At 44.0% G+C, this 210,987-nt stretch overlaps 1 protein-coding gene and 1 pseudogene across 2 annotated transcripts; one reads left to right on the top strand and one right to left on the bottom strand.

Annotated features, from left to right (window-relative positions):
* Positions 1-17,637: 17,637 nt before the first annotated feature.
* Positions 17,638-191,817, top strand: ME3 (malic enzyme 3). 2 transcript variants are annotated; one of them, XM_019739628.2, is made up of 15 exons: positions 17,638-17,999; positions 18,368-18,565; positions 95,353-95,486; positions 98,483-98,632; positions 125,575-125,650; positions 134,500-134,661; positions 144,979-145,082; positions 169,392-169,501; positions 183,886-183,983; positions 184,269-184,382; positions 186,063-186,168; positions 186,769-186,911; positions 187,449-187,622; positions 190,141-190,239; positions 191,580-191,817. In XM_019739628.2, the coding sequence occupies exons 2-15, from the start codon at positions 18,383-18,385 to the stop codon at positions 191,739-191,741; spliced, it is 1,815 nt and encodes a 604-aa protein (XP_019595187.2). In that variant the 5' UTR covers positions 17,638-17,999; positions 18,368-18,382; the 3' UTR covers positions 191,742-191,817. The 2 variants fall into 2 exon arrangements, with proteins under 2 accessions (XP_019595187.2, XP_074191729.1); XM_074335628.1 differs by lacking the exon at positions 17,638-17,999 and adding an exon at positions 18,031-18,049.
* A 7,178-nt stretch (positions 191,818-198,995) lies between these two features.
* LOC109451392 (protein tyrosine phosphatase type IVA 1) lies at positions 198,996-199,549 on the bottom strand (annotated as a pseudogene).
* Between the last annotated feature and the right edge of the window lie 11,438 nt (positions 199,550-210,987).

The raw sequence follows: 210,987 nt of genomic DNA on the forward strand, positions 1-210,987 counted from the left end.
AAGTGAATTGCAAAAGTAAGTTAGATTGATGTTAGATTTGTCATTTGCAACATCTAGTAGCTAGTAGAACAGTGTTCACTAACAATTTAGACAAAAGGATTATAATCTAGGAATCCTACATTTATGAATGTTAAGTGAACATAAAAAATTTTTTTTAGCCATGCAGTGATTAAAAAAGTATACCACCTGTATTAATCCAACTCTTGGTTGGAAATGATAGAAACTCAACTAATCTACTTCCATATTCCTTAATAAACTTCAGTCATGGATCAATGATGTCATTTGGACTCTGTTTCACCATCTCTTGGTTTAAGCTTTCTCTGCACATAGAAGCAGGAGGCAACCAACTGCCTGAGACTCAAATCCTATAAGAAATCCTCAAAGAGACAATGACTCTCACTGATGGATCTGGAAGAAAAAGCCCAATATTTGCACCATATGCCTTTTTCTGGGAAGAAGAGTTAGGTGGAGTCAGCCTTCCCCAAAACCATGGGATGAATTTGTCACAGAAAAGCGGGGCTCTCTAAGTAGAAGAAAGGAAAAGGGATGCTGAATAAGCAAAAACCACAGTGGTTCACTGTACAGTTCACGTACAATTACTAAAGAAATTATTCTAGAAATATTCAAGGCAACTGAATATTAAATAACACCAAAAATGAAATGGTCAGCAAAAAGAAATGGCAATGCATAATTTATCCATTAAAGTTTATAGTTAATTTTAAGAATGTCATGATAAAATGTGATTGAGAACTGATAGCTCCTTGACACAGAAGAGGCATCTATAAGAAAAAATTTATTTGTATCCTTGAAGTAAATTGTAATTTCTCTCAAAAAAATTAACTCTTGTAGGGAGGAGAGCTCATGAAATGGAGAAATAAAAAGCATATTGCAGTTTCATTTTAGTTAGAGTAGGGGGAATGAGAACATGGAAGCAATGCATATACACAATCTATTTTGGGACTATAATGTATTTTTATATCAGTAAAGAAATATATGTTTAATATGACTAAAACTAGAAAAGTAGCTATTATCAGAAAAACATGTAACTTCTGTATTAAGCAGAGGAAAGAAGTAATCAATAAACAAACTTGATAAAACTAGTGAGAAGGAGAAAACAGAAAGTGACAACAAAATGTAATAAATACTATGTGTAAAATATAATAGAAGGAATAAAATGAAACACATCAATTATAAAAATAAATTTTGAAAATGACAAAGAGTCCTAAATTGGGAGAAAAATCAGAATCTGGCTATTAATCTGTTTATAGTAAGAAACCAATGAAAACCAAAATGCCCAAAAAGTGATTTTTAAAATACTTAACTAATATGGCATGGGAACTAACCTATCAGAACAGATTTTTTGTTGTTGTTATAAACAACTGATATTGGTGCATCAGTGAATATTAACTTTCTGTTATCTCTGTCAAAGCAACACTGAAAAATGTATAAGACATATGGAAACCAAGCAACAGCAAGGAGACAAAATTATTATCAAATAAAGTAGAATTCAGAGCAAAACATTCAATAAGACAGAAGGGGATATTATGAATGATAAAAAAGAATATACAACTGCCACAAACCCTTATATACCAAATGACATAGCAGTGAACTGCATAAGATAAAACCTCTTAGAAGTAGAAGGAGAAATTTATAAAATCACAATCAAAACCATATTTAGGTTCTCTCCAATTTGGGATTATTTGGTTAATATGAATAAATCTGCTACAAACATTCAAGTAAATATATTTGTTGGCATATGTTTTTATTTATCATGGATAAATATGGAGGAATGGGATTTCTGGATCATATGATAAGTGTACATTTAACTGTATAAGAAACTGTCAAACTGGTTTCCAAAGTGGTTGTACCACTTTGTATTCCCGTCAGCAACGTGTGAGTCTCAGTTGTCCCACTTCTTCAACACTTGCTATTGTCAAGTGTTTATTTTAGCCATTCTAGTGAAGGTAGTAATAACATTGGGTTTTTATAAAAATTGAATGAGATAATATTTTAAGGCATTTAGTCTAGTCTCTGGCAATATAAATATTCAATAAATATTAGCTGTTAGAATTGCCATGTAGCAGAAAAGGGACTAATAGGCTTCCAATAAAAAGAATGTCTATAAGTTTTAAGAAAAGGATAATTTAGTAGAAATATGGATCAATGAAACAAATAGTTTATAGAAAAGAAATTATAAGAAGACAATAAACATATAAAAAGATTCTCACCCTCACTAGTGGTCAGGAAAGTAAAAACTAAAACAATAATGAAGTATTACTGTTTCTCATTTGATTAACAAAAATAGTGAGAGTGAGAGCATCAGTGTTTTCTGAGTGTGGAAAGGACATTTTTGTATACCATTGATGAGAATGTAAATTGCTATAACTTTGGAGAAAGTAACTGGGCAGGATGTCTTAAAATTTTAAATGTGGATATATTTTTAATTGTCACTTCCACTCCTAGGATTTTTGTCATTCATCAATAAAAGTATGAGAACATGCTAATGCTCTCTATAATAGAAACAATGTAAATTCTCCTAGATACGAATTAATGGTAGAATGGAAGAATAAACTACATCCAACCTTACTAGGGAATACTATGCCACTATTAAAGGGAAAGGTAAGTCTACGGGTATTGTCTGGGGAAAATTTACATATATATGTAATACACACACACGCGGACAATTAAGTTCATGAACTCATCCTAAAAAAAGTGCTACACACCTCATTGCTGAATATCATTATGGTCACCTTCGAAGTACTCCCCTTGGGAAGCTATGCACTGACGTCAGAGCCTAGTCCACCCTTCAAAGCTATTTAGGAACTCTTTTACTAGAATGGCCATCAGAGCTGTCCTCATATTACCCTTGATATTCTGAATGACATCAAAATGTCTTCCTTTCAATATTTCCTTTATCTTCAGGTAAAGAAAGAAGTCATTGGGGGCCAGATCAGGTGAGTAGGGAGAGTGTTCCAATACAGTTATTTATTTACTGGCCCAAAACTCCCTCACAGGCAGTGCCATGTGAGCTGGTGCATTGTCCTGATGCAAGAGCTATGAATTGTTGGCGAAAAGTTCAGGTCATCTAACTTTCTCAGGCAACCTTTTCAGCACTTCCAAGTAGTAAACTTCGTTAACTGTTTGTCCAATTGGTACAAATTCATAATGAATAATCCCTCTGATATCAAAAGAGGTTAGCAATATCATTGCAACAAGTTCATGAACATAATTGTCAGACCTCATGTATGTATATATGTTACAGAGCAATATTTGTGGTATGACCTTCATGGACCACGAACTCAGATGTGCAAAAAATACGTAATTGTGTCTATTTTTTTTTATGACTGATCTTTGAACTTAAGTTCTGTCTTGAGTTCCCATTCTGCCTGATGATGAAAAGTGAATCCTATTCAATGCAGCTTTTCTACCTCCTCTGCTGTTGTCTCTTTTCTTGGGATGGATTTAAGGAGACACAAGGCCTTGAAGTATGCGAGTGGGGCAAGCATGGAGCAATTGGTCCTCGGTCGTCATCTGCTACTGCATCTCTAGGGTCCCTCAGGTCTGCCAGCAACTGGTGCCACCCCACATTAATTGCAGCACAAGGGAAACATTCTGCTGCTCACCAACAAACACTGAGGGCCATCAAGACTGTGTGTGTGCCATAGTCCTATTGTACACTGCTTTTCCTTTGAGGCATTTACTCATTCAAAAGCAGTGAGGTGTGCAAAAGGCCAGCAGAAAGCAGCAACTGAGCAGAGCTTTGACAGCCTTATGGAAATAGCATTCAAAAATTAGAGTTGAAAGTTAGCAAGCGCTATGGACTGAACATTTGTGTCCCCTGACCCAAATTCATATGCTGAAACCCAAATCCCCAGTATGATGGTATTTGGAGGTGGGGCTTTTGGGAGGTCATGAGGAGAGAGCACTTGTGATGAGATTAGTGCTTTTCCAAGAAGAGACACAAGAGCACTTGCTCCTTTATCTCTCTGCCATGACAGGATACAGTGAGAAGACGGCCATCTGTAAACCAGGAAGAGGGCCTTCACCAAGAACCCAACCATGCTGGCACCTTGATCTTGGACTTCTAACTTCTAGAAGTCTGAGAAATAGATGTTGGATGTTTAACTACACCACCTAGCCTGTGGTATATTTGTTATAGCAGGCTAGACTGACTAAGACACCAAGCCATGCAGGACTTCAGGGGCTGAGAACCTCGAGGGAAGAAAAGTGTGAGAAGTGAGTCCTCGAGGCATTTGCCAAGTCTTAAGTGGCACCAAACAGAAAGCAACTCATAGGAGGCTGAGAAGCCTAGATGAGCTTGCCTTACTTGAAAGACCAAAGATAGAGTTCAGGATCTTCAAAGGAAAGAAGACCCTAGTAGATATTCTAGTTCCTCAGTTGGGGTCCCAAAAGGCTGTATTCTAAACATAAGGATGAACGGGAAACAGCTCAGGTCTTTATGGAAAGGATGCTATTAGGAATTTCTTGTCTTTCTGGCTTTCTTTTAGCCCCAGAATTTGTATCTTTCTGTTGCGGTCAAAATTCACTTTTAAAGTGTTCTTCTAAGTTTATCATTCAGACTTTATAATCAAGAATCATGTTCTTTTGATTTTCTTTTCTGTTGTAATAACTTTACCTTTTAATAACCAGTATCGACAGCAAGTTTGAACAGAGGAAGGGTACCGTATTTAAAGAGGAAAATATTAAATGCACAAAATATAAATCTATATGCATTAGATGGGGAAGATAAAACCTACTATGGAGAGCTGTTGGTGAAATAGAGATAGTGACCGTGAAGTATCTAAACTAGTACTAGCAGACAGTAGGACTGCAATAAATTATAACTCTGGACATAAGAAATGTTCCCTCCAAGCTCGTATGTTCGGACAGGCAGGACACTATAGTTGGTTCTAAAATTTTCCCTCTAATAGCTACGATTTTACATCATGGACAGTCGTCTATGATCAATGTCTTTCTGAATCCAGAACCTTTGAAGCTAGAACAATGTTGATGACAGTTGACGTTTAGTAGAAGAATCAGAGAGACTTAGAATCAAGGCTCCTCATTTTCACTTTAGTTTCCCCAGAACCTCAGGGGTTTTAGAAAATAAAACTGAAGGCTTAAAAGCTATTCTTGGCATTAAATAAAGCTTTGAAGAAACTGAAAATGTGTCACACCAGCTAAAATGAAAGGTCAAGTTTCTTCAGTGTGCTGACACTGCTTACCTCATGCTCATCAGTAGCTTTGATTGCTTGTTGGTGACATCATTGGAATTTCTAGGATACAATCAATGGGTGACATATTGTTACAGACACGTATTTGGTGGTTTCAGTTCCAACAGAACATGTCCAGAACAGGCATGACCTTGGACACAAGTATAGTCCGACAGCTGGCGTTACGCCACTAGCCACTGACTTAACTTTTCCCTCATTATTATAACGAGTGCCACAGCCATGACAGTGACTCATGTGATTGTGTAATTCATAATACTAAATAAAAATGATGTTATTGATAGTTACACCATCGTTGTTCAAGCAAAAGGCACTGATTGAATCGATGAACTTTTTCTGTATAAACACTATTTACTTGGGAGACATACCTTTTCAAAACCTGGAATTCAAAACGAGGGAGTAGAGGTCTTTGGGAATCAAGATTTGGGATTCCTCACTTGGAGCACAGATCAAGACCTGGAGGGGTAGGAATTCTGAGAGGAAAGTTTGCTAAGCAAAGCTGGGAGGATACGGTGGCATCGGAAGTAGGCCCTGGAGAATATCTACAATTTAGACATTGGTGAATACAGAGCGCTCCAGGAAGAGGTAATTGCTTGAACAAAAGTGGGGAGGAGCAAGGTGAGGGTCCTTGAGGGCAAATCTGGGGCAGTAATCCTCAATCGGCAAGTGGGAGAGGCCAGCCTCAGTGCCCGTGTTCCTGCCTCAGGGAAGAAATTCCATGAAATACATTTTTTCAACATCTTGTTTCTTGATGAATCTACATTGCAGACATCTTGAGAGATAATTATGAGACTGTTAATGCCAAAGCAAGTAAAGTAGTATATTATAGTTCCTATTCTGTATTTTATGCCTATTGCTAAGGTATCTTAGAAATAGGGCTGTTAATAATAAAAGCTACACGTACCTAAAATAAAACCAAAGAAACAGAAAAAATGTAACTTGTTTATGTACTATTTACTTATATACATTACACACACACACACACACACACACACACACACACACAAATTTGTTAGCTATTAAACACCCCGCCACAAGCACTGGTTTTTATATTTGCTCCAAGAAATAAACAAGCTGTAATCCCATTGTGATCAATAAACTTGGGTTAAATATATGCAGTGTTCAGATTTGGTTTTAGTCGTTCTTCTGAAGCTTTTATAATATCTTAAAAACCAAGTAACTGTTTGAATCTCATAACGCGTGTCACCATGATGCTTAGTTTTAAGGAGAAAGAAGATGCACTTTGTTCCCTTGTGGCAACCAAAGGGTTTAGAGTTAGGAGTCATTTAAAGCTCATCTTTTCCGCTTTACCAGTTTTGGCATCTGGGTGGTTTGGTCTGCTGGAACTGACCATGTACTGGCCCTATGAGTCAGACAGGGTCATGAGCACATCTGCTTGAGGCTCCCCTAGGCACCAAGACTGTCTGGAAAAGGCTACATGGTCCCAGACACTGTGAGGGCAGAGGCACCCAGGGATTTTCATATGTCTGCATGACGTGCCACTAAGAACAACGGTGAGTCAAGAGGACCCATGCCTGGCATGGGTTGTTGAATGAGATTCAAGTGTGAGGCACACACACAAGAAAGCTTCATGCAACTCTTATTTCCTATACTTAATAGTCCTTCTTAATGCCTTGGTATCATGATTGGGTAGTAATGTAATTAAGCCCAAACACCTCCAAATCAGATAAGAGCATTCACTTTCTTCCTAGTGATTAATAAATTGATCCAAACCTGCTAGGGTGACACCTCTACACCATGGGGGACTCAGACAGGTAATTACAGAATTTGGGATTTCTGGTTCAGGTGCATCATCTGAATAGGTAGCATTCTTTCTTTTGGCTAAAATTCTGCATCAGAGGGATGGCATTTGGCCTGTGAGCTACATGCCAGATGCCTGTGCTCTAGAGCTGCTTTATCTCTGAACTTTGTGTATCATACACTTCTCTTGTCAATTCTCCCTCTCACTAAATTCTCTCTGCCTTCCAACCCCTTCCCCATCATACCTGCAACCATTTAGGGCAAAGAAAAGGAGAATAGGTTATTGTACCAAACATCAGAAAATAGTGGTAACTGGAAAACTGTTTTTTTTTCCCAGTTAATTTAGGATTGAATGGATCCTTTTGGGTTTTCACGTCTTAATGAAAATGAATTAATCCTTTTTTTTTTTTTTTTTTTGGTTTTGTTTTTGCCTTCAAATTTTTGAGTCATGAAACTGACCAGGAATCCTCACTTTGCAGATCTGTAACTATGGGAATAGAAGGGAAAGGATGTTGGGCAGAAGGTGATTGAGTCCGGCTTGACCGTGTAATTTTTTTCTTACTGACTTTGATATTGTCTTATTTTGTTGGTGGTCCTCTTTCTCTAAAAAGTCCAACGTGGCAAAAAATAACTAAATGAGAAACCTTGTAGCTGACTGAATACTACGACAATGGTCTCCCCTGGCTCACCACAGAGCTCTGTCCTGTCCCGAAGTTCCTGCTAATGCAGTTCCAGAAGGCCACTTTACCGAATGTGATATGATGCAAAACTATGAATAAGGGATATTACAACACTTGGATAACAGTCAACATTAGAAAGATTGCAACAAGCTGAAAACATGAGCTGAAATGAACAAAATTACAGTTAAAAGGCCTGAGAGAACAGAGAGGTATTTAGGTTAGAAATTTTCTGTAATCTCAAAAATATCAATTGTTCAAGTAGACAACTGCCCCTTTGGCAAGAACAGGTTTTCTTGAATGCCGTTATGGCGACCTGACTCAGGCTCCCTGGCTGACGTCCTGTGACCTTCTGCTCAGTTCCTTGCCGGAGTGGTAAACTCCACAGCCTCTTATTGGTATAGTCCCCTCCCCTGAACAGGCTATCCTCATGGGTGTCATGGCTCAGGCTTAGTTACTTTTGGGGGTATTTCCTTAGCCATCAAGAATCTTCACTCTTCCTGGCTGGTGTGAGGAATGGGAGGTCACCCCACCCTGTAACCGATCTCTCTCCTCTCCCACCATCACTGACTCCTCCAGTCAGCCTCTGGCTACAGACTTTCCCACCTCCCAGGGCCACAGTTCAGTTCTCTCATGAGCTGCCTCACGGTACTCCACGCTGGTGGCCCCACTGAGATGGGCAGCTCGCTAAGCATCGAGCCAGAGAAGGAGACACTCTCTTGCCCTCTTGCAACAGTGCTCATCTCCAGGTGTGGTCTCCTGGAAGCTTCTTTCTTTGTCCACCAACAATAACAAAAAATGAGCCCTGGCTCTAGTGTTCTGCTAAGGGGGGTGAGAGTTGGAGGATCCATTTGGCCACTCCTTAGAGCATTGGAGGCCACATCTGATGGCTCCTTGGTTTCTTATAGAACATGGGTTACCACATATTGTTCTTAGCTTGGGTCTTTAGCTGAAATCTGGAGATAATAAGAAAAGTCCCATTCAGTATCTTGCTATACAATGTATAGAACAGTAAGGAAGATTTAAGAAATGCAAACATATTATTCCAATCTGATAGCTTCACTACTAATTCTTATCTGTTATCAATCGCTTCTTATTCTGTCCAAGATGTTCATATTCTTGGCTTGCTTAGCACTAGTCAGGACTTGTGGTTGGATCAAAAATCCCTAACTTAGAGTGTGTTGATTGCCATGAACTTTCTGTCTGTGCTAGTTCACTCCAGTGCTCAGTGTGTGGGTTTCCTATCAGTGTGGTCTCCCGGTTTCTTCTTATAAAGGAGAAAATGTCTTTCTGCAACGTGAGGATTGATGAAAGCTAGAAAATAAGTGGGCATAAAGAATGCTGCTAAGTGGGATCGATATTTTTCAATCATAAGGAATGGTTTTCATCTTCAAAGGAGAGGGTGTTCTCTACTTCCTTAGAAATCCCACCTTTGCAGGGATGCTGAGCATCTTCTTGTGCCCAGAAAGCCCTTCTCAGGGAGCAAAGTTTCAAGTCTTATCACCATCATTGACTTATTATAAAACTAGGTGATCTCTATGGTCCCTTCCAACAATGGAATTACGTGGTTTCATACACTCTGTAATTATCAGGAGTTTTAGAAAGCTCCCAACTCGACTTCAGTAATTCTGCAGATTTGTAAAGAAAGTCCAATCCTCTCTTCATTTTTGTCACACACATCTTGTGCAAACAAAGGTTTTTAAAGCTCCGTGGCAGGGCATCGTGACTGAGTAAGAGCAAGGTATATTGAATTACACAGCCTCTACTGGAGGTCCTCTGTGTGCTCTAGGCAGACAAATGTTTTATATGTCACAGGATGCTTGGGACATTTAAATCACTGCCTGGGCACATTGCTGATTTGCATGTGGCCTTGAAGACTCATGAAGAAAACCTTGAACCTAATTATCACGGACTGACATATATGTCTGTTACAACTGGTGGGCTTAATGAAGCTCGAGGGCAAATGCCTCTCCTCCAGAAAAACCATTTTAGATAAAGAAAGTTTGCAGGATAAGCTAGAATTAGAAGCTGGGACAGGAGGAAGCAGAGAGTCAGAGAACAGTATGAGGTTGTCCTGGAATCCACTTTGGCCCCATCTTCCCCCAGGAACATGTGTGCTGTGAGAAGAGGAGAGATGTAACATCTGAATCCGTAGAGGATCATGTCATTCGGCCAGGGACCCGCCCTCTTCCTAGGTGATGGTAAGTCTGAAAGAAACATGTCGAGAGGAATCTTTGACCTTCATCTCTACCTTCCTCTGCCAGCACCAAGAGAGTTCCACTCTAGAGTCTCTAATAGGAGAAAAATTGTGGGAACCACAGAAATGGAGACAAGGGAAGAAATAGCAGAGTTTCAAGCAGCACTAGCTGAGAAAGCAGTCTACCCTGGGGGCTTCAGAAGTTACAGTGATCTGTGCCACTAAGTGGGGATTTGAGCAGCATTTCAGCAGTGCTGGGGACTGGAACCAGGAGGCCAGAGCCCAGTGAGCAGAAGGTAGTAAAGGAGTGGACGGTGTAGCTCAAGTTATAAAACCTGTCTCCCTGTTGGATGGATTCCTAGATAGTCACAAAGTTGGGGTGAGCTGAGGTCCTGGCATTTGATAGGTGGAGGGAAATAGATCTAGCAAACTAAAGGCCAGTGATGCAAGTGAAATTACCTGCAACAAGAGACTTACAGGTCCCAGGGGACATTCACATGACTCCTGTTTTAATAGAACCTGACATAGTATCTAAAAGATTCACGCTCTGAGTGTGTGTGTTCTATGATAATTAAAATACAACTGAACATTCGGCTTCTACCAAGGTGGGTGCCTTGGGGTTATACCAACATTTCACACTGACTCTTTGAAAGCTGGACCTTTGAAAATTCAGTTAAGTGCAATTTAACCAATGTGTATTCAGCAATTATTATGTGCCCAGCATTGTTCTGTGGAAATATAGAGGAAATATTGAAATAGTAATAGTTGCTATTTATTGAAGATTTACTGTGTGCCAGGATTTTAATCCTCACAACCACTTTATGAGTTAAGTACTATTATTATCATCCTCCTTCTACAGATAAGAAGACTGAGGTTCAGAAAGATCAAGTAAAGCCCCCAGAATCACAGTTAGTGAGAGACGGAGTGAGGATCCAAACCCAGATGGAGCTGACTCCACAGAGAAAGCTCCAGCTGCTTATACAAAGAACTTGAAGTTTATAATGGCAAAAATCTGAGACAACAACATGAAATGGTGACTTTGGTTTCTATCCCTTATTTTATTGTGCAAATTAAAGTGTTAAATAACATGTTGATGGAGCTCAAGTCTCAAAACCTGCTTTGAAACAACAGGGTCAAGACTGTAAAAAAAAAGGGTGGGGGGCGTTTAGCTAATTGTGATGCCTAAAAAGCAAAAAGGTGTCTCTCTGGTCTGTATCACTCGGATGCTGCCTAATTAGTCCCCACTTCTACCCTTTGTAAGCAAGTCTTTTAGATTGGAAACCAAGCCCTAAATTCAAACTAAGGAGAACTAAATCCACCTGCCCTGAGAAGCATGCATATTCCTGATAAACAGTGGCCTGCAGGGACCAACTGATAGGACAGAGGGAGGAAACACTGACCTTTTGGTCAGAATCCACATTCGGTTTCACAGCCCAGTGAATGCTTGCTCTGTGGGCTGCCTGATGACACAGATAACATCCAGTGCAATAATAAACGATACAAGCTGGAGCTCTAACCTGTGAATCCACAAAGGAAACTAATTACATCTCTTTGGGGGAAAGCTCAGTGAACCAGGCAGGGGGACCTGAGGCTGAATATTAGCGGATGGGAGGAGCTGAGTGGTTAAATCTTGTGAGAAGGGGAAAAAAAACCAATTGAAGTGATAAGGAGCTGAAGAGAACCCAAGTTTGACTGGGCACAGCCTGTCAATCTCACCAATTATGCATATGGAAAACATACTTTAAACACACCAAAAAGAAAGATAACCCAAGCTCTAATGAGAGCCTCAGGATTCCTCCAGAGAAAGCTAATGATTTTTATCCCACTGAGAAATAAGACAGTCAACAGGGAAACCCCCACCCCTTTTTCCCCTTCCATTATGGAGGTGTGTTAGGACTGTTGCAAAATCAATGAGGAAGCGGGCAGACATGCTTATTACAGTTGAACAAGCTTGGAGTGGAAGGAGCAAAGGAGCTGGAGAAGCAGGGGTCAGGTGGTGTGGACCAGGGGATGTTGAATGGGCCAGATGGGAAAATCGCGCAGTGGACAAAGAGCCCTCCCTTTCCCCCACTGGGTCACCACCCTGACCTTCAAACACCCAGGGTACAAATTTGTTCCCCCTTATCAGCTGCTTAGCTCAGCAGCTGTTGCCATGGATTTCTGTTTCCGCGTCTTGCCTTTTTCGAACAGTTGCCTTTTTGTCTAACTATTGTGTGATGAGGGAGGAGGCCGAGGGGCCAGGAGCAGAATGGAGGATGGTGTGGTGGCTGTCAGAGAGCTGAGTGCTTGAATAGAGTGCTTCGAGAGGGGCAGAAAATAGCTTCTTTTTAAAACCACCTCTGGGAAATCCGGAGGCATAGAAAATACACAAGAAGTGCTGGTTCTTCGTTCTCTCCCCGGCCACCCTGATCAAGGACATTTTCTTCTTGGACTTTCTTTTGCAGGGTGGATGTAGGGGCATGTATGAAATGGATTATAAATTGTTTGTGCCTAAACCAGCCATGAAAATAAGGGCTGGCCCATAGGCCAGGCCAGGAAGGGAAGCAGGCCTGTTGAGGATTAGTGCAGAACTAAATGAGAATCAGGCAGGGAGTCTGATGAGAAAGAAATGTAATATGTTGTATCCTGCTTTCTGGAAGCAATTATGTTTGGTCCAACAACTACTTGAATAGAAGGCTGAACGAGTTTATAAACAAGGATTTCAAAGTGTTCTTGTGACAACAGCATGCGGGTCTAACTGAGTCTGGTGGGCCACCTCTATTAGAAATGTGGTTACTTCAAAGATATTCTTTTCTTGTTAAAACTGGGTATTAAAAAATTATGGCAATGCAACAGAAGAACAGAGACATAGAATGTAATGCAATAGAAAAATAGAAAAACATGTTTTTATCTGCTACCCAACAAAATTACTGTTTCATGTCTCCTTGTGGTACTTTCAAAATGCCAGAGAGCTGTTTATTCCCACTTAATAGGACGGGGCAGAGGGTGTCAGGGAGGTGGGGAGAGGGATAAGAAGAGAGGTAGAATCAGTTACCCTGGAAACAGCTCCAAAGGAAGGGGGTCACAGGAATCAGATGCAGAGGATCCATGGCCCCATGCAGCCCTCCGCATCATTTCCTAACTCAGGCCCCTCCAGGCCACTTTGTCCTTCCCTGTCCAGGTGAGTCAAAGTCAGTTCCGTGGGCATTTACTGCACACAGCCCTGTGCTCGGTGCCATGTAGGATGCAAGGCTGAAGAGTCACAACAAGGATGGTGACTGAAGATCAGAAGACCAGTATATTTAGTGCCCACCCAACACCAGGCCTAGCTAAGCACTTCCCACAAGTAAGCTCTTAGTGTCCTGGTGACTACCCATGGTCTCTGGAGCCTGGGTTTATATCCTGGTCCATTTCATGCAAGTTATTTGACTTCTCCAGGTTTTCTTTCCTCATCTATAAAATGGAGATAATAATAGTACCAACCTGTTTCAGACAGGGTCCAGTCAAGAAGACCAGACCACGTTAGGTACAGTTCAACAAAAAGAATTTAATAGAAGGAACTGGTTTTGCGGATGCTAGGGGGCTGAATGAGAAGGAAGTGAACGCTGAGGCAACCATAAAGAGTTAGGAAGCCCCTCCCACCTCTAAGGCTGTAGGAACAAAGGGAAGAAGTTGAAACCATGGGAAGCCGGACACGCCCGAGGAAGAGACCCACTGCTAAGTGTGTGTGGCCTGATGAGATTGCTACTAGAATATGGAAGAGGCTAGGACCAGTGGCTGCTGGTGGGTGAAGGACTGTGCCTGGAGGGGATACTGAAAGGAAATAACAGCAAGCAAACAGAGAGGAGGAATCTTCCCACTCCGCCTTCAGTCTCCCTCTAGTGCCTCTTATTGGCAGAAATTAACAGGAACTCGGCCATTGAAGAAGAACTGGTTTGCAAAGTCCAAGGCGCAGCCATAAACCAGAGAATAGGAAGTTAGATCTGGAGCTGAGAGAAATAACCTAATAATCAGTTCAGTATTTAATACAAATATGATGAGATTAAATGAGTTAATATTTATAACCCCCCAGAACAGTGCCTGCCGGGCATGTGGTAAGTGCATTATAATACATTTTTTAAAAACAAATAAATACATGAATCCAACCAAGAACCCATGTGGGAAGTATATTAGAATACCAGTTTTATCCCTAAAGATTATGGGGCTTCAGGAGGTCACACAAAATGCCCAAGGTCACACAAGCTCGTCACTGGTGAAGTCAGGACTGTCGGAAGCCAAAGCATTGTTTTAACTTCTATGAGCCCCTTTGAGGCTCAGAGTAAACAAGCACATACATAACTCACTTCACAGAGAGATAGACTGTAAAAGTGCAATAAGAGAGGTACAAATAACAGAGTTTGGGGAGCACGTGGGAGGGAGGGCAAGGTGACATAGATGGGGGAATCTGGGAAGATTTGCTGGAGGAAGTGGTATTTGAGCGGAGTTGTGAAGGAAGGACAGCATTTCAAGGGGCAGGTGCTGGGAGCAGAGAAAACTGCGCAAAGACCAGAGTGCAGGGCATGTGTGCAGAGCTGTGATTGTGGGGACAAAGGAAATAGACATTCTTCACCATTCTCCTTGGTGTAGACAAATAATAGAGTTGAAGTATCTCCAAATATTACTAGCAGAAATGTGAATTAAAGAGTTCTTTTAGGGCAATCATGAACATAAATGTTGTATAGAATATTATAAATTTGTGAAGCAATAGAATTAGCCAAAAAAAAATAACGAATTTTTAATGCACCTCCATTTTTTAAACCCATATGTAGGGTCATTAAAATCTGCCTACCGAGCACAGATGGTCTTGTTTTAAGAGAGCCAACTGAACTAAATTCTAACTTGAAGCTACTTTCATGCCCTTTTAACAAGGTACCCAATTTGGTTTCAATCAAGTTCACTCCTTGGAAGGTTATGCACAAATTTGATGCATATCAATTTTATTTAATTCAGCAAAGTAAGTGTATTCTTTGTTCCAGGCACTGTCCCAGGTACTGGAAATGCAATGGATTGTAAATAGTGGTTCTAGTCCTCAAGGAAATCTATCCAGCAGGGCAACAGACAGATATGCAAATCTCTGTAATCAGAATCAAAAACAAAGGTCCTCAGTGCACTGGGAATATGGAAACTCTGCCCAGGGAGGATGGGAATGAGATTCCTTTCGTGCAGGAAGCAACATTATAATGATGGCAGAAGTCAGTGTATGGGATGTGAAGGGAGAGGGGCCAAGATGTATTATGGGGACTCATTAGTTCTATTTAGCGCTGCACCAGACCACAGGCTGGCTACCTAAGGAAGTCAGAATTGTATGGAATTGGAAGAAGTTCTGAAACATTTTCATGGCTCTGAACCTGGCCTCTGTAATCCTATGTTCAGCTCTAAAAGAAAGGAAATTGCAATGAAACCAGAGATGGAAACCACACATGCCAATAATAATAGCCAACAATTTCTGAGCACCCACTCCATGCCAAGCACTTTAATATAAAGTGAGTATTGTATCTAGACTTGTAGTTACTAGTCCCCAGGAACCATTCTTTTCTTCCTTTTAGTAGTAGGCTGCCCCACTGAGCCTTAGTGGAATGCATACATGCTTGTCCTGCTAGAGACAATAGTTTCCAGGCTTCCTTGTAGCTTGATGTACTCATGTGACTTAGTTTTCACCAAGAGAATGTGAGTAGAAGTAACATATGCTACTTCCACATCACTTCCTAAGGGATAATTGCTTGCCTTCCTCTTTCCACCTCCCACTGGCTGGGATACTGATGTGGTATTAGTGCTTCTGTGAAGAGGAGCATAACAGCCTGTTTAAAGAACCTGGGTCCCCGGACAGCTCTGTAGAACAGAGCAGTCACCTTCTCTTGCTCTTGGCCTTCTGCGGCTGCACTGAAACCTGCTTTTAGCACCTTTCCTTTACTGCAGCCAAAGATCAAACACATACAAAAGAAAAACAATCAGTTAGAATTATGTCTGGGTTAAGAGAATATAGGTCACAGGTGGGGACACGCAAGAGAGTCTTACATGTAAACTTTAAGTACTTTAGTGAATAGATTGTATAAAAATTATATTGGCTTGTTTGGGAAATTTTGTTGTTTACATCCGGGTTTCTAGCTGAATTTTAAATGACTGAGGTTACCTATTAAACGTCCTCCAGGTGAGAGAGGTCATTGTATCGGCCAAAGGCAGACTCATACAACAGCTTTTGATGATTTGCTATGTGCCAGGTACCAAAGATGGAAACACACACACACACACACACACACACACACACACACACACAATCTACCTTCAAGAAGATGTTTGTCAGCTGCTAGGAAGCTGTGCAAATATAAAACACAGTGTGGAGAGGAAAGTATCAGTTAATGCTCTTGTTTGCCAGCAACCAAAATTCTGACTCAAACTGATTGAAGGGGGGAAAAAGATCATTTATGGGCTTGTATAAATGTACAGTCCAAGAGTAAACCCGACTCCAGGTATTTAAACACTACTGAATTACAATCTCCATGGATGGGCCTGGAAATATGTGTTTAGCCCAACCCCACCCCCGCCACCAGGTAATTTTGATTCTGTTTTGGAAACCACTATTGTCTATAGATCATTAAAGCTGCAAATTGGAGATTGAACTAGAAAGGGGAGAGACTGAAGGAGATGATCATTCCTGAGGGAGAGGAGGGGATGCTGAATCCAGGCAGAGGCAGCCCTGAGCACCAGGATATCTGCTTTGTATTTAGAACAGGGCCAGAGCACACATGCTGAAGGCTGCTTGCCCAGCGAGCTTCGAAGGGGAGGCAGTAGAGGACCGTGTCATCTGTCTGGAAGTCAGTCTGAGGGTTCACAACCCCTATAAAAGTAGCTTTCACTTACTTTCATTCCCTCAACAACTATTTATTGTGCAACTATGAACAAGGCACTGAGCTAGGCAGTGAGGACACAGGGGTTTATAGGCAAAGAGCCTTTCCTCATGAAGCTTGCATTTTAGGGGAAGACAGACAATGAACAATTAGAGTTAATTACTGGCTGTTTTAATTTCTATGAAGGAAAAAACCTTCCCTATATAGTCCCTCGTGGAGGCCAACATGGCTGGAGTGGACAAAAGGCCTTTGAGTTCACAACTTAGTGGAGACCTGACAGGATGAGCATCCCAAGTAGAGGGAATAGCACGTTCAAAGGCCCTGAGGTGGAAGGGAACTGGATGGGATGGAAGCACAGGAAGGAATAAGCATGGCCAGAGCTCAGTGAGAAGGAGAATGGAGTAGGATGAACCTGAAGAAGTTGGCAGGAGCCAGGCTACGGGATAAGCGTAGACACCAAAAAGAATGGCTTTTATTCCACACACAATGAAGTGTTTGCTTTCAAAAGGAATCTTTTGGCTACTGTATGAAGAAAGTGTAAAGTTAAATTCAGGACTAGATGACCCTCAAGGCCCCTGTTTAGTCCCTACAGTCCATGACAGGCTCCACAGGGTCCCCAAGAGCCCTCTTGGTAACTGTGGACCAGATCTGAATCAGCGATACCAATAGAACTTTCTGCAAAGATGGAAATGTTCCATGCCTGTGCTGTCCAGTCCCTTAGCTACTATGTGCAAGTGGCTCTTGAGCATATAAAATATGGCTAGTGTGACTGAGGAACTGGATTTTAAATATTATTCCATTTAAATTTACAGAGCCACGTGTAGCTACTGGCTGTTCTACTGGACAGCACAGCACAACACTGAGCCCTGGGTGTCTGAGGAGTTCTACTCTGAATCCCATCCCGGGGGCCAGGGCCTTCCCTGAATAGTGGAGAGTCGGAGAGTATGTTGATCCCTAAATGCTAAATCCCCTGGGTGCGTTCAGCTTCTCAAGATGGAGAGGCTCCTGGGGCCGTTCTGAGCTTCATTTTGTGTTTGGAGAGGCACGTGCACGCGATTATGAAGAGCTCCACGCGCGTCCTCAGGGGAAGCCCCGCACTGGGAACAAAGGTTTCGGGGACCGCTCTTTCCAGAAAGCACCAGCCTCGCGTTCTCGCGGCCGCTGGCGCGCGGTCCAGCCATTGGCAGGAGGGTAACGACTGCCCGCAGCGCCTCGCCCCGCCTGCCCCGCAGCTGGGAGGTGAAGACATCACGCTTCGGGCGCAGTGCAGGTGGGCTGGGGAAGGAAGGGGCCGAGGCAAGCCACCGAGCAGGGTTGGAGGTTCGGGGACTCCTCGCCGCTCAGCAGCTTCTTCTGCTTGGGGATGAGGGCGGGGGTGGCGCAGCTGTCACCCGCACAGAATCGGATTCCTGAGCTCGCTTTCGCTTTGCCGGGCGCCAGGCAAGGCCTGCGCACCGCAAGCACAGAAAGCCGCTCAGGTGGCGCCGTGGAGGGGCGGGGCTGGCGCCTTTAACCCTTCGGGACCCCCTTGCCCTTTCCCTGAGGACGTGTCGCGGGCTCAGGCCCAGTGCCCAGCAGCACGCGTAAGGCCTGCCTGGCCGGAAGGCGCCCCTGACCTTGGTTTCTCCCCGGTGCCAGGTCTGCGGAAGGACCATGGGCGCCGCGCTGGGCACCGGCCCGAGGCTGGCTCTCCTGGCCAGCCGGGCCTGCGGAGCCGTCCCGCGCTGTACGCCCTCCGCACCCGCCCGAGGTTGCCACTCCAAGCCTGGCCCTGTGCGCCCCGTACCCCTGAAGAAGCGAGGGTATGATGTCACCAGGAACCCGCATCTCAACAAGGTAACGGTCCCCAAGGGTAGGATGGTCCAAACCCGGATCCCGTGGCGGGCGGAGGGCGGCGCCCCGCCTCCTGGGCCTGGGAGGGATCCTCCCCGGCGCCCTTCCAGCGGTTTTCCGTTTTTGCCTTGCAGGGGCTTGATGGAACTCAGTTTGGCTTTTTCCCCTACCCCTCTTCTGCTTAGAAAGAGCTGACCGATAATGCGGAGAGCCCAGTTTCTTCTGTGAGAACAATGTAGACTGACTGGGTTAAGGTTCTCACGGCCAGTCTGACCCGGGGGCAGATCTCCCCTTGATACTCGCTACTTCTGTTGATCTTGGGCAGGTCCTCTAACCTCTAACAGTCAAGCTCCCTTATTTTTAAAAGAGAGACAATTGTCTCAGGAATGTGAGATTTAAAGAGAAAATGGAGGTAGCTGGCACCCAGTGAGAGCAAATGTCAGCTGAGATTATTATTATTATTCTGAGAAAAAGATTAATTTGAGAGCAGGGACAGGAAAGTCTAGAATTGTAGAATCTTGAGGCCTTGAAGAGGCATCAGAGATCCTAATTCAAACCTTTCGTTTTACAGAGGAGGAAAAAGACAAAGGGAACTTGCCCAAGGTCACCAACTAGTTAGTTCTGGCAGCTCTGCCACTGGAATCCAGATCTGATCTCAGCTCACCCCTGGAGTGAAAGACAGAGTTTAATGTAGGGCCACCCACACCAACTGGTTTAGAATAAAAGGGATGTGGTTCCCCCACAGTAAATCTGTGTGCTGTCATCAGAGGGAGGTGGGATGGATGCCAGAAAGCAAAACAATAAATTCCCACTAGAGACTCCAATCATTTTGACAATAATTGCCTTAGAAGTACTGGCATATAACCAATCAACACTTATTGCCTTGTGAATAGTTAAAACAATAAAGAAAGCCTTTAAATGTCTATTTTTTTTTTATCCCTAGGTTATGGCTCCCTAAAAGCACTCTTGCCCCTATCCCTAGTCCCTGAGGTAAAATTTTCCTCCTAAATAATGTAAATGACACACTGTCCATAAATCTAGGCGACCTGATCTTTTCATGATGTTAAAACCAAATTTTTTATATCTCTAAAGTCAGCTTATGCCAATTTGGAGTGAGGAGGGTATCTAGGCTGATGCCAGGAGAGCCTGTTGGCGGCCCCCTTCACCCTTGGGGAGAGAGGGGAAGCTGTATTGCCTGGGAGCTGCTGCACATGCTCTTCACTTCCACTGGGGATGCTACCCTCTTGCTGTCCTGCTGACCCTCCAGCCCTCGGAGTCTCCAAGGAAGGCTTGAAGCTTGGCGCTGTCCATCAGCCACATGGGGAGACTTGCTGAGTTAAACAGAACAACTTAGTTTGTCACTGAGAAAGCAAGAGAAGGGCAGTTTTGAAAGGGGGCTGTGCTTAGTGGGTGAGTCTGTGGGTGAATATTTTTCCTGCAAGACTGTGAACTCCTCCAGGGCAGGAATTAGTTTCATGCAGTGTGGCCCGCAGGAGGTAGTTTCTGAAGGATCTAGCAAGGGCGTGAACGTGAAAATTAACACTGCATTCTTGGAATGTGTTCACTAGATTTGCATCCTAATTTTGACATATCAGGAGAGGCATTTAAGTTGAAGCTTGAGGGCAGAGTGTCGTCAGGAGGTGGGAGTCTCTGAGAGAGGAAGAGCGACAAATGGCTGCTGTTGTGCAGTGACGGGGTCCAGCCCCAGCTCTGTCATACCCTCGCCAGGTAACCTGTGATGAATCTCATGACCTCCTCTGCCCATGTCATCCCACTGCTGTAAGGATCATGGAAAATAGCCCCTGCGGAATCATTTTAAAAACTGTGAAGCGCTAAATATTAGATGATCATGTTGACAATTCTCAGAATCGGGGTTGGAAGGGCCTTTAGAGATGACCTAGCCTGGAACTGCTCAGAATACAAGTCACTGTGGGACATGCAGTTAGCTTAGGGGTCTAACCTGCATTTTTATTTTAAAGAAATAGATTAGACTAAAGTAAAAAATAGCAAATGCATTAAAATTAATGAAGATGAGTATTGTACCAGGTCACCTAGCAAAATGCCAATTTTCACTGTGAATTGTAATTAAAAAAGGTTTTTGCGAACCATCCTTTTCATCCCACATCTGATTTTCAGATGAAGAGACAGGTTGAGAAAGTTCAGCGACCACAGAGATTGTCAATGGTTGTAGAAATGGGCAGAAGCAGCCCACCTCCTGATTTTGAGTCTACTGAATAGCAGTGAAAATTGTCATTCACATCTGCTTTGACCGACTTAGAAATATTCTTAATGACGATAGAAATGGAACTCGATGATCCGAATTCCATCTAGGAGTCTAGATTTTCTGAATGATGCAAATTCACCAATCCATCAACTTCTATTTCATTTTTTATTAATATTCTGCCTTTCTTCTAAAATTTATGTAATGATCTGTTGTCCATGTAGATTGTGGCAACAGAGTAAATCTTTAATTACACATTATAAGATATCAGCCATATTTTACTTATATTAAACAGGCAACTATCACCCCATTTTATGGGAATTCTTCATAGGCAGGTATCATCCCCATTCTATTAATGTAGGAATTGGGCCCTCAAAATGTTTCTGGCCTCAGCTTACCTATAGCCTCTTTGGGGAAGGGCTGTCCTATTTCCCACTCCCCAAACTGGATGTGAGTCCCCTCACTTTGTGTGTGTTTCCTTTGGGCACTGTTATAAGTACCCTGTTATAATGACTGTTAAGTTTGCCTTTCACACTAGACCCTAAGCACCTTGAGGACAGAGACTCTGTCTTGTCACATGACATTCTTTCTGTCTGATTTGTGATGCTCAATAAATATTTGCTGTTTAAATGATCTCTACTAAAAGAAGAATGACTAAAAGAAAAGAAATGACTACAAATGACCCATTAGGAGGAAAGGCACTTGCTTAACCTAAATCTTCCCAGACTTCAGGGTATTCCACTGAAAGCGTGTGTGATTTCCCAGAGGGCATCAGCCTCCCCCCTTGACCCACATGCCAACGATTTTTACCGTAAAATTCCACTGACCCTCACCTTTCACCTGCTTGTCTGTAGGTTGTTTTTATTTTTTTCCTCTTGAGCTTGACAGTTGGGGGGGGGGCATGAATGAAAAGGGTGCTTAGTCAAATCACTGTGATTAAGGACCAGCGCATGTCGTGTAGTAGGGCCCCCAGAAAGCACAAGGCAACACAGGTGACCACCTGCCCATGTGTTTCCTCAGTGAAAGTGTAAAGGCTTGGTGGCCAGCGCTGCAGTGTTGGCTGCATGTCTGAGGCTACACAGGTTTCAGGTTAACCCCTTCTGTATTCAGTGGTGATTTATTAGACTCCCACATGGTTAGGAATTGCCTTTGATGAAAGTATATGTTTTTGTTCAGTGCCAGCTTAGAACTTGATCTTGTCTCCTTTTGGTGGGGAGAGTCTGTCATCACACACTTGGCTCATCGATCAATCAGAAGATGATGGCTGGGTTGTATGGAGAATTAGAAGTTTGTTAGTGATGCTGTTTTCTGCCCCAAAGATGGATAACATGATACGTCTTCCTGAGAAGACTGCTTCTGATGTGATGTTGAATTGGGCCTCCGTGATCGAAAAAGAAGTAATGGATTATTCAGTAACCATTACCTCCATATGCAGCAGTTTACTCTAGATTTGAACTTTTTGTGCAGTGACTCAGGGCATTGAAGCTCAAATACTGTTCAGATATTTTAAGAACAGACAAGCAGAGGCAGGTTGGAATTAAACCCTTTCCTGTTGAGTAGTGTCCTGGCTTCATGGGTTTGATAACATTTGGTGTTAGGGCTTTGTGCTTGGAACAGCTAAAAGAACTTGTATTAGTTAGGCTAAAGGTTAGGCAACTGTAACAGCATGCACACCAAATACAGAAGCTCAAAAAGATAGAAATGTGTTTCTCTCTTATAAACAAGTCTGGGTAGGCAGTCGCAGGTTGGTATGTGGCTGGATTTTGTTGCTTTGCCATCCTCAGTGTGCGTTTACATATCATGGGCCAACGTAGCTGCTCTAGCCTCTACCGTCAATTCCATAAAGAAGCCAGAGGCAAGGAGAAATGTCTTTGAAGGGCACAAATTGGACATTGCAAATATCACTTCCATTCACATCCAATTGGCCAGAACTTGCTTATATGCCACACCTGGGTGCCAGAGGACCTGGGAAATGTAATCTCTAGTGGGATTACATGTATTTAGCTAAAACTTCTACATATTAAGAGGGAGAGAATGGATACTGGGAAACGGCCACAGATGCTTATCTGAAACTTTAATTTTTTTATAGTCAACTTTACCCCAACCTTTAGAATCCATCCATTTCTCTACACCCCCACTACCACCAGCCTTATTCACTCCTTCATCATCTCATGTCTAGCTTATGCAGAAACCTTCTCACTGGTCTCCCAACTTCCAGCCTTGTTCCTTTTCACCTCGTCTGTGACTGTTAACCACACCTGGAGAGCCCAAGCCCTCGCACACATCCCTAACCTCTCTTTTTCAGACCCCGTATCCAATCCATCAGATAATTCTGTTGCTCTTGGATCTTGGAATCCAAGCCCTGCTCACCATGGGTCCCACCCTGACCCAAGCTACAAACATGTCTCTGCTGGATGACTGCAGCAGCCTCCATGCTGGTCTCCTCGTTTCCACTCATGCTTTTCTTGTTTATTCTCCACACAGTAGCCAGCATGATCCTTTCAAAACTAAGTCTGATCACATCACTCTTCTGCTCAAAACCCTGTGAAGTCAGAGTCCTTACAAAGCCTTACATGATTTGACCCTCTCGGACCCCATCTTTTCTGCTCCTCAGCCTCACTTGCTGCCCACGCCATTCTGCCTCCTCCCTGTTCCTACAACACTCTCAGCATACTCCTGTGTAGAGTCTTTGCACTGGCCGTTTTGTCTTCCTACAACACATATCCCCTAAATAGCCATGTGGTCAACTCCCTCACCTTCTTCAAGGCTTCTCACGTTCTTGATAAGACCTACTCGGACCACCCCATATAAAGGCATAAACAGTCCTTTCCACCTTCTTGGTCACCCTTAGTAGGATCTACATTTCCCCCCTAGTATTTGATACTTCCTAACATACTGTTTAATTTCCTTACTTACTGTGTCTCTTGTTTATTGTTTGTATTTCCCCACTATACTGTAAGCCCCATGTAGGCAGGGATTTTTGTCTGTTCATTGATGTATCTGATGGACTTAGAGCAGTGGCTGGTCCATAGTTGGCAATCGGTAAACAGTTATTGAATGAATGACTCATTCAGAGAGACATCTTCTGAGGCTCCTTCTCTCATCCCTCCCTTTCGCCCTCCTCTTTCACCCTGGTGCCTCCCTTCCCCGAGTGTCCCCCTCTGTGATGTGGATATGCCCAGAATCACCTATACCTAAAGTGTGCGTAAATCTCCCATAAGCCATTTGTGTGCCCAAAGTTCCACTTTAGGGTGACGATTGGAGAAGCACAACTCAAAAATGCTCACACTTTGTTATTTCCAGTTTTACCAGCATTAGACCAAGCCTGGGGAAGAAAGAGGCCCTATTCAGCAGACATAGGTGGTAACTTGGAACCAGAGATGGAAGATGATGCCCACAGAAAACAAACTACAACAGGAGGATACGTAGGGAGTAGACCAGAGTCTACTCTCACCCTCTACTTTGAGTCCTGGGGGCCCCCATGCCTGCTCTGAACTGCTAATTCCCCCTTCCTGAAGGACCCCTACTACAGACAAGGGAAACCATGTTATGGACTGAGGGTGCCTCTCCAATTCATATGTGGAAGCCCTAACCCCCAGTGTGATGGTATTTGGAGGTAGGGCCTTTGGGAGGTAATTAGATCATGAGGGTGGAACCCTCCTGGTGGGATTAGTGCCTTATAAAAGAGGCAGGAGAGAACCCCCTCTTCCTGTCTGCCATGTGAGTATATCGCGAGAAAATGGCCATCTGCAAGCCAGCGTGACGGCCTTCACCAGGAACTGAATTGGGCAGCACCTTGATCTTGGGCTTCCAGCTTTCAGAACTGCAAGAAATACATTTCTGCTGTTCCAGCCATCCAGTCCGTGGTATTTTATTATAGCAGCCCAAGTCGACGAAGACACTATACCAGGAAGCACCTTAGCTCCCAAGGGTCAGGAAAAGCAAGGAAGTGTAGGATGGGATGACCGAAGCGCAGCAGGGAGATTTGCTACTCCTGGAACCCGAAGTTGATCTTCAGAGAGTATTTCCTCATAAACGTGTTATTATAAATAGTTGAATTGATCTCCAAAGAAACTATATTATGTGTTACATTAGCATTTATGTGATCTTATGAAGATCTCAGAAATGCTGTCTTATGTTTATGAATGCTTAATTCAAAATGCAAAATACTGAGGGGAATCTATAACCATGAGTGTTACCGTAAAAAGATGTAACTCTGTAAAAAGACTTGGAAATAAATGTGTGCATCTGATTGTGTTAAGGCAGTGGAATTATGGGAGATTTATTTCCTCTCTATATAATTTTCTTTAATGCTCCATTGTCTTTTCAATTTTAGGTTACAGTGTATGTTGTGAATTAAGTTTCTAGAGCCAAGTAAATAACCTTCAGACCAACTTTTGGGAGTTGACCCCTCTGTCACACAGGGGTGGCATTCTTACCCTGTGGAAATACCTCTAAAATAGTTTTATTTCCAGGTTTGCCCGTATTTAATTAGTTATATCTTCTAGGGGTGATATGTTCAGATTCATGTAATAAAATGTTAACGTAGGAGCCTGCAGCTTGTTCTAAACAGTTGTAAACAACATCTAGATTATGTAAGCAGCCGCTCAGAGGGCAGATCCCATACAGAAATACCTGTTGTCTGACTCAGAGTTGGGCCAACTGCAATTGAAGCGAATCTGAGTCTGGGCTCTCTCTGTTTCTGTGGATACTTTTCCAGACTCATCTCTGCTCTCCCTCTTTTAGTTTCTCTCAGGCCTTTGTAGGCTCTCGGGGGTATGGCTTTATTTTACTTTGCATTTTTGTCATTTCTCCCAAAGTTTTCTTTCATCATCTACCCTCTTCTTTGCAAATGCCAGTGTCATAGTGAGAGGGGGGGAAAGGCCTTTTGATTCATTTGACCATTGCAAAGGGGTCACTAATGTGCAGCGCTTTTGTTTGCAAAGGCATAGATTATAGTCAGCCTCCAAACCTTCACTTTGATGTGTAGAAAGTACATTGGGAAATCCTTTGGGGTGATGTCTTGACTGCCTCTCTGATGCAGAGCACAAAAGATGCTCTATGATTGTGTGATGAAAATCTGAGGGCTATCCTACTTTGGGGGTGCTGAGGTCAGCGGTTAAAAGCATGCATTCATTCTGTACCCAAATGGTTGCTTGGCAGCCTGGTTAAAACGCAGCTCTTACCAAAAGGACACAGTAAAGAGTAAAACGTACTTTGTCATTTGAGGAGAGGGATTTTTGATGGAAAGATCATCAGCTTTTGAGGAATTTGAATACGAGAAAAAGCAAAGCTGCATTTACTTTTAAAAGTGATATTGAGAGCTAGAGGTTCCATAGGGGATAGTGTTCAATGATGAGCAACTTGAGAATATGATTTTTGGAAAGCATTTTGTCTGGGTTCTGTATTGTTGTTTGGTAGTAGATCTACAAGGAACCCATATTTAATTGAACCTGACACATACTCCTCTACAGTGTGAAAGCCTGGAAAAGGCAGACTCTCTTAGTTCCTTTGTTTTGTTTTGCTTGGTTCTTTCACAAAACAGAAAAAGGGAGCTGATGCCTGCACAAGAAGACATCCCTTCTGAGTTACTGAGCTGTCCGGTGACTTCCCCATTAGGAGACAGACTGCCAGGTACCCTCATGACTAAAGTGGAGCTGGGTCTTCTCTCACGGTAGACAGCCTCCATCTCCTCTTCCTCTAGTGTTTGAAGGAGATATTGAGGATCCCAACCCAGATTCCTGTTATACTGAATTTCCTTCAGGAGTGGAATGCCTTCTGGAGGGAATTCAAGTAATAATATAAGAACTAGCATTGTTTTTCAGGACCTAAAATGTGCCAAGAATTGTTCTAAGCAATTTCTATACCTTAACTTATTTAATTCAATACCACAACCTTTTGCAGTATATTTTATACGAAGTCTGACAGTTTACAAACTTGTTACAATGACGCTGCTAACCCTTTTTGATATCGGAGGGATTATTCATTATGAATTTGTACCAACTGGACAGTTAACCAAGTTAACTATTTGGAAGTGCTGAAAAGGCTGCATGGAAAAGTTAGATGACCTGAACTTTTCACCAACAATTCGTGGCTCTTGCGTCATGACAGTGTAACAGCTCACACGGCACTGTCTGTGAGGGAGTTTTTAGCCAGTAAACAAATAACTGTATTGGAACACCCTCCCTACTCACCTGATCTGGCCCCCAGTGACTTCTTTCTTTACCTGAAGATAAAGGAAATATTGAAAGGAAGACATTTTGATGACATTCAGGATCCCAAGGGTAGTATGATGACAGCTCTGATGGCCATTCCAGAAAAAGAGTTCCAAAATTGCTTTGAAAGGTGGACTAAGTGCTGACGTCAGTGCATAGCTTCCCAAGGGGAGTACTTCGAACATCACTGTAGTGATATTCACCAATGAGGTACGAGCACTTTTTCTAGGATGAGTTTGCGAACTTAATTGTCTGACCTCATATTACAGTCTCTCCATAGAAAGGAGATGCTTTAATATTAAACATTGTCATATGTTGCAAACCCAAACCTCTGCTAATGCAGCTCCTGCTGTCAGTCCTTATGTGTCAGTTTCTGATGAATGGACATGCTCCTGACTCCCATCTTCCTTTCAGGCTTTCTATTTTTTCTCTGCAGTAACATGATCTTGAAGACAGTCCACAAACCATTTGACAGAAAGCTCAGCCCTCGTGTCATACTCTCCCTTCTTATCTCTTTTATTTTTGGTCTCTTCTAGCCCATAATTATTTGTTTTGACTGGTGAAATCATTTCGGGTCACAGGACAGTGACTAGCAATGCAGTTGCCACCTGATAAAGCGGGAGTAAAGATAGATGATGTGGAGAAAAACCTATTAACAGCCATTTTTAGAAAGAGGCTTTGTAATCTGCCCGTCAGAGTTGAAAGATTTCCCCTGTACTCACACTCCAAGAGTTGGCAGCAGCTTCTCCTCACGTCTGAGACGCCTCAGAAGCTGCCTGGCCATGCCTGTGGGAGATGATGGCATGGGTTCTGGTGGGCAGCCAACCAGGTGGTGCCAGGAGGGAGGGCCTACCCAGCAGAAGGAGGCCCTGTCTCCAGTAACCAGCCTCGGCTGCAGGGTGGCAGGCTCTTGAGCAGCCTCAGCTGTTCTTCAGTTAACTGTGCTGTTAAATGTTCTGTGACATTCTGCCAGTCAACTGCCTCCTCTGGGAGTCACCTGCCTCCTCTGGCACTCATAATTGCTGGAATAATAATATTAGATATAATAATAATAAACACTTATATAATACCTACCATTCAGGCACTCTGATTATATATATGTATATATATGTGTGTTTTTATATATATATATACATATATATATATATATATATATATATATATATATATACACACACACATATATATACATATATATATACATATATATATACATATATATATATATTAGTCCCAAGCAGAGAAGAACTTGTAGAGAAGGTAAATTTTGCATACAGCTCACTTATGTCCTGTTTCCATGGCCTCCTCTGCCTTATAGATTTCTACACAAGACATCCCAAGGGTCTTCATGGTAGCCCTAGACTACCAAGGACTGCCAACCTAAGTAGACCTTGTCACCTTACAGAGTTCTGCTTTCTTGATGTGGATTTCATCTTCTTTAGTTACTTCCCTGCCGTCTCTTTTTACCGTCCATCCATCTATCTGTTCATTTGTTTGTCCATCTGTCCACTCATCCAATCATCACATTTTTATTGCGCACCTACTCTCTACCAGGCACTGGTAGGTGTTGGGACTAACATAGTAAATAAACATGACGACTATGATCCTTCTCCTTACTGAGTATATAATTTAGTGAGCAAAACAGTAACTAAGTAAACAAACAAAATTATACAGATGGTTATCAGTGATAGAGAAGAAATAAACAGGGTCCAGTGTGAGAGAAGAACAGAGAGTCTACTTCAATTGTAAGGGAAGACCTCTTAAGAGATGATATTTGAGAAGAGACTTTAAAAAAGGAGCCAGCAGGAAAAAAAGCCAAGTAAGAGTTTCAGTAAGAGAGAACAGCACAGGTAGAGCCTGGAGGCAACAGGCAGCTCGGCATGGCAGGGACTGACAACAAACAGGCAGTCAATAGGAGTGTGAGGAGCCAGGGGAGAATTGCCTGTGCTCAGCGTGGAGATTGCTCAGGGGTCTCAATACCATGTAGGTCCTTGGAGTCCATTGGATGTGGGCTAGGTCTCATCCACTGAAAAACAGGACACTATTAAATCATTCTAAGCAAGGAATGATGAGGTCTGGTTTACATTAATGAAAGATGTCTCTGGCTCCCGTGTGGAGAACAGATTGGAGAGGGGCAAGAGTAGAAGCAGAAGGACCCATTAGAGGCTTCTATAGCAGTGGGACCGTGAGAAGGTTGAGGCTGGGATGTGGCGGGTGGCAAGGCAGAGGAGAGAAGGGTTGAATTGGAAATAGAGTTTGAAGGTAGAACAGACACGACAGTGTCCCCTGCGCCTTTCTTCTTCAGAGTCACCAGCACTCGGTCTGTATTTTTCCCTGCCCATGACTCCCACCTTCACGCAGCTACCACCCCTGTTTATTGCAATTACTTTCTATCTTTCCTCAGCATATCTCATAATAGTGAGGAAATAGAATATTTGTGTTTTGCCTTTGGAGCTTATGACATGCTTCTCAATTGGTGATCTCATTTGAGCCCCACAAAAACTTTGTGAAGCAGGCATTATTACCTTTGTTTCTATGGGGGACACTGGGGCGCAGAGAGCTCAAGGGAGTTGCTCGTGGTCTCCCAGAGAGTAAGGGGCAGTAGCAAGCCTCAATCCAGATTCCCTGAGACCGTTCACTAGTTTCTTCAACAAGCATCTATTGAGCACCTACTGTGTTCCAGGCACTGTGCTTGGTTTGAATAATAAAGAGGTGACTCAGTCATGGTCCTTACTTTCAAGGAACTTAGTGTTCAGAAGAGAAGACGGACTTGCAAGCTCATAAATGTAATGCAATATAATAGGTTTTATATTATATTAAAAGTATGTTATTAATGATGTCCAAGTAATTTTTACCCTGGTGGGGAGAAAAAAAGGTGAGGTTTCTTAAAGTGGGTGACCTTTGATCCTTACATTAAATTACATAACTACTGTGTTGCATAAAGAAAAAGGAGCTTCTACTCTGACCTCTCTCTTGAGGTAACTGCTTATTTTTCTTAGTGTGTCCGTGCTAAGACCTAAATGCTATGTAGGGATTCCCTGGACAGACAAGGTGGGAGGAAGATGTTTCAAGCAAATATAGCAAAACTGCATGGTATGTGAGGAGCTGGGAGTGAGTCTGAAGGAGGACAGAGTATGTGGAGTGATGGGGTTGGAGAGCAAGGCAGGGGTCAGACATGGGTGGGGGTCTGGGGCTGCGTTTTGCCTGTGTGAAGAGTTTGACCTTCGTCCTGAAGGTAAGGAAGGTCACATTATGGGCTTCTAGCTGTAGACAGATCACTCTGGTCCCATGGAGGGGACAGGAGCTGAGTCAGGGAGACTAGTTAAGAAGAAATTCAGTTCCCATAAGGGAGATGAGGAGGACCTGGCATGGCCAATGGTGAGGTAGACACAGATGTGAGACGTGTTAAGGAAGCAGAGATTTTTGTCCCAGAATTCCTTGGGCTCCATACTAGCAGTAATAGGAGTTCAAGATTTATTGTCAATATTCAGAAAAAATCTAATGGAAACCTGATACGTATCCATCATAAATTTACACAGCTTAACCAGGACATTGCATTCCTTAGTGTTTGCCTAGAATTAAACAAAGTAAAACTATTAATACCGTTTATCGCATGCAAGTATCAGAAGTTCTGCTTGGCAGTTGTGTGTGTCTTAGACATTGAAAAATAAATTAATTTTTACAAATGCAAGATTTTTCTAAACATGAAATTCCTTAAGGAGTATTTTGGTACTGGTGAAAATACGAGGATTTACTGACTTGGGCTGTCTTTATTTGAAGTATTTTATTGTGAATATTGGTATCATTGGTCTTTATCTACCTAACCATATTTGTTCTGGTTCTGTTCACACAAAGCAACACTCTGGTATTAATTTTATATTTGAAAGTGGAGATACACATTTTATATCTCAAAGTGAAGAGTACATGGTCACATTAGCTGGCATTTTTGTCATTATGGGGACATTACCCACCCTTCCATGCAGTAGCTGGCATCACTGCCCCCCTCACAAAGACCTGGTGAGACTGTTATCATACCCATAGGAGCTCAAGGGACTTCTTTCTTTTTCTAGGTTTTTCCTCAGTTTCATGGAAAACTGATAACTCTTTCCATTGAACACAGAAAGAATGTTCATAGTTTAGAAAGTATATTTTCTAGATGAGAATTTCCTTCCTTTTTTAAAATTTATTTTCTTCCTCTCTTTTTATAAGACTTAGGTGGAAAAGAAACAAGGATTTGAAATTCATGCAATAGGAACGTTTCACAAACGTGGCCCTCCCTGGGCAAAGTGTTGTCACTCTCACCATTGGATTGAATTTTAGCTTGCCTGTCTCTTTGCTGAGTCCTGGCTTGTCTTATGAACAATGACTCCTAGAGAGGGAAAAAAGAAAATCAGAAGCTTGCAGGAATGATTTTCTTGGCTAATTCAACCCAGTATCAGCTGCTTGTCTAGGTAAAAAGCTATTTAAAAATTTGTAAAAGAGATGAAGTTTTAATAGAATCAACAACAAGAATACCATTAGTAAGCCAACTCTTGGTTTTCATACATTTTTGGGTGTCATTTGGGTGAGATCATCTGTCACGTGATATAACTCTAGTTATGAAGCAACTGACGTCATAGAAAGTCTGATAATTAAAACAAATTTTCCAAAATACAAGTAGGTCTTATAGCTCTTGCAGAATTGTAAAAGATCTTTGGTTTTACACCATAGGTTTCCCAAGTCTTTGATCTTGGGCAACTTACTCTATGTAGTGAAACCGCAGTGGTCATCTTTAATTCACTTCTTCAAAAGAGTGAATTTTTATAATGGGTTCTTAACACTGTAAACATTTCATAACATTGTTGCTTCAAAGAAGGAAGGCTGTAAACACATTTGCATCCATTTAGCTGGTGGTTTGTAGATCTGAGGTACTCGTAGGTGCTACCGTCTGGTCCACGGGGGAAGTATTTACTTCATTGGCTTTGCCTCTGAAGTGTAGTTCCCATCAGCTCACTCAGACAGTGCTACATTCACCTCTTTGGTCAAATAACCTTTTCTGAAGTACTCTCCTTTGGTTCTTAGGTTACAATTCTATCTTAAATTTCTTAAATTGTTTTGTTAATTTTACTGTTGCCTTCTCATTTTCCTTGTCAAGTGAGTTAGGAGACTTTTTTCCAACTTTTTTCTTTTCTACTCGGTGTCAGGACATGCTGTTTAGCCTATTCAAGTTGAATAAGAGTTACTAAAAATTATAATTAATTTAAATATATATTACACATTCATTCTTTTGGGTTGTACTAATGTATGCCTTTCATTGACCTCAATGAAACAGAGACGAGATTATGTGTGCTGAATTGGCTCCCCAGTTATCCAACTTGATAATGTTAGCCTCTAAGGGGTCAGAAACACTTTCTTCCCCATTTCTTCCTTTCAGGTCTAAGAGCTCAAGTATGGGGTATGTGGGGAAAGGGCAACATCCTAGAGAAGAGATCCTGGGGTCTGAGTTGAAAGGGAGGAATGTATCCTGGAATATCAATGGTAGAAGCATCAAACCAAGAAGGAGAGAAGAAAACCTGAATGGGGAGATGGGCCAGTGTTGGAAGCCAAGAAGAACAGGGTTGTGTGTCACTTGTTGGAGAGCATAACATAGCACAAAGAAAGAGAAGACAGAGAAGAGTTGAGATTGAGGTCTGCAATAGGTGAAAGAGATAATTTGAGATCAGAATAAATGACCGCTAAGTCCCTCTGAAGCATTACTGTTTTGGTGGTGTTGACATCTCTTGACGAGGTAAAGTAGCTCCTTAAGAAAACCAGGGGCCGGCCCGGTGGCTCAGGCGGTTAGAGCTCAATGCTCCTGACTCCGAAGGCTGCCAGTTCGATTCCCACATGGGCCAGTGGGCTCTCAACCACAAGGTTGCCGGTTCAATTCCTCGAGTCCCACAGGGATGGTGGGCTGTGCCCCCTGCAACTAGCAACGGCAACTGGACCTGGAGCTGAGCTGCGCCTTCCACAACTAAGGGTGAAAGGACAACAACCTGAAGCTGAACGGCACCCTCCACAACTAAGATTGAAAGGACAACAAATTGACTTGGAAAAAAGGCCTGGAATTACACACTGTTCCCCAATAAAGTCCTGTTCCCCTTCCCCAATAAAATTTAAAAAAAAGGAAAAAAAAAAAAAAGAAAACCAAACTGGGCTGGATGGTTGAAGCCTGCCTAGTCAGGACAAGAAGTCTGTGGTCCCAGGGAGTGTCACTGGAGCACATGGTAGTCACATACTAAAGCTATTGCCCGAAACACTGGGACTGCAGACACTTACTTCTGCAGACTCTGGCAGTTGCCCGTTTAGATGCTGCTTGAGGGACACAGGGCTCCTGAAGTACAAGGAAATAAGACCCAGAGGCCTTTTAGCTTGGGAAACTCCATACTCTTTTTATTTCCATATTGTGGTGGCCTTGAATGCCAGAAGTTAAAATGCTCTGTGGATCTCCACCAAGCCTGACCTCCCTGTTACAAGATCCAATGTACCAGGAAATGTCCATGCAGGAGTCTGGCCTGCACCAAAAGACCGTTACGCAGTCTTGATTTCGTTGTCTCTTCTTTTTAAATCAGGGACCTCTTAAATGGTTATCACGTAACTGTACCACCTTCTTACTAGTAGGGAAATGGTAGAAACTGGAGCAGAAACCTATAGGTGGCTAAGGTTTCTCTTTGAGGCCAAAGTTCGGTTCTGGTTTCACGTCCACTCTCTCTTCCCAGTAGATGTTCAGGTCACATGCCCAGAAGTAGGTTCTGAGTCCCATCAGCTCCACTCACTCAAATTCTCTCCCATCTTACCTACCACACCCTGCCCTCAGTCACCCACTGGTGTCAAGCATAGTGAGAAGACTGTGTCCCAATTATCTGCCTGTCTTAGAGACTTTGAACCACATAACTCTTAGAGTAAAACTGTTTATAGCTTACTTTGAAAGAATGTTCAGGTTTCTTTCTTTGAAGTTCTGTTTGAAGGTAGAACTTCATTTTTATTCCATTGAGCATCTCGGTTTGTAGAAAATAGAGGCTATGTCTGTTCAAGACATCATTGAGTTATGTCTCAGCATAACTGAGTTTGTAAATTCTTTTTTCCTTCGAGAGAAAATTAGCGTTGAATCCAGACCAAACAGAAAGCTCAGGTTCAGGATTCTCTAAGACCGGAGTCGCCACACAAGTGTTGTCCTGTGAGGCCTTTTTATAAATGTCATCCTTTATATCCTGGAAACTGGTGCTAGGATGTGCTTTTGTGCCAGCGGAATCGGTTATGGCAACACGTGGGGGACATGTTTATCCTTGGGATAAATATTTGGGTGGGAGTTTGTGTTTCAAGACACTGAACACTGATTGTAAATAAAATCATTTTGCTGTGATTTAATCACTCCTTACTCATTCTCTTGTAGCATTTTGTGGAAGCAGATTTTGTACATTAGCTCATGCGTTTCCACTGAGTAAATCTGCTAGAGGAAAAGGTATGACTTTTCCAGCTCCTCTTAGACTCAGGTGAGAATAGAAATCTCATTATTAAAGAAACAGCAAGAACAACAAACTTCTGTGGGGAACCATTAATGCCTGAGTTGGGAAACCTCAGCCTCATGCAGTGAAAAGAACACGGCCAGGGAGAGGAGACCTTAGTTAGAGACTGGCAGCCCTCCTTCCCAGCTCTGGGACCTCGGGAAGTGATCCATGCCCATCTCTGAGGTCTGTTTCTGGGGGATTGGACTTGATTGCATCCAAGGCTCTTTCCAGTCTAACCACCTCTAAAGATAAGAAATGGGCACTGTGACTTCTTCCTCGGGGCTTTCCAGCCAGCTGTGGCGTGCAGCTGTTCACATTTCTATTAGGAGATAAGCAAGGGAATGGAAGGAGCTCAGGCTTTGGTATGCAAGAGATATGGGTTTGCATCCTGCCCCTGCCTCTTACTAGCTGTAAGATTTGGGGAAGGCTACTTGATCTTTCTTGCCTGCAGTCTCCATCTAGGGACTGAGGATAACAATTCCAACCTCGAAGGTCATTTTGACAATAAAAAGAGATAATACATGCATATCCGAAGTGCTTGCTTAACCCAGTATCTGACACATGCATAGTAGGCACCAGTAAATGCTAGTTAGCTCCTTTACCAGCTTTGACGTCAGTCATGTTAACGAGAGTTCCAGAAATTTGAAAGATAGTGTGTCATCCACCCTCACTCTACTCTCCACAAGAGTGTCTGTCTGTTTTTCCAAGTAAGAGCTTTTATTTTAATGAAGGCACACTAACTATTACTTATTTCCTTCGGTGAGTGCTGTGGGGTGTGACCTTTTTTTTTTTTTGCATTTGTTTATAAAAATCAATAGTAAATGCTGATTTCCCTTTCCCTTGGTAGCCGTAATTGCCATGTTAATTGAAAGGTCTGATTGCAGAAACAAATGCAGCTGTTGTGCTCTCCATCTGCACAAGCCTGGGTGTGCTGTGTGTGTCCGGGCACGCAGAACTCCCTGTACTTACACCGTTTGGGAGGAAGTTTCTAGTACCACAACCTCACAGGCAATATTTAATCACCTCAAACTCTGGGTTTGAGGTTGGTCTGGAAATGAAAGGCCATTTGGGTTTACCGCAGCGGAGAAGGAAGAGGATAGGGCATATCTGAAGTAACCCCCCCCTACCCCCCCACCCCCGCCCAGGGAAAGCAGCCAGGCCTGGGGGGCTCCTGTGGGAGCTGGAAGCCGCTGTGATTCATGACAAGGTGTTTCAGTAAAGGCAGAAGCAGCTGGTTGTGTGTGAGTGTGTGTGTGTGTGTGTGTGTGTGTGTCTGTGTGTCTGTACATGCGTGCACACACACACAGAGTTCAGGGTCACATCTGTTCTCATCTGGAGATTTCTGTAGCCTCTTTATTTATTGCCTTATCTCCACTTTCTCCTGCCTCCTGTCCAACTTCTACTCCAACCTCCACCAGATGAAATTTTAAAAACACAGACACTCCCCTTCTTCAAAAGCGTTGTGGCTTCCTCCCTCCTATACTACAGGATCCAGGCTCTTTTGCATCATGTCCCAGACCCTGGTCCAGAGGACACTCAGTCTAGTGTCAGCTCTGCTCCCAGCCACGTGCCCTGTGCCCACGTACAGCAAACTTGTTACAGTTCTCAAGTGCACACGAGTTCTTGCTTGTTCCAGGTCTCTGTGCCTGCCAGCCCTTTCCTCCTCTTAGCGCTGACAGCTCCAATACCACTTCCTCTGGAAATCCTCCCTGACAGCTCCAGACCAAATATAGGCTTTTTCCATTGTGTCTTGATGTTTATTCTACTGTCAGGACTCTTATCACACTTCTGTGATTAGTGTCTTTTTTTTTTTTTTGCTTTTATTTTTACCTTACCCACCGTAATAGGATCCCCCACAGACAGTACTGTTCTATCAGTTTTTATAGCTCCAAGAGTCTGTGTGCTTCACACACAGAGCAGATGCTTCATAATATTTGTTGATTGAATGAGTTCATGAACACTCACTAAATGTGCTTGCATACCCATTAGTTATGGATAAGACGCAACCACTGTTAGTCTTGAAACCCAAGGCAGGATACAGACACCAGTAGTGATTTGCTCGTTTTGGACTCCGTTTTATACTTATTTTATTCCTTATGTAGGTGGAAGAACAGTGGCAAGTAAACAGCATATCCTTTGGCACACAGATCTTTAGCTTCTCATTTCCTCCGCCAATCCACTCCGGTGGCTTTATGGCATCTGACAGCCTAGATTTCAGACCCCACTCTGCTGCTTATTCTGCTGTGTCACTATAAGCAAGGCACTTAAAGAAAAATAGACATTAATATCTTAAGGGGCATCTTCACTTACCTTTCTCATTTAATCCCCACAATACCCTTTGAGGTAGTCATTTATCAATCCATCTTTTTATAGAAAGAAGAAACTGAAAATCTGAGCAGTTAAGAAACTCGCCCAAGATCACATAGACAGCAAACCGAAAAGCCCGAGTACAAATGCAACTCTGATCTCTAGACTTGTGCATGTTCTACTTGACTGCTTTATCCCCTCTGAATCTCAATTTCCCCATCTGCAACCTGAACGGATGGGGTGGGGGAAGAAGGAAGAAATGGCTGCCCGTGCATGTTACCATGTGTCTCTGGGTGTGGGGAGTGTTGTCACTCTGTCAGTGCTGGTGCAGTGGTCGGGCAACGCTCAACCACAAGTCCAGGTCATGACCTGACCCCTGTCTTCATGAGTGTTTACTATGCCAGGCAGCGTCCTAAAAGTGCTTCACAGTCGTTATCTCATTTGGTGCTTCATAAAAACCCTGAGGCAAATACCGTCTTTAGTTCCACTCTATAGGTAAGAAAAACTGAGGTGAAGAGAATTTAGTAGCTATGCCTAAGGACCTATAAGGAATTAAACCCAGAAAGTCTCAGGACAGCCCTCCCTCGCCTCACCCCCACTCTTAACCACTGCATGGACCTGCCTCCTGTTTCTTCAACTTCCTCAGAAGCTTCAGGCTTCTGCAAAGGCCCGAGTTTCCTCCCAGTGACCCTGGTGGGCTGGTAAGTGGTCTCTGCCTCCTCTGCCTGACACTGTGGGAACTTGAGCCCCGAACCTTCCTGGGACATGGGGACCAGGGTAAATAAAATAGCCCCAGAAGAACCAGGGAGGAAAACAGTCAAGTCAAAAGACGAGGGTTCCAATCCAGGCTCCGCCATTTAACCAGCTTCTGCTGGTCCCCCGCCGCCATGAATCTGTTTCCTTATCTGCAAAATGGGGATAATGACATCACTGAGTTATTCTGGAAAGTGACACAGGTTCCCTATAATCTATAAAGTCCTTGTCTCGGTCAGCTCGAGCTGCCATAACAGAATACCAGACTGGGGGACTTAAGGCCAGTCTTTTTCATAGTTCTTGAGGCCAGTGTGGTCAGACCCTGGTGAGAGCCATCGTCCTGGCTTGCAGATGGCCTCCTTCTCGCTGTGCACTCATATGTCCTTTCCTGGGTGCCTGTGCCTGTGGGGGAGAGGGGACTCTGGGGTCTCTTCCTCATCTTGTAAGGGCACCCTCAGCATGAGACTCCTGCTGTCTTGACCTCATCTTAACCTAATTACCTTCCAAAGGCCCACCTCCAAATACCATCACATTGGGGGTTAGGGCTTCAACTGTGAATTTGGAGCGGACACAAACAGTCAGCCCATCACAGTCCTCAACCTGCAATATTCATCGTCATGAGGTTAGTGAGGAGGAAGAAGGGAACTATAGGGCCAGTCACCAAGGCCTCCCCGTTTGGGGGACATATTAAGGTCACCTGCAAAGCTATCATGCCTCAGGTCCACGAGCAGTGCCTGATTTTTTAACAGTGCCGGGTGACCTTCAGAATGGAGCAAAGATACCATCTCACCCCTCAAGAATTGCCCTGGTGAATTCTGTCTAAATGAACTTTTATCATTCCTTATCGTCAGTCACAGTTTCACTTTGTCCTAAGGGAACAAGCCAAGCCAAGGATAGTGCTCAAAGGACCTTGCCAAAAGGTTTCCCAGAGAGACGACAATGGATAACCCAGTTGCTCTCTATGCCCCCCTTGTTTTTCGGAATAAAAAACAAACACAAAACCTAGGACCGTTTTTCAGACCATGAATGTGATGCTCTCTCTAACCTGAGCCTTCATGTGTGATAGACAATGTCCTGTCCTGGGTAAGATACTCCAAATGCTACCAGTCACCCTTAGTCATTTGGATAATTGACTTTGAGAGGTTCAATCATTTATTTCAAACCCAAAGCCACAGCTTTGCTGAGAGGCAGGTCAGCACTGGATCTGATGGTGAGCTGAGAAAACTGGGGAGCCTTGCATTTAAAGGTCATGCTGCCAACGAGCTGGCATGGCTGCTGCAGTCAGGATGCAGGTGTGGGGCCTCATAGCTGCCCGGGCGGCTGAGTTTAAGAGTCAGGAGGCGCGAACCTGGCAGGAGTGAAGGTGACTCACATGTGACTCCTGTGGAGAAACGCTTGTGCCTCAAGGCTCTGGCTTTCATGCTCCCTGGTTCATTTGGGGGAATTTAAATCGGGGCCTTCACTTCTGGGTGACCAGGTAGAGACTTCTTGAGCACCTCTCAGGACTCTCACCTCCATCCTCCCTCTTCTTTTCCTCCTCTTCCTTTTCCTCCCTCCTTCCCTTCCTCATGCCCAAAATGGCTGTGTGTTGGAATGGAAGGACAGGGGTGCATTTTGAGTGGGATTTGGGAGCTGAATTAATGGAACATATCAGGGTCAGTGGAGAATAAATGCGAGAAGGAAGTTCTGGTTCCTCTTTGTTCCTCCCATTTGAACTCCAAAGGCACTAAGGTGACAGGGTCTGCACAATGATGTGAGCTGGTGGCCCTGCTGTCATCTCAGCCCTGCCCCTGAAGGTGGGCCCATCATTTAACAGCTCTGAGTCCCGGGTTCCACATCTAGATGGTGGGATGTAACATCACAGCATCACCATGATAACCCAGTGCGATGGCAAATAAATATGGCTTGGAAATGTGAAGTGCTATTTATGTTAGCACTTACATTAATTGTCACATCAATCACTAGTCACAGCACTTTCTGTGTGCCAGGTACTGCTCTGAGCATTTTACATGTATTAACTCTTGTATATCTCACAATAACTTTTGGAGGCAGATACTCTTATTATTCCCATTTTATAGAATTGGAAACTGAGGCACAGAATTAAGGCCCTTGCTCAGGATCACACAGCCGATGGGTGGTAAAGCTGAGATTCACAGTAGAGCACTCTAGCTCCAGAGTCCGCGCTCTTAACCACTCTTCTCTAAACAGCAACCGCAATCTAACAAGGAGAAAGAGGCGTGGGTCCTGGTGGAGTAGACAGTGCCTCTCTCCTGTCTGCACTATTCCTTGGCTTCCCTTTGTCCAGTGGCCTCAGTCCTCTCTACTGGGAGCCACCCAGCCTCCGCGCAGCCCGTCTTTTCTGCCATATCGCTGGGATCTGCTGCATCTCCAGGGTTCGAATTGTCTCCAACGAAATTCACCTCCTTCCTGCCTCTTCTGCCAAACACTCAGCGTAGGCACCTCTGTGCCGTTGACTTCTTCTGTCCCTTGCCCTCTGCCCTCACATGTCTCCTGTCCCAAAGTCCTGTTGACTCTTCCTTCCCAATGTATCTGTCACTTTGGGATTTCTGGTGCCACCATCCCAGTCCAGGTCTCACTGCATGTTTGTCTGTTACAGCACCCTCCTGAAGGCTTGCTGCTCTTCTCTCATTTCAGTCGGCCACATACCCTGCCCCAAGATAGCTTTTGCTACCTATTGCTTGACAAATAAAACTCAACCTCCTTGGCCTGTCATTTAAGGCCTCCTGTGATCAGACCTATCAGTCTGGCTCCCCCCATTACTTCCCTTCACCCATCCTATGACCTAGGGAAACACAACTCCTCACTCTTCCTGAAAGTGCCTTGATTTTTCTGCCTTTTTGCCTTCATTCAAGCCATTCCACCCCGTGAAAGGACCTCCCTGAACTTCCTCCCATCTTCATTCGTGCCTAGGAAACCCTAAGGCTCATGGCAGGTACTTCTTACAAAACTTTTCATCATATGTCTGGTGGACATACTGTCTTCCTCCTTTGGGCAGCTCAAACACCATTTTCTGTTGCCCTCTGGCCTGGGGAAGAGCATGCATTTGGGTGTCGGATCAACCTGGATTTGTATCCCCAATACCTGTGCAAATACCTTCCTCGCCCTTACTTACTTCCTCCCCTCCCATAGCAATGAGATCGCAACGTCTTGTCTCCTTTTATTTCCCTTGTTACATTTCCTCCTCCATGCCCTTATATTCTAGTTTTTTTAAATGTAAACAGTGGAACATGGCATTTAACAACAGGGGCCCTAGAGCCAGCATCATGTGGGCTCAAATTCTGGCTTTGCCTCCCTTAATTATGTGACTTTGGGCAGATGGTCTAAGTATGTCGTACTTAGTTTCCTGATCTATCAAATAGGGTTAACACTGGTACCCCCTCCTGTGGTTGTTCTGAGAATGGAGTGAGTTAACACCAGGAAGCCCTCAGAAAGGTGCCTGGTACATGCTAAGTGACTAAACATCAGTCTGTCCTTGGTCACGTCTCTCCTGTGTGTCAAGAAGCCAACTAGAGACCGTAAAGCCACCTTATATTTTGTAGAGAGGAGTTTCTGTGGCTGAAGAGTAAGGAAGCAAACCCTCAGCCAGGCCACACGGTGCTTGGTGGTGACCCAGTGGTCGGTACAGGAATGCATATCAGAGACCCACAGCATTCTTTTGTGGGAACCCACGACATCCTGACTCTGCGTCCCTGGGCACTGGGGCTTGAGTGGTGCTTGGGGGGAGAGTGACTAAGTGCTGCCATTCGGCTGTGGTGACTGACTCATGAATGAGAAGCCTGAGGACCCCGAAAGCCCACGCCTCCTGCTGCCTCTCCCATCTGTAGAGCCTTATTCCAGGGCCTGGGCTTTCATAGAGGAGTGAAGCCCAAAGGGGTTCATGTGACCGCACAGCACCCTGGGGTACCCGGAAGGAAACCTCCTGCCTTCACCATCGCTCACCCTCCTGTGCTCCTGAGGCCCCCAGAGGGCAGTTCTGTCCTTGATCTTCTTAGTACCCCTTTTGCAGGTGGGTCCAACAAGTTGTCACAGAGAATCAATGCATGTGGTGCTGGAAGGAGCCTTGGGGATGGGGCACAGGGCAGCTCCACATTTGGCAGATACGGAGACCAGTGTCCCAGGGGAAGCAGGATAGTTAGCAGTAGAGTCAGGACTGGAACCCTAAGGACTGATTTTAAAGTCTGTGTTGTTTTCAGGAAACCCTGTCAAAATGAAAGGACAGGATTGCTTGACGCTGGTGTGAGGAACAGGCATAAGCAGGTACAGGTGAGCAAGTCCCAGGTACCCAGCTGGGCAGAGCTCTCTTTGTCCCAGTGCACCCGGCTGTCGGGGTTTTGCTTTTTGCTTCTCAGCTTCCCCACTTACTGCGCCCCCGCCACCCCAGCAAGCAGTGAGGCCCGGGTGAAGCAGCCCTCCCAGGAAGGTGCTCTTCCTGGGCTGGACACTCTTGCTCCCAGCGTCTCTCAAACACATCTTTATTCGAAATATCCAGTCCACAATGTGACCTTAGTGTCAGGTGGGCCGGAGCCAGCATTGCAGCCACCGTGGGGCCCTGGCCAAGGGGCTGAGCCTCTTGGAGGCTCCTTTTCTTCTTCTGCAATCTTCACATTAAAGATGAAATGAAATCATTTCTAGCCAGCCCTCAGAACAGCGTCTGGCACGGCGTAGGCATCTCACAGGCAGCGCTCCTCAGTTAGCATTGCCAGTTATTTTTAAGGCTTCCCTCAGATTATCTTTATCGTGAGGGTGGTTTCAGACACATCAAAATCATCTAAGGAACGTTGCAGACAATACAGCCTGATTCGGTGGGTCTGGGATGGGGCTGGGGACTTTTAAAAAAAATTCGTCAAGGACATGTTGATGTATCTTTGAATTTGGGAACACAAACAGCCCACCCCGACCCCCGCATTGCCCAGTTTTCCTATCCTGAGTATTGCTCTGGTTCTTTCACGTTTTCATTCCCTGCAAGTTAAAGGCAGTTTTGTAGGTGGGCTGGCCTTAGCGTTAGAAAATTCTGACTTAGGTTTCTAATGTGTTTGTTCCTCTTAATGAGCTACTTCCCACAAGACATCCATGTGCAAAGAAGGGGTCTCTGTCCTCTTTGGAGGCAGGAGAGCACAGGAATTGAAAGCACTGGGCTTCCAAATTGGAATTCCCTGTGTTAAAATCCAAGTCCTGTCATTTACTGGCTGGGTGACCTTGGACAAGTGCTTAATCTCCCCACGCCAGGCCCTAGGACCTGCAATTCAGTATGTAGCATCCTTATCCCAAACCAGCCCTACTCAGGCCCCATTTCCCAGAGCCTCAGTGACCCGGCCTCAGCTGTGACTTGGTCTGTCCTCTCCAGTATCTTCCCCATTCATGCCCTTCCCACTCTCCCTACCACCTATGTTGGAACGGAGACAACCACGAGCACATTCTAACTGCCTGCAGCCTCTTGCCTTGTCTCTTTCTAGGTTCTGAGCAGACAGAGATCAGTCTCCCTCCAGGGCTCCTTTGATTAACGGTCACTTCCTATCAAACCTCCCCTGCCTCCCCAATGTGTACAGACTTATGCAGCACTGCCCAGGCACCAACCTGGGCCTGAAAACTCCTGACTCAGGTCTCTCACAGATTACTCACACTTATTAACATGATTATTCAAGCAATAACAACAGCTTCTGAGGGGAAATGCTGAAGGTTGGCATTCTGAGAAGACGCCAAGAAGCGTGTTTCTCCAGGCCATAGGCCTCGATTTGATCCAATCTGCTTCATCCTGTTGATTTTTCTTGGCATTTGTACTTGTTTGAAGTAAACACTGCCAGAGGTTTGGTTTGCGCTTAAAATTGTAATGTTGCTTTGGAGCTTGAAAGCTTGTGTGTAAAGCACCAAGTCGCTGTTTAAACTCTTGTCTGTTTCACAGAAACCCAGAGACAGGGCAATCCGTAGCATTATAAGGCTCACAGGAGAGTCACTGGGGACAAAATCCACTCAGGTATCCAGCTGAGGCACCTGGGGTGGGAGGCCCAAGCCTTCAGAGTCTGGGTGCATCTGCAGACCACTTCCAGCAAGCGTTCTCAGTGAGGGCCTTGCGATCAGAAATCCATACTTGTGCTGCTTGCTGTTTTTTCCTTTATTAAAACAGAGATGAGTCAAGGTGGCCCAAACCTTTTGTTCATGTTATTAGCATGGCCTTGAACTCTCTTTGTCAAAAGAATTCTTTTGGGAAACCCTGTAGAGAAAACAGAGCAAAACAATGAAAGCTTCATCAGGGAATTTAGAGCTTTATGGAAGTAAGTCACTGTTTGTAAGAACCTCTGAAGTTCCCGGGTTCTGGAGCTCTGCGACAAGTGCGCGTGTGGGCGTTATTCAGACGCAGTGTCCTCTTCTGTGTGCTTCATACAGCCTCACTGTCACGTTGCAGTTAGCAGAATTAAACCTCAACAGTTCAAATTTAGACTGTTATTCACATCCAACTTCAATCAGTTTCTCCTCCATCAAAGCTGGCTCAGGAGGTGCCTGGCAGCGGTGGGTGGGTGGTATGCCCAGCGAGCAGGGCAATTTCTGTAAACTGCCTTGTTAGGTAAGAATGATCGCTTTGCTCAAAACCTCAGACACCTGTGGCCGGTGGCCGGCGGGCCATGTTTGACCTCTGGAAGCAACGTTGGAAACCCAGGGCTCAGCAGACCCCTAGGACACTAAGAACTGACTTTCCCACTGGAAGACAGCGTACACTGGCTGACATTCTTTCTATCAGAGAAGAAACTAAAGCTTTAAATGGCTTATCTTTATACAGTGCCTAAGGCTGCAAGAAATGAAGGAAATCGTAACCTAACTATACCAGTTCCCGTAGGTCACAGGAAATCTGGTGACCTTTATCCCCTGGGAGGGGTCATGTCTAAAGCCTGACATTTGGTCAACCTTCTTTCTCCGGTTTAAGAGAGTGCTCCACAGTTTTTAAAAACTGTTTTGTAAAGTTAAGGTCTTCTTTTGGAAACCAGATGAGTACAAGCCCTGTATCTTTCTCTCAGAGTGTGTTTTGAAGCCCCACAGACAAAGCTATGCCTCTGGGAATAGTCCAGCTGCTCTCAATGCTGTAACAAAGGAATACGAGTCCAGGGATATGAACTCGTGATGCTAGACGTTCTCACGACCTCTGTGAGAAAGATAGTAGGGTTCCAGTTTCCAGGCCTGGGTTTTCTTTCCCCCAAAGACAAACCATCAGTCAGTTCCCATTGAAGTCTCTGTATCACCAATTAGCTTTCGCAGAAGCAAGGGGAGTGCATGTGGTTCGTGGGTTTGTCTCTATAGAGACTATTTAATTGGATGTGTTAATGCACAACATCAAGGAAGAAAAGTGGACTGCTCTGTGCTCAGGGCGAATCAGATGACGACCACAGTCACCTTCTTTGTTTGATTTTTCTAGCCCATATTTTCCAGTGGGAAATGCTAGGTCTAGAAGCTTCCCTCCATGTGAAGTTTCCCCTATATTGTTATAGACCTTTCTGTAAGTAAGAATATGAAACTAAGGCTCCCAGGCCCCATCCTTTAACCAAGGCTCACAGGGTGGAGGGGTTGGGACACTGGTCTGTATACACTCAGTCTGTATGTCCATGCCCTAGCTTGGTTACCTAAGCATTATCTAAAATGGAGCTGGGATCCTAGGCAGGTGACCAGACCAGAATTGTCATTAAGAACTTCCAGGTAGGACTGACCTCTGGATCGAGGACTGGATCCTATTATCAAAGAGTCTACAAGGTCAGGGGCAGACTCACTGTAGGACACTGGCTCTCAATCTTGACTGCACTTTATAGCTATTGGATGAATTCTTAACAATACTAATGCTAGGTCCCATGTCCAGATATTCTGGTAAAGTATGTCTGGGGTATGGCCTGGACATCAGACGTTTTAAAAGCTCCACAGGTGATTGACATGTGCAGTCAAAACTGAAAACTACTGCTTAGGAAAGATAGAAACGGTATTTTGGAATGTGAGACTGGAGATGCTTAAATATCTGCTGCCTTAAGGGCAGGGCCCAGGGTGGGCTTCCAGGGGCCACAGCAGTGTGAGGGAGAGGGCTGGAGATGAAGGTGGGCCACAGAGCTCAGCCAGAGCTGGGAACCAAAGTCTTACACGAACTGCCATAGTAATCATTGTGTGAACCAAAGGGCTGACCCTATGTACTGGCTTGTAATTATTTTGTGTACTTAAACCTGAACTTGCCAAGTGGATTATAAGCTCCCTCGGAATTTGAGATGCCAGTACCCAAAAGACGTCTACCACCTTCCCCATTAAACGCTATGCTCTGAGGGTAAGACCTATAGTTATTCTTCTCGACAACCCCAAGCTGCAGAGCACAGTGGTGGCTGGGCATGCAGAGGATGGTGGGGGAATTTTAGCTGGAGGCATGGTCATCCCTGGAAAGGGTAACATTTTCATTGTTAATTCATTCCAGAGACCATTCTGCTTTCATTTCATGTCTGCAATCAGGAATGTGCTTAGGCGTGGTGTAACTGAAGCCACCCTCTCCTGGCAAGTCCGTAGGCCTCCTGCCACAAGGAGGGCCTCCTGTGCTTTTCCTTTGGTGCAGGTACACAAGCTTCTGCTACACAGTAAATGTGGTGCTAGTGAGAATGAGCTTGGCCCAAAAGCTTAAGGACATGCACTGGGTCCCGAGGGCTGTGATTTTGAGGTTGATACTAAATCCTTCAGAGTGAGGATTGGGGGGAAGTCTTCAGAAGTCAGCAGAAAAGCTGCCAAGAACGTGCTTGCCAAATGGCTGATTTGCCAAACGTCCGTGATTCTCAGAACCTTGGTAATTTCAATCTATGTCTGATTGAAAAAATCACATTTGTGGTCTTGGGCAAGGCAAGAATGAAAAAAATAATACACAGAATTTGTATGCATACGGGCAGCGAAACGTTCACAGTTTGAAAAAGTCATCCTCCCGAGGTTGAAAATCACAAAGGGCAAGCAAATTTGGTGACAATTTTGTCAGAAATCCAGCAATAGTCCTTGTAGCAATGCTACAGAAAAGGACTAGAAGTAGGAAATTGAAATTTGCGGAGCATTTACTTGATTTATACAGGTGGTTTTGTAAAGGGTAGATCATTTAATACTTGCCACAACTCTCTGTTCCCCATGAGGACGTTTTCAAAATACAAATATATGCCTATAACCCATCTGCATTAAGCCCTCTGCTGGCTTGCTTTTCTGAGCTTTTAGAATAGAAAACCTAATCCTAGATGTGGTCTACAAGGTCTTGCCTGGGTTGGTCCCAGGCAATCTGTGGTCTCTCTGCACCAGGTAAGCCCTGCTCCCTCCTTCTGCAGGGCACTCACACAGTACGTCCCTCTCCACGACACCCCTCTCCCACTCCCCATCCCAGAGCCTCCATGGCTCTTTACCTTGTTGGTTCCAACTCTTCCCTCAAATCCCAAGGAACGTGCATCAGTCGGGGTCCAGGCAGGAAACTCAAACCACACCAGTTGGTTGAACCAAGGGGATATCATGAATTATTAAATAAATGCAAACATATTAACCAGATAACAAAAAGAGTGAAAAGGACATTCTAAGCCAGGGTTGGAAACTATGGCCCATGGACCAAATCCAGCTCATGGCTCATTTTTGTATGATCAATGAACTAAGAATGTTTTTTACATTTGTAAAGTGTTGTTAGGGGAAAACGAAACCAAAAACAACAATAAAGATCACACGTGGCCCACAAATTTTGAGCAGGTGGAGAAGCATTGCATGTGCCACTAGAAGGTACTGGAAGCCCACAGAAATCACTCAGGAAATAGACAAGAAGGAGAAGGTCCTTCCCTGTTTCCAGGCTTTCAGTCTCCCTCCACCGTACTCTCTTGAAAGAGCCCAACATAAATACAAATTGCAAAGCAAACATGTGGTTTGCCCCGAATCACAACACAGACTACAGAGGAGTAGGTTTAGAGCAAAGAGATAATAAAATAACTGGCACAGGAAGCCTTCCTGAACTTTGTGATACGAGGTCTGACAATTAAGTTCATGAACTTGTGGCAACGATGCTGCTAACCTGTTTTGATATCAGAGGGATTATTCATTATGAATTTGTACCAACTGGACAGTTAACCAAGTTTACTATTTGCAAGTGCTGAAAAGGCTGCATGGAAAAGTTAAAGGACCTGAACTTTTCACCAACAATTCATGGCTCTTGCATCACGACAATACACCAGCTCACAGGGCACTGTCTGTGAGGGAGTTTTTAGCCAGTAAACAAAAACTGTATTGGAACACCCTCCCTGCTCACCTGATCTGGCCCCAATGACTTCTTTCTTTACCTGAAGATAAAGGAAATATTGAAAGGAAGACATTTGGATGACATTCAGGGCATTAAGGGTAATACGACAACAGCTCTGAAGGCCATTCCAGAAAAAGAGTTCCAAAATAGCTTTGAAGGGTAGACTACGCGCTGGCGTCGGTGCATAGCTTCCCAAGGGGAGTACTTCCAAGGTGACTGTAGTGATATTCAGCAATGAGGTATGCAGCACTTTTTCTAGAATGAGTTCGCAAATGTAACTGTCAGACCTCATATACTCAGTGCCCTCAATTATACCTTTATTGCACTTTGTATCTTTCCTCCAGAGCACTCACTGCAGCTAATGATAATAATAGCAAGCATTTATATAGCACTTACTATGTGCCAGCACAGTTCTAAGTACTTATCAATATTTAACCTTCACAACAGCCCCTGTAGAGATACTCATATTACCCCCATTTTACAGATAATGAAACTGAGGCATAGAGAAGCAAAATCACTTACTCAAGGTTACACTCAGGTAGTAAGCAGAAGAACCAGACTTTGAATGTAGACAATTTTGTTCCAGAGATAGTGTTCTTTACACTATGCTGCCCCTCAGTTTCCGTTGTACGTTTGTGAATCTTGACTCAGTGTGTGTCTCATTCATTAGACTGGCTTCATGAGAGCGGCACTGGGTCTCTTTCTGCTGACTACTGGATCCCCTGTGCCTGCCCCAAGCTCTGGCACACAGAGGCTCTTAATAAATATTTGTTGAATGGATAAATGGACAAGGAATTGGAGCCACAAAAAGTTAATCCAACCTTTGACTGTCAGAGCTGGGATTCAAACCCAGGTCTGTTAGACTACGGAGCCCGTATTCTTCCCATCATGAGCTGGCAGATGAGTGCTTGCCAGCCAGTGATACATGAGGTTCCTGATGGCGGCCTTGAGGCCCTGTAAATCCATCACTGTTCTCTGTATTTTGAACTAATGATAGGGTTTCTTGTGATCTTAGGGTTATCCAGAAGGTGTGGCCAGCTGATCAAGCATTCCCTGATCAAGCAGCATGAGAGAAATCACTACACTCTGTAAATACAGTCACCAAACCCAGGGAGCTGAGTCTTCTAGGAAAGCTTTCTCACGGATGTGCTGTGTTAACTAACTATAGTTATGTCTGGTGAAGAGTTTGGCAATGGGGTAGGGGATTCTTGTACTTTTTATTCCATATGCTATTCAAGTATTGGGATTTTTTTACTTATAAATATGTATATTTTATTAGATATAATCTCAGTTTAAATTTTATGTCAATTTCTAAGCAATTAGTGAGGAAAGCAAAGATCCTACTTTGTGATTAAAACATGTTATCTTGGGATTTTTTTTTTTTTTTTTTTACAATGAGCATACTAAAGAAAAATATTTTAAAAACTAAGAACATCGTGTTTCTTCCAGCAAATTTGAACAAAATTGAACGGTGCTTATGACTTCAGGACAACATTGTTGCCCCTTAGCGTGTCATCTTCTGCAGCCTGTCTGCCTCTCTGGTCTTACCCACATGGTTCAAAAACTTGCCAGGCTCTGCATGCTGTGCTTTCTCTGTTCTCTGTGCCTTTTGCAATACTGTTCACTCAGAGTAAAGCCAACGTCCCCACAACAGCCTATAAGACACTCCATGACCTGGCACTTAAAGCAGCCCATTTACCCTCCCTCTGTTCCTCTGTCTGATGCCAGAGTAAAAGCTCAGAGAAATTACAGGGAAATAACAGAGAAAAGCAGAAGAGCTGTAGATTTCACAAACACTTATGAGATCAGACAATTACGTTCGCGAACTTGTTGCAATGATGTTGCTAACCTTTTTTGATATCAGAGGATTATTTGTTACGAATTTGCACCAACTGGATAAACACTTAACCAAGTTTACTACTTGGAAGTGCTGAAAAGGCTGTGTGAAAAAGTTAGATGACCTGAACTTTTCGCTAACAATTCGTGGCTCTTGCATCACGACAATGCACCAGCTCACACGGCACTGTCTGTGAGGGAGTTTTTAGCCAGTAAACAAATCACTGTATTGGAACACCCTCCCTACTCACCTGATCTGGCCTCCCAGTGACTTCTGTTTTTACCTGAAGATAAAGGAAATATTGAAAAGAAGACATTTGGATGACATTCAGGACCTCATGGCAATGCGACGATAGCTCTGATGGCCATTCCAGAAAAAGAGTTCCAAATTGCTTTGAAGGGTGGATTAGGCACTGGTGTTGGTGCATAGTTTCCCAAGGGCAGTACTTCGAAGGTGACTGTAGTCATATTCAACAATGAAGTATGTAGCACTTTTTCTAGGATGAGTTCGCAAACTTAATTGTCTGACCTCTTATTCATTCTATTAACCTTTTAACCAACTACTAAAATATAATCATCAGGTGTAATTAGCTGAGTTTTCCACATGAGCTATTTTTAACCCAATGAAATCAAACCTAGTCTTCTGTGCTTCTTTTCTCAGGTATTCCTAAGATAGTAGCAGCTCCAGAAACTCTATTAGGTGTGGCCTAGGGCAATACTCTGATGAGGGGGAGGCATTGGGAGAAGGGAAGTAAGGGAGTGGTCTTAAAGCTCTATTTATTTGTATGGTAAGCATATTGTGTTTAATTGACTTTTGTGTTTATTGGCTTGGAGAGATCTGTTAGAGAATCCAAAAATTTCACAGCCACTGCTAGTGAAAGTAGATGCTAGATCTCTGATGGTTAAAACAGAAACAAGCTTGATCTAGATTAAGAAAAAGAGAGAACAGAAGGTTACAGGGGTGTCGGACAGACCCAGTCAGTGGAATTCAGGCAGGCCCTGGGGAACACTGGACCCGGGGCTGGGAAGCTCTCAGAATACTCTAATTTCTCTATTCTTTTATTGCCAATAAGCCAACTTCTACTTCTCAATTTCTCATTGTGGGAAACATGGCTGCTCCACAGCTTCCAAGTTTATATTAAACTTCTAGCCTCAAAGAGATACAAACTCAGCCATCTCTTGTTCCCAATCCTAAATTATGAGAGAAAGAATCTATTAGTGTAGCTTAAGTCAGGTGGCCTCTCCTGGGCCAGTCAGTGGCTGGAGGGAAGGGGTCACACTGTCACACTGTACACTGTACACTGTCACACTGGCTGCTGGGGGCTGAGCAGGCATGTATTGGGGAGTATGGAGGGGGGTGATTTTGAGCTGGGCAGACATTCCAATGATGTCTGCTGTCTTAAGAAAAAGGCATATATAACCTGCAGAGGGAAAACGGTGTCCATGACACATCTGGACACAGAGAGAATGCCTGGTAACTCCTTGCTGTTGAACTAGAAGGTCCCTCAGAGGTACCTGTGAAATGATCTATTGATTGAGCTGTAGATTAAGTTGTTATTTCTGTAGCAGTGCCTTGGTTATTTGACTCTTGATAGTCTGGCAACCTCAAAACAATGAAACTAAAAATAATAGTCTCCAAGACTTACACAACACCTTAATATACTAGACCCTGTTCTAAGAACTTTACTTTTTGTTAATTCATTTAAATTAATCCTCACAACAATGCCCTGAGGTCAATGCTATTGTTATTTCCATTTTACAGATGTGGCACAAAGAGGTGAAGTAATTTACCCCAGGTCACATCGTCAATAAGAGATGGAGTTTGAACTTGAATTCAAACAGTCTAGCTTCAGAGTCTCTGCTTGGTGGGGAGGTCGGGGAGTGGTTAGGAATAGCTGAAAGGCTCCAGAGACAAAGATGGAAAGACATCCTGTGATGGATCAATTTGCCAAATAAAAAAAGAGGGACTCTCATTGGTTGATGATGGCAGCCAGAGCCAGGAACAAGAGAAACTGCAAGCGAGAGAGACAGAGACAGAGACAAAGAGAGAGAGAGAGAGAGAGAGAGGGAGGGAGGGAGGGAGGGAGGGAGGGAGGGAGGGAGGGAGGGAGGAGAAAATATGGATGGAAGGAGAAAGAGACTAGACAGAAAAGGTGGTGTGAGGACAGTGTGAAGTAGGAAAACCATAGAATAGAACTGTCAGAAAAAAAAAAAAAATACCATCTCAGTGTTTGTCAAATTGTGGTCCATAGACTTCCTGAGCTCTCAATAAAAATGCAATTGTCTGGTCCCCCCTCTACTGAATCAGAAATCTGTCCAATCTACCAGAAATCCACATGTTTTAACAAACAGCTAGGCATTCTTATTTCATGAGAATACTAGGTAAGCGGCAAACAGCTTTATGCACCCCCACGAGCCTGAAGGCATCATTGGATATGGCAGTATCTCCCTTTAAACTATACTATGACAGGGAAGTATACAGTACATTTTTTAATGACTTCTGTTGATCGGAGGATCTAAAATTTGAACCAAACTCCTGCGCTTTAATTCCAGCTTTCTCACAAGCTAGCAGTGTAACCACTGGCAGACAATTTCTCTGCTAAGATTTCTCTTCTATCAAGGTGGTAGGTTAAACTGGATCAATGAAAAGTATCTGAAATATGTTCTTTCACACATGTCCTTCCCCGTGTCCTGCAACTTTCCACATCCTCCCCTGATCATAGCAGACATGAATCAATCATGACCCTCTTCACTGAGCTCTGATGTGGCTTCCCACTACTTTTCACACAGCGCTCCAGGCATCCACTAACAATTGCTCGAAGTTGGCTTCCAGTTAAAACTTACTTATTATTCCGAGACTAGATGATCCACAAAGCTCCTGTAAACTCTGAAAATTTATAGCTCTCTTTACGGAAAAGGGTAATTTCATTTTTTGCTTTAAAGCATTCATTTATATAAAAATTTATTCAACAAATATTTTAATATTCTGATGATGTTTTAAAAGTCTTACACAGAACATCCCTCTCCCAATTATTCCAAACTAGATTGTAATTATGATTTGAATGTTGCTTGTCCTGCAAACCCTCTACAGCTTCCTTATTAAATTATGCTAAGAGGTTAGACTAACTTGACCTTAAACTTATGTTTTAGGTCAGCTTGCATTTGAAGATGCTCTATTCACAAATACCAGTTTAAAGTTTGGGAATTTGCTATTTTAAAATAAAAGGGGGTGGGGTAAGAAAACCCTGAATTTGAAAGTACTTTAAGAAAAAACATAAATAAAAACTTTCTGATGTGATGAAATCAGCCCTGGCGTGTTGATTACTTTAAAAAATTCTTATGTCAATTGTAAATAATTCTAAGTTCTGTATTTTTGTTCTGAGAATCATGCTTACAAATTAGCCAAGACTAAGGGGAAAAACGTTTTAAAAATATGGTGTAGTTCACCTTTATTGTTCTTAAATCCTATGAATTCTCTGCCAATGAAAACATGGTTTTCTTTCCATTGGCACTGGGTTTAAATTGTTGAAAATGGTGATTTTGCTCCATTTATTAACCTCAAAGAACATTGTGTCAGGATGGGAAATGAATATTTCAAGTAGGCAAACAATCTTCCCAAAGCAATTATGGAGGAATTTGGAGTTGGCCTTAATAGATAGGGTTTGATATTCTGACTTGGACTCAACACAGAAACTTTTTGGTTCTGGACACTTTGTTGTGAGGTCTGGAAGGGTTCCCTTGACATCAACTGTGCCCTGGATTCAAACCCAGATCTGACTTCCGAGGAGGCCCCATCAGGAGCTTGGACTGTGTTGCATTATTTAACCAATCACAAGGCCTGAGAAGCTTCACACTCTGATGGGAAAATATACTGAGACAAGTGGCCGTAGATCAGATGGAGCCTATTATGTAAAACCTCAGGAAATTGGAGTGAGGCCATACAAGGCAGAGAAATTGGCTGAATTAGCAAAATGTCTGAATTATAAAATATTCGACCAGAAAAAGATACGTTATATTAAGATACACAAATAGCTGAAACTAACTCCTCAAAGGATGATACCAGGTAGAAATGCCTACAAGGTAACCCCTTTGTAAGCAGCAGAATCAATGTGTAAATGAATGATGTGATCAGCTTCCTTCAAGGGATGTTCCCTTACTTGTGACCAACAATCTCCCTGCAACTGTCTGGCATCATGCAAAGAAGAGTGCATTGCAATCCGGAGATCCGAGTGCAGATACTGGCTTCAAAGTCCCTTGCATAAAGCCTGACATATTAGAAAAGAGAAGACATATATTCTAACACATTAGAAAAGACCCTAAAATGAGGCAATATGACAACAGCTAACAGGGATCACTAATGCCTTGGATTTCCACTTAAATCCTCTGATCTTGAATTGATTCATCTGTAAAATGGAGCCATGACTTCTGCCCCATCTACCTCACAAGGAAAATCTAGCAGCCCACAAGGCCCTCCCTGCTTGTCCTTTCGCTGGCCGGTCTCATCTCCTCCTGGACTTCCTCTTGCTCATGCCATTCTGGTCACAGGGGCTTCCTTGTGATTCGCCATCCTGGCTTTGCAGGCTTTGCTGTTGTTTGCCATCTGTCTGGCACCTGGTTCCTCCAGATAGCTGTTTGGCAAACTTCCTCACCTCCTCCAAGTCCCACCTTCTGAGAGGTCAATCTTACTCAACTCTCTGTAATACCATGTTCTGCTTTTACCCCCACGTTGCACTCCAGATTTTCCATATCCCATTCAATGTTTTTCTCCTTAGCGCTTATCACTAACATACCTCTTTGCTGACTATGTTTATTACTTATCATCTGTCTCCCAAATGGAATATCCTTTAAGGCAGTGACCTTTGTATCGGTTTTCTCATTGATGTTGCACCTAGAACAGTGACCGGCAAAAAAAAAAAAAAAAAAAGGCATTCAATAGATCATTTTTTTTAGAGAATAAATGACAGCTAACCCTCCAAGCAACCAGATGAGCTCATGCAACACAACTCATTTGGTTTATTCTGAGGGCTGTCCTAGAGCCCCTTGCATAAAGCTTATTGACGCTTAGTTTAAGGTATCACCCCAAGAAATAGGCTCTCTGCTTCCCCACTTCACAACATGTTAGAAAAGAGAACACCCCAAAAGATGGCACTATGACAACAGCTAGCAGTGATTGCTGTGACAAGAGAGGAGATGTAAAACTTAAAAACTACTGGAGAAATGAAAAGATCACATGTCTGAGGCCATTTCATGAAGGCAAATAGCCTCGGAGGACGTGAGTCCCATGAAATGACGTGCAGTTAGTGTGTCTGTAGTTGAATAATGATTGTAGGGAATAGTGATTGTAGTCATCGAGATAAAGTTGGATCATGTTCATTAAACTCCTTAGAAGAAGCTAGGAATATGCCCTACACAGCCGCTTAGTAAAACATTTATTGAACACCGTGTAGGCACCAGGTACTCTGCTAAGTGCTAGAATTTAAAGGAAGGTAAGATACGTGTTTGTAGTCTAGAGTGTAAAACTGAAATTGTACACAATTTTATTTTTAAATTTTGTCCAGAAATGTAGAAGTTTCAGCACTTCAGAGCATGTAATTAATTACACTGGAAAATGTACTTATAGGGAAGAACGCATTCCCAGAATAAATATTTCGTTGCTATGAATTACTGTGAATCCCAAAGTTGGAAGAGCATTAGTCAGCTAATCAGGCTTACACCAAAGGGATACATTTGCTGCCCTAATTAATGTTTGGTATTTAATCCAAACCCTCCCTTCTCTCCACTTCCAAAAGGCATCATGTTGGCAAGCAAAGTCCACTTTGGCAGCCAAAAGAAAGCTAACATTAATTGGTACCTTAGTGTTAACACTCAATTTAGCACTCTATTACACAGTTTCAGTATTATCCTATAATTTTTCATATGAATAGTTTTTTACCAACAAGATTGCAAATTCCTTAACATTAGAAACAAGGTCACAAATGTGACCAGGCCAGTGCTGTGTATGGTCAGACTTAGGTTTCGCTAATATTTATTCATCGTCTCTTACACACAAGCTCTATGCAAGGCATTTTTTCACGTAATCTCATTTAATCCTTATATTGTCTCTTAAAGAATCTTGTGATGTAGATATTACTACCACAATTTTTCGAGTCAGGAAACAGAAGTGAAGTGATATATATTAGGTAATTTATGATCCTACATCTTATAAGTGGATTTGAATTCAGGTCCAGTGGTGTTGAAAAATGGGTTTTAGCCATGCCCATCCTTAGTCTTCTCATGAAGTTAGTTTAATATCATCTCAGAATACTTTTTAGATTTTTGGATTGTTTATTTTCTTTTTGTCATTTGGACCCTAATTTGTAGATCAAGTTTCACATCTGTGCTGCAGCCTAGCACCCAAAATAGAAATTGTATATGTGATAGAGCCAAAGTGTATTTTTTCTTTTTTTATCCTTTGGTTATTTTTTTCTTTCCTACTCACATAGCTTGTGGTAAAATTATTTTCCTTAGACTTTCATACTAAAATAATTTGCCTTTGGGTAGAGGCCAAGCACAGACCATTTTTAATTCTCTGCAAGATTGTTTTTCTAAGCAGTGCAAGTGAAAGAATTCCCATATCTTACAATGGGCATTTGTAAGTTGGTTATTTGGGGCATTCAGTGCTAGAATGGAGTCTCTTTTCAAAACCTTATATCTTCTTACTACACCTCCCCTTAGGAAAGCACTCAATAGCTACACAGAAAACAAGAACAAGGACTCATAAGCCGACAACAGTTACCATTTCCAGATCCATGTAACCGTTTGTCTCTTTTGTGTTGAGTTTGAAATTTTAATGAGGCTATTTAATTTTCCACTTTTTACATAGCTGTGCATAAAAATTCCTTCTTACCTTGCAGGAAAATCAGAATTGGAAGGAAGAAGCCTCAAACTAAATAAAATAATCATATGGCTTAAATCTGCTGAGCACTCCCCTTGTGCCAAGAATAATGCTAGGTGCTTCATCTGCCTTACTACGGTTAAGATCGACAGCCCCTTGTGGTAGATCATTTTCTTCATTTAAAATAGGTGAACCGACACTCAAAGAAATAATTTGTCTGAGATCACTCAGCTGTAACAAATGCCATACCCAGAACTCAAACCCAAATCAGACTGGCTCCAGAATGCTTGTTCTTCATCTTTAAAAAACAAAAACAAAAAACTTTTATTTAGGAATATTTTATTTTATTATTTGTTTGTTTGTTTTATTCTTTAGATTCCACATACAAGTGAGAGCATATGGTATTTGTCTTTTTCTGTCTGACTTAATTCACTTAGCATAATACCTTTATGGTCAGGTATTATGGTAAGATTTCATTCTTTTTCGTGGCTGAGTAATATTCCATTATATTTATGTACCACACTTTCTTTACCCAATCATCTATCGATGGGCACTTAGGTTGCTTCCATATCTCTTGTGAATAATGCTGCACTGAACACGGGTGCAAAAATCTTTTTGAATTAGTGTTTTGGATTCCTTCTGATAAGTATCCAGAAGTGAAACTGCTGAGTCATAAGGTAGTTCTATTTTTTAATGGAGTATTTTAAATTTACATAGAAGTTACAAAGATAATACAGAGTGTTCATGTATACCCGTCACCCAGTTTCTCCCCAGGTTAACATCTTACGTTTCCGTGGTACACTTGTCAAAATCAAGAAACTGACATTGGTACATTAGTATTAACTAAATTCCAGACTTTATTCAGATTTCACAAGGTTTTCCACTGAGGCCCTGTTTCTCTTGTAGGATCCAGTCCGGAGAATCACATTGCATGTGGTTGCCATGTCCCCCTAACCTGTCTGCTCCGTGACAATTTGTCGGTCTTTCCTTATTTTTCATGACCTTGACAGACTTGAGAAGTACTGGAAGGTATTCTGTAGAATATCCCCCTACTGGGTTTTTCTGCTGTTTTCTCATGGTTGGACTGTGGTTATGAGTTTTCTGCAGGAATATCACAGAGGTAGAACCCTTGTTGGTAACCATTTTCTGATACTATGCTACTTCCCGATACTGTGTTACCTGTATTATAGGTGGGGAAGAGTATTTTCTCTTTGCCATTCTACCAAAGAATGAACTACACAGCTCTAGAGTGATTTGGGGAAAAAAGGGGGAGGAGGTTCATTTAAGAAAATAATGTAATTAAAAATTCCATGATAACTTGCTTATTTCCATAGTGACAATTGACAGCTTGATAATCAATGTCAGCACTGAGAAATTCCTGATGAAGTGATGTTTCAGGTGAAGAGACGTTTCAATATTTTCATGCTGGAAACATTTCTCAGAGAAGCAAGCTTAAATATGGCAAAAACTTTATTCAGAAAAACATTTCTGTTAGTGTTATTTATGATAATGAAATATTTAAAAAGTAGCATGAATGCCTCACAACAGAGGAATGTTTACATAAATTATAGCATATCTCCATAATGGTATCTTATACAACCTTTTAAAATGATGTTTATAAAAGGTGGATAATAGTATAGGCGATATTTAGTGGAAAACGCAAGCTACAATATTGCATATTCATTACAGTCACAGCTAACAATATATGCATTGTTCAAAAATGACTAGAAGAAAATATACCAAAATGTCAACAGTGGCTGTTGTGTTTGGGTGGTGTGATTATGAGTAAATTTTACTTTCTTCTACTTTTCCATGCATTCCATAAAATTACCATGCTTAGGGGTTTTTTGTATTAAAAAGATCTTTACAAAGGAGTATACTCTTAAACCACCACAAGAATATTTTGTAATTTTCAAGAAGTGATAACACAGAAAAATCCTTGAGAGGAGGACACATGAATTAGGCTTCATTCTGTGACTAACCCCCAAACTACAGTACCGACAAGGTCAGGATACTAACATTCTCCAAGTATGGGGAGTTGAGAAGAGAAAAGAGGTGCCTCACCACTTCCTACCTCACACCATCATAACACCCCCATGTATACACTCCCCCACCTAAACAGCCCTCCAAAGGCAAGGTGCATACCTGTAGCTACTTGACTCTAGACAGAGACAGAGGTGGACACTTACTAGCTCTGAGATCTTGAATCAAGAAGCAATATCAAAGAGTGGTTAAGTGAAGTCCCACTGTGTGGCTTTGAACCCTAGGCAGATTATTTAAATCTCTGTATTTCCATTTCCTCATCTATAAAATGAGAATAGTAATAGTATATACCTTACAGACTTGGGGGAGGACCAAATAAGTTAATACATGACTAGCACTTAGTAGGTACTCAATAAATGGTCTGTATTATGGTGGCTAATGATTGAACATTAATTTCTATTCAGCAGGGATTTGAGAATCCTCTGCTATATGATTTCTTTCTCAGGTAACCTCCGCCTCTAAAATGTTATGATTGCAATTATCCAGAAGCTGATGCTTCTCCAACTATGACTCCCGAAAATAGGTGTAGGGTCCAAATGCAGCCAGGATCTAACATCTACTCATGTGGAAGAATTGTGTATAAATTCCAGCTTTGATTTCTGAACATCAAGAGAGCATGTCCCAAAAGGATCTCCACCCGAAGGCCATACCTGCTGGTTTTTCACGCTGGATCATATAATAAAATTTGGTTGTGCCAGAGGGCATGTATTCTTCCAGCCAAAAACCCTAACTGTTCTTTTGTGGCCACATGTGACATAATATAACATTTTAGACATTTTTATAAAGAAGTAGCTCATTAATTTATTTCAAGTGGTAAGTGCTGTAGAACTGAGAGTACCAAACCCTTAATATTTAATACAATATTGAGAAGAAGAAGAAGAGACGTGCCTTGCCCTGTTCATATGTTAGTGGATACAGAAAAGCTATTGAGAAGCTTCACCTCCAGAGCACCTAACTCAGGGAAGTGTTTGGCAAGTGAAGTGAATATTTGGGTTTCAGGACTTAGCTTGGGGAGACTACAAAAAACATCCTTAGTCACCTGGTTGGTGACTGCTGCCAGGAAGTTGCAAGGATGTGAAACTGAGGTCTAAGGTAAGAGCACCACCCTGGGAACTGGGAGACCTGGGTCTCCCGGGGAAGCTTATTCTTGCTTTGGGGGCCTTTGATGTCCAACCTGGCCCACTGAGGACCCAGACAGAAAGGAAAGCAGGCCCCCAGCCCATACAGATGGAGCCAAGGAGGTCTTGGATTTACAGCATGGATGTAATCCAGCCTACGTGTTTTGGAATTAAATTAATCCCAAATTAGGTCAATTTAAGAGAGGATGTTTTAACCTAGTTAAGATGAGTTTATGACTTCTAAGTCATAAGTATTGGAAATCACATTTGTAAAGCACTTTGCAGCCTCTAGTGGAATAATTGTGATTGGAACCAGGCAAACCTGTGTTCGAATTCCAGATCCACAATGTATGAGCTGTAAGACTGGGGCAAATTATTTAAGCTATCTGTTCCCCAGTTCCAAAAGGAATGTAAATGCTGGGAAGCTTGTGTGAGATTCTGTTTCAAAGTGCTGAGCACAGAGCTAGGCACATAGTGAAACGCCAATAAATCGTAGCCATTGGTGCATTGTCTTTGCTCTTCACAGCAGCCCTTTGAGGGTGTGCTGTTATGGTCCCTGTTAAAGATGAGGCAACTGAGGCTTAGAGAAGCTGAGTAGTTAGTCTATGATTACACATGTAGAAGTAGAGGAAGAGTCAACACTCAAGACCCCATCTTTAAACTTAACTGCAAGGTCTCCTGATTGCGTGACAAGGTAATGCCGTTCTCTGCGTGCAGCACCAATCAGATACTCATTTCTACCAATCCAACAACAAGTATATTTTGAGCAGCTACTTTTCTTTGAGTGTGTACTCGGGAAACCAAGGAGTAACAGCTATTGCACCCAGAGGCTCTTGTAAAGTGGTCCAGGCTCTGCGTTATGCCATCCCAGATTTCTGATCCAGACCACAAGCCGTTACACAGCCAGTGAGAACAGTCAGCAGCGTGACCAGGCACATGAGTCCCCATCGGTACAGGTAACAAGGTGGAGGAAGAGGCTGAAGCCCAAGTTCAGGGCAGTGTCTGGGGAGTCTGCTTGGCGTGGGGCAGTATCTGGAATTTGGGGTTGTCCAGAACTAAAGCCACAGCTGCCTGAAACTGGACTGTCTGAGGCCTTCCCCTGTGCCCTAGACTTTCTGGCCAACAGCTGGTTCTGTTTTGTTCAGCAAAAGACTTACCCCCTGTTGTCGGCCAATCACAGTCTGGGTTTTGACTTGCAGCAAAGTCCCCATCATTACTCTCAAAACTCAAAAGTAGACAGTCTGTCAGTCATTATTCATGCTTGTAAACACAAAGTTCCACATCCCTGCCAATCTGCTTTTGAGTAGCAGACAAGCACTCCCCTTCCCCACCACACCGTCTGAAAGAGAACCACACAGGATGCCAGCAGATTCAAGCGTGCCCTGCCAGCCCTGGCCAGCCAGTTCCCCAGCTGTATGCCACAGAAAGGAGGCCAAGGAGATAACAGAGCCACCAGATCCAGGGTCTGAGTCCCTCAGGCTGGGACTCCGGGGGGCCTTGGAATGGAAAGTGTAATGTCTTTCTAACAGTCTGAGTTCTGCACCTTCCATGCTTTTGCTCACATCCATCACTCAGCACACACTCTGATTTCCACAATTGCTAGTCCTATCCATACTGTTTAGGTCCCATTTAAATGCCTCTTCTCCATGCAATATCAGGAGTAATGTTTCTTTCCTTTGCGACGTCACGGTACTTAGTTTCTCCTTTTGATCACTTTCTTTATTACGAAATACTTCAGACACAGAAAAAGTATAAATATAAAGAATATCTATGTACCAATCATTTAGCTTGAGAAATGAAACATGCTAAATCCATTTGATGCCACTCTACTCCCCTCCCCTCCCCCATCACGTTCACCTCTCTTTCACCTCCCCTGATGTAATCACCATCACAGATTTGGTGTTTAGTGATTCCCAGGCATGTTTTAATGCCTTTAATACATATAGATATATTCTTAAATTATAGCTTTTTGTATATGTTTAAACATCTTAACAATCATATCAAACGTAGGTATCCTTTAACTTTCTCATTTCTGACATGGGTTTGGTGATAGTACCTCCTACCCTCAAAGGGTTGTTGTGAGGACTGAATTAACATATGCAAAGCACATAGAGTAGTGCCTGGGACTTAATAGGTGTTAAATAAATGGTACTCTTTTTCCCACTTACCCGTGTTATACATGTAGTTTCAGACCACTTACCTGAAACTATATACAGCGTTCCATTGTATCAGTAAACTGAAACGCACTTCGCCATGAGTCTGTTGCTGAACATGTAGTTGTTCCCAGTTTTTGCTACTAGAAACGATTTTGCAGTCAACATTCTTACACACGTCTCCTAGTACGTGGGCAAGTTTGTCTGGCTTCTATAAAGAGTGTGAAATTGTTGGTATGTTTCTTCACTATATTTTGACTCATTTCTGACTAGTATTATAAAGGGGTGCATGTGTGTGTGTGTGTGTGTGTGTGTGTCTGCTAGGAATCTTTCCATTCCTAGCAGATTGTAAACTCTGAGAAGACAGGCATAAAGGCATTTAATCATTCATCGATTCATTCAGGAAATACGTATTCAGCACCCAGTATAGGCAGCATACAGGTCTAGGTGACAGGATGCAAAGACATGGATGGGCTCCCAGGGGTCTCTGTGCGCTGGAAGCTACACTCAGGACACATGCAGTCAGACCGGTAGTCGTTTCAGAGGGGAAGGTGTCCACTGAATGTTCAAGATGGACCAGGCATCGTATGTACACCCTCAGTCAAACCCCTCATTAACAGCAGCGCTTGCTAATTGGGTGCCTGGGACTAGTCTTTAATCTTGAGTCCAGTTTCCTCTGATGAGAAAGCATTATTTTATTGTGTTCAAGAGCACAGACCAGAGTACCAGTCCCGGCGTCACCACATATTAACCACATGAACTTGTACAAAGGATTTCACTTCATTAAGTCCCGGCTTCCTGGTCTATCGACGGTGCTCATAATAGTATCTATCGAAAAGGGGGTTTGTGAAGATCACATGAGACAATGAAGTATGTCACACAGTGCCTGGCACATAATAAGTGCTCGAGAGTTGGTGGCTGTAATGATGAGCGCGTTGATTACATCAGCCATTAACCAAAAGCCATGTGCCTGTGAGAAGTCAGCACATGTGGGAAGTCATGAAGGAATGTTTGCTTTCTTCATTGCACTGTAAGCCATCAGCCTATTACCGAATTTGGCATTTTAAAATATTACCAGTTACTACCGCTTCTATATGAACGTATATTCATGATAGATTTGCCCTCAGCCTTGCTTTTTCTTTTCCAGCCAGTAGATTTGGCTCCAATTAACAGAAAGAACTGATAAGTCCTTGTGTTCGTCTTGACTCCCCTCTGAACCCTGGAGTTGGCTTCCAAGCCCATGAGCTCTGCTGGCAGCTGCACATTTGAACCTCTAGAGGGAGCTTAGCAGGTATTTGAGTCCATTGCTGAGTCTCTGGGCAAAACTGCCTTTAAACCATACCTGAAAATCACTATTGTGAATGGATCCTCAGAGAAAAATTCCAAGATCATTTCCCAGAATAGAGTCAGACACTGCCCATATTGCTTCCATCACAAGCATACTTCATTTTACTAGAATGGGGTTTCATTTCCGAGTGGTCTCCAGCTCCCCACAGTGGCCCCTCCTAGTAATTTTTCCTAAATAAAGCAAGCGTGCTTGGTCTCTGAGAACACGCATAGGCCTTAGCTTTCGGCTGCCTCTTCATCTCTCTGCAAGACACAGGCATAACATTTCACAAAGAATGAGCTGCCGCTGAACTTAATTTGCTAGATACATCACAGAATGTGTGGAACTTTCTCTATCTTTCTAAGAACTACCTGCAGTTATTTTTACTTTTTAGTTTTCTGCATTTGTAAACTTATTTTTAAGGGTTAAATTAAATTAATCAATTCTGGAATAGAATGTATTTATATTCGCCCCAAGCAACAGCCTAGTACCAAACACTTGGGAAATAACCTGGTATGTACATTTGGCTTACGAGGACAGTCGGCACGAGGCTCTTTCTAGCATGCCAGAAAGAATGATTCTGGGCCCTAGGCTCTGGAGGATGGGAGGGAGATGAGAGCCTCCTCAAATATTGGAAGGGCCATCAAGTAGAATGGGGACAGACTTATTCTGCCTCTCCAGAAGGAAGACCAAAGACATATAAGTAGATTTTATTGCAAGATCAACTTTTGCTGATGTAAAGAAAAACTTTAAAAAAAACAAAACACTGACTTCTCCATGTCCGGAAGTGCCTGATTGGAAGCTGAAAGTACATCTATCAAGAATCCTGCAGAAGCTGTGGGAAGGACCTTCTTAGAATCCTCCCAACTCTAAGAGTCTGTAAATTCCTTATGGAAAGAACTTACTTTCCTATGTTGCCTTTTTCTGATGTTACTGAATTGCCTCTTTGGGGATATTTTCCCCCATCGTGGAAAAAACTGTGTCTCTTAGCCCACTGGTGTTACAAAGTACTACGGAATCAGAGAGGAAGAAATGACTAAGAATGTGTATGGTGGGAAAAGGGAGTGAAGAAGGGGTTAGGGAAGGTTTCAAAGACCTGAGATTATTGAAGGATAAGAGAGGAGTTAGGGAAAGTTAGGGGCTTCCAAGGCAAAGGTGTGAGAACCTAGAAGGTCTTGGTTTATTCAAGGCCTAATGTGTTTTCTGGAATGGCTTGACTTAGTACCATATGGGTAAGAGTTTAAGTAGAGATTAACAAGTAGAGGTAATATTGAAAATATTTAGTGACCTGCATGGCACGGATCTAAATCAATCAAAATGGAGAGCAGCCACTTCACAGAGCTGCTGGAATACCAGGTAAATATCAGCCCAATCAGTAATTTTGAAAAGTAATTTTGACCAGAATAGTCCAAATAAGAAATAGCAAATCACTTTTGCAATTTAGAAGGATCATTGTGCCAGGAGGATGGATTGCTAAAATTCTTAATGACTGTGAATGTGTTAAATTGAATAGGATTTATTCAGCAAGTTTCAATGAGCAATGGTCCATTAAACCATAAACCCAGCTCTGGAAAATAAGCCTATCCCTCCGGGCAGCGCAGCAACAACAACAAAACCCACAATGTGCCAAAATGAAAATCAAGCTGTTGGTTTACAAGAAATGTAACCCTATCTCCTTCTCTTGTTGTCGGTGCCAGGCTGGTTTTCAGGCAAAGCCTGGTTTGGCATTGATTACTGAGTGAATTTGCTGAAAACAGCAACCTCACATGTTTACAGTTCTTTCTCCTGGTGACACATGGATGAGAAAAAGAAAGAGGGATGATTAAGACAGGGAGGGTAAGCACCAGATAATTCAAAGCCAGACAAATGACCTCCAAATCAGAAACAGTCAACCAACCAAAGTCATCACGTCACTCCGCTGAAATTCCTCCCCTTAGCTGTACAGGGAGAGTGGTCAGTACTGTGGACAATCAGTCAGCTCCCAGGGGGTAATGGCAGATATTTCCATCATCCCCACGTGACAACATGAGCCCTGAGCAGCATCTGGTGAACATCGGTCACTGGGGTTGTTAGGGATATTTTGGGGGACTGCCAAGCTCATGGGGCAAAGCGAGAAGCCTGTTTAGTGGAATGTCAGAGCACTAAAAGCACCCTGAAATAGCTTCACTAAACGCCCACCACTGATTGATGCATTAGGGTCAAGGCCAGAGTTTCATCTGAGTGGCATTTGTGTGAGGTTGCTGAGTGGCTATAAATGGCCAGAGATACCCCCTTCTCTTTGCTGTCTACAAAGAGAAACTTAATGTGGCATGTCCCTGAGATATCTCCCCAAACTCCAGCTCAACCCAGTTTGTCAAAGGCCAGAAGGGAAACGAGCCTCAGTCTCCTCATCTATAAAATCAGTCCTCACTTAACTTATGGAATTGCTGTGGCAGTCTCAAAGGGAATAGACAATAATGGGTAAATTGATCATTGTTAGGTAAGTGTCACATGATATTGTTGCTGTTGTTATTCTCGAAAGAGTTAAAAAAGCATTGGAGGAGTGGAGGAGAATGGAGTCTTCTCTCTGCAATGTGAAGTAGACTCCCAGATCCTTCTCTGGGAGGGAGGCACATGGGCTTCAAAGTTCTTAGAAAACCGGTGCGGTACAGAAATAGTCAAATATTTCTGGGCAGTTGGGGGAGGCCCATGGGACAGGGCGGGGAGGCAAACTCAGAAGAGAAAAATCATTGAAAGAGTCTTGGAGAAAGAGACTTGAAGTGAAAAAAAACTATGGACTTTGGAGTCATGCTGTCCGGGGTTGAACCCTAGCTAGCTCCTCCCTCTCTGGTTGTCTGACTCCAGAAAGTGATTTGTCCGTCCCACCTGTAAAAGAGGCATGATTTTTATAAATCTATTTTTAAAGGATTGTTACAAAGATTTAAATTAGTGTAGTTATATAGAGCCTAAAATAGTAAACGTCAATGAATAATGGCTGTTATTAAGGACCGTTGACTTCAATCTAATTCAACAAAAGATACTTGCTGATGCATACATTGCATGTATTGCTTATATGTGGGATCGTCTAAAAAATATTTGAACACATATAAACAAAGAATAGAATGGTGGTTGCCTAGGGCTGGGGTGAGAGAAATCAGGAGAGGTTGGTAAAAGGGTACCAACTTTACGTTATAAGGATCTGATCTAAGGTATCAGATCTAAGGTATCAGATACAGTGTTATCAAAACTATATCATTTAAGTGAAATTTGCTAAGAGAGTAGAAGTTAAGTGTTCTTACAAAAAAAAAAAGGAGGGGGTAAATATGTAAGGTGATGGATATGTTAATTAATTCAGTGGTGGGAATCCTTTCACGATGTATACTATATCTAATCATCACATTGTACACTTGAAATATATTATAGTTTTATTTGTCAGTTATACCTGAGTAAAGCTTAAACAATAACAATAATACTTGTTCATAAAGGAAATGCCAGGTCATAGACCAAAAAGGACTCTGAACTCACCTGAATTAGCAGATGAGGAAGCTGAGGCCCAGAGGGCTGGCGCAGGGTCACACAGCTATTGGTGGCAGAGTTGACTTCCCAACACAAATCTTCAAAAGCCACAGTAATTTCCTCTCCATCACAACTGTAAGATGCTTCCTAGGACTGATACCTGTTTCCATGTCTCAGATCCCTTGACTCAGAAGTATATCCCACCTTCTAACCGAGCGCTTGTGGAACAGCACATGGAGATGCTTCACCGGGCAGCAGAGGGTGGTACAGACAAGATATCAGGTTGGCATGGCCAGGCCTGGGGCCTCATCAGTTAGAGCTGCAGGGCAGCGGAAGAGTCAGATCACCACATCTCTTTTTGAGGAAGGGGAGCCACTATAGGACTGTAGAGGGCAAAGTAGCACAGCCAGATGTGTGTGTTAGGAACTCCAGCAGCCTGATTTGCCCAGGACAACACCAGTGGGTAACAGTTTATGAAGTGTTTTCGCGTGAGTCCGCACGCATGCGCGTGTCCACATGTATGCACGTGTGCGAAGGTGTTCCACAGAGCTCTGATTCCTTGGTGCAGATTTTCATTTTTCTCATTTGATTCTCGTAAGAGCCCTCAGAGAGAGGTGAGGCAGATATTATCACCCCCATCCTACAGATGAGGAAAACTGAGGGGCAGACATAAAGCCGCTTGTCTGAGCTTGACTGGCCATGAAGCTGGGCTGTAATTCCGGCACTTTCCCCACTATGCCATACTGGACGTAATAAATGTCCATACTGGGCTTAATAAATATCGTTAATTTCTGCTACAAACCACAAAGTTTAATAACAAATTCTATAACACATTTTAACAAATGTAGCTTTCCATAACAAACATTTACAGTTTCAAAGCTATAAGACAACAGTTCTTATAAGTATTAAAATAAACCTTTAAAAAAAATTTATATTGGGGAACAGTGTGTTTTTCCAGGACCCATCAGCTCTGTGTCAAATCATTGTTTTCAATCTAGTTGCACAGCTTACTGGCCCATATGGGACTCCAACGGGTGACCTTGGTGTTATGAGCACCACGCTCTAACCACTGAGCCAACTGGCCGCCCACTGGTTGCTCAGCTCCAAGCTCAAGCCATTGTTTTCAATCTAGTTGTGGAGGGCACAGCTCACTGGCCCACGTGGGAATCGAACCAGCAACCTTGTTGTTAAGAGCTCGCACTCTAACCAACTGAGCTATCCAGCCGCCCCTAAAATAAACCTTTTAATATCATAAGAAATCTCTTTGCAGTAAGAAGCAGACTTAGAAACCCAGCTTTAAGATAGCAAGATAACCTACAGAATGGGAGAAAAATGTTTGCAAATCCTATATCTTATAAGGATCTAGTATTCAGAATATATAAAGAACTCTTACAACTCAACAACAAAAAAGACAAAAACCCAACTAAAAAATGAGCATAGGAGTTGAACAGACATTTCTCCAAAGAAGATATACAAATGGCCAATAGTACAGGAAGAGGTTCTCAAGATCATTGATCATTAGGGAAATGCATATCAAAATCACAATGAGATACCACTTCACCCCCACTAGGATAGCTACAATAAAAACAAACTGGAAGATAACAGGTGTTGATAAGGATATGGAGAAATTGAAATCTTTGTACATTGCTGGTAAGCCTGTAAAATGATTCAGCCACTGTGGAAAACAGTTCGGCGGCTTCTTAAAAAGATAAACATAGAATTACCATATGGCCTAGCAAGTCCCTCCTACGCATATAGCCTTAGGTATTCATATATGCTCTGAAAACAGGTGCCCAAACAAATACATGTACAAGTATGTCTATAGCAGCACTATTCACAGTAACCAAAGTGTGGAAATAGCACAAATGTCCATCAACAGATGAATGGATAAACAAATTGCAGTATATACATACAATTCAATATTAATTAGCCATAAAAAGAATGAAGTTCTGGTACAAGCTACAACATGAATGAACTTCGAACACATTATGTTAAGTGAAAGAAGCCAGACACAAAAGGTCACCTGTTCTATGATTCCATTTATATGAAATAACCAGAATAGGGAAATCTATAAAGACAGAAAGTGATTAGTGGTTGCTTCGGTCTGGGGGAGAGAGGAATGGGTGTATGGAGAGCAACTGCTTAATGGGCAGGGGGTTTCCTTTTGGTGTGATGAAAATATTTTAGAACTAGACAAAGGTGGTGGTTGTACAACATGTGAATGCACTAAGTACTGTGTTTCCCCGAAAATAAGACGTAGCTGGACCCTCAGCTCTAATGCGTCTTTTGGAGCAAAAATTAATATAAGAACTGGTCTGATATTATATTATATATTATATTATATTATATTATATTATATTATATTATATTATATTATATTTATTATATTATATTATATTATATTATATTATATTATATTATATTATATTAGACCCGGTCTTATAGTAAGACCAGATCTTATATTAATTTTTGCTCCAAAAGATGCATTAGAGCTGATGGTCCAGCTACATCTTATTTTTGGGGAAACACGGTACCACTGAATTCTTCACTTTAAAATGCTTAATTTTAAACTCAAAAAATATGATACAGACAGTAGATTGATTCAGCTTCAATTATAGTAACTGGTATTATTATGCTCAATATTAATTTTCTTAACTATCTCTTAAGATGCCATTTCTAACCTAGAGGTTTGTCTACTCAAACTATTTGTGTCAACTGTCTCCCAAATTACCCATGCTTTCTGTGCCAGTTTTCTCATGTGTAAAATGGCAACAGTAATAGTACCTGCCTCATTCAGCTGTTGAGAGGATTAAACGAGTTAAGGGATGTAAATCTATGTATACTTATGTAAATCTACTTACATCTATGTAAATCTTTTGATATTTATATCATGTTTTATGTTTATATGTGTTTACATTTATATCAGTTATAAATTTCCTACTTTTGTCTAATTTTCAATTGTTTCTCAACAAAACAAGCAGTTATAACATGCAGAGAGCATTGGTTTCATGAGGAGACTCTGCTCTTTTTTGCTTCTAGGAAGTGCTCCTTTGCAGCAAGGTGTACTCTCTTGCTCAAAGGCATTTCCCTTGTGGATATGAAATCCTCACCCCAAAAGGTCATCTGTGTCTCAGGCTGCCCACGTTCCACAGAGAATAGTTCACAGAGCTGGGAAGGGGCAGAACAGAAGCTGACAACAGGACTGTTCTCGGTACACGTCTAGTGTTCCTCCCTCCCTCTCCAGCAGCAAGAGTGTGGCTGCCACAGTCTGGTTTCCACTTCCCCTCACAGTCTTTTGGCCAGAAATAGTCACATGGCCCCAATCCAGCTACAAGGGAGGTTGGGAGATACGTGGAAGTACATGGACTGTTTGGTCAGTTACTATCTCTTCCACACTGGTTTGGGAGAATTTAAGGAACTGTGGACCAGCAGTTCACTGCGGCTTCTGTCATGACCTTGTCAACTTGCTCCTTGGGGCTGCATTCCAGATTCTGATTCCAGTTCCACGTTTCAGGACCCCTGTGGTCACATCCCTGCCTTGGTGTTGTACCTTGGGTCTTAGGAACTCAAGTCCTGCCACTGAAAGGCAATTAGTGAGTCTGGGTCTCTACAGTCCGCTACTTAACTAATCTGCTTACTACACCTCTATGTAGTACCTGATGTCAAATTCCCTGCCGTATACGTACCACCTGTCTGTCGGGGCCTCTGCCTTCTGCTGGTTTTGTCAGCCAGCCTTTATCTGGCTGCCTATTGCCAGAACCTTCCCTGTGTTTCTCTCTTGTTGTGGCCATTCTCCACAACCTGACCTACTCTGGTTTGACCCATCCTATCATCATCCAAGACCTGGTTCTGACAGGAAAAAAAAAAAAAAAAACAAAGTAAAAGGAGAGAAGGTACATAAAAGGAAAGCAAAAGAAAGAGGCAAAGTGATGTAATGAGTGAGCATTACACTTAGAATGAAGGTCAAGTCTAAATTCTGCCACTTCCTAGTAACTACATGACCTCAGCCAAGTCACTGAACCTTTCTGAAATTTCAGCTTCCTCATCGATAACATGAAAGAGGTAGGTAGACCAGATGGTCCTCAAGATCCCTTCTAGCCCTGGTATCTTATGATTTTACATGTAGGTAAGGAAGCTTCTTAAAGTTTCTTGGGCTCTTTGGGGAGTAAGGAATAAGGAAGCCGGAGCATAAGCACTGACTGGGAGGTATTATGGGCTGCATTTGGAGTGCGACCTACTTAGAAGTATCCAGTCCTTCTGGCTAAACATTTTCTTGGGATTTACTGAGTAAAACCTGAAACCTGGACCTTCAAAATGGAGAAAGAAGAGAGTTGGCTTTAAATATATTTCATCTGGCTATGATGAAAGTATTACAATTGCACAAGTAGGAAATTTATAGGGCACTTTACAATCTGTTCATTTTTGCACTAGTCAGAAAAGATTGAAATTCAGTATGTTCTCAAATTAGCTAAAGAAACCCCTTGTCAAAGACCCCTCAATCCATCTGGTTATCATTATTAAAGCATTAAGGGGTGTGTGTGCTTTCCAAAGGAAAAAAATGAATAATCCCTTCAAATATGTAATTTCATAGGTTTTGAAATATGAAGGCAACTGTTATGGGAGCTATCAAAGCAGTCTGAGGTATAGTGTGAGTTGTCAGGGGTAAAATAAGAGAGTTTTCAATAACTGAAGGTTCAGCTGGTTCTAACGCCAAGGCCTAGGATTGTAAGAATGCTTCTTGGAATTCTTAAAGACTGCTGTTCATTGTATGGAGGCATCTGATCCCAAAAGATGAATTCTGAACCACCTGGACCATATTAGAGTGTCTGGGGCCTGGAACGTATAGAGAGGGGCCCACCCAAATGTGCCCGCAAACACAGCTGCCCTCCAAAAATGACAGCAGAGCTGAGAGCTTCTGTTCCTCTAGCTGTGGCATTTTGTTCCAAGAGCACTGTGCCATGTGCCAGCTATGTTTCTTAACCTATCAACCCAAACGAGGGAAACTTTTTCCTTAAGCAAGATACAGTGGGGAGAGTGAAGAACTCAGACGAACCTTGAGCCAGATCCAAGCACCCAGCCCTCCCACTCATGAGATTTGTGACCTTGGGCCAGCACAGTGCCTGGTTCATAGGAGACACTTACTAAATCCCTCTTGACCTGAACCATTGGAACAGGGCAATTATTTACTTGATTTGATCATCAGTCTCCTTTTTATAAGATAGTGTGTAAGTGCACAGGCTTTAAAGGCAGAACCACTGGGATCAGATCCTGACTTAATAAATACTTAACCTCTCTACGCCTCGTTTTTTTTTTTATCTCTCAACTGGAGAAGACAATCTCTACATCATAAATTGATTATGATGATTGCATGAGTCAAAAGTGCTTAAAACAGTACCTGATACATAGCAAGCACTATGCATTTGTTTATTATAAAAAAAGAGTATTCTGAAATTTTCTAACACATGCTAAACACTCCAAAAATATTATATATAATATTTTCATTTTTGTTATTTCTTTATTGGTATTTTATTTACTTATTTTAATATATTTCCGTACATATTATAAGCCCCAGTCAGTCTTCAATACCCTCCAAAGGCATCCATAAAAAAGAAGGAAACCCCCTCCTGCTCACCAGGTGTTTTCATGAAAGATCTGCATTTGATCCTGGCTTCAGCCCCCACCCCTGCAGAGATCCCACTTTCCTGGCTTGTCCTGGCAGATACCCCAAGGAGGCTTGGCATTTGGCTGGAGAAAGTCACTATTGACTTGTCTTCCAACACACGAGACCCTAACAGAACATAATTTTGTTATCATTTCCTGCTACCTTCATGAGCTACCTTGCAAAACACAGGAGGTGATTCCAGTGTTGCCATCCCTGATTTGGGGCTGAAATTGTTTTCTCACTGAAGATTAAGAACAACTTTAAAACTTGCCATCTGGATGAGAATTTAAATGTCTCTTCAATTTCCTTGTGCTTTGGTAGTTGGTGAATACATGGGGGTAAAGAAGGAAGAGGCAAAGGCCCTAAGGAATACAACATTCCCATTACATGTTATGAAATTGGGGGGGGGGGGGAATTAAACCGTTACGTTCAGTGCTGGTGAAAATGCAGTAAGATGGCTACTTACGTACTGCTAGTAGGGTTGTTAAATTGCTCCAGCCTTTCTGAAAGTGATTTAGCAATATCCCTAAAGAGACTTAAAATTATTTGTACTGTAGCCCCTCCCCCACCCCTCGCATCTCTGGTTTCGCTTTCCAGGGTTTCAGTTATCCACGATCAACTGAGGTCCAAACGTATTAAATAGAAAATTCCAGAATAAACAATTCGTACGTTTTTTAATTGCGTGCCATTCTGTGTAGTGTGATGAAATCTCTGTGCCATCGCGTTCCCTCCTGACCCACACGTGAATCATCCCTTTGTTCAGTATATCCACGCTGTAGATGCTCCCTGCCCATTAGTCACTCAGTAGCCTTCTTAATTATCAGATCGACTGTCAAGGTATGGTAGTGCATGTGTTCAAGTCACCCTTATTTGATTTAATAATGGCCCCAAAGGGCAAGAGTAGCAATGCTGGCAATTCAGATATGCCAAAGAGATGCCATAAAGTGCTCCTTTAACATATTTTATTTAGGGTTTGGTACTATCCTCTGTTTCAGGCATCCACTGGGGGTCTTGGAATGTATCCCTTTCGGATAAGGGGACACTACTGTACCTCTCTAGAATATAAGCATGAAGTCATTATATTTTGTCTTTTTTTGTTTTTGTTTTTGTTTTGGCTTATTACTGTGTTACCAGTTTAGAATGTTGTCCAGCAGCTAGTGGGTATTCATTAAATATTTGTTGAATGAATGAAAGAGTCATCAGTCTCTTAAATCCACTTCTAGTAGTTCAATCTGAAAAAAAAAGTCAGAAATGCAATGTTTCATGTGTGTTCATCACAGCATAATTTGTAATAGTGAAAGTTTGGAAACAATTACACAAAACAGGGATATTATTAATTAGTTGGAGTGTTTTTCAGGTTTTTAATATTTTAGCTTGAAGTTTTAGTATGTGGGGAAATGCTTATATAATTTTGAGGCCGGGGAAGAAGAGAATGAAATTTTGTATGTAGTATGATCTCAATTTTGTTTAAACAAACATTTTTTTAGCATGGAAATAAAGTATTACAAGAAAATATACCAAAATGATACAGCGATTATCTCCGAGTGATGAGAATAGGAGTAATTTTTACTTAATTTTTCTTAACTTTTCAGTGTATAATAAGCATACATATATTACTTTTAAACTTAGGAAAAATATATGTATTACAAAATCCCTGTTCAACTTAGAATCTGATGGAGACCAGCTCTGCAGCCTGCTGGTTGTGTGTTGATGTTCTGAAGACTTTGTGGGACCCATATGAGCTCTGTGGAAGTGTTGTTTCATAACACGTTCAGCATAAAACCGAAGTTTGAAACGATAGCTGTTTTTGTTTTTACTGTGTTGTCTAAGGTGACACCTTTTGAGAAAGGTGCATCATAACATCATTTCATGATGGATGTTAAAATTCCCAACGGATTCAGAATGACATTGTCAGTTCCTGAAGCGGGGGCCCTGTCTGTTTTGTATAGTGTGATGCCTGGCATATTACAGGTTCTCACTAACTTTTACTGTGTGAGTGCAGAAGGGTTGAGGAGTTGCTGGTCTGCTGTGTTAATTTGTCAGGGTAACAGTGAACTGTAACACTGCTGTACAGAAGTGAGTCATTTTCCTGGCAGGGAGCCTAACCCACCATCATCATCTCCCTGCAGCTTTCTACCTTCCCCATGTAGCTCAGTACACAAGGAGGAGTCAGGTCTTGCTTTTTCTCCTTCTGAAATGTACCTTGACGCTATCCCTCGCCTCGGCTCTGTTTCCTCTGCTCTACCCTGGTACAGAGCATCTTTCTCCTTCACGTGGCCCATGGCCACAGCCCGTCATGCCTCCAGCCTGCTCCCCTCCCCAGTTCTCCACCCAGCTGTCAGCAGGCTCTTTAAGAGGAAGATTGGACAGTGCTTGCCTGCTTGATTGCCTTTTCCATGGCCTGCAGCATAATTAGCAGTCCTTGGCATGGCACATGAGATCAAGCTTTAAAACCTTCACTGGCTCCCACTGCCTCCAGAGTAACATATTTTGCAAAGCAGACAGGGCTTATTTCAATCTGATCAGACCTATCCCTTCAGCCTGAGCGCATGACGTACCCCTGCCCTCAGCTCCACCCCCAATATGGTCTAGCACCTTACATCGCCTCCGCTTCTCTCTGGTGCTCCATGCCTGCTCTGCTGTCCCTCTCCTGCCTCCAGACTAGAACAAAGTCTCATTCAAATGTCACTTTTCTGTGACGTCTTCCCCACTGCTCTCCCTCACCCTTGAGGAGACCTGTTCTCTCCCTACTCTGTAATTCTGTAGCACTCGCTACCTTTCTGTGTCTGTGCTTAACATCTTGAATTGTTTCACTTCCTTAACGTTGTCACCAGGATGTGAGCTCCTTAACAGAAGGACTTCCTCCTATCCATCTCTCCATCCCCACTGCCTCCCACAGCCCCACACGTAGTGGGTGCTCAACAGACAGGCGCTAAGTGACTGAATAGATGAAGTCACGGGTGTCTCTCCATAACCTTGTTGATGGTCCACGCTGTGGAACTGTCGGGTTGTCTGATGATGTCTTTTCAAACGTGAGTGGCAAACTCGTCTTTGATAGTGTCCACAACCAACCTGTCGACAGCAGCACTGCCGTCCTCTGTGGGCTGAGTCACCTCCCAGTTTGGGACAGTCAGCAGAAGTGCTATCTAAAGTGCAGTGTAAGTTATGTTAAAATTAGACATGAGAAAATGGAGCTGGAGATAGAGGCTAAAAACACCACTTACCCCAGGAGTCCCCACACCCCATCCCTGTGACTTGGGACAGCACACACACACACACACACACACACACACACACACACACATAAGAAAAACCAGGACATATGGGGACCCAGCATGGCAGATCAGCTGCCCAAACTCTGGCCCAAGTAGAACACACTGTGGTTACTTGGCAAGTGAATTCCTTTTTTTGTATCCTTCCTCCTGCGACCTCCCCAGAATAAGAAGCAGAAATATGTTCTAGCAGTGGCCAAAAGCAGGAAAGATACAAGTATTTGCCCATCACAAAAAATAGCAAAGCTGGAAGAAACCTAAGGGGAAAAAGTCTAGCCCAGTGTTTTTTCAAACGGTTCTCCTAGCCACAGAAATTTTATTCACACAAAATCTCAAATAAGGAGCCTAATGTGTAAGACAGATGAATATCATAAAAGTTGGATTAAACTATAGTGGGGGAAGCAAGACAGGCTCCTATTCCCATGACACCCCCCCCCCCATTGACACCTCTGTGGAATGAACCTCTGAGGACCCACTAGAGTCTCTAAAATCCAAATTGGCATCTCCTAATCTAGTCCAACCTGGGAGACCAATATTCATGCATCCACTCATTTATTCCTATTCTCTTTCTCTCTTTCTGCCTTTCTCTCTCTCTCTCTCTCTCTTTCCCTTTCTCCAAACATTTATTAAGCTTCTACCACAAGCCAAACACTAAGGTAAAAATAAGTAAGACACTGCTGTAAGGAAACCTTAGAGTCTAAATGGGGAGAGAAATTTGTAAACAAACACTTTCTGTAAATCTGACAAATATTTTTAGAGCTCCTGTCTGTGCAGGTGACAACAAGATTCTTACCAAAAAAGGAGAAGGCAATTGATTCTCCAGTGGGTGACCAAAATAAGGCTGCCTGAATGCCCAAGCCAGAGAGATTTATTCCCTACCCTGCTGCTGCTCCAGGAATTAAAGAAGCTTTTCTGTTAAGAGCCTCTGCACCCTCCAGGCTGTTATCCCTAGTGGTGCTGGGGGCACACCGCAGCCCTGGGAGGTGAGAGAGGGCAGGGGGAGGAAATCTCTCTGCAGTGCTTAGGAGCCAGCTGCTGCTCCATAATGAGCAGGACCAGCCCTCAGCCTGATTCTTTTGTCCCAGGCCACTGAGGAGTTAGGAAAGCCTTTGTGCGCAGAGATCTTTAAAGAACGCTGTCACTCATGAGTAAATCTTAGGGAAACCCAGGCTTTCTTTCACCAGAAATGAATGGAGCCCATTAGTAGAGGAAAGGGCCCTCCCCCGCCCTTCATATTTTAGGATAGATGGGCTGTATTGAGGCCCGGCTTCCACACTCACTAACCGTATTCCCAGGCCCCACTTGAGGCTGCCATCTTTGCCCCCACACAGCCCGAGTCCTGGCCTTTCTGCTCTAATGAGCCAACGGTTTTGAGGTTAAGCTATGTGAGGCGATGTGATCATTTTCTACTGGGTCTCCTTTGACGTAGGAGACTGGAAAGGACGTGAATTTAGTCACCTTGCCATGGTTTCCTCAGCGCCCTGCCTGTGTTTGTGTGGGCCTGGGATGGTACCTACTTACAGTGAGAGGCCCTGAAAATGTCTGAAGTGATATATACTAGCAGATAGCACTTGTTATATGACTTTGACTGGAAGAAGTTAGGAAAGGCAGGGGACTAACTCATGTGTATTAATGGCACATTCTGCACCAGGCACTGAGCTCGGTGCCTGGCTCCCTGGATTATTCTGCTGGCAGTTAGTATGGGATTGTTTGCGTAATGTCTCTCCCTCTGATCTGTAAGCTCCAGGAGGGCAAGGACTGTGCTTACCTTGTGCATTGCCATCGCCTGGCTCCCAGCACAATGCCTGACACATGTAAGGCACACAATAAACATGCTGAATGAATACATGAGTGACCTTATATGATCTCCTAATGACCTTGTAGATTTGGTATTATTATCCCATTTTATAGACTCAGAAATTGAGGTTCTGAGAAGATGAGTAACGTGCTTAAGGCCACACAGCTAGCTAGTCATTAACAGACATGATTAACCCAGGGCTTTCAAGCCGAATGCTTGTTTATACTTGAACCTGATGTTAGGTTGGTGCAAAAGTAATTGTGGTTTTTGCAATTATTTTTTAACCTTTTAAACCACAGTTACTTTCGCACCAACCAACAGAAAAGAGAAGGACTCCTTTTCTCCGATGGTCTAGGAGCAACTCTTGTTCTGCCTTCTTTCTACATGAGTGAGACAGGCGACTCTCGCATGATTATAATTTCATGTCCTACCAGGTCTCTCTTTAGCTGGGCGAGGACGATACTTGCTAATACAAATGGTGAATGGTAGCCTTTTCCACAGTCTTTCTTTTGGGGTGTGATTCTGACTGCAAGAACGAAAACATTTTGAGAAAAGGAGGAAGGTGTGGACTGGAATCGTGATGAGGGCTTTATTCCAGGGCTAAGACTTGAGTTAGGCCTTGGGGAGGAGTAGGCTACGCCCAGAGGGTTAAGGCTGGACTCTGCAGGGAGAGTGGCAGCCAAAGCATGGAGGGAGCAATGAGGACAGAGAGACCCACTTGTCTAGAGCAGAGACAATCAGGAGTCATGCCTTGGCCGTACTGAAAAGCCTACAGGAGCTCCCTAAACCACAAGGCTCGTCAGCTGGACCCCAAAGCTGGACCTGGGCCCGCCTGCCTCATTCCTGTCCGAGCCTCTGGTCTTGTCATCCAGCACGATCTACCCAGCAGCCCCACTGAAGCCAACCGCCCTGGGCTGGGCAGCACGCTTCCTGGGCTCTGCGTCTTCATACATACTCATCCTTCCACATGGAATCCTTTGCCCATTGGCAGAGCTTCTACCTGATGTCATCTTAGATATGACCTGTTTTGTAAAACCTGCCTGTCTGTCTCTATGGTAACCCTAAGTTACTAGCCCTTCTTCACACTCCCAACTCCTCCTTTATTTGCATCTATTTCTCTATCAAACTTTCATGTCCATCCATTCTTGCCCCTGACCCAGCCTTCCACTCTCCACTCTCCACTTCCATATTGTCCACTTGGAATTTAGGAATAATGGCTTTACCTTGAATCTTCAATCCCATCCGGAACTGTCTCTCCAACTGCAACTCTTCACTAAAACCTACCTCAGCATGAGTTGACTGCTTCTTCCAAACCCCTCTCCTGTTTCTTTTCACACTCCTCAACCCTCCACAGCAGGACACAGGTAGGTTTCCTTTCATTCCCCAAGGCCACTTTTAGAACAGTCCTCTCCTCTCCTCTTGTTTAAACAAACTTCACAGCAACAAAACCTGCTTCCATGCTCCTTTTCTAAGAATTGTGCTATTTAGAGCTACTGACCTTTTCTCCTTTTCATCATTGTCATTTACCACCTTTCATTCATTGAGGACTTTGACACCAGCTTATAAGTGTTCTCCAGCCCAGTCCCACCATCATCTTGGATGACCTCAGCGTCACCATGGCTGGCTTCACCAACACTCGGGCCTCTCCCAGCTGGAATACTTTCCCTCTGCATTTTTCTTCAGCTACTCCCAGAGTCACACCCTGGATCTTGGCATTGTGTGAAATTCCTCTATGTGAATCATAGAAATCCCAGAATCATAGAAATCAGTGATTCTAACAACACTTTCTCACCAGAGGTGCTGTGTAGTTAGCGTGCCCTGTGAACTGACCACAGTCTCCGCAACTCAGCCCTTTGCTTTGCCCGTCCATGTACCTATTCCAAGCATCACTCCTAGCCACTAACCCTAATCCAGTCCCGCTTGGTCCATCATTTCCACTCTTCCTGACCTTCAACTTTTTGCTCCTGTTCTTTTCATTGCACTCTTTTCAGAAAAATTACAACCCTGAATAAACCCAGTGTTTGCTTTCTCCATGCCCGTGGCAGACAGCCCAGCCACACTAGAGGAAACATGCAAGAGAAAAAAGTATACAACTATACATTTATAATGACCCACCTCAATGGAGCCCTTATCAAAGCTCAGAAATTTCATATGTTCCTCTGATCACCTTGCTCTCACTCTCCACAACTTCCCTTTCAAAACTTCTCTACTCAGACACTCCTGACCCTCACTTCCAACAGATAATGTTCCCATCAAGCCTGTAAACACGCAGCATCTCCACTTGTCCATTGCTCCTTCCATTCTGTTACAGCAGCAGAGATGGCCTCTTCTGTCTATAGCCAGACCCTCCACCTAGGGTCTGGCTCCCATTCTCTCCCTCCTTAAGGAATCTGTCCATCATCATTTCAACGTGCTCAAGTCTCTCCACCTTAAAACACTCCCCTTTTGTAGCCAAACTTCTTGAAAGAGTTGTGTGCGTTTGCTGTTTTACATTTTCTGACCTCCTGCTCTCTCTTCACACCACTCCAGTCCAACTGTAGCAGACCTTCACTGGCTGACAGGGACCCTCCACTTTGCTAACACCAGTGGACATTTTTCAGTCCTTGTGTTACTTGACCTCTCCGAGAAATTGAGCAGTGTTGACCAGTTCTTCCTTCTTGAAACATTGTACTCCTTGGCCATCTTGTGACAACCCATCTCTGGCTCTCCTTCTCCCTCTCAGCTGTCCTTTCTCAGGACACTGCCTTGTCCTCCTTATCCAGCCTTCAAATGCTGGAGTTTCTCAAAACTCGGACTTAGGCTCTTCTCTCACTCTAGACTTTCCATAAAACATTCGTTACCTACCACATATCTGCTGACAATTTTCAAATTCATTCTCTAGCCCTCTCTCTGTAAGACCCAGACTTACAGATATCCAATATCCAACTGCTTACTGACGTCTCCAGATGGATATTTCAAAGGCTGCCCAACTCGATGTGTGTAAAGTGCAATTTGAGATGCCCTCATCTCATTCACCCCTCCCCGCAAATATCCTGTCCGCATCGTTTAGTGTCCCATCTCAGTGATGCCACATAGTCATTCATCCAGTTACAAAGGCAGCCATCCTCGACCTCTCCCTCTCACTCAAACCTCAGCCCTCCCTGGGGTCCTGTGCATCTTCTCTCCTCCAAATAACTCCTGTCCTACTTATCCCTATCTTCACTCCACCATCCTAGTCCACGTTGCCATTACCTTTTCCCTGGAAAGTTAAGTATGTATCACAGGAAACTCCTAATGTATCAGCACACTTTTAGTTCCCTCCAAAAATTATTCTCACTGTAATCAAAGTAATCTTTTGCAAAGAAAAAAAAAAGCACACACACAAAGTGACTTCTGTCTCTTCTGTTCAAAACCGTTCAGTGGTTACCCATGGCCTTGAGGCTGAAAACCTATGTCTTTAGCTGAGTTACCCGCATGCTGCCCAATCTTGGCCCTCCCTGTAGCCCTTCCCCTTCCTGGGCCTTTGACCTTGCTGCTCCTTCTCTACTTGGAATGTTTCCCTGCTCAGCCCTACCCTGGCACTTGGCCTAATTAACTCATTATTTATCTTTCATATTCATCTCGATTGTTGCTTCCTCAGGGAAGGTTCTCCTAATCACGCTCCCCACAAAGGAAACGTCATCAGAGCCCCCAGTTCCTTCCATGCTTTTGTAGCATCCTCTGTCTCTGCTTTGTAGCACTTCTTATCGTGAAATAATTACTCAAGTCATTATTGAATCATTGTCTTCCCTATTGGAATGTGAACGTCTCTGTTTCACAGCAGAATGTCCACTGCCTAGCACCTTACCTTGCACAAAGTAGGTGCTCAACAAATGAATGGCAGCACCTTGTTTTGTAACTTTGTTTGAATGACAGAGCACTTCGTCTTACAGCATCTGTGTTCGTTTCCCCTACTAGCATGTGAGACTGAGGCTTTTGCATCGCTCGTTCACTTGTTCCTAGAATTGTGCATGTCATACAGTACCAGCTGGTTGAATGAATGAATGAATGAATGAATGAATGAATGAAATTATTAGATTTAGTAAGTAGAGTGGGCCAGATGGTGGACAGCTCAACAGAGACAGCAGTGAGAAAAGCATTCTAAAGTCCTTATCTTCCAGCCTTGGGTTCTCTGATTTTCATTAACTATCAGCCATAAAAATGCTTCAGAGATTTGTTCCCTATAAAAAGCCAGCCTCTGATCTTTATTTCTCACCAAGGTTTAACTGCCCTGAAAGCCCAAATTCTTACTTGAAGCTTCTTTCTTTTTTTTTTTTTCCCCCTTACTCTGGAAAATAACAGAGAAATCCCTTTGTTTCAGACTCTGTGGAAACAACTCAGCTATCTTCTCAGTGGAAACAACTCTGCTTCCGTCTTCCCCATAGGTGTGTCAGCTGATTTTCTCTGTTAGAAACTTACCAGGGGCCAGGACTCGCATTTGGGTCTTCCACTAGGGACAAAAAGAGACAATGCAGTGTATGCTGCCTTGTGCTCTGACAGTGTGCAGTCTTCATATTTTAAGGCAATAACATGAATGTGAAGATTCCAGGACCCTCTTAAGTTTCTACTGGGCTAACGGGTGGCGGTACTGTTGAACAGAGAATGCACAAGACAGGTTCCGCACGGAAGAGGAGTTTGGGGGCATGTTGTGTTTGACTAGCCTGTGAGACATGGAGATGGAGACGCTCAGGAACCAGATGTGTCTGGAATTAAAATCATTCTGGGAACATAATGCAAAACATTACTTGTGCTTGCTCCCAATTTATATTTATCACCCCAACTGCTTTATGTAATGTAACAGCTGACGCTTAGTTGGTGAATCCTTACGAGGCATCAGACACCCCGTTGCACACAACACATATTATGAAGTGGGTACTATTAACATCCCCGTTTTACACAGGACAAACCTGAAACTTGAAAAGTCAGGTAATGTACCCAGGCCGGGCGTCTTGTAAGAATCAGAGCTGGGCAGCCTGACTTCATCACGCATCGTCATTATCCTGTAGTACCGTGTTTTTCACAATGTTTCAACTACAACCTGCAGTTAAAGTACACATTCCATCACACGCCAGTACACATAGCTCCACGCTACCCAGGCACAAACGCAGACAGTCAATTAAACAGAAGTTTAGCAACTTCAGTACTTACCTTTACTAAATGTGATGCAGCTTGACCTTTTCTACTCCAGTCTGTATCATTTTTTAAAGTATTGGTTGCTCCCTAGTAGATGGATTTCACAGCCAGAACTTAATTGAGTTTGACAAACACTGCTGTGTTTTATTGTCCTGGACAGACTATTTCATTCCTGTCCCCAGTCCTGTCATTCCCCCACCTTTGGGGACAGAATACCAAATGTTGCTGCATGCGTCTCCCTTTCCTTCTAGAGAAGGTTTTAAAAGTCAAAGGCTGGGTGTAGTAGGATATGGCCAGCCAGGAAACACTCCCACAGGTAGACTGATCAAATCTTGCCTTTAGTGTGGCTGACAAAGGTGATTGCAGAATGTTCAAAATCACAACGAAAAATGCAATGCAAAACGGCGTGTGCAAAATGCTGATTATAAGTGTGGACTTCAACGGCCCACAGACCTGGGTTCCTATTCCAGCTCTATAACTTAGCAACTGTATAATATTTGGCCGACATTTTACTCCAGAGGGGTGTTGTAGAAGGATAAAATGGAAAAGTGGCAGTGGTTCATTCAACACCTACCACAAGCCCAGACCTTAGTAGGCACTAAAGAAATAGTATTAATATCTGTATTTAATTTAACGTAAGTTATAAAATATAGACTGACTTACAAAGTGAGTATTCATCTGTAAAAGCAACTTAACATTTCCAGACTATTCTATGACCCAATCAATCATTCAGTGAGTGTTGTATTTAGTTAATCAACATTAATTTAGCACGAGCTATTAGTAGGTCATTGAAAGGAGACTTTAAATATTGACTTTATTTCATCTATCACAGGATATTGGTTTTAGAAGAGCCTGGTAGGTAAATGTCACCAACTACAGCCTTGAGTATAGAGTTTATTTTGAGACATTTGGAGGGGAGGTCACCCTGCCAGGTCTCTGTGAATATCAGCAACACTTCTTTCAGGGTGGACGGTGTCACTCTAGAACAACCAAGCCCCATGTGCAGAAATTCAGTGACCTTTCAGGGAATCATTAACAGAAAAGAGCTCTTTGATTAGGTCCACGTGGTCCCAACGCATATAGATCATAATCATGTGTATGAAATGAGAAAATATTTAGAAGACTCAAATTCATGAAGTGCCAAGATTAGATTCTATCTCAGGAGGGAATAAAGAAACAATTGAACGTTGATTATATAAACGAAGCACTGATAAGAAGAAAAGCTCACATGGTTTGAGGTTCTACATGCTTCTTTCCCTTTCTTTTAATATAAATCTAATTTTTAAATGGAAATACCGTTCAAAAAGTATTCCAGCCCTTGGACTTTTAACTTTCAATCCAGTCCACTATGAGTTTTTCCCATTAGTTTTAAATTTGCATTATGTCCCCATTATTGGTTAAAATTTATTGGGCTCTTAGCCTTGATTTCCAAGTACATGGTGTCCCAATTGTGAGTACCAAGGCAAATGAATAGAATGGATTAGGATAGAGGTGAGAGAAGGAAGAATAAACAGGATGAGAAAATCTAATGACACTCTATGCTGCTGTCTCTCTCAGGGGCATGAGGTTAACAAATTCTTTGTGTTCTCCCATGTACCTCCATCTGGTAAGGACCTGGTCACAGCTATGTTTACTAGGTCCCTCAGAGGTGCCAGCCACTAGCTGAGCACACCATGCAGGGAGTTTCAGTTAGTTCCATAGCAATCTTTTGAAATGGGTATTATTATCTTCATTCCATAGATGAGGAAATTGAGGATTAGAGAAGTTAAGCAAGTTGCCCAGGATCACACAGCCGGGAAAGGTAGGGTCACAATTTGAATCCAGAGCAGGAGACTTCAAAGCTTGATCTCCTTCTTTTGTGTCCTCTCCTGGGCAAATCTGCACTGCATACCTGAATTCCAGCAAAAATACTATGGGTGCTATTTTGCTGAGCACCCCAGGCTGCCAGGCACTAAACTCACCTGCATAATTTCAAATTAAGTCTCAAATATAAGGGGATGTAAAGGACACTGGTTTGAATAAAACAGATCACTAGATGAAACTAAACTCCATGGCTGCAGGGCCTACGTTTATTTGGTCTCTCGTAGGTCCAGTGCAGATCCACAGCTGGTCCTCAAAACATTCTTGTTAAATGAATGAGTATGTAAATGAATTCATGAACCAACAATTGAAATGGAATTCCAGATTCAAGTCCCATTTCTGCAACTTGCTAGGGCCTTGATTTTAGGCAAGTTACGAAGCTGTCTTAGCCTCAGCATTGCTGTCTGCAAAATGGGCACAACACTTTCACAGCCTACTTCATAGAGCAGTGGTTCCTAAACTCTGTTGTATCTTGCAATCACCTGTGGACTTTTAAAAATCCCTCATCCAATAAAGAGGTAGTACATATGTACAATGGAATATTACTCAGCTATAAATAGAATGAAATCTTGCCATCTGCAACAACATGGATGGATGTGAAGGATATTGTGCTGAGCGGAGTAAGTCAGACAGAGACAAATGTCTTATGATTTCACTTATATGTGGAATCAAGAGAACAGGATAAACAAACAAACAAAACAGAAACAAGGTCATCATAGTCACAGAGAACATTTTGATGGTTGCTGGATTGAGGAGGCGTGGGGGGATGGGTGAAGGAGGGTGGAGATTAAGAAGAACAGATTGGTAGTTACAAAGTCATGGAAGTGTAGAGTAGAGCATGGGGAATATAGTCAGTAGTATTGTAATAACTATGTACGGTGCCAGATGGGTACTAGATTTATCAGGGTGATCACTTCATAAGTTATATAAACAACTAATCACCGTGTTGTACACCTGAAACTAATATAATATTGTATGTCAACTGTAATTGGAAAATTAAAAAAATTAACATTAAAAACTCCTTATCCAGGCTTCCATCCGCAGAATTCTGACTTAATGCGTATGGGGTGTGACCTGGGCATTTATTTATCAGCCTCCCAGGTACTTCGAAAGGGTAGCAAAATTTGGAGACCACTGTCATAAGGATATTCTTTTCGTTTTGGGGGGATTGTCAGATATAACAAAGGAAATAAAACTACTTTATAAAACCTAAAAAGGCAGTTAAATATAGTTATTATAAAATCAGTCCAAAATGACTCTGGACCTACAACTTCTGCCTCCTGATGTCCTGATCGTGGAGGAAACTGGTTGCTCTGATCTCCCATGTGCCACAGCGGTCATTCTGCATCCAGGTCAAAATGACCTCCTTCTTGCTTCATCTGATCTGGTGGCAGAATTGAGGCCAAGTCCCAGGAAAAAGAGGATTTGGTGAACATCAGGGCTAGAACAGTTTGGCAATGACATGCTGGACAATCACTCTGTCGGATAAACTTGTCCTTAGTCGGTCGCACCCAGTTCTGGCACCCCCACCCACTCAGTGGCACGCACCAGGCCTCCATGCACAATGCCTATTCAGAGACCCTCCCAAACGTGTCTGTTTGTTTTATGCTTCCTGGTCACAGTTCACTTTTTGACCTAATCCTCTTCAGCTGAGCCTGTCTAAGAGCTGTTGTGTTGTTGGAGGAAGGAAGGGGTACTCCCTCGTCCTCCGCAGCTCTCCTGCCCATCACCTTCCTCTGCCGGTACCCGCCTGAGGTTCAGCTGAGCTGGAGGGCCATCACAGTGCCAAGAACAATATTACTTAACTTTTAAATAATAGTCTCTTGGGAAGAGAAGGTCATGAAGCATTCAAACTGCCACAGGGAATTTTGCCAAGAGAATGATTCATAAGCCTTCCAAGTATCCACCTCTGTTCCCTTGTTTCAGTTAGGACAAGATCCTAGAGTCGCCAAGTATTTCAGGAGCAGATTCTTCCATTTCTCCCCACATTGGTCCTTATCCAAAAATTTGGCATATAAGCTCGTCTTCCAATGGCAGAACAATTGAAATAGCCATTATTCTCGCTTGCTTGTGAGTAGCATGTACTAACCATATGCCCTCAGCATTTCTTTGACCCATCTGAGCCTCAATTTCCTCTTCTATAAATGGGGATAATGACACCTGCCCTGTCTAGGATCAAATGACAGAAACCAGATGAGACCATTTTAGAAACAATAAAGCAGCAAAAATATGCAAGACATGTTAGGCAAAAGGGGCACACAATTTATTTAGGTTTAGTCCCTGCCCTGAAGGAACATATTGTCTTAAAAGGAAAAGAGACAAGAAAGAAAATAAATACCATAAAGTGCAATTGCTAAATTGCTTGTAGTTCTGAACCTAGAGGGATATGAAACTGCAGTAGACACCGCCATTTTTAAACATTTCTACCACATCTTTGAATTTACAAAGAGATCTCAACATCCATGACTCATTTGATTGACACAACCACCCAGTGAGGGCGGCAGACTCAGAGAGGTGAAGTAACTTCCCCAGAACCACACAGTCTGAAAGTGGAGAAACTAAACGCAGAACTTTTGTCTTCCAGTTCCCTTCCCACTCCCCCATCCTGGCTGTGTGAGTGCAGTACTTCCCTGTCCAGGTTGCTGTTTCTTGGAAGGAAAACTGAATTGTATCTCCCATGAGAACAAGAGCTTCTGTGTACACCATAGATGGAAAGACCACACATTTGCAGCCCACAGCACCAAAGCCTAGTCTGTGAGCCCAAATCTGATTTAGGGTTGGTTCTGGACAGTAATGAGCAGTGTGTCATCCACTCCCCTTTCATGAATTTACGAGGTGTTTCTGGATATGTAATTTTGCATCTGATCACAGAAGTAAGTCTGGGAGGAAGGCCATTCTCAGGTCTGTGTCTGCTAAGACTTGTGTTTCTAAGACCCTCATGTATCCATCCCAGGAGTGTGCTCAGGGGCCCTCATAAACCTGGGGTTCAGTGAGAGAACAGCAGCCTCGGCAATCCCACTTCCTGTCTCCAACTGGAGTCCACGTCACCCTAACTCATAAAAATCCCAAACAGAGACATGAAGGAGTCTGAAAAGGACCGGGAAATGCCTTCCAGTCCCCTAACAGCTAATCTGCTTTAATTGTACCGTTTGGGAGCTGATGGCCCACAGCTTGGTCCCAGCTATGCCACTCTGCTGTTATATTTGATTGATTGATTGACTGCTTACAGCATAAACAGTCAGCTCAGAGCATGACGTAATGATGGTAGAACAGAAAACCTTCGCTTACACGTGTGTCCGTTAATCCTTCCATCCAGTAATGATGCCAGTCAGAGGAAACATGGCCACGTGTGTGCCATGGGCCATACACAGACGTCGTCACAGAGGTACAAGCACACCTGTTTGCAGAGGGGCTGACTGGTCTGGCACTAATGCAGAGGGTCACTCAGCAGTAGCTGGACCATTAAGGTAACAGGCTCTATTTGGAGAAGCAGAATAACTTTATCTCTAGTCAAACAAAAGCCAACTCAGTCAACAACCTATTTAATCTGTTAACTCTCAGGAACAGTTGATTAGCTCAGAGGAAAGAGGATGCATTTTGGAAGTGTATGGACCTGGGTTCTACTGCTTTTTCCATCAACTTGCTGTGACCTCAGGCACATTACTTACCCCTCTGGCCTCAATTTCCTAGTCCACAAACCAAAGATAATAATCACAGGATAATTAACTTTTGGTGGCTGTGAGGATTAGCGCTGAGAAGCATGAGGTGCCTGTCTCAGTGCCTAAACCAGCCCAACGTGTGCCCAATAAAAGGTAATGCTTGCCATCGTTATTGATGCTGATGATAACTGTTGTGCTACAGCCCTGTGTCAGCCGTTTCAAATTGTCTGCATCCCACTACCCTGAGTTTACTAATAGTAATTAATGCTCAGGGACTCAAACAGAAAACACATTTCATGTGCTAAACTGTATGACACTGACACTGAGAGAAGCGGGAAGCTGTGTGAAATGAGGCTTCAGGGAAGACCTCCTGGAGGAGGGGGCCTGACTGTGGATTGGAAGCTGAAGGAGGGCAGTGGGTAAGGATATTGATGTGAGTCAGAGCAGCCAGAAAGAGTGCTTGTTGCAGCTTGGGCAGTGCACAGGGCTGCAGAGGCAGGAGCCTTGCACAGCCATGGACAAGCAGTTACACTTGATGTGGTGATGTCACTCCCCCCCCCCCCACCTTCCACCAGCCCCCTTCTGGCAGATTAGCTCCTGACCACACTTCAGGGCTTATCTCCAACATCTGCTAATGAGCTCTACTCCATGAACAAAATAGTAATAAGGAGAACAGCTGACATTCATGGAGCATTTTCTAGGTGACAGTACCTGTGTTGAGCGTTTCCCATGCATTATTTCATTGAATCCCACAGCATGTGAAAGAAGCAGCACTTCATTTTCTAGTTGGAGAAGTGGCTTGCTCAAGGTGAAGGCTCAGGACGGCCATTACATGTTAATCCATGGATCTCATCCAATAGACTCATCCAGTAGGACAGTGACCAGCACCTATTCCTTTTTGGGATGCCCCAGTGCCCAACGTGGTGGGCCTGGCACAGAGTAGGAACTCAGAAATGCTCATGGGATGAATGAGAAGACATTGTCAAGCATACAGCCGGGCTCAAGCCCCAGGCAGAGGCCCCGGTGGTACTGGGAGAGCTCCCCTCAGAAATGCTCAGTCGGAAGGAATGGGGCACTCAGAACCTGGGTCTCTGACAAGCAGGAGGCAGGCGCAGGGGCACCACGTGGTGGGCTTGCTGCCTCTGAGCCACTTGACAGTGGGATCTATTCAATGAGCTTCTCTCTGACGTCAGCAAGTTTGGTCCAGGGAACTTGTGCAATGCTGAGCCCACAAGTAGAGTTCAGTGGCTGGGCCAGAGATGATCACTCAGAGAAGATGATAAAATATGCAAAGTCAGGGGTGACAGTTAAAGGATTAGCGCTGGTACAGCACAGGCGCTGAGCAATCGAAGCAGTCCCAGGATTTTAGTGCGAGATCGGGGTCTTGAAGCCCTCCGCTTTGCCCTTCTTTAACGCATTGGTTGTTTGGGTCTCTGGGACGTCCAGAGGTTCCCCGGAAGAAGCCAGAGCTAGTTGGGAGGGACCCGTAGCTGGAGGGGAGTGGTCAGAGCAGTGGTCTGTAACAATTGAAACATTGCCAAAAGAGTAATAACTGGCAAGTCCCTATTGGTGTGCCCTAAATACCACAGGGTATGAGTTTGAAATATAGCTAAGGAATCAGCCATTTTTCAAAAGCCACTTATCCTATTTTAAGATCTTTGTTAAAACTAGATAGATAATCCACAACTGCATTTAATTAGGCACATTGAAACTGTCATTTCTCAGTGTGGTAAGAATGAATAAGGGTCCCACTGGCAACCCCTCAATGTTGTACAAACCGTATTTTACCCTAGGACCCCTGGTATAGTTATGGGAATTATGATTGTTTTTGACAGACAGACCAAGAGTCTAAGTGTCGATTAGCCAAGTTTTTGCTTTTGGAGAGAAATGCAGATTCTAATACTTTGCCCCCACAGCCTCATGAATCGTCATGCACCTATCCTATTTTGGAGGCTATGGTACAGCCTTGTTGTTTTACAAACTTGTAAATCTGAAGTAGCCTTAACATTAGCTTCAGGATGAAAAGAAGCTTCTAGTAGTATTTTTTTTTTCTTAATCCTTGAAATTACCAGTTGCTAAATGGTCATACTTTTTCCTCAAATACAAAAGAGGTTGGTGGCAGTCGGCCAAGAGAAACACTTAGCCTTGTAGAGAGAAGCGGACTGCTATTAAAACCCACAGTGGTCATTAATGACGATGATGTCATAATTAAATGCCTGGGCCTCCCCAGGGCCAAGGAGCAATGACTGCAATCTTTACCAAGCCAGTGAACAGTCGCTTGCCTAATGGTGTCTGGTGAAAGTGCCCAGTCTCCGGGGTGAGGTGGTTTCCTGCAAAAGCATCAGGAACCCTTGCTGCACCATTCATGCAAAGCTGGTGGCCAGCCCATGGGATTTATGAACTGGTGACTCTGGGCTTTGATGAAAAAAAAAGGTTGGTATTTTATGTGTGGAGAACACTTCGAGAAGTCTCTGTGAGTCATACTTTCAAACACAGTTGAGCCTATCTTCGCATAGATCTTTCTTAAAGTTCCAGCAGATCTGAGAGGAGGAACAATTCTTCAGGGTTTTCATAAGCTGACTCATCATTATTACTTTATAAAAACGTAAGCCTTGCCAGCTACAAAATCAACGTACAAAAGTCCATTGCATTCCTATATACTAACAATGAAACCTCAAACAAAGAAATAATAAAAACATAAGAGGAGCCTATACTGGTAATTTTAGAGACTCGCAAGTTACAAACCGAAAACAAAAAGGAAATTGGGAATAGCCTAGGAACCTTTTATTCACTTTTCTTCTCTATTTCTTTTTTTCCATTCCTCCCTCGCCACTCCCCATCCCAACTCACATTTTATAAGGTCAATCTCACCAAGGTCCTGGCAGGAAATCCGCCACTGTTGGGGCAAGAATGCAGCCTGTGATCAAATCTTGGTTCTGTCACTTAACCTCTAGTCAAAATTAATCAGGAGAAAAATGACCACATGAAATATTCTTATTAATTATTTAATAACTAGCATCCTGGGTTAAGAAGCAATAAAATAGGGGTACTCGCTTTGTAACTTCAGGAGAACTACATAACCTCGCTTGCTTAGCCTTCTCATCTGTAAAAAGTGGAGGCTGTAAAACCATCCACAATGTGGTTGTAAAGAAAGCAGAGAGTAAGATTGGATATTCTCATTAACCAGAGTTGCTTTAGGTATCATCACCCTTGAATACAATGGGGGTCATATTAACAGTGTTAGTCAGTCAGTTAGTTGGTTAGTTAGTTAGTAAGTCAGTTAGTTAGATGGTTAAAAACTGTTCTCAGCCCCCTACACAATCCCCCCCACCCATAGGGATTCTGGTCCCTTCCCTGTTGGGATCCACCAACCACGGAGCCACTAAGGGGCTCACCACTGTGGCGTTGCCTGGGCCCTCCCTCCATGAGAAAGCTGAGGAAGCTGTGGCAGTGCCAGAGCAGCCCTCACCTCAGCACAGCCACCCTGAGTTCTACACAGAATAAGTCTCTTTTTATCATGTGTTGCTCCATATCATTTTGGGATAAAGCCAGGCAGCTTATGTCCCCATGTCTCACAGTGTCCCTTATGAGAATAGTTCCTGCAACTTCGGCCAGCAGACAGTCTCTGTAGGGCTTAACTGGGCCAGAGAGCAAATTCCATGATGTCCTACTTATTCCGCATCTCTCCCTGCTGGTAGCCAAACCAGAAAATACTGTTCTGTGAAAGACCCTGATAAGAGAATGAGAAGACAAGCCACAAACTCAGAGACATATTTACAAAACACATGTCTGATATAGGACTTATATCCAAAACATGCAAGGAATTTTTTAAAGACAGTTTGTATTGAGCTATAATTCACATACCACACAATTCACCCATTTAAAGTGTACAATTCAATGGTTTGGGGTCTAATACATTATTAATATTTTTAACTTGTGGTAAGGTATATACAACAAAATTTGCCATTGTAACCATTTTAAGTATGCAATTCAATGGCATTAAATCTATTCACAATGTTGTGCAACTATCACCACTATCCACTTCCAAAACTTTTCATCACCTCAAACAGAAACTCTGTAACCATTAAGCAGTAATTCACCAGTCTCCCCTTCCCCTAGACTTTAGTAACAGCCAATCTACTTCCTTTCTCTGTGAATTTGCCTGGTCTAGACATTTCATGGAATGAAATGTAATCATACAATATTTGTCCATTCATATCTGGATTCATTTAGCATAAGGTTTTTAAGGTTCATCCATGTATCAGAGCTTCATTCCTTTTTATGTTTGAATAAGTTTTCATTGTCCATATATACATTTTGTTCATTTATTCGTATCTTGGTGGACACCCACATTGATTCCACCTTTTGGCTATGATGAATAATTATTCAGTGAACACTGGCATACAAGTATTTGTTCAAATCCTTACTTTCAATTCCTTTGGGTATATATATGTAAAAGTGGAATTGCTGGGGCCATATGGTAATTCTATGTTTAGCTTTTTGAGGAACCACTAAATTATTTTTCCATAGAGGCTGCAACAGTTTACATTCCAACCTGCAAGTACGAGGATTTCAGTTTCTCCACGTTGTCACCAACATTTGTTATTTCCTGTTTGTTTGTTTTTTCAGTTCTAGCCATCCTAATGGGTGTGAACTGGTATTTGTGGTTTTGATTTGCATTTCCCTAATGACAAATGATGCTAAGAATTTTTCATATGCAATTGGCCACTTGTGTATCTTCCTTGGAGAAATGTCTATTCAAGTCATTTGCCTGTTTTTTAATTGGGTTGTTTTCTTGTTATTGTTGAATTGTAGCAGTTATTTATAAATTCTGGATACCAAACCCTTACCAAATATATGATTTCCAAAATATTTTCTCCCATTCTGTAGGTTGTCTTTTCACTCTCTTGATTGTGTCCTTTTGTGTACAAAAGTTTTTATAATAGATGAAGTCAGTTTATCTAATTTTTTCTTTGTAGCTGGTGTTTTGGATATCATATCTAAGAATCCATTGCCAAGTCCAGGGTCATGAAGCTTTACCCCTATGTTTTCTTCTTAGAGTTTTATGATTTTAGCTCTTATATTAGGTTGTTGATTCATTTTAAGTTAATTTTTGTATTTGGTGTAAGGTAGGGATACAACTTTATTTTTATGCATGTGGAAATCCAGTTGTCACTTGAAGAGACTATTCTTTAAGTGCTTATTGCTAAGTGAAAGAAGCCAATCTATATTATTTGAATTGTATGACATTCTGGAAAGGCAAAACTGTAAAGATTTAAAAAATTTTTTAAAAACTCAGTAGTTGCCACAAGTTCAAGGATGATAGGTAAAGCACATGGGATTTGTAGAGGAGTGAAACTTTTTTGTATAATACTGAAATGATGGATATAAGACATGATGCATTTGTCAAAACTCATAGGACTTCACAGTACAAAAATGGACTTTAATGTAGCAGATTTTTAAAAATTCATGCGTTAGGTTGGGGGATCTCAGTAAGGAATGCAGACTGTGACAAGAGAATTTAACAGTATTACAAATGTATGTATGATACAACTGCAGTGAATGGGGTGGACGGAAAAATGCTGACCTAAGCAACTTTGGAAATGAATGGGGTTAGTAAGAGTAAAGACAAAAGATACTGTATAGAAGCACTGTACTCTAGTTTATAAAGTTGCTTCCCATTGTAGTACAGGTGAACAATTTTGATACTGCTATATATGTATACTGGAATTGAGTAATAAAGTAAATGGATAGGAAATGGTGGGAGCTAAGTCTGTCACTGTTGGAGTGAGAATTTACAGATCAGCAGGGTGATGAGGCCAGAATGATCCATGTGGTGATGGATTAGAGTTGAAGACACTAGTATGAACTTCTGTTTAGCTTAGTAAAGATTCATTGTCTTGCTCTGTCTGCTGTGAGGGGCTAGAAACAATGAAACCCCAGTCACAAGGAGCACTAATAATAAGGAGAGCCTGGAGCTTAGTTTCTAATACCACACTCCAAAACAGAAATCAGGCTCCTTGAGAAAATGGCTGATTCTAGGACTGGAGCAGGCAATATACAAGACGAGCCTGGAGCTTCTTATAGAGGAAGGATGGAAGGGAGGGAAAGAGGAAGAGAGGGAGGGAGGGAGGGAGGGAGGGAGGGAAAGAGGAGGAAGGAAGGAAGGAAGGAAGGGGAGGGGAAGGGGAGAGGGAGACAGAGAGAGAGAAAAAAAGGAAGAAAGAAAAAGGAAGAAATGGGAAAAAATTATGGGAATATGTCAAAGGGACACAGGAGCCAACTGAAAGAGTTCCCAATGGCCAAGACTGGAACAATTTCAGCAACAAAGTATATAAAGCAGGATTGGATTATTACCCAAAGTATAAAATAAATACCCTATTTATTCTAATAATAATTTATTCTAATAATACCCTATTCTATTCTAATATAAATAAACGATTGAACATATAAATGAATGGGGGAGAAGAGACAAATATGTCATGCAGAAGAATTCCAAAAAAGGAGTAACTTTACAGTGGAGAAACCTGACAAGCACCACGTCAGCCTGGGGGTCAAGGTCAGTATCAGCAGTGATAAGACATGTTGATAGTATGTACCTTGACCTAATGGAATGGACATGGCACTTTATCTCTGTGGTTTTCCTCCTAAAAAACCCATAACCCCAGTCTAGTCATGAGAGAAACCTCAGACAAATCCTAGTAGAGGGGTATAACTCTCAAGGTCATAAAAAACAAGAAAAGTCTGAGAAACCGTCAGAGCCAAGAAGGGCCTACGGAGACATGATGACTGAATGTAATTTAGTTTCCTGGATCATCTCGGAACAAAAAAATTATTATTTAATAATAATGTATCACTACTGGTTCAGTACCATACTGATGTAAAATATTAATAACAGGGGAAACTGGGTGAGGGGATATAGCGAACTCTCCACACTATCGTCTCAATTTTTTTTTATAAATCGTAAAGTGTTCTAAAAAACAACATGCATTTAAAACAACAAGCCAAAAACCTGACCATGTAGCTATTGTCCTTATTTTTCCAAGAGGAAGCTGAAGCTCAGAAGATTCAAAGTAACTGGCACAAGACGTCCCGTCTTCTTAAATGGCAGAGATGGGGTTTGAGTCCAGGGCCCTTTCTATTGAGTCACAGTGACGTTTGCCTGTCTGTGGATGGAACCACTTCTTTTCCTTGGTTTCCTGTATATCCATTTACGTGTGTGTGCGTTTTTCTTGTTCTCCCAGGGGATGGCCTTCACACTGGAAGAAAGGATGCAGCTTGGAATCCATGGCCTAATTCCCCCCTGCTTCCTGAGCCAGGACGTCCAGCTCCTCCGGATTATGAGATCCTACGAGCGGCAGCCGAGTGACCTGGACAAGTCAGTGTCTAAAATCTGCTCTCTGCCTGAGCCCTGGGCCCCACTGTCTGTCTCCTGTGGTCCACAGAGTGTTTCCTAGATACCCTCCAGTTGGGACAGGCTGACAGCCTTTCCAAGAAATCCCAAACCTAGCCCTGCCTTTCGAAGGGGTGATGGTCTCCCAGAGGGACAGGGCTTGTTGTGCTTGAGGCAGTCACCGTGTCCTGGGAGAACCGGGAAAGGAAACTGAATTCCAACCAGTGGAATCTGGGAATTTCTATGGGAAGTGGTGGGACCTGAGTCAGGCCCGGAAGCACTGATGGGACTTCAGCCAACAGCAGTGGGTTCACAGATGGCATGTCACTCAGAGGGAAGAGCAGAGCAAAGGTGTGGGGACGGGTGTGTTGAGGAAGTGGTGCATGGCCCAGGTTCCTGGAACAAGGGGAACGTGGTGGAGAAGAGGGGAGATGGACAGAGACACCTTCGGAACGACCTGGGATGTCATATGTTGGAGGCTTAGGGGAGCAGTTAATAATCCGGCCACCTTCTGGGTCCTCCCCAGTGAGGGTATAGCCATGAAGAACCAAGTGGGGATGACAGGGGCAGCCTTATTAGATTTACTAAAGAAGGTCATTAAGTCACATGGCTAGGAACTGGCACAACCAGGATTGAACACAGGTAGCTGGCTACAGAGTCTGTGCTTTCAATAACTCTGCTACGCCGTAGCTAAAAGTCATCAGAGCTTAGTGGCTACAAGACTAGACTCTAGTACTAGACCGACTTCAAATCGTGATTCTACCTCTTCATAGCAAAAGTTGCCAAGCTTCTCTGGATCGTTCTCATCTGTGCAATCAGTGGTACCTAACTCATAGGGTTATGACGAGGGTAAATGCATGAGTATTTGTAAAATGTGCTTAGAACAGTGCCTGGTACATATAGACACTATGTAAATAAATAAATAAATAAATAAATAAATAAATAAATAAATAAATAAATAAATAAATATGTGACCTTGCTATGAGTTCCAGCAGAAATGCAGGGAGAAGATAAGGGTTCCCTTTACATATCTGTAGAGCTTAATGGCCAGGACTTTGGATCCTTGAGAGTGTGGCTGTCCCCTAGGAGCAGAGCTCAATAGCTTGTCAGGGTCACCCTGGATCAACCTTCCTATGCTCCCCCCATACCGTTCGTTGCCTCTAAGCAGTAACGGATACGTAAGCCTCTGCCTAATCCCCTCTACGCCTGAAACACTAAACTCTATGAGTGTTACTCACATGACTCCAAGGCCATACTGTATGCCAGACCAAATATTCTCTTCCTTTGTTTATCCTACGCAGACCGGGTCTAGCCATGTCACCCTGAAGAGCAAACCAGAAAATACATGATGAATCCAACTACCATCATGAGACATGCCCTAACTTTGAATGATCTGAATCGCCTTCTTTTGTTAAATTTACAAAGTAGAATTAAAGTGTGAAGTGAAATCCTCTTTCCTAAAGATACTAAACTCTAAAAATTAGAGTCGGAAATGCTTCCCTACCCAGTTCTTTCCAGCGAGATGGGCATCATTCATATGGCCGGGGAGACATGCCAGGCTAGGGGCGGAAGATGTGCCTGACCCTGGGAGCTCCAAAGGACTTATTCTTGATGCTCTCTTGACTACTCTGACCCCCTCATTCCCAGGGGTCACTCATTTCAGCAGGTGCTTGGGGAAATGCTAAGGAAGCTCCCCAACTTCTTTTGGATAAGGGCAGTGGTGTACTGACAAATATTCAATAACTGGTTCTTGGGCAGGCAATGGTGGGGGGGAGCCCTGATTTATAGTATTTGTCCATTTCTATGGTGTAAATACTCCCGATTTCACGTTACTGACTTGGCATCAGTGAATACAGAATTGGGAAGAGATGTGTACAAACGGATACTGTGTAAGGAGTTCTTACACTGGGAATGAGTTGAGATCCTGGCTGTTCTAAGCATAAACCCTCCCTTCGTAAAAGCACCTTGTAAAACACAATTTTTAGGTCTGGACCAGTGCCTTTGGTGGGGAAGAAAAGACTGGGGCCTCAAGAAATCATAATACTTCCCCAAAGTCACACAGCTAGTACAGCAGAGCTGGCATTCAAACCCAGGACCCTGACACCACGCCCAGGGATCTTACCCTATCGAAGCATCTCTCTCACCCCATTCCAGACCAGGACCTCAAGCACCTCCATACTCTCCCAAACTGTGGTCCACAAAGGTTGTGATATCAGCAGTCACTTACATTTCATTGTGAACTTCAAGCCCTGGGTTATTTTTCTCCCAGGGGTTTTTGCATTTTTAGGAATGTGAATGCAAGGCTCTTTTCCTGGCTAATTGATTTCAGGCTTCAGGGAATGGGCAAGAGAGAAATTTGGGGGGAACATGCCTCCTGAGATCACTTGGTGCTCAGCCACTTGTAAACTCTGCTTGTGACAGAAACCAGCCCTGTGAGGTAGGAAAGGCCGATTTGTGCCTCACTGCATGTGCAGGATTTTCCTTGGCCTTACTCCACCTCAGAATGTGACTATCCTGTTTTATTCATTAATGTCCACATAATAATAACATAACTGACCATCTTGCACAGCGGTTGAGAGCACAGATTCTAGAGTCAGATTGCTTAGGTTCAAATCCCTGCTTTGCCACCTGGGGTGAGTTATTTCATTTCTCTGTGTCTCAGTCCCCTTTGTCGCTCATAGGGGACTTGCTATTAGCCAGAGTTACAGTACCTGCCTCACAAGTCATTGGGAGCTTTCAATGAATTTGTGTCAAATACTTAGAACAGGACCTACCCCATGTATAATAACAAGTATCCTAAGGCAGGTAATACTCTCCACATTTCCTAAATGAGACCCAGGCCTGGGGAGATGGGTGATTGGCCCCTACCTGTGCCACTGTAAATAGCTGAGTGGGAGCCCTGGGTCTTTGTGCCAATGGCCTGCCCTGCTGCCACATATGCTGCTCGTGTGAACGACTTGGTTTCTGTCTTTCTTTCCAAGGTACATTATTCTCATGACACTCCAAGATCGGAATGAGAAGCTCTTCTATCGAGTGCTGACATCAGATGTGGAGAAATTCATGCCCATCGTGTACACACCCACCGTGGGGCTGGCCTGTCAGCAGTATGGCCTGACTTTCCGCAGGCCCCGGTGAGCCATCTGGGGGCCCAGGGCTCAGGGAGGGGGTGTTTCATAGAGAGGAATCAATTCCTTCTGCTGGCCTTGCTTATTGGGACTCTAAATGCTAAGTCCTGATTGGGCCAGCAGCCCAACAATGATCCATTTGATTTGAAGCCTTTGCTCAGGAAAATGACCTCATAAGCGGACATGGGAGCTGAGAGAGTATCTAGCAAGGGGATAGCAGAGTGTCTCTACCTTCGAATAATAAATGTCCGGCATGTTGTCCAGAGTTGGCCTGAGAGGCACTTCATATTGTTTTTCTCTCATTATCTACCCAACACCTCCCCTGCCCCCACCATCACTGCTTTTCTAGTCATCTCCAAAGTACCGACAGCTCTCTTGCCAATTGAGGCCAATGAATAATGGAGTATTGGATAGCAAAGACCGAATTCTTTTGCTGACTCAGAGAACCAGAATTCCTTCCTTCGGGTTTGACTCAAATTCCACGTAAAATGTCATTTTATTAGGCAAAAAATTGGCACTACGTTTTCTTTCAGAGCCAAAGAATTTGGGGGCTGTTTTCCAAAAGAGATTGCTTGGTTTTATTCATGATGAGTTCAGAATATATATTTTTTAAAAATAAAAAGGAGAAAATAGGATGATTTTCTAAAGGTCCTCAACGCAAAGTGCCTGGTAATTAATATCAATACATATTGTAGGACTAATGATACAAGAGCGGCCTGGTTTATTATATGGAATGGAACATTACTCCGGTCTGTGTTAGGACATGTAAATATACGATGCCCTGGGCACAGATGTGTAATTTACATTTATAGAGAATACATAAATCTGTGTTTATAAATCATGTGCCAAATAAGGATTGTGTAATCATGGATCTAGAACATCTTGCTAATTTGGAGAAACAATCCTCCAATCCTGAAGCCAACATTTGCAATGAGCGCTGCAGGCTGATCTCTGGAATCCCCGATGCCAGTTCTCGTCCTTTTCTGGTCCCGCTGTTACCATTGGCAGAGGGCGTCGTATCAGGCTTTGTCTTGATGGGGGTGTCGAGCGGTCCAAGCAGACACTTCCTCAGCACTCAGAACAGTCATGTGTCTGTCCTATGGTGGGGACACTGCACCGGGGCCTGGCAGCACTTCTGGTTTCCAACGTGCCTCTTTAACGAGACTCCTGCGTTCTTATTCTCATCCCTGAAACCAATACTGGCAGAGATGTTGGGAGCTGACAGTAATTTCTAAAGGATGCAGAACCCTAATTACTTCCCAGTTCCTCCTCGGAAACGATCTTTCCAGGCCCTCCCTTCTATACAGTGCAGGTCAGCCCATGTCATTTCCTCCTCCGATGCCATCACCAACCCCCTAGGGCTTCAAGAAACAAGTCCAACACTTTGACAAAACTACGCCTGTCACAGCCCAGCCCGTACTCAGAAATCCCATGTTCTAGCTTCACTGGCCTATCCTCCATGCCCAAGGACAGCTGGCCTTCTCCTCCTCTGTGCCTTTGCACATGTGGGCCCTTGTGCCTCAAACTCCTGTATTCTCTTCTGTCCTCATTCTCTGCCTGTCAAAATTCAGGTTAGCCTTCAAGGCCTACCCCAAGAGTTAGCTTCTCTGTGGAGCCCTCCCTGGTCCCCTCAGGCTAAATGGATCACTCCCTTCTCAGCCTCCCCCACAATCCATTACACATACTTCTAGTCCTTAGTTTTATTTTTTTGTGCTTTATGTTTTTATTTATTTCTATATAAGTCTCCTCTAGTAGAACACCAATTTCTTGAGGGCGTAGGAAACGTGTCAGACCCATTTGTGTATTTGAGACCAGTGGATGCAAGTAATTGACTCTCAGATGGGAAAGAAGCATTATGTGCTGACTGGGAAGAACTAGACCTTTGCAGTCAGCCCTGAGTTTTAGTCTTCTTGACCTTGGGGAAGTTTCTTATCCTCTCTTAATTTCCACATTGATGAAATTGAGGTAATACTGTCACCTACCTCAAATAATCATTGTGAGGGTAAGATGTGATTGTGGGTAAATGTTGGTATCTGTTTCCATAATATCTATTATAGAAGGAAGGAAGGATTGATAAATGTGGAGTCATATTATACCTATGCACTTTTAAATTTTTACAAAGAAAATCAAGTCATGAGGGATGGCCGGTTAGCTCAGTTGTTTAGAGCATGGTGCTAATAACACCAAGGTTGCCGGTTCGATCCCCGCATGAGCCACTGTGAGCTGTGCTCTCCTTAAAAAAAAAGAAAGAAAGAAAACGAAGTTATTTAACATATAATGAACTAACACGTTTAACTATAGACATGATTTGGTGCTTCCAGAACCCACCATTTCCTGAAAAGATTCTTTAGCCCTTAAGGCATGGCTCACTGCCTCCACTGGCTTGCAGCTAAGATCTATGAAACTGCGAGGCCATCCCACTCCTGCCTCCCACTCCCAGGCTGTGTGGGAGCCCTCTTCCACAGACTCTGTGGACTAGATTGTGGATTCTGTTGTTGGTTCCAGATAAACTAGTATCAGGGTCTGGGCCCTGCATATGCACCGGGCTCATGAAGGTAGAATTTACCTCCGGAGCTCACTCCAGAATCCAGGGAACACACAAAACTGAATTTGAATTAATGGATATTTATGGAGCAACTAACTACTACCGTGTTTCCCTGAAAATAAGACCTAGCTGGACCATCAGCTCTAATGAGTCTTTTGGAGAAAAATTGATATAAGACCCAGTCTTACATTATTATATTATATTATATTATATTATATTATATTATATTATATTATATTATATTATATTAGATCCGATCTTATATTAAAATAAGACCGGGTCTTATATTATGTTATATAAGACCCGGTCTTATACTATAGCAAAATAAGACCAGGTCATATATTAATTTTGCTCCAAAAGACGCATTAGAGCTGATGGTCCAGCTAGGTCTTATTTTCAGGGAAACACAGTAGGGACCAAGCATCATGTAGACACTGTGAATTTATCTCAAAGAACAAAATACAGTTCTTGACCTCAAGTAATTTACCAGCAGAGTGAGGGGAGCTGAGAGCGTATCTAGCAAGGGAATAGCAGAGTGTCTCCACCTTCGAATAATAAATGTATAATAATAATATAAGTTAAATATGATAAAATTTACAAGAGATATAATAGCGACAAAGAGTTACAGGAATACAAGGGAGAGGAAAATTTATTTTCCCTGAGGGCAGAGGAATGAGGACAGAAGAAATGACATTTGAACTTGTCCTTAAAGGTTAAATAGGAATTCCACAGGGTGGAGAAGGAGGGAACAGCCATTCCAGGGAAGGGCTTGGTTTTATAGACTGTGTAGGCACGGGTGTAGTCAGCTCACTTGGGTATCTCCCCATCTCCTGTGTCTGGCAAAGAGGGCAAGGGGAGGGGAGCCAGGTTTCTACATCCATTGGCTTATAATGGAGAGCCTTTTAATGTACTGTAAGATTAGTTTGGTAACAGTGTCTCCATTTTGCAGATGAGGAAACTGAGGTGGCCAAAGGAGAGGAACTTGTCTAAGATCATAATTGGTGAGCAAGTGAAGTCAGAATTCTGACTGTGGGAATCAGGGAAAGCCACACCAAGGAGACGGTGTTTGAGCTGGGCCATGAAAGATGACTGCAAAGAATTGAGTCAATTATTTTTGTCTGCAATGATCCAGGCACACCCACCTCCCTGTTGCTAGAATGTATGGCCTCTGGGACCTCATAGGGGGTGAACAGGAGAGTAGAGTAGAAGGGCTGGGTAGGAGAATTGGCCAGTGATTCTGCCCAAAAAAGAGGAAGTGCTTGGTCTCCTTCCCACCACTCAGGGGGGTTGGATTAGTGGAGAGCTGTTTCAGACTCAGGTCCAGGCTCCTCTGGTAGTTCTCCAATGGGTCAGAGATGGAAAGGAACATGGCAACAGAATGGGGGATCCATGGGGGTAGAAATGGGATCTTGCCCACCACTTGAGCCCAGAGAACCAGGTCAGCCCTCAGAGGGTATGGAGAGGGTGCTGCAGAAGCGGGGCACATAGTGTGGAAAACACATGTACAATGGTCCCAGCAGAGAGCCACAGTTGAGCGGGAACCAGGAGAAAAGCATACTCATCAATGTTCGCTAAAGAGAATGAAATCTTACCATTTGCAACAAGATGGCTGGACCTAGAGAATATCATGCTAAGTGAAATAAGTCAGACTGAGAAAGACAAATACCATATGACCTCATTTATATGAGGAATCTAAAGAACAGAATAAACAAGCAAATAAAACAAATAGACACAGAGATAGAGAACAAACTGATGGTTGCTAGATGGGAGGGGGGTTGGGGGATGGGGGAGAAGGTGAAAGGATTAGAAAGTACAAATTGGTAGTCACAAAATAGTCACAGGGATGTGAAATACAGTATGGGGAATATAATCAATAATGTTGTATAGATTACGTAGGCTGCCAGATGGGTACTGGACTTATCAGGGGGATTACTTCATAGACTGTATAGATGCCTGACCACCGTGCTGTACACCTGAAGCTGAAGTAGAATAATATTGAATGTCAACTATAATTATATATATATATATATATATATATATATATATATATATATATATTCACAGGATGTAAATTAGAACATAGGGAATATAGTCAATGGTATTGTAACAGCTATATGCAATGTCAAAGCGGTAGTAGACTGGGGGGGTTATCACTTTGTGAGGGGTGTAAATGTCTAATCATTATGTTGTTTAGTACACCTGAAACTAATATTAAATAAACTTAATTTAATTTAAAAATGACCGTAAAAAAATAAATAAATAAATGCTTGCTAAAGGCCAAGTACTATCCTAAATCTTTAGATATGTTCACTCATTTAATTATCACAACCCCCAAAAGAGATAGGTACTATCACCATCCCATTTGTAGGTGAGAAAACTGAGGCACAGAGAAATAAGTTGCCCAAGGTCACAGAGCTCATAAGCTGTAAAGCCAGGACTCAAAGCCATGCAGTGTGAACCAGAGTGTGGACAGGTTCCTCCTGCAGTTTGGGACTGCACATTTGGTGGGCATTCAGGGCAGCACGTCCTTGCAGCTCCAAATGTTTGATTGGCCAGAGGTCTAAGGTGGGGATTGCCTGATACCATTTCTAGAGCCTCTCCCGGAAGAGAAGGCTGCAGCCAGGTCCTGGGCCCACGGCCGGGTGGGGCTGAGGCAGGCTCAGGCAAACGGAACTGTCCTCTTGGATTCGTAGCTCACACACTTGGTACAGATTTCCTGCCTGTGTTTTGCACGAACCCCTCTTCAGATGATTACCCAATTAAGTTATTTGACATGTGACATTTTCAGCTGTTGCTCCAGGTTTTCACTTGGCTGCTTTCCAGGTGTTGATTCCACACCTGCTTGCTCCTGAGGGAAATGAAAGTTTGGGCTCCACCCCAGCCCTGAGCTTCATCTGAGGCCTGGCTGGGAATGGCCTTACGGATTACCATCTGAAGGGAGGACAGCTTCAAGGCCAAAACAGAGAGAGCCAGCTCCTTCTCAGTTTCTGAAATGATAAACATTCCTGCCAGGTTCCAGGAACAATGGAGTCCTCTGTGAAAGGGCCTGCCCCCCGCCCCCCCAAAGCTAATTAGGTCCAGCTGATACTAAAATGGAACCTCTAACACGCCTGGGGCTCTGCATCGCTTCACAACCTGGAGGAAGATACCTGAGTATCTCAGGGGCACTGGAGTATCCCTGGGCAGAGGCGACACGGCAGGAGGATCTGGGCTCTGAGGAACCTCCTCTGCCCCTTCCTGCCTCTCCCCTGGCACACCCTCTGCACGGGTCTTCACGGGCCCCGGGTCCTGGCTAGTGTGGCCTGAAGGAATGCCCCGCTGAAGGTCAGTGGTGTGTGAGTTGGAAGAGGTGAAAGCCAGAGCTGAGGCAAGGTGGGAAGCCAGGACGGAACCCAGCTGAGGAGGGCCTGCGGAGAGGAAGACGTGTGGTGTAGTGTGTTGTCCAGTGTGAGCGAATACTCTCCCCGCCCCAGGCCGCCGCCCTCATGACCAGTCCTGCCTTCCCCATCCTCGTCCCCTGCGGCTCTAAGTGATGTGCACACACCTGTAGACCTAACCTTTCCCGGCCTCCGTGGAGCCCCACCTGCATGGGTGATGAGGGCTGGGTTGTGTGGATGGTGGAAGGAGCACGGATTTTAAAGCCAGCCAGGCTTGGCCTTGAATCCCAGCTGCTGATCGCTTTTCACAATCAATTTAGCACCGCCTCAGTCTCCTCATGTGTAAAATGGGACTAATGCCTATTCACGTGGCTGCCTGTGAGGGTTCAGTGAGATTCCCAATGAAAAGAGCCTGGCCCTTGTGGGTGCTCAGCAGCTGTGACCCGCCTGACCCACCACCCCCAAGATCTGCTGTCTGACTCAGTCTCCTCACCAAAGAGCCTAAACAGTATATCAATGGGGCATCTCAGTCTTCTGAAATGCTGCCAGACTCTGTTGTGTGATTCAGACTTTAAATGACCAGGCCTTGTGCTTAACTAGCAAATCCTATAGCAGGTCCATGAGAGAACTTAGAGGTTGTGAGGAGCCAGAAAGGATAGGGTGATGCCTCCAGTGCCTTCCAGGCTTGGACCTTCTGTGACTTGCAGGGAGCCCATAACCGGCAGCCCATATTTCCCAGGCCACCCCAGCCTGGCAGCATATTGAAGAGTAGGGTCATGATAATATGACAGAACTTTCATCTCCAACGCAACCCTCAGCAAGCCAAACTGTTGAACCCCACTACCAAGTTCCCTCATGTCTTAGTCACAGGATTAGTGGAGGGGGGTGTGGTGGGAAAGAGTTTCACATGTGCTTTCCTCCCCCCCCTCCCCAGTTTCCTCCTGAAGCCCCATCGCTGCACAGAATTCACCCCTCTCCCGAGCTGCACACACATCCTATGTCAGTAGCTGGTTAGATAGGAAAAAGCATCAGACAAAAGGTGACCAATCCTTTGGGTGAGCGTGTGACTCACACAGCCTAGCTCAAAAGATGAGCTGGGCCAGTTGGCGTCATTTTCAGGAATGTGAACTGCGACACGGGAAAGCTACATGGAAAAATTTTCCAGTTGGGAAGGGAAATTAAGGCAGAAAGGATGCAATAGTTTAGACTTTAGCGTCAGGTCATGGTAGACCAAAGGCAAATGCCAGCTATGAAGGAACAGAGAGGAGGAGGAGGAGGAGGTGGAGGAGGAGGAGGAGGAGGAGGAGGAAAAAAAGAAAAAGAGAAGGAGCAGATCTGAGCAGAGGCAGAGCAATGACGGTCCCTAGAGCTGCCTCAGTTCATGACAGCATTCCACTCCAATTCCTGTTCACCAATTTACAATAAGTTCTCTTTCTTATAGGTAACTTAATTTCTGCCTTAGGTAACGAGAAGAGCCAAAATGAAAAAGAGTTATGAAATCAGATGAATCCGATTAGGGCCCTGATCCCCGTGTTAATCGGGTGGGGCTAACATAAAGTAAGGCATCTCATTATTTAGCATTGAAATTACCCGAAGGGCTTGTTAAAACACAGATTCAGGAAATCTGGGATGGGGCCAGAGAATTGACATATCCATCAAGTTCCCCGTGATGCTGCTGCTGCTTGCTGGTGCACAAACCACCCTGAAAACCACTGGATTAAAGGCTGGTGAAAAGTTACTCACTGAAAAAGGAATAGCAACAAAGGAAGAAGACAAAGAAACAAACAAAAACTCATTGACACATACAATAGCTTAGTGGTTACCAGAGGGTAAGGGGGGGGGGTGATCGATGAGGGTAAATGGGGTCAAATATATGGTGATGGAAGGAGAACTGACTCAGGGTGGTGAACACACAATGTGATATATAGATGACGTAATACAGAATTGTACACCTGAAATCTATGTAACTTTACTAACCATTGGCACCCCAATAAATTTTAATTAAAGAAAAAGAAATAGAGACCGTCTGAAGCAAAGTGAAAGAGGAGGTACTGCAAGGTCCCACTGTGCTTTAGTAGAAAGAGCGGGGAGTCATGAGATAGAGGTTTTGGTCCCAGTTTTTGGACTGTGACCTACAGTCAACCCCTCCCCCTCTCTGAGCATCAATTTTCTCATCTATAAAATGAGAGGATTTTACTAGGTGATCTCGGAGGCTCCTTCCAACCCCTACTATCTGTAATTTTTGAGCAGATTACAACACTGTGCTATAAATTTGCCTCTAAGATTTTTGACCTTTAAGGGAGGAAAATGCAGATGTAGATGAAAACACATACTTTTCACTCTGCCAAGAAAAAGCTTGTAGGCTTATCTGCAGAAGTGTCACTTTTGCTGAGAGCTCTGACTCACATATGGGCACCTTCCCAGGTAGACCAGCTGGGCAGTCCACGGTCTGTCAGGGATTGTTTGGTGCCATGGCTTGAGAATTGATGCTGGACTAGAGCTAAGGAAGGTAGCACGAGGAGTCCTTCCCAAGTGGGAGGTTGTTCGATGTTTGACACGAATGTCACAATGTCACATGGAGTAAGTTAAATTGTATCTGGATCTCACATCACTGAAATACTTTGGAACAGAGAGATGGAGGAGAGAAAGATCATTTATTTTAGGGTCTGAATCACATGGATTTCGATCACTTAGGGGAGAAGTTTATTCCTTTTTAGAGGAAATTTTGAGATTTACAAAAAAAACCTGACTGAGTCTGTACTTCATTGCATGTGACCTGCCTGGGACTTCAGCATCCAGAAGGAGCACCTTGCTGTGTGGGGAGGATGGAGGACACCTGTCAGCCATCCATGAGTTTGGAGGCTGAGAGTGAAGGTGGGCATGGTGTAGCAGCCCCGTGCAGATGCAAAGATTACATTTTCCTGCTCAAGCTGGAAGCAGATGAGCTTTATTAACTAGAACAGGATGTTCTGGGTTTGACTTCCTTTAGCCAAAGGCTGATTTCCCTGGCAATTTAAGCAAACTGATTTTTGTTTCTTTTTTAATCCGACTCTGTCCTTTTCCTCCTTTGTCCCTGATAATCCTAGCCATGGTGATCAAAGGAATAGGTGTAGGAGAATTTCCTTACTGAGAAGGAAATACATACACACAGGCAGGAGATGAGCAGACCTTTCCTCAAATAACCTTGATCATTCATTAACCTGTAAAATTCACCAAAGCTTGTGTTTGCTCATGCTATGTTTAGTCCAGAAAGAGTGGCTTCTTAAGAGATGCTACAAACAGTGCAAATGTTTTGAAAGGTTCTGGACAAGAAGAAGAGTAAAAGATCATTGTTGTAGAATCCTTTGAAGAAAAGTGAAGACTGCCTTGCCAGAAAAGAACCCCACCGATTTTCTCAATCTGTTGAGACTTTGCTTCTTGGCAATTGTCATCAGCTTGGCTCAAATAAACTCTTATAAACTTTTTCTTAGGCTAAATGTTTTTCATTGACAAATATATGGGACCTCTGTGCTATTTTTGCAACTTCTTCTGAGACTATAATTATTTCAAAATAAAAAGCTAAAAACTTAAAAAAAAAAAAAAAAAAAGAACCCCACCATCAGCTGGCCAACCCCTAAATTCCATTATTACGTTCATGTCCTTATTTTAGTCCATTGCACCTATAGGAATCTCCTTAAATTTCCCATATGCGTAAACTTTGAAATTTTATGTATGAACTGATTTCTTTGAGACTAATCTTAAACCAGCATTTCCCTAGACCATTGGGATTGGGACTTAGGAAGGAAATGGGTTTTGTCTGATGGGGCAGGATGAGAAGGAATCAATCAAGAAGATTCTAAGAAGCTGGAGATGGAAACAAGTTTCAGGCAAGTGCCCCAGTGTGGTGTCAGCGTTGTCCTGAAGGTTCCTGGAGGGGAGCAAATGGAAAAGCTAAAAGGACAAAAAGTAATGTGGGTGGTGGAACATGGACTTCTCCAACTTCACACAGTTTATCATATGACATCCTCTCCTGGATCACAAGCTTCAGGGGATTGGTGGGGCGGCAGGGAATTCATGATATCCTGTTCTTGTCTACATCTCCCACAGTGCCAAGCATAGTACCGGACAGAGCACTTAAAGACTGTCTTCTGATTAGGTTGCACAAGTCTTAATTAAGCACCATCTTTGTGGTTGGCCACCATAAATATATAACAGGTACAAATGGAATCGATAGTTTACTCGTGCTCCCTGCTCTTGAGGAGTTTACAGCCCAACTGAGGAGAAGAGCAGCTCTAAAGTGATATAAGCCAGTTGATAAAGTGTGGTGTGCATTGTCTCATTTACTTTGAAAGTATTGCGGTAATTCATTGTGGCAAGAAATATCTCCACTGAGTTGTGGCCTCTTGATCTAAATCTCAAGAGGCAGATTTTGAAACACATTGGGAAGATGGCTCAGCCCAGTCCCTGGCATAGGAGGATTTCCTGGATGAGCTTCAAGCAAGAGTTGCTGCATAAGCAAGACTTGTGGCTAGAACAAGCCAAGAATCATAGACTTTCAGGACTGGGAATGAAGAAGACACTGCTGGTTGCCTCTTCCTCCTTCTTAACAAAACCCCGTCTTTGGTTCTTTTGGTTTTTTAGTTAGTTAGGAGTTTTTTTTGTTTTGTTTTGTTTTTCAGTTATCCTTCTTCCCGTAAGTGACCATGTGCTTTGAGAAAGACTTGGCCCTGTCTAGCATCAAGCAGTAGGTCCTAATTAATCCCAGCCAATCATAGTGTCCTCCTGCCAGTGACAATTCTGGCCAAAGAGATGTGAGGCTAATCTGCCAGAGGACTTCAGGGATGGTTTTTCTCATCATAAGAAAGCTCCTTCTTCCTTGGACATTTTCATGTCTGCCTGGGATGCCTGGAACTGTAACAGTCATCCTACAGTCATGAGGAAAACAGCCCTAGGAACAAAATGCTAAGGATGGTAATGTGGGGAACCTGTGTTTTTGGTGACATTGTTGAGCCATTAAATAAACAAATCCTGGAGCCGCCTTCCCCCGGACTTCTTGTTTTATCAAATAAATGTCTTTCCTGCCGGCTGAGTCAAAGTTTTCTGTTACGGCAGCTGAAAGCAATTCCCCTTCCTGATGGGATGCTTGAATCACCTCTGTCATAAACAGTAATTCACATTTATTTATTCAGGAGCTTCCAATGTACCAGGCACTCTTTAAGGCTTTACTGTTTCAGGCTCCTCAACATCTCTTTGTGGTATGTAATATTACTAGGCACATTTCCACGAAAAGGAAACTGAGTCACAGCATTAAAGTGACCTGACAAAGGTTACACGTTTAGCACATGGTAGAGGCACAATTCAAACCCAGGTTCCAGAGTGTACACCTCACAGCTGCCTGTCATGTCCTTTCTGAGCCTCTTCTCTGGTGGTTGAGCATCTCCAAGATGGAGGACTCACCACCCTGTCCTCCTAAGGCATGTATGTGCAGGGTGTGTGATGAGATCACCCCCCTGACGAGGTGGGGTTGGTGAGGCCAGGTGAGGCGTTTAGACTGCATAAGTCAGGGCCCATGGGTCATTTCTGAGAGCAAGTCTGTCACGAAAGCATTTTCCGAGGAGGATAATTCATGGAGGACTAAAGAGAAGAGATCACAGGGAGCTGTTGTATTAACTAAAGCACAAGGAAAGAAGAGCCTGAGAGGGTCCTAGATGTGGAGATGAAAAGTGCAAACACAGGACGCTGAGAAAGAGGAGTGTGCAATAGATGGACACTAGTTAGATGTGAAGGTGAAAATGAGGAAGAATTGTCAGATTTGAACTGTGTCGTGGTGTAATGACAGTCGTGGAAAGTTCAGCTTGGACTCCAAAAGTGGAACAGTGAGCTGGATTAGAACAACAATTACCACCACTTCCTGTCATTAAGTGGCCAATACCATGATAGCCATGTCTCCTTTATTATCTTTAAGTCTTACAACAGCCCTGAGAAATCGGAATGTCTTCTTGTCCCCATGTCAGAGGAGCGGTTCAGAGGTGAAGGGAGACTGACCTAGAGTCATCTGGCTAGGAAGTGGCAAGATTCGAACGCGAGTCTGCCCTATTCCAAAGCCTCTCCCTCCTTCCGCATTGGAACTCCCTCAAATCCTGCACTACTGAAACTCAGCATCATTTCTGAATCATGTGTTCACAAATATTGACCTCCAAAACCACAACAGCAGTATAAACAGTTTCCTTAGACAATGAAGTTAACAACAGCTAGAGTAGGAATCCCCTGTGTATCCATCTCAGCTGCAGTGCCCTGTGGAGAGGTAGGGTGAAGTGGAGCTATGAGTTGCGGTGCCACATCAAGGTGCCCAGATAGAGAGTCTCAGGAAGAGAGCCAGGGCTTGCACCTCAGCAGGTGCTTCCCATCTGCACAGGCAGAGTCTTTTGGGTATGTACCAAGGATGTGCCAAGTACTTCATAGCTCCTGCTCCCATGATATGCCCTTGATTTGGTATCCAGATATTTAATGTCCTCCAATTTTAAAAGAACCATGCATAGCCAAAACTTCCAGACAACTCCCCATACTGAGTTGCAAGACAGACTGAGATTTGACTCCTAAGAGGACTTTGAAAACAGAGTCACAGGCCCCTTTGATAGGACCCTGTCTGTGAAGAGATGGAATTAATTAGCTCTCAAGAGAGCCTCAAGCTTTGCATTTCTATAGTTGTGCTGCCTCTCTTTGCAGCATACAATGACAGGATCATGGAGTTATAAATCAACCAGCTCAAACTGAGGTCAAGAAGGGACCTGACACCCTCCTCACCAGAGATACAAGTCAGTGGAAGTGGCAAGACTAGAACTCAGGTCTCTTGTCTCTTTAGTCCCATGGTGCAGAGAGATAGGTATTCCCCTGCCACTTTAATTGAACTTAATTCATAATTATTATATTTATATGGCACTTTGAAGTTTTAGAGTGAATTCAAATACAATCCTGCCAACCGCTCTGTGAAACAGAGGACAGCCCCTTTCACATGAGGAAATGGAGGATTCCAGAGGTTAAGTGACTCCCTAAGACTGTACAAATAGTAAGAGAGAGAACTGGACCTAGAATTTGGTGCTTTCTATTTGTCGTCCAGAACGCTATTCACTGCTGGACTGTACGCTTTCAGTGGGCATGAACCGTCTTTGTTTAGCTTGCCATTGGATACCCATCCCCCAGCGCAGAGCCTGGCGTATGGTTCTTGTTAGATGGAAGGAAATGGATGGAAGAAGAATAGGGTCAGTGAATAGACAGAAGAAACTTGGAGTGCTATTTTCCTGATGACGTCTAATAGAATCTTTGAGGAGTGTGGTTCTATTACTACTGGCTATTTACTTAAAGACTAAGAGTTTTAACTCTATAACTTTAAGATGCCTTATGTCTTTAAAAAAATTTTTTTAATGGTAATGTAAAAAGTGGTTTGATTCCTTTAAGAATCTTCACCAGGAAGATGTGACAGGACCTGGGACATAGCAGGCACTTAATAAGTGTTTCTGGAATTATTTTAAGAGCCAGGCTGGAGAGAGAAAAGTAATTGCAAAGAGTTTCTATGTTACTGCGATAATTAAAGAACAGACTTTATCCATTATTTGCAAAGTAGCTTTATCCCCAATTCCAGACTTATCGATTGGGAAGAAATCAATAGCTAGAGTGGAATGAGATCATGACCTGCCTTTCCAGAGTCCTTGGTTCCAGGGGATTAATGACAATGTTGAATCCTCCTCACCAATGAGATTCGACAGGTTGCCTTTGCCTATCTGTGCAGGAGGGACCCTGTGTGGGCCCTTTGGTGTTTCTCATGTGCAGTCAAGTGGAGAGACATAGATGTGAAGTTGTCATGGTAACTTTTTTACCAATTGGAAGAACAGATGAAGCTAGAATGTTGAACCTCTTTGAAGCATATGGGGATGAAAGTGGGGGTCCTCAGTACTGAGGAGCAGAGAAACCTCTCTGTAGACAAAGATGGTGCAAGACATTTAAATTCAAATAATTGTAGAACAAAATCAGGTAAGGTGCTGGCTAGAATAATAGATAAGTAGGTAATTCAATTATTTTGATTATTAAACTGGGAGGGCAGTGTTTGAGAGTCAACCTCTACCTAGGCCAGTGGTTTTAAACTTTCTTAAGAGTTTACTTATTAAAAAGTACAGACTCTAGCTCTATTTCCCACAAGTCTGATTCACAGGGTCAAGAGTGAGCCCAAGATTCTCCACTTTAAAACTACCCATAACAGATTCTCCTTCAAGAAGCTGATGAACTACCCTGGTGGCACATGGCCCATATTTTCAAAAACTCTCCTGTGGGTAAGCATGAAGCATCAGAAATCAAACATCAGAAATCAAACTCAAGCGGGAGCAGACTCAACTGTTGTCACTTAATGGAAAAACAGGGGAAATTAAGGCCATTTTCTACTTGGTCCTACTTTAAATCAAAAACAAAAAAAACAGTGTTTCATTAGTCAGTGATTGATAACAGCTGAGTTTCCAAAATCATGTTGCTTGAGTTCACACATTGTACTTCCTTTTAAGCTTACATTCTACCAAATGCTCTACTAATTGACAGAAACCAGCAGTTGTTCACTTTGCTGGCTGCCCTTTCCCCACGTACCCAAATAACAGACTCCTACTTTTCCTTTAAAATCCATCCCAAATGTCTTCATCTTTTGCCATCTTCTTAGTCTCTGTCCTCCCGCTCTTGCTTGCAGAATATTTTGCTCTGTCTTCTATGTCTGTCTACAGTGGCCTCTGCTAATAGTCTCTCATAGAATTTAGCATTATAATCCAGTACTTACTTACAGATCTGCTCCATCACTCTCTGCCCATTTGGACAGAGAGCTTATCAGACAGTGTGTCTTATTCATCTTTTATATTTGTCCTTTCCCTTTCTTTAACTACTAGTATGGCATTTGCCAGATACCAGGATGAATGGATGAATGCATGCATGCACATAAGCTCCATAAGGGCAGTGATTTTTGTCTGTTCACTGAAATAATTATCCCAAGTGCTAGAACAGTGCCCATTACATAGAGCGGTCTAACAAATAATTGCTGAAATAATTCATGAATGAGCTTTAGCATACATAAGCCAATAGAAAAGAAAGACTGAACCTGTTATGTTTCTCAGCATAACAGTAAAACTGTTTCATAGTAGCACCCATATTATCACAGTCTCCTGAACAGATTAAGAGTGAGATCCTTATTTGTTAGTTCTGTCATCTAATAGTTTGGGGGTTAGCACTATAGACCCAAGGTATTCTAATAGAGAAAAAGCAGTAATATTGCAAGCATGATAGCTCATGCATACCTAATTCAGATCAAGTCAACTTTTTTTAGCCTTACTCATTACATTCGACTAATAGTAAGCCTGGGATGTGAAGTATTCTTTTGGATAGTTTACATGGAATAATAATAAAAATACCTTCAATATACTGAACACTTACTAAATGTGCCAGGCATTGTATTAACAGCTTTCCATATATTACCTCATCACATACAACTTTTTAGAAACGTTTTATTATCCCTGTTTTATAGATGAGGAAACTGAGGTTCAAATGTATCATTTGCCAAGGTCACTGAGCTACTAACCAGAAGACCTAAGAGCTGAGTCTAAGTCTGTCTGAGCCCCTGCTCTTGAGTTTCATGATAACACTGGTGTTTTGATTTCAACGGGTCCATTGTGACTTATTTCTGACCAAAGAAGCACACATCTTTTCCCAATCACTTCAGAGCAGATATTTTCTTGGCCTTGAACATTCTTGATCTTGAGTTTTCTGAAATTTCTTCCTTTAAAGAGATTTAGAGTTTGGAGGCTACACTGAGTCAAAATGACAAATTAAGTAAAGTGTGTGCCCCGCCTCCTTGCTTAACTATACCTGATGAGTGGCCCTTTCAGACTTTTGGTTCTAGACACTTGGGTGTCTCTTACATTTTCTTCCAGTGATCAGAGTCTCTAAGATTTACACATATGTTTTCCGTGTGAACTTTTGTCCTCTTTGAAAACTGCATTCTGTTCTCCTTTATTAAATTCCAGCTTTCATGACTAATATGCGATGATAAGCTCCAGAAATGTTTATATGATAAATTAAAGTGGGCAGAGTCTTCCACTTACAAATTGCTTCAAGATAGGACTCAGATGCCTGCCCGTAGAATTGTCTCATAAATGTTAGTATAAAATGGATTCAAGCTTTTACAATTTCAGCTTGGCCTTGGCTTGGGGGCCTATTGTTTCAGGGCCTCTTGATAGCGTTCTGAGCTCCTAGCCTATTTCTCAGCGCAAGGCCCTGAGATTTATGACGCAGTGGAAAAAAATAGGTCTGACAACTTCTCAAACCTGCTTCAGAAAAGTAAACAGGATGTTTTTTTCTCTCTATCTCACACATACCTGTAAACAAGCAACTTGTTGGCCGGGCCTCTGAGTCGGAGGCATAGTGATTTCAGACTGTCAGATTTCATGATTGTTTCCTTTGGGTGTTTCAGAAGTTCATGTTAGAACAGAGCCACGTTCCAAAAACGCATTGCCCAGAGATCCAGATCAACTAGAGGCCTTCTAGACAGCAGGAAGGTGTTTATTTGTTTTATAAAGTGGAGGCATGTGTGGGTCTGTGCCATGTTCACAGCCATAAAAGAAAGTGAAGCGTGTTAAGTGTGACTTCTCAGGGAAAAAGGGGCCTAAAGCCTCTATGATTATTATTTTTGGAGGAGTAAATATTTCAGTAGAAAAAGAAACTCCTTTGTACCAACCCTCTCTAAGTTTTCTTGGCACATTTTAAGATTTTCAAGTAACAGCTGAAACCACAGCTGAAACCCTGCTCTAATTGAAAGCATCTGGGAGTTGCAAAATTAGAATTTTCAGATTCTGAAGTGATTTGCTGTTTGGACAAAGGTGTCCATTTCAGCTGAAATTTCCATCTATGGGGCCTTTTTTTTTTTTTTTTTTTCTCTTGACAATAAATTGTTCAGTCAGCTAATGACGTGATGGAGATACAGGGTACCCTACATGAGCTTTTCCACGTATGCATGCTTTTTTTAAATGAAAACTACACTTTCTTCTTCAGCTTTTTGTACACCTTATCACGATCCTTCTTATCCAAAGAGAACAGATGAAGAAATTCCCCCAACCCTTGGAATTCGACTCGAAGAATTTTCTCCTGCCAAAAAGCATCTCATAATCAAAGACACTAGAGTGATACACGATATTTGCAAATTCCAATAAGAAGAAAATACTAAAGACAATTAGAAACCCATTCCAGTTTCTCTCTATGTTAATAGAAGCCTAGCTTTTAAAGGGCTTGGTGTTTTACAAATATCCCCTGAAATTTCCACAAGAGAGACAGGAAGGCACAGTGGCTTCTTACCTGGTGCCTGAGCTCATGGGTATTATCTCATCTCACTGAGCCTCAGAACTCTCAGGTGTAAATGGGAATGATACCTGCCTCCCAGACTCATGGCAATGAGTAAATGGTGCAGCATTTGTAAAATGTTCCCAAGGTGAGCTGTCGTAGTCTGTTTGTGTTGCTATAACAAAATGCCACAGACTGGATGCCTTATAAACAACATAAATTTATTTCTCACAATTATGGAGGCTGGAAGTCTGAGGTTAGGGCACAGGCATGGTCGGGTGAGAGCTCTCTTCTGGGTGGCAGATTTCTTGTTGCATCTTCACATGGCAGAAGGGGCTCAGGTTCTCTCTAAGGCCTTTTTTATAAGGGCACTAATCTCATTCATGAGGGCCCCAATCCTCATGCCCTAATCACATCCCAAAGGCCTCGCTTCCTGATACTAGCACACTGGGCATTACAATTTCAACATGTGAGTTTAGGACATATTCGTACTATAGCAAGAGCTAAATAAATATTATCTTCTTTCTTTCTTTCTGACTTTTTATATATGGTAACTGAGATAACAATGACACCACTTACCTGAGGCCAAAGATCAGGCCTTCAGGGAGCCAAGACAAGGCCTGAGGTTTGTGGCCTAATACTGGCAAGGCTCCATCCTTTGTCTGAGTTCAACACCAATTCTGCAGAGTTTGGCACAGAGTCTGTTGTAGACTGTTCCAAAAAGTCATAGAGAGGAAAAGACTGTGGGTGATAGAAGCCACTTCACAGATGCTTTGCATTGTCAGTAGGATCAAAATTAATGACAATACATAAAAAGGATTCCAAAGGATGCCACCAAAGAGATGAGCTTGACTTTCCATAGTAGGCATCCAAAAAATGTTTGAAATGTTGAACTTAATAGACTGGACTTACCGGTCAGTGAATTTTTGAGAGTGGAAAGGAAAACAAATAATAATTATATCAAGATGCGGGTGAACCAGAATATGTAGTCACCCCATCAGACATTCTGTGTCTCTTGGAGGTGAACCGACATTCATTCCTTTGGCAAATATTTCTTAGGTTTTAACTTAAGATTTATCAGGAGGCCTCTTTGTGATTGACACTGCATTATTTTATTTAATGCTCACACCAACATAGTGAGATGGATTTAATTATTAAATTAATTGATGAGGGTAATAGAGATCAAATATATGGTGATGGAAAGAGAACTGACTCTGGGTGGTGAACACACAATGGGATTTATAGATGATGTAATACAGAATTGTGCACCTGAAACCTATGTAACTTTACTAACAATTGTCACCCCAATAAACTTTAATTAAAATATATATATATATAATAAATAAAAAATTAATTGTTAATTAGAGCTCCATTTTAGTAATAAGCAACTGAGACTCAGTGAGGTTAAATAATTTGTGAACAAGGGTTAGCTCTGGGATTTGAATCCAGATCTGTCTAGCTCCAAATTCATGCTCTTGCAACTACTCCATAGCTGCCTGCAGGTCTTGCTACATTACGTCATAGAATCATAGATTTTTTTAGAGGTTATCTGATCTACCTTCCATATTTTTCAGATGGGGAAACAGGCTCAACGAGGTCTGGTAACTTTCCCAAATCACATCGCTAGATATAGTAGTGGTAACATTTCTACTGCCCTTGTCCTAACTACTCCATTCCCACATTCAGAGAAAGAGAAAGGAATAGACCATCTGTTCAGAAATCCCTCTCTGATGTGGATACGATGTTTATAAGGCTGTATTAGGGGACCCATGGAAATCAATCAATGGAAGTGGAGGATATGGTCCCTGTCCTTCTGAAGCTTCAAGTCTATTTGGGGAGAATCATCCCACAGAAGCAAGAGGGAAGGAGAGTGGAAGGGGAGAGCCAAAAGGCCTTAGAATAGGGGTTCCAGACCTGGTCTAAACATTCCCACTCTGCCATTTAGCCATTCTGGGCCTGCTTTTCTGTGGTTCGCCCCGCCCTCCAACAATGCTTCTGTGATACCCAATTGTACTCTATTTTTTCCCAGTCTGCCTCGATCTGAAAACCCCACTGGATCAGAGGTAAAGTCTACTTCATCCTTGTTTCCCGTGTGCCCAGAATGGTGCCTGGCACAAAGCAGGATACATGAAGCCCGTGCAGGGGCCAGGGCAGTTGTTCACCTCAAACAGGAGAAATCCAGGAAGCCCAGCCCACTCTGAGGTCCACTGATAGAGTCACGTGGACAGAGCTTTACGCCTCATTCCAAAGACAGGAAAACTCCACATCACTTATTATCTGGGAGAGTCAAAAGGAAAAGGGCCTCCACGGGACAGGGAGGGGGCACATACCCATGCCCTTTGTAACATCCCACCTCAGAGGGAGACAGAATGCAAACAGGATGGGCTGTGTGAGGTACAGAATATTAACTGTGGTTGTGCAGTGGGTTAAAATAATCAAAAGGTTCCTCAAGACAGAAAACAATACCAAAGAAGGAGTGAGTGACCTGCCACTAACATGTTCACCACTTTAGTCACACTCCCTTGAGGACTTTGCATAGAAACCAGGATGAGGGTGATTTTTAAGTTCCTCCCAGGCCTGGACAGTTGCTTGCTTCAGCCTCTGCCTCTGCCTCACCGGGTGCTGGGCTGCGAGGCCCTTGGACTTCTCAGACCTACTTTCTCCTGCTGTTATTGACTCCGGGTTGAGGGATCGAAGCGGGGGAGGGAGGGAGGTTGCTGCGGGGCTTTAAAAATAGCCTCTTGCGGGTTTTCAGAGGACAGGTTCCCTTTGGGTCAAAAATGTGTGGAATGGTGGTGGTTTCGTGGCAACAGTGAGCCTTTGTTTCAGAGTTGAAAGTGCGGGTCCCTCCTCCTGAGCCGGCCGCAGTGGCTTGCCTAATGTCACTGACCCCGGTTTAATTAAGTCCTCCTTTTTTGTTGGAGTTGGTGCCAAGAAGCCTAAATGAATGTTGTCTATTTGAGTGAGTTTTGTTAGTTGTGTTTTTTTTTTTTCTTCTCCAGTTCTAGTTTGGAAAACTTCTAAGGGTCACTCCTCTGCAGGCCGAGATAAGGGTTAAGAGTCTTTTTCTCAAGAAATAGCTCCTAAGTGAACATTATCTCTGTTTCTCTTTTTCTCTCATGTAACTGAATTCTAAAATTCAAGAGGATTTTTCTGGCTCCTGATGGAAACCGGAGATAATGATGTAATTTACAGGCCTTTGTTGGATGGAGGAAACTTCACCTGCACTCACCCTTATAAAATTCCAACAGGCTGAGTTTTTAGAAATGTACAGAGAAAGAATTGTGATGACCACACTGTTCATGGCCACTGCACAAAAATTAGATGGCTGGTATATTGGCTTCCCCAGGCTGCTGTAACGCAATCCCACAAGCTGGGTGGCTTGAAACAACAGAAATGTATTGATTCAGTTCTGCAGGCTAGAAGTCTGAACTCAAGGTGTGGATAGGGTCACGCTTTGCTCCAAAATCTGTACGGGAAAATCCTCCCTTGCCTCTTCTAGCTGTGTTGTTTGCTGGCAACCCTTGACATTCTTTGGCTTATAGATGCAGCGCTCCAATCTGCCTCCACCAGCACGAGGTAGTCTTCTCCCTTTGCATCTCTGTCTTCACCTCCTCCTATAAGGACACCAGTCATGTTGGATTAGGGCCCTCCCCAATGAGCTCATCTTAACTTGATTACGTCTGTAAAGACTCTACGTCCAAATGAGGTCACAGGCACCTGGCATTAGGATTTCAATATATCTTCGGGGGAGGAGGGGATACAATTCAAGCCATAACTGTTGGCTTAGAATTTTCTCTCACCCAGAAAATATTTGGATATGTTATCAATCCATAGCATAAGCAACCAATATCAGCTACCACCTAGGGAGCATTTACCTCACGCCACGTTCCTGATATATATTATTTTATTGCTTCCTCTCATAGAAGCACCTTGAGGTAGGCTTTATTGTATGTCCAATTTGTAACTGAGAAAATAAAGGCCCAGATCTGTCTTGTTTCAGCAGCTACGTTCTGGACCACTCAGCATACCTGACACATACATTACGTATGGCGTGCCTGTTACGTGCTTGGCACTATGCTAGGCCCTGGGGTCCCGGCAGTGACTAAGACACATGTTGTCCTCCCCTCATCCAACATACAATCCAGTGGGAGGAGATTTGCATTAAAGACACAATGTCCTAAATAACAGTTACTAATTCTCAGTGCCATAGCACCGGTTCCAGTCAGGATTATTTTCTTCCCCTGTCTGAGATCTGTTGTAGGAACAATGACTGATGAGATGAAGAGTGGAGGGGAGACCCTCAAAGGAGGGCCGTCCCCTCTGCTTTAACCAGAGCTCCAAAATGTTGTTGGGCATCTCAGGAAGATTTTGCTGACCAGAGTGCACTACGACTGCATTACGCTGAGGAACCACTGTGAAATCTCAAGGCTTAAAACAAAGTTTATTCAGTGCTTCTGCATCATGTTCCTTTTGAGTCAGCGGGGGGCTGTACTCTGTAAAGTCACGTCGTCTGGAACTGTGCAGGTTACTGGGGCAAAGGAAAAAGAGAAGATGGTGAATCACACACTTAAACGCTTCCACCCCAAATGTCACGTCAACTCTGTTCCAGGATGAACAGCCCATTAAAAAAAAAACACGACTTTCTGGCCAAGTGAGTTAAGTATGTGGTGAAAGAATAGAGATAGAGGAGGTGCTGGATGCAGGTTTTGTGGAACATGAATCTATTCCTCCCTTCTCTGGGCCCTTACCCCAAAGCTCCACACAGGAGGTGGGCACCCCACATCTCAGCCACCCCTGTTCTGCTGTGGTCAGTGGGCCCTAATGACCACACATTAGCTAAGAGAGACCTGTGTTCCATCTAGAAACTGAAATAGGAAAGTCCAAACTTATAAAAGCCGTAAATCAGGGGACAGTGATTTATGTTCAAAAAAAAAAAAAAAATTCTCTGCAAGTTCCCTGTAAACAGCAACCTCCCAAGTATACGTATAATATAATTTTAGGTATAGATACTTTATTTACTTGCAACTTTGCAGGAATATGCTGTACGTTATATAAAACAGGGGTCTATATTTCTTTAATCCTGGATTCCATAGGTTGACAGTTTACCATAGTCACTATATATTTTTTTCTTCCCTCTAGTTTTAAAACTGTTTCCCTGAAGTAAACAGGAACAACTCAGGGGAAGTAATCAGTCGCTAAAATTATTTTTGCTCTTTTCCTGTTCTAGTTAGTGGCTATTAACAGCGAGAGATCCCACGAGTGCCTCTGCCACCGGTGCCCAGCTCCCAGCTCCAGGAGCAGTGAAGGACGGTCTGTTCTAATTACTCGGAGGAGTTATTAGCCTTGACAAATGCTGTGGTTATTGTAGCTCACGGCAGGATGTTCAGTGCCTTGGGATCCCCGGGGGCAGCCTATAATTCACTCAAAAGCTGGAAGTGTTTCTACATCTCAGTGGAGCCAGGCCCAGGTCTTCCTGGAGCATCCCACCTTCCTGCCTCCCTTTGTACCCCAGAGTGGGATAACATCCACCAGCTGTTGAAGGCAGTGCCTCCCAGGGCATCATTCACCCTGAGAGAAGATTGAAACAGACCCTGCTGTGGAATACAGACAGCTCCCTGGCACCTAAATTACTACCCAATCCATCCGTAAAGAGCCGCCACAGGAAACCAGAGAGAGGAGCGTGCTCTTGGAGACCCTCGCTTTACCACCCGTCCCACTTTAGACAAGGTTAGACAGCTACTAATAAGATTCGCCTGTCTACAGGGCTTTCACAACGTGCAGCGTTTTCGTGAACTTGCCTTGTTTGATCCTCACAGTTGCTCCGTAATAGAGAAGGAGCCACTGCTCCCATTTTATAGATGAGACAACTAAAGCACAGAGAGGTGAAGTTACACACCTAAAAGGGATCCAAGAGACCTGTGTTTGAATCTCTTTTCTACCTTCACATCTCTACCTCTTAATCACATTTGTGGAATGAGGTAATGCCCACTTGATAGTGAGATAATGTACATAAAGGGTCTCTGGAACACAGACTCCAAAAAGCCTACTGGATGGACGGATGAATGGATGGATGGATGGATGGAAAAATGAATGGAAAAATGATTTAATGAATGAATGGATATTGCCCTTTTGTGACTTGTTTTCCTTTTCAGGCTACCTTTGATCTCGCTCTCATTGAATATTAGCTCTTGCAGGGAACATGGAAAATTTTTAGTTCCAACTATACATCACCAAAGATCCTTTCATTTTGCCCTCACTCATGACCCACCTAATGAAAGATTTTCTACCAAACTTTATGACTGCCTTCCTGTTTCACCAAAAGCACATATAACTGTCAACAATGGCCCCTGACAACCATGCACATTGACTTCGTATAATTCTTGTTGAAATACGAATTAGTAATTAGCTACTAACATGTGCTGAGCACTTACTCTGAGCCTGGCACCCCACTGAGCATTTTGCCAGCATTTGTGCCCAGGTGGTGTGACTCCAGAGCCTGCGCTCTTAACCACTACACCAACTCAGCAGCACTAAAAGCTACCATTTGGTGAGGGCCAGCAGGCAAGGTAGTGAACTCTTTAAATATGCATTATCTTCCTTAATCCTTATAACAAAGGCAGGAAGCAGCTGGTGCCCGTGTTCTGCATTTTACAAATGAGCTACTGAAGCTTGAGGAAGGGACGTAACTTGTCTATAGCCACGTAGCTAGTGAGTAGCAGAGGCAGGCTTTGAGCCAGGGTGTTGTGGGTGCAAAGCTGAGACATTTAACCCCCAGCCTGTGCTATGTTTCATCTGCTGGCTCTCTAAAAATTCACTTGAGTTGCTTACAGCCTCATTACTTTCCGTGTTTTGTATTACTGGAAGTCACTTGACTATCCCTCTTCCAGCCTCAGAAATTCCCATGGGTGGGAGGTCTCAGGAAGCACGTTTTGAGGCACCCAGAAGCCACTAAGAAGGAATGCAGAGGAGGGGGTGTCAGTGTTTCTCATACGATCAGAACCTCATGGAAGCAGAGACAACAGTCACCCTATCACCAGGTACTGCTGCAGAAAACAGTGTTACCTGAGTAAAAAGTGGCTAACCCTGAAAGTAGGCTGCTGAAGGAATTTTTAAGAGGTTTTCATCCTGACAGTATCTTCTTTCTGAGTTGGTCTAGATGCAGTTCTGCCAGGAAATGGGTGGACGGGCAAAGAGAATCCTGCTGGGACGTGTAACCCACAGGTTTAGCAGCATTATCCCTCACTCTGCACATTTTACTTCCTTACCAATATGCATCAAAGAAAATTTTTTCTGTAGCGGCCCCAATGTACATCTCTGTGTGGCACACTTCACTGCTCACCTCTAGCTGTTTGTGGGGAACCGGAACCCTGGAGAGAACAGGCAGTCTGGGTCAGTGGACGGAGCATTGGACTCAGCACCCTGGGTCAAGCAGGTTCTGCTGCTTATGAGCTGTGTGACCTCAGACAGGTCACTTCACTTCTCTGGACTTCAGTGTTCTCGTGTATAAAATGAGGTCTTTGGACTAGATATTTCAAAATCCCCATCCAGGACAATGCTTGTGGGATCGTGTATAGCTGCAATTTAGATAATAGATGGAAAAGCATTTTGAGAAGTGATTAAAATTTCAAAAGTGTTATTTTTGCAGCATGATCGCTGCAGAGAGTGAAATTATACATACAAAAAGAGAGAGAAAAGGGTCTTTCGAAATAGTGGTAGCTCAAATTAAATGTGAAAATATTCATCTTAAACCTCCCTCCTCCCTCTCCTTATCTTCACCAAAGAGAGCCTGTTTTAATGCACCAGATAATTTCTGTAATCATCCTTTTCCTTTGTTTAGAATTAGCCACACTGAAGCTTTGCTAAGGTCTAAAATAGTGCCTGGGTCTTACTCCTTAATATGTGAGCTTTTTGCTACGTGTTATCAAACCTCTGTCTGGTAATGGGAATGTCGAGAACCGTGGTTGTTTGGGGAAGGACTTTTCCAAAACAGAGCAGGGTTAGGAACTTCAAGAGTCTGGGAATGCGTCATTGGGATTAATTACTGTGGGTAAATGACTTCCCCAAGGTCACTTGGTGAGTCATCAGTGAGCCTGGAGCTGGGACCCTCCAGCACATCATGCCATGTGAGTAACTCTGGACCACCTGGAAGGAAATTACTTGTGGATATTAGAGCTGCAGCTGTGGAAAAAAATAGAAACTGCCAAAGATACACCTCTAACAAGACCTCTTCAGGCCATGCCAGGGAGTAGCAGCTGTTTTGGAGGTAGAGAAGGTTGCTTCTTTAAAAAGTTCTAGGCCTATAAGCTCAGCTTGTCCCATGTACCCTGCTACTGCCATCAAGGCAAAGTACCCCTCTTTAAACTTCAGGATGTGACTGATGTTCTCATCCTGGGCCGCCCTTGAAGTTCATGACTCCCAACACCCTGTGATTTTCCAAGCTCAAATTGCCTAGAGATTATCCTCAGAAACAAGTTCCAAGGAGCCAGCTTGACGCTTGGACTTTTTAGGGGTTAATATGGTAAGACTGACTTCAAGAACATCACTCATTCTACTGTACAGAAAGTAGATTGGGGAGAGACAAGAGGGGATGTCACAGAGTTATTGTGGCACTTTGGGGAAGAGATATCAGGAGCCTGGACCAGGGAGGTGGTGTTACAGACGAAAGAAGTGTATGAACCAAGAGCTACTTAGAAAGTAGGATTCAAGGACGAGGCAATGGGTTGCATAAAAGGGGAGAGGAAAATGTGAAGGGTGGTTCCACTGGTTTGGGATTGTTAAACTAGATGCATGGGGAAGGGGGAGTATGATAGTTACTGAGAAAGGGAGCAAGGGAATAGAATCAGATTTGTTTTAGGTCTTTGTTCGTCTTGTGTTGGAGTCACAGTGGTGGGTTAGAACGTAAATTCAGTTTTGGCCATGTTAAGTTCGAAGTGCCTTCAAAGAAATGGATACTCGCTGTCCTCTGCACCCCCAGCCCCTGCCCCACCCCTCCAGCCCAGGTACCCCTATTCTCTCATCCCTGATCCTAGGGCAGAAGACTCAGGTCCACGTACACAGTCTAAACCTTAAAAGTTCTGAATCAAGCTAATAAATTGTTAAGTAAAATATGTTCTCACCTCCTGTCTTTACAACTATACCTGCAGATGGTCAGGAAGGCCAGGTTTGAATTTCGAATATTCAGACTCTGGTGGTGCAGAGGAAACTGGCTCACAACTGGCCCACCCCTCTTCCCATCCCCACTGCAAGAGGCCTCAGGTACATGTATCTGGACGCTCCACACCACATATGAAGGTCCCAGTTGTAGCCCTGGGCGTAGGGGTGCACCCATCACAGTGTGGTCTGTACTCAGAAGGAGACACCCAGAGAAGAGGCCCTGAAAGCAGCATTGGGAACCAGTCAGCCAGAGAATTCTGGGGTCCTATGTGACTGCTGGGAGCGTGCAAGCTCTGGTGAGCACAGGTTCCAGGCGTGCACATCCCTTGACACCATGGACTGCTTGCCCTGCAGAGAGGAGAAATGGAAAAGGAACAGGGCCCTCTTAACTGTTGGGGCTTCAGGCAGGGACCCCTCTTGCCCAGGCCTATGGGCAATATTAAGGGACAATGATACACAGTGTCTGTGCTCTTTGCTCTGCTCCTGGTCTGACTATCTGGTGTCTCTGTGTGTACGTGTTTTATTTCTCCTAGTGGGCTGTTCATCACCATTCATGACAAGGGCCACATTGCAACAATGATGAACTCTTGGCCAGAAGACAATATTAAGGTATGATCCTATTTTCTTTGCTGTTGCTCTATTGTTGGATGAACCCTTTCAGCCTGGACCAGAGTCATTTCTACCTACAAAATGAGCCATTACAACACTGAAGGCAAGATACTGCACCCTTTTCCCAGACCATAAACCTTATACAGCTGAGCATAAATGCACCACAAAGCATAGATTTGCATTAACCAGGCACACATGAGAAATTGTCCTTTATTATTATTTTAATATATTATTATTACTATGTTATAATTCTTAATAGTAGGAGTATCGGTAGTAGCCTGAAGATTTGTTCAGCATGTATGGAGTACACTCTGCCAGTTTCCATGGTGGATACAGGGGAAAATCAGACATAGGCCCTCTTCTCAAGTAGCTGGATTTTCATGAGGAAAATAAGACAGAGACGCAAAAACATTAACAAGGTGGAACTTGATCAGAGGTAAATAAGACACAGAAAGATCTGGGGGTGTTCAAAGAAGCGGAGTTTGCTTTTAGCCTGAGTGGAATCTAGGAAGACTTCATGGGAGAGGTGACATTGGAGCAGGGCCTTGAATTGAGGGGTCAAGTTGGACAGTTAGGCACTGGAGAGAGTAGGATGCAAGGTGGGGACATTCTGCAACCAAAGAAAACACTTATGATGAACAATACCTTCACACCTGGTTGTACACAGCAGTGATGTGGGGGGAGGAGTGGGGGTGGAAGGTTGTATATTCAGAGGAACAAAATAAACCTGACACTTCTTCCTGGAATATCCATTCTACTGAAAAAATTTAAGGAGAAAATATTTTTTATCTAATAAACAGTATACAATACAGAATGCAAAATTTGTGTTAATTTTAAAATATAAAACATACAGCTTTGTAGAAATTTGTTAGCCTCTGGTTACATCCCCAGATGGCTTCCTGCTGTAGAAACGTCTATGGAAGACTTTGAGGGGCTCAGGCATCTAAGATCCTTGTCACTTTTACCAAAAAAAAATGTGTGTGGGGGGGTAGGAAGCAAAAATACAAAACATTCGCTGGCTGCCAAGCGAGGGCATTTCTGGCACACGAGCTGGGGAGGGGCTGAAGCTGGCCAAGCCCAGGATAAGCACCTTTCAGCTCACCATCATGCGGGCACCATCCTGCCTCAATTGGGAGGCGGAGGCACTCTACCACTGTGTCCTCCCCAGGCCCTCACTCCCTCTGTCCCTGCAAGTTCCCTGAGCCACCCACCGCTCTCCACCAGCACAACATCCAGCCTCTTTCTCCCTACTTCTGCTTGTGTCCCACCCACTTTGACCCTCCCAGGGAAGTGGCAGCATTCAGAGCCACAGCAGGCAGGTCAGGACATTGGATTTGAGTCCTGGCCCCGTGAAGAGCTCATTTCATCCATTTCTGTCATCCTCACCGTCTGGTTAGAGAGGCTGACTCGGAAGCAGTTACAGTAGATTTCACCCTGTGCTTCTCCTTCCTGCTTTTATCTGCTGAGGCTTCAGTTACATGTTGGCGTTGGCCCTGCAGGTTTTGGTCCCAGTCCCAGAAGAAGCAAGTTTACAGGGCGTGTCCGGGATGCATCTCTAATACAATTTTGAGGACATGAAGGGAAGCCAGCTCACTCAGTGGGAAGTTAACTCCAGCCTGCCTTATGGGGACACACTGCTGAGGTCCTGCAAATTAATCTTTCACTTTCCTGGGCAGGTGAACCGTGGGGAAGCTTTGTATACAGTAGGTGCTCAGCAGATGCTTGCTGAGTTGACTGAGCTCAGCTGACAGATATGATGAGCATCTTCCATGTACCAGGCATGGTGCCAGGAGTGGAGAGGTGGGGTCTCCACTAACACATAAGGTGCCTTTGTGCAAGTTACAAGGATATTAGAAAGAATAATGAAAAGACACCCCCTCTGAACCAGTAAAAAAAAAGGGGGGGCTCCTTCCTTCAGACTGTAATAGGGAAGGGGGCTGGGGTCATGGGCTGGATTTCAGGTTCCAGTTGTTCCTCTTGTCAGGGCGCCCCCAGGGCCCTGCTACGAGGAATGCAGAATGAGAAAAACACAGACCCTGACCATGAATTGCTTCTGTGAATTCAAAACAGAACCTTAGCTGCCAAATATCCATTGACGCCAGCAAATATTTTCTAAGAACCTAGTAAGTTCTGAGTGCTAATTACTAGAAAGATGGAGACAGAAACTCTCGTGATTTTACAGGAAGAGGAACTGGGGTTTAACGTCACCCTGGAAGATGTGTGACTTGAGCAGACCTCAAATAAAGAGAGACACCCAGAGCCTCTGGGGAAAGTGTACATTCCAGGAGAAGAGCTGGACCAGAGCACCTAATCCAGATGTATTCAACATCTATTTTGTAAACATTTACTCTGTAAGAGTTCCCTGGGGCTTCGGGGATAGAGAAGGTATGCAGGCCTGACCTCAAGGAGCTCACAGTCTGCTTAGAGAGACTGACCCGGAAGCAATGACAGTAAACTGTGTGTGTCTGTGCTGCCAAAGAGAGGAGCCCAGGGACAAGGAGCATACAGGGTGACTGGCTGGCCACTGGCCCTGCAGCACCCCAGAGCAGATGAGTCAATGCCTGGGGCCACCTCCTCCCCTCCACCCTTTATTTCTGTCTCACTATGTAGAAACCCTGAGGTCAGTCCCTGTAACTATGTAGAAGGATCTGTTCTGCCTTTGCAATCAGACAGACCTGGGTCCTGGCCTTGAATCTTCCAGTTACCTGCTGTGTGTGCAGACAACCTCTCTGATCTTTGTTTTCCAGTTGTGAAGATTAACTCTGATAAAGTCTGTGCCAGAATGAAGGGCACTTCAATGGATGGTGTCCTTGCTGGAGGAAGAAGGGGTGGCTTTAGCACACACAGCAGTGCTGAGAAGAGACTGCAGAGGCTTAAGGGCAGCTGTGGAGAGGCCTCCCTACCTGGGAGTCACAGGCCACAAATGGGCGGCCAGCCGGCTTGGCCCCTAGACATGTCTGATATGGCCCTCAGTGGTTTTTGAAAATTTTGAACTTGTGGGCAATATTTTAAAAATTAGGAGACTTCGTTTGAAAACAAAATACTTGGATTTCTGGCTTCTCTTGAAAAACCAGGTGCTCTAAATATTGGGCCTATAGCTTGGCAGGTAAACAAGTCAATTAGGGCTGATGGGGCTGCTCCCAGCTTGCCCCAGTCCCCACCTTGCCCTATCCACCAGCCTTTTACTGGAGGGTCCTTCCTCCTTATCCCTGGGGCTGCCCTTTCAAAGGTTCAGAATGTCCCAAGCTGCAGTCTTTCTTGTTTACTGGTGTGTTTTCTCCAGTTACCTCAGGAGATGGAGATTCCCTTAAGTAGGGGATCTCTGCTCAGTATCCCTTTCGTGGCACTTTGGAGCTGATGCTGACTCCTCTTCGTAATGTCACTGATTTCTCACAGTCTCTGAGCAGAGCACAGAGTGCTTCTGAAACCCTCATGAGGGTCCTGAACGATGGGTCAGGGTGTGTCTTTGCTCAGAGGAGCAAGCTGAGGTTATGTGACTTGCCCGCGGTTACCCAAACATCAGTGTTGATGTCACCAGGACCCTGCTGCCGAGCCACCTCTCCCCCAGCTGCTGAGCAGAACTTTTTTAAGGCACAGGAATCTTTGGACCCTAATAGCGTTGGCTGCTTGGCTAGAGGAAGGGTTGTTTCAAAAGAGTTTCTGAATCAACTCAGGAGATAAGAGATGGCTCTCGGTAGTTTCCGAGCCAGAAAGCAGAGCTACTAACTGAAAGGTAAGAGAAGAAGCCTGCGAGGGAAGTGAGGCCACAGCTCAGGGCTGGAGGACATGAAGTTTTGTAGGCCCCTCTTGTTCGGGGAAGAAGGGGCGGGCCAGGCTGCCCAGAGCTGTCCAGCATAAATCACAAACAGGAGTGAGAACTGCTCTTCTGCCTCTTTCCCACAGCGGCCATTGCCCAAGCGGAGGAAGGCTCAGCAGAGAACAGCCCTCCTCCCAAACAGCTTTCCCAAGTGCCTAAATCTCCCCTCCTCCCAGTCCCAACAGCTGAGGGAAGGAGGTGCTGAGTGTCAGCCAGGTCATGGAGCCAAGGGAGCATCCTCCGCCGCTGGGCACCAGCCACTTAGTCATTTAAACTTGGACCAGACGCAAGTGCCAAGTGCTGGCCTGTTGTGCACAGGCCCACCATGTGTTAAACGCACTCTGCTCAGTGTCAGCAGTTGGATTTCCTGGGAAACGGTGTGAGATGGGGATTAGCATATCAGGAACATATTAGGGAGTACTCGTGGGATCAACTCCTCTGCATGGGAAGGAGGCAGTATAGAGCCTGAGCTGAGTGAGGTCTCAAGGAAGACTCAGTGAGCCCATGAGGAGGTTCTGGAGTTGGGATGGCCGTCACAGTCATCCTGAGCTGAGACACGGGTGCTGGGCCTTTATCTCCTTCATCCATCAGTCACTGGTTGCTGCCTTTGGAAAAAATGAAACGGAACAGGGGAAATCCAAGAGTAGCAAAACCAGTTAGGAGACCACGACAGCGGTCAAGGGAGAGGTGGATGGGCTGATCCAAGGAGATAGAATGGGGATGAAGATCATGGAACCGATGGGAAAAAACAGGGAGCAGGTCAAGTCAGCAGAACTTGGTGACCAGTTGGCTGCGGTTGACTAATGACAGAGAAGCGTCAAAGTAGACTGGACAGCTCTGAGCCTGGCAGATAGGAGGTAACCGAGGAAGGCAGGACAGCAGAAGTAAAATGTTTAAAAGGAATAAGAGGGAGAAGCATATGCATTTGGTTAAGGACTTGGGGACTCTGGGAAGACTGTTGGACAGTCAAGTGTCAGTGTCCAGCCGACAGTTAGCTCTCAGTGTCTGCTTAGAAACGATAGCAGGAGCCATTGGAATGAGTGAAGACATCCAGGTTAGAACGCTGTTGAGCTGCGCATGGCCAGGCTGTCTTAACAGCTGCGTTTGCCAAGGTCTCCCCTTGGTTTTCCTTTCATTCACTCATTTAACACGTAAGTAAGGCGTGGTTTATCTCTGGTAATGCTGAATTATAAATTCCAATCTAATTGAATTATAAATGATAATATGTACTCTTTGCCCCAATAATAGTCATTATTATAATCATAAGAGCAACACCATTTACTGATCACTTACTGCATACAAGGCATCTTGTTAAAGTAAGACACACGAGGTCTGACAATTAAGTTCACGAACTCATCCTAGAAAAACTGCTACATACCTCATTGCTGAATATCACTACAGTCACCTTTGAAGAACTCCCCATGGGAAGCTATGCACGGATGCCAGCACCTAGTCCACCCTTCAAAGCAACTTTGGAACTCTTTTTCTGGAATGGCCATCAGAGCTGTCCTCGTATTACCCTTGACGTCCTGAAAGTCATCAAAATGTCTTCCTTTCCATATTTCCTTTATCTTTGGGTAAAGAAAGAAGTCACTGGGGGCCAGATCAGGTGAGTAAGGCGTGTGTTCCAGTACAGTTATTTGTTTACTGGCTAAAAACTCCCTCACAGACAGTGCTGTGTGAGCTGGTGCATTGTTGTGATGCAAGAGCCATGAGTTGTTGCCGAAAAGTTCACACCGTCCTACTTTTTCACGCAGCCTTTTCAGCACTTCCAAATAGTACACTTGGTTAACTGTTTGTCCAGTTGGTACAAATTCATAATGAATAATCCCTCTGATATCAAAAAAGGCTAGTAACATCGTTGCAACAAGTTCTCAAACTTAATTGTCAGATCTCATATATTATTTCATTGCATCTTTACAACAACCTGGTGAGTTAGGGGTCACTATTATTCCAATTTCATGGAAGATTAAAACTCAGAAAAGTTACCTGTTGACCCAAGATTACATATGGCAAATCATCAAGGGGCATAGATTCAAATACTGGTTATCAGACTCCAAAACCCCTGCCATTAACCTTTAGGCTGTTGGATGAGATAAAACGTGCATTTTAAAAAACGTTAAATAAGAACCCAAATGCTGTCACCATCAAATGTTTAAGTAGCATATGTGGGGCTTGGCAAGCAGTAGGTCCTTAAACGTTTGTGGAAGGCAGGCAGGCAAATGGGACAGGTGAGCAGGACAGGTGAGTGGGACACACAAGTGCTGGGAGAAATCGCATTTGATTGTCATGGGCAAGATGTGCGCGGCTGGGAAAGAGGAGAATGGACCTTCTAGCAGAGAGGAATATGCAGGCTGAGAGCTAGGAGATTTTTGTTTTTTTCAGACTGTATGTGGCAGGAGTGAGGAGGCCCATTTGGCTAAACTACGCAATTTTGTGTGCAGATAAATAGCAGGAAATAAGTTTCAAAAGGTATGTTGGGTTCGAGTCATTAAAGAGTTAGGCATTTTGAACTCTATTTTATGGACAATTAGAAGTCATTCAAGGTCTTTGAGCCTGGGGATGGCCTAATGAAAATGGGCTTCTGATATAATGAATCTCACATTGGTTGGCAGGAGAGATTAGAAGAGAGATGAGAGAGAGTGTGTGGTTGTGACGCTATTGCAATAACCCAACCATTAGCACGGTCGGATGAAGAGTGGATGACAGAGAGAGGTGAGACATTCCCTCAGAGGAGCCGCAATGCAGGAGAGACATTTCCAGGCTGGGAGGGCTTCATGGCAGGGCCCCCTCACCATGCTGAAAAGCCCCGAAGTTATAGGGTTAACACCCTGGAGTAGTAGTTGATTTGCTCTGTGTAACTCCTTGTCATTCACTGCCCCTAAGCAGAGAGAAATTCTAAGGGAATGGCAACCAGAATAAGGACGCTTTGATTACGAGAGCTAGTAGAGAAACGACCCGAGTTTGAGCACCCAGAGGTGGCACAGGCTCCACCTGGGAGAGCTGCCAGGAGGAGGTCAGAGGCAAGAGAGGGGGGCACTGAGGCAGGGCAGGACTTTGCTGAGAGCACAGGTACTTTAACCCAGTTGAATGGGTTGGTAGAAGGAGCCCTGAGCCAGGAACCCCAAGGCTGATTAGAATCCTGACCTGCCACATACACAAGGAAGGTGACCTTGGTAAGTCATCTAATCTTTCTGAGATAAATGATGTGAAAACATCAAGTTCAGTGCCTGGCACGTGGCTGATACTGAAATATGCATAGAACGTGAAGGTCTAAGAGCTCCAGTTTGCTCACCTGTGAAACAGAGATAACAATCTCGGACCTGCCTATCTGCCAGGGCCATGGGATCGGTGAGTTGTGGCTTGTGACAGCGCTCTCCATAGAGGCAGCAGCCCAGTCTCAGGGGCATTGGTGATCTTTATGGGTCTGTTGCACTCACCCCTTTTTCAGAAGTGGAAGAATACTCTTAAGAATCTTTACACCTATTTCTTGTATGCGCACACCCTTGGAGAGAGAGAAAAGGAGTGAGAAGATGCCGTGGACCCTTTGGGTACTGCCTCATAAACTCTTCCAGGGAAAGGAGGAGTCTTCATCTTTTTATCCCCAGTGCACCCAGTACTGTACCTTCAGGGATCACATTGACTGAGCCCTGTGGTTCTCTCGGGCAACATGCTTGGAGCCAACCATGACATCCATCGCTCAGAGCTGGTCCTAAACCTGGATTTGGATCCAGATTCCAGTGGAAGGATGGGTGGCCCGTTAACCTTAACTCATTTAGAGGTGGGGGGAACCAGTGATGGTGAGCATATTGGAGTGACCTATAAACAGCTTCCTGTCACCCTGAGGGGTTCTCCTTGGCCTGACATTCAAGGCCCTTCAGTCTCACTCCTGCCTGACTTTCTAGTCTCTCCTTTCCTGCAAACTGCACCCCCACACACAGCCTGTCCCCCCGACCTCTGCCCTGGATCTTAATTTCCTTTTGCATCAAATTCCTTTCTCGCCAGCCACACCTTCGGTGGACTGTCTCCATCTGTCCAAGTTCTGGCACATGTGTCCTCTCATCCATGAAATGTTAGCCTACAGGAAGTAACTCTCCCTTCTTTCAATCTCTGCTGCCTTTGTCCTGTTCTGCTGCACTCGCACTTTCCTCCCAGAGTTATAAATATACATGTTCCTTCTCCTTTTTGCCCCTCAGTTCTTTAAGGGCTATGTCCACGCATATTTGTTTTTATAGATGAGCAAACTGAAGCTCCTTCACCCAGGAAGTGTCTTATGCAAAATAGGTGCTTCATAAATATGTATGAAATAAGTGAACAAATGACTATCCATCGTAATCATATAATCATATCTGTCATCGCCATCAGCTTCATCAGCTTCTGTTAATTCACAGTAGGTAAGCCTTGAACTAGCCCTACGTCTACTACCTCATAGGCACTCAGTGATTAATTGGCAAGACACAGAGGTAATCCCAGAAAGCCTGAGAACCCTCCTGGTTTCATGTGAAATAGGGATTACAGCAGACGTCGCAGGGAGCTCTGTCCTTTGCAAACTGGACTTCCTATATTCCAGGGGCAGGCTCCAGAACACTTATTTGATCTCTAAACCCTGGAGGTGTAGCCGCAGCAGGAACACTTGTTTTTCCTTAGGTCCGTCCGTCCCTGCCCACCCCCCTCAAATCTCAAGCTAAAAGCATCTGCTTGGTTTTTTGAGGGAGAGTTGCTAGATGTATTTTCCCTCCAGCTGTTTCTGCAGCCCCTACCGGAACCTCTGAACGCAAGGCAGGTGTCTTTTCACCATCTCACCTCAGTGGAGTGTCTCACCAGCCTGCCAGACTTGAGAGTGGGATGGGAGAAAGACCAGCCCCCTGCAGGTGAATGAACCCTTTGGCCTTATCCCAAACAAGCAGTTTTTTTTTCCCTTAGCAGAGGCCGTGAGCATTCAGGTGTTGGCCTGACAGGCTACGGGCTGTTAAAATGAGCACTTTGTCACAGAAGGTGCTGTCCCTGATTGATGGTGTCCTTTGTTTTCCAGGCCGTGGTGGTGACTGATGGGGAGCGTATCCTGGGCCTGGGAGACTTGGGCTGCTACGGCATGGGCATCCCGGTGGGAAAGCTGGCCCTGTACACAGCGTGCGGGGGGGTCAATCCACAGCAGTGCCTCCCCGTCCTGCTGGACGTGGGCACCAACAACGAGGTAATGCACAGCCTGGGCCAGGAACTCTGGGCCAGAAGGTGGCAGCGGGGATGGGTGGGGAGCACCTTTGTGGGGCAGTTATATGCATATCTACAAAGCATCGGGCCATTCCTCGGCTGGGTCCCCTTTGCCAGGGCACTGCCACTACACAGCTGTGGCGTGGAGGCCCTTTCTTTTCCCTGCTTGCCATCCCACTCTCCCAGCCCCCATTTTTCCCCCCTGCGGCTGTTGGGTCTTCTTGCTCTTCTATCTCCTGAGGCCCTCAATGATGACCCGGCTTGGGCTTTCTTTGTTTCCTTGCTCCATGAATCCAGGCAGCTTCCATTGTCCTCAAGGCTTCTCTCTGATCCGGGGCCACTGATTGTGAGGTGGGAGTGGCTGCTGGGATGTGTTCTTTGAGCATTTGAGGGGCAAGCTGCCTCAGTAAAGGATTCAAACTGAAACACCAGGGACAAGGGCTGAAATGTCTGGATCTGGCAGAGGAGTGTCCGGCAAACACAGGGAGAGAGACTGTGGGTGAGATCGGCTGCAGGATTCCAGGGGGTTTAGGATTTAAGGAGCTCAATCCCCAGTCCCGAGTGTGTCTGCTCTGGGGACCAGCCCCTGGGGCACAGTGTTTGTGTATGCCTGTGGTCTCAGCTCTGTGTCTATTTGTCAGTGAATATGAAAAATATCCAAGAATTCCTTCTTAATGACGTTTATCTCTTATTTTTAAATGAGTGCATGTTCATCTTTTAAAAATTTAGACAATCCAGAGAAGTATTAAAATATCAGTCACAAATTAATATTAGGTTGGTGCAACAGTGATTGCGCTTTTTGCAATTATTTTTAACCTGTAAACCGCCATTACTTTTGCACCAACCTAATACTAATCCTTGCTTCCATTTTGGTATATTTCCTTCCAACCTTCCCCCCCAAAGCACTTATAAAAACAAAATTGGGTTTATACTGCATATACAGTTTTGTATTCTGCTTTTTGAAATGCAATGTATGTCATCAGCCTTCTTCCACAATGTCATTTTAATAGCTGCCTGGTACATCATCATTTACATAAGAAACCTTCCACTGTTGGACACTTAGGTGGTTTCTAGTCTTCTTGCCGTCATAACTGTGCTCCAATACTCATTTTTGCAGATCAGTCTGTTTCCATCTCTGATTGTTTCCTAAGGATAAATTCCTAGAAATGGAACTATTGAGGCAAACGGGATGGTCATTTTTTAGATTCTTGATACCTATGGTCATCAAGGTTATATTTAGTTGCATTCTGTGGAGCTCTCTTTCAGGAAAACTTGCCACGACTCTTTGCCTGGCTTCCTCCTCCCTAGACACCACACGTCCCCATTTCTAAACAGAATGAGCACTGCCGCGCCTTAGTCAGGCTTCATCCACAAATACAATCAAATGAGGGCAGACCTTGCTTTAGAGCTGGGAAATAATGGGGAGGGGAGAGGGATGAGGTAGAACAAGGGGAGAGGGACAAGTGCTGGACTGGGAAACAGGGATGCTGGTCCCAGGACCCCTGACGGCCAGGTGAGAGTCTGCCCCTATCTAGACTTGATCCCCTTCCAATACACCGAGGGGTGGGACTAGAAGCTTTCTGCGTGCTCTGCCATTCCTATAGCTCTTTCCCACATGCCTCTTTACCAGCCGAGGACATGGAAGGCGGTATGGTGGTACAAATCTTAGAGTTGCTCATCAAGACCAGTCTTCACGGTGGGCTCTGCACTGTAGTTCCCTCCGCACAGCCAGACACTTGCATTTGCTGAAATTGTCCGTCAGCCACAAAGAACATATGTAGACCCATGCATGCACATAGCAAACTTTTAGTTATTATTCCCATCTGACACCTCTTGCTGTGCTCCAGGGGTATTTCATTGAGACCTTCATTCTCTGTCTCCTAAAAGCTGGCTGTAGGCCAGCCGTGATAGCAGCTTGAGTTTGACTCTGAAGCCACTTCATCCCCGAGAAGGGTGTTGGTTGCCTCTAGCAGGTGCATTAAGATCCTCTGTTGTTGAAGGTCCAGCACCCAGCAATGACGTGCTGAAGTTTAGAGCTGGACCCACCCTATAACAAACCCTCCAAGAAGGATGGCAAGAAACCACGAGTAGTCGTGGCCAGGCCCTTTACACACACCACTCTGTTTAAGCCTGACAATGACCCAGTGAGGGGAGCATGGGTTATTACCCTCTTTTTACAGTGGAGGAAATGTGGGTGCAGAGAGATTAATTTTCCCAAGAAGAGCTGCTCGCAGGGGCAGGGTAGGGACCCTCTTCCCACACCACACCACACCACCTGCCTGGACTTCCGTTACTTTATAACTAAAGGTCATTTCTTTGATTTTTAGAATTTTTATTACTAAAGTAACTTTAAAACGTTATTCAAAATCTTAAAAGAAAAGGAAATGGCATTTATCCCTCAATGCTACACTGTGTTCCCATCTAATATTTGTCTATGGATATAGATGTCGTTGTTTCCTAGTTGTAATCATGTGCCCATAATTGTGGTTTAATTTTTTTCAGTGAAGATTATTATGTAACATGTTCTCTTCACTCATTTAAGAAAAGTTGAATGTATTTTGTGACATTTAAATGTATCTATTAAATTTATTTATTGAGTGTCAGGCACTCTGCTAGGCATGAGGGAGATAAATGAGAGCCAAGCGTGGGTAGAATATTCTAGTTGTCAGTGTTTCAACACTGTCACCTAATTGATCATTTTAATGGTTCATGTGTTACATCTACGCAAAGTGTCTGCTTCTCCCTCTTGGGCTGTAGGCCTCTGAATCACCTCTCCCTCCTCTGTGTGGAAGGGAGAGAGCTTCCCCTGTGCCTGCTCCCTCAGGAAGCAGGAAGATTCCCTTAGGAAGGATAAGAGTGCTCCCCAGATGACAGGTGGGGGCACAGCCTGACCTGCCCTTGCAACACCATGGAGGTGAGAGAAAGCAGTTCTCGCCCAATCCAGTAAGACCAATACTAGTATCTGCAATGTGCCAGGCACAGTTTTGGCGCTTTTATATATTTTAATCTTATTTAATTCTCACAAAGGCTATAGGAGATATTGTTCTCCCCATTTTACAGATGGAAGAACTGAAATGTGTTAAGTACTTGACCAAACTCTGAAACATGTTAAGCACTTACCTCAGGTCGCATAGCTGTAAGTGTCAGAGCCGGGATTTGGACCCAGGTCTCTCTGGTGGCAGAGCTGCTTTGTCCTTCACGGCACGCCACTCCGAGAGGTCAGGGATTTGTGTTACAGACTGGGTAATAAAGACCTGGAAAGGATGTGTTTCACATAGTCAGGGTCCATGGACACTCAGGATCTAATCAGGGTGAACTAATGCTATTTCCACAGTCCTCCTGCTCCAAAGAAAGATGACCCCCCACCACCACCACCAGACCCTCTTCAAGAAACTCGGAACACAAAAATCCAAAGTTACAAAGTGGCCAACATTGGAGAGATGGTGATTTATCTCTTTTAAAATAGATTCACTGTGTGATCTCACACGCTACAGTTCATTTTGTAAAAAATGAATCAATTCGCAAGATATTTCCCCCAGAAGTCTTGGGGCACATCTCTCTCCCGGAGCGAGCCAGAGCAAGAAGAGAGGGAGGCTCAGCCTTGCAACTTTTATCTCACATGTCAGTGCAGGGAGGGCGCTGTTGTGATGGCTTTTAGTGTCAGGACAACCAGACCATCTGTGTGTCTGTCTCCATAAAAACTCTTGAGGCCACAGGAGCTTTGCAGGCAGAGAAAATACCCTCCAGGCTTCCTGTTGAAGGAAAACATCTGCTTGTCTACAGCCCTGAAACTCTGAGTCACTTTTACCTGCTGACACCAAGGAGATTTGGAAAAATAAATATGTGAGGCATTGAGCCCCTGTAGAAGGGACATTCCATAATTAAGTTCCAAATCGGGCAAAGCGAGGGAGCCCCACGCATCTGTTCTTGGCCCTCCAGCATGGCTTTGTGTGGATCGCCTCATGCATTTTGTTTCATCCACACACAGCAGACAGAGTCAAAGACTGTCCATGTTGGAGGAGACCTGAAATACTTCTGGTGCAGCCCCTTGTCTCACACAGGAAAAGGGGCCCCAGAGCAGAAATGGCTTCCCCCAGGTTTGAGTCCAATCCCAAGGCTCATCCCGCTCTGTGCCAACGGTTCTGTGGGGAAACCTGAGGGGCTTGGCTTTCCAAGGACCCCTGAGCCCTAGAGGGCTTCTTCTCCTGGCAGGAGGCAAGAGTCTTGATGATTCACCTCCCAACAAGACGCTGTGTGCGTCTCTGTGGAGCTGACTGATGCGGAGATGGAGGAAAATCATGTCAGCTTGGTGGGGAGACAAACATGGGGTCAGATGATCAGCAGAGCTTGGTCAGCGGTGCCTGGGAGATGTTACTGGATTGCTGAGGAAGCAAAGGGTCTCCAGCCCCGCTGGTGTCAAAGGGTTTCTTCACCTCGCGAGATCATCTTTACTGCAGCTAACAGTCAGCATTCACCATGTGCTGCCATCAGAGGCGCTCACTCGCTGAGCGCATTGATCCATGAGGTGCCCTTCCGAGGATCTGTGTAGCTTACCCTGGGCTTAACTGAGCTTCCAAAGAAATGTGTGGTGGGCATGTATAACCGCTACCCTCAGGGGACAGTGCGCTGTGTCTGCAGCGTGAACCCAATGCCAAGACTTCCCCTGACCCCTGGATGCTCTCTGAGTAACATCTTCGTGAGCCTGTTGCTACGGAAGATAAATATTATCCCAGACCAGCAGGTTCATCTCTCTTCCAGCTTAAATCCAGTGCTCAGTGACATGACATGTGACAAGGAGGAAACCATTTTATTTTCCATAGCATTTCATCTCCAAGAAAAACCTCAGGAAGTCAGAGCCGGGCAGACAGCCATAAAGGGCATATTCAACTCCCACGGCAGAGAAGAAAGTTCTGGTTCACCTGCTTTGGATAAAAAAACCTTAGTCTAAAGTCATAGTTAGAGACTGGCTTGGTTCCGAAGGGAACCTGGTAACTGTGTAACAGAGGGGAAGCAGCCAGGCTTGGAGGTGAGTAAGCTGGTCCTAGCTGGGCAGACCCCGGGACCAGAAGCCATCGTGTCTGCCCTGATGCCCACCAAATTTGCTTTGTGACCTTGGGCAGCTCATTTAACCTTTCTGAGCCTCAAAAACTCGTTTGGAGAAAGTCGAACCAGATGATTTTGAAGACATTCATAGTTCTTAATGCGTCATCTCCCTAGCCCAATCCTAGAAATCATGCAACTGTCATCATAAACACTTTTTAAGGGCCTGCCCTGAATAGGGCCCCTTTCCTCCAAGACTTTGTGTTGTGCAATAGAGAGTCATCATGATTCCCCAACTGACCGAGAAGAAAAATGAAGATGCAGAAGTGAAATACCGTTCCTGAAGTCACGGAGCTAGTTCAGTGACAGAGCCTAAATTCAAGCCCAGAGCCCCTTCTAATTCTGCAGCCAGGCCACACTAAGGGTGCTCAGACAGCCACCAAGCCCAGCAGTGCCCTCTCCTCTGCTGTACACGGTCTGCCAACTTCAAGATTCCTTCTGTCTCTCAATAGGGTTGCAAGATTTACCAAAGGAAAACATAGGACTCCTGTTAAATTTAAATTCCAAAGACCTAATCATTTTTTAGCATAAGTACATTCTAGGCAATCGTTGGGATGTATTTATACTTAAAAAAAAGAAAAATACGGCCTATCTGAAATTCAAATTTAAGTGGGCGTCCTGTATTTTATCTGGCATTACTACCTGTTGAAAACTTCTCTGCTTAACCATTATCTGATGATAGAGGAGGGCTGCCAGGAGAGGGTGCAGGCCAGTTAGCAGTCCCGCTGACCATCAGTCTTACAGCCAAATCGCTCGGTGGGACACAGGGAAGAATGTGGACCTCTTGTTCCATGTGGTGGCAAGACAGCCTGGGAGAGTGCCACCCTCTGCTGTCTTTGAGAAACTCCTTTCCCTCCTGCCAAAGGAGATCCAGCTGGCTCGGGATGTGGACCCGGCCTTGCCCCAGACTCCATTTGGGCTGGCACGGCTCTCCAGCCTGGTCTGCGGAATATAGCCTGGACCTTCACAGCCACTACTGGACTCTTCAGAGGGGACCAGGCCAAGGGTGAGAAGCCCACCCCCACCCCAGATTCCCTGATCACCACAACGTCCGATGATTGAGCGGCAAGTGTCGCGTCACGATATCCAGTCAAAGCAACGTGCAACTTCAGCTTAGCTGTGTTTCTGGCTGTGTGAGCTTGGGCAATTTATTTATATCCTTGAACTCTACCTCCCTTATCTGTAAAATGGGGAGGAGAATGTGTAAGACAGAAAGATCAAATTAACTCCTGATCCAGAAGGAGTGAATCGCTTAAAAGTTCTATACAAATACAAGAAGCTATTTTTCAGTGTCATCTCCATAGGGAAACTTTCCAATTTTTTGTGGGCTTAGTTTTGAAATATTTCAGGCATAAAACATCTTGTTATAAAAGTAAATATAAGCATGGATGGACCTAGAGGGTATTGTGCAGTAGTAAGTCAAACTGCGGAAGAAAAATGTCATATGATTTCACTTACAAGTGGAATCTAAACAACAAAATAAACAAACAAACGAAACAGAAACAAACTCATAAATACAGAGAACATTTTGATGGTTGCCAGATGGGACAGGGGTTGGGAGGGGGTGGGTAAAAATGGGGAAGGGATGAAGAAATACAAATTGGTAGTTACAAAACGGGCAAGGGATGGGAAGTACAGCATAGGGAATATAATCAACAATATGGTAATAACTATGCATAGTGCCAGGTGGGCACTAGACTAGGCAGGGGGATCACTTCCTAAATTATATAAATGTCTAACCACTATGCTGTACACCTGAAACTAATATAAAATCGTATGGAATGTCAGCTGTAGTTGAAAAATTAGAAGGGGGAAGAAAAGAAGAAGAAGAAGAAGAGGTTCAAAGTTCCAGATATGAAACAAATAAGTCTCAGGGATGTAATGTGCAGCCTAGGAATATAGTCAATAATAATATGATAGCGGGGTACGGTGTCAGACGGTTGCTGGACTTATCATGGTGATCACTTCTTTAGCATAAGGAATATAATCAATAATATGGTAATAACTCTGTATAGTGCCCGCTGGGTACTGTTGGATAACTTGATGTATACCTGAAATTAATATAATATTGTATGTGAGCTATATTTTAATAAAAAATACTTTTTAAAAAGTAAATATAAGGACTGTTTTAAAGCTTTGCATAGTCACCCTTATAGCTCAACAGTACCTCATTAGGGTTGACCTTTCATCTTAAATGCAGATATACTGAGAAATTTCTGGAAAACCCTAAAATTCTTTAGTACCACTGGAGAATTTGATATGCCCCAGAAAACACAGACACAGCACTGAGAAATTTACTCTTTGCTGCCGGATGCACCACCGATCAAATCCGTGACTTGGCAACATTACAAATTATAACTTACCATGGACCCTTTCATCTCTATCAGAACAAAAAGAGCAAATGTTCTCTGCAAATGCCAAGAGTTACTCCATTTTTATCATTTTTGTGTATGCCCTTCCAGGTTGTACGTGTGTGTTTTAGACAGTTGAAATGATGATGTCTGTGCCATTTTGTATCTCGCTTTTTTCACTTTAAATAATCTCAGCTACCTTTGTCCAGGTGTCTGCACAGTCAAAAAACCCACCCATTTGAATGACTGTCTAGCTATCCATGAAGTCATTATACCATCTTTTACTTTCTTGTCCCCCCGCCTTGGCTGGATGTTTACTGCCTCTAACTGGCTTTTAGATGGTCACTTTGAAGGTGGCACATGGAAGGGTAGGCACCATACATGTCCTCCTTTCACCCTTTAGTCACACACACACACACACACACACACACACACACACACAACTACCAAGGCAGAACCCTAAATAATCTCAAGGATGTATAATCCAGGGGTGAGAGGTTGAGAAAAGAAGGTTAGGCCCCACTGTCTTTCTAATGCAGACCTGTGGTGACTTGGAGAAAGCACTAAACCCACCTGAGGCTATGTGGGCCCTGGGATTGATTGCTGGTGAGAGTCTGGGAAGGCAGATTATTTCCTGTTCTTTGTTGTCCCTCACACCTTTGCCCAAACTTCTCCTACAGTGCCATCAAGACAATACGGACCTAGAGCAGTGTCTATAACAAAAAAATAAGTCAATCGGCTTGATGTACAAAAGAGTCACTTAAGCAGTGTGGCTCAGTGGGTAAGCTCATGGACTGTGGACCCAGGCAGCCTGAATTTGAATCCTGGCTCTTCCACTTACAAGCCCAAGGTCTGGGCAGGTTGTTTCACCTCTGTGTCTTGTTGCTCAATTTTTGTAAAATAGGGGAAAATAATGAGACCTACCTCTACGTCCACTCAGGTCCTCCAGAAAACAGACGTGTGAGAGGTGTATTGGGAAAAACACACGTGAAGAATAAAGAGAGGGAGCAGGGGTAGTTGGCAGGTGGGTCAGAGAGGACCCAGGTCTGACACCTGTGAAAGGAGAGAAGGAAGGAGGGAGACAGAGCTCTCTGCCTGCAGTGCAGCCCGGGAAAGTCTCAGGCCAGTGAAAGACGGAAAGATGGCCTGAGAGGAGCCTCAGCTGGCCAGGACCGGCCTATCCTAGGTCTGCGTGCTCAGTCATGAGTTAGCAGCAGCCCAGGGAGGTGTGGCAGCTGAAGGCTGTCCACCAATTACCCTCCCTTGACAGGTTCTCTTACGGGAGTTCTGAGCTGCACACCCCAATGCCACATCTCACAGGGAAGATTCAAGTTCTTAGAATATTTCTTAGTACGTGGCACATAGGAAGCCCTAGGAAAGTTAAAGCTACTTCCATTACTTTTTAGTGTATGTTATAATTCACAAAGCTCTTTCACATACATTATTTCATTTACTCGTTACAATCCTCCTGGGCAGTTGGTATTTTATCCCCGTTTGACAGATGAGAAGAAGGTTCTGAGAGGTCATATGATGTGCCTGAGGTCACTCAGCTAGTCAGTGGTGGAGGTGAAGCTTGACTTTAAGCCCCTTGAGGGCACAGCCCATGGCATCCTTACCTCTGAATCCTGCAGTAGAAGTTCAGATGGAGATGAAGATAACACCAAACCTTGTCCTCAAGGAGCTGGCATTTTTGTGAGATAGACTCTAACACGTGGAAATTACTTGCTGTTTCCTAAACACACAAGGAACTTTTTCCTCCTTCTGCCTCCAGTCCCCAGCCTTTATTTGTGTTGACTTCTCAGCTTGGAAGGCCCAGCCCACCAGTCTAAATCTGTCCATCTTTTAATGCCCAACCATTTCCTCCATGATACAGCCCCCCGTCCCCCAGTGGGAATTGTTTCTCTCCTTCTCTGTGCTGCCATGTGCCACACTTTGTTCCAAAGCAATGTCACAGTGCCCTGTAGGAAAGGTTACTCATTTACTCACCAGCCACCTGCAATAGACTGTGAGTACCTTGAAGGCAACAACCTTCTCTTACTCATCTACAAATTCCCAGCGAGGCCCAATGTCAGCAGTAATAGATGATCAATAAACATGTCCCATATACGTACTGTGCCAAAGAACTACAAGAGGTGGCATCACCTGACACAGGCTGGCATTAGGGTGGGCATCTTTCTTGAACTGAAGTTTCTGCTTGTATCATTCTTGTCCTTGTATCCCCAGGGCCTAACCCAGTACCAGGCACATGGTAAGGATTCAGTAAGTTTTCGTGGAAGAAAGGAAGGTAGGGAGAGAGTGGGGGAGGGTTTCTAATTTGACTCCAGATCAGTGGCTTTGGATGAGACCCAATACCTCAATCCAGACGCTGCCTATGGTGATTCTCAAGCAGCGGCGATTTTGCCCCCTCTCCAAGAAGACATTTGGCAATATCTGCAGACATTTTTTATTGTCACAACCGGGAGTGCTACTGACATCTCGTGGCTGGAGATCAGAGATGCTGCTAAGTATTCTACAATATACACGTCAGCCCTCACATCAAAGAATTATCCAAATCAAAATAGCAACAAGTGTCACTGCTGAGAATCCCTGAAATAAACCCAGAGCTGCAGCCAGAGGTTGCAAGATTGTGTCGAAAAGAGACTTGCCTGTTCAAAGCATCCTTGGCTCCTAAAGTGGGGACTGCCTTGGAGCCCACCCTCAGTCGGGAACTTAGCCTTCAGACCCTTCCAGAGTGACACTTTGGGGGTGAATGGGGGGGGCAGCCAGCTTCCTCTTCCTTCCTCCCCTCCAACCCCTGGTCCTTCCTGATAAACGAAGACACTTGAGAAAATGGATCTTGTCTGTTCCAGGAGCTGCTCAGAGACCCTCTGTACATCGGCCTGAAACACCAGCGTGTGCGTGGGAAGGAATATGATGACCTACTGGATGAGTTCATGCAGGCTGTGACAGACAAGTAAGTGGCTCAGTCTGTCCCTTTTGAAAGAGGGCTTTGAAGAGATAGTATGACTAAAGCCAACACTGGTTTTGGCAGATACACAAACAAGAGGCAGTACATGCATGCAAGTCTGAAAATTCCAACTTGCCCCATGGACTTGAATGACTCAAAGCCAAATGGGCTCGTTCTCTGGGAGAATCTTTGGGAGCAGAGAGGGGAAGGGAGAGGGTTGATGGCCAAAGGTCTGGGATCTGGAGGTAGTTATGTATCTGATGTTTCAGGAGGAAAACCCCCTTAGCCTGAGCTGTTCTGGGTTGTCGGCATAAGTAGGGATATTATGAGTGGTAGAGGAAAGAACTGTGCCCTTCTAACAAAATCACTTTGCAGGGCAGCTGGCCACATTACTTGTCACTTTCCACCTGGACATGAGATCCAGGCAGCATTAGTGAGCCAGCGTGGGCTGGGCCTGCGAGATTTATGAAGTGTCATCTCTGTTCTGGGGGGGGTGACATTGGTGCTTCCGCCCCACCCCTTGTCTGCCCCATCTATCTGCCATCCTGGCCACCCTCTCACCCAGCTTAGGCTGGATTGGAGTTCTGGAAACAGCCCCTTCATCCATACACTGCCGGGCCAGTCAGTCAAGACAGTTTCAGCAGCTCAACAGGCCCCTACAGACCCAGCAAGTCCCCTTCTCACTTGAAAAGCTCCATCTTTTCTTGCTGTCCCAAGAGTGCCCAGGAATGGAAAAGCTGGCCTGGATGTCCTTAGCAAAATATTCCCTTGCCTGAGTTCAGCCACTAGAACCAGAGTGGTGGCTTGAGACATTGCTGCTCTGGCCTCTGCAGCCACAAAGTCTCATTTGGGTGGGCTTTTGGGAGTATGCAAACTGACCCCCCACTTCTAGGTCTGTAACCTTGGGCAGGTTCCAAACTTTTAGTTTTCCTTATCTGGAAATAAGAAGAAAGCATTTTCCTGTTGTTGTGTGTTTTGTTTTTGTTTTTTTCAGATGAGAAAAAAAGTAACGTTGTGGTTATATAGGATGGGAATGGTCCTGTAGAAAACAGGAACTTAGTAATGGAGTGTGGGGCATGGGGGCAAAAGTTCCTGTGAACCAGAGGGCAAGGATCTAGTGCGCACCCGGAGAGGTTGGTCTTAGATTAGGAGCACAGAAGCCCACTCACAGAGGGAGGGCAGAGCACCGGGCAGATATGGGCAGGTGGGTGGACGTGATGGGGCAGCATGTGGGGGCCTGATTGGAAGAGGCAAGGTCATCCACTGAAGGTGAAGGTAGGGGTGGAGGTGGTGGAGGTTTAAGGATAGATGACTTTCAACGCCCAAACTAGGCAACTAGAGGATGATTATTGGGCAGCTCCACGGGCCCCCTTGAGGTTACTGGTCATGAAGTTAACTTAGGCCAGTTGACCTATTTCTGTGTTTTCTCTAGCCAGCTTCAGCACTGTGGCTGCAGGGCAAGAAGGGACAGAGAGTAGGATTGAATCAGCGTTGGGATTTTGCCAGGCAAGAGAGAAAGGAACTGGGAGTGTATTCAAGGAAATGATTGTATTGATGTGTCATGAGGCCTCGGCTGGGTAAGAAGGGACATGAGGACATGGTGGAGAAGAAGAGGAAGGGACAGTAGTATGATCGATGGATGCTAAGTCCTGGTAAGGCCGAAGAATTATTGAGTTGGGTGCCAGATGGAATAAGCTGGAAAGAAAAGAAGTGGTAATCAGAACATTCAGTGTTTGAAGCGGAGACTATGGAGGAAGAGCTGTTTTTGAGATGTGACGACCCCCCCCCCCAAAGTAGCTAATTCAAGGCTCAGCTGCATCAACAGAGGTATATCATCTAGAACAAGGGAGGTGAATATCCCACTTAATTCTCCCCCTTTCAGACCATCGTGAATACTACATTTGGTTCCAGACAAGATAATTTGAGGGTCATAAATTACCTAAATTGCCTTTGGAGAACAATAATCATGACAGTGAAGGAAGTTAAAGGCTTAGCCTGGTGGGGTAAAAACTGAGGGACGGCTCTGTCCACACCCAGAGCACGATACCCCCTCCAGATATCTGAAAGCTGTCCTTCCAGAAGAACACTGGACTTGCTTCTGTATACCCACATGGAGAAAAACCAGTTGGGAGAATGCCAAAGGAGGCAGTCTGCAGCTCAAAATAAATCACAGGTATCCCACAGTACACCGGACCTTCTGTGAGAAAGAGTTCCTTTTCACAGCAAGAGTTCAAGGACAGGTTGTGTGGCTTATTAGTGGTGTTCTTATAGGAGGAGAGTTCAGCTTTAGATGCTCTTTACATTGCTTTCCCACCCCGGGATTCTATTAGGATCTTTTAAGATCCCTGTGAGGCTGGCAGTAGAGGTATTATTATTCCCATTTTATAGAATAGGAAACTGAGGTCAGGAGAGGCCCAGCAGCCTGTCTCAGGTCACATAGTAGTATCTGGCAGGGTTGCAAGTAGCACATGGATCTGCTGACCCCGAGGCCAGCCTGCTTTCTACAATACTTAATTACCTTAATTACCTGTGGAGGACAAGAGCAGGGAATGAAGTCGGCTCTGAGAGCCTGTTTTCTGCTTCCTGTTTCCAGGGCTCACGGCTTATCTAATGAGTCAGTAGTCATTCCATGATTTCCCACAGAGACATCTTGCTATTCATGTGAGAGCGTTACATAAAGTAGAATGTAAGAGGCTCTTCAAATTATCATTAAACTTAGTTCCCAGTCTCACAGACACACAGGCAGTGTAGGGGCGAACCCTTGGGGAGAGCCGTGCATCAGCCAGCAGGAATGTCGTTACGTGGAAAAGATGACGGGCTGACAGCTGGTTGTTTTGACGCTCTAATAAGCTAAAGCAGATGTGTCTGTGGATCCTGTAGGTGGGGAGGGAGCTGGTCTCCCCAGGCACTCTGGGGAATAGAGGAGCCCCAAGATGGAATGCCCGGCCTGAGGGTGAGTCAGCAACCCTGAAGTCAAACACCATGTATTTTAAGAAAGAACCTTGGGAAACATTGACTCCTGCTTTCAACATCCTTATCTCTTTCCAAATATCCTACTCATAAAAAGCTCCAACTTCTGGCCCCTGCCCACTCATCAGGATGGGTCTTAAGATTTTTTTATTTTTTTTCCGGCCTGGAAAAGAGTCTCTATGGCTGAGTTACGATCTTGGACTTTGGCCCTTGGGGAGGACCCACCAGAGCAGAAGGAATGTCCGTGTAAATATGTGAAGCACAAAAATAGATAACTGTGAGTGTCCCGTGGGGACGATGCCTGATGGTCCCGGGGAAAAGACGAGCAGATTCATTCTACCTGCATTCTCCCTGTCATGAAGGGAGAGCCGCGGCATTGCACCTGAGTGACAAGTGTGCTCCCAGGGTTTCCACTGACGTTGCTCATTTCTGTCACTTACAGTGGAATGGATGGGAATGGCCGCTTTAAGTCTGCCTCGCTCTGTCTGATGCTCAGCCTGGGTTGGATAGAACTCTGATGTCAGCAGCAGCTTCCACCTTTAGGCAGGTCAGGAAAGGAAACCACCTCCTGTCTCTCCAGCACCCAAACCCTAAATATGGAGATTCCTAAGCTGCTGAAATAAGAGTTATAAAGAAGAAGGGAAATGATAGTTCTAAAAAAAACCTGACTGTTTCAAAAAAAGTCATCTGCTTTTCAGCTCCAGGAAAATTTCTGTCTTTTTGTGTCTCTTCATCTTTCTCTCTTAGGCTCATGTTCTCTCTCTCTCTCTGTCTCTCTGTCTCTCTGTCTCTCTCTGTCTCTCTGTCTCTCTCTGTCTCTCTCTCTCTCTCTCTGACACACACACACACACCATCCTACACTAGAAACCTGAGGTTCACACCATAATGGCAATCATTATTAGTGGTCTTTGTAGAAAGTTCCAGTTCTCAGAGAAATCCAGACAGCTCTAGACCTCTGATTTCTGAAGCCAGTTACTGCACAGGCCCGCCCCTTCACACTGCCTCTCAAGCTGGAGGCAAGCATGCATTCCCTCTGTCACTTCAGCATGGACGAGATCGCCCCCATTCCATCTCCCTTCTGCTTCTCATCCCACTTGTTTCTGCTCTTACATTTGGAGGATGCCCCTAAAGTTTTCCACTCCAACGTGCTGACAAAATGACTAAATTATCTCTACAGTGCCCTTGATTGGTACTGGTCAGGCCTCTGTTCAAAGCAGAGCACCAACGCTGAAAGCTGGAAAGCAGGAAGTGAGGTCCCGAGACTGTTCCCTGCCCCTTGGTCGGTAATGTCAAAGCACACACCCCGTTTCAGTTATCCGCTGCGGTGGACCAGACCACCCCACGTCTGAGTGACTTAACACATGCTATTTGCTCTTGAAACTTTCAAGCTGAGCTGAGTCAGTGGGGTGGGTCCTGCTGGTCTTGCCAGTAGTTGCTTGTAGGGGCTGCTTTCAACTGGTGGAGTAGCTGGCAGCTGGGCTCAGCTGGGACTGAAAAGAAAGGCTGGGCTGCTGTCTGGACACAGAAGGGCTGGGCTCCTCTCGCTGTCCGTAGTCTCTTCACATCATCTCTCCATCTGGTTTCTTTTCTCGACAAGGTAGCTGAACTTGATTCATGGCAGTGCAGGGCTCCCAAGAACACGAAAAGGAAAGCTTCCAGGCCTTCTCATGGCTGAGACCTGAAGCAGACACAGTATAACGGTCCACCACATTCTACTGGCTAATGCAAATCACTGGTCCATACCAAATTCCAAGGGAGAGGGTAACACAAGGATGTAAATACCAAGAGGAATGGTTCACTGGGGAGCCACCAATGTAACAGACTACCACGTCCCATCCAGCCTGAGAGGCACAAAGAATGGGGCAGCCACCGTTATAGGAGGTTGTGCTCTGGAAAGGCAAGAAGAGCGAGAGAAGAATAACAGAGTTACTCATATAAGCAGGGAAATGTATGGTATAAAATCACAGTCATTTACTGGTACCTGCTGTACACAAGATGCTGTGCCAGGCATAGCAACCCACGGAGAAATAAACAGTCCTGTTATCAAGGAGATTTTCATTCACAGACATTTTCCTATATCTAGGAGAGCTTGGACCTGACTTCTATGCTTTCTTAGCCTCTGAGTTTCTATGTAAGTCTAGAGCTCATGAAGAGTTCTAGGATGGAAATATAAAGTTGGGAATTGCCAGTTCACATAATGTTTAGTGTCAAGGCAATGATGAATTCACCTAGGGAAAGAGAATAGAGAGAGAAGAGAATGGGCTCACCACCGTTTTCTGAACCACACCCTGTGGGTAACTGCAAACCAGCGTGCTCAGCAAAATGGAGGATTCGACTAGGAAGTTATTGGTAGGAATGGCAAGGTGAGAAAAAAGTCTTCATTCATTGCACAAGCTCTGATGCTAGGATTCTAAAGGCTTTCTAGGTTCAACAGGGAAGAGTGTCATGATTGATTAGCAATGTCTGCCCTGAGCAGGGGAATGAGGTGTGTGTGACAGCCTGTGTGCTATGCTTTAGCCATTCGGGATCCATGAGTTGCCTCGTGGCTAAGCATCTGCAGTTCTATGAGCATTCAAAGGAATGTGAAGGTTAAAGATTTTTCTTCTCCCGGTGTTCAGGATATTTCAGGAGCTAAACCAAACCTTTCTATTTGGTCCACATGAAACGACAGCTTCTTCTTCTGAGTTATAAGAACACTCAGGAATATGGTCCCTTGGGTACACTCAACCCCCACCCCCACCCCCAGCCCACTCTGGAATAAAGCAATGGATCATATAAAATAAAAGCAGGCATGCAAACACTGTCCTGTGGCTCCCAAGCCTGGCCTGACATTGGATAACTCACCAGGGGAGTTATCAAGATAACAGACTCCAGCCTCCTATGCCACAGTGGGCGTAGGTTGAGTCCTGGGCATCTGTATTTTTGAAGCTTTCCTGATGCTTCCAACAGAGTTATACAAAGATTGAAGTTTGAGAAACTGACGGACCACGTCCTAGGAGAGGCACGTTTTGAGTGGCCCCAGCTCCCTCAGCTTTTAGAGTCAAACTGGAGCCTGAGGTGAGTGTGTAAGGACTGGTACACAGAGACTTCCCACATGCCTTCCCACTGGGGGCCTGCATGAGGAAAGACCCAGCGCATTCTGTGGGCTCGCCATGCCATGGCAGTCCATCCTGACAATGCACCTGCTGTTCTGACAGCTTCCTTCCGTCCCAGCTGCTTCTGCTGGAATCCCCTTGGCCATGAGGAACTTGAGCTGTTTGCAGGCCTGACATAATTATACTGCCACATGTGGGGAAAGAACTCACACATCTGGGTACCCAGGGCCCAGAAGACCTATCCTGTGGAGGAATGAGGCGTGCCTTTCCCCACCAACCTGTGCATGCCAAAGCTTGCTTCTCTGTGACTGTCTTGTTTGGGGGATTTCTTATAAAAAGTGTCCTGCAGAAGTACAGAAAGTCCTGTCACTTTTCCAACAAGTATGTCTATGTTTTGAAATTTGGCTTTTCAAACTTTTCCTGTGAAGGGAAAGAAAGATAGTAGCAGCAGGTACTGTGTCCAGCACTCTGGGGATCAAGCTTTATTTTCACCACTGAGGTGAGAAAACTCATCACAGAAGCTCCAAGAAAGCTAGAAGCAGCACACACAAATAATGTCTCTAATCGTGCATTTCCAGGGCTTTTGAATAAAGACTACATGCCCAACACTCTACTAGGCACCGTAATGAGATTCAAAAGAAACAAAAGACATGGACTGGGTCCTCGAGAATCTGACAGACCTTCCAAAAAGACAAAAATTTTGAACAGGAAATAATTAGAAACGAGGTAAGCTCTCGACTGGTGTTGAGTTCAAAGGGAATTCAGAGAAAAGCATGTGGGAGAAGATTAGAACAGAAGGCACACCCACTCAAGTTCTGCCTTCCCCGGGAATTCTGCCCTGACCAGCCTGGCCTGAAGCTCTTTCTGTTTGTAATCATAGAGTAACTATTGGCCAGAGAATTCATTTGCTAATTAGTATGCCCCGCATTGTAACATCTCCTCTAATGGTCCAGAGCTTTGCTCTAAAGCTTTTTTGGTCTTTAACCTTTCACGGTCAGAGCAGAGATTAGGCAAAGACGTGCCTGAAGTGTTTTAGAGGGGTTCAGGTATCACGGGGCTGGAGTATGGACTTCATGGATCAGACCTTCCTCAGGCCCTATGACTCTGTAATGTCTCTACCTGACTGGTAGTTCCTGGCGAGCAGAGAGCATGACTTTATTCATGGTCGGCCCGTGGTTAATGGTGAGGGAGGGAGTTGGGTGGTTGATTAGTTAGTTGAGGGATTGAAAGCCTTCACCAGGCTAACTATCAATTAGAATTATGAGTCTGACCACATCTGAGGAAGCTCGGAAGAAGGAACTCAGTGACTCGTTCTAGCTTGCCTGGCCTCTGAAGAAGCAGGACAGTTTTCCAGTCTCAGCCTGACATGGTTCATTGTTGACCGTCCAGCTTCTACACGTTTCCATCAGAATAGGAGCTGAATGGTGCCTGATGATGGACTCTCATGCCTGCAAGGAATCTGCCGTGGGCCACAGAAAGTGCTGGAAGGCTGTAGCAAACTGCAAACCAGCACTCACCTCTTTAGGACCTATGCACGTCCATCGTGGTCAAGCAGACTGAACAACTGAGAGAGCGTGACGTTCATTAGTTAAGGTCCAGCCCCAGAACTGTGCTGGAGGAAGTTTGCTGACGAGGCAGATGGATTCAGCGATGCCAGATGGCTGTTTCCTTTTCATTTTCCCTCAGCAGTCTGATTTTATCACCTGGCATTAGAATACGAACAAAATCATGCCCAGGCCTGAAAGTTTCGGATTATAGCAGAGAAGATGAAGGAGTAGAAGGGTTTTTGTGTTTTTTTTGTGTGTTTTTTTCTCATTTTCCTCAATGGATTAATAATAATAGTAATAATAGCTCTTATTTACTTAATTGCTTACTATGTGCATGTGCTGATACAAGCACTTAATACAATAGTAATTCATTTAAATCTCACAGCAACACTCTGAGGTAGGTACTATTATTAGATTCATATTAAGAGATGAGGAAAATGAAGATTATAAAGTGTAAGCACCTTGCCTAAGGAAGGGGACCATATGAAGACCCCACCCACTAGCAATGATTGTTAAATGCACAAAGTCTAGGACTGAACTGCCTGAGCTTGAACCTCTCTCCTGCCAGTTATTAACAAGCTACTTAGTTTATCTGTGCCTTCATTTCCTCATTTCTAACATGCATTTTTAATTTGTAGAGTGCTCAGTATGATAACTGACACAATCCATGTAAAATGCTTAACATTATATCTCATAATAGGAAACACTTCAATCATGTTTGTTATTATTATTATTATTAATTTAGGTAATTTTCAAAGCCACTTTCCTTTAGGTAGTGATTTAGTGGTATCCTCCTTCATGCATTCCTGCTTGAGTTAAATTATCAACTATTCTATCCATCACTTCCTTCCATAGTGCCCCACTCGTCTATCCCCTCCATCCCAATACCACTTTCCCTCTCTTCCCCAATGCTGATCTTATGAGGGGGGAAAACAGCCCTAGAAACACCGGGTATGATCCATCTCTGTTTTCAGCTCCCCGGGATATACAGTTAGTAAATGTGTGGTCTCCACCCCCTACATATGATCAGCTTAACTTTGCTCACCCCTCCCCCCAGGTGGAGAGGCATTGTGTATACATGTGTGTACATGTGGGGGTAAAATCTCCTATTTTCTGCAGTTTTGGCTGAATATTGTTTGGACCTTACAGACCCACCACCCTGAGAGCATTACTCGCTTGAGTCACTGGACATCTTTTTGTGTAACACATTTCTCAACACAGAAATGAAAAACAGAAACTTGTCCAAGGATAGAAAAGCATTAAATCACCCCGAGATCAACCCACCGATACTGACTTAATTAAGAGGCGGCACATTCAGCACTTTGCTCTGGAGCTGGAAGGGAGCCTTGGATAACTTCACGTCCTCCCGCCCTCTCCCTCGCTCCCTCAGCTCCAGTCACTTGGCTTTCTTGCTGCTCCTTCAACTTGTCATTTTTGATAGAGCCACAGAACCTTCATGCTAGCAATTTCCCCAGCTTTGAATGTCTTTCTATTTTCATGGCTGTTTCCTTCCCATCATTCACGCTTGGAAACAGGTCCATACCCAGGTAGGGTCTAGTGCGGAGGCCTCCACAAGGCAGGATATCGGAACTGAGCATCCTGAAGAAAATGGAAGCCTCAAATGGCTGCAGCCCCCATGAAGAAGAACTCGGCTCTGCTCCCCAGCTTAGGGAAATGACAGCTTGGGGTGGAGGGAATTTCTGTTGAAAGAAACCAAAACACCAAGCCTTTACCACATGTAAATTTAGACTCCACATTTGCAATATCCACACAGTGCAAAAATCCCCAAGTTAAGAAATGGGTATAAAATCTTGTTTCCTCCCACGGGTATGGCGGGAGAACCTGGCAGAAGGAAAAGCAAAACCTCCGTATAGGGATATTCCCACAACCCATGCTGTGTGGGGTTTCTTGAAGGGAAAAGCAATTCCCCAATGAAAATAAATTCATGATTCACAATAATCCACACAGAAACAATTCACAATGTGGGAACATCAGATACACAACTAATAGAACAATTAGAACCCCAGAAAAAGGAATATTCTGAGAAAGATTATAAAGCAGCCATACTTAAGTGTATGAAAGAGATATTTTTTATAAGAATGAAGTAATGAGGAAAGTACTCAACACTGTGGAAAAAACAGGCAGATTTGAATAAATAAATAAATAAATAAAACAAAATTCTGAAAATGAAAAGCAGAGTCATGGAAATCCTGCAAAGTGCACTAGAGTTAGGGGAAGACACCATCAGAAAACCTAAATCCTCGAAATTTACAGTCTGGAGGTATCTTAGAAAGACCCTCCATTCCTAGTCCTCATTACCCAGAAAGGAAGTAGGACTCCAAGGTGTTGTATTTAAGAAGGGTTTTTCCTCCAACACGGGAGCTGCGGTTGATGAAACAGACCGTTTCTTGAGGGAAAGAAAGAATGTGTAAGACTGGAATCCCCAAATCCCAGCTTTGTCATTCCACGCCAGAAAGGATGTAGCAATTCCAGACAGTGCCGTGGCATGATGTATTCACTCTCGTTTCCTCTGTCTCTCTCCTTCTCTGTGTCCTGCTCATTCATACTCACACATCTGTATGCTTGCAAGGAATCTGCCCTGAGCCACAGAAATTGCTGGAAGGCTGTAGCAAACTGCAAACCAGCACTCACCTCTCATTCTTCTTCTTATTATTCTACTGTGTTCATTTGATTAGGCTTAACCAGATTGTTTTTTTAATAAAGTTGGATAACTGGAAAAATTCCTAAAAACAAATGGTTCAGTCCAGATAAGTTATGTAAAGAAAAAAGTATCTGGATGTATATACACCGAACCGTTAACAGTGATTACAGATGAGACATGAGATTTTCAGGGATATTTGCTTGCCAAGCCATTCATTTCTATAATGTTTGATTGGGTGCAGGCATTTCTTTTGTAATTAGAAAAAAATATGGATTTTTCTTTTTTTAGTTTCAGGTGTACAAAACAATGTAATAGTTACACATTTACACCCCTCACAAAGTGATAACCCCACACCCCCAATCTATTGCCCTTCTGACATCGTTTATATCTATTACAATTCCATTGACTCTATTCCCTATGCTGTACTCCATATCCCATGACTATATATATATATACATTAAATTATAGTTGACATACAATATTATTCAGCTTCAGCTTCAGGTGTACAGTGCAGTGATCAGGCACCTATACAGTCCATGAAGTGGTCTCCCTAATAAGATATGTGCCCATCTGACACCCTACATAATCTTTACAACATTATTAATTATATTCCCCAAACTGTCTTTCATATCCCGTGGCAATATTGTAGTTACCACTTTGTGCTCTCTAATCCCCCTCCCTTCTCCCTCATCCGCACTCCCCTCCCATCTAGCAACCATCAGTTTTTCCTCTATATCTCTGAGACTATTTCTGATTACTTTGCTCATTTATTCAGTTCTTTAGATTCCACATATAAGTGAGATCATATGGTATTTGTCTTTCTCTGTCTGACTTATTTCACTTAGCATAATGTTCTCTAGGGCCTCCCATATGATTGCAAATGGTAAGATTTCACTCTTTATGGCTGAGTACCACAGTTTCTTAATCCAGTCATTTACCAATGGGCGTTTACCAATGGGTTGTTTCCACGTCTTGGCTATTGTGAATAGTGCTGTAATAAACAGAGGGGTGCATATATGTTTTCGAATTAGTGTCTTGGATTTTTCCGGATAAATACCTAAGAGTGGAATTGCTGGGTCATAAGGTAGTTCCATTTCCAGTTTTTTGAGATACTTCCATACTGATTTCTATAGTGGCTGCACCAATCTGCAATCCCACCAACAGTGCGCAAGGGTTCCTTTTTCTCCAAATCCTTGCCAACACTTGTTGTTTGTTGATTTATTGATGACAACCATTCTGACTGGAGGGAGGTGGTATCTCATTGTGGTTTTTATTTGCATTTTTCTAATGATTAGTGAGGTTGAGCATTTTTTCATATGTCTGTTGGCCATCTGTACGTCCTCATTAGAGAAATGTCTCTTCATGTCCTCTGCCCATTTTTAATCGGGTTTTGTGTGTTTTTTTTTTTGGTGTTGAGTTGAATGAGTGTTTTATAAATTTTGGATATGAACTCCTTATCAGATGTATTATTGACAAATATTTTCTCCCATTCAGTAGGCTGCCTTTTTGTTTTGCTGATGGTTTCCTTTGCTGTGAAAAAAACTTTTTGGTTTGATGTAATCCCATATGTTTATTTTTTTCTTTTACTTCCCTTGCCCGAGGGGATAGATCAGTAAAAATGTTACTCAGAGTAATGTCTGCAAATGTGCTCCCTATATTTTCTTCTTGGGGTTTTACGGTTTCGGGTCTTACATTTAAGTCTTTAATCCATTTTGAATTTGTTCTCATACATGGCGTAAGGAGATGGTCCAGTTTCAGTTTTTAGCATGTGTCAGTCCAGGTTTCCCAGCACCATTTATTGAATAGACTGTCTTTCCCCAGTGTAAATTCTTGCTTCCATTGTCATAGATTAAATGACCATATAGGCATGGATTTATTTCTGGGCTCTCTATGCTGTCCCATTGATCTGTGTGTCTGTTTTTATGCCAGTATAATGCTGTTTTGATTACTATATGGATTTTTTATAATGAGTTAAGCAGCAATTCTTTCCCAGAGACAGTTCCTTGCATTAAACAATAAAAATAATAAAGAAATAAATAAACAAGCAAGCATTCCACCCTTCACTCTCTCTGGTGATTTGAGTGCTGGGCTAACCTTGACTCCTAAGGACAACAAAGCAATTCATATACATTGACTCATTTAATACAACAACCCTAGTCAGTAGCTACAATTACTGTCCTATCCCACTAAAACAGAAGTTCCAGGAAGGGATCTTTGTCTCTTCTGTTCACTGCTGTGTCTCAAGCACACAGAACAACGTGTAGTGCAGAATGGATTCTCAATAAACATTTACTGAATGAATGCACTCTTTACAGATGAGCAAACTGAGGCACAGAGAGGTTAAGGAACTTGTCCAAGGTCACACTTTTAGCAAATTGTGGAACCAAGTTATAACCCAGGTGGTTATAACTCCAGAACCCCCCTCTAACTTGGATACTCTCTATTTCTGTTCTTTAAACATGAAAGAAAAGACAGTGCAACATACTCTAGACACTTTCTTGATACAGTAGGCAAGGAGGATAAATGGGAGGGAGGTCTTATGGAAACTATCCTACTTAGCATATTCATGTCTTCTCTCTCCAGGCTGTTCTAGGGCAGGGGTAGTACCCCACCTAGCCTCACCATTAGGGGGGCTCTGGAGGGACTAGCCATCAATTCCCATTTTCAAAACTCTCTGGCTACCAGCAGTGAGGAATCATCCTCTTTAAAAAAAAAAAAAGTATATATATATATATATATATATATATATATATATATATATATAGAGAGAGAGAGAGAGAGAGAGAGAGAGAGAGAGAGAGAGAATTGACATATAACATTGTGACATTGTGTAAGTTTAAGGTATACGTGTTAATATGATACATTAATATACTGCAATATGAATACCGCCATAGCCTTTGCTAACACCTCTATCACGTCACATAATTATCATTTCTTTTTGTGGTGGGAAAATTTGCCAGCATCTGGATCAGTTGTCTGGTTCTTCCTTCTTTTTTTTATTAAATTTATTGGTTGACTTGCTTAACACAATTATATAGGTTTCAAGTGTACATTTCTATAATACATCATCTATATATTGCGTTGTGTGTTCACCACCCAGGTTCTTCCCTCTTAACCACCCACATGGCCCGTGGTCCCCTTACCCCTTCATTCACCAGAGCTGGGCGCCCCCTGTAGGCCTCTCCACAAACTACAAACCCAACCAACCCACCCCCAAGGGAAAAGCTGAGGCTCTGGCTCCAAGCTTCTTCTGGTGGATTTAAAACTATATAAACAAAGGAAAACCCCTAAGCTTATAGCATACAAACTACAAAGAAAGCTTCAAGGTTTTATTTTAATTTTAAAAGATAGAAAAGAACATGACTGTTAGCTCTAAGCCCCGATTATATTTCAAGGAAATTTTCACATTCAGAGTCCTTCTCAGCAGACACGGTCACTGCTCGTTATTTTTATGTACACTGAATTTTAGAAATGCCCTCTGTATCTTACCTCATTTCCCCGCCTGGCCCTCCCTAGGACTCTAATCTTACAGCCTCAGAGAACCTGAGCAAGAAACAACAAGCCCATTTGATCAAACTCCCTCACTGCACAGGTGAGGAAACAGAGACCCAGACGGAAAATTAGCTCCCCACAGTCAGATAATGATAAAAGCAGTGGGAAGGTAAGGGGAACCTATCCAGTTGTTTGCTCTCAGTCACAAAATTCATGAAATCTTTTCCAAGTTTCCGTTCAGCATGTATTTATCATGTACTTTCTCTGTGCCCCAGAGTGTGTCCAGTACAAAGAAAAGACCCACCTTGAAGAATTCAATTCTCCCTGAGATAGTAATGTGCGCACATAAAATAATCAGAAAATAGTTCAAGGCAGCATCAAGTTACCTGTTTATTCATTTATGTATGCAGTCATCCATCCATCCATTCATTCAATGGACAGATATGTATTGAACATAGCAGTAAGTCAGAAATAGACTTTGTTCTAAAGGAGCTTACAATTGACTAGGGGGAAAAAAGAGGTGCTCAAAGAATTACTACTGGGTTTGTATAGATTAAAGATGAGCTTCATTAACGGCCCTGCCTACAGTGTCAATCAAGGCTAATAGGGGAAATAGGTGGCCAAGGGGCCTGGGATATTTGACTGGGTTTAAAAGTTATGACCTTGAGAAAAGATGAAACAGTGCCATTTGCGACAAAATGGATGGATCTTCAGATTATTGTGCTAAGAGAAATAAGTCAGACAGAAAAAGTCGAGAACCATATGATTTCATCAATATGTGGGATATAAAACTGAAAACAATAAAGGAACAAGACAAACAAAGAAACAAAAACTCATAGACACAGACAATAGTTTAGTGGTTACCAGAGGGTAAGGGGGAGGGGGGTGGTAAATGAGGGTAAAGGGGATCAAATATATGGTGATGGAAGGAGAACTGACTCTGGGTGGTGAGCACACAATGTGATATATAGATGATGTATTACAGAATTGTACACCTGAAACCAATGTAACTTTACTAACCATTGTCATCCCAGTAAACTTTAATGAAAAAAAAAATGTTATGGCTTTCTTCCTAGGAAAGAGCTAGCAACTCACTTTTATAGAGCACCTACTCTATTCTGGGGGCTTTACATTTAATTACCACAGCAACCCTTAGAGAGCAAATAACTGGGGCTCAGAAAGGTTAAGTACGTTGTCCATCCTCACCCAGCTAGAAATTGGAAGAGTTTGAACTCGTCCCAAACCCACCTGACTCCAAAACCTGAAGACATGTCATACAGACCCTCTGCTGCTCACTTTCCTGGCCTGGCTGGGAGGGCCCTCCCCACAGTGGCCTCATCCTTGGGGGTGAAAGAAATAGCCTGTGATACAAAGAAATAGCGATTGTGATACAAAGATGCTTTGCCTCTGTGGCCTCTAGGAAAGGAGGGTGCGGCTCCAAGGGGAGCTGGTAATATCATAAGAGATGTTTGCCACTGGTCCCTCCTGTGGTGGGACTGTTCTCTGTCATTCATTCATTCATGCTTTCATTTGTTCAATATTTGTTACAGAGCCAGGCAAGTACGGAGCCTGGGGCACCCAGCAGCATGTCTATTGTCTATTTGGTCTTTTAACATGGATGTCTGAAGCTGCCTTGTCCAGAGGGCAGGAAAGGAGGCAGGGGGCAAGGGGCAGGACAGGGGATCAGTTAAAGCTCCTTCTTCAGCTGTCCTGCCATACTGGAATGAGTAAGACCACCTCCCCTGCCCTCAAGGACTGCCTCGCCCCTGCTTTGATCTAGCCTGTCACCTAACCTTAATCTTTCCCTTTCTTCCCCTCACCAATTTTGCTTCACTGGGTCCCAAAAGCCCACCAACACAGACTAGGTTCTCTGACCTTATTGTTTCCCACCCCCAGACGACCTGTCTTACTTCAAGGTAGAATTTAGCCAATTCTATGAGAGGGGGTTGGTTTAGACTCCGAGGAGATTGAGACACAGTTGTCGGACAGACGGTATGGTACATATACCATGGTAGTTCACCTGAACAGAGATCAGAATGGGCCAAACTAATCAGAGAAGCTTCATGGAGGACATCAGTGGCCTCATGACTGCTCAAACGCTCAATCTATGGGCCAATCAGAGCGGGCATAAGTGCTGACACCCCCAAGCCGGCTAGTGGGTTGGTGGCTGGGAAAAGCGCGTGGGTTTTAGGAGCAGAAAGTTAAGGAGTGAGTGTCTGTGCCCTAGAAGAAAAATTCAGTACTGGCCTCTGACCTTGGAGAGGTCAAGGGGTGAGCAGATCAGCCACCATCCCCTTCCCAGCACTGGGATTTCTGGCGCCATTTGCGTGCTTGCCCAGGAACTCGGACAAACAAGGAAATCGAGGAGGAAATCCAAACTGTTCCTGAAGTGTTTTCTGTCTGGCCTGGGATTGCTGTCAGAACAGTGGCTGGGGAATGGCCACATTATTCTGGGATTGTTGCTTAGAAGTTGCTGCTTCCTGTGACTATCTTGTTACCCAATGGGAGTTTTCCCCATTAGGCCAGAATGCCCCCCACAGGAGCCGGCCAGTCTGGCTGCCAGGGCAGGGCTCACCAGAGGAATCTTCCTGTGAGGGACCTGAGAAGGCAAAGGCTTCAGGGGTCCACTCACACACCCCACTCCCCGCTGGAATCTCTTCCATAGCTTCCATGCCAAGTGGCGCTCTGGTAACCATGGAATCACTTCCAGTGACCAGCAGCTTCTTTCCATCCAGTGTTTGAAATCTCTGCCTTACATGGCACTAAAATCTGTGTCCTTCTGACTTCTACCTGCTGGCTCAAAGCCACATGAAAGAAGTCTACTTAATTCCCTGTCGACAGAATGGTCCTTCATGTCTTTGAAGATAATCATTATGCTTCACTCCACTTGGCTTTCTCTTTTTCAGGCTCAGTATTCCCGCCTTCTCCAATCCATGGTTTCTGGTTTCCTCACCTACACAATAGTTTCCCTGTCACCCTTCTGGATCCTTTCCCAACCCCTGCCCCCAGCAGAATGAGTCACTCCCTCATACATACCTGTGATGGAGCTGTGCTGTGAGGGCTTCACTAGGCTGTGAGGTCCTAGAGGGAGGGAACATGACTTCTTCCAATTCTAACTGGACTGTGGCTCCCACCTCCTCCCATCTCCTTAGGGTCTCTCCATCATTACTACTCTCATCTCTCCTCCATACTGGTTCCTGTATCTCATATGCACACCTCCCATCTCAAAAATAAATCCGTCCTTCATTCCCACATCCCCCAATGGCTGTCAGCCTCCCTCTACTTCATAACCAAGCTTCTTGAGATTCATAATCACTGACATTTCCTCCCCTTCCACTTACCCTCTAACCCCCTGCAGAATGGCCCCCTCCCCACCACTTCACTGAAAGTGGTCTGGCAAAAGTCACAAAAAATCTTCTAAATGCCAACTCCAGTACACACTTCGAGATCCCTGTTTCACTGGACATCTCAGCAGCGTCAGACGCGACTGCTCTGCCTGCCCACCTTCTGCCCTGCTGGTTCCCCTGCTCACTTTCCTTTGCTGGACTCTCCCCTAGCGCCCCAGCACCTCAGACTCAGCACGTGTCAAACCTGTCTTACCCAGTAAGCCTGTCCTTCCCTATCGCCAACTTCGTCAAGCAGTGGACACACCATCCCCCATCCTGGGCTCCTCCTCCTCCTTCATCTTCCACATCTGCCCTGTTATGAAGTCCTGCCCTTAATAACCATCACCTCCGTGGATGTGCCAGGCTTTTTATATACATTACCCCATTAAACTCTCACAACAGGACTGCAAGAGCGGTATTATGATCCCACGCTATTCTCAGCGAAGACTGAAATTTGGATTAAATCGCTTGCTCAAGGTGACACATTTAGTAAGTGATGGAGCCAGACCCTCTCGACCCCGAAGCTCTCCACACTCTGCCTGGCCTCCTTCACATCTTTTACCCAGTCCCTCTTCTCCCGTTCGGTCCCCATTGCCTTGTCCCGGAAGTTCATGGTCTCTCCCTGGGGTTCCGTGACTCTTTATCGCCAATATGTCCGCCCACCCCATCATCCACTCTGCTGCCAGAATGAACTTCCTAAAACACATGCCACTTTCCTGCATAAAGCCCCTCAGGGGGGCCCCATTGCTCTCCAGACTGACTAGACTCTTTGCACAGGCCTGTAACGGGGTGGCCACTGGACACCACCCAGCCTCATCTCTCCCGCCTCCTCCCCTTCTCCACACCCCTCTCCCCATCTCCAGCTCTATTTATTTCCCTGGAGCTCCAGGAAGGCCCCCTGGTCTCATTCCACAAGCATGTGCTGTTCCCTCTACCTGTGACGCCCTTCTCCCATCCCTACCCCCACATACACACGGACCTCTGAGTCCCCTGCTCTGCGAAGCCCTCACCGCCTCTCCCCCAGCCGAGCTGCCTGATCCCTTTCAGGCCTCCCACATACCTAGCACATACCTTTATGATTCCTCTTGTCACAGTATGTTGCAACTGCTTTTTTTATTTTCTTGTGTCCCCATCAGATTTTTGCCTTTGCCATCTAGCAGGTAAGACAGTCCCTTGTCCACAGTGGTCACTTAGAAATGTTTGCTGAGTTGAATTTTTATATCCTACCTAGGATAGTTCCTGACACAAAGAGGATACCCTGCTGTACACATTTCTTTAATAATTAAAACAGAAACATCAATAAATAATTGTGGTGCAATGTGATATATGCTATTATAGAGAAATATCCAGGGTATCATGGCAGCCTGGAGGAAAGAATTGCTGCTACCCTGAAGGTAGAGAAAGCAATGGGTCAGAGAAGCCTTCCTGGAAGAGGTGACATGCCGGCTGGGACTTACAGTTTGAGTAGGAGCTGGCCTGATGAAAAGGGCTTCCTAGGTGCTTGAGCAAAGGCGTGGCGCAGTGCATGCCCCACAATGGTTGGGGAGCAGCAGCATATGCCAAGGAGGCTGCAAGGAGGCTTAACGACAGCTTTAAGCTTGAGCTTTAAGCTTGGAGCCAAAGTGAACATCACCAAAGGCGTTTGGACATAATCCCAAAGGCAGTGGGAGCCCAGTAAGGATTTTCAGAAAATAAGTGGCCTGCACAGATTTGTGTTCAGAACGCTAGGGAGGATGCATTGGGGGAGGGGCATAAACCCGGAGGAGGTGAGTTCCGTTATGGTAGGTTCCTGGACAGGAGGAGCAATGGCAGTATTCCCAGGGACAGATGGCCTTGCCCTGAGTCCACCCAGCCCCACCTGGTACAAAGTTCTTTCTGCAGAGGGTTGTGTCTTTCTAAGTGTGCTCCACCTCAGGTGGGGAGGGTAGGACACAGAAAGGTAAAGCGTCTGGTCAAATGAGTTTAGAAGATGCTGGGTTGAACAGGTCTCTTAATGCAGGACTTTTCAGAGCCTTTAATATATATGTAACATTCAGAGTTTCCCAAACAGGGTTAGCCATGGAAACTCTATGTGACAGCATCTCAAGGGACTCAAGTTTAACAGAAGACGTAACACAGAATCAAAGACCCAGAGCTTTCATGATTCTGTCAGTGCTGGTTCTTGGAAGGAAAAAATAAATAAAAGAAATAGCTCTGCATTGGGTGACAACTGATGTTCTCACTGAGTCCTCTGCTGTGAGAGTCTTGTGCGTGTGTTTTTTGTTGGGGGAACAGAGTAGGCTCCCATGGAAATATGAGTGGTAGCTTTTAGTCATTCTGTTTGGAGACAGGCTGAGCAAATTCACCTGCTCCTCCCAGCTCCCTCGTGTTTGTTCAGGCCTGAAAGAGGTCAGGCCCAGGTGTTTGAAAGAATGACAGGTCCTGACCTATGGAAAGAGAAACCAGGTGGGCAGCCCCTGGAATGTTCTGCTCTCACCACCTCCCTCACGCAGTGTTCAGTCAGCTCGCTGGGGGAGGGTGGGGAGGGTGGAACAGCCACCTCAGAATCCCCTTACCCTCGGGAGGCTGCATCCCAGGTGGCAGGGACCCTGATCAATGGGTCCTGGCTTGGGTCCTGTCACATTGTCACACACAGCTCACCAGGGCTCCCAGGCACAGGTCACCATTTGCAGGCTGCCTCTTGCTTGAGCCCTGGGGGAAGAATTTAAACATCCACCACCCGTCAGTCGGCCTTGTGTCTTTAAATGAGCCCTGGCCTTGGAATGCCTTCCTTGGCAGCTCCAAGGCCATTTCCCAGCTGAGTCCCCAGGGGTGAGAAGTCCGGGCAGCTCCACTAATGGCTTGGGGAGGGCCCTCTTTGTCCACTGCAGGAACTCTCCCCTGGAGAAGCATCAGAAGTTCCTCAGCCCCTGCCAGGGCTTCAGGGTGAAGAGTTCAAAAGAGCAGAAGGGGTCAGATAAGCAGGAGCCTCCCCAGTAAGGGGGGGCTTCTGTAGGCAAGAGGTCAGCAATACGCTGCCAGCACTAAAATCAGGGCCCAGAGCCCTGAGGAGGGGGCAGCTGTACAACCTGGAGGGTGACTGCCTCAGCCCTGCTCACTCAGCTGGTCTGCTGGGCTTCCGCTCAAGAAGGACTCCAAAATACTCTCAAGACTTTCCTGTCACATGTTGCTCTTACTCAGAATGGTCAGACCACCCTACTTTGGACTTGTAGAATTATCTGAGTGAAGCTCCTGGTGCATCTACTCCAGCCACACACTAAGTAGCCTCTGCTGCTCTTCCAGCCCTCAGAGCAGGAAACTGAGACCCAGAGCGAAAGGGGCCTCACCCAAGACTCAGAGCTTCTGTCAGAGACAGAGAGAAAACACGGTTTTCCTGTGCCCCAGTGCAGTATTTTCTTCACCACATGGCACTTCCCTTCTCTATGGAGAAAGAAATCCAACTTTTTCATCTACTTAGTTTTATCCTTTACAGACTCATGTCGCCATTGAAACTAAACTAAGGTAAGTTCTAGAGTCCGGTACAACTGGATTCAGATTCCAGCTCCATGACTTTCCAACTGCAGTAAACAACCCCTGGGCAAAAAACGTCTGTAGCTCAGGAATCCTTCTCAGAAATAACACCTACTTCATAAAAGCATGTGGAGATTAATTGAGATAATATGCCAAAAGCTCAGGGAGCTGCCCAGCAGGTAATAAACACTCAATAAGATTTAGTTATTTTTGTTACTGTTGTTAGCAGTACTAAGTGTCCATGAATATATGGAAGGCAATTATAATTAACATTTAAATTGGTGTTATGGGGTAGGTTCAGTACCTGTATTTGTATGTGCTTGAATGAATTGAGAAAATATTTTTTCTCCTAAGCATTTAAATTTTCACTTGGAAATAGTGTTTTTGTTCTTAATTGGCTTTTAATTAGTTTAACAAGTTGTCAGGCAAACTCACAACTATCATTTCCACCAACCCTTTCATGTATCTACCCCTCCTTAAAACATTTATTGAACAACTGCAGTATCAGCTTATCATAGATGCTCAATAAATGCTTTTGGATGGATGGGCGGGTGGGTGGATGGATGGATGGATAGACGGATGGATGGATGATGCTAAGAGAGCAGTTGAAGTCATTACCTTTGGTTCAGACTAGCTAGTGGCCTGGTTTCATGGCCTCAAAGACGGGCCGAGGAACTAAGAGAAAGTGGTGAAGGGCCCAAAGTTCTCAGTGGAGACAAAGAGTAGGTACAGTGGAACTGAGGGAGATGGAAGGAGGGAGAGGCTGTGGTCAGAGACGGAAATGGGCAGTGTGAAATTCTAGAATAGGGCTGGTTCCTGGCGAGAAAAGATGCAGGGAGCAGCAGTGGGGAGGGGTGTGCAATGTGGAGAGGGTTCTGGAGATCCGTGGACCTACTGAGGTCGAGGAACTCTGAGTCTAGTTATTGGATGGGCAATTCACAAAGCCTTTTCTGGAATCCCAAGTTCGTACTGAAGTGACCCGAATTAATGAGGTTTTACTCAATATCTCAGCAAATGGCTCCCTAGGGAGGTTCTCACATATAAAACTGAATATAATATGAAAGAGTAATAGTGCACTGAACGAAAGTATTTATTCATAATTCTTGCCTTATTTTTACCTAGATGGTGTTTAAAGGTCAAGTGTGCGTGCGTGTGTGTGCGTGTGTGAGTGTGTGTGTGTGTGTGTGTGTGTGTGTGTGTGAGAGAGAGAGACAGAGAGAAAAAGGAGAATGTGCATCACATTCTTTTGTCGTCTGACCTTTTCGGCATTTCAGCTCCAGGCCAGTTGCGGAGCTGCACTGGGCATCTTGTGAGGGTTATATATAGCAAAATGTCACCAGCAACCAAAGACATTCTGTTCCCCCTCCCAACCCAAATACTTGAAATTCACACCCTGAACAAAAATGCACAGTAAATTTTGGCTTGGCAAGCACAGCATTGTATTTTGTGCACAGGAGGGTTTTTGTTTGTTTGTTTGTTGTTATCATTTCTCTTCATTGTACAAGGAGCAGGGGACTGGATGGTGGGTCAGGAGACACAGCAAGCCCCCTACCCCTCCCCCGTCAGCACTTGCTCTATGACTGTGAATAAGAATTGAGGCCAGAATGACACGTATGTTTAGCACTTTACAATTTAAAAGTCACCCTCAACTTTTAATACTAATAACAACCCACAGAAGTTGCCCAAGCAGATATGATTGTGCCCACTAACAGGGAAACAGAGGCAGTAAAGAGCAGTGAAGTGACATGTGCAAGATCCCTCAGTTGCGTGTCACAGAGCCAGGTTCAGGCCCACAAGCCTCCTGACCACAGCCCAGAAGTATTAGCCCTGGATTGTGGCAAGTCACCGCCTCTCTCTTTCTGTCCCTGTAACATGAACCCATCTCCAGATCCCCCACTGACAGCCCCAGCTCACTAAGTTTCTCGAGGACCATGGTAGGAGCAAACACTTGCCTGCCTACTGGCATTTCTACTGTACAGGGTAAGTCTTGCACAAAATTATGAGGTTGGAAACAATGTTTTCTAGGCCATTTCAGTGCTACTCACCCCATCACCAGCCTCATCAGACAGATGCCCCCCATAGCACAGGATGCCCACGCAGAAGCATGTGCTCACCCACCTTTTCAGCAAGGTCATAATTCGTTCTTTCTATAGCGGGTCCCAAGCCTCCAGTTCACACCAGGTTGGGAACGGCAGGCCACTTGTCCCGAACAGACGCCCCGACACTCCTTGCTGATCCATCAGGGCATTTTTTCCTCAATGAACATGACCTCAGAGACTGTTAGTCACAAATTGACACATGAGATGAAATTCTTGTTTTGTCCATGGACTAAGTGATTTTTAATAATTCATATCACCCTTGCTTCCAGAAAGACTTCCAATAAGAGACACAATACGATAAAACTAACGAAACCAGGATCAAAGAGCAAGAGTGGAGTCAGAGGGGAGGTGCGCGCAGAAAGCCTAGGCTGAGAGAACCTCCTGCCTGCCAAACAGCAGAAAACGGAGCTCTCACCTTCCTCCCAGACAATGTCAGCAGGAAAACTAGGTTATGAACCTAGGCATCTTTTAAGAAATGCAAACTTCTTCCTGACCTTGAACTCTCGGAGGCAGTTTTAGCACAGATTCTACATAAGGCGTCTCAGGCAGCTTCGTGAGCACGTCTTCACCTGCCAGTGCAGCGTTTCTCAGAGCCCCCTCGCCTGTCAGGTCAGAACCATCTGGGGTGCTTGCTAACAATGCAGAATCCTGTGCAGCCCGGGGACCATAGGTGGTAATTAATACCGTACCATATACTTGAAGCTTGCTAAAAAGATCTTAAATGTCTTCACCACTGAAAACACAGAACAAAGTAATGATGGGAGGTGATGGATGCGTCAATTAGCCTGACTGAGGTCATCATTTCACAAGATATATGTATATCATGGTGTACACCTTAAATACATACCGTTTTTATGGGTCGATTATAACTCTGGAGGAAAACAATGCCGATTCCTCAGCCCTACCACCCAAACTCACTGAATGAGACTCTTTGGGAGATGGGCTAGGAGACCTGTCCTGTAGACGGGCTCACTCACTGATTCTTCTGTGCCTGGGAGACAGAGGACACCCTCACTGAGGTGTAAGGAGGGGACAGCGGCTTGATCATAGATGCCTCTCAGCCTTCCTTGCATCTTATCAGGGAGCCATGCCTGAAGCCAGAAGAGTCTCTAATGGAGGAAGTCATGGCCTCGGGGCATACCTAGGGAGCGGTTGGAACACTGCAGAGGCTCCCAGACCCCTGGGCAAGCCAGGCTGTCTGCATGCACTTGTGTTTAGAGAGAGATTTCTGCTGGGATTTCAGATGGCCACAGGCCATAGAAAGAGCAGGCCCTATCTCAGCCCTTCCACGTGGTGACCCACGTGAGCCACCAGCCCACATCAGAGACAGTGAGGTGGGCTCAGCTGACCACCAAGCCCACTGCCCCTACTCTCCCTTCCCCATCTTCATCCACAATGAGGTAGGAAGAGCCCAGGAGTCCAGGAGCCAGCCAGGTGGCAAAAACCCGGGTGAATGAGCCATACACCCCACCTGCTGGCCGGCCTGCGCCTCCCCACTGCCAGGGATGTGCCACGGGGAGGCAGCCATGCGTTCTTTCCTTTCCCTCCCCGCAGGTTTGGAATAAACTGTCTCATCCAATTTGAAGACTTCGCCAATGCCAACGCCTTCCGCCTGCTCAACAAATACCGCAACAAATACTGCATGTTCAACGATGACATCCAAGGTAAGTCTCCACCCCCCTGACAAAGCCCCCGAGGACTAGTGCCATCTCAAAGGCTCACTTGGGTGCCAAAGCGGGGGTACCTCTTAGCTGGTTTACTGCCAGCAGGTATTGAAGAAAGAACATTAAACTTGCATTCAATTCCCATGGTGCTCATTCTTAGCTCTGTGACCTTGAACAAGTCCCGTAACTTTGCTAGGCCTTCGTTTCCTCATCTATAGGATGGAGAGCATTACTGCTTCAGAGAAGAGTAAGAATTATGTGATTTCATCTATGTAAGAAATACTAAGCTATGATGTCATTTTCTAGCTAGTTGAACTTGGGCAGATCAGATCTCCGACTGCAGTTTCATCATCTGTTCAGTGAGGGTGATGATAACTGCCTTGGAAGATTCCTGTGAAAACTGAAAGAGTTAATATGCACATAGGACTCTCAGACCAAAGTTATCAATCGCCATAAAAATGGCCTTCCCCAGCCAGAAGGATTTGCTTTTAGATTTTCCAAACACAAAATGTATCCTTGTCAGAGAATCAGAACAAGTCCTTCTCTTAACTTGGCTGGATGTGTGCTCCTCAGAATGATATCCCGGAAAGACATGGCCCCAGGGCCCCAGAGCACGCCAAAAGCCAGTGGGAAACATCTTCTAGTTCAGGGTCAACTTGGTGCCCTGTTCTATGGACCGGAAATATCTGAGGGCCTTTGAATCTTGCTGCGGGGATGCCGCTGTGTGACACTGGAGTGGAAAGGGACGCCCCTCGGGGATCCTCTCTCCCCATCCGGGATCCAGGCGTTGTTGAAAAGGAGCTCTGTGAGCAATTCCTGGGATTTTATAAAGCCCAAGGGAAACCTTGATGACATATGGGTTATTATTTAACAAATGAAGTGTTGGCAAGCAAACTCTTTAAAAACCAAGGATGCATGTGAGATGAAAAGAACAAGTTGGTGGGGGACAGGTGTTGATCCTGGGGAGTAAGCGATTGGCCAACCCCTCGTTTTGCAGAGAGGCCCAACGCAGTCAGGACTTTTCACCAAATGAGCTAAGAGGATTCAAACCCAGGTAATGATAGCTAATGTTCAGAGCTGAGTATTTAGTATACGTCAGGTACTGTATAGTAATTTAATATAAATAATGTTATGTAAAGAACATTTAATCCTATAAGATAGTATCATCCTCTGTCTTCTAAATGAAGAAAGTGAGACACAGAGAGACGAAGTAACTTCCGTAGCCAATAAGCACCGAGTTGAAATTTGGACTGTAAATTCCAATGTGGTTCCTAATCACTCACCTTACTGTTCCCAGATTTTATACTTCTACTACAAAACCAAATGCCTCTTTCTTGCCTGTGGTCCACATTAAGGGCTAAAGAAATGTGACTAAATGATTTTTTGGTTTTTTGGGTTTTGTTTTTTTTGTATTCATTATAAATTTTCAAGAGACAGGATAACATAGTTAAGCATATTTTAGATAATTAAGGATGAAAATATATGACTTCAGCACTGAAGAGTGGGTGCCCAGGGAGAGAAGACCCCAAAAGGGAAAACTGACACCTTGCAACCCTGCAAGCCTGTCCCCATGCTGTTTCCCTAGCCATGATGCACGGGTCTGGGACCAGCACTGGAGCCCATGAGCCCCGGCTGAGGGAAGGAAGCACTCAGGCACTGCCGCTGCTCACCTCACTGACAGCCCAGAGGGCTGGGCTGTGCCTGTGGCCCTAGAGGAAACACCTGCTAGCCCCTGACCAGCTCCCCTGTCATGGCACTCACCCATGAGTCAGCCACAGGACAGCCATCCCCCTGAGCCCACCGGGCTGCCAAGGCCAGAGGGTGGACGTGCAAAACAAGTCTATGTGGGCAGCACCTGTGCGCAGACTCCAGATGTGCAGACACACACACACAGCCACATGTGTGTACATCCTCATAAACACAGGCACAGGGACACATCGGGGGCCTGCAGTCCATCCGCTCCAATCACCCCCACACTGCTGCCAGAATACACCTCTGAGATGAAACGAGGGCTGTCGACCCCCTCTGCACGAGAAAGCTGTCACTTCCTCACTGGAAGTACCTGCCTGCTTGTGTCCCACCTCCACCCCGACCAAGCTCTCTCACTCTCCCCTCTGACCCTCCCTTACTTGTATCTTATGACCTGCTTCCCAGTCAGTCCTCTCTGTGTGTGAAAGTTCTGTTCTTCACCTTGGGGTACCCTCCCCAGGCCCTTTGCCTGAGTAACTCTTACCCTTCAAGACTCAGCTCAAGGGTATCCTGTCCCAGGGAAGGCCCCACGTCAGCCTCCACTTCCCCAGTCAGATTTGGGTGCACATCAGGCACTCCCACAGCCACCTATCACCCTCTGTCAGTTTTCTTACCACACTGTACCCCAGATACCTGCACTGGGTTGTCTGTCTCCCCAAGAGACAATAAGCTTCCAGAGGCAGGAACCATGTCTTATCTATTCTCACTCCCCAGCTGTCTGGCACATTGTAGATGCTTCATAAATGTTTGAAGAATAAATGAATGAAGTCTACATATGCAAATTGACATTCTCATAACCACATCCACCTGTTCATGTATGTTGACCCCAAGGGCACTCCTTGATAACATCCTCAACACTCCACATGTCTCACACTCTGCTTCCCAGGGAACTCAAGCTGTGCCAAATAATAACATTGTTGCATGCACATAGAATTTTAGGTTTTGTTTGTTTATTTGTTTGTTTGTTTTTTCCCCTTCTTCTGCCTCCCCGCACTCCAGTTCAAGCCGTTGTTTCTCAGTCTCGTTGTGTGTAGGACACAGCTCCCTGACCCACGCTGGTGTTATGAGCCTTGCGCTCCCCCCAGTTGTCAGTCGGCCGCTCACAGCTCACTCCGGCTGCCCACCACTCAGCTCCAGGGAGAGCCGTTGTTCATAATCTTAGCTGTAGAGGGCGCAGCTCATGGGCCCACGTGGGGATTGAACCTGCGACCTGGGCATTAGGAGCACGGCTCTCCAACCACCTGAGCCACTGTGCTGGCCCGAACTTTAGGTTTGATAAGTATTTTTCATTCGCATTATCTCCCAACTTCCTTGCCACAACACCCTCCCGCTTAGGGAGAGGACAGACATTGCTATCCTACGCCACTGATCAGGAAACAGAAATTCAAGGGTTAAGTTTTGCTTAAGTTTGTGCCAGACAGGCACAAAGCTGGGACTAGTTATTTCTGGATAATGGTAACTGGAACCTAGTTATTTCTGACTCAAACTCTCCACTCTCTCTCCAAGACATCAGGCTGTCTATTCTCCTGTGTGGGTGACATGGGGCAGTGAGTCTTCTTGCCAAGGATTAAGTTCCAGACCCCACCCAAGAGTGGGGCTCACTGCTCTCCTGCATCCTGCTGCTCTCCGCGCCTCTCTCAATCCCTCCTCTAACTCCCACAGTTCACAAACCCAAAGATGAGGGGAGGGGAAAGGGTTTGCCCACAGCCACCAGCTGGTTAGTAATGGGTCGAGGATCAGAAGCCTATTCTGTGTGTTCTCATTGCTAAGAGGACTGAGGAATTCCAGACCTAATGGGGCAACATGGAAGATTAAGCTTATGCCAGAATTGGCCCCCTTTACCTCTAAATACAAAGTAGAGAGAAATGAAACGTAAGACTACACGGCCTTGCTCAAAAATAGAAAAGGAATGCCTGCACACACAGTGTTAGAGAGGGTTGGGGGAAAGGGAGGGAAGAAGGGACAATCGCAGTGGGGATCAGAAACCAAAACCATGCCACGTGTAGTTGCTGGAGACAGGCCAGTCCACCCCGGCAGTTCGTACCTGTGGTCAGAATCTTCTAGAACCCCACACATGGCAGGGGCTGGAACCTGGCTGCCTAAATGAAGATGAGACTGGGCTATGCTGCATGCTCTGAACATCATCCCAGCCTCGTGTCCTCAGTGGAACAAGGAAAGATGTGACTCAAGGCCTAAGGATCCCACCAGCCTGAGCTCCATGAGGTCAGGCCCATGCCTGGTGCCGAGCAGGAGCTCAGGTACGTGGTTTGAAGTGTGTCCCAGGAGGTGATGCCATAACACACAGCTGGGAACCACTGACCCCACAGGGCCGACCACGGCATGGCTCCTCTGGAGCCCCCGCTGGAAGGGTCGAGTGCTCCCCAGGGCTGCCAATGTCTCCTGCTTCCACCCCAGCTCAGACTCCCGGAAAGCCTCAGTGCCCAGGCGGGTTCTCAGTGAGCAGGGCTGCCAACACACTGACTCATAGCTGGCAGCCTCTTCAGGAATTTTGGAAAAGGCAGCGAGCGGCTCAGGTGACTTTGTTGTTTCAGCTGGGACCAAGGAAGCCTCCCTGCTCTTGGGGGAAGAGGGAGACCTCGAGGAGAAATGGTAATAGGAATGGTCATGCTGGAGGCCAGGCCAGCTGTGTCCTTCCAAAGGAGTCAGGTCCAAGACCCTGCTGGCCTAGTGACCACAGGCCCCCAGCCTCTACTGCTAGCTGCCCGCAGGGTGTGGCTGGGGACGAGAAAACCCAGCTGTCACGTCAGCTCCAGAGCATCCTCCTACCTCACCAGTCTTCCCTGGACCTGCATTGCCCCCAACTCTTGCCACATCCCCAGGGGCGGACGGCCTCTCAGGGTGCCTGTGTTATGGTATGGCGGGCTGTCCTCACCCCCTCACACTTTCAGGTTTTTATGTGCGAGCCAGAGAGTTTAATAGACATTAGATTCCCCACGTCTCTGCTTTGTAGCTTGGACCAAGTGGCTCAAATCCTCACAGCCTTCTTTTCCTTGTCTGTCAAATGGACATAAGGGTATTGACAACGGTGACTGATAATCAGCCAGTATCGCCAGAATGACCAGGGTGCTCCCCTAAGGCCCGCCTCCATTCCAGTGGGCTGCAGCTTACGCCAATTCACTGTTACGTAGTTCCATCATCACCCTTGTTTATGGCACCAGGTTGTTGTAAGGGCTATAGTGATGCACAGGCAGAGACAGGCACGGAGCGGTCCTCAGGGCTGGTACCTAGCACTAATACGGCTGGTGCAGAGTAGACGCCCAGCACACAGGAAAGGGAAGGAGGAAGGGCTGAGACCTGAGACAGACAGGCTTTGGTGGAGGTGAGGAGAGGAGCCAGTGTGAGCGCAGGACCTGGAGAGCGTGAGGAGAAAGGAGGCAGGGTCCCACCTCACCTCTGCACTTTCCACATATACTCTATCCTTCCAGCCCATCCAATTACTCACATTTCTGCGAATTTTCTTCCAACACTGTGATTTTGAATGTGCTCATCCCTCTGCCTAGAACTCTTTTCTGCTCTTGGCTAATTTCTCTTTGTCCTTAAGGGCTCAAGCCCTCACCTTCCCCAAGACACTGCACCCAGGGCCACACCTGTCCCACAGGCAGGATCCCATCCTTCCCCAGGGCTTGGGAATGATGCCAGGCAGTAGTCACCTCTTTGCAGAATGCATCCAAGCACCCCAGGGCTCAGACGCCACAGTAGGAAAGGGGAACTCAGTAGGAAAGGTCCAGCACAGAAGACTGTGCAGCTGACCTGTCCTGGCATTTTCAAGACACCAGGGTTCTTTCCAGCTGTCAGGGGTCTGCTCCTCCACCGCCAACACCACCATACACAGTGAGCAGCAGTTCCGGACCTTTCTGTTCTCTCTCCCCCACAGTGACACTTCCCCTAGTCTCTTCAACCGGATATCTCCCCAGTCCCCCAAATCTTCCTTTTCATTAAATCCTGTGTTCTGAGGCTATTCTTCACTCACAGGGCTGTCCCAGCCCTGAGGGTCCCATGTCTCGAGCATCTAATACTGGCTTCTCGGGGACCTCCTCCTTAGCCTGTTGCATCAGTTAAATCCCCAGAGAAGCCGAGAAGATGGTAATGATTCTCTCTGGTTCCTTCCAAATGGTGGCAGAATGGGCCTAACCCCACTTTCCTCCATGGGCCAGGAACTGCTTTCTAGAGAGTCCAGGGTTCCAGAAAATTTCCCTCATGGTAAAGACATAGGGTTGAAGCAGTCAGAGAAGGCTTTTGCTTCGTGTCCAATAAGGAGATCTTGAATTTTCTGGACATTAATGCTGTTGACGCCCGTAGACATCCAAGGCCTAGCCCAGGGAAACCCCAGACCTGGCTCTGTACACACTAATGAACAATGAATGGAGGTGATTCTGTGGCTCGTGGCAGCAAGCCTGGCCCGGAGTAGAGGACACCCAGTCCCCCCAAGCCACAGGCCTCCAAAGCCACCTTAGCCAGAGCCTGGCCCCCCGTCCTTCCCACTGCCTGGGACAGCAGCCTGGCCTCACCTGATAAATCGCTATTCTTTCCCTCGTCTCCAATAACCTGCTGTTTAGCAGGGAAACTCCTTTAACCTTGTCAAACGTGACCGGTAAAAGCAGAATAGAAACTATATTCTCAGCTTGTCCTTTTGTGCTGTTTCCTGAACCTACAACCTCCAGGACTCAGTTTGCAGGAGATGTAATTGTGGAAAGCTCCCTCCGAAACGGAAAATTTGTTTTTCTTTCATTGTGAATGAGGAACAACCAGTTGTTTTGTGCTGCCCATGGCCTCTTCGGGCACAAGCCATGTCCCCTGGATCCCTAGGTTATGCCAGGGGGTTTCCTCCAGAAAGCTAAGCAGCTTCCTTCCTCTCCATTTATAGGTCCCTAGCATGTTTCCCAAGAGTCCCCCAAAATGAAAGTTAATGATGGAGATAACTTTATTTGCCAAACTTTGTAATATGGGGTTTAAGTAACTGCTGTTTTTCCTCTTGAGTTCTGGTCTGTAATTAGGGTAACTTGCCACTTCAGAGGACGGCCTCAAAGGCAGATCCCAGAAAGGTGACATGAGGAAGCAGCCAGTGAGGGCAGGGTGAGAAGCCAAGTGCAGGGAGAGTTTTCCAAAGGAAAAATGAGCAATGATCTCAAATGCTGCTGAGCAGTCAAGGAAGAGGAGGGCTGAGGCCTGACCCCTAAATTTGGTGCAGTGGAGGTGCTGGTGACGTTGACAAGAGGTGGGAACAGTCACTTAGTTGGATTGGGTGTCAGGGAGATGAAGAAGAAAGGAAATGGAGGCAATGAGTATATTCAGCTCTTTCAAAGAGTTTGGCTGTAAAGGGAAGTGGGAAATAGAGTGGGAACGACAGAGGGTCAAGAAAAGGCTATTTTAGGAGCGAGCTGTACGACACTGCTATGCTGTTGGCAGTGATCCAGTAGAGAGGGAGGAATTGAGGCTGAAGAAGATAGGGGACAGAAAGACATGACAGATTCTTCGAGTAGGCAGAAATGATGGGATCCAGCACATACCTGGAGGTGCCGTTAGCTAGGAGCAGGGGCCCTTCATCAACAGTGAGAGGAGGAAAAGCAAAGTATGTGCACATGGCTGCAGACATTTTATAGACTTGGCGGTGAGAGGATTCAGAAGTTCTCGCCTGGTAATTTCTATTTTCTTTGAACCTCACTTTCCACCTCAGAGAGGGGAGGGAAAGGACAATAGTACCTGCTTCACAGAATTGTTGTGAAGATTCAGAGAACAAATGCAGGTAAGCATATACCTAGCACGGAGCCAAGGTCATGGTGAGAGTAATCAATAAATAGTCGTTGCCCTGTGTCCTTTCATTGAAATTTTCAACTCTTTCCTATCATATTTCCCATTGGTTTGTGTTTTCCACCTCTTCCAGAGTTATGGCTGAAAATTTACATACACTGCCTAAATTCACTTCCCTCTACCTCCACTGCCACTCGCCCCTCAGGTCTCCCCCATGGAAACCTATATAATGTGGCTCCTGCGACCTTTAGCTTTAGAGTCAGGAGAGGCTGTCTGAGCTGCATAGACCCAGAAGGAGTGGAAGCAGCATCCAGGTTTTCCTGCTTTGCTTCCAACTGGATGGCTGGCAAGCCACTGCTTCTCTCTGACCTCGTTTTCCTCATCTGTACAACTGTTGGATGTCGTGCTCTCCATTCCCAATCCAGCACCCTATTTCGCACGTAAGCCGTTATGCAAACTGCAGGTTCTAACTACAAAAGATATTTAACACCCAAGAAGGTAAAGATCCATCAAGAGCGCAAGCAGTGTCTTGGGGAGCTTCCCTGATGAAATATCTTTGGCGCCATCTGGTGGCAGGTGCTTTGTACATCTCCTCCTTTCAGGAGGCAGAAAGCGGTCCTGAAGTAGAATCCAATGAGCAGAAAACTCCCTCTCTATCCAATGGACAGAAACCAGTACTTCGCCTAGAGAAGCCATCTAGTTCAGTGGGTCTCAAACGTAAATGGGCATATAAACCATCTGGACAGCTTTTGGATAACAGATTCTGACTCAGTAGAACTAAAATGGAAGCGAGTTTTGGGGGGCAAAAAGTAAGACGGATGAGATTGTTTGCAGGGAAACCGAGCTATAGGGAATAGTCACCATTATAAGTGAACTTTGAGAAAATAATAGACAAAGGGCATTTGGGGATTTGGGAGGAGGGTCCTACCATCCAACTCTCACCATCTCTGTAAGTGATTTAAATAATTTCAAATTGCTTTTTGATCCTTTATTGGATGTCAGCTTGGTGTTCCTTTTGAATGCGGTACAGTGCTGAGCCTGGCCATGACATAGCCCAGCTTTAGTTAGGTTACATAAAAAGTAGACGTCCGAAAAGAAGGCAGTGATGCCTGGGAAAAGCAGAAAATGCCCGGCAGAGGAAATCATTCGGGCTGAATCTTAAGGAATAAATAATGAAGTGCAGCAGGGTCCCACAGCTAGGGGGAGCAGCAAGGGCAAAACACACCAGTGAAAAAACATGTGGCCTGTTGATGACTAATGCGCCTGGAACACAGAGTACATGGCGACTCACGAGGCTGCAAAGTTACTGATAGCATACTTTTCTGCATGTAAACTAACAAAAAGTATATCATGAACGACTTCTTTATAACAGTCATCACACTTGTAATCATTTAATAACTTTCTTTCCAAAGCAGAAATGAACCTGTCTACTTTGTTACCAGTGCTATCCTCCGTACCCTGGAGTCTGGTACATAACTGATGCTTAATAAATAAATGAATGCAACAGCTTCGAAACAATGACCTCTGACCCCCGACTGTGTTATAGTTATTAGTGCCCAAGCCGTGGTAACCTGGGTCCTCAGTAAATGCACACTGAGCTCCTTTGCGACCCTCAGATGATGTTAGGAAGCCCAGCAGTCCTCAGCCATGGCTCTGGGACCCTGCTGACACTTCAGCAGTCCCCCCAGGCCATAGCTGTGTGAAGGCTGCAGAGCCTGCACCCTATCTTCTGGGGAGTATCGGGTCCCGCCTTCTAATGTCCACAGTGATGAATGTGCATTTATTAGGCTCCAACTGTTTGCCAAGCCACCTGTCTCAGCCCACCACACAGCCTCTAAGCCAGGCACAAATCCAACCCATGTTCTGGGAGAAGGCCCCACTCCAGAGCTACCAAAAAGCAACCCCCTGGAAAACTAGAAAGAGAAAAGAAAATTCACTCATACTTCCACCCTGCAACCATTAGTATTTTGTAGTTCCTTCCAGATTCGGTGTATTTTTTTACTATTAGAGTCATGATATGTAGACTATTTAAGGTTCTCTTCCTTACAACTAAGCCAATGAATCATAGTTTGGGGGTTAAGAGCACAAACCCTAGAGCCCGATTCCCCAAGAACAAAGCCTCATTCTGTTATGTGATCTTGGACAATCCGGCAAACTGCTCTGTACCTCATTTTCCCAATCTGTAAAATGGGGATGATGATAATAGGAGTAAATAAGTGCCTTTACATTAAGACATATAAAGCACTTAGAACAATATGTTACTAACTTCATAGCTTTTTCTGTGTTGCTACGTACTATGTTTTCCCAAAAATAAGACCTAATCGGAAAATAAGTCCTAGCATGATTTTTCAGGAGGACATCCCCTGAACATAAGTCTTAATGCATCTTTTGGAGTAAAACTTAATATTGGATCTGGTCCTATTTTCCGGGAAACACAGTAATCTTCACAACAACCGCTTTTAATGGCTGCAATATAGTTTACTGAGTATCAACACAAGCTAATTTATTTAACCATTACTCCTTTGTTAGGTTTGTTATTTGTAGTCATTCTGTATTATAAATAGCACTGTCATAAATATCCTAGGACATACATTGTGAAATTTTCCATGCATAGATTCCCAGAAGTAGAAGCATGAGGTCAAAGGGCAAAAACATTTTATGCCTTTAGTCTATACTGGGAAGAAATAGTTTTCCAAAAAAGAGCTGTAGCTCTTTAAAAGGCAATGCATGCTGGAACTTTTTGCTTTTCCCTGCTCCCTCACCAGCCTTAGATAACATCGATTTCTTTGTTTTGTGCAAATTTAACAAGCCATAAATAGTCCCACTTTAACTTACTTTTCTTTGTCCATCATAGAAGCTTGTCATTGTATAGGGACAGAGTCCCAGAAAGCAGTTTCCAGGCTCTCGGCCTCACGTGGAAAGGTGCTGGCTCGGGTAGTAGATGGCCATCAGCTGTAACTAGTTGGCCGTCAGCTGTAACCAGTTAGCCATTGGCCACTGATATAACTGCTGTGGCTGAGCTAGAAAGCATAGATTGCAGTTAGCAAGTGGGTTGGTTGGTTGGCGGAGAAGCTGATGGCGGATTGCAGATCATGTGGCTCCTACTTCCTGTGCCTCCAACCCAACCACCAGCGAGAATATAGTGGTATGAACCCCCTATCCATGGCTCCATTGGTGTTCCTTTTTGGCCTCACCATGTCCTGCGTTCTTATGCGGGGAGGGGGACCAGAGACCCCGCAGGCCGCCTAGCATGACACACTGCCAACTGCAATTACTTATGAACTCTATCAGTCAAGTTCCACACCAGTTGCTTTAACAGAGAAAACCTGATGCCAAGAATTGTGAATTATGTATTAAGGAATTGACAAGCCAAATAAAACAGTAAGGATTTCTACCACCCCTGGGGCTGGAGAAGCAAAGGGAAGATGAGGCGGCAACTGGCTTAGTATCCGTGTCTCTGAGGCGTGTGCTACCAGGCTGGTTCTATAAATGAGGGACACACAGCAAACTGGATTCAGCAGCTGCTCTGGGGACAAACTGCTGCAAGGTTAAAAACCAAGGCTGTAGGGTTGCCAGATTTAGCAAAACAAAATGCAGATGCCCAGTTAAATTTTAATTTCAGATAAACAATTTTTTTAGACTATTTATGCTAGCTCATAGGACATACTTACAATAAAACATTATTTGTTAACAGATACAAACCCATAGATACAGAGAACAAAATGACAGTTTTGGGGGGGATGGGTGAAAAGGTGAAGGGATTAAGAAGTACAAATTGGTAGTTACGAAATAGTCAAGGGGATGTAAAGTGCAGCATAGGGAATACAGTCAATAATATTGTAATAACTGTGTATGGTGCCAAGAGGGTATTAGACTAATGGGGGAGGATCACTTTGTAAATTATATAAATGTCTAACTACTATGCTGTACACCTGAAACTAATATAAAATACTATTGAATGCCAACTGTCATTGAAAATAAATTTTTAAAAAACATTTGTTGTTTATTTATAATTCAAATTTAACTAAGTGGCCTACATTTTACCTCATAATCTTAAAAGGCAGGGATGATACTGGAAGAGTTCCTACCCCCCTCAGCTAGCCTTTCAGTCGCCCTCTGGCGCCCCCTAGTGGCAGAACCCAGCATAGAGCCAGTTGACAAAGCTGAAAAGCGGTTTGTAGACAAAGCAGAGTCAAGAGTGGGTTTGAAGCTGAGAAACAATTACCCACCAATTGGTACAGTCCACCCTTTCAACTATTCAGCATCCATACGCCATTTTATACACAAGTACTTCCAGACAACAAAAACAACTCTAACAAAATGTATAATAAAATGCAACTATCTTTCCAACAAATGAAGACATTCTACCTTCTCCCTGAAATGGGGAGAGGCAAAGTTTCACAAGTCATTTTACTCATCTCTGAAAGAAAGCCACACTATCCATCTCTGGTCAGATGAACTATTCTTAAAAATTCAGTCGCACTCACATTTGAAAATTCGGTTACCTAAAGACTAAATTATAGAATTATCTTCCAACAAAACTTATATAAAGTAATAAGAAGAAGGAGAAGGGAGAATAAATTCACTAATATATGCCATTATGTGTCACATAATAATCAAGGAAGAAAAGATGCATGGCTGCTACATTCCTCATGTCTATAACCAGTCATGAAGCCATAGTTGATGATTATAAATTTCTTCCTCAACCTCCCATTCTATGCTTTCTTGTCCTCAGGCAGGACCTCAGCTCGCCAGGATTCTTTACCTAGTAGGATGACCCAAACCTTCATTTCTGAAGCATCTCAATCCTCAGTAGTCCTGCCTCTCTTTAGTTGTAATAGTATGCATTAATATTTACTATGAAGCATGGAAATATCATCATACACCCCAGAAGATCTGGGCTCTGGCATAATCCTCCCAGCCCCCAGTTTCCCTTGGTTGTCAGGATAAATCAACACAATCGGTAAAGTAACCCTCTTCTTTGCCCACTGGTTTCAAGGCAAAAAGAGCACCAAATGGCCAGGTGGCAGTCTCAACTCCCAATTCAATGAAACCACGTGGTGAACTCTGATGGAAGCATATGTCTTTTGGGAATCAAGACCTCCAATTCAGAGAGCACAGTGTGGAAGGGGCAGGAAGCAAAACTTTGGCAAGTGAGTCAGGTAAAATGGGGAGAGGAGCCACTTCCACCTCAACCCCTTGATTTCCAGACCCAAGTCCTCTGGCTATGGGATTAGGAGTACAATGTATTGTTTACTAAGTCAAATCATATATTGCATTCTGTAAGATACAGCCTCACCATCTCCATAGGGTGTTACCTCAACTGAGTCTTAAGTAGATCTGCAGTAGCCCATTCTACCATTCTATTAAGCCAGCTGCTCCTGGGCAGTAGAGTACGTGTTAAGACCACTGAATTCCATGAGCCTGTTGCTGCTTTTCTATTACTGTGAAATGAATTCCTTGATTAGAAAGAAGCCTGTTGTCTGAATATAGCAGGATGGTGAGTAGGCATTCAAACATCCACAGATCATGGCACTGGCAGGGCATTATAGACAGGGAAGGAAAATCCATATCCAGAATATAGGTTCACTCCAGTGAGGGCAAATCTCTCTCCTATCTATAATGGAAGGCATCCAATGTACTCATCCTGCTGCCAGATGGATGGTCCTTCCAGGGAATGGTGCCATATCAGGAGCTCAGCATTGATCTCTGCCATCGACAGGTTAGTTTTTCAGCAGTAGCAGTGGCAGGTCAGCCTTGGTGAGTGGAAGTCCATGCATACCCTCCATCCTTGTCACCATGGCTACTTTGTACATAAACTCGTTGAGCAAACCCTAGGTGGCTGGGGAAAGATGCTGGCTGACATGCACAGGACCACCTGATTATTGAGAACCTAGTCTCATCAAACTTTTTGGTGAGCTTTTACATGGGGCACAGATATCGTCACACACTGTACCTATTCCAAGAGGTCCATCCACACACCCCTTCCCCAGACTTCTTCATCACCAATCTTACTATTCGGTTCTTTCTAAGTCCCTGACCATCCAGCTAAACCACTAGCAATTGCCCATGAATCACTTCCATCTAGCTATCTCTTAGACCAAACAACCAAGGACACTTGAAGTCATGTCCATTGGGAACTGTTCCACCATTACCCTTTAGGGCTACCTGTCATTGCAGCTGTGAAGCCACAGCCTTTCACTTCCAGTTGATGGAAGCACATTATGAAGAATAACCTGTAAACCAAGTCCAGGTTATTTTCTTCTTGGTCAGCTGGCGAGAAGGAATTCCTGTTAAGGCCTTAGGTGTAGATTGAAGGAGAAGTAGGTGTCAAAACAAATCTGAGCCACCTGCTCATGCAACTTACTCTACCTTCTGGTCATGCTCAAGCCATTTGATGATGGGATGCTTCTAGGCTTAGACTTGGTGGATAAGATAGGCACCTCAGTTCATATGGTCACTTAATGTCTCGTGGCTATTTTATGGCCTCATTTTTCATATGTTTTTATCCATTTATCCCTTAAACAAAGACTATCTATGAGGCTCACACTTTGTTTTGGATTCCATTATATTTGTTCTTGTCATTTCATTTGCAAACGATGGTGGTAGCAGCACCTCACTCTCTGATCTTTTCTCCCAGGGTTGAGTAACAATCCAGGAGCTGTTTCTCAAAGTAACAGTTATCTGCAAAAGAGGGCATGGGTTTGCTTTAAAACCTGCATGCCTACAGGCTTGACTTCAATAAGGACTAAGGAATGTGGCTTGTTCCACCACGGGTCCTGGGGGTGGGGGGATTCTGCCACAGGTCTTCTCTTGGAGGCTGGGACCCAGTGGCCAGAGGTTGATTTCAGTCCACACCATTGCAGGCACAGCCTCCGTCGCTGTGGCAGGGATCCTGGCTGCTCTGAGAATCACCAAGAACAAGCTCTCCAATCATGTATTTGTTTTCCAAGGTGCAGGTGAGGTAGGTGCCATCAGGGGCTCTCTACTGTTGTTCCAGTAGGAAAATAAGAATGGGTGTCAAGGAGGGGAGGTGTCCTGGGGTTCTGAGAAGAGGAAGAAGCACAGGTGTGTTGTGATAATTGCAGATGCTTTAGCCCCAACATTTGGATGACTCAAGGCAAGGATTTAACTGGGTCTCCTGGAAGCAGGGGTGGGGGGAAGGAAAGAGGACCTTGATGAAGCATCTGATAAATGCCAAGTAGCTATTTGCCCTGTGTCTGAACATCTGCCGTATGGTACCTCCCAGGCAGCCATGGGCATCGCCCACCTCCTTGTCATGGCCCTAGAGAAAGAAGGTGTACCCAAGGCAGAGGCCACAAAGAAGATCTGGATGGTGGACTCCAAGGGACTCATTGTCAAGGTACTGTCAGCCTGGAGACCTGGATGTTTTCTGACACCTTCGGCTATTGGGAGTGGACAGGATGAAGTCTCCAAGGACCAAACAGCTCAGAGAGAATAGAGGGCAAAGGGAGGGCAATGCCCTAACTTCCAAAGCAAAAGACTCATCATAAAGTAGCCTTAATTTCTCTTGTCCAAAAGCTCTGAATATGGGTGCAAGTGTGTGTATGTGTGCCCCTTCCGGCCTCATCTCCCACCACTTCCTGCCTTGCACTAACCTCCAGCCATATTGAATCATAGTCGTCCAAAAGGAACATGCTGTCTTCCACATCTTTGCACATTTTCTTCTTCTGCCTGAAATGCTCTTCTCTCTTTTCCCACATGCCCACTCTCAACCCTTAACACCATCATTTCTTCCTTTTCTGATTTAGCTCAGATGTTACCTCCTCCAAGAAGTTTCCTCTGAGCATCTAGGTCTCAATGAATTTCCTACATCAATGGTCATGTAGCCCTCCCCTTCCATATACTACACTTCCCACATAGGGCAGTTGCCCCTTTACTAGTCTGTTTCCCTACTAGGCTATATAGTCTTGATGTCAATGTCTGGTGTATGGTAAGTACATAACTAATGTTTAAGGTATGAGTGAAAAAAAATGAGAACAGTCCAGCTTCTGACCGGACTATGGTGAGGGACACAACTGGATCACCTCCCCTCTTAGGACTTCACTCAGCTCCAAGTTCTAATTCCCAGAATTTCACTAACATGGACTGTCAGTGAGAGACAAAAAAGATGACTGCGATAGGAACAGGGGAAGCGTGAGGGGCCGTCGACCAAGAATAGCAGAGACCCCTCAGCATAAAATGACCTTTCTATTCCATATAGAACCAGGTTACTGCTGGCAGCAACTGAGGCCTGGAGAGCCCTCCTCCCACCCCAGGTCATTCCAGAGCATAATCCAGGCACAGGTCGGGGCTGCCACACTTCTCTCTTGCCCATCTTTCAACATCCTTTTGCTAACCCCACTGAGCTCACCCCTACTCAGAACTCTCAAAGCTGATGTCTTCACTCTGGTTCTCATGAGGGCAGCTAACCCAAAGGAGTCATCAGAAACATCTGTACCCATTTACCAGTCTGTCATCCACTGACTCCTATTAGATGAAAATGAAGGCATATGAAGCTGGTTGGGCACAGCCAGCCATTGACAGCCTGCTCTACAGCTCAGCCTACTATTATTCACAGGGAGGTTAATGGCTCTTGTGAAATGTATTCAGATTAGCTCCCTGGCCCTAGGTGCCTCAGGCCCCATCCCTAACTGGATCTAGGGGCTGGATGTCTTGGGACCAACAGTCTTAGTCAGACTCAGACATTTCCTGAGAGCCTTTCTGTCCTGGCCCAGGAAGTTCATGACCCCAGCAGCTCAAAGAAAGGCTTTGTGGATTCTCTATATATGGTTTGGATTAAATAAATACAACACACACATACACACACACACACACACACACACACACACACACACACAAATCTTTAGGTTCTACCAGGAAATCTGATCGAGAGAATGGGCCCCAAGGCTTCTGATAGTGCAGACCGAAGCACAGGGCTCAGCAGGGAATGCTCTCAGCATCTCCGTCTCCGGATGCATCCATGCCCCTGCCTAACAGTTCTCACCACTACAGCTGCTTCACATTTTTCCTTTCCCTGCAGGGGAGGAGCCACCTAAACCATGAGAAGGAGATGTTTGCTCAAGATCATCCCGAGGTGAACTCCCTGGAGGAGGTGGTGAGGCTGGTGAAACCCACAGCCATCATAGGTAGGAGGAGGGAGGCAGCCCGCGGCCCAGCCCAACTAACCCTCTTGACTTGCAGGTGGAGACTAAGGCTCAGCAAGAAGGCATAAGCGGTCCATGGAAACACAGCTCTTCCCCTATCTCATGTCCAACTCAATACCACAAACTTTTATTGAGTGCTAGTGTATAAAAACCATAGAGCTAAGGCACCGAGTTGGGGCTTAATGGTGCAGAGTTACACAGTGCAGTGGAAGAGCGCAGGGCTGGTCTCTCTAACCAGAATGACAGGAACATTCCTTCCTGAGGCGGGGACCGTGGCATGTCTCCCTGTACTGAGGCAGCAGCCCAGTCTAAAGGACAATGCCAGGAATGCCTTCCCAGGTGCATCTGAACTGGGCAGGGACCTGCAGTGGACCAGTGGTCCCTTAGAGATTGACAGGAGGTCTCAGCCAGCTCAAGCAGAGAGACCCTTTCTCTTCTGCTCCCTCCGTCTCTATGGCAGATGCCATCCCCAAGACGCCTGAGTCTTTCACATGGCACCTAGTTCCCCACTACTACCACCAGGAGAGGAATGGGTTGTTTCTAAAGAGTAGGCATCCCCACTACCCCGCCTTTTCCCTATAGGTGTTGCCGCCATCGCAGGAGCCTTCACGGAGCAGATTCTGAGGGACATGGCCTCCTTCCACGAGCGCCCTATCATCTTTGCCCTGAGCAACCCCACCAGCAAGGCCGAGTGCACGGCTGAGAAGTGCTACCAGGTCACCGAGGTCAGCGGGGAGTCCTTCCTTCCCCAGGCTGAGAGGACATAGTAACAATAACTATGAGTAACCCTATGAGGGTGAAAAACATCCCCCAGTTGCTAAGGAGCAAACTGAGGTTCAGAAGGATGTAGTAACTTGCCCAAGGGCACAGAGCTAGTAAGGAGAGGAGCTGGCCCTGAAACCCAGGTCTGACTCCAAAGCCCACGCTCTTACCATTGCGCTATATGCTCAAGGTTCCCCTGATAACACAGAGCCTCCAGAACCCCAGGCATTTGCAGATTCTAGGCCACGTACATACCTGTCATGTCCTGGCTTGGCCCTCCCAGGAAGTGACAGGTAAAAAAGGTCCACTTTCACCTTTCAGCAGTTTCTTGGCTACCAGGTAACTCAGTGGGACTAAGCTTTCTGGTCAAATGAACAAAACACAATGCTGAGCCTTTGGAAGAGCATGAAGAAGGGTCCAATGTTTGGGATAAGATTAGGCCACCTTACTGCCCAAAACCGATCTCCAAGCTCCGTCTCTGGTTTTCTTCCTGCCTCCAGGGCCGAGGGATCTTTGCCAGCGGAAGTCCTTTTAAGAGTGTCACCCTGAAGGATGGCAGGACCTTCATTCCGGGACAGGGAAACAACGCCTATGTGTTTCCGGGAGTGGCTCTGGGCGTCATCGCCGGCGGGATCCGGCACATCCCAGATGAGATCTTCCTCCTGACGGCAGAGGTAGCACTGTCCCTGCTCCCTACGTGCACAGGAGAGCCTGTGACCTACCCCACGTCCCACACCGGGCCCCCAAAGATTCCTCCTCTCATCTCTCCTACCAACCTGCCCCCAACCCTGGCAATGGATCCCCAAAGTGCTTGAACCTCAAGCGTCTCTCAAAATCACTTTGCGGCTTGAACTTCTCTCAAAACACACACAGGGTTTTTAAGAGGGGATAGGAAATAGTCGAAAGCAGGGGTGTTAGCAGAGCATTAGCTGTGAGGAGACATACCTTGTACTGCTCCCTGTCTCCCAGCCGTGCCTGTCTAGATGCTCAGAACGGAGGAGTTGCCCCAAAGTTGCCACATCTGAAACTGGCCTCATGGACCGTGACTGGCAATGGGTTCTTCCAGCCATGGGTTTTGAGCACGTCACCGGGATACCTGCCGGCATAATAAGCCCCACTAGGGCAGCTTCCCATAAGGAAAGTGAGGGGTTGCTTCTCTGGTTTGCCTGCTCTGAGTACAGATATCAGGGTGTGGGGGTGCACCTGCTCCAGGTATCTTACTAGAAAAGCTCCCAGGAGGGTTCTTCACTGGACACGATGAAAATAATGAAAGAATTCATTAAGAATGACAGCCCACATTCATAATAATGGTTATTAATAACAGTTATAAGTGGCTCACGTTTATTGAGTGGACAAGGTCCCTCCCCTCCAGGAGCTGACAATCTGGTCTTCAAAGGTCTGACAAGTTATATTTCTGAAAAGGGTGCTTTTATTGAGACAATTTAAGTCAACTCTGTCTTTCCTATGGAAAAAAATAATACAAGTGTTAGGAGATTTACATGGACAAATTCATTTCACACTGATAGCTCTGTAAAATACGTATAGTGATTATCCCTACGTTGTAGACAAACAAAGTGAGGCACAGAGAATTTAAGTAACTTGTTCAATGTCACTAGGCATGTGATGACCAGGATGACCCCAGGCAAAGTGACCACAAGCTGATGCAGAGAATGTCCAGTGCCCAACGCCTTAGAAGTGACCACAGATACATGATTTATCTCTTTACTCTGAAGAATAACCTTTCTAGATGCAGATCTAGCCATGGAGATAGATCCTGATTCCCTCTAATCAGTCCATCTCCTCCATTAAGAGAATCCTTCCAAATCCAGAGCAGGCTGTCACTGTCCTCATTTCAGACTTGTGTATGGCTACTCGGTGCTTACAGGATAAAGTCCAAACTGCTTCATAGATTTCCATACAAGGCACTTCATCACCTGACCTTCTTTACTCTCCAGCCTCACTCGTACCCTCCCCCTACCATCAACATATCATCTAATGTTCTTTCTTCAATCTCTTCCTCTTGCTCTTTCTTGCTCCCTCTTCTCTCTCACCTCCGAGAATTTAATGTGCATATGCTATTCTCGTTCCCCTTTTCAGGTAATTCATACTTTGTCCTTCAGGTCTTAGCTTATAGCACTTCTTCTGGAAAGCCTTTCCTGTACATGGCAGACTCCTCTATGTCTATATGTCCTTTCTCCTTGCATTCACTGTGTTATAATTGGTATAATTTTAATTGTCCACTGACACCAGTCTCCGGGACGGCAAAGACTTCATGGCTTCTCCACCATGGATCCTCAGCACCTAGCACAGAACCTGGCATGTCACCGAACTCAGTGAATGTTTGACTGAGTGGAAGGGAGAGAAAGGAATGTGAGAATGAGGCAGCAGAAGGGGAGGCCCACTTCCCCATTGTCTGCCAAACTCTGAGGAGAGACCAACTCTTTTACCTTGCCCATTCTGGGACACACGGTTCCCAGGCTTTTCCCAAATTTAACTTTGACACAAGATCTTGTGGGAGTAGATGCAGAGCCGCCACGTTAAAGAGGCTTTCTTGCAAGGCTGGCTGAGTACCAGTGCCTGAGGCTGGAGGATGAGGCTTGGGAGGTAAGCTGCCCTCCAAGACAGGCTCTGGACAAAGGAGGCAAGCTGTGGAGGGCATCGCTTTCAGGGTGATGTGCTTAGGGCATTTATTCAGGTAAAGTCCAAGGCCCATTTGTGGGGCTCACTGGAGAAGAAGCCTTTCCTCAGTCTGGGACCAGAGCTCAAGGAGCCCTGAATACAGAGACCGGATGGCCTAGGTGAGCACCCAGGAGGTTACTAAGGCCATGGGAGAGGCTGGAGTTCAGGGAGTAAGGGACTCAGGGGTCCATATGCAACAGGCTAGACCAGACAAGGCAGAGTTTGCTTCGCAAGCCATGAGTTTATTCGTCTTGGTCTTAGTGATTGTTCTCTTGAATTCAGAAAGCCTCAGGTTATTTTTAAGCCTCAGCCAGTCTCATAGTACAGAAAGGATGTGTCCTGGCTTAAGCCCAAGCATTAAGCTCCCCTGGGGCCACGTGGTAGCAGAGACAACAGTAAGAAATACAGAGACTGGCCACCTTTGCGGGGTGAGGGGAGTCTCTGGTGTAATGGTTTGGGCTTGTTCTGGGAAGGCCGAAACTGAGCTTATTCCTCTTGGTTCTCTCTCCCCAGCAAATTGCCCAGGAGGTCTCTGAGCAACATCTGTCCCAGGGGAGACTATACCCACCGCTCAACACCATCCGAGATGTGTCTCTGAGAATCGCCATCGAAGTAAGGCGCATCCTACCCCCGTAATATGAGTACTGAGGCTAACTGACTTTCTCTGACTGAGGAGGGTTAATGGGATGGCAGCTAAGGAGACATCCTGAGCTCCTTGGGCTGCACTGCATACAACCCAGAGGCTGGGTGACAAACTCCTGCCTGCAACTCGAGCCCCACCCGCAACGCCCACTCCAGCCACTTCTGGGAATGATCCTGGCTTTCCCTTCAAATATCAGGCAGAAAGGTCATCCATAGTTTTGTGGACCGGAACGTGGGTGGAATTTTTTTTAAATGAATCATAAGTGCCCATTTATACAGAAAGGGTAACTTGCATACCACTATGGAAAGTGCTCAGGCTGGGGAGCCCCAGCTCTGCCAATCGGCAGCAGAGTCACCGGGGGCCAATCACTTCACTTCCTTGAGTCTCAGTTTCCTTTTTTTCTGAAGAGGCCAGTAATTCCCCTCTCCCAGAGTTCTGGAGAAGACTAAAAGAGAACAGTCAGAAAGCTCCACACTGCCTTGTGGCCAGAGTAGATGCTCATTCCTCTCCTTTCTCTCAGAAAGGCTGGGCCATGGGATGACCAGGTTCATGGACTAGTCCAAGGAAAAATGTCACCCTAGAGACCACGCAGAGATGATGGGTTTGCAAAGAATCAGAACATGTTGCAATAAAGACTGGCCCAACACTGGTAACTGTAGAATCTGGACGATGACTACAAGAGGGTTTACTGTACTGTTATTTCTATTACTATATGTATTTTGCATTTTTTATAATCAATTTTAAAAAATAATTTTATAAAACACATTGCACAACAGCACTCACTCCCCGTGAGTTGTCCATTGTAGGATCACCCTCAAGACCAATAACCCAGCTTCCTCTTGTCCAGTTCCTTCCTTTTTGGGACATTTAGATTCACGCCGTTCTGATGTCAAATCTAATACCCAGATAACAATGTCCAGACTGGCCTTCCAATTCAACCCACATTTGGGGCACGGGGAATATCAGGCACTAAACACTTTTTCTTGTTGCCTCACTTTATTCTCACACCACTCTAAAGAAAGATCTTATTACTCCCATTTTAAAGATGAGGAAACTGAGGCTCAGCAAGGATAATGTCACTGCTGAGGACTCACAGACTGTGGGAAGCAGAGGCAAACTCTAGTCTGAGACCTCTTGACTCCAGCCCGGTACCTGGGCAGAAAGCTCATCTTTCCTATCCAGTGGCTTCATGGGCCACAGCTCACATCTGGTTCTTCAGGGTATATTCCCTTCCACACGCCCCAAGCAAGGGCGCTTAAGCAGACTGCTCCTTAGATCTAGTTCCTCAGCCAAACTTGTTTTTCCCTAGGTTCTCAACTTCGCGTACAAACACAGCCTGGCCTCCTACTACCCAGAGCCCAAGGACAAGGAGGCTTTTGTAAGATCCCTGGTCTACACTCCAGCCTATGACTCCTTTACATTGGACAGCTACACTTGGCCCAAGGAAGCCATGAATGTTCAGACGGTCTGATGCACTCTCAGAGGCGGGCGCGTGGCTGGATGAAGCCCAGAGGAACACTGACAATATAAATGGATTCCAAAATGGCCACCCTTGTCACTGTGTTTTTCCTTTGAGCTTTTTGGTGTGAGGGGAGATGCCCAGCATACAGTAAAGGAGAGCCTTGTCCCTGAAGGCTGAGTTCACTTTTCTATAACCCTCCTCTGCCTTCCTTCCCAAGAATTTCTTCAGCTATTAATTGACAACTACTGGCAAGCCCTGGTGGGAAATCTAGAATACTGCCTAGAACTCTGCCTTTCAGAGCTCAGGGTCTAATGGAGGAGATGAGACATGGACAAAATTCATTGTGCCACAAAGGAGAAAGTGGTAGATCCATGAAAGCAGTACAGATAAAGGTCAAGGGTGCTCAGAGAAGGGAGAGGATACTTCTTATGAGGACATAAGAAAAGGCCTCAGGGGGAGCAGTGTTTGCACTGCGCCCCAAGAATGAAGGATAGGTAGGAGTCATGGGGAATGAGGAATGAGAGAGCAGCCACTGGTGTGAGTGTGGCCCACCCATCAGGGAGGTGAGTCCCTGTAGGAGAAATATACACTCTTCAAGTCTCAGATGGGTGTGGGGGCTGAGTGGCTGGAGGCAGCCCACTAACTAATCAGAATGGTCACTGCTTTGTGGGTTGCTGAGTATGAGACATTCCTTTTGGGTTATTACTAAAAGGAAAAACAGAGAAATGTGGGTGGGGAGGGTCAGCAAGCAAAGGAGTGATGAGGAAGAGAGGCAGGGAGGGGAAGAGCACCACAGGGAGTTCTAGGGAAGACTTGATTTTCATTTTCTTGACTTTGGGACACTCACTCTTCCACCCTTCACTCTCTGAAATAATTCAGCACACCAAAACAGTGTTCTTATAGAATGGTGTCAGTCTGTCCTTGCTTAGACCAAGTTCAACCATAGCCTTCACCTTCCTCATGTCCAGCAGGGTCCACCATGGGGTGGGGGATGAGCCTGCAGTCCCTGCAATCAAAGACTTGCTGAATTGCTAAAACCTACTGGGATGGTAGCTTCCAAACTCTAACTTCACTGTATAACACAGGAAACAATAAACCATGCTTAGGGACCTACCTCTGCCCACCCTGCTGCCAGCTCAGCCTCGGGATCCCCACTGCCCATAGTGAGTGAGTAGGTCCTAGACCTACTGACAGGCTAGGTGACTTTGGGCTCCTAGGAGAGTAATGAGCAGAGACACCAGTCACCCTTAGCCCAGGTCTTGTTCTAATATTTGCTTCCTTGGCGCTGGTGCTCAGCCAAGGACATCCTGAGAAAACATCCCTGTTCTGTCATCTCTGGGCTCTTAGAAGATGAGAAACTCTTCAAGGAGGGGAAGAGTCAAGTTGGACTCTGAACACCAGGGAAGCTTTTATATAGTCTTTTTTCTACATCCTGTTTAAAACCTTCCTCTGTGCCCCAACTACATTTCCTTTATACTCAGTGAAATAGAAAAGAAACATAGTAGAGAAAAATCAATGAAACAAAAACAGGTTCTTTGAAAAGATCAACTAAATGAACAAACTTTAGGTATACTGCCCAAGACAAAAAGAAGATATAAATTACATTTCCTTTGTCCAACCACACTGAACATCTTGCTGGCAGTAAACATATACACTCTTAGGTCTGTGTGACTACACATGCTTGGTCTCCACCTGGAAAGTTCTTCTCTCTGCTTCCCTGCCCTTTATCAATTACATTTCAGATTACCCCAGCTTTCTGCCTGGAGACATCATTCATCCTTGGAGTTCAAATGCAACTGAGTCCACAAAGGCTTCCTGGACAGAATTAATAATTAAATTAGAAATCAACAACAGGGGAAAAAAACGGGAAATTTTCAACTATTTGTAAATTAAACAATACATAATCCATAGTTCAAAGAAGAAATTGCAAGGTAAATTATATATGTTGAATTGAATGAAAAAAAGAAACAAAACCAGAATTAATGCACTATTGCTAAAGCAGTGCTTAGAGAGAAATTGTATAACTTTAAATGCCTGTATCAGGCCCAACCTCCTCTATCCCGGAAGTTGATGCCCCACGCCAGACCGCACGCTGCTTGCCAGGGGTGTCGCCTCAGAGATCTGTTCAGGCTGGGCTTGCGACTGCATCCGTCATTGGAAGAGGAAAAGAAAAAGAAAAAAAGAAACATGAAAAGAAACAGCTAGTTCAAAGTCAAAAAGTTTTAGTTATGGGGGAAAAAAATGCCTATATCAGGAAAAAAAAAGGTCTCAAAGCAATAACATAAACTGCGTCAAGAAACTAAAAATGAAAACCAAACACAATCCAAAGCAAGCAAAAACTAAAGCAGAAATCAACATACCCATGCATAACAAGTAAAGACACTGAATTAGTAATTAAAAATCTTCCCACCAAGAAAAACCCAGGCCCAGATGTCTCCATTGGTGAATTTTATCAAATATTTAAAGTAGAAACAATACCAAGCCTTCACAAACTCTTTCAGGAAATAGAGGAGGAGACACTTTCCAAATCACTCTATGACAATGGTATTACCCTTGTCAGACAATGGTATTATCTGGTATAAAAACCCGATAAAGACAACACAATAAAACTACAGAACAATGTCCTTCATAGATGCAAAATCTTAGACAAAATATTAGCAAGCCAAATCCATCAACATAAAAGAATTACATACTATGAACAAGTGGGATTTATCCCAGGAATACAAAGTTGTTTTAACATTTAAGAATTTATCAATGTAGTATATGATATTAATAGAGTGAAGGACAAAAACTACAAGATCATGTCAATGGATATGGAAAAAGCATTTGAAAAAATACAACACCCATTTACAATAACATTTTCAACAAACTAGGAATAGGAGAAAACATCCTGAACTTGATGCAGAACCAAAGGCTGACATCATAATCAATGATGAAAGAATGAATACTTTCTCCCTAAGATCTGGAACAAGGCAAGGTTGGTTTTTGCAACTTCTGGTCAACATGGAAGGTCTAGCCAGTCAATAAAGAAAGAAAAAGAAATGAAAGGCATCCAGATTGGAAAGGAAGAGTAAACTGCCTTATTCACAGGTGACATAATCATGTATGTAGAGAATAGAATAGTTTCTCTCTTCCTTCCCCCTCCCTCCAACCTCCATTCCCAATAAATTAGTTTAGAAAGCTTGTAGGATGCAAGGTCAATATACAAAAATCAATTGTATTTCTAAATACTAGCAGCAAACAATCTAGAAATGAAATTAAGAAAACAATTCTATTCATAATGATATCCAAAAAATACTTAGAAATTTAAGAAGTGCAAGTCTTGTATACTGAAAATTATAAAACGTTGCTGATAGAAATTAAAGACCTAAATAAGAGTGTTCCATGTTCATGGATTTGAAGACTCAATATTGTCAAGGCTACAGTTCTCTCCAAATTACTTACATATTCAATACTACACTTACCAAAATCCTTGCAGGCTTTTTTCCCTTTTTTTGTAGAAATTGACAGACTGATCCTAAATAACAAACTATCCAATTCCAAAACCTACTATAAAACTACAATGATCAATACTGTATAGTTATGTCAATAAGTGGAACAGAGTTGAGAATTCATGAATAAGTCCTTTCATTTATGGTAAATTGATTTATCAACAAAGTTACCAAGATAATTCAAAGGGGTAAAGGATGGTCTTTTGAACAGATGATGCTGGTACAACTGGATATCTACATGCAAAAAACAAAAACAAAAAATTAGACATTTACTCACACCATACACAAAAATTAATCAAAATGGATCACAGACCTAAATGTAAGAGCTAAAACCATAAAATTTCTAGAAGAAAATATAGCAGAAAAATCTCTGTGACTGATTGAGTTCTTAGATACAATTTAAATGCATGATTCATAAAAGAAACTGATAAATTGTACTTCATCAAATTTTAAAACTTTTGCACTTTGAAACACACCATTAAGAGAGAAGGAAAAAAAAGACCAGAAATAGACTAGGAGAAAATATTTGCAAATTACGTATCTGAAAAAGACATTGGATCTAAAATACATAAATAAGGGGCCGGCCCGGTGGCTCAGGCGGTTGGAGCTCCATGCTCCTAACTCTGAAGGCTGCCGGTTCGATTCCCACATGGGCCAGTGGGCTCTCAACCACAAGGTTGCCAGTTCAAGTCCTCGAGTCCCACAAGGGATGGTGGGCAGCGCCCCCTGCAACTAGCAACGACAACTGGACCAGGAGCTGTGCTGCGCCCTCCACAATTAAGACTGAAAGGAAAACAACTTGAAGCTGAACGGCACCCTCCACAACTAAGATTGAAAGGACAACAACTTGACTTGGACAAAAAGTCCTGGAAGTACACACTGTTCCCCAATAAAGTCCTGTTTCCCTTCCCCAATAAAATCTTTTTGAAAAATAAAATAAAATACATAAATAACTTTTACAGCTCAACAAAAATCCAACTGAAAAAACTGGACAAAATATTTGAATCGACGTGCTACTAAAAAAAAATATGTGAATGGCTAACAAGCACTGGAGAAGATGCTTAACATCATTTGTCACATGAAAATTAGAACCCCAATGGGATATCACTTCACACTCACCAGAATGGCTATAATAATAAAGGCAAGACAATGTCGATGAGAATTGGAACCTCTTCTCCTAGCAAGACTTTGTCTCCTAAGCACTATGAGATTAAGGAAGATTTCCGTCTATCTTTTAAAAGTCTTCATTCTGACTCTCCAGCCTCTCACATAGTCCCAGAAATCAGGAAGTGTCATTTAGAATAGTGGATGTTATAGTTGCACCACCCAGATCCCTCTTCGGGCCTGAAACACTCATTCTCCCAGCTGCCAGGAGCATCATCAGCTGAAAGCTTATAGGTGCATCCCTCCCTGGGAACTGCACTTGATTGAAGCAAGATGCTTCATCCAAGGTTATTCCCTCATCCCCATGGACAGTCTGCATCCAACAACTGGTTGATTCAGGTCCAAAGGCCCAATCCCCTTACCTCAACTGGAGACATCTCTAAACGGCCATCCCAGCTTCAGAGTTCTGTGCAAGATTGGCTGAGACCACTGTTGCCACTGTGTGTATCACCAATCAACTTCTTCCACATCCTGCTTCTCTTGCTCCCACAAAGGTGTTGTGGAAATGACTCATCAGTAAACCTCCAAATGCAAATCTCAGATTCAGTATCTGCTTTCTGAGGAACTCAACTTGCAACGTGTGGAGGAAACTGGTCAAGCTTCTCAATTTCCCAATCTGTTGCACCAGTCCCACATGACCACCAAAAGCTTTGCTGGGCTTCTCTTTCCCTCAGTAGAGACCCTCTGCATGGACCAGGCCTGATCCTTAGTCCAAGTTCAGAATCAGTAAATGCTGCCAGCCAACAAAATGGCCACTCAACCCAGGAGAGCTCCTCACTTTCTGGAATCCTCTCACCTAGTTCTTGTTGCTTTCACAGCTCTCACAAGTCTTTAAATATAAGTCTTTAAATATATGACTTTTGTAATTTATCTGTATTTTTCTGGTCTGTGCAGGAAGGGGGTAGAGCTGCCATGACTTACTACATGCTACCTAGATATGGCAGTCTCTTCTCTAGACACAGATTTTCAAAATCAAATGTATGGATATCAACTCTTTTCCTAACTTAAATGAATTGCAGTCAGAAAAGTTATTTGTATTATTCAACTATTTTAAATTTGATGAAACTGTTATGTTAAATATATAGTCAAATTCAATAAAATATTTCATACACTCTTGAAAAGAATATAGATCCTCACTGTTGAATGTAATGCCCCTTATACGTTCATGGGATCAAGCCTGTTAATTGTTTTGTCCAGATCTATATCCTTACTGATTTGTCTACCTGATTTGTTTCTGAAAGGAAAGTACAATTTCCTGCCACTATGGTAAACTTGTCACTTTTCCTTGTAGTTCTCTCCATATTTGCTTAATATATTTTGGTCCAATGTTGTTTGATACGTAAAATTTAGAATTGTTATAACTTTCTGGTGAATTGAAACTTTAAATGATGGTTTTCTTGATCTCTAGTATGCCTTTGCGTACTCTTATCAATATTAACATAGCTATACTATCTTGCTTAGATGGTGTTTCTCCTGCAAGTCATTATTTATTTAGATGTTTAAGCTCTTGTACTAGCTGGTGAATGGTGAAGAGTGACAAATTATCTCCTGCAGAACTGTATTCACAGACAGAATGATTATATGGTTAAACTAATATATCACCATCTTATCAATTATATAACAAAGTATCAAATATCCAAATATTAAGTTACACAGTTGAAAAGCATATAAAATATTAGATGTCTGATCAAGTCATTGTAGAAGTGTGTAGAAACCCATGCTTCTTTTCTGGTTGGGAAGACAAGGAAAAATATCACACTTCAAACAAAAATAATAGTTAAACAACGTCTAATAGGTATGGTGAAGAATTCTAAGATTTTCAGAAATTTTATAATTAAAAAATGTTTTAGCTCCAAAGCATTTTTAAAATGCATTTACAAAAGCATTTTTAAAATGTTGACTAAATAAAAGGACCTATTCTATACATCCTGCACAAGACAAAGCCAACATTTTATTAGGAATATTTCATAGCCTCATCCTATTCTGTCTTCAGGCCCTTCCCTCTAAGTTGCATCCTAAGTATAAACATAAAATTTTGAGGCTTTTTTTTCTGAAGTCATTACACACCTGTGCTTCTGTACAATGTGTACTTTATATGAACTTTCAACCAGAGACCTGTGATTTTTTTCAAAATGGAGGTTTTCATTACAGCCCAAAATGAGATTTATAGGAAGACATTAAATAATCACCATAAGTCTTGGTAAGAATCCAACAAAATCAATTGTTGCACAAAGCTGATGTATACTGATACACACGTGAGGTGGTAAACATAAAGGAGCAGACATATAACAACCCATATAGGCCCTACTTGCAATGCTTGAAATGACTGAAGGAATAAGCCACATATGGTTTACAGTGCTGTCTAGAAGTCCTAGGATTTTAATTCTGAATGATACTAAAAATATACAAGTATTTTGCTGAGTATTTTGGCACCTATTCACTCAATTTCTTATATATTATTTCTGTCATGGGAATAGCTGTAAGCCCAACAGAGAGTGCAAGCCTGTGGCTTTTCAGGATTCCTGAGGAAGCTTCATTAGACTTGTCATTCATTAAGCCTACATGTTGGCCAATATGTACAATCAATTAAGCCTTGTCATGTTCCACTTCCAAGGCAAGAGCATCCGACAGCCAAGCTTACCGAATGCAACCGCTGTTTCTATGAACGCTGGAGTCTTTGAAGCACAGCCACATCTTAGAACGATAGTTCTCCAAATACAAAAGTTGCTTGCTGTTAAAAGCTCCACGCCATTTTTGTCTTACAAACTGCACTGCATCTTTATTTTTCATTCAACCTTCATTAGTGCTAGGGCAACAAGCACTGGAGTTCTCCCAAGAGATGCAACACAGTGAGCAGCACTGCAACGACCAGGTTCTTCACGAAATTTAATGTTTACGAGACCTAACCCGTCATCAACGATCTGGTTAGACGGTGATGAACCAGCATCAAAAGGCCAATCCAGAATCCGGATGTCTTCTTCCTATGATACAAGAGCAGTATCACAAGTTGCTTTACACTCTCTTACCTATTGTGGTGACACCATATTTCTTAAGTTCCTCTATACATTTGTTTAAGGTTGCACTGGTTGGACTGTAGGTAGTAAGAAATCTCATGTTCCTCTATGTGATTTACAGAAGGGGTAGGCGGTTCATTGCAGCCATGTTAATTTAGTTAAAACAAAACAAAATGTGAAGATGTGAAGAAACTGAAGTCTACGGTAATATATTCCACTCGAAATCCTCAATGCTTTGAATATGCAATCGGGAGTCATCGGAAATGAACTGAACCTCCTAAGAAGAGGCAATCAATCCTTCAGTAATACTGAGTCCATGGAAAGGAAGCACACCGAGGTTTACCTCACTCGGGTCAGAATCTTGTATAAAGCTCGGGTAATTTCCATCCAACACGGCTGGTCCGGGATAACCGCTCCTATGGCGGCTCCTCGGTGGAGTAGTAATGGGAACTTCCACAGTTCACTTGTCCTCATAAGGGTCGTGCTGCACCTGGCGGTAACCTCCGACGACCTTCATAAATACCATAAGTGAGTAACCAAGAACACCACCAAAAGGAGTGTTTACTCATCACGGATTGTGGCCTAATCACACCGCCGGTCCCGCGGAGCCGCAGCAGAACACCCGGCTTTACGCCGCGCCAGCCTCGAGGGAGCCGCTGCGCACGCGCCGCTGCGTGCTTGCGTCACAAGCCCACCTTTTATAACCGGCGTGACCTGCGCTCCTGCTCATCAATCGCAGCTGGGGGCGTCAAGAACTTAAGAGCGAGGGCGTGAGCCCGGCCTTCTGCAGGCGTCACCACGGCCAAATCCGGTGTGAACCAGTTGATGGAGGGAGAAGTGCTGGGAGCTGAGCATCCTCCCCCCTTCCTCCCCACCCCCAGGAGCGGAAGAGCCAACCGGGAGTGGAGCTGGAAGAGGACTCAGGCTGGAAGAGGCTGAAGACTCGTGGCGGTGGGCTAAGACTGGAGGGGAGGGGAAGGTAGTGGAAGAAAAATCCCATGCTTTGACTCTGGCTTGTCTTCTTCCATTGGCTTCATGTTTTAGCTATGTCTCTTTGGAACAACTGTTGCTAGGCTTTATTTCAATCCAGGCCGACCAACTTTGTCTTTTAACTGAGGAACTTAGTCCGTTTAAATTATTTTATTAGCTATTATTTTATGATTTTACATTACCTTGTGTTATTCCTATAGTTGCATCTGTTTTTACGCTCATTTTGTGCTGTTTTACATTTCTCTATTTCTTTTTTATCCTTTCTTGATTGCTTTTGGAGTAAGGTTTTTTCCCTCCTCTACATCCATATTTTCCTTCTACTGTTTTGGAATTCATAATTGTGGTTAAAACTTATTAGCAGTTATTATACGTTAGACACTTTAAATCTAAATGGCTTTACATACATTCATTTGGTACAACAACACTATGAATTAGATACTAGTATTATTTCGATTGTTCTGATTAGAAAACCTAGGCACAGAAAAGTTATTTGCCCAAGGTCACACAGCTAGTAAATGGCAGAGCTGGGATTTGAATCCTGGAATTCTGGCTCTAAAATCTACCTCTCCAATATATATGGCCTGCCACATACCTTATTTCTATTCTTTTAGTACTTAAATAGCTTAGAAAAAGTCAGATATTCAAAATCTTTTCCCACCTCATAAAGGAAATAAACAAGCTTTATTAATGTTGTCATTTTTAACCCATAAATCGTTTATAAAAATCAGTGTTTGTTTAAACTTGCCATATATATATATATATATATATATATATATATATATATATGTTGTTTTTTTTGCTCACAATTTTTTCATGCATCTCCACCCTTTCTTCAATTATGCTCCTTTATCCAAAAGCATCTTTTGAAGGTTCCTTTACTTCCCAGTATATGATCAACTTTGATAAATATTTTATATAATCCTAAAAATATGCATTCTCTCACTGTTGGAAAACGCATTTGTTATTGTTGGTAGACTTTTCCTTTGGTTTATATAATGTTTTTTTCCTAAAAATCTGTTATTTTGCTTTCATTCTTGATGGTTTTGCTAGGTATACAATTCTACATTGACATTTATTTTCTCAGCCCTTTGAAGATATTCCTTGTCTTCAGATTTTTTCTGTTATAGAATTTTTAAAAATGTCTAGGCTCTGTTTTCTGACCTATGCATAGCTCATAACAAGAAAGCCCCATTTCTTCCTTCTTTCCTCTTCCTTCTTTCCCTCTTCACTCTTCCTTTTTTCTTCCTTGATTTCTTCTTTAAATTCTGACAGTTAAGTTTGCGAACTTGCCATCATGTGCTTACATTGGCAGCACTGTACAAACAGCTTGGTAAGGTTTCATAACCTTGGTATATCAGTGTATCACAGCTGAAGTGTGTTGACGTGTGGCAGTGTTTTGCTGAGTGGCATTCATTATTGTTGCGTGTTTTTGTTTGCCATGGTGAGAATGTCTGAGCTTGAATTAGAGCAATGAACAAACATTTAATTTCTTGTTAAACTTGGCAAGTGTAGAAATGAAATCAGGACATGTTAGTCCAAGTTTATGAAAATAATTCCATGAAGAAAACGGCAGTGTACAAATGGATTAAACATTTTTCTGAGGGGAAAGAACGCGTCACTGATGAAGAGAGGTCAGGGTGGCCAGTAACTAGAAGAACTGATGAAAACATTGCAAAAATTCATTAAATCATGTGTCAAAATTGTCGGCCAACTGTGAGAAGCATAACAGACCAAGTGAACATCAACAGAGAAACAGGAAAATCTTAACTGAAAATCTTGCCATGAGAAAGTTGTATGCAAAAATGGTCCTGAAGGTGCTCACTGATGAACAAAAGCAGAGGAGATTCGAAGTTTGCCAAGACCTTTTTGAGAGGCAAGACAATGTTTTGGATCATGTTATCACTGGTGATGAAACATGGGTATACCAATCCAACCTTGAAACAAAGCGTCAAAGTGCACAATGCAAGTCAGCCAATTCTCCATGACCGAAAAATTCCGTCAGTCCAAATCAAGAGTCAAAACAATGTTGCTAACCTTTTTTGATATCAGAGGGATTATTCATTATGAATTTGTACCAACTGGACAAACAGTTCACCAAGTTTACTATTTGGAAATGCTGAAAAGGCTGCATGAAAAAGTTAGACTAAAATTACCTTAACTTTTCGCCAACAATTCATGGCTCTTGCATCACAACAATGCACCAGCTCACACAGCACTGTCTGTGAAGGAGTTTTAGCCAATAAACAAATAACTGTATTGGAACAACCTCCCTACTCACCCGATCTGGCCCCCAATGACTTCTTTCTTTACCTGAAGATCAAGGAAATATTGAAATGAAGACATTTTGACGGCATTCAGTACATCCAGGGTAATACGATGACAGTTCTGATGGCCATTCCAGAAAAAGAATTCCAAAATTGCTTTGAAGGGTGGACTAGGTGCTGGTGTCAGTGCATAGCTTCCCAAAGGGAGTACTTCAAAATTGACCATAGTGATATTCAGCAATGAGGTAGCACTCATAACTCAGTCCACTAGACAGGTTAGAGCAAGGTAATTGTACAGTAGGTGAGTATGCAGAGGATAACAGAATTGGGGGTGGGGTGGTAAGAAGGGCATTCATGCAAGGATGGCATCCAGGTGAAGACCGTCAAAGCCCAGGCAGAGTAGAGGAGACATATATGTGTAGGAGAGCAGTCGTGATCAGAGATTACATAAGGTTTATACAGTAATACATGAAGGATCTGGGAAATCAGATTTCTCATTGTCAGACAGGAGTTAAACATGGAAAAGAAGAGTAGAATTAACTAGGATTTTGGATTGGAATTGGTTATATTGGTGTGAACTCATAATTTTCAATATAGTTATAGATACATAGGTGTGTGTGTGTGTGTGAGAGAGAGAGAGAGAGAATATTCCCTGACTTCATCTGCAGAGAAGAGAGAGGGCCTGAGGCAAAGACATCCCAATAGCAATGAGAACAAGTAGCACTCAGATCAAGGTTTCTTAATACTGTTCTACACTAAAAGAAATCAAGTTTCCTTGGAGAAATAGCTGATTCCAGAGCTAGGTCAGGAAAAGTACAAGAGAAGCCTGGAACATCTTGTTATGACAGAAAATAAGGAAGTGTTCAAAGAATCATAGGAACGTGACAAAAGGACATAGAACACAGACCAAAGGAAGCTAAAGACACTTCACATCTAGATGTAATGTGGTATCCTGAATAGGATCTTGAAACAGAAAAAGACATGAGGGAAAGGCTAGTGAAATCTGAATAAAGTATGCAGTTTACTTCGTGGTAAAGTACCACTGTTGGTTCCCTAGTTGTGACAAAATTATCATAGAAATGTAAGATGTTGGCAGCTGTTTACTCTAGACTCTACCCCTGGCAACTCTTCTGCCAGTGTTTCTCTGCGTGAATATACTTTCTAATTGGAAAGAAAGAAGGAAAGAAGGAAGAAAGGGAGGGAGGGAAGGAAGGAGGGAGGGCAGGGAGGGAGGAAGGAAAGAAGGAAAGAAGGAAAGAAAGAAATGTAAGATGTTAACAATAGGGGAAACTGGGTGAAGAGTATATAGGATACCCTCTAAAACCATTGTAATATATTTTTTTTAATTTAAAGTAAAACAGAAAACATAGAAGCCAGCTTGAAGGAATCCCACTGGCCACAAATTTTATATCAATGATAGGAGTGGATTAGAACTCACTAAATGAAATAGAAAACCTTAAATCTGTACTGATATAAATAAACAGGGAGAAACAAACACTTTGTCTTATAGTAGAATGCCAGCAAATAAATGTAGCAGGAATGGTGGAATAGAAAAATTTGTACTTAGCAATCATCATCACAATTATTCATCTAGCAAAGAAACATCAATAGATGCTAAAACTGGTGGGTGCAAGTTAATGAGGAATGGGAAATTCAAAAGTACTTAATACACATACACACCAAAAACAAACAAACAAAACTAAATGTAACATATGATCATAGATTAGATCCTTTTGCTTAATGAGAAAGAGAAAGAGAGAGAGAATTATTGGGACATTTGGCAGAATTTGAGTTCAGACTTTGGATATTACGGTAAGAATAAATCAATGTTAACTTTTTTATTTGGATGGTTATTTTGTGGTTTTATGGGAGAATATTCCTATTTGTAAGGCATTATACTCTATTCAGAAGCAATAGGGCATATGTCAGCAACTTAGTTACAGGGAAAATGGGATAAAGGAAATATTTTTACTATTCTTTTTTTTTTTTTAGATTTTTATTGGCGAAGGGGAACAGTACTTTTTTATTGGGAAACAGTGTGTACTTCCAGGACATTTTTCCAAGTCAAGTTGTTGTCCTTTCAATCTTAGTCGTGGAGGGCGCAGCTCAGCTCCAGGTCCAGTTGCCGTTGCTAGTTGCAGGGGGCGCAGCCCACCATCCCTTGCGGGAGTCTAACCGACAACCTTGTGGTTAAGAGGACACACTCCAACCAACTGAGCCATTCGGGAGGCAGCTCAGCTCAAGGTGCCATGTTCAATCTTAGTTGCAGGGGGCACTGCCCACCATCCCTTGCAGGACTCGAGGAGTTGAACTGGCAACCTTGTGGTTGAGAGCCCACTAGCCCATGTGGGAATCAAACCGGCAGCCTTCAGAGTTAGGAGCATGGAGTTCTAACCACCTGAGTCACCAGGCTAGCCCCTATTTTTACTATTCTTGAATCTTGTCTGTAAGTTTGAAATTATTTCAAAATAAAAATTTATCTTTAGCCTTAATTTAAAATGCGTAGATTATAGATAATTCACTGATATTTACTTCTCTGGATTCTTGCTCCCATTTTGTATTGCATCTGGAGACTTACCTTGCAGCTTTACATTTTAAAAAGATTTTTTAAATATTTTAGCCAGATTGTTAGGTATTTTGTAGCTCCCTCCACCAAAATTTCAGGATATGGCAGACTGGTTGTCCACTATGATCCATTTTCCCCATGTTTAGTGCTAGCGATCCCTGAGTATTTCGCTAGACACATGGCCACTAAGCTAGAGACTTCATTTCCTAGGCTCCCTTGCAGCATGGTGTGGCCATGTGATTAAATTCTGGCCAACAAGACATGGGCAGAAATAACGGTGCCACTTCCAGGTTATACTCCTAAAAGAAAAAAATGCACACTTGCTCTCTTGCCCTTTGCTTCCTATTTGTTAATTGGTAAATGATGAGAACTGGTGCAGCTAACTTAACCCAGTGTTAGAAACCACAGTAGTAGTGATACCTTACCATCTTGGAGTACTTATCTTTAAACAGTTTCTTGAGAGAAAAATGCACTCTGTCTTGGTTAAGCCACTATTATTTGGGCTCTGTTAAAGCTTTATCCTAATTAATAAAATTTCAGTGAAAGGAATGAAGTGCCACCTGATTTGCTCAAAAGGTGAAAGGAGGAAGAATAAAGACTCAAAACCATAAAAAGAGCCTTCTAGCACTGGCCAAGATAGAGGACCCACTACAGCATTTCTTTCCAACAGATTATAACTGAACTAAAAATAAAAAGCAGCTACCTGAGGACTCTGAAAAGTAAACAATAGCAGGAAGATTGTGTAAGGAAGTTACAACTTAAAGTATGACTAGCATAGTGATGAATTTACTGGTAAATTTACTCCCCTTCTGACTTTGACCTGAGGATAATCTGAGATCTAGAACTACGCAGACAGCAGACACTCAAGAGAACCCCTTTCTAGTCAGATAATCGGGAAATGTGGCCCCTATGAGATGGAAAGAGTGAAGGGAGTGCCTCCCCCCAGCCCCAGCTTTTCTCCCTCCCTGGTGTGCCCCAAGACCAGCTGCAGTCATGAAGCTGCACAGCAGCAGGGCAGCAGTGGTGGTAGTGACATTGTAAGACCCTGAGACCCTGAGAGGTCCTGCCTTCCTGGCCAGAGGAACCAGGAAAAGGGACCCCTGTGGTCAGAGAGTGTGGGAGGAGTCCCTGTTATTATTTTATGTCTTGTCTCTCATTGCTTCACCCCAAGGTTAGTCCAACAGTGAGAGAGCAAAGGCAGCCAAAACTCTGAGAAAAACTCCAGCTTTACAGCCAGAGGACTGGGAATAGGGGGCTGGAGAGTGTGGGAGAAATTCCAAAGAGGAGAGAACTAGAGAAAGAAATCTTCTAATTCTGTGTCTGAATCAAAACAAGTCTCAGGTTTACTCCCAAGCTACATGTGAAAAACAGATCCAAAGAAGCATTGGCTTGGAGAATTTAACTGGCATCATATCTACAACCCACAGAAAGTGACACAGAACTGGAGCTCTGAACTTTAAGATTTTGCTTGCTTAAAAAATAATAAACATTCTCCAGAGGATTTTAACAGAACCCTAAGTTTCACAACGTAATATTGAAAATGTCCAAGATATAATACAAAATTACTCAACATACAAGAAAATCTAATTCTCAATGGAAAAGACAAGAAATGTCAACCCAAGGTGACCTTGATATTGGAATTTTCAGATAAAAACCTTAAAGCAGATATTATAACCATATTCCATGAGGTAAAAATAAACACTATGAAACAAATGAAAAGATAGACATTCTCAGGAGAGAAACTATAAAAAAGCAAATGGAAATTTTAAAACTGAAAACAATATAATGCAAAATTTACTGGGTGGATTTAATTGCAGAACACAGATGATGGAGGAAAGAAACAGTGAATTTGTAGATAGATTAATAGAAATTATCCTAGCTGAAAAGCAGAGGAAAAAAAGGTGAACATAATAATGAATAAAGCCTCAGAGACCTGTGAATCTATATCAAAAGGTTTAATATGCATTTCATTGGTGTCCCAAAAGAAGAGAAACAATATATTGGTACAGAACAAATATTTGAATAATGGAAGAAACTTTCCCAAATTTAGTGAAAGACATATATTTAAAGATTCAAGAAACTCAGTAAACCCCTAAAATAATAAACCCAAAACAGACCACATCAAAGATATATCTAATCAAACTACTGAAAACCAAAATTAAAGAAGGAAATCTTTGGGGAGGTTGATTAGAGCGCAGTGCTCATAACACCACCATCACCGGTTCGATTCCCAATTCTCCACAACTAGATTGAAAACAACTCCACAACTAGATTGAAAAAAACGACTTGACTTGGAACTGATCGGGGGGTCCTGGAAAAACACATTGTTCCCCAATATTCTCAAAAAAGAAGGAAATCTTGAAAGCAGGCAGAAAAAAAACAACAACAGTGCATATATGGGGAACAATGATTCAAACGACTGAAATTTTCATCAGAAACCATGGAATCAGAAATAATGGAATAATACCTTTAAAGTGCTAAAAGAAAACAACTGTCCATTCAAAATGTTATTTTCAGCAAAATACCCTACAGCAATAAAGACAAAATTAAGACATTCTCAGATAAATGAATACTAAAAAAGATTCTGTTGCCATTGTTATGGGATGAATTGTGATGCCCCCTCAAAATTCATATGTTGAAGTCCTAACCCCCAATACCTCAGGATGTGACTAGAGGTCTTTAGTGAGGTAATTAAGTTAGAATGAGGTCAGTAGGTTGGGCCCTAATCCAATATAAATGGTGTCTTTATAAGAGAAGGAAATTAGGACACAGATGCAAAGCAAGCAAAAGAGACAAAATAATAAAGAACAGAAATCAATCACATTGAGGAGAAAAAAAACAATGAAACCAAAAGTTGGTTTTTTGGAAAGACCAATATTTTTCTTTTAAACTTCTAGCCAGACCCAAGAGAAAAAGAAAACAAAATTTACTAATATTGAGAAACAAAAAGGAAACTTCACTATAGACTACACAGGCGACATTAAAAGGACAAGAAGGGAACACTACTAACAACTCTATGCCCATAAATTCAGCAGTAGCTGAAATTCCTTGATATTATACAACCCTCCAAAATTAAATTCATCATTGAAAACCTCGCAACAAAGGCATGGATGGTTTCATTAGTGAAGTCCACTAAGTATTCAGGAAAGAAAGAATACCAATTCTACATAATCTCTTCCAGAAAATCGAAGAGAGCACATTTCCCAACTTATGTTTTGAGGTCCTCAATACGGTATCAAGATGCAATAAAGACTACAAAAAATAAAACAACATTACAAAACATGACAAGAATATTACAAGAAAACCATAAGCCTTTATTTAACGTTTGAAGTGTCGAATGCCTTCCTTCTCCACCTCATTTCTCTCCATAACCCTGCAAAACCAAAACGAACTAAACTAAAAAAAAAAAAAGGCCCTCCGATACATTTATGCAGCTAAGACGCAAAGGAAAAATGCCAGCAGCTTCATGTCTGTTACCGCGTGCCCTCTGCAGGGTTTGATTAGTGAAGTGCAGCTTGGGCTGAATTTTAGACCCCACTCACCCTGTGGTAGCTGAATTGTGGTCCAGATCCTCATACCTGGAACCTATGAATGTTACCTTATATGGCAAATAGTAGTCTGCAAATGTCATTAAGGATTTTGAGATAACTTATTGGGGAAATTATCATGGAGTATCTGGCGGCCCTTAAAGGAAATCACAACGCATTTTACAAAAGAAGTCAAGGGAAATTTGACTGGAGGAGAGAAGAGAAGGCAATGTAACAACAGAAACAGAAAGATAATCGGAAGCTGCTGCACTGCTAGCTTAAAGATAGAGAAAGGGGCCATGAGTCAAGGAATGAAGGTGGAAAAGGCAAGGAAGAAAATTCTCCCCTCAGAGCCATCAGAAGAAACCCACCCTGTCAACACCTGGACTTTAGCCCAGTGAAACTGATTTCAGACTTCTGACCTCCAGAAATATGAGAGAATAAATTGATGTTGTTTTGAGCAACTAGGTTTATAGTCATTTGTAACAGAAGCCATAGGAAACTGGGAACTGGGAGTCTGTCCAGAACACAGTCTGCATACTCTTCAAGATGGCCCTGTGTAATCTCCTTCTTCCTCTTCTACCACAAACTTGGGAGTTAAGACCTAGACTGCACCTAATAAGCATTTCTTCTTTCTTTGGATTCTCAAGGCCTCTCCCAGCCTGCAGCCGAGGCATTGGGAGTTTGTTTTCACTTGTTCTATCTCTGGCTCCTTTCTCTCGGTCCTCATACCATGTGTGTATTGGAAGTAGAAGTTCTGGGACTTAGCTTTGGGAGGTGGAGCAAATACCTCCCTGCTTTTCTGGGCTACCTCAAAAGGAGGAGGTCTGGTTATGGCAAGACAGGACCTAAACATTCATCAGTCTCCTAGTTGAATACCATTACAATACCACCTTAACCACTAACAAATTCCAGCAAACTACAAATGAGAGCATAGTAGAAGAATCAGATTAAAACTGTTTATAAAACTAAACATTATCTGTTTACATTAGGGGATTCTTAAATCAATATTTTTCAGTCTAATCTCAATTTTTTAATGAAATAAAATAGAAAATATCAGAATGCATTGCAGATGGATGGTGTAAGTATATCACTGTAAAATTTTTGTCTCAATTATGTGTGGGCAGTAGGCACAGTTCCTGTGTGCTGCAATTTGAAATATATTTCTTTTACTGAGTCTTTAAAAAGTTTGAAAAATACTACAGTATGTGCTTTCTAATAGTCATTCCAATTCTCATCTCACTATTCTTATGAAGATTCAAAGAAGAAGACAAAATGGATATATATCTCTAGAATTGAAAAAGCATTTTCAAAAGTGAAGTCTTTCACTTTGCTCCTTTTTGATCGCTTAAGCTTGTAATAATAATGAAGGAAAGCCACCTAAAGCAGGAGTTCTTAACCTGTGGTCCAGGTGGTCTAGAAAACTTCTAATTGCATGCAAAATGTTGTACATGAAATATACATCTTTTAAGGAAAGGGCCCGTATTTTTTTATCAGATTGTCAAGAGTCCATGACTGTCCAAAACATTAAAAACCGCCCAAATAGGAAATCATTTGATACACTAAGATGATCTGGCAGTGCCATAGTTCTGGGAATGACAGAACTTGATGGTAATAATTCAAACTGGTTTGGAAAAAGACATTCTAATTTGAGTCTGGCTTAATAACAAGGTTGAACTAATGCAAGATTAGCAGTTATCAGTTAAGATCAGTGAAGGCACCAAATTACGAAGACTTGTTAAAAAAAAAAAAAAGACCGTCCTTTCTTTATTGTATGAAATCAGCTGTTTTAATGCAGGACTGTAATAAAATTTGAATTTTAAAATGGTTAAATGACACAAAAAAATATTAGATTTCATAACCTACCTCACATCTTAGCCTTGACAGACAGAAGCCCAGGGGACATCTATTGCCATGACCCCTAGTTACTCTTCACCTAGCATATTTCCTATTTATCCTTAATAATTCACCTTAGGCCTCATCGCCTCCAAAAGTTTTTCCTCTCCATGCCAGGCTAAACTGACGACAAGAGTTCCACCTGGCTCTTCCATAACAACAAATGCATAGCGCTCTTAGACATTGACCTTGTCACACGGAAATTTTCTAGTCACGCATCACCTCTGCCCTACACAACAAGGACTCAGAAGGCAGGCAGGGACTGATGACCTCTTGGTCTCCAGGTCACCAAATCAGCTTGTGCTTGCCATGCAGTCAGTACCACTCCGATGGTGATAAACTA

This window comes from Rhinolophus sinicus, linkage group LG06 (genome assembly GCF_036562045.2).
Source record: "Rhinolophus sinicus isolate RSC01 linkage group LG06, ASM3656204v1, whole genome shotgun sequence".
Lineage (NCBI taxonomy): Eukaryota > Metazoa > Chordata > Mammalia > Chiroptera > Rhinolophidae > Rhinolophus > Rhinolophus sinicus.

Excerpts from the sequence above, each read along its gene's own strand:
- ME3 (XM_019739628.2), top strand. The coding sequence starts at position 18,383 with ATGGGCGCCGCGCTGGGCACCGGCCCGAGGCTGGCTCTCCTGGCCAGC. Across the intron at positions 98,633-125,574 it reads CTGACTTTCCGCAGGCCCCG|TGGGCTGTTCATCACCATTC; the intron begins GTGAGCCATCTG and ends TATTTCTCCTAG. Across the intron at positions 134,662-144,978 it reads ACGTGGGCACCAACAACGAG|GAGCTGCTCAGAGACCCTCT; the intron begins GTAATGCACAGC and ends TGTCTGTTCCAG.